The following is a 288,358-nucleotide window of genomic DNA, read 5'->3' on the forward strand; positions in this document are numbered from 1 at the left end:
CTTGCTGCACGACAGGTGATATTCCACCCAATCTCTATACTCTTGGAAAAAAAAAGTGCCATCTAGAATCTAAAAGGTTCCATGTAGAACCCTTTCCACAAAATAGTTCTACCTGAAAACGAAAAGCGTTCTCATATGGGGACAGTCAAATACCTTTTTTTCTAAGAGTGTATGCCATGGGCTCTCAAATCTTGTTTCTGCGGCTACCCATTGGGCTGGCGCCAGACCAAGTGAACCAGGACTTGAAAACGGGTGGAATATGCTCCAAAATTAGAAGTAGTTTAATGTGAACACTGACAGTGATAGGCTACTGGACAACACCGAGATGTGCAGGACAGCAAGACGGATCAATCAATTCAAGCTACCACATGGAGAATTCAGTAAATCTCATTTTTAATACGAATAAATTTGTTAAAGTGCCAAAATTCAGCATTTTGACATATCCCTCCGCGCACCCTCTGTGACTTCTAGGAAGATTTTAACCACTTAACCCCAACATTTATCTAAGTTTTCACCATCATTGTAAAGCCCTAGTTATTTTGTTGCTTTGACAGTCATTTTCTGAAGACTATTATTAATTTAATGTGATTTAATTTAATCTGTCCCTCATGTTGAGGTCAACCCTGTTACGCGAACTGAACTATCTGTGAAACTCTTCCTTTTTAAATATTGTTTTTCAAAATAAATATTGAACATCAATAGTCAAATCATAGTGTAAAAGCAGGTGAGCTTGTTCTACTCTTTTTGGCAATTTTCTGGTGTTTATATGGTGGTAAACTGAGTGGGTCGAGCATAACACATTAACCCTGTTACCATGGAATGACAGGCTACAACTGTTTTAACGTTTTTGTGTGAAGCTTGCATTCAATTGCCACTCACTATTGTACACAACAAGCTTCCATTCCCCCGTCACAAAGGGATTGATGGTTGATTCAAGATGAAATCGTCAACCCTGTTACGGTCAACCCTTGGCACTGGGCACTTACTATAGTATTTTTTTATAACCTTTTGAGATGGAAAAACTTGTTGAAAATTTGCTCTTTATGACAGAATGTAAACATTTTGTGAAATTTATTTTGACCAAGTAACACTTCTCGAAAGGCACCGAATTTGTGGAACGACCCACATCAAGAAATGAACAAAGTATCACAATGTATTACAGGTCAATGTTGCATTGTTTGCCAAGTAATGCTACCCACATTGGGTGTTTTAAATGACATGTTGTGACAATGAGTTTTCATTTGAAACTAGTGTAGCAGCATTATCTTATTTTCTCCTGACGATGACTGTGTTTACTGGCTTTATGTCTAATATGCGCTTACCCATGGGCCTCTTTTGGACTTGGAAGCCTGTCATACCTTGTTACTCCAAAAAAAAAATACAAGCCCAGCTCCACACGTATTATAGCTCTAATGAGAAGGTAAGGGAGTCAAGCTGCGGAGAAGGGTTTTCCTGAGTTGATTACAACCTGATTGACAGCAACTTCCCAGCTCATTGGCAGGTTGTTAGCCCTTCTCCAAATACGAACTGTACACACACATAGTTCACACATGCACATAAATACATGCAAGTCCAACACAAGCATACGCTGTGGTCAACTTTTGTTTGTCTTATTCGAATCCTCTTTAAGATAACAGGAAGACCCTGCTTCGACATGTGCAAGGTGTTCAAAGGAAACCCCCACTGTAAATACACTGTACCATACTGTATGATGCAGAGAGAAACCATATGTATGCATTTAGGTGGTTATCAGAACTCCATGGTCCGATGACCCCAATAATAACCATGCTGTTTGACCTGGAACTGCCTTTAGGGAGGACTGTTGAAGGATAGAGGGCATTGGTGAGCACACAATGTTCGCTGGAACACAGTCTTCTCTATGGAGGGCTCCAGAAACAGCAGCATGTGGTTACACTCACAGGGTAATGTGCGTGATTTCCCCACGACCTGATAGCTGTGGAAGGCTAAACAACGTTCTGTCAGAACTCCCCCTAAACCCCCTGATCTCATTCAGCATCTGCTCTCACTAGAGGGACCACTCTGCTCGTGGGCTTTAACCCCCTCAGGGTTCACACCCCGGGCCAAGGCAGAAGAAACCTGCCAGTTCTCTCTCACTTACATTGTCCAGAACCATTCACAAGCAGGGCCAAAACTAAGAGCGTAGCTAGTACAGCAACCAACCTAATGGAGGTCGACGTCTGTTGTTGTAACAGTAAATATGATGTGTGTCAGCCCTTTTAGACTTGACATCAGAGAAGATGGGTCCTCCGCTTCTTACAGAGGGCTTGGTATGCAAGATACAATAAGAGGTAAAGAACAGGTCATAGAAGGTAATACAGATTAAATAAATGAAATGCTAGTGTGACAATTCCCAAAGAGTACATGGATATTTTGTAAAACTACGTATAAAAAAACAGTCAATGAGTCAATGGAGTGTTATGCAACATTTCTTGAGAAATTAGGAATGCACTGCAAAACACACTATGTTACATTCACTTTCTGGTCTGACATTTTATGCATCAGAAATCATGGAGCTCATTGCTTTGAGCAATTATTGGATTGGCTTGCTGGAGAGAACATTCATACTACATGCCATTTCTCCCAAGGGCCCAGAACTGACTTTGATGAGGAATCTTAAGTCAGCACTGATTAATATATGGAACCATAATAGAAATATGTCACTGAGAATTATTGTGCTTTCTCAGTTGGTGGTGCAAAGACCCTGGTATTATGCTCTGATCAATGGCAGATAAGTGGAGAGGCCTCTTGTGTGGTTGACATATCAGGGTGGGAGGGTCAGACTGTTTTGCACTTGCAGTTTCCTCTTTTCCCCCTGTAGTCTTGATTAGCTTCTCATGCTAATGGAGAATTTCCTGTGTAAAAAAATACCTCTAACAAACTTAGACTGGGCACTTGTAAACTTCAGATAAACAGCAGTCACAGCATTCGAGAACTGCGGAAGGAGTTAAGTGTAAAACATTTTTTTTTAAATCTCTGTCCTGATAAGTCAAGCCCGTCTTTGAACCCATGGGAACCTGATCTTAATGAATCCCTATAGTTGGATTACTGATCAATTTTGGGTTGAACTGCTGGAAATTGTTAAAATAAATTGGACACAATAACAAACTTTCCCCCAATGGCCGATTTGTTTATACTGAATCCGTAATATGATGTGATTTCAATTACATTTTTGTTTGACTGACCTAAAGCCTCCCAGGAAATATTTGGGGTGGTGGCTCCTTGAGAAATAAGCACTGCTGGAAATGTCAGTATAAAGCTACAAATGTTTGGACACACCTACTTATTCAAGGGTTTTTATTTATTTTTACTATCTTTTACATTGTAGAATAACAGTGAATACATTAAAACTATGAAATAACACATATGGAATCATGTAGCAACAAAAAAAATCAACATTTATTTTAGATTTTAGATTCTTCAAAGTAGCCACCCTTTGCCTGGATGACAGCTTTGCACACTCTTGGCAATCTCTCCACCAGCTTCACCTGGAATGCTTTTCCAAAAGTTTTGAAGAAGTTCCCACATATGCTGAGCACTTGTTGGCTGCTTTTCCTTCACTCTGCAGTCCAACTCAACCCAAACCATTTCAATTGGGTTGAGTATGGGTGATTGTGGAGGCCAGGTCATCTAATGCAGCACTCCATCACTCTCCTTCTTGGTCAATTAGCCCTTACACCGCCTGGAGGTGTGTTGGGTCATTGTCCTGTTGAAAAACAAATGATAGTCCCACTAAGCACAAACCAGATGGGATGGCGTATCACTGCAGAATGCTGTGGTAGCCATGCTGGTTAAGTGGGCCTCGAATTCTAAATAAATCACAGACAGTGTCACCAGCAAAGCTCCCCAACACCATCTCACCTCCTCCTCCATGCTTCACGATGGGATCATCCGTTCACCTTCTCTCAAATTTGGACTCCTCAGACCAAAGACTCATCCAGCAGTTCACCCAGAATGTTAAACAGCCACCACTAACATTGAGTTGCTGCTGCCAACACACTGACTCAACTCCAGCCACTTTAATAATGGGAATTGATGGGAATTGATGTAAAATATATCACTAGCCACTTTAAACAATGCTACTTAATATAATGTTTACATACCCTACATTACTCATCTCATATGTACATGTATATGTATATACTGTACCCTATATCATCTACTGCATCTTTATGTAATACATGTATCACTAGCCACTTTAAACTTTGTTTACATACCCTACATTACTCATCTCATATGTATATACTGTACTCGATACCATCTACTGCATCGTGCCTATGTGCCATCACTCATTCATATATCTTTATGTACATATTCTTTATCCCTTTACACTTGTGTGTATACGGTAGTAGTTTTGGAATTGTTAGGTTAGATTACTCGTTGGTTATTACTGCATTGTCGGAACTAGAAGCACAAGCATTTCGCTACACTCGCATTAACATCTGCTAACCATGTGTATGTGACAAATACATTTGATTTGATTTTGACAGATTTCAACCAGTCTAATGTCCATTGCTAGTGTTTCCTGGCCCAAGCAAGTCTTCTTCTTATTGGTATCCTTTAGTAGTGGTTTCTTTGCAGAAATTGGCTGGTAACTCTAATTAACTTATCTTCGGCAGCAGAGGTACCTCTGGTTCTCCCTTTCTTCCTTTCCTGTGGTGGTCCTCATGAGAGCCAGTTTCATTATAGCGCTTGATGGTTTTTGCGACTGCACTAGAAGAAACTTTCAAAGTCAATGTTTCCCAATGTTTCCCATTGACTGACATTGACTTCATGTTTTAAAGTAATGATGGACTGTCATTTCTCTTTGCTTATTTGAGCTGTTCTTGCCATAATATGGACTTGGTATATATTACCAAATAGGGCTATCTTCTGTATTCCACAACACAACTGATTGGGTCAAACGCATTACAAAGAAATTCCACAAATTCACTTTTAACAAGGCACACCTGTTAATAGAGGGGTGGCTACTTTAAACAATCTAAAATATACAACGTAGAAAATAATAAAAATGAAGAAAAACCCTTGAATGAGTAGGTGTCCAAACTTTTGACTGGTACTGTACATCCTAGCATACCATAACATTTCCATCAAATGATTAATGTATGAAAACAGCAGTTTTTGTTTGTTTGGATTCACGAACATTCCCATGCCATGGGCAGGGTGTTTAATAAACAGGCTCTCTAACCCTGTTTAATGGATTGTTTTCATTTTTTTTAACCAAATCTCAATTTTGTATCTAAATAGCACATTATACACTGAATGTACAAAACATTAAGGACAACTGCTCTTTCCATAACATAGACAACCAGGTGAAAGTTATGATCCCTTATTAATGACACTTCAATCAGTGTCGATGAAGGGGAGGAGACAGGTTAAAGAAGGATTTTTAAGCCTTGAGACAATTGAGACTTCGAATGGCAAAACAAAATATTTAAGTGCCTTTAAAACGGGGTATGGTGGTAGGTGCTAGGCGCACCGGTTTGTGTCTGTCAAGAACTGCAATGCTGCTGGATTTTTCAAGCTGTGGGAAGCATTGGAGTCACCATGGACCAGCATCCCCGTTGAATGCTTTCGAGGGGTTGCACCTCAATATTAGGAAGATGTTTTGTTCACTCTGTGTAGAAGGGTCCAGGCACTTTTTTTTGTGATTTCAAGGTTTAGAGAAATTTACCCCAAACAGCAAATCTCTTTGAGTCGCACAACATGGAATATAACGTTGTGGATAAAGTTTGGAATAACACAACTTCATGTGTACAACATCTAAAGACCTGCATCACAATACTGAGAGCTTGGCTTTTTTCTAAAAGGTCGCTTTGGATTTAAAAAAATATTTTGTTAATGTTTTTTTCAGGGCCAACTACACAACTAGGAAGTAATTTGCTGTTTGGGGTAAGTTTCTCAAAAATAAGTGAAATCACCAAAAACAAATGTCTTGACCCTTCTATAACATTCCATTTACATCACAAATAGAGATTTGGTTGTAAAACATAAAACTTCTCCTTTAATGGCGTGTGATAAACAAGGCACTACTTTCTCAGGCAGCAGAAGAAATTTGGCATGCCCCCCCCCCCCCTCCAAATTGTGACGCAGCACCATCGAGAGCATCATAACCGGCTGGATCACGGCCTGTTACGGAAACTTCTTTGTTCACGACTACAAGACCCTTCAGTGGGTAGTGAAGACGGCCCAGTACTTCACTGGAGCCGTGCTCCCAACCATACAGGACATTGACTCCAAGTGGTGCTTGAGGAAGGCCCGCAACATCATCAGAGACCCCAGCCATGGACTATTCACTCCGTTACCGTCTGGCAAACGGTACCGCAGCATCGGGTTCTGGACCTCCAGACTCAGAGATAGTTTTTATCCAAAGGCCATGAGATTACTGAACTCTTGAACTCTTGACACCCTGCATCCTACAAGGCATGTATGCATTCACTCACACATAGGCTCCAACACACATAGAAACACATACACAAACTACAAACACACTCCATGACTGCTGCTACTGGACTCCTATTCATATTACTGCACAATGTCTATTATTATTGCCCAATCTATTGCCTAATTCCCCAGAACATGTGTAAATATATTGTATTGAGTTGAGTGCCTTGTATAATATTTTTGCAAATTTTTTATCCCATTTTGTATTTATTTCTTTTATTTTGTATACTCTTTAATCACTTAAAGAGGTCCACCAGCATTTTTTTTTTTACTTTTCCTGTTGAAAAGCGATATCCCAAGTATAAATACAGTAAAGTACACACACTGAAGGATATGTTTTGAGCAAAACAAGTTGTGTTTATAGACACAACTGCAAACTTCAAAGAGTAGGGCAGGGGTAGGCAACCCTGGTCCTGGAATGCCGCAGGCATTTCATGTTTTTCATTTAACCAATCTGGAAGACCAGGTGTGTTGAATTTAGGCAATCATTGAACTGATCAATTAACTCAGCTGGTCAGGTGTGGTGTCTAGTTGGGCCAAAATCCTGCAGTACCTGCGACACTCCAGGAACAGGGTTGCCTACACCTGGAGTAGGGCATTCAATGAGTTGGTCCGATGGTCAAATGTGATGTCATCTTCCTTCCCCTTGCTTGAGGAACAATAGAGGAGCACTTGTGTCATGTCATGTCTGTTGAGATGTGCCTTTTGTATGTAAATCAGGTGTTAAATGATGTGAAAAGGAGAATGGATAATTTAAATACTTTCCTATGGTTGTTGCATTGTCGAGAGGTAAACCTGCGAATAAGCATTTCGTTGCACTGTGTACTCCACGTATATCATGTGTATGTGCAAAAAAAAAACTAACTTGAACTAACTATCTCTGACAGCTCTCATGATTTACTGGCTGACACTGCATTGAGCAGCTACTGTAGCACCTTTGCATTTTGCAAACTGGGTTTCCCTCCTATGAAGAATTGAGTTGCTGCTCTTTAACATCTCCAAGGACGCAGAGTTTGTTTGTCATGGGCAAAAATATAGTAGACGTTAAGAAAGACCTTGAACAGATACACACCTGTGTAACCTTTATTTAACTAGGCAAGTCAGTTAAGAACAGATTTGTATTTGCAATGACAGCCTACATCAGCCAAAACCAGACAACGCTGGGCCAATTGTGCACTGCCCTATGGGACTCCCAATCACAGCTGGTTGTGATACAGCCTGGATTTGAACCAGGGAGTCTGAAGTCACACTTCTAGCATTGAGATGCCATGCCTTGACCACTGCACTACTTGAACAGTATGTTGCTAGTTAGTTGGTTCAGAATAATGTCTCTAGAATTAACCAATTTTTTTAAAAGTTCACTGCAAAGAGGTGGAAGGTCAACACAAAAAAAATGGATCCAAATTTAGGAGACCATGTGCAGTTAACCATCAATTGCTTTTTATCTTTGGCTTAGGCTACATGCCACAAGTTTCCCAAGTGGCATTTGTGTGAAATAAATCACAGCCATGATAGGGGAATGCAGTCTCCAGAAATGATGTCAACAGTCTGTCCAGTGTGGAAGGGTAAAAAAGCTGTACTCCTATCGGGCCCATTCCTCCATCAACAGCTCAAACTGTGCCAGTCACCATGCCCAGCCGCTGGACTAGCACTAGCTCCGGATTCATCCATGGCATCTTCTCACGCAAAGACAAATGAGCAGCTGTCAAGCTGTCATCTCGTTCACACAGTCTCTCCCCTGATGCATTCAAAACCGGCCATCCGGGCCTCTCTGCCACCACCCCAGTTAAGCACAGTGTTACCTTACCTTACCTTTCCCCTCTGCCCTCCCAACTACCCTGCTTCCTCAGCACCACAGAGCCTTGAATAAAGAATGACATACAGTAAGAGGATTCAGGGGAAGAGGGAGGGACTCACTCTGGAGAGGACACAGGCAGTTAGTGGTAATGCATCTTGATGACAGAGAGAAGTACATGCTTTAAATACAATTCAATTAAGCATCTAAAAAGGTACCTATTAGTTTCTGTCTAATGGAACATTTACCTTAGAGAGAACATTTATTGCCCAGGTAACAAATGAGTACAGATGCAGACAGTCAGACTTCCACTATGACACAAGAACACTGAGTACATATTTAATTAACTTTTTTCCCCTTCTTAAACTATGGTTAATAAAGACAACGTAATAAACATACTGTAATCAGTGGTGTGTCCTGAACATTTTAAATGGGGTGGCCAAGATGGGGTACAGACCCAGTTTGGGGGGGCAATAACATTTTGAACCATAATCGATGCAAGGTGGATTTTTGCAATATAATTATGATGGTTCAAAACATTAAATGCTTCAGCTTAGTTTTGATACATTTCCCTGTTCAAATACATCTTGATACAATGTTTGCCTTCAAGGTCAGGATTTTATATAAGGGTATTAGCATATAGCAGTAAATTCCCTTGATAGTGCCATCCAAAGTGCGAATTATACTGCAACATTCATAGTCAAAACATGTTTATAGTCAAGACATGTAATTCAACTGTAAACATGTATTACCTTTTAATGTGTCATGAACAGCGGTGGGAAAAGTACCCAATTGTCATACTTGAGTAAAAGTAAAGAGAAATAGAGTAAAAGTAAAAGTAATAGAAAATTACTCAAGTAAAATTCGCCCAGTACAATAGTACTTGAGTAAAAGTCTAAACGTATTTGGTTTTAAATATACTTAAGTATAAAAAGTAAATGTAATTGCTAAAATATACTTAAGTATCAAAAGTAAGAGTAAACATATTAATAATTTCAAATTCCTTATATTAAGCCAACCATTTGGTACCATTTCCTTGTTTTTTATAGCCAGGGAACAGGGTAGCCAGGGGCACGCTCCAACACTCAGACATCATTTTCAAACGAAGCTTGTGTTTAGTGAGTCCGCCAGATCAGAGGCAGTAGGGATGACCATTGATGTTCTCTTGATAAGTGTGTGAATTCGACCATTTTCCTGTCCTGCAAGCATTCTAAATGTAACGAGTACTTTTGGGTGTCAGGGAAAATGTATGGAGTAAAAGTACATACTTATCTTTAGGAAGGTAGTGGAGTAAAAGTAAAAGTTGTCAAAAATAAAAATAAACTCAGCAAAAAATGAAACGTCCCTTTTTCAGGACCCTGTCTTTCAAAGATAATTCGTAAGAATGCAAATAACTTCACAGATCTTCATTGTAAAGGGTTTAAACACTGTTTCCCATGCTTGTTCAATGAACCATAAACAATTCATGAACATGCACCTGTGGAACGATCGTTAAGACACTTACAGCTTACAGACGGTAGGCAATTAAGGTCATAGTTATGAAAACTTAGGACACTAAAGAGGCCTTTCTACTGACTCTGAAAAATACCAAAAGAAAGATGCCCAGTGTCCCTACTCATCTGTGTGAACGTGCCTTAGGCATGCTGCAAGGAGGCATGAGGACTGCAGATGTGGCCAGGGAAATAAATTGCAATGTCCGTACTGTGACACGCCTAAGTGACAGCCCTACAGGGAGATAGGATGGACAGCTGATCGTCCTCACAGTGGCAGACTACGTGTAACAACACCTGCACAGGATCGGTACATCCGAACATCACACCTGCAGGACAGGTACACGATGGCAACAACAACTGAGTTACACCAGGAATGCACAATCACTCCATCAGTGCTCAGACTGTCCGCAATAGGCTGAGAGAGGCTGGACTGAGGGCTTGTAGGCCTGTGGGCACAAACCCACTGTCGCTGGACCAGACAGGACTGGCAAAAAGTGCTCTTCACTGACGAGTCATTGTTTTGTCTCACCGGGGGTGATGGTCGGATTCGCATTTATCATCGAAGGAATGAGCGTTACACCGAGGCCTGTACTCTGGAGCGGGATCGATTTGGACATGGAGGGTCCATCATGGTCTAGGGCGTCAGGGAATGTCAGTGTTCTGCCATGGCCAGCGAAGAGCCCGGATCTCAATCCCAGTGAGCATGTCTGGGACCTGTTGGATCGAAGGGTGAAGGCTAGGGCCAAACTTGCCGGTGCCTTGGTGGAAAAGTGGGGTAACATCTCACAGCAAGAACTGGCAAATCTGGTGCAGTCCATGAGGAGGAGATGCACTGCAGTACTTAATGCAGCTGGTGGCCACACCAGATACTGACTATTACTTTTTTTACTATTACCCCCCCATTGTTCAGGGACACATTATTCCATTTATGTTAGTCACATGTCTGTTGAACTTGTTCAGTTTATGTCTAAGTTGTTGAATCTTGTTATGTTCATACAAATATTTACGTTAAGTTTGCTGAAAATTAACGCGGTTGACAGTGAGAGGATGTTTCTTTTTTTGATGAGTTTAGTTAAGTAAAGTACAGATACACCAAAACATGACTTAAGTAGCACTTTCAAGTATTTTTGCTTAAGTACTTTTTCCACTGGTCATGAACACAACCAGTCATGTTTTCATTTGAAGGTAGGTTAACCAGGTTACCTGCTCACGTTCGTCTATTCTAAAATAAGTCCAGCATCCGAACAGTACACTGTACACCCGCCATTTGAATAGAAAGGGACATTAGAAAGGGATTACAAACACCATTAGTGTAATGGCATTCAGCCTACAAAGTGACGTGTATTTATGGATGTCAAGGGAAGCCATGCTTCTCCAAAAATGTTAACACTAAAATAAATAAATACAATTTAATTTGTGTCTACGATTCGCAAGAGGCTGAATCTATTTCACCAGAGAAAGCATCCGAGCAAGGCAAACAATGCCCCTTTGTCTTAGTGTCTGAAGCCCATGTATCTGACGCTGTTGCCCAAAAAGAATATGACATGTCACTCCCTGGACACGCCACTGACCACTGATGTTTCTACAACTTGATTGGAGTCCACCTGTGGTAAATTAAATTGATTGGACAGGATTTGGGAAGGCATACACGTGTCTATAAAATGTCACACAGTTGACATTGCATGTCAAAGTAAAAACCAAGCCATGAGGTCGAAGGAATTGTCTGAAGTTTGGAACCACCAAGACTCTTCCTAGAGCTGGCCGCCCGGCCAAACTGAGCAATCAGGTGAGAAGGGTCTTGGTTAGGGATGTGACCAAGAACCCAATGGTCACTCTGACAGAGCTCCAGAATTTCTCTGTGGAGATGGGAGAACCTTCCAGAAGGACAACCATCTTTGTCGCACTCCACTAATCAGGCCTTTATGGTAGAGTGGCCAGACGGAAGTCCCTCCTCAGTAAAAGGCACATGAAAGCCCGCTTGGAGTTTGCCAAAAGTCACTTAAAGGACTCTCAGACCATGAGAAATAAGATTCTCTGGTCTGATGAAACCAAGATTGAACTCTTTATCCTGAATGCCAAGTGTCACGTCTGGAGGAAACCTGGCACCATCCCTACAGTGAAGCATGGTGGTGGCAGCATCACCTGTGGGGGTGTTTTTCAGCGGTAGGGACTGGGAGACTAGTCAGGATCAAGGGAAAGATGAACAGAGCAAAGTACAAGAGATCCTTGATGAAAACCTGCTCCAGAGCGCTCAGGACCACAGACTGGGGTGAAGGTTCACCTTCCACCAGGACAAGGATCCTAAGCACACAGCCTAGACAACGCAAGAGTGCCTTTGGGACAAGTCTCTGAATGTCCTTGAGTGGCCCAGCCAAAGCCCGGACTTGAACCCAATCAAACATCTCTGGAGAGACCTGAAAATAGCTGTGCAGCAACGCTCCCCATCCAACTTGACAGATCTTGAGAGGATCTGCAGAGAAGGATGGGAGAAACTCCCCAAATGCAGGTGTGGCAAGCTTGTAGAGTCACACCCAAGAAGAGTTGAGGGTGTAATCACTGCCAAAGGTGCTTCAATAAAGTACTGAATAAAGGGTCTGAATACTGTAAATTAATATTCTAAAAACATGTTTTTGCTTTGTCATTATGGGGTATTGTGTGTAAATAGATGAGTGGAAAAAAATCATTTCATTGATTTTAGAATAAGGCTGTAACATAACAAAAATTAGGAAAAAGTCAAGGGGTCTGAATGCTTTCCGAATGCACTGTAAATTCCATTACATCCACCAATTCTCCCTGCAGCCAGTAAAGCAGTTACTGCATCAGCAATAGATTGATCATACAGGCATGTCCTTGACCAAGGCACCTAAACTAAACTGCTGCATCGATGAAGATCATGATTTTTATTTTTTATTTTACCTTTATTTTGATTTAACCAGGTAGGCTAGTTGAGAACAAGTTCTCGTTTACAACTGCGACCTGGCCAAGATAAAGCAAAGCAGTGCGACACAAACAACAACACAGAGTTACATAAACAAACATACAGTCAATAACACAATAGAAAAAAATTCTAAATACAGTGTGTGCAAATGAGGTAAGATAAGGGAGGTAAGGCAATAAATAGGCCATAGTGGCGAAATAATTACAATTTAGCAATTAAACACTGGAGTGAAAGATGTGCAGAAGATGAATGTGCAAGTAGAGATACTGGGGTGCAAAGGAGCAAAAAAATATATAAACAGTATGGGGATGAGGTAGTTGGATGGGCTATTTACAGATGGGCTATGTACAGGTACAGTGATATGTGAGCTGCTCTGACAGCTGGTGCTTAAAGTTAGTGAGGGAGATATCAGTGATTTTTGAAATTCGTTCCAGTCATTGGCAACAGAGACCTGGAAGGAAAGGCAGCCAAAGGAGGAATTGACTTTGGGGGTGACCAGTGAAATACACCTGCTGGAGCGCCTGCTACGGGTGGGTGCTGCTATGGTGACCAGTGAGCTGAGATAAGGCAGGGCTTTACCTAGCAAAGACTTATAGATGACCTGGAGCCAGTGGGTTTAGCAAGTAGAGTAGAGTGTTGGAGGCCATTTTGTAAATGACATCGCCGAAGTCAAGGATCGGTAGGATAGTCAGTTTTATGAGGGATGATCCATGGAAGCCATAAGTAAATATGGCTGATGTTCCTTATCGTCATTAATTACCATTATGGCAGAGGGGTCCCTCATGTTCTGTTTGTATTCCTCTGACCATTTGAAATACGATCTTAATTCACACATAAATCTAAATGTTTATCCAAGATAAATCCAAATCAGATGCCGGTTGTCATATCCTAGGAACAAAAAGGCAAGTGGCTGTACTGTCCACACCACAATGAATCAGAGAAACAAAAATGACATTGTCATTGTGAAAGATACACACTGAGTCAGTAAAAGGCATTCGGAAACTGCTATTACAGAACTGGCCATAGAAGGAACTACGATGATAAATGGCAAATGGCGGATGGCATTCCAGACATTTTCTTGATTGTTCTCCCTCAATGTACTAGCTGGCGTGAGTTGTGTCAAGATAACAATCTATTATTTTTAGTGTTGGTGTACTAGAGGGAGGAAACTGGTTTCCTTTTCAGCTGGGGGTGTCTTGACTTGCAGTCTACACTTGTTAGAGAGACTTTTACCACAGATTGTGTTAGAGTTTGTAAACAAACAATTTAATGCACTTGTCCAGGTAAGAAACCTGTCAACTTTCCTCAGAAATGGGAAGTGATGGTATATGTGACAAAGTGTGAAACAATTATGTGTGACAAAGGGTGACAAACAATACAAATGTGTTTGTATGTTTTATATGCAATTCCAATACCATCTGTAACAGTATGGAACAACTCGAAAAAGTTCTGTACAGCATGCAAGTATCAGTGATTCAGAGAATCATGGGTTAAATCATTTAAAGGCCACAGAATGAAAAGGTAGATGTCTATCTCTATATGTCCAGCAGTGAACAAGTCTGTCAAGTCATGGGCATTATCAGTTGATGGCAACAAAGTCATGGGTTAACCTACAGTAAAGTCATGTAACCTGCGGCAAGGCTAAAAGGTAACACCAAAAGGCGCAGAACTTGATCTTAATGAGTGAAACCTTACCTCATATAAGAAATTGAATGGTGGTGGTAGGAGTATCTTCGAGTTTTTGAGGGTTTTGGCCTGCATGAGTGGCCCGTGACTGGTTTAATTAGAATTCTACTGAGTGTGTGTGGTAGTGAGCAGAGTGCTGAGCAGAGTGCCCCCAAACCCCTACCCGAATTGCAGTGTCTCAGCATGCATACTTCACAGCACCTCCACACCTAGAGTGTGAGGGTGACCGGCATTCTGGGTTACAGACCTGAGAGAGAGAGGGAGCGAGAGAGAGAGACACACAATTAGACCCAACCAAATCATGAGACAAAAAAATATAATTAACTGACACATTAGAATGAATTAACAAAAAAACGGAGCAAACTGGAATGCTATTTGGCCCTAAACAGAGTGTACACAGTGGCAGAATACCTGACCTCTGTGACTGACGCAAACTTAATTAGGGCCGTGGTTCCGAGGTGGGAACATAAATCAGCGGAAATTTCAAGTGTGCCACGTATAGTTTTTGATAAAACTCAAACTTTCATTCAAATGCACATACAATGTACTGAATTAAAGCTACACTCGTTGTGAATCTATCCACCAAGTCAGATTTGTAAAATGCTTTTCGGCAAAAGCATGAGAAGCTATTATCTGATAGCATGTATCCCCCAAAATACTTCAACGTCACCTAACGACAGATTTTGCGATAGCCAGGGGCTACTCAAAACGCAGAAATAAAATATAAAACATTCATTGCCTTTGACGAGCTTCTTTCTTGGCACTCCTAGATGTCCCATAAACATCATTTGGGGTCTTTTTTCGATTAAATCGGTCCATATATAGCCTAGATATCGATCTATAAACACTGTGTGAACAACGGAAAAAAATAGCATTTTCTAACGTAACGTCATTTTTTTTAATTAAAAAAGTCGACGATAAACTTTCACAAAACACTTCAAAATACTTTTGTAATGCAACTTTAGGTATTAGTACACGTTAATAAGCGATAAAATTGATCACGAGGCGATGTCAATTCTATAGGTGTCCGTCTGGAAATGCTGTCCGGATAAATCTCAACCAAAATATCCGGTCGGAGACCGGAAGAAATGCGCTGCCTTGCGTCTGTTTGACCAAGAAGGCAAATGACAAGACTCTAGACAATGTGTGGAAGCTGTAGGTATTGCAACCTCGACCTCATTTAATCCGGTTCACCTTTAACAATACTTGGAAGTGGCACATGGATATTTTTTTCCATTTTCAGTGATCAGATTTTCCTGCACTTTTCGGTGAAACGCACGTTCTGTTATAGTCACAGCCGTGATTTAACCAGTTTTAGAAACGTCTGAGTGTTTTCTATCCACACATACTAATCATATGCATATACTATATTCCTGGCATGAATAGCAGGGCGCTGAAATGTTGTGCGATTTTTAACAAAAAGCTGCGAATTTTCGCAGCTTCCCTAAGAGGTTTTAAGAAAACTTTGTCAATGTACAGACTCAGTGAGCATAGCCTTGCTATTGAGAAAGGTCCATAGGCAGACCTCAAATCAAATCAAAGTTTATTTGTCAACAGCGCCAAATACAACAGGTGTAGGCCGAGCAATTGCCGTACCAGGCAGTGATGCAACCGGTCAGGATGCTCTCGATGGAGCAGTTGTAGAACCTTTTGAGGAGCTCACCAAATCTTTTTAGTTTCCTGAGGGGGAATAGGCTTTGTCGTGCCCTCTTCACGACTGTCTTGGTGTGTTTGGACCAATCTAGTTTGTTGTTGATGTGGACACCAAGGAATTTGAAGCTCTCAACCTGCTCCACTATAGCCCCATCGATGAGAATGGGGACATGCTTGGTGCTCCTTTTCCTGTAGTCCACAATCATCTCCTTAGTCTTGGTTACGTTGAGGGATAGGTTGTTATTCTGGCACCACCCGGCCAGGTCTCTGACCTCCTCCCTATAGGCTTTCTTGTCTACCACTGTTGTGTCGTCAGAAAACTTAATGATGGTATTGGAGTCATGCCTGGCCATGCAGTCGTGGATGAACAGGGAGTACAGGAGGGGACTGAGCAAGCACCCCTGGGGAGCAGATGTGTTGCTACCTACCCTCACCACCTGGTGGCGGCCTGTCATGAAGTCCAGGATCCAGTTGCAGAGGTAGGTGTTTAGTCCCAGGATCCTTAGCTTGGTGATGAGCTTTGAGGGTACTATGGTATTGAACACTGAGCTGTAGTCAATGAACAGCATTCTCACATAGGTGTTCCTTTTGTGCAGGTGGGAAAGGGCAGTGTGGAGTGCAATAGAGATTGCATCATCTGTGGATCTGTTTGTGTGGTATGCACATTGGAGTGGGTCTAGGGTTTCTGGGATAATGGTGTTGATGTGAGCCATTACCAGCCTTTCAAAGCACTTCATGGCTACGGACGTGAGTGCTACGGGTCTGTAGTCATTTAGGCAGGTTGCCTTTGTGTTCTTGGGCACAGGGACTATGGTGGTATGCCTGAAGCATGTTGGTATTACAGACTCAATCAGGGACATGTTGAAAATGTCAGTGAAGACACCTGCCAGTTGGTCAGCACATGCCCGGAGCACACGTCCTGGTAATCCATCTGGCTACGCAGCCTTGTGTATGTTGACCTGTTTAAAGGTCTTACTCACGTCGGCTACAGAGAGCGTGATCACGCAGTCATCCGGAACAGCTGATGCTCTCATGCATGCCTCAGTGTTGCTTGCCTCGAAAGCGAGCATAGAAGTGATTTAGCTCGTCTGGTAGGCTTCGTGTCACTGGGCAGCTCGTGGCTGTGCTTCCCTTTGTAGTCTGTAATAGTTTGCAAGCCCTGCCACATCCGAAGAGCGTCGGAGCCTGTGTAGTATGATTCAATCTTAGCACTGTATTGACACTTTGCCTGTTTGATGGTTCGTCGCAGGGCATAGCGGGATTTCTTGTAAGCTTCCGGGTTAGAGTCCCGCACCTTGAAAGCGGCAGCTCTACTCTTTAGCTCAGTACAAATGTTGGTGCTGGCTTGGACCTGGCTCTCAATAGAAGACAGGCTATGTTCACACTGGCCACAAAATGAGGTAGAAACTGAGCTGCACTTCCTGACCTCCTGCCAAATGTATGAATATATTAGAGACACATATTTCCCTCAGATTACACAGATCCACAAAGAATTTGAAAACAAACCCAATTTTGATAAACTCCCATATCTACTGGGTGAAACACCAGCATGCCATCACAGCAGCAATATTTGTGACCTGTTGCCACAAGAAAAGGGAAACCAGTGAAGAACAAACACTATTTATGTTTATTTATTTTCATTATTTGCACATCGTTACAACACCCTATATAGACATAATATGACATTTTAAATGTCTTTATTCTTTTGGAACTTCTGTGAGTGTAATGTTTACTGTTCATTTTTATTGTATATTTCACTTTTGTTTATATCTACTTCACTTGCTTTGGCAATGTTAACATGTGTTTTCCATGCCAATAAAACCCTTGAATTGAATTGTGAATTGAGAGAGAGAGAGAGAGAGAGAGAGAGAGAGAGAGAGAGAGAGAGAGAGAGAGAGAGAGAGAGAGAGAGAGAGAGAGAGAGAGAGAGAGAGAGAGAGAGAGAGAGAGAGAGAGAGAGAGAGAGAGGTAGGTATAGAGAGAGAGAGAGAGAGAGAGAGAGAGAGAGAGAGAGAGAGAGAGAGAAAGCAGGAGCGAGAGAGAGAGAGAGAGAGAGAGAGAGGGGTACAGAGAGAGAGCATGGGAGTGAGTGAGAGAGAGAAAGAGAGCGAGAGCAGGGTAGAGAGAGGTAGGGAGTGATATACAGCCAAAGAGGGAGGGCAGCCACTTGGTGCACTCTTGTGGTTCTAGCAGGAGCGTCACAGCTGCTTGCTCTCTGACAGTGTGGCATCGCTCTCATATAGCACACAGCGAAAAGTGCTCCAGACAAACATTACAGTATGTATGATTGGACTTCTTTCAGAGGAATATGGGTTTGCCTCCTTTTTAAAAAGTTTTTCTAACTTCTTGAATTTGTCATTTTTTCACTATCCTCTCCAAGGATGTATAAAACCAAGACAAAATTAGCAAAAAAGGATTGTTTTCGGGGTTTTAATTTGGACATTTTGGATGCATTGCATTGACAAGACAACATGTTGTCACCGGTGTTTGGAGACAGACATACATGTTTGGATTATCTGGACACTTACCAGTGATACATGAAAGCTGTGAAACATGTCAGTGGGAGATTTGCATTTGCTTGGAATGAACAAAAACGTAAGGGTGTGACATAGAGAGACCAAATTGTTGTGTGTTTGACTTTAAAAATGCTATTACAAAATGTTGTTTTTTACTCTTAATGCATGAAAAATCAATTTTACCTTTGTGTATGTCTTTTCTTATGAAGATGGATTTTAACTTGAGTAGCATAGTGCTCTACGCGGTCAACACCACTGTGACCCCCTTTCACAACAATACAGGACCCTACCATCCTGCAGCGGGACCCTGGAGTTTAGTATTGCTGGTGATCATCATCATGACCATCGTGGTGGGCAACCTGCTGGTCATCATCGCTATAGCACGCACATCCCAGTTACAGACTATGACTAACATCTTCATCATGTCCCTGGCCTGTGCTGACCTCATCATGGGGGTCCTGGTGGTCCCTCTGGGGGCCACCATCGTGGTGACAGGGAACTGGCAGCTGAGTGACATCTCCTGCGAGCTCTGGACCTCTGTAGATGTGCTCTGTGTCACGGCCAGCATTGAGACTCTTTGCGTGATTGCAGTGGACCGCTATATTGCCATTACAAGGCCCCTCAGGCACAAGGTTCTGCTCAATAAGTGGCGCGCCCGACTAATAGTGTGTGTGGTGTGGATTGTGTCTGCTCTGATCTCTTTTGTGCCCATCATGAACCAGCTTTGGCGGGCAGAAGAGGACCCGGAGGCCTTGGTGTGCTATCAGGACCCTGCCTGCTGTGACTTTATGACCAACAGCACTTTTGCCATTATATCCTCTGTAGTGTCATTCTACATCCCTTTGCTCATAATGATATTTGTCTATGTCAAAGTCTTCCTCATAGCCACACGACAGGTACAGCTCATAGACAAGACCCGGCTGCGCTTCCAGAATGAATGGCCAGAGCCGACAACAACACAGCTGAGCAACCACAGTTGCAACATTTTGCCCTTGGGCTATGGTGGCAGTAGCAGCTGCACCAGCTCACCTCGCAAGAGAAGCTCCAGGCGAAGACCCTCACGGCTAACCGTTGTCAAGGAGCACAAGGCCCTCAAGACCTTGGGCATTATCATGGGCACCTTCACCCTCTGCTGGCTGCCTTTCTTTGTGGCTAACATCATCAACGTGTTTGACAGGAACGTGCCCCCGGGAGAGATCTTCCGCCTGCTCAACTGGCTGGGCTACATCAATTCTGGCCTCAACCCCATAATCTACTGCAGGAGCCCTGAGTTCCGCACTGCTTTCAAGAACTTGCTGGGCTGCCCCTGGTTTTCCACCCCACGATTAAACACCTTAGGTGTCTACAAGGAGAAGCAGACACACTGCCCCTGCTTCCTGGGTTCGCCTGAGGCAGCCAGCTCTTTCCAGAAGCCCCCTGCTGCTGCCAGGCCTGAGGGGGACGAGAGCCTGGCTAGCAGTCAGAGCAGCGACAAGAGTGAGGAACCTTTCCCAGGACCCCCACACTTTAACGGCAACACACAGTTCAGTGAATTCTCCAAACCAGAAAATGAATTGTAAGTTTCCTATTGTTATCATCTAAAATTTTGCACACTACATTTTCTCATCCATGATAAATACTTTAAACAATGCATAGAAAAATGGGGGGGGGTCATTGTTGGATAATTATGTTTATATTTCACAGATATCTCAAATTTGCACTTATTAGCATTTAAACTATTCGATTTGATAGTGATAGATTATCTTGAGAAGACGGCGCCATGGTCCATGTCTATACAAGCCTTTTGTTGTCATGCAAGGCGACAAACCTAATTCTCAAGCCTCCAGTATCAAAGTGAATTAAAAGAGTTAACTGACATATATTTCACTTAAGTTTTACAGAGAAAATCCCTTTAGAAGTGAATTGAAAGATGACAGTTTTGTGACAAAATATACAAGCATAATGTAAACCAAAGCAAGCACTGAACTTAAAGTTCAGCTTGTAAAATAAGGACCGACCAAATACAAAGGGAACAAAATAAAATCAACAGAAGTACCAGAATTAACATTCCGTAGATGCTATAAATGTTTTACTTCAGTTTACAAAAAATGTTAATCCTAATTGTATTTACAAGTCTAGGCCAATTGATATCTGCTGACACACACACACATAAATTGCGTAATCAACCTATGGTAGTGTATTTCCACATTATGAAGGGAAAAGTCTCTTCATAATGTTGAAATACACGACCATAGGTTGATTACGCAATTTATGTGTGTGTGTCATTTGTCAACCATTCAATACATCTCTGAATGGAAAATAATCATGTTACAATGCTAAGACATCAGGAGGGGAGTGTACTGCTGCAATCCAGAGGGCATGTTTAGGATCATGTCTGTAGTTTCACAGTATTCCTTTGGGAGAGGGGATACGTTTGGTAAATCAAACCATCTCGTTGAATCCTTCACTCACAGGTTTCGTAGAGCTCGCTGGGAATGCATGTACAATATATTTGGATATGTTCTGAATACACTAAGGTGCTGGAACAATGTAGGCCTAACAATGAATGTACTCAATGCTTACATACTGAAAGATTAATATTACAACATTATAACGCAATGTGAAATGTAATATGCAAATGTTCATTGTGTAGATCCATATCAAAGTAATTCATTTCAAGACTGTAGATTAATTTATAATTGCTGCTACCGTATTATGTTACCTGTACATCTTTGAATGCGGCACATGTCAACATTATACAAATTAATAACATATTACCAAGGGTTCTCCAAAAAACAAATAATTTCAAATCCCCATGTGTAATTTTGTGCTTCTGTAGCTGTTTACTCTACTATACCCTTAACCACCTCTTCTTGCTGTGTCTTGGAACCTTCAATACCAATTAATTATCCATTTAGAACCTAAAGGTTGATAAAATGGTAAGAAAACATACAAATTAATATAGCTTTTTTTATGACAAAAAATATGCATTATAGTAAAGTATTGTACATCAAAACTAAACCCAATTAAAAGTGTCCAAAAGTATGAATGTCTGATGCAGACATTATAGAGGGGCTTCCCAATAGAGTGAGTTGATGGTGTTTATGCCTCTGCTAGGGCCCCTCTGCAGCCTGTCCAACACCCGCCCACAGCTGATAACCCTTTATCACTGAGCCACAAGACTTCCGCTCACCGGGAGAGGCTGTTTACAAGACAAATAGCCATTGGGAGCACACATAAGAGCATGGTTTGTTTATGGTTGGACTGCTAAACATGTGTCTTACCAAACCAATCCAATTTGTAGAGAGTCACTTATACTATACAGATGCTGGGATCAGGTTACCTTTTTAATGACTACCAATTGAATCCATAACAAGTGCCTTCACTCACTTCTGACTTCTCACTGCATCAATTTACAGTTGAAGGGTAGTAGGCTGTGTTATCTATACTGATCTTGTTCCGTGGGTTTCAGGGGCAGTTAGAAATCATTATGAGTGCACATTCTTCTCACACATGCAAATACTGGATCTAAAGATGACTTTAAAAGCTCTATAGCTGACAATAGTCCAGTAATATGAATAGGCCAGTGACATGCAATATATAGAGTTTTTATCTAAACAGTTCATTTGCAGTGTCACAATTGTTTCCAAAATGTTGCAATCTCTGAGCTCTTTAACAGATGCAATTAATTGGGCAGTAACATTTACATTTACATTTAAGTCATTTAGCAGACGCTCTTATCCAGAGCGACTTACAAATGGTAACGTAGGAACCATTTAAGAGTGTCCAGTAATTCAGTAAGAAGGCTATAGCTCACTGTACTAGAGTGAGATCATTAGGTGTATCAGAAAAACTGGGCCGTGGCTTTGACGGTCTATTGAATGTGAATGATAATGTGTGAACTCCCTATTAGCCCCAGCAGGCAGGGGGGATAGGCTAGGACACAGCATGAACCAGGGACCTATGTCTTCTGCAGGTGGTGATAAGCCAGCGCTTAGTGCTTGGTGAGAGCAGTGTTGTCCTATGGTAATTTAGCCTAAATCTTTCCTACAATGTTCTGGGAATTGTGCAGGATACCTAGCTAGCACATAACATTCTGAGAACCATATGTTTCTTAGGTGGGAATTTCAGTACTTTAGCATGACATTTTCTATAGGTTTCCTCATGGTTCTATTTAAAGTCATGTTCTCAGAACATTAAGAAAACTTTCCATAAAAACCACTAGAAAACATTAGTAACATTCAAAGAACTTTCTAATAATTATATTTTAAAACAGATACATTCTGTTCTCACCATCAACAAAACTCTCTCTATCCTCCATCTGGTTAAGTGTGTTCAGGTGTGTTGGCCACACCCACTAATTGGCCACACGTAATCTTTAAAAAAAATTGTATTATTATTATTTTTTTGCCCTTTTTTCTCCCCAATTTCGTGGTATCCAATTGTTGTAGTAGCTACTATCTTGTCTCATCGCTACAACTCCCGTACGGGCTCGGGAGGTCCTCCGATACACAACCCAACCAGCCGTACTGCTTCTTAACACAGCGCGCATCCAACCCGGAAGCCAGCCGCACCAATGTGTCGGAGGGTACACCGTGCACCCGGCAACCTTGGTTTGCGCTCACTGCGCCTGGCCCGCCACAGGAGTCGCTGGTGCGCGATGAGACAAGGACATCCCTACCGACCAAGCCCTCCCTAACCCGGACGACGCTATGCCAATTGTGCTTCGCCCCACGGACCTCCCGGTCGCGGCCGGGCACTGGAACCACCAGCTTTCATCAAAGACGCTATAATGGCACTGATATAAAGATGAGTCCTCTATATATCTCTGTGGTTTGACTAGACTAGAGGACGACTGATTAATCGGAATAGCCAATTAATTACGGCCGATTTCAAGTTTTCATAACAATCGGTAATCGGTATTTTTGGACACTGATTGGCCAATTTTTTAATATATTTTTTTACACCTTTATTTAACTAGGCAAGTCAGTTAAGAACACATTCTTATTTTCAATGACGGCCTAGGAACGGTGGGTTAACTGCCTTGTTCAGGGGCAGAACGACAGATTTTTACCTTGTCAGCTCGGGGATTCGTTTTTGCAACCTTCCGTTTACTAGTCCAACGTTCTAACCACCTGCCTTACATTGCACTCCACGAGGAGCCTGCATGGCAGGCTGACTACCTGTTAAGCGAGGGCAGCAAGAAGCCAAGGTAAGTTGCTAGCTAGCATTAAACGTATCTTGTAAAAAACAATCAATCTTAACATAATTACTAGTTAACTACACATGGTTGATGATATTACTAGTTTATCTAGCGTGTCCTGCGTTGCATATAATCAATGCGGTGCCTGTTAATTTCTCATCGAATCACAGCCTACTTCGCCAAACGTGTGATGATTTAACAAGCGCATTTGCGAAAAAAGCTCTGTCGTTGCACCAATGCACCTAACCATTAACATCAATGACTTTCTTTAAAATCAATACACAAGTATATATTTTTAAACCTGCATATTTAGTTAATTTTTCCTGCTAACATGAATTTCGTATAACTAGGGAAATTGTGTCACTTCTCTTGCGTTCCGTGCAAGCAGTATATGCAGGAGTTTGGGCCATCTGGCTCATTGCGAACTGTGTGAAGTACATTTATTCCTAACAAAGACTGTAATTAATTTTCCAGAATTGTACATAATTATGACATAACATTGAAGGTTGTACAATGTAACAGCAACATTTAGACTTAGGGATGCCATCCGTTAGATAAAATACGGAACGGTTCCATATTTCACTGGAAGAATAAACGTTTTGCTTTCGAAATGATAGTATCCGGATTCGACCATATTAATCACCAAAGGCTTATATTTCTGTGTGTTATTATGTTCATAATTATGTCTGTGATTTGATAGAGCAGTCTGACTGAGCGATGGTAGGCAGCAGCAGGCTAGTAAGCATTCCTTCAAACAGCACTTTCAAACAGTGAGTTTGCCAGCAGCTCTTCGCAATGCTTCAAGCATTGCTCTGTTTATGACTATCAACTCCCGAGTTTAGGCTGGTGTAACCGATGTGAAATGGCTAGCTAGTTAGCTAGCGCACTAATAGTGTTTCAAACGTCACTCGCTCTGAGACTTGGAGTAGTTGTTCCCCTTGCTCTGCAAGGGCCTCTGCTTTTGTGGAGCGATGGGTAACGATGCTTCGAGGGTGGCTGTTGTTGATGTGTTCCTGGTTCGAGCCCAGGTAGGGGCGAGGAGAGGGACGAAAGCTATACTGTTACATTAAAGTGCCTATAAGAACATCCAATAGTCAGAGGTATATGAAATACAAATGGTATAGAGAGAAATAGTCCTATAATAACTTCAACCTAAAACGTCTTACCTGGGAATATTGAAGACTCATGTTAAAAGGAACCACCAGCTTTCATATGTTCATATGTTCTAAGCAAGGAACATATTGCAGTTTTACTTTCTCCTCCAACACTTTGTTTTTCCATTATCTAAACCAAATTTAACATGTTTCATTATTTATTTGAGGCTAAATTGATTTTATTGATGTATTATATTAAGTTAAAAATAAGTGTTCATTCAGTATTGTTTTAATTGTCATTATTACAAATGAATTAACTAATCGGACGATTAATTGGTATCGGCTTTTTTTGGTCCTCCAATAATCGGTATCGGCCTTGAAAAATCCTTATCGGTCAACCTCTAGATTAGACTAAAATAAACAGCTTTGTATGAGTTTAAAAAATATGGCATGCTAGCTCCATCCTGGTGGCGCAGTGGACTAATAACATGATTTTTGAATGACTACCTCATCTCTGTACCCCACATATACAATCATCTCTAAGGTCCATCAGTCGAGTAGTACATTTCAAACACAGATTCAACCACAAAGACCAGGGAGGTTTCCAATGCCTCACAAAGAAGGGCACCTATTGGTAGATGGGTAAACGTTTAAATAGCAGACATGCTTTTCCTTTGAGCATGGTGAAGTTATTAATTACACTTTGGAAGGTATATAAATACACACAGTCACTACAAAGATACAGGTATCCTTCAAAACTCAGTTGCCAGAAAGGAAGGAAACCGCTCAGGGATTTCATTGTGAAGCCAATGGTGATTTAAAACAGTTACAGAGTTTAAAGGCTGTGATTAGCTGTGATAGGAGAAAACTGAGGATGGATTAACAACATTGTAGTTACTCCACAATACTAACCTAAATGACAAAGTAAAAATGAAGGAAGCCTGTACAAAATAAAAATATTCCAAAACATGCATCCGGTTTGCAAGAAGGCACTAAAGCAATACTGCAAAACATTTGGCAAAGCAATTCACTTTTTGTCCTGAATACAAAGTGTTATGTTTGGGGCAAATCCAACACAACACATTACTAAGTACCACTCTCCATATTTTCAAGCATGGTGGTGGCTGCATCATGTTATGGGTAAGCTTGTAATCGTTAAGGACTATGGATTGTTTTCAGGATAAACATTTACGGAACGGAGCTAAGCACAGGCAACATCTTAGATGAAACCCCGGTTCAGTCTGCTTTCCACCAGACACTGGGAGATGAATTCACCTTTCAGCAGGACAATAACTTAAAACACAAGGCCAAATCTACACTGGAGTTGCTTACCACGAAGACAGTGAATGAGTGGCTGAGTTACAAATGGTTGTCTAGCAATGATTAACAACTCATTTGACGGAGCTTGAAGAATGTAGAAAATAATAAATAGGCACAATTTGCACAATCATGGTGTGGAAAGCTTTTAGAGACTTACCAAGAAAGACTTACAGCTGTAATAGCTAACAAAAGAGTTTCTACAAAGGATTGACTCAGGGGTGTGAATACTTTTGTAAATTAAATGAATATTGGTGTATTTCATTTCCAATACATTTTAAAAATGTTCTAAAAACATGTTTTCACTATTATGGGGAATTGAGTGTAGTAGAGTGAATTTGTTTTTTGCTCCCATTTTGAATTCAGGTGGTAAAACAACAAAATGTAGAATAAGTCAAGGGGTATGAATACTTTCTGATGGCACTGTATGTTGGAATCTGATGCCACACCACAATAAAAAATGAATGTGTTTGCATGATTAATGCCTTTGAAAAATAATTTCAAGTGTCTTATCTGTGCTTGGAGTTCAAAACAGTTAACCCAAACCTAGCTAGTAGTGTTATTAAAGGTATTATTGAAACATGTGCTCAGAACGTTATTTAATTACCTTCAAATAACTTAGAATTTCTGTTCTCAGAACATCAATAAAGCCTCCCAGGAAAATATTCAGGGAACCATAGTAAAACATTCTCAGAATCTCCCTGCAACCTAAAAATGTATGTTCCAGAACAGGCGAAATATTCACTTCTGTTCTCAGAAGGTTTAGAAAACACTCAATTTTAACGGTCAAGAAACGTATGGCTTCATTCCCAGAACCAATGGGAAACTTAAAACTTATGTTCCCACAACTTCCAAGGAACTAAATGTGCTAGCAGGGTAATGACTATTGTTATATCTAGTCTTATGACTATTTATTTGTTCATGACAAAATGCCCTAAATAGGGAATGGAGCTTTGTACAAATTATTGCTAATTCATTGTTCCAAACAAAGTCGATGCCACATGGGAAATTCATGATGGTAGTTAGATGTCCACATACTCTTGACCATGCAGTGTATTTTATAAATTATACATATCACATACATATCATAAATATCAAAGCTATCCTTCATTAAGAAATACATGGAATGTGACATCTTTAACTAAACCCTGTGTAATTTGTTCATTCTGTACAGTACAGTCTTTTTTTACTAGCATGCATAGCAGCAAAATAATCAAATTACTGTAGCTAATGTCCTCAGAGTTTCTCATATCAAACTGTTTTTAGATCTAAAGAGGAACAGCTGCTACTGTTTTAGTCCTCATGATGCGGCAGCACTACAGCATCTTGTAATAGTTATCACATACTCATTCTCTTTTATAAGCAGTGGTATGCTCTGCAGTGGCCTGCTCAGTATGGGTCAGGGGAAATGTGATAAGACTGTAATGCAAGGGTAAACAGTAAATGATTGAAGAACACAACTTGTTCTGTGCCAATATTTAAAAATGGCAGTGGGGTCTTTTTTTCAGAGAGAACTCACAATTATTTTTTTTGTCAACACTTCACCGAACATACAGATTATTAAAAAAGTTCCACTCTTTGAAGCAAAATGTCAGGAGTTGCTTTGACGTAGATTTGAGAAAAGGCTTAGTCTTGAAATTAATAGAAATTCAACTGAAGATCATTCTAAGTTAAAATGTGCCCTAATACTGTTTGGTTATACAAGGCCAACACAATCAAGATTGCAGGTTCAACCTCTAGAGCACTATTTCATTATCTTCAATTGAGCCATTCAGCAAAGAGTGAATGCCTGTTTTGTTAACAATTCAGCCAGACTCAGATAGAACAAACAGGACATTTCCTCCATGGGACAACATGACTGTATAATAGAGAGAAGCCGTTATCACAAAAAAATAACATGTGATCATCATATTAATTAAGCATCAATAATGGCAGAGCCTCTATAAAAGCATGATAGAAGATAGGTTTGTTTTACAATGGCTTTGCAATCATTAGCTCAGTGGTACTAACTTTTGTGTTTGCCCTGGCACTAAAAGGTTGCGTCCCAAATTACCAACTGACAGAGTCATGCAGCTTTCAGTGGAATAGCTTTGTGGGACATGTCTGGAACAGTAATTCCCATCTGATGGCTGATGGACTAAACTCTCTTTCTGTATGCTACCAAGCAACTGAGACTGAGGCATGATCTCACCCCTTGGGGTGATCCACGGCCAAATGCCTCAAGATATATTTATCCAAACACCATGTCCCTCAACAGAAACATGTAGTGTGTCAGATATTGTTATCAAATTCACCTCCCAAAATACAGCAAATTAAAGATTCCTAGAATTCTCATCAAATTCTCACAGAAGTCCTGGGTTAAGAAGTTGCTGTACGGCACCTATATTCAGTTCAGTAATGGATTAAGTGCAATAACACTCACGAGGTGTCACAACAAGCAATGAAGGCCAACATGTTGTGGCAGTTTGAACTCAGACACAACTCTCTAATGGATATGTTCAGAGCAAATTGAATTGCACAGATTAGAGAGACACATTACACTGTATTTTCACCCTCTGAACTTGTGTTGTTGTTTCAGCTTCCACTTGTTTGGCATGGCAAATATATCAGGCAAGAAATAGCTTTTGGAGAGAATCCACCAAGAGGAGAGGCAGTGGAAATATGTCGATCTGCGGCCCAGCCTAATGTACTGAGTGATTCAGAGGCATGCCACAATTGGCTTATTACTCCAAATGACTGAGTAAACATTTATACACACATTAGGTGACACCAGCACTATTTTCAACAGACATTGGTGATGTCCTGGCTTGAGTCCTAGATATAGAGCTACATGCTGAGTTTGTAATGCTACCCAGCAATGTGTAAAATCTAAATCCTTTCTCCCGGAGAGTGGAATGCAATGCTGTCTTATTATGAATAAACAGAAACATTGTACTCTGTTGTACATCATTTGTCAGTTAAACAGCATTTGTCATCATCACTGGTATCAACGGTAAAAAGTCCAGTCAATATTTAGAAAGGCTAGTCATTACAGTTCGTCCATGCATCTATTTCTCATAATGGTATCAATGAAATACACTGTACATACTTTTCAGTTATAGGCATGCAGGATGGCCACAGAAAATATGCGCATCAATTAAGTTATATTTGTAAAACGAATAAAACAGTTGACAGATGACAGATGAAAGCGAGCCTTTTCATTCTTGCACAAATAAATCACATTGTACAATCTTTAACACAATGGTCACTTTTTCAAATTACAGCAGGTGACAAGAATTGTATATAAAAAAAAATTGTCACGATTCTATAAAATTAGAAACTGCAGCAGTAGCGACTTACCCAGGAAATTACCTGAACTAGAGCTCTTTTCATGTGCAGTCGTCCATGACAGACCAAAAATGTTCCTTTTAAATATGTGAGCACTGCCATCAACTGAGCACCACATGCTATATAAGTATTTTGTTGGATTAGAAAGAGATATTTACCTCAGAGAGCATGAAATTAGGAACAGGATCAGCTAAAGCATGGTAATGACACTCTTCGACACTCATTGTCAATGAGAGCTGAGTATCTGATCAAATCCTACAGCATCATAGAGCAGGCCTAAATGGTGTGGTTTTGGAGTTGAGTAAGTAGTTCAGTATGGGACACATCTTAAAATGGTGAGAGGAGGTTGAAGTCAATGTTTTACTGCACTGTCTGCAGTTGAATAAAGCAACAAAAAAATAATAATCTCATTGATTGTTTCTTTCCAATTTACTGTAGTGTTGATAGTAATGCCCTGAGGCCTGGAAAGAAACATCTATGTGTTGGAAGGTTCTTAATGGTGACGAACCATGTGCTCCAGGTGGTTCTTAAGAAACTGCAAACAACTTGATTGAAATATTTTAGCGCCATCAATCATAGAAATCAACATATTTGGCACTTCCACTGTAGTAGATAGGATTACAAAATAAACCCTTTGGCCCCATACCTGCCAGAGGCAAGACCTCAATTTCTGACCACAAAGTCCACCTTCGCCTGTTGACGTGTACTGTAAAAGAAAATACACTTAAATCAAATGATGGATGTCTCTGCCTGAGACTTTGGGATGAAGCGAAAGCCAAATTTGAACTAGGATTTAAACTACACAGGCAATTATTTCCCTCAGAAGACCAAGTGAAAGTACAGTACTTGCTTTATAAGGGCTAAGGGTACTTGAGTCGTATTTCATAAAATGTTTTCATTTTTCTGTAGATTTCTCTAGCAAAACAATGGTGGGCATTGTTTATATTTTCCTGCGTAGACATGTACTGTAAAACTGATAGGATCAGAATCTCTGGCATTTTGAAAAAAGGATTGGTTGGGTATGTTTGGGGGAAAGAGAACCCTAGAGTACACACTACCATGAAGTGATTGATGGGGATAGGATGGAAATTCATCAATCAGGAGAGATATGTTTAAAAGTTCAAACTCAAATAAGCAGTAAAACTGTTTCCCAGTTAAAAAATGAACCCAAATCCCACAATGTTCAATACATTTATGTAAGCTACACATTTCAACCTCCTCCCACCATGTCAGAGTAACCTCTCACAAAGGGCATTTGCCAAGTCAAACAAACACATAATCTCCTGATGAGACCAATTGTTGGCCTTCATATCTGGATTCAGTAAAAGAGCATGTGTTTGGGATTTAATGGGAGGATGGGGTGAACAACAAGTCTGATATTGCAAATTAAATGTAAATGACATGATCAAATAAGATGTTTGGATCAATTTCAGGGTTGGATCCCAATGCTTTGAATTCCATTCCATCATTTTGTAAAAATAAATATTTTCCAAAAAGGTGATGTCTTGAATATACAGTATCAATGCAAAAATCTCATCTTCTCCAAGGCTGGGAAAACAAAACACCTTTTATTATAGAGTCGATATTTCACCATTGATACAATAGCCACTTTCTGCTGGCTCTGAATTTGTTACAGTAAAATGTGCTTAGTATATTTTGGCTAATATGGCATCAACATTCCTCAAAAGTAATTATCTTGCAAACCGAAATGACATTCTTAGTACTCAGTGAATCATAGGCTTTAACAATGCCTGGAATATGAAGTATGACAGGAATATGACTCAATACAGTAAGCACAAAAACTAATTTCTCCTTATTAACTCAGTTTCACATTACAGGAATTGGACGGGTGAAAAACTGACTTTCACAACTGACTGAGCAGAGATTGGAACGGCTGAGATGAGACTGCGAAAAGGAAAACCAAAGGAGATGGCAGACGAGCTGGTCCTGGTGAATATGGGCAAGGAAGATTGACTGATGTCAAAACCCTGAGAAGGAGAACTGGACTGGGCAGTTTGGGTTGGCTGGTCTGGACTTTGGGAGTAGCACCAGTTTAAAGGTGCTAATCACAAGATCTGAAGACCAACTGTGTTAACACACCACCCTGCCACATTTTGGTAGGCCTGAGACTGTGAGGATAGCTCACTGTTCACTGCAATACAACATAAAATAAATCATCATCATTAACTGACTTATCCTGGCATTGGCTACCACCAACACGCTCACGGCATACTGTGTACAATAGGACAGACTCTTCCCTGACAACCAGAAAGGATTGCAGTAGCTCTTAGGACGTGACGCAGTAATACACAGTGTGTGATGTATGGTCAAAAGTGGGGAATCAGAATACATTTTGTACATTATCTCATGCTAAATTATTTATTTATTTATTATATCTCAACTTTATCTGTAAATGCAAAACTTGTCAACTTAATACAGGAATATTATGCCATATGTCTTTACTGTCCAGTAATGTCCATAGTGTAGCAACAGGTTTTCTTTTCAGATTTCATATCATCAACCTCTTCACTGCAAAATCAACCTAATTAAAAACTGCAACTGAAATATAAGTGTTCTGATCAAGGACATTAACATATTATTTTATAAATAGTGATATGTAACTAAAATACAGAATTTGCACAAAACAGTCAATTATGAATGTAAGGCCAACTAATCCATGAAAACCTAAGATGATTTGAAGCATCAGCCACACTAAATTTACCAGCACACCTATCAGGTGTACTGACCCACAGCCAAATTACATCCTTATGGTGCTTCGTACACACAGCAGGACCATCTGCATCACTGATTGCAGACATTGCATTGACCCATAAGATCTACTAACACTTCCTTGCATCTCGTGCAGCATATTTGCTCATAACTTATTTATTGTGTATCATTGTTGATGCTATAGGATGTCATATGAGTACAAAAATGTGTTCATTTTTTATTTTTACACAGCAATGAAGCAGTGAATGAGTGTGATGTAATTTCCAAAAATAACATTAATTCAATATTGGTATGAACTAAGTCATTATGAATTCTGACAATTGGTACCTCTACAAACCTTTCACTAAACATATGACTGTACAACTGAAGTAAATGACAAGGTTTCCATGATCCTTCTCACTTGTATCAATGTGTGAAAGAAAGGGAGCAGAGAGAGACAGAAACAGAGAAAGAGAGTGAGTCAGTGAGTGAGTGAGACAGAGGTAGAGACAGGAACAGAGAAAGAGAGTGAGTCAGTGAGTAAGTGAGACATAGTTAGAGACAGAAAAAAGGGAGACAGACAGACAGAGATAGTGGAGGGTGAGTGAGAGGGAGAATTTTGGCTGTAGAGAAATACATGTAGTCTGTCTCACTCTAGGGGGAATAAGCCCTGGAACGCATAACGCTCACAGTAACTGTGTGGGGTTGAAAACACTCATGCTACAAAAACATCCATATCTCCTCAACTCCTTGGGATGGAAACAATTATCCGGACCGGAGTTCAACTCGATTCCTATCAGGTAATTCCTGTTACAGTTTTTAAGTGGCAGGCTGGTAAAGCCTTCATTAATCACACACAACCTACTGTACTGGTCATCTACAAGGATAAACAACCCCTCACTGCTTTATAACCAGTGGCATGTATTCATGGATGCCAAGGGAGGCCAGGCTTCCGCAAAGAATTTACCAATACATTTTCTTTTACATCTCTACAATAATTTATCTTTCGTCTCTGTTTCATCATTTTCTCAAGAGGCTGAATGTATCTCACTGGAGAGTGAGCGAGTGTCTCTACAGGCCATCTATCTGATGCAGTTTGGTCCAAACGAATATTAGATTAGCATTGAAGGCCAGTGTGTCTTCTTATTGGTTATAGAGCAAACGGTCTCAATGAACAAGCACAAGCAAATTACAGTTTGGTGAGACAATGATGATGCAACGGTCACATACCCATAAATGAAATCAATCATCCTACACAGACCAGATAGTCATTGGCCGTGTCTGAATAGCCATAGCCCACTTGCATTATAAATAGTACGCATTTTGGGTATGGGAAAAAATGTGTATCATAGTATGTGAAATGTAAAAAAATGTAGTGTGCTTTAAATGTCAGGATGTCATACTCTTCAGTTTTTCATCTAGTACAGTGGTTCCCAAACTTTTTATAGTCCTGTACCTCATCAAACATTCAACCTCCAGCTGCGTACCCCCTCTAGCACCAGAGTCAGTGCACTCTCAAATGTTGTTTTTTGCCATCATTGTAAGCCTGCCACACACACACTATACGATACATGTATTAAACATAAGACTGAGTGTGAGTTTTTGTCACAAACTGGCTCGTGGGAAGTAACACAGAGCTCTTATAGGACCAGGGCACAAATACGAATATAATAATAATCAATAATTTTGCTCTTTATTTAGCCATCTTACATATAAAAATGTATTTGTTCATCGAAAATTGTGAATAACTCACCACACAGGTTAATGAGAAGGGTGTGCTTGAAAGGACGCACATAACTCTGCAATGTTGGGTTGTATTGGAGAGAGTCTCAGTCTTAAATAATTTTCCACACACAGTCTGTGCCTCTATTTAGTATTCATGCTAGTGAGGGCCGAGAATCCACTCTCACATAGGTACGTGGTTGCAAAGGGCATTAGTGTCTTAACAATGCGAGTTGCCAAGGCAGGATACTCTGAGCGCAGCCCAATCCAGAAATCTGGCAGTGGCTTCTGATTAATCTCACGTATACTCCCTCTCCGACCTCTAGGTCATCAGGCTGCTGATTATCCCGCACATCTGTCACCATCGTCAAGCGCACCAGCGCCCCATGACACTCACCTGGACTCCATCACCTCCTTGATTACCTTCCCTATATCTGTCACTACGCTTGGTTCTTTCCTCAGGTGTTATTGACTCTGTTTCATGTCGGTGCATTGTTTCTGTTTTGTGCTTATTGTTTCGTTTATTTATTAAAATAATCACTCCCTGTACTTTCTTCCCAACTCTCAGCGCACTCGCTACAATTAAATAAAATTTTCACAGAACCGCTTGTTGCAATTTCGATGAGGCTCTCTTGTTCAGATATCGTGAAGTAGACTAGAGGCAGGGCATGAAAGGGATAACGAATCCAGTTGTTTGTGTGATCCGTTTTGGGAAGTACCTGCATAATTGGGCACCCAACTCACTCAGGTGCTTCGCTATATCACATTTGATATTGTCCATAAGCTTGAGTTCATTAGCACACACAAATCATAAAATTATGTGTTGTCCTTGCTAATGCAGATAGAAAAGAGCTCCAACTTCTTATTCATAGCCTCAAATTTGACCCTTTTTTGCAACAATTCTATTGTGCTGACTCTATGCACACACACTGTCTGAACTAGATTCCCTCAATCTCACACAAATTATCAAGGAACCTACTAGGTACAACCCTACTCAGACGACACCATTCTGTATACTTCTGGCCCTTATTTTGGACACTGTGTTAACAAACCTCCAGACGAGCTTCAATGCCATACAACACTCCTTCCGTAGCCTCCAACTGCTCTTAAATGCTGGTAAAACTAAATGCATCCTTTTCAACCGACTAGCATCACTACTCTGGACGGTTCTGACTTAGAATATGTGGACATCTACAAATACCTAGGTGTCTGGTTAGACTGTAAACTCTCCTGCCAGACTCACGTTAAGCATCTCCAATCCAAAATTAAATCTGGAATCGTCTTTCTATTTTGCAACAATGCCTCCTTCACTCATGCTGCTAAACATACCCTCATAAAACTGACTATCCTACCGATCCTTGACTTCGGCGATGTCATTTACAAGATTGCCTCCAACACTCTACTCAGCAAATTAGATGTAGTCTATCACAGTGCCACCCGTTTTGTCACCAAAGCCCCATATACTACCCACCACTGCGACCTGTATGCTCTCGCTTCATATTCGTCGCCAATCCCACTGGCTCCAGGCAGTGTTGCCAACTCCTTAGTAAGGAAAGTAGCTATTGGCAGTCCTAAATGTCGCTAGAAGTTGCTAAATGACGCCATCGCCTAATTTGCCAGCCATGTGCATGTAATTGTGATGGACGCTGTAGGAGAGAAGAATACCGTCGTGGGGGAGACAAAAAGTGAGTAAAAAACACCCTAAATATGTTTAGAACTACAAATGAACTTTCTGTCGATTCTTGTTTTTTTTTATGTCACAATTCCAACCTTCCTCCTTTATCCGGGCTTGGAACCGGCAAAAGTGAACCAAAAGAGACACTGGCGGAGTTACTTAGTTTTTTTGTTTATTATTATTATTATTATTATTTTTTAACCTTATGGTCCACTTAGGAGCCTACAACAAGTCACAGTAAAACATGAACATTTTTAACTATATCATTTTTTACATTTTTTTGTTAATGTAGATTGTATACAATCTAAATGAACCAAAAAGAGACCATACAAAAAACTGTCAATGGCAATGTAAGAAAATTATGGTAACTAGTCTGGCCCTAATTCAGGTTAATTGTTGTTGTTTTTTCAGACCCCCCTCCACACACATACAGGCTATGCTGGCTCACAGAAAGAGTGGGTCATCGTCATTTTGGTCAAGGCTCTCTATGGCAGGTTCAGCAACTGAGGGAGCTGACGTAAATGAGTAAGCAGCTGATGAGCCAAAAATCTGCAAAACATTATCAGACAGCTGGCGCTCATAGCAAGCCTCACCAGACAGCTTCAGTCCATATCGAATGTACAGGATGGAGTTAAGGGTCTGCAAGGACATCCGATTTCTAAGTTTTCTTTTTTCTTTTTTTCTGGCTGAATACTCTCCCGACTTCAGCATTCGAGTGTGGCAAGGACAACACAGACACAGCAGCCATGGCAAGTTCTTGAAAAGGGTTGATATCAGCTGCATCCCTGAACTTCCAAATCTCACTCCAGAAGCCCAGTGTGTTTTTTGTCTCATTTAATTTACTAAGATGGATGGCACGCCATTGCTGGGCAATCTTGTCTATCTCTGCAGAGGAGTAGCCAAGGAGCTTGGCTATTTTTTATATTTCTCCATTGCTCTTATTGTGCTTTAGAGTTTCCTCCACATTGAAAACTGACATGTACTGGAATGCTTCGATGTTGTCCGGCAGTCTCACCCTCAACTCATTAGTGAGGGAGATGGTGAAGGCTACACACCGCTTTCAGACATCGTTTTCATCCTCAGGTGCAAGGTGGAGCTCAGCTGCCTTTGACTCAAAAAGGTAACCAAGGTAAGGTTTGGGACTGATGTATCCATATTTTGGCCCTTTGAGTACATCAACATTTGCCAGTGGATTCAGAACACTGCTACTCACAGACTTAATCAGGCTAACCAAGCTGTCAAGTAGCTTAATAGGATCTACTTGCTCTCCCTCAAAAGCATTGATGGCAAACTGTACCTCAACCAGCACTGACTTCAAAAAAGTCAGATACAATATGTTTTGAGGATCACTGTACATGGAGTATAAAACCTCTGCCATGTAGCAGTGTTCACTGGACTTGGTGACAGTGAAATGCAGCCTAAGCTCCTCCCACTGGTCCAAAATTTGTGAAACCGTGGGTTCAATGGAGAGCCAACGTGTGGCACACACCTTGGTTACCTGTAAAGGTTTCTGCCTACAGTTGATGGTCTAATATATGGCCTTGTAGGCCTCCCTACGCTTTGGAGACACTTAAAACCAGTTATAAGTCTCTCGTACCAAGTACTCCACACTACGGGGGATGGTGTCATTGGGAGCATGACTTACAGCAAGCTGCAGCGAGTGGCACACACAGTGAATAAGAACCAGATATTTGATGCCAAACTCCTCCTTCAGCAGTTTATGGACCCCATTGTTAATCCCCGTCATAACAGAGGCATTGTCAGTCCCTATCCCCAGGAGTTTCTCTTTTTTAAGACAACACTTCTCGAGGAAAGCCACAACAGTACAGGCTATAGATTTGGCATCTCCTCCAACTCAACAAGCCCCAGAAATGTTGATACAATTGTCTGCTTGGTGTCACTAAAGTACCTTATCACAACCCCCAGGTACTTAGAAAAACTTACATCTGTGGACTCATTGAGGAGGAGGCTGAAACGCTGTTCACCCACATCCGTGGACTCATTGAGGAGGAGGCTGAAACGCTGTTCACCCACATCCGTGGACTCATTGAGGAGGAGGCTGAAACGCTGTTCACCCACATCTGCGACCAACTTTTTCAGAAAGTATGGTGATAGAACACCATTAATCATTTCAGTGCACTTTGTCCTGTGCATGTTGAAGTGGGTAGCAGCAGTGGAGTCTGAGAAAGCAGCTCTACATGCTTCTCTAATGTGATCACATGCCAGCATGGAACAGTGTTCAGCGATAGCTAATGCCATGGTGGCCTCAGCCTTTTTTGCAGAGTCAAGTTTTTTAACCATAAATGGCAGCTTGTTTTGGGTGGAATTGTTATAAGGCTTTGCATTTTGAGTATGTTTTTGAGTTGTCATGTGTTTTTTACATCACTAAGTTTGGCATAGAAATCAGTCTTACAATAAACAGCTTCAACCAGCCTTTGAATTCAGTGTTTGATTCCCACTGCTTTCTGTATTTTTGAGTGTACAGTTTAGACTGTGACATGATGAGCTAGCCAGTTAGATGTTTAGCTTATGTCACAGAGAGGCACACACACAGTTGACAAGGTGAGTAAGTGACTGAGGCTGTGTGAGTCAAATGCAGTGATTTATTTTGTGCTGTGATTTATTATAGACAAAGAACATTTACATTTACATCCCACCCTGAATGTAAGCCAGGGCGGGATCAGCCAGCGGCGGCTTCCCTCATGCGCAATTCATTTGCAATCTGGACGCGGAGGGGTGAGCATCCTGTTGCCCCTAACTCTATGTAAAAAAATATATTTTACCTTTATTTAACTAGGCAAGTCAGTTAAGAACAAATTATTATTTTCAATGGCGGCCTAGGAACAGTGGGTTAACTGCCAGTTCAGGGGCAGAACGACAGATGTGTACCTTGTCAGTGTCACTATTTAAAAACATTTTAACTCTGTAATTTATGGTTGACGCAGGTTGGTGGCCATTAGTCAAAGTTCAAATTACATGAATGCATCGAACTGGTAATTACGACTTCACAACTGGTAATTGCCTTCCAACTTGGATATGAATGCAGCTTTACTGGATTTGTTTTTAAATAAACAGTATGTTCTAAATAGTATGTTGTACAATTAGTACTCAGTATGCAGTTTAAGTAAGTAGTAGCCCAGCCAGATGTCGGACACGGCCATACTGTACAGAGAGAGATGCCTATCTGATACATCTGAAGGTCAAGCAGCTTCTCTGCAGTGATCAGCTTGCATAATACACAAGAATGTATTCACACAGTGAAGTGCAGTCATACAGTAGGTCAGGGGGAGTATTCATCTCATAACTACATTCATCTCATAACTACAACAGTGATATGCATGCATACGAGATGATCGATGAGGTTCTTGTGAATCTAATGGATATTGTGAATATATTGGCATCAAAAGGAGATTAAATTAGGTCAAATGTTAAGAGAGAACAAACATGAGTTTCATCATTCACACTGTCCAAGATCAAAAGAGTACCAACATGTTGTATTCTATGAAGAAGGGTTCCAACAAGAATCAGGGGCTCAAGTATACCTCCTGCAAATGGAGCAAGAACGATTTACTTAAACATGCAGTGCCACCTAGTGTACAGCTGAGTCTGAACAATCTGCCTCAAATGTTGTAAGTGACCACAAATGTGAGCTTTTATTTGCTCTGTAATGATGTGCACCAGGTTCACACTTGTTGAATGCAAAATACAATGCATTGAATGTAAACGTGAGATGAGACAGTAGCTCTATATGTTACATTTCTAGCTGCAAATTTCTGAAAAATCTCGACCCTCTAACATGCAAATTATCTTAAAAAGGTGCTTCAGTCAGCAACCATGTGTCTACACTTGCTACTATACTGGGATTCAATAGGAAAACTGCTGTGTCGGCATCATCAATGCAGTCTGACTGGGGGCGTTGAGTAAAGGGCCTTGAGTATAATGCTTAATTGTGCCTTACTTTACAAAGGGACAATTTGGTTTGAATGGTTCAAATGTTCAATCAGGAACATGGAGTACTTAGAACATGGAGTAAAAATTTTGATTTTAAAAGCAGCATTTACATTTAAAACCACACAAAAGAGTTTGTAGCTTGTTGACAGGGATAATCTAATTCATATTTTTCAATTCTCTCTTCTGTGGGTTTCTACAGTTGGGTTTTGAGGAACAGGAGCAGGGCGCCATGTTTAAAAAAGCAACTTTTTGTTTCCATAGGCCTACATTTTTACTGTATTATTGTTATATGGCCAAAAAGTGAAAAGGACATACTTTCATTAAAGGAAAGCAAACGCCACAATTTTACCTGTTCTTGAACACTTCCTGGGAAATCGCTAGGTTGAAGATTACATCATTTTTTTAACCTAGGAAAACTACTCAGCATAGAGGTCAATGAGAACGAAATCTCAAACCTGTCAATTTATATGGGTCGTCCCTAGTTACCACAATCACTAAATCCTAAACCCGGCCTATTTCTGTAATGTATCTTCTTAAAATTAGATGTTAAACTTAACCCTAACCCTAACCTTAACCAAATTGCTAAACTTAAGCCTAACCCTAAATTTAAGTTAATTTTTACGATATCCAATGCTGACTTTATGGCTGTGGTAACTAGTGAAAACAGTTTATATTATTTATAAGAGAACGGTAGAAGCCATCCATCACAGACGTTGCCAAGATACTGTATTTAAATTGATGTTGTGTAACTAAGCAACAACCATAAACAAAGGCTTGGTGGCTTGCTTAGTGCTGACAGAGCAGGGTGATGAAACTAAAAAGATGAGGCAAACATGTAATAGTGATGGTGGAGTGGGTTCCACTGAAAATGTTCAAGCCCGGGGAATAACTCTTCTCTCTATTTTCGTCGACACTCCAACTGCCGAACCGAATCCTGAAACCAAGCTATTGGCTGACTTCAAGACAGACACTCATCTCAGCAAAGTGTACTTGGCGGGAAGAGGTGAGTTAGCTCATAAATTCAGCTGGCTGACTTCTATGCATCTCATTAGCGTTTGTTGTCACTGACCCTAGTGTCTGGTCCTGGTGCTTTGAGTAAGAACCACTGACTGAGTTCAACTAGACTAAATGGCAGAATATCACTACTGATCAAATAATATATATTTTATAATTATTTAGTTAAGCTTGTGAAGTTACTATTTTAGGGTAATATATTACAGCTTATTCTAGCCTAAGCATTAAAATATTTATTGTCATAACTATTTTTTGGGACCTCAGAGTATCTCAACAAGGAAGGTCAGACCTCTGTGAGCCCGCTCATTGGGAAAATAATGCAACAGATCTGCACAGACCCCACTCTCTGTCCAGAGTATCCATCATCCTTTGGCCTTCCAGAATTCACCAGGAGAGCAACAGAATTGGTTTTGGGCAGGGACTGCCATGCCATCGTGGAGAACAGGGTAATCTTTGCTGTCTACTGTGTATGTTCCATGGATCAACTTGACCTCATGTGTGATCCTCACAGTTTTCTCATACAGTAGGTGGCTTGCTGAGCTCAAGGTTATGAAACTGTATTTAAACAAGCATTGCACCAAGCCATCAGTCAAGAACAGCCATCTGGACACAAAGATAGGCCTTTCACAAGCTCAACGGCAGCGTAACCTATGTAATTACACTTTGGCCACCCCTTCCCTATCCACACACTACTTTTTATGTAATCAATCAACATCAGCTTGTAAGTGGCATTGGATAATACATTATGGCTGTGAGTATTTTGATTTTACTCCCATCCCCTATGCTCATTATTCTATAGGTGTTGGGTGTGCAGACTGTGGGCTGTACTGGGGCTGTCCGTCTGGGGGCTGAGCTCTTGAAGCACTGGTACAATGTGAGCGGTGTCTGGTGTGGGCCAGTCTATCTCTCCTCCCCCTGTGATGGTAAGTAGCGGGGGGAGGAGAGCATGCACATAGTTAAAAGCACAGTCACAGAGCAATATAGTATTGGTATTGTTGATGATATTGGTGCTGAAGCTCTGGTCATCATGTTCCTTTCTGCAGACTCCTTGGCTGGTATCTTTGAGGCAGCAGGGATCCAGGATGTCCGTCGGTATCGGTATTGGGATACAGAGCAGAGGGGTGTGGGTGTGCAAAAAATGATGGAGGATCTGGAGATGGCTCCAGAGCAGAGTGTCATTGTTCTGTCTGCTTCTGCTCACTGCCCTACTGGTTCAGACCTCTCCCAGAAGCACTGGAGACTCCTCACACAGCTTATGGTGGTACTGCTCCATAACCCAACTGTTTTTACAGTCGTTAGTAATGTAACAGATGTTATACATTTGACATTTTAGTAATTTCGCAGACACTCTTATCCAGAGTGACTTACAGTTCATGTATTCATCTTAAGTTAGCTAGGTGAGACAACCACATATTACAGTTGTAGTAAGTAAATGTTTTCCTCAATAAAGAAGTTATCAGCAAAGTCATTTATCAATGTTTTTTTTTCTTCTTTGGAGGTCCTGGCCTCAGTCTATCCCAGGGAGTAGCATTTCTACAGTAGAAACACTTGTTATAGTAGTTCTCTTCAGTCTCCTGCTCTCTCATGCTCTCTTTATTCTTCTCTCTGCATCTTTTTTTTCTATACTCTCAGAGGTGTAGGTTTTTCCCTTTCTTCCTGCTGCCTGCACAGGGCCTATGCCATGGGGATTTTCAACAAGACGCCTGGCCAGTGCGTCTGTGTGCCTCTCTGGGGATGGAGCTTCTGTGTGCCCAGTCCTTCTCCCACAGCTTTGGGCTTTACGGTGAGCCATTTCAAGGGTTCACTTGTCTCTTAGTGTATTATCAATTGACGTCTCTTACTTTCCTCGAATGTGACGAATGTAAGATCCCCAGGACATATTGACAGTAAATCTCTGTATGGAAATGCATTTTCTTATATTGTCCTTACTACAGGCGAGCGAGTTGGACACCTCTTATGTGTCCTAAAGCAGAGCTCCACACTGCTAGCTGTTCAGTCCCAGGCCGAGAAGCAGGTCAGGGCTTTGTGGTCCCGGCCATCTGTCAGAGGAGCTCGTGTGGTTGCCACGGTGCTCAGTAACCCTGCCCACCATGTGGAGTGGTAAGTCATTATGGCTAGTCTATGCTTCAATAGCATTGTCTGCAAGGCTTCTCTAGTATAAAATGTGATCATACAAAGTCTGGTTACAGTACGTGGAACTAGTGCTTCATGATAAGTTAAATAGACCTCTGTAAATCCTTGTCACAGGCAGGAAGGAGTGAAGAGTATGGTGGAGAGGGGCATACTGGTCAGAGAGAGGTTGAGAGAGAAGTTAAGGCTGCTTGGATGTCCTGGCAGCTGGGATCACCTGATCCAGCAAGGTGGACTGTACTGTTGCACTGGGCTGAATGGTGAGCAAACCATATTAAGCCCCGTTTCCATGATGTTTCGGGTGAAAATGCATTGGTCGCGGGTTGCGGGTTTTTGAGCTATTCCTAAATTGCACTGTGGCCGCCATGTAATTTCTCTTAAAAATATATATATATTTCACTGTGACCAGCTGCTGACTGTCAGGCATTGATGCAGGCTGTTGCTGAGTGAGTGAGTGGTGTGTGTGTGTGTGTGTGTGTGTGTGTGTGTGTGTGTGTGTGTGTGTGTGTGTGTGTGTGTGTGTGTGTGTGTGTGTGTGTGTGTGTGTGTGTGTGTGTGTGTGTGTGTGTGTGTGTGTGTGTGTGTGTGTGTGTGTGTTGAGTGAGCAAGAGGAGAGGGAGCAGCACCCGCATGTTGTGACAACTTTTTAGTTGAAGGTAGGCTATTTAGATTGTCATTATGGAGACACCTACTTCCAACCATTTTTCTGTAAAACATGAGCTAGAGCTGATGCACATCAAGAAATAATGGGGACAAAGCACTGGAAAATGACTTTGGGTGCATTAGAGCGCATTACATAAATTTGCACAGAGGTGGTTTAAACTGCATTCTAACGTTGACTTTGCATTATCAAGCAAAGTGTTTTATGCATCCTCAGTTCTTGGTTCTTGGAGGCTGCTCGAGTAGAAATTTAAAATGGAAGTTATGGAACTCCTTCACTTGGTTCTTTTTATAGGAAAACGAAAACATTTGCCTCTGTTGGCCATAAAGTAGCCAATTAATGTACAGTACCAGTCAAAAGGGTTTTACAGGGTTTTTTGTTATTTTTTATAATTTTCTACATTGTAGAATTATAGTGAAGACATCAAAACTATGAAATAACACATATGGAATCGTGTAGTAAGCAAAAAAGTTTTTATATTTGCGATTCTTCAAAGTAGCTACCCTTTGCCTTAATGACAGCTTTGTACACTCTCTAGCAACATTAGCGAAGCCAGCTGCAGTCACATATTGGCTACCTAACAACATTACATAATTTCTCATTTCTGGAGGCAGTGGAAACGCAATTTGAGCTAGCCCGCTTAAGGCCAGCCAACCTGGGTTGACTTTAAAGTGCCAATGGAAACGGGGCTTAAATTAAGTTTAGGATTTGTCATCTTTCAACCAATTCAAACAGTGGTAGAGCACTGTACCTGTCTATGGGCTTGATTAAATCAGTATCACCAAAGTTCAGCGCTATAGCACCCTTAAAATGTTAAGTTAATTTCCATTGAGCCGGCATATACAGCGTTTCCTGTAAATGTCTCCGCGAATGCGGAGCTATAGCGCTGTACTTCAGGGATACGGATTGAATCAAGTCCTACAGTACATTCGGAAAGTATTCAGACCCCTTGTCTTTTTCCATATTTTCGTTACTTTACAGCCTTGTTCTAAAATTGATGAAATAGTCCCCCCCCCCCCTTATCAATCTACACTTAATACCCAATCATGACAAAGCTAAAACAGCTTTTTATAAAATATCAGGTTTTTATGAAATATCACATTTACATAAGTATTCAGACCCTTTACTCAGTACTTTGTTGAAGCACCTTTTGCATAAATTACAGCATCTTCTTGGGTATGACGCTACAAGCTTGGCACACCTGTATTTGGGGAGTTTCTCCCTTTCTCAGCGTATCCCCTCAAGCTCTGTCAGGCTGGATGGGGAGCATTGCTGCACAGCTATTTTCAGGTCTCTCCAGAAATGTTCACTCAAGGACATTCAGAAACTTGTTGCGAAGCCACTCTTGCGTTGTCTTGGCTGTGTGATTAGGGTCGTTGTCCAGTTGGAAGGTGAACCTTCGCCCCAGTCTGAGGTCCTGAGTGCTCTGGAGCAGGTTTTCATCAAAGATCTCTCAAATCAAATCAACTTTTATTAGTCACATACGCCAAATACAACAGGTGCAACAGACCTTACAGTGAAATGATTACAAGCCCCTAACCAACAATGCAGTTTAAAACATACAAATAAGAATAAGAAATAAAAGGAACAAGTGATTAAAAAGCAGCAGTAAAATAACAATAGCGAGACTATATACAGGGGGTATCGGTACAGAGTCAATGTGCGGGGCCACCGGTTAGTCGAGGTAATTTAGGTAATATGTACATGTAGGTCGAGTTATTAAAGTGATAATGCATAGATAATGACAAGAGAGTAGCAGCGGCATAAAAGAGGGGATGGGGGGGGCTGAGCAATGCAAATAGTCTATGTAGCCATTTGATGAGATGTTCAGGAGTCTTGTGACTTGGGGGTAGAAGCTGTTTAGAAGCCTCTTGGACCTCGACTTGGCGCTCCGGTACCGCTTGCCGTGCGGTAGCAGAGAGAACAGTCTATGACTAGGGTGGCTGGAGTCTTTGACAATTTTTCGGACCTTCCTCTGACACCGCCTGGTATAGAGGTCCTGGATGGCAGGAGGATTGGCCCCAGTGATGTACTGGGCCGTACGCACTACCCTCTATAGTGCCTTGTGGTCGGAGGCCGAGCAGTTGCCATACCAGGCATTGATGCAACCAGTCAGGATGCTCTCGGTGGTGCAGCTGTAGAACCTTTTGAGGATCTGAGGACCCATTCCAAATCTTTTCAGGTTTTTCAGGAATAGGTTTTGACGTGCTCTCTTTACAACAGTCTTGGTGTGCTTGGACCATGTTAGTTTGTTAGTGATGTGGACACCAAGGAACTTGAAGATCTCAACCTGCTCCACTACAGCCCCGTTGATGAGAATGGGGGTGTGCTTGGTTATCCTTTTCCTGTAGTCCACAATCATCTCCCTTGTCTTGATCACGTTGAGGGAGAGGTTGTTGTCCTGGAACCACACGGCCAGGTCTCTGTCCTCCTCCCTATAGGCTGTCTCGTTGTTGTCAGTGATTAGGCCATCGGCAAACTTGTCATCGACAAACTTAATGATGGTGTTGGAGTCGTGCCTGGCCGTGCAGTCATGAGTGAACAGTAAGTATAGGAGGGGACTGAGCAAGCACTCTTGAGGGGCCTCTGTGCTGAGAATCAGTGTGGCGGATGTGTTGTTACCTACCCTTACCACCTGGGAGTGGCCCGTCAGAAAGTCCAGGATTCAGTTGCAGAGGGAGGTGTTTAGTCCCAGGGTCCTTAGCTTATTGATGAGCTTCGAGGGCACTATGGTGTTGAACGCCGAGCTGTATTTAATGAATAGCACAATAGAGATTGCATCATCTGTGGATCTGTTAGGGCGGTTTGCAAATTGGAATAGGTCTAGGGTTTCTGGGATAATGGTGTTGATGTGAGCCATGACCAGCCTTTCAAAGCACTTCATGGCTACAGACGTGAGTGCTACGGGTCGGTAGTCATTCAGGCAGGTTACCTTAGTGTTCTTGGGCACTGGGACTATGGTGGTCGGCTTAAAACATATTGGTATAACAAACTCAGACATGGAGAGGTTGAAAATGTCAGTGAAGACACTTGCCAGTTGGTCAGCGCATGCTCACTGCTCACAGTCAGCGCATGCTCAAAGTCCTGGTAATCCGTCTGGCCCTGCGGCCTTGTGAATGTTGACCTGATTAAAGGTCTTACTCACATTATCTGCGGAGAGCCTGATCACACAGTCGTCCGGAACAGCTGGTGCTCTCATGCATGTTTCAGTGTTACTTGCCTCAAAGCGAGGATAGAAGTAGTTTAGCTCATCTGGTAGGCTCGTGTCACTGGGCAGCCCTCAACTGTGTTTCCCTTTGTAGTCTGTAATGGTTTGCAAGCCCTGTCACATCCGACGAGTGCCGGAGTATGATAGTATGTAGTAGTATGATTCAATCTTAGTCCTGTATTGATGCTTTGCCAGTTTGATGGTTCGTCTGAGGGCATTGCGGGATTTCTTATAAGCTTCCGGGTTAGAGTCCCGCTCCTTGAAAGCAGCAGCTCTAGCCTTTAGCTCAGTGCGGATGTTGCTTGTAATCCATGGCTTCTGGTTTTTGGTTATTGGCTTCTGGTTATTTGATACACTGCCGATTTTGCAGGTTTTCCTACTTACAAAGCATGTAGAGGTCTGTCATTTTTATCATAGGTACACTTCAACTGTGAGAGATGGAATCTAAAACAAAAATCCAGAAAATCACATTGTATGATTTTTAAGTAATTAACTTGCATTTTATTGCATGACAAGTATTTGATCACCTACCAACCAGTAAGAATTCCGGCTCTCACAGACCTGTTAGTTTTTCTTTAAGAAGCCCTCCTGTTCTCCAGTCATTACCTGTATTAACTGTACCTATTTGAACTCGTTACCTGTATAAAAGACACCTGTCCACACACTCAATCAAACAGACTCCAACCTCTCCACAATGGCCAAGACCAGAGAGCTGTGTAAGGACATCAGGGATACAATTGTAGACCTGCACAAGGCTGGGATGGGCTACAGGACAATAGGCAAACAGCTTGGTGAGAAGGCAACAACTGTTGGTACAATTATTAGAAAATGGAAGAAGTTCAAGATTTACATTACATTTTACATTTACATTTAAGTCATTTAGCAGACACTCTTATCCAGAGCGACTTACAAATTGGTGCATTCACCTTATGACATCCAGTGGAACAGCCACTTTACAATAGTGCATCTAAATCTTTTAGGGGGGGAGAAGGATTACTTATCCTATCCTAGGTATTCCTTAAAGAGGTGGGGTTTCAGGTGTCTCCGGAAGGTGGTGATTGACTCCGCTGTCCTGGCGTCGTGAGGGAGTTTGTTCCACCATTGGGGGCCAGAGCAGCGAACAGTTTTGACTGGGCTGAGCGGGAACTGTACTTCCTCAGTGGTAGGGAGGCGAGCAGGCCAGAGGTGGATGAACGCAGTGCCCTTGTTTGGGTGTAGGGCCTGATCAGAGCCTGGAGGTACTGAGGTGCCGTTCCCCTCACAGCTCCGTAGGCAAGCACCATGGTCTTGTAGCGGATGTGAGCTTCAACTGGAAGCAAGTGGAGAGAGTGGAGGAGCGGGGTGACGTGAGAGAACTTGGGAAGGTTGAACACCAGACGGGCTGCGGCGTTCTGGATGAGTTGTAGGGGTTTAATGGCACAGGCAGGGAGCCCAGCCAACAGCGAGTTGCAGTAATCCAGACGGGAGATGACAAGTGCCTGGATTAGGACCTGCGCCGCTTCCTGTGTGAGGCAGGGTCGTACTCTGCGGATGTTGTAGAGCATGAACCTACAGGAACGGGCCACCGCCTTGATGTTAGTTGAGAACGACAGGGTGTTGTCCAGGATCACTCCAAGGTTCTTAGCGCTCTGGGAGGAGGACACAATGGAGTTGTCAACCGTGATGGCGAGATCATGGAACGGGCAGTCCTTCCCCGGGAGGAAGAGCAGCTCCGTCTTGCCGAGGTTCAGCTTGAGGTGGTGATCCGTCATCCACACTGATATGTCTGCCAGACATGCAGAGATGCGATTCGCCACCTGGTCATCAGAAGGGGAAAGGAGAAGATTAGTTGTGTGTCGTCTGCATAGCAATGATAGGAGAGACCATGTGAGGTTATGACAGAGCCAAGTGACTTGGTGTATAGCGAGAATAGGAGAGGGCCTAGAACAGAGCCCTGGGGACACCAGTGGTGAGAGCGCGTGGTGAGGAGACAGATTCTCGCCACGCCACCTGGTAGGAGCGACCTGTCAGGTAGGACGCAATCCAAGCGTGGGCCGCGCCGGAGATGCCCAACTCGGAGAGGGTGGAGAGGAGGATCTGATGGTTCACAGTATCGAAGGCAGCCGATAGGTCTAAAAGGATGAGAGCAGAGGAGAGAGAGTTAGCTTTAGCAGTGCGGAGCGCCTCCGTGATGCAGAGAAGAGCAGTCTCAGTTGAATGACTAGTCTTGAAACCTGACTGATTTGGATCAAGAAGGTCATTCTGAGAGAGATAGCGGTAGAGCAGGCCAAGGACGGCACGTTCAAGAGTTTTGGAGAGAAAAGAGAGAAGGGATACTGGTCTGTAGTTGTTGACATCGGAGGGATCGAGTGTAGGTTTTTTCAGAAGGGGTGCAACTCTCGCTCTCTTGAGGACGGAAGGGACGTAGCCAGCGGTCAGGGATGAGTTGATGAGCGAGGTGAGGTAAGGGAGAAGGTCTCCGGAAATGGTCTGGAGAAGAGAGGAGGGGATAGGGTCAAGCGGGCAGGTTGTTGGGCGGCCGGCCGTCACAAGACGCGAGATTTCATCTGGAGAGAGAGGGGAGAAAGAGGTCAGAGCACAGGGTAGGGCAGTGTGAGCAGAACCAGCGGTGTCGTTTGACTTAGCAAACGAGGATCGGATGTCGTCGACCTTCTTTTCAAAATGGTTGACGAAGTCATCTGCAGAGAGGGAGGAGGGGGAGGGGGAGGAGGATTCAGGAGGGAGGAGAAGGTGGCAAAGAGCTTCCTAGGGTTAGAGGCAGATGCTTGGAATTTAGAGTGGTAGAAAGTGGCTTTAGCAGCAGAGACAGAGGAGGAAAATGTAGAGAGGAGGGAGTGAAAGGATGCCAGGTCCGCAGGGAGGCGAGTTTTCCTCCATTTCCGCTCGGCTGCCCGGAGCCCTGTTCTGTGAGCTCGCAATGAGTCGTCGAGCCACGGAGCGGGAGGGGAGGACCGAGCCGGCCTGGAGGATAGGGGACATAGAGAGTCAAAGGATGCAGAAAGGGAGGAGAGGAGGGTTGAGGAGGCAGAATCAGGAGATAGGTTGGAGAAGGTTTGAGCAGAGGGAAGAGATGATAGGATGGAAGAGGAGAGAGTAGCGGGGGAGAGAGAGCGAAGGTTGGGACGGCGCGATACCATCCGAGTAGGGGCAGTGTGGGAAGTGTTGGATGAGAGCGAGAGGGAAAAGGATACAAGGTAGTGATCGGAGACTTGGAGGGGAGTTGCAATGGGGTTAGTGGAAGAACAGCATCTAGTAAAGATGAGGTCGAGCGTATTGCCTGCCTTGTGAGTAGGGGGGAAGGTGAGAGGGTGAGGTCAAAAGAGGAGAGGAGTGGAAAGAAGGAGGCAGAGAGGAATGAGTCAAAGGTAGACGTGGGGAGGTTAAAGTCGCCCAGAACTGTGAGAGGTGAGCCGTCCTCAGGAAAGGAGCTTATCGAGGCATCAAGCTCATTGATGAACTCTCCGAGGGAACCTGGAGGGCGATAAATGATAAGGATGTTAAGCTTGAAAGGGCTGGTAACTGTGACAGCATGGAATTCAGAGGCGATAGACAGATGGGTAAGGGGAGAAAGAGGACACCTAGGATAGGGTAAGTAAGGGTAAGTAATCCTTCTCACCCCCCTTCTCCCCCAAAAAAAAAAAAAAGATTTAGATGCAAGTGGCTGTTCCACTGGATGTCATAAGGTGTATGCACCAATTTGTAAGTCGCTCTGGATAAGAGCGTCTGCTAAATGACTTAAATGTAATGTAAATGTAAGAGAGAATGACCACTTGGGAGAGATGAGGATCCCGGTGCCACCACCCCGCTGACCAGAAGCTCTCGGGGTGTGCGAGAACACGTGGGCGGACGAGGAGAGAGCAGTAGGAGTAGCAGTGTTATCTGTGGTGATCCATGTTTCCGTCAGTGCCCAGAAGTCGAGGGACTGGAGGGAGGCATAGGCTGAGATGAACTCTGCCTTGTTGGCCGCAGATCGGCAGTTCCAGAGGCTACCGGAGATGACGGTCATTCACCCTCGGTCTGGGGCTCCATGCAAGATCTCACCCCGTGAGGCATCAATGATCATGAGGAAGGTGAGGGATCAGCCCAGAACTACACGGCAGGACCTGGTCAATGACCTGAAGAAAGCTGGGACCACAGTCTCAAAGAAAACCATTAGTAACACACTACGCCGTCATGGATTAAAATCCTGCAGCGCACGCAAGGTCCCCCTGTTCAAGCCAGCGCATGTCCAAGCCCGTCTGAAGTTTGCCAATGACCATCTGGATGATCCAGAGGAGGAATGGGAGAAGGTCATGTGGTCTGATGAGACAAAAATAGAGCTTATTGGTCTAAACTTCACTCGCCGTGTTTGGCGGAATAAGAAGGATGAGTACAACCTCAAGAACACCATCCCAACCATGAAGCATGGAGGTGGAAACATCATTCTTTGGGGATGCTTTTCTGCAAAGGGGACAGGACGACTGCACCGTGTTGAGGGGAGGATGGATGGGGCCACGTATCGCGAGATCTTGGCCAACAACCTCCTTCCCTCAGTAAGAGCATTGAAGGTGGGTCGTGGCTGGGTCTTCCAGCATGACAACGACCCGAAACACACAGCCAGGGCAACTAAGAAGTAAGAAGCATCTCAAGGTCCTGGAGTGGCCTAGCCAGGCTCCAGACCTGAACCCAATAGAACATCTTTGGAGGGAGCTGAAAGTCCGTATTGCCCAGCGACAGCCCCGAAACCTGGAGGATCTGGAGAAGGTCTCTATGGAGGAGTGGGCCAAAATCCCTGCTGCAGTGTGTGCAAACCTGGTCAAGAACTACAGGAAACGTATGATCTCTGTAATTGCAAACAAAGGTTTCTGTACCAAATATTAAGTTCTGCTTTTCTGATGTATCAAATACTTATGTCATGCAATAAAATGCAAATTAATTACTTAAAACAGTCCTGTAGCTTAGCATCTGCTTTATCTGACCACTTTTTTATTGACAGAGTCACTGGTGCTTCCTGCTTTAATTTTTGCTTGTAAGCAGGAATTGGGAGTATATAATTATGGACAGATTTGCCAAATGGAGGGCGAGGGAGGGCTTTGTACGTGTTTCTGTGTGTGGCGTAAAGGTGGTCAAGAGTATGTCCCCTCTCGTTGCACATTTAACATGCTGATGGAAATTTGGTAAAACAGATTGAAGTTTTCCTGCATTAAAGTCCCCCACCCCTAGGAGCGCCACCTCTGAATGAGCGTTTTTCTGTTTGCTTATGGCGGAATACAGCTCATTGCGTGCGGTCTTAGTGCCAGCATCGGTCTGTGGTGGTATGTAGACAGCTACGAAAAATACAGATGAAAACTCTCTAAGTGAATAGTGTGATCTACAGCTTATCATGAGATACTCTACCTCAGGTGATCAAAACCTTGAGACTTCCTTAGATATCATGCACCAGCTGTTGTTTACAAATATACATTGTCCGCCACCCCTTGTCAAATCAGGCGCTGTTCTATCCTGCCGATACAGCGTATAACTAGCCAGCTGTATGTTGATAATGTTGTCGTTCAGCCACGACTCCATGAAGCATAAGATATTACAGTTTTAATGTCCCGTTGGTAGTTTAATCTTCCTCGTAGGTCGTCGATTTTATTTTCCAATGTTTGCATGTTAGTTAGTGGAACGGAAGGCAGTGGGTGTTAATTCGATCGCCTACAAATTCTCAGAAGATTTTCTCTGTCTTCTCTTCACACAAATGACAAGGATTTGGGCCTGTTCCCGGGAAAGCAGTATGTCCTTCAAGTCAGGCTCGTCGGACTCATTAGAGGAAAAAAAACTTCTGCCAGATCGTGGTGAGTGATCGCTGTTCTGATGTCCAGAAGTTATTTTCGGTCAGAAGAGACGGTAGCAGCAACATTATGTACAGAATAAGTAAAAAAAGAAGTTACAAAACAACACAAATAAACAAACAAAAAACACAGTTGGTTAGGAGCACGTAAAAAATGTCAGCTATCTTCTCCGGCGCCATTTACTTTGCTCCGTTCATCTTTGTGTCACACCCTGATCTGTTTCACCTGTCCTCATTATTGTCTCCACCCCCTCCAGGTGTCGCTTGTTTTCCCCAGTGTATTTATCCCTGTGTTTCCTGTCTCTCTGTGCCAGTTCGTCTTGTATGTCCAAGCCTACCAGCGTTTTTTCCCGGTTTCCTGCTTTGCCTTTTCTCCTTTTTCTAGTTCTCCCGGTTTTGACCCTTGCCTGTTTCTGGACTCTGTACCCACCTGCCTAACCATTCTGCCTGCCCTGACCTCGAGCCTGCCTGCCACTCTGTACCTCCTGGACTCTGATCTGGTTATAACCTTTTGCCTGTCCACGACCATTCTCTTGCCTATTCCCTTTGGATTTATTAAATATCTTAAACTCCAACCGTTTTTGCTCTGACATCCACTGTCAACTGTGGGCCCTTATATAGACAGGTGTGTGCCTTTCCAAATCATGTCCAATCAATTGAATTTAGCACAGGTGGACTCCAATCAAGTTGTAGAAACATCTCAAGTATATACCTGAACTCAATTTCAGGTCTCATAGCAAAGGGTCTGAATACTTGTAAATCCTTTTTTAATACATTTGCTAAAATGTAAAATAAAAATGTTTTCGCTTTGTCATTATGGGGCATTGTGTGTAGATTGCTGAGGATTTTTATTTATTTAACCCATTTTAGAATAAGGCTATAATGGAACAAAATGTGGAAAAAGTCAAGGGGTCTGAATACTTTCCGAAGGCACTGTATATCAGCATTTTTTTGTATTGTTTCCACAAACAATGTAGACAATTTATGCACTGCATCAAGACAGTTGATTTTGTTTATTTGCATTATCTAGCTAGCCTTTAGTGTCAGCAATTTTATCTCACAATTTTCATCTCTAGTTGGCTTTCATCCACTTAATTCTGAAATATATTCTTTATATCTTTAGCAATGATGTTGTACAGTTTTATTGACCTGAATTCTACCCCTTATAGCCAAGCTGAGTCGTGCTTCGTAAAAACTTCTGCTAAATGGCATATACTTTATACTGTACAGTATATGTCCATGTCCACTATACTGTTTATTGTACACGTAGGTACCAGTAATTTACGTAATTGCTATGTTCCATGTTGAATGTCCTTAATCTTTGATTATGATCTCTTCACCTGTCTCCTTTAGTCCAACAAGTGGAATTCCTAGAAAAAAGGAGACATATCTACCTGCATCCCAATGGCTGTCTGAATGTGAGTGCTATCAACAGCTGTAACCTAGACTATATAGCTGAGTCCATCCACCTGGCATTGACCTCTGTCTTCTGATGTCAATTACAATACCTGGGGACTCATTTATAAAACGGACTTATGATCAATTTTGATCTTAAGTATGACTTACGCAGAAAACCACGTATAAGTAGTTATTTATAAAACCTTACTTTGACGTGGAAATGAGCTACTCTATGTAGGTGATTTTCCTGCTGATTATGTAGGGCTATTCTTTTTTTCCCCTTGCAGTTTAAGGTCAGACACTTTCTTTTTCACATCAGCCACAGTTCTGTCTTGCTGCCCCACCTGGTTCACTGCAGCGGCAACACACTCCCAAGCTAGCTGTTTGGCTTTGTTTGTCAACCCACCGAATAATATGTGTTTCCTGTCTTCGATCTCCTCTACCATCGCTGTGATCTCGTCTTTCAAAAGGTTTGCTTTTCTATTTTGGTCCATGGCTATTCCTGACTAAACCCTCATTTGTGCTAGCATTCTATAAGGGGAAATCGTTGATTGTAAGGCACCTTCAGGTGCCGTCAATTTGAAGTTAATTTTAGATTTATAGATCACAGGTGCGTACATTACAAAATGGGATTCTTAGAACCTGTGTAAGCAAGGTTTTTTATTCCCAGTATATTTTATGAATCGAATGTAAGCACACCATCGGAAATTATCTTACGACTAAATTCAAGTATAAATGAGGCCCCTGGTGACAGCCTCCATAAAATCCTTATTCAGCTTGACTAAATCATGTGAAGGAAGCATCTTTATGTCACATACAATACCAAACGAATTAGGGCTGAATTCATAAGGAAAATGGCTGTTATCATTTATTTAAACAAATTAACAATTGACTTTAGTATGTAGATTGTAACATCCAAGCTTTAAATTAGAGGTAGGGTTTAAGGAATATGAACTATGGCATATGGTATTTTGAACCTACATAGCTGGAAATATTGTAGGCATATAGTTGTGCTGTGGTAGTCCAGTAAGGAGCACTCTTTCCTCTGGTACAAGTAGATCCTAATGCCCTAGTTGGGTAAAAGGGTTCTTGTGTGGTCAAGACAAGGGTCTATCTTTTGGATGAGATGTTAAACAGAGATCCTGACCTTATAGAGACAACTATTGTGACACTTACAATTTGGGAGTAGTAGAGGGATTGTCCTAGCCACGTTCCCAGTCGGATTCTAGTAGGCCTATCAGTCTGCCATTTAATCATCTTTGAATTCTTCATCCTCTTCACTGCAATGACTGTTGTTTGTGCTCACAGAACACCCACAGAACACTGCCCAATTGGATAGTTTCACCCTTTTGTAATTTTTAACATGTTATTTTAACTCTAGTGATAACGTAACCATGAAATTATTAAGGTCAACCTTTTTAGTTTTTTATTGAGCAATTTATTTTATACTGTAACCTATTGTTTGTGGCACATTGAAAGATATTATTTTGAATGCATGCAGGTAGTTCCATGGTAGAAGGTCAAATAAATGTGCAGTGACAAATAATTAAAAACCTTCTCAAAACGTTTAAAATTAAGTGTACTATACCAATTTTCATAATAAGATGGTGCTCATGTCATTAGGAAATACATCCATGTTGTTTACCTGAATATTGATTGTTTGATTACAACCTCTGTTTGTTGTAACGGATATTGCAGTCCCTACACATTTCATTGGAACAAAAACCATCTACGTTTTGTGTGATGATGTAAGCTAGTCTTTGTAGTTGCTGTCATATCGTAGCCAGTAGCCAGAGTTGTTGAAAAAGAACACTACTACTCTGGCTGCTTGTCTACCTCCTGCTTAGCCATTGTTTGCAATGATGATTAAAAAAATAACATTACATCGCTAATTAGACTGTGTGTCTTTGTTTTGCTTGTGTTTGATGTACTGTCTAGATAGCTGCATGTAACTCCCCACTTGAGTTTTGCATTGGGGCAAAAAACAATCTGCGAGTTTGTATGAACATGTAAATAACTACATGTAGCCTAGCTCCCCAACTGAAAAAAATAACATGAAATCGAAGTTAATCTGATTAGTTTACACCAAAGACGTCCATCGCCGATCGAGGAGGGGAAAGCAGCAGCGTAGCACTGAGCAGCATCTACGTAAGCAGAAGAGTGAGCAGCAGCAACGCATAAAAAATCCTGCACATGTGCAGAAAACTCCTTATTTTTATCCACGGCTAATCAGGTTTCCAGAAATCCGAACAACAGCCCTCCGAAATCTAAAACATGAAATGTTCAGTGTCATTTACATGAATACACTACTACAGTCTTTGTACATTCACAATCTGATTCCCCATTGGAGTCCAGTTATTTCAGCCAAACAACGAATGGCATTCACTAACATGTTTTAGAGTTATACCCTTTTCATACTTAGGACGCCGCTACAGTAACGGGTCAATAGCGACAATCGATAACCTTTCAGACAATTTTAAAAAGTGCTGCATCAGCGTATGTACCCTTTTAGACAATATAATTCTGCTCTGGCATAGAATGTTCTGTATTTATTCCCTTATTCCCAATAAATGTTGCTGATCGATGTGCTGTAGTGTTGTTTTTCTGCTGTTTTTTCTGGTAAGGGTAGATAGATGGGTTTCTTTCTACTAAATGTATTTATTTGTAAGTATAGCGGTGGGAAGTAGGGGGTTGTACTAAGAAAAGTAGTGCACTGGGCCTTTAATAGTCCTGTATTAGCCAACCGATATAGCCGTCTGCAGCGCCAGCGCAAAAATACTTCCCTGTTGTATTTTAGAAACAATGATATTATTCAGAATAATTATGAATATATAATCAGCAATCTAGGGTGAAGTGAGACTCAGTAGACAGGCAATGTTGTGGTCCAGATGTTTGCTAAATGCAAAGGTGGTATCTAGAGGATACAGATTGAAATTCCAAGGTGTGCATAAGGAACTACTGTTGTGCCCCTGAGCAACACAACATCCATTACTGAGAGGAGCCTTCAGTACTATCCAGACTGATTTTAGTGCCTTCGTGGGAATCTCAATCAAATGCACAACAATATTACAGACATAACATTTCTAGTTCAATATAAAATATCTGAGGGAATAAAAATGGATATGGAGACTTAATGTAGTCTTAAATCAACAGGATCCGTCTTGTGAAAAGTTACTGAAGGCTTTTCCCAATAGAGAGATGTCAGCAGATACACTACATGACCAAAAGTGAGTGGACACCTGCTCGTCGAGCCCCTTCTTTTTAAACCCGTCCCCTCACAAAATGCCCTTGCTTTATTGTTGCCTAATATTGAACCTTACATGTCAGTGTGACAATGTGAGCGGAAAGGACAAAATATACATCCACCACAGCACACACCTACACCTCACATAACACATAGTTTCAGCCCAGTGTAGATCAATCCAACCCCCAGTTATACACAGCGCCAATTTTCCCAGGCAAGTTGGTGTGGATATTGTATAGAAATTTGGGTTGGTAGAAAAAACTGGGTAATGATTTGCATTCGCTGTAAGGCCCTACAGTATGTTCATCAAGCATACATTACACCTCTATAAGGATAAGCATATCATAAATGTGACACAGCCACATTATGAATGTATGAATAAGAGATGTGATCACAGATGTCAGAGCATAACCCATAATCAAAAATGTAAATGTTTTCTGTGAAGACAGCTGATGTCATAATATTCATACAAACTCCCTAACATCACAGATAAGACAGTCTATTCGAAATGTCCTATGCTTTGCTATGTAATTGTTGTGCCTGCAGAAACATCAGTCTGTGCCTCTAGACACGGGGACTTGCCAAACACAATCTATCATATGTTAAATCAACAGGAGGAAAAACAACCTGAGGAAAACAATTGGAGCTGATAAGCCACAGGCAAGCACACATCAATGTTTTACTGAAACGTGCAAAGATGCTGTCCAGCCATGACAACCTCGCTGCTGCCATTGATATCGTATATAAAACCAAGATATACTGTATGTCCAGGACAAAAGACTCTGTGTACGTAGCAGATCACAGCTCCCAGTTCCAAGAAACAAGGTTTACTGAGTAAATGACCTACGCAGGAACATTGTCATACCTGTTGATGCTTCCTGACACTGACAATACTCACATACAGGCAGATCAATTAAAAGAGCCTTATATATTTCTATCTAGGTCATTGTACATTGCCTACATTGTCTATACAATACTGATTTGACGTGTAAGCAGATGTTAACTGGCAGCCATGGGTTATGAAAATCAAATGTTACAGCTCTTACAATGTAGGCTGTTTCTCTTGAGTTTTTTCACCACTTCTTCTGTTTCAAATGTAATGATTGATACTTTGCTCATCATGCAATAAGAAAAGTTCAACTGAATCCAGTGTGAGAAAATGAAAACCATGGCGACCCAAAATGAAACTCATGCAGATTAAAGACAATCTGTTAACATGCCTGGCATTAAATTCCCTTTCGCCAGATTCATAATGACAGAGCCCAAATGCAGTGCTGTAACCTCAAAAACATCCGGGCGAAAAATGACTAGGGAGGGTACGTAATGGACGATCGGCCCACTCTTCCCATTGCACTTAGGGTAAACAATGACCATAATCAACATCTACAGTACCATAATGCATGGCCATTAGCAATCTGTCAAACAGCCCTTTGATTTTCACATCTCTCTCTCAAAACACACACAGGAAAAAATGTAATCTGTTCTCATCTGTTGCAGCACCCCTGAACTGTATTTCATGGATAGTGAGCGGGAACCAGGGTGAGTGGGTTCAGGCAAAGTTCATATTTTAATAAAATGGTTGAGCAGTGAGATTTGGCCAGAGAGTCATGTAGAGACAGGCGTCTGGTTCTATCCATGCCAGTCAAGTAATTCAGTAAACCAGACATCTTGTCCAACTCTCATCTCCATCTCAGCAGCAGTGGTGGGACTTAACCACTCTCTTCAAGGAACAAGGGCATTTCAGGTAGACAAGCTGATTGTTCATCGAACTTAGTAAGATCAAAATACTTCCCTTAATTAACACAGCAAGACAGCTAACCAGGAAGTCTGCTTACATCACTTACTACTCAGTGTACACGCAGAGCAGTGTGACAGCCTGTGGTCACTAACCACTGTGGTAAATTGTTCCATTGATCTTTCATCAAGCCCAGGTCTCAGCAGTGGCAATGCTCAGTATCGACAATGATGCAGAGACCAATAACTAGTAGTCATCATACTAGGGCCAGGTGTTTTGGGGCAGTTTTGGGGGAACAGTGCCTCAAAATGTTCTTCAAAACTACTGGCCCTATACTCTGAGGACAAACACACAAAGTAGACTACCTCCCTACCACATACTGTAGATCCACCCCTATTTAGGCTATATCAATAACAGTTTAATTTACATTTTGTGGTCCAGTAAAAACATGTGGTTAAGTCATTCATAGTTCATCTATTTATCTCATCTCCAGATCTCTATAGAGCAACAGAACCCTGTCAAAATGTAATAAGATAAATGGGGCTGCCAATTCTTCTTTTCTCTTCTTCATTCTGTAGCTGTATGCTCTGCACAGTCTCTTTGAAAGAATCAGAGGGCACTGAACTTATGATATATTCTTTTGATGTGATTGACCTCTAGAGCGTATTAGATTCTCTCAGTCCAGTAAATGGATCAGAAACTAGAATGCTGTGTTTGAAAAGATTTGGAGTGAGGTCATGCAGTGAGAGAAATGAAAGGAATCTACAAGCTTTCTTTGATGATGGACATCATCCTAGATATGGTAACTTCACCTGGGAGACCTCTGGGGTCTTGTCTGGAGAAAAACAGTACACACAGAGCTAACAAAAAATATATAAGTAATTTAAGTACAACAACTGTAACTGTAGAAACTGTAATAAGCACAACATATCATATGTTCACATAAGCATCACATATATATGTTTTTTACATTGGTTGTTTGTGAGACATTTGAGGGCACACCCATGATGATCCACAGAATCACAACTGAGGGTACACTTCATATTGCGCTTGAACTGAAGTGTGTATACCCATGAGATCAGATCCATTTCCGAGCGAAGTAACCCCAAACAAGCTCGCACTCTACTGGCAGGGGTGCTGGTGGGGACAGGGTGCTGAGTGGACAGGGAACAACTTTGATCTGGTTGTTGCAGTGGTAAAGATGAAAGTGTCAATGAACAAGCAGCAATCAGCAGCAGTGCACCCAGAATACATATGGAACACTGTTGGTCTAAGCCCCACATCCCATCCTCCAATCCTAAAGCCTTGCCTACAGCTTCTTCAATAAGGATAAAAGTGGCAATGCTGGATCTTCCCTTTGTCATCTGTTTGAAGTATGTTATCAGTTCCCTGGTCTCAAATGAGCACTTCCAGCCTTGATTCCCTTTGAACATACATTGCCTTCAGAAAGTACTCATACCCTTTGACTTAGTCCACATTTTGTTGTCTTACAACCTGAATTCAAAATGTATTAAATATACACATCACCTATACACAATACCCCAAACTGACAAAGTGAAAACTGACTAAATGTTTTTAGAAATGTTTGCAAATGTATAAAAAATGAAAAACTGTAACTAGGCCACTCAGGAACATTCAATGGCATCTTGGTAAGCAAATCCAGTCTATATTTGGCCTTGTGTTTTAGGTTATTGTTCTGCTGAAAGGTGAATTTGTCTCCCAGTGTCTATTGGAAAGCAGACTGAATCAGTGTTCCTTCTAGGATTTTGCCTGTGCTTAGCTCTATTCCATTTATTTTTATCCATGAAAACTCCCTAGTCCTTGTCAATGACAAGCATACTTATAACATGATGGAGCGAGCCTCCACCATGCTTGAAAATATGAAGAGTGGTACTCAAGGATGTGTTGTTTTGCCCAAAACATAACGCTTTGTTTTCAGGGCATAAAACACATTTCTATGTCAGTTTTACTATAGTGCCTTATTGCAAACAGGATGCATGTTTTGGAATATTTGTATTCTGTACAGGCTTCCTTTTCACTCATTTCGGTTAGTATTGTGGAGTAACGACAATGTTGTTGATACAGTGCCTTGCGAAAGTATTCGGCCCCCTTGAACTTTGCGACCTTTTGCCACATTTCAGGCTTCAAACATAAAGATATAAAACTGTATTTTTTTGTGAAGAATCAACAACAAGTGGGACACAATCATGAAGTGGAACGACATTTATTGGATATTTCAAACTTTTTTAACAAATCAAAAACTGAAAAATTGGGCGTGAAAAATTATTCAGCCCCCTTAAGTTAATACTTTGTAAGCGCCACCTTTTGCTGCGATTACAGCTGTAAGTCGCTTGGGGTATGTCTCTATCAGTTTTGCACATCGAGAGACTGAATTCTTTTCCCATTCCTCCTTGCAAAACAGCTTGAGCTCAGTGAGGTTGGATGGAGAGCATTTGTGAACAGTAGTTTTCAGTTCTTTCCACAAATTCTCGATTGGATTCAGGGCTGGACTTTGACATGGCCATTCTAACACCTGGATATGTTTATTTTTGAACCATTCCATTGTAGATTTTGCTTTATGTTTTGGATCATTGTCTTGTTGGACGACAAATCTCCGTCCCAGTCTCAGGTCTTTTGCAGACTCCATCAGGTTTTCTTCCAGAATGGTCCTGTATTTGGCTCCATCCATCTTCCCATCAATTTTAACCATCTTCCCTGTCCCTGCTGAAGAAAAGCAGGCCCAAACCATGATGCTGCCACCACCATGTTTGACAGTGGGGATGGTGTGTTCAGGGTGTTGCTTTTACGCCAAACATAACGTTTTGCATTGTTGCCAAAAAGTTCAATTTTGGTTTCATCTGACCAGAGCACCTTCTTCCACATGTGTGGTGTGTCTCCCAGGTGGCTTGTGGCAAACTTTAAACAACACTTTTTATGGATATCTTTAAGAAATGGCTTTCTTCTTGCCACTCTTCCATAAAGGCCAGATTTGTGCAATATACGACTGATTGTTGTCCTATGGACAGAGTCTCCCACCTCAGCAGTAGATCTCTGCAGTTCATCCAGAGTGATCATGGGCCTCTTGGCTGCATCTCTGATCAGTCTTCTCCTTGTATGAGCTGAAAGTTTAGAGGGACGGCCAGGTCTTGGTAGATTTGCAGTGGTCTGATACTCTTTCCATTTCAATATTATCGCTTGCACAGTGCTCGTTGGGATGTTTAAAGCTTGGGAAATCTTTTTGTATCCAAATCCGTCTTTAAACTTCTTCACAACAGTATCTCGGACCTGCCTGGTGTGTTCCTTGTTGTTCATGATGCTCTCTGCACTTTTAACGGACCTCTGAGACTATCACAGTGCAGGTGCATTTATACGGAGACTTGATTACACACAGTCATTTAGGTCAACATTGGATCATTCAGAGATCCTCACTGAACTTCTGGAGAGAGTTTGCTGCACTGAAAGTAAAGGGGCTGAATAATTTTGCACGCCCAATTTTTAAGTTTTTGATTTGTTAAAAAAGTTTGAAATATCCAATAAATGTCGTTCCCCTTCATGATTGTGTCCCACTTGTTGTTGATTCTTCACAAAAAAATACAGTTTTATATCTTTATGTTCGAAGCCTGAAATGTGGCAAAAGGTTGCAAAGTTCAAGGGGGCCGAATACTTTCGCAAGGCACTGTACATCCTCAGTTTTCTCCTATCACAGTCATTCAACTCTGCAACTGTTTTAAAGTCACAATTGGCCTCATGGTGAAGTTCTTGAGTGGTGTCCTTCCTCTCCGGCAACTAAGTTAGGAAGGAGGCCTGTATCTTTGTAGTGATTGGGTTTATTGATACACCATACAAAGTGTAATTAATAACTTCACTCAAAGGAATATTCAATGTCTGCTTTTAAAAAAATCCATCTACCAATACATGCCCTTCTTTGCGAGGCATTGGAAAACCTCCCTGTTATTTGTGGTTGAATTTGTGTTTGAAATTCACTGCTTGAAGGAGCTACCTTACAGTATGTGTCGGGTACAGAGATGAGGTAGTCATTCAAAAATCACTAGTATAGTCCAATGAACTTATTATGTGACTTGTTAAGCACATTTTTACTCCTGAACGTATTTAGGCTTGCCATAACAAAGGGATTGAACTGTCACGCCTGCTCCCGCTATTCCTTCCCTTCCCCCGGCCGCCTTGCCCAGCGCCAATGTCTCAGCCGATTCGCCCAGGTGGGACGCCAGGTGGCGCCACTAGAGGGGGTGGTACTGTCACACCTGCTCCCGCTCTTCCTCCCTCTGGCGCTCGCGCATCAGCGATCATTGGACTCAAGTGGACTCAATTACAAGTGTCATTACCTTCCCTATATCTGTCTGTGCCCAAGCTCTGTTCCCTGCTTCGGAATTGTTTTTCATAGGTCCTTTTTTACCTGTGTGCTGACGCTGTTCCTGTCGTCTTCTACGTCTGTTCCCCATTAAATGTTTAATTCCCCGTACCTGCTTCTCCTGTCCGGCGTCACTCCTTACATAAACACTTATTGACTCAAGACATTTCAGCTTTTCATTTTCTATTAATTAGTAAACATTTCTACAAACATAATTCCACTTTGACACTATGGGCTATTGTGTGTAGGCCAATGGCACAAAAACTAAATTGAATAGATTTTAAAATCAGGTTTTAACACAATAAAATGTGGAAAAAGTCAAGGGATGTGAATACTTTCTGATGGCCCTGTAAAGCATAGAATAACCTCTAAAGCACAAGCTGAAACTTACACAATGAATAATACAAGAGAAGGTTTGACAGGGTACTTATATTATTTTAAAGATGAATCAAATTAGCAATAATATTATGGTATTGTAGTAAAATAATATTAAACAATAACTAGCAACTACTAGTAAGCAGAGTAATCCTATCCTATTTAAATCATAAACCTCAATTATCAGTCCTTCTCAACAAGCTCTTCTGCAGCATACGGTAATGGAAAACATACAATACTGTACAGTACACCTGGTTGTTAAGATAAATAAAAGGTATCTTTCTGACATTTATAAATCACAACACGCACATCTACGATGGCATGGAAAAAGCGAATAATGAGGTAGTTCTCTATTCAGTAAGATAGATACTAAAATATTAAGAAGACCTTAATCAAATTGAGTTTGAATACATAATGCACTGGATTCTGGAATCATCAAGCAGACCCTATTATCTCCTCTCAGTTGACTGAAAAAGAGAAAAGATGTTCCATGGCTTTTTCGAAATCAGGAGAGAGATAGGTTCTACTGACAATGTGAAAATGCATTGTGTACTATGACATTCACCTTCTGATGTCTGGTATCTCTGGTAGACTACATGACCAAAAGTATTTGGACACCTGAACATCTCGTTCCAAAATCATGGGGATTAATATGGAGTTGGTCCGCCCTTTGCTGCTATAACAGCCTCCACTCTTCTTGTGAGGCTTTCCACTAGATGTTGGAACACTGCTAGGTGGACTTGCTTCTATTCAGCCACAAGAACATTAGTGAGCTTGAGCACTGATGTTGGGCGAATAGGCCTGGCTCGCAGTTGGCGTTCCAATTCATCCCAAAGGTGTTTGATGGGATTGAGGTCAGGGCTCTGTGCAGGCCAGTCAAGTTCTTCCACACCGATCTCTGTATGGACCTCGCTTTGTGCACGGGGGCATTGTCATGTTGAAACAGGAAAGGGCCTTCCCCAAACTGTTGCCACAAAGTTGGAAGCACATAATTATCTAGAATAGATGCTGTGGCATTAAGATTTCCCTTCACTGGAACTATGGGGCCTAGCCCAAACCATGACAAACAGCCACCAAACTTTACAGTTGGCACTATTCATTGGGGCAGGTAGAATTCTCCTGTCAAATTCAGATTTGCCAAATCCAGATGGTGAAGCGTGATTCATCACACCAGGATAATGCCCCATGCCACAAAGCTAGGATTGTCAAGGAATGGTTCCACAAACGTGATAGTAAATTCAGCTTACTGCAGTGGCCTACCCAGTCACCAAATCTGAATTCAATTTAGTATCTGTGGGTTGAGATGGAACAAACCTTTCGGAATAGAGATCCACTACCAGCCAACTTGACACAAGGGTGGGAAATATTAGAGTCAACATGGGCCAGCATCTCTGTGGAACACTTTCGACACCTTGTAGCATCCATGCCCCGTCGAATTGAGGCTGTTCTGAGGGCAAAAGGGGATGCAACTAATGTTTGGTACTCTCAGTGTATGTATCTTCTTGTCTTATAGAGTATAAGAAGACATTGAAATAATCATGAATCCATGCTGTTATTCTCCCCTACTGTGTTGTCTTCTCCACTCGTGGCTATGTGTTTGCAAATGATTCTTCCCCCACCTGAGCCTACTTGCTTTGCCTGCTGTGTTCATTAGGTTTCAGGTATATGGCTGAGGCATCACAGCCAGGACATCGGGAGTGTACGTGGATGGCGATGGTTAGCGATGGTTAGCTCCCCTCTGTAAAATGTTTTCTAAATTCAAGAGAGCCACATAACGCAGGACCAACAAAAACATTTTTCTTGTTGATGTTGGGCACCTACAATTCACAGTAAGTCATAAATATGCAATTGTAGCTGTCAAAGCTGCCCCCGGATATATTGTGCATACTGTAGCACTGCCTAGACGTCTGACTACTGCCTAAGGACTGCTTTCACACCACAACACTAACACCACACTGTCACTATGGCTCACTTCCCAGGTAGCTTGACATAGCCAGGAGCAGTGTTTAGTACCCCTAGGTGAGGGAAGAATAAACCTATATTGATCTCACAACAGGATGGTACAGAACGAACAGTCCCATGCTTCTTACATATAATGAATGCTACACCAGAATGCCACTCCTGGTCACACAAGGCCTGGCTTGTAACTATGGTCTTCTTAAATCACAGTCGGCCAATGATTTAGAATCAATAGTCATTCCTTGAAACATGGACATCCATTAATTCGTTTCTGCTGACTTTTTCAACAAAAACCTAGAGAGATACCTTAAGAGGAAGGCTCTTCTCTACCTAAATGGGCCATGAATACAACCATGCTTGATAGAACTACAGGCTATATATTGAAGTATCTAACAAAGATCATGTAATCAACTGACTGATTGTTTAACTAATCAATAATAAATGAAGCATCAATCACAGCCTTGAGGAGATATAATTGAATAGTTACAGTAGCATATCCACAATGTTGTACGTGATACTGCTAAAAATGTATGTACAATTTCACTAACCCTATGCCTTCTGATTTAATCTCTTCAATTTTTGTAAGAAAGGAAAAGATTAACACCGAACAGAAAAAAAAGATCCAATCAGGATTTTTCTTCGATTTTTCTTATAAATAAAGTCTAGCTACTGTAGCTACGTCAGCCAAAGCATCTGCCATTCAACTGTATTAGGGCAAGACATTTGAGTGACAGTGGAATTATCTCTTCAAAAATAACTTGTGTGAAAAGTTGTTGCATTTAAACTTTCGATCATCGGTTACTTTGTGTGCTAAATGTTAAATGTTTTTTGAAATGGGAAGTAACAGTTGTACAATTAAAATGGAAAATGTTTAGCCTAATGGTTGTGTTTTACCTACTGGCTTATTATATCGCAGTGAATGGACTATTTATCATTAACATCAAGGAGCTGTAGTGGAGCAGGTTGAGAGCTTCAAATTCCTTGGTGTCCACATCAACAACCAACTAGATTGGTCCAAACACACCAAGACAGTCGTGAAGAGGGCACGACAAAGCCTATTCCCCCGCAGGAAACTAAAAAGATTTGGCATGGGTCCTGAGATCCTCAAAAGGTTCTACAGCTGCAACATTGAGAGCATCCTGACCGGTTGCATCACTGCCTGGTACGGCAATTGCTCAGCCTCTGACCGCAAGGCACTTCAGAGGGTAGTGCGTACTATGGCCCAGTAGATCACTGGGGCAAAGCTGCCTGCCATCTACACCCGGTGGTGTCAGAGGAAGGCCCTAAAAATTGTCAAAGACCCCAGCCACCCCAGTCATAGACTGTTCTCTCATAGACTGTTCTCTCAAGCGGTACAGGAGTGCCAAGTCTAGGACAAAAAGGCTTCTCAACAATTTTTACCCCCAAGCCACAAGACTCCTGAACAGGTAACCAAATGGTTACCCGGACTATTTGCATTTTCAAATGTCTTTTTACTGTTGTTTTATTTCTCTACTTACCAACACACACATACCTTTTTTTCACACCATTGGATAGAGCCTGTAAGTAAGCATTTCGCTGTAAGGTTTATTACACCTGTTGTATTCGGGGCACGTGACAAATAAACTTTGATTTGATTTGATTTGTGTGACTGCTGACTTTCCATCAACCCTAAGCAGTGTTGTAGTGGTGAAGTGACGCCTGGATAAATGGGTATACAGTGCATTCGGGAAGTATTCAGACCCCTTAAGTTTTTCCACATTTTGGTACGTTGCAGCCTTATTCTAAAATAGATTACTTTTTAAATGTTTTTCCTCATCAATCTACACACAATACTCCATAATGACATAATGAAAATTAAAACAGGTTTTTAGAATTTTTTGAAAAAGTATTAAAAATAAAAAACAGAAATACCTTATTTACATAAGTATTCAGACCTTTTGCTAGGAGACTTGAAATTTAGCTCAGGTGCATCCTGTTTCCATTGATCATCCTTGAGATGTTTCGAAAACTGGATTGGAGTCCCCCTGTGGTAAATTCAATTGATTGTACATGATCTGGAAAGGCACACACTTGTCTATATAAGGTCCTACAGTTGACAGTTCAAGTCAGCAAGAACCAAGCCATGAGGTCGAAGGAATTGTCCGTAGAGCGCCGAGACAGGATTGTGTCGAAGCACAGATCTGGGGAAGGGTACCAAAACATTTCTGCAGCATTGAAGGTCGCCAAGAACACAGTGGCCTCCATCATTCTTAAATGGAAGAAGTTTGGAACCACCAAGACTCTTCCTAGAGCTACCCGTCATAGAGCCCGGACATGAATCCGATCAAACATCTCTGGAGAGACCTGAAAATACTTGTGCAGCAACGCTCTCCATCCAACCTGACAGAGCTTGAGAGGATCTGCAGAGAAGAATGGGAGAAACTCCCCACATACAAGTGTGCCAAGCTTGTAGCATTATACCCGAAGAAGACACAAGGCTGTAATCGGTGCTTCAACAAAGTACTGAGTAAAGGGTCTGAATACTTATGTAAATGTGATATTTCCGTTTTTATTTTTAATACATTTGCAAAATGTTCTACAAACCTGTTTTGCTTTGTCATTATGGGCTATTATGTGTAGATTGATGAGGAATACAAACAATTTGATCCATTTTAGCATAAGGCTGTAACATAACAACAAAATATGGAAAAAAGTCAAGGGGTCTGAATACTGTGTACATCCCGGCCTGCGAAGGAAAGGCGCCATTTGTTTTTTTCAGATTTTCACTCTCAAAATCACACTTTTTTAATAAAAAATTACAAAAATGTGATGTCTAAGTCCACAATAATGCTTAAACCACAGGAGCCAATTTTTGATGTCCGGGACAATTAAAAAAAATATATATATATATATTTATTTTTAGGTTAAAGGTGCCCTTTAATTCAGCTGAGCGAAACAAATGCCATCCCCATTTATAAAAATCAGCATGATATCCTTCTGTCAGGTAGGCCTACTTTGCAGTCAACATTTCATTTGGAAGGTTTTTGGTAAAGCCTTTAGAAATGTTCAGGCAAACAGTGCATAGTGACTGAATTGCAGATCTCAAATGGCCTATTAGAGGGCAGTGCGTATGGCCCAGTACATCACTGGGGCCAAGCTTCCTGCCATCCAGGACCTATATAATAGGCGGTGTCAGAGGAAAGCCCATAAAATTGTCAGAGACTCCAGTCACCTAAGTCATAGACTGTTTCTTTGCTACCGCACGGCAAGCGGTACCTGTGCGCCAAGTCTAGGACCAAAAGGCCCCTTAACAGCTTCTACCCCCAAGCCATAAGACTGCTGAACAATTCATCAAATGGGCACCGGAATATTACCCCCCACCCCTCTATTTGTTTTGTGCACTGCTGCTACTTGCTGCTTATTATCTATGCATAGTCGCTACATGTATAAATGACCTCAACTAACCTGTAGCCCCGCACACTCACTCAGTACGGGTACCCCCTGAATATAGCCTCGTTATTGTTATGTTATTGTGTTACTTTTTATTATTATTATTATTATTTTTTTTAAACTTTAGTTTATTTGGTAAATATGTTCTTAACTCTTCTTGAGCTGCATTTTTGGTTAAGGGCTTGTAAGTAAGCATTTCACGGTAAGGTCTACACTATTCGGCGCATGTGACAAATACAATTTGATTTGATTTGAACTATCTACTTAGGGGGAAACTTTTTCAATACCGGGTTTGATACCCATTGTTGCTTTGGTTAGCATTTACTGGTAGATATCATACATTGACATGTCTTTCCTCCCACCCTAATGGCTACTGATGATCTTCTGTGAGCTGCTCCATGCAACAACCAGTTGAGAGCGGTGTGCTCTTGCTGCTTGCAGATGATTTTCCACTGAAGCTGCAGCCTGGTCTTAAAGCATTTCATATTTTTCTGTATGTAAATTCGAGCCACTCCATTTATACTGAACAAAAATATAAACACAACATGTAAAGTGTTGGTCCCATGAGCTGAAATAAAAGATCTCCGAAATGTTCCATACGCCGAAAAAGCTTTTGTTTACATCCCTATTAGTGAGCATTTCTCCTTTGCCAAAAGGATCCATCCACCTGACAGGTGTGGCATATCAAGAAGCTGATTAAACAGCATGATCATAACACAGGTGCACCTTGTGTTTGGGACAATAAAAGGCCACTCTAAATTGTGCAGTTATGTCACACAACACAATGCCACAGTTGTCTCAAGTTTTGAAGGAGCATGCAATTGGCATGGTGACTGCAGGAATGTCCACCAGAGCTGGTCCCTGTGACCTGAATGTTCATGTCCCTACCATAAGCCACCTCCAAAGTCATTTTAGAGAATTTGGTAGTACGTCCAATCGGCCTCACAACCACAGACTACGTGTAACCACACCAGCCCAGGACCTCCACCTCCGGCTTCTTCACCTGTGGGATGGTCTGAGACGTGCCACCCGGACAGATGATGAAACAGTGGGTTTGCATAACCTAATAATTTCTGTACAAACTGTCAGAAACCATCTCAGGGAAGCCCATCTGCTTGCTCGTCATCCTTACCAGGGTCTTGACCTGACTGCAGTTCGGTGTTGTAACCGTCTTCAGTGGGCAAATGCTCACTTTCGATAGCCACTGGCACACTGGAGAAGTGTGCTGGAGAAGTTAGCACTTTGCGTCTAAATCCCAGTTTCAACTGTACAGGGCAGGTGGCAGACAGCATGTATAGCGTCATGTGGGCGAGCGGTTTGCTGATGTCAACATTGTGAACAGAGTGTCCCATAGTGGCGATTGGGTTAGTTGGCTGAGTTGGTAGAGCATGGCACTTACAATGCCAGTGTTGTGGTTTAGATTCTCATGGGGTACCAGTACGGGGAGAAGAAAAATGTATACACTCACTACTGTAAGTCGCTCTAGATAACAGCATCTTCTAAATGACAAATGTAATGTTATTTAGAAGCATAAGCTACGGACAATGAACACAATTGCATTTTATCGATGGCAATTTGAATGCACAGAAATACCTTGACGAGATCCTGAGACCAATTGTCGTGCCATTGATCCGCCGCCATCACATCATGTTTCAGCATGATAATGCAGGGCCCCATGTCACAAGGATCTGTACACAATTCCTGGAAGCTGAAAATGTCCCAGTTCTTCTTTGGCCTGCATAATCATCAGACATGTCACCCATTGAGTGTGTACAACAGCATGCTCCAGTTCCCGACAATATCCAGCAACTTTGCACAGCTATTGAAGAGGAGTGGGACAACATTCCACAGCACACAATCAACAGCCTGATCAACTCTATGCGAAGGAGATGTTTTGTGCTGCATGAGGCGGTGGTCACCGCAGATACTGACTGGTTTTCTGGTTTAAGGTATCTGTAACCAACAGATGCATATTTGTATTCCCAGTCATGTGAAATCCATAAATTAGGACCTAGTGAATTTATTTAAATTGACTGACTTCTTATATATGAAGTGCAACTCAGTAAAATATTTTAAATTGCTGCATGTTGCATGTTAGCTATCTGGCAAACGCTAACTAAACTAGGGGTTAGGGTTAAGGTTCAGTTTAATTGAAGGGTTAGCTAAAAGGGTTATAAGGTTAGGGGAAGGTTTAGCTAAAGGGTTAAGGTTATGGTTAGGAGAAGGGTTAGCTAACATGCTAACAGGGTTGGGTAGGTTACTTTGTAAATGTAATCCGTTACAGTTACCTGTCCAAAATTGTAATGAGTAACGTAACTTTTGGATTACCCAAACTCAGTAAGGTCATCTGATTACATTCAGTTACTTTTAGATTACTTTCCCCTTAAGAGGCATTAGAAGATGACAAAAATGTGTGTTACCAATTGAAGGACATCTATTGCAGGATAAATTAATGTTAAAGTTTACATAGCTAGCCATATATGGATGTTAAATATGACTTTATGGGTTGGTTATGTAGGCTGCTTCAAACCCATCGCTTTCTACTACATATAATATTATGTTTCAATTCTATATTTATAATAAAAAACGTCTATCAGAGTTCCAGTCATTCCAATACATGTTATACCCCTTGATCTTCAAGAATAGGACTTGGAAATATGGAAGAATAGATTAGCTAAATAGTTTTACCTGAGTATAACCCCAAAGGACTTATTAGCCAACCCTACTCTGTTGTTTATGATTTTGTTGTCATGGAGAACTGATTGGGCTCATTGATTCAAGTTGAAAAATAAATGCTGCACTCATGAAATAGCATGCCTTGAGCACTACTGAAAAGTGCTATTTACATGTGAAAAACGAATGCCATATGCTGCATTTTCTATAGGCCTACTGTTTACGTTTTTGTTGAGGAATTTTTGATATCTTGATAATATGCAACTGTTTAAAGGGCAAATCCGCAAATGAAACAATAACAAAACAGTCGCCCACTTCTGTTTTGGTAAAAAGCTGAGGGATGGTCCTGGAGAAATGTAACCACTCTCAGATTAAAAGACAGAGCTATGGATGCAAGGACTGGCCATCCATGATATCAACATTTTTGTTTTATTTAATCATGTTATGTGGCTATAGTGTTTGTTTACATTTACATTGTTTACAAACATTGGGGGGGGGAAACAATCTTATATTTTGGGTTCTCGTGGAGCGTGACAGTTGAACTACACTCATGAGGCATTTATAACTTATATTCTTCAAGAATCAATGGATATACAGTGGGGCAAAAAAGTATTTAGTCAGCCACCAATTGTGCAAGTTCTCCCACTTAAAAAAGATGAGAGAGGCCTGTAATTTTCATCATAGGTACACTTCAACTATGACAGACAAAATTAGGAAAAAAATCACATTGTAGAATTTTTAATGATTTGCAAATTATGGTGGAAAATAAGTATTTGGTCACCGACAAAGAAGCAAGATTTCTGGCTCTCACAGACCTGTAACTTCTTCTTTAAGAGGCTCCTCTGTCCTCCACTCGTTACCTGTATTAATGGCACCTGTTTGAACTTGTTATCAGTATAAAAGACACCTGTCCACAACCTCAAACAGTCACACTCCAAACTCCACTATGGCCAAGACCAAAGAGCTGTCAAAGGACACCAGAAACAAAATTGTAGACCTGCACCAGGCTGGGAAGACTGAATCTGCAATAGGTAAGCAGCTTGGTTTGAAGAAATCAACTGCGGGAGCAATTATTAGGAAATGGAAGACATACAAGACCACTGATAATCTCCCTCGATCTGGGGATCCACGCAAGATCTCACCCCGTGGGGACAAAATGATCACAAGAACGGTGAGCAAAAATCCCAGAACCACACGGGGGGACCTAGTGAATGACCTGAAGAGAGCTGGGACCAAAGTAACAAAGCCTACCATCAGTAACACACTACGCCGCTAGGGACTCAAATCCTGCAGTGCCAGACGTGTCCCCCTGCTTAAGCCAGTACATGTCCAGGCCCATCTGAAGTTTGCTAGAGAGCATTTGGATGATCCAGAAGAAGATTGGGAGAATGTCATATGGTCAGATGAAACCAAAAGATAACTTTTTGGTAAAAACTCAACTCGTCGTGTTTGGAGGACAAAGAATGCTGAGTTGCATCCAAAGAACACCATACCTACTGTGAAGCATGGGGGTGGAAACATCATGCTTTGGGGCTGTTTTTCTGCAAAGGGACCAGGACGACTGATCCGTGTAAAGGAAAGAATGAATGGGGCCATGTATCATGAGATTTTGAGTGAAAACCTCCTTCCATCAGCAAGGGCATTGAAGATTAAACGTGGCTGGGTCTTTCAAAATGACAATGATCCCAAACACACCGCCCGGGCAATGAACGAGTGGCTTCGTAAGAAGCATTTCAAGGTCCTGGAGTGGCCTAGCCAGTCTCCAGATCTCAACCCCATAGAAAATCTTTGGAGGGAGTTGAAAGTCCGTGTTGCCCAGCAACAGCCCCAAAACATCACTGCTCTAGAGGAGATCTGCATGGAGGAATGGGCCAAAATACCAGCAACAGTGTGTGAAAACCTTGTGAAGACTTACAGAAAACATTTGACCTCTGTCATTGCCAACAAAGGGTATATAACAAAGTATTGAGATAAACATTTGTTATTGAGCAAATACTTATTTTCCACCATAATTTGCCAATAAATTCATAAAAAATCCTACAATGTGATTTCTGGATTTTTTTCCCTAATTTTGTCTGTCATAGTTGAAGTGTACCTATGATGAAAATTACAGGCCTCTCTCATCTTTTTAAGTGGGAGAACTTGCACAATTGGTGGCTGACTAAATACTTTTTGCCCCATTGTATATAGTCCAAAAATGGATGTAGCAACTACAGATTGCCCCTGTAAGTCTCTCAAACGTGTGCGAGTTTGAGAATTTGTCGTTTAGGCATAAAAGAATTTGTCGTTTAGGCATATTAATTAATTAATTTATTTTATCAGCATGAATTAGATGAATAAGCCTCACTTTTATTCCATAGGCTGGGATCCGCACTAAGCACCTGTTACAAGAGCGCATTTTTCACTGGCTACCCACTGGTTTATAAAATAATGATTGATAGGGAACTTAAACTTCTTCAATTCAACCATTATTGGGTTCAAATACACATTTAGATTTGTGAACAGCCATCCATAAAAACCACAATCCGTAAGGCGCAAATAACTAAACGAGAAAGCAGGAGTGTGATTCACATCAATGCGCTACGTAGATACGTGATATCTGTATCGCCGTAGACTACACCACTGCTGTCATCCTTCCCTCCAAACGTTTCTTCAAATTGGATCATCTTTGGATGCCGACAGCAGTCGCACCATTGGAAGACATAGCTATGACTGTAGCCTACAAAAGCCTATTCCTGCTCATTTTCCGCGATCCATCAAACACATTTTGTGTGTCATCATAGTGGTCTCTGATTTATGGTCAGACTCGCTTACGTTGAACAAATTTAACCTTGAGCCTTTTTCAATTATGATTTCAATGTCATTGAGAAAACAGAGAAGTGTCAATGATTTTTTTTCTCGCAAACATCCTTTCTGAATTTGAAAGTAATGCTCCAAGTAATCATTTCGTTTTTCAAAAGTATATGTAATCAGATTTTTTTTAAATGCTGGTAATGTAATGGATTACAGTTACAGTTTTTCTTCTAAACCCTTATATGTTACGAATGACATGTAATCTGTTACTCCCCAACTCTGCATGCTAAGGAGTTGCCAAGTAGCTAAAAAGTGGTAAGTAGTTGAAAAGTGCTAATTAGCTAAAATGCTAAAGTTATCATTGCTTATAAGAATTGATCTCGCAACCACTGGGTTGCTAGACATTCACGTTATACGTATAGCCTTCACTACACCTCTGTCCCTTTGTGTTTTACAAAAAGTGCACTCCTACATCATTGCGTTTGGATTACGGTTGCTGTCCTTCATCATCATGAGCCTGTCACACACGTAAGGCCTAGTCTTGGTACAATAGGTTCACCACTGCACAAACATGTCTATAATAGATATAAAAACGGTTATAATTTCCCCGGTCTCCCCTTACTATTAGTGAGTGTGCAACTTTACTAAACTTACTACGTTTGATCCCTATGTTTCACCTTAACCTTTTTGCCCAGCCTGGTCTCATAGACTAGACATAACAAAGTAAATATAAATCCAGGACACTCAAATTAGTATGATAGTTTACGTTTACTTAAGGAAAAAAGAAAGTAGTGTGGTTGGTCGGGAATGTATAGGTGTATAATGCGAACATCTAGCAACACAAAGATTGCGTGTTAGAATTTCAGCATGGACAACTTTCTCATTTTATCCAATAAGCTACTTTGCAACTACTTAACATATTAGCTAACCCTTCCCCTAACCCTAACCTTAACCTAGCTAACATTAGCCACAAAGCTAATGTTAGCGTTAAACACGTAGCCACCTAGATAATGTGAGCCTCAACTAATTGGAATACGAAACATATTATACATTTAGCAAATTCTTAGCGTATTGTATGAATTGCAATTCATAACAATTCATAACAATTTGTAATTCGTAACATATCATGCGAAATGGATGATGGACATCCACAAATTCATACATAGCCTACCATACAAAATGTATAATACTACATATACTACTAATTGGAGTGTCTCATATAACAGTAATTGGAGTGTCTAAGATTACATTTACTATGTTACGTCTACCCCTGAGTCCAGGTTGTTTTGTCAGTCCAATATCCACTTCTAAAAATAAAATTATTTTAGGTCTGATGACTGTATAGAAAATGTAGCCTATGATAGATACTGCTGTCTACCTATTTGATAACATCATCACAAACAGCCAACTGTATTGGTCAAATAGGCTACAAGCCTGCAACAGACGCTGTCGAATACCTGTTGCTTACAAGCTACTAGCAATCAGGTTGGTCTTCGGAAGAAGTTGTGCGCTCTGCAGCCCACAGAAGCTTTGGTGATCATTTTCACAAAGTACCGTTATGAACGTTGTGATGGGAAACGTATCAAATCTATGATGTAAAACAGTAGAAGAAGAATATATTTGAGGGAGTTCGAAAGGTATTTATTTCACTTTGCTCCTCTTAAGTGGAGCGGGAAACTACGGTGGAGATCGTTGATTCGCACACTTCGCTTTCTCCAAGTGTGGTAAAGTTGACAGTCACAGACAGATTCACTGTGACAGTCTCCGCTGATATTGTAGGAATTGAAATTTGGACACCTGCTCCTCTCGACGAATAGGTAAGCTTTAAACTATGAATGTTCCTGTTTTCTAGCCTTAATAGGAAATCATGTTACAATAATTTTTCTCAAAGGACGGAATTAACAACATCACAATTCCTAGGGTAGAAAATCTTACCTTCCAATGTTTTCCAAATAATGCAACAAGGGACATTATGTCAGCACATATAGGTTTAGGTGCGTACAGCAGTATGTTTACAAATTAAAACAAATTAGCTCTCAGTCAAATAATGTTTGCTTTTAGACATCTCTTTTAATGAGCACATCATTTTCTATACATGCTGTATCAGATGTGGATGGGTTATGCGGGAAATGGAAATAAGCTTCATAGTATAATGTATTTATATTGTCTTTAATAACCGGGTTCTACCTAGACAGGGTATTTAACAGGTTGACATCGATCAGCACTACCAAGAGATAGACCTGCATTAGCTGCCATTCAGAACCATTCTAACGTGTTGCCACTCGCATTAGAAATAGAAGGTTTGAGTGCCTGGAGGCATCAAATCAAATTTATTTATATAGCCCTCCTACATCAGCTGATATCTCAAAGTGATGTACAGAAACCCAGCCTAAAACCCCAAACAGCAAGCAATGCAGGTTTTGAAGCACCAACATTATTAAACCAAAATGTTCCAAGCTAATACCTGTTCCAGCACATTGCAGAGAGAGTGAAACCCATGTGCATAATGTGCATTTATTGTGCTGAATCCTGTGTTTTTCAGCGATTGAGATACAGTATCATATTGAATCAGATATCCCCTTTGTTAATGTGTTCTGTCCTGAGTTGAGTTATGAGACTAGCGACTAGCAGAACAGATATTGCCTGACTGAGGGATATAGATTGTCTAGTGTTCCAGCCCTGTCTGTCTCCCAGTAGAGTGGGTGAGTTTTTAGACAACCTGTGGGTTCTCTGATGTGACGAGGAGACATAAAGATAAAACATTCACAGTCACATTCACAGATCTATTCCACCTGATCAGCAGGAATCATGAGTATATTTTCTTCTGTTGGTGCACAGCCAGCACTATGCAATCTGAGGATGACCTCAACAAGTCCATTACCCTATTACCCTAATGGCATATATACCCTATTTTACGCCACAATGTGGCTGAATACAAAATAGAGAAAGACACCAACTACGTGATAAAATATGATGTCTGTCCATCACCTGCAATGGGTGCATCCTGATGAATCCATGTTTCAAACATTTGAGAGACATTCAGCTATGTAAATGATCTGTTTTGGCTCTGGTGGTTTGCCCTCCCTCATAGGCACAGTGTCTCCCATGAACACGGCAGATTGAAAAGATGAGACAATATCCTCCCTCATTCAACCCAACATTAATTGGAAAGAGAGTGATTACAGTTTATGCCTCAGTGCATGATTGCCTTCAGTATTATAATGCACAAGGTGATCTGACCAGTTGATCAAACTCATACTGATGACTTCCCACCACACCATTTGTGTACCTGTTCTATTTTCTGGACATATTTCATTTGACTTTATTTGTATTCTTTTTTTGAATAAACAAAAAACATATATAGACAAAAACAATAGACAACTTGAAATTTACAACAAACATTAATTGACATCTCACTTGCTCAGACTCACGTGTTCCCGTCGTAACAACAGACAATATTGTTTTTAATGCTTGTAAGACTGTGCCCCATAAGACTTCAGATTGTGTTATGTTGTTTCTGTCTGTCGCCAGATTTTTCTGAAATATTTAAATAATAAAGCATTTGATTCTTCCATTCTCTTAATGTTGGAGTGTCATTTGACTTCCTTAAACCTGATCAAACATCTCTGGAGAGACCTGAAAAAACAGTTGAAGTCGGAAGTTTACATACACTTAGGTTGGAGTCATTAAATCTTGTTTTTCAACCACTCCATACATTTCTTGTAAACAAACTATAGTTTTGGCAAGTCGGCAAGGACATGGTCCTTCTGTAGCACAGTTTGTAGAGCATGGCGCTTGTAACGCCAGGGTAGTGGGTTCGATTCCCGGGACCACCCATACGTAGAATGTATGCACACATGACTGTAAGTCGCTTTGGATAAAAGCGTCTGCTAAATGGCATATATTATTATTATTATATTACATCTACTTTGTGTATGACACCAGTCATTTTTCCAACAATTGTTTACAGGCAGATTATTTCACTTATAATTCACTGTATCACAATTCCAGTGAGTCAGACGTTTACATACACTAAGTTGACTGTGCCTATAAACTGCTTGGAAAATTCGAGAAAATTATATCATGGCTTTAGAAGCTTCGGATAGACTAATTTACATAATTTGAGTCAATTGGAGGTGTACCTGTGGATGTCTTTCAAGGTCTACCTTCAGACTCAGTGAATCTTTGCTTGACATCATGGGAAAATCAAACTAAATCACCCAAGACCTCAGAAATGTTTTTGTAGACACCCACGAGTGTTGTTCATCCATGGGAGTAATTTCCAAACGCCTAAAGGTACCACGTTCATCTATACAAACAATAGCATTCAAGTATAAACACCATGAGACCACGCAGTCGTCATACCGCTCAGGAAGGAGACACGTTCTGTGTCCTAGAGATTAACATACTTTGGCGTGAAAAGTGCAAATCAATCCCAGAACAACAGCAAAGGACCTTATGAAAATGCTGGAGGAAACAGGACAGTAAAACGAGTTCGATATCGACATAACCTGAAAGGCCGCTCAGCAAGGAAGATGCCTCTGCTCCAAAACCGCCATAAAAAAGCCAGACTACGGTTTGCAACTGCACATGGGGACAAAGATCGTACTTCTTGGAGAAATGTCCTCTGGTCTGATGAAGCAAAAACAGAACTGTTTGGCCATAATGACCATCATTATGTTTGGAGGAAAAAGGGGGAGGCTTGCAAGTCAAAGAACACCATCCCAACCGTGAAGCACAGGGGTGGCAGCATCATGTTGTGGGGGTGCTTTGCTGCAGGAGGGACTGGTGCACTTCACAAAATAGATGGCATCATGAGGAGGAAAATGACGTGGATATATTGAAGCAACATCTCAAGACATCTGTCAGGAAGTTAAAGCGTGGTCGCAAATGGGTCTTCCAAATGGTCAATGACCCCAAGCATACTTCCAAAATTGTGGCAAAATGGCTTAAGGACAACAATTTCAAGGTATTGGAGTAGCCATCACAAAACCCTGACCTCAATCCCATAGAAAATGTGTGGCAGCACGGAAAAAGCGTGTTCGAGCAAAGAGGCCTACACACCTGACTGAGTTACACCAGCTCTGTCTGGAGGAATGGGCCAAAATTCAACCAACTTATTGTGGGAAGCTTGTGGAAGGCTACCCGAAACGTTTGACCCAAGTTAAACAATTTAAATAATAAATAAATAAAATATGAAGTAAATCATTTCACATTCTTAAAATAAAGTGGACATTTTATCAACCCATGAATTTATCAACCCATGGAGGTCTGGATTTGGAGTCACACTCAAAATTAAAGTGGAAAACCACACTACAGGCTGATCCAACTTTGATGTAATGTCTGTAAAACAAGTCAAAATGAGGTTCAGTAGTGTGTGTGGCCTCCACGTGCCTGTATGACCTCCCTACAATGCCTGGGCATGCTCCTGATGAGGTGGCGGATGGTCTCCCGAGGGATCTCATCCCAGACCTGGACTCATCTCGGTACCTAATGGCAGTCAGGCTACCTCTGGCGAGCACATGGAGGGCTGTGCGGCCCACCAAAGAAATGCCACCCCACACCATGACTGACCCACCACCAAACCGGTCATGCTGGAGGATGTTGCAGGCAGCAGAACGTTCTCCACGGCGTCTCCAGACTGTCACGTCTGTCACATGTGCTCAGTTTGAACCTGCTTTCATCTGGGAAGAGCACAGGGCGCCAGTGGCGAATTTGCCAATCTTGGTGTTCTCTGGCAAATGCCAAACGTCCTGCACGGTGTTGGGCTGTAAGCACAACCCCTACCTGTGGACGTCGGGCCCTCATACCACCCTCATGGAGTCTGTTTCTGACTGTTTGAGCAGACACATGCACATTTGTGGCCTGCTGGAGGTCATTTTGCAGGGCTCTGGCAGTGCTCCTCCTGCTCCTCCTTGCACAAAGGCGGAGGCAGCGGTCCTGCTGCTGGGTTGTTGCCGTCCTATGGCCTCCTCCACATCTCCTGATGTACTGGCCTGTCTCCTGGTAGCGCCTCCATGCTCTGGACACTATGCTGACAGACACAGCAAACCTTCTTGCCACAGCTCGCATTGATGTGCCATCCTGGATGAGCTGCACTACCTGAGCCACTTGTGTGGGTTGTAGTCTCAGTCTCATGCTACCACTAGAGTGAAAGCACCGCCAGCATTCAAAAGTGACCAAAACATCAGCCAGGAAGCATAGGAACTGAGAAGTGGTCTGTGGTCACCACCTGCAGAACCACTCCTTTATTGGGGGTATCTTGCTAATTGCCTATTATTTCCACCTGTTGTCTATTCCATTTGCACAACATTATGTGAAATTGTGATTGACTTGGAGTTACATTGTGTTGTTTAAGTGTTCACTTTATTTTTTTGAGCAGTGTATATAAAGAAAAGAAATGGAGCTAATTCACCTTCCAGCAGGACAATAACTTAAAAAACAACTGCAAATAGTGCATTCGGAAAGTATTCAGACCCCTTGACCTTTTCAATATTTTGTTATGTTACAGCCTTATTCTAAAATTGAATGAATTATGCCTCACCGAATTTTGCCTCACCGATCTACACACAATACCCGAAAAGAAAAAGCAAGTTTTTTGATTTGAACTGACATTTTCACAAGTATTTAGACCCTTTACACAGTACTTTGTTGTAGCACCTTTGGCAGTGATTACAGCCTTAAGTCTTGTAGGGTATTTATTTTACCTTTATTTAACTAGGCAAGTCAGTTAAGAAGAATTTCTTATTTTCAATGATGGCCTAGGAACAGTGGGTTAACTGCCTTGTTCAGGGGCAGAACAACAGATTGGTACCTGCATTGGAAAACCTCCCTGGTCTTCATGGTTGAATCTGTTTGAAATTCACTGCTTGATTGAGGGACCTAACAGATAATTGCATTTGTGGGGTACAGAGATGAGGTAGTCATTCAAAAATGATGTTAAACACTATTAGTCCATGCAACTTGTTATGTGACATGTTAAGCACGTTTTTACTCCTGAACTTATTTAGGCTTGCCATAATAAAGGGGTTGAATACTCCTTGACTCAAAACATTTCAGCTTTTCACTATTAATTCATTTGTTTAAAAAAAATCTATCAACATTATTCCACTTTGACATTATGGGGTTTGTAGGCCACTGACAAGTCTAAATTCAGGCTCTAACACAATACATTTGGAAAAAGTCAAGGGGTGAGAATACTTTCTGAAGGCACTGTATGCAGTCATCTATAGATTCTTTTGTCATACCCTAATTATCTGGTGACTATTTCAGCAAAATGATTTTGTTCTAGACTGATTAGGTCACGATTTGATGTCAAGGAAAGCATGATTTCACATTTAGAGGCTCGTTGAAATAAAGAGCTTCTCTCTGGCCCACTCATGTGTCAGTGTCTGAGTGCTGCTAATTTGCATCACAATTATTTATATAATTTCAGTGACCAGAGACATTCATGCGATGTGTAAACGTACTTAATGCATTTTATTCCCTCTAGACTCTGAAGGGCAACGTTTTTGTGGTTCAACCCAACTGTTTTGTAAATCTAAATTAAGAGTTTCCTGAAGGGTTTATATAATGGGTGGCTGGTAAAATAAATACATGACAGTGGATGTTAATCTCATCCAGAACAACTTAATATGGGTCTGTATTGCAGGCAACACAGACCTCTCGGAGATCTGATCACCATCACCACAATGCTATAATAAAAACAGGCATTTGGGTTAAAATATTTAGTTTGGTTATGAGGAATGCAAGTAGACCTGGCCACATCAGAAACAAGAGGATTAATAAGCTATGCTTCCGCTTTCTTTTTTCTCTCTAGGCACCTCTTGCCCTTTCTCCAGTTCTGTGATGGAAGGCAGTGGCAGTGGATTGACTGTAGAGCTGGCCTCCCCTGGGCCTTGTGTGGCTGGCATGGAGGGGAACACCAGTGGGCAGGTGTTTGAGGTGGCGCTGCAGAACAGCTCCTCGTCCAAACGTAGCCCTCAGTTTGTGGGGGTGGAGCTGCTGAAGTCCTTCAAGCTGCTCATCATCCCCTGCTACATCCTGGTGGTGCTGATCGGGGTGTTCGGCAACTACCTTCTGCTCTACGTCATCTGCCACACCCGTAAGATGCACAACATCACTAACTTCTTCATTGGAAACCTGGCCTTCTCCGACATGCTGATGTGTGCCACCTGTGTCCCCTTCACCTTGGCCTATGCCTTCAACCCTCGCGGCTGGGTTTTTGGGAGGTTCATGTGCTACCTGGTTTACCTCATCCAACCAGTGACCGTCTACGTGTCTGTCTTCACTCTCACTGCTATTGGTGTTGACAGGTAAGCCTTGGTCGAGGTTGCATTAAATACACTTTTTTAGACTTGGAGTGAATGAGCACATTATCACATTTCTATGTAAGCTTCTCTATCACATTACATAATTACATTTAATTTACAGTTTTTATTATTTATCCTTTATTGAGATTTCCTCCATGGTGTTTCAGTATTTGTGGCTGGACCGGAACGATGATTAGGTATAGATTGAACTCTGTCACATAAAGAATTCTTAACAGCTCTATTCAGCACCCTTAAGACTTTTCTAAAAGTTCAACTCAGAGAGATGATTCATACTTTACATCAATAACAGGAAATAAAATCATCTGCAGGGACATTCACATCAAATTATGGAGAGGGATGAGTAGAAGCATGATGTGATGTCTTTACACAATTGTCAGATCAAGAAGAAAAAAGATTCCCACACTTGACATGGTAAATTGATCCTATCCCCAGGTACTATGCCACAGTTCACCCTCTGAAGAAGCGGATCTCAGTGTTGGGGTGTACCTACCTCCTATCTGGGATCTGGCTGCTCTCCTGTGGGCTTGTGGCCCCGGCCGTGGCCCACACCTACCATGTGGAGTTCAAGAATGATGGCTTTACCATCTGTGAGGAGTTCTGGATGGGCAAGAAGAGAGAGAGGTTGGCCTACGCATACAGCACACTTTTCATGACCTATGTCCTGCCTCTGTCTGCCCTCTGCATCTCTTACCTCTGCATCTCTGTCAAGCTCCGTAACTGTGTGGTGCCTGGCCACCGCACCCAGAGCCAGGCCGAGGCCCAGCGAACCCGCAAGCGCAAGACCTTCCGTCTGATCACCCTGGTGGTGGCGGCTTTCGGCGTGTGCTGGATGCCCATCAGTGTGTTCAACGTGCTACGGGACATTGACATTGACCTGATCGACAAGCGCTACTTCCTGCTCATCCAGCTGCTGTGCCACTTGTGTGCCATGAGCTCATCCTGTTGTAACCCTTTCCTGTATGCCTGGCTGCATAACCGCTTTCGTGCCGAGCTGCGCAAGATGTTCACCTGCCACCGCCGCATCGGCATCCCTGCCAACCACTGTGCCACAAACAGCGTGAACCCCTTCATCCCACCCTCCCACCCACCCGCACAGGATTTGTTCAGAGAATGGTCTTGAAACCAGCTGAAATATTTTTGGTCAGGGTTTTTGTACTGTAAGATAAGATGGTAAAATGATTACTTTTGTTTTTCAAATAGTTGATTCTTCTGACCCCACTCCCACTGTTTCTCATGCCCAATTAATACATATTTTGTGAAAAGTAATGTACATTTCTGCACAAGATTATTAAGTGGTTGCACAAGTGCAATAAACTGTGCCACAAACAAGAGTGCTGCAAAAAAAGTATACTGCATTTGAAGTGTTCTTAGACATGTTGAAACATCAGGAGTTGATTGATCATGATGGACATCTTCGGTGTACATTATGCTGTTTATATAAGCATTATCTTTATTGTACAGTGTATTCCCATATGATGCATACAAAGTGATGGTTTAATAATAGATGCTTTGGGTTTGGTTTTTGCTTGATTTCAAAAGTCTCTACAACCTCAAGGTTGTGACTGACAGGTGATGCACATTACCAGATGGGAACGCAGCTTCCAACCTCACAGAAGAGGGTCCTGGCTTGGTGACAAAGATGATAGCTTCAGTCTCTCAACAACTAACAAAAATTAAACACATTTGGTCATGTCAAAAAAGATTGAAATTGGTTCCATTTAACCTGTTTTCCATTTTTGGCAAGTTGCACGTTAAAACACAGTTTTACTTTCTGTGACAGAAATGGTTGCATCATGCATGTTACATCTTTGTAAACGTAATGAAGTATACTGAACAAAAACAAACGCAACATTCAACAATTTCCAATATTTTACTGTGTGAACTTTTTTGTGAACTTTACAGTTCACATAAGGAAATCAGTCAATTGAAATAAATGCATTAGGCCCTAATCTAGGGCTTTCACATGACTGGGAATAAAGATATGCATCTGTTTCCTTTAAAAAAAGTAGGGGTGTGGATCAGAAAACTAGTCCGTATCTGGTGTGACCACCATTTGCCTCATGCAGTCCGACACATCTCCTTCACATAGAGTTGATCAGGCTATTGATTGTGTCCTGTTAAATGTTGTCCCACTCCTTTTCAATAAATGTGCGAAGTTGCTAGATATTGGCGGGTACTAGAACACTGTCGTACACGTTGATCCAGAGCATGCCAAACATGCTCAACGGGTGACATGTCTGGTGAGTATGCAGGCCATGGAAGAGCTGGGACATTTTCAGCTTCCAGGAATTATATACAGATCGGGGGCTCCCGAGTGGCGTAGCGGCCTAAGTGCATGTCAGTGCAAGAGGCATCACTACAGTACCTGGTTCAAATCCAGGCTGTATCACATCTGGCCATGATTGAGAGTCCCATAGGGTGGAGCACAATTGGCCCAGCGTCGTCCAGGTTTGGCAGGGGTAGGCCGTCATTGTAAATAAGAATCTATTCTTAACTGACTTGTCTAGTTAAATACAGGTTATACAGAAAAATACATATTGTTGCAAAATGGGGCAGTGCACGCTCCCTTAAAACTTGTGGCATTGTGTTCTGTGACAAAACTGCACATTTTAGAGTGGGCTTTTATTGTCCCGAGCACAAGGTGCACCTGTGTAATGATAATGCAGTTGTGATTTTAGCATGTACATCTTGGTGGGGCAAAGTCACTTTTTTTATTTTTATGCATGCCAGCAAAGCCACTACACAACACAAACACTTTCACGGTGACAAACGATGCTCACAAAATGTAAGGGCTTACATAAAGCTGTCCCAACAGAAGAGCTTTCTTTTCAACACCGTGGAGTGAATCCTTACCACTGGGACATCTGGCTCTCAGCGGAGCCTTGTCTAGCAGCGAAACAGTTCATTCAGCCTCATTTACTGCCTTTAAAAAAAACATAGCTGATATGGCTGCTAGACAAGCTTGGGCCAGTGACTGATGGATCTCCATGTTTTTTACCTTGTGGGAAATCTGTTGATGTGCCATTAAGCAGGGTGTTGACCCTGGTTGCTTCTGTGGGTCACTCTGGATGGTAGTCTGTTAGATGACTGACTAATGTAAATGTTGAGCGGCTACACTGCAAGTAGATTGTATGTTTTAATATTCAATCAAATTAAAAAATGTAAATGTTTGTCTGGCAAAGCAAGTCCACAGGTGGTATGAAAGAGCAGTCCAACAGAATTGATTGATTATGATTTGAATGCCATTATCAAATCTCTGCTCATCAACACATCTCATTTGTATCAATAAGGAAAGGGCTGTGAGTTGACTGCAGAAGAACATTTGTAAAGAATTCAAGAGAATACTTGTTGTCATGGTCACATACACATTCAACACCTTATCCTTGCCAGGGTGGTTGATATTTTTAGTGATTCATTTTCATACACTTCTAATAAGACCAAATAAGTGAGAAACCATGGTAATGAGTTCTGTGACCCAGATGAAACTGACAAGCACTCACAATAAATAAGCCTTGACCAACCACAAACCTGTGAATTGAGATAATTCCTCAATATCTTGAGAGCAATGGTCTAAACCAGGTATTCCCAAACAGTCCATTTATATTTTCCAACGGGGCTATACATTTGGGTGAGTTTTTTCTCTCGCCTGAGTAGCTTCTTTTCACTGCCCAAAATAAAATCAAACCATCTAGTGTTCAGCGAAATAACAACACAATGTCAAATACAGGTAGCCTATTCAAATAATTAACATCCAGTCACATTAACTGTTACTCTCTTGCGGGAATTCCAGAAATGGTCCGTATGTAGCCAAACGTAGCTGCTGCTGATGTTGGTATCTATACTGATGGCGCAAAAGACATGACAGGGAGACAGTGGATGGGTAACACGTGTGCAAGCAGTTGCTCCCGACGCCACTTGGGTACACTGCAGCTTCCACCGAGAGGCTCTTGTTGCCAAAGGAATGCCTGACAGCTTGAAACACGTTTTGGAAACTACAGTGAAAATGGTTAACTTTGCTAAAGCAAGGCCCCTGAACTCTCGTGCATTTTCTGCGCTATGCAATGATATGGGCAGCGACAATGTAACGCTTTTACAACATACAGAAGTTCGCTGGGTATCAAGGGGCAAAGTATTGACATGTTTTTTAATTGAGATGAGCTTAAAGTTTTCTTTACTGACCATCATTTTCACTTGTCTGATCGCTCGCATGATGATGAGTTTCTCACACGACTGGCCTATCTGGGTGATGTTTTTTCCCGCCTGAATGATCTGAATCTAGGATTACAGGGACTCTCTGCAACTATATTCCATGTGCGGGACAAAATTGAGGCTATGAGTAAGAAGTTGGAGCTCTTCTCTGTCTGCATTAACAAGGACAACACACGGATCTTTCCATCATTGTAAGATTGTTTTGTGTGCAAATGAACTCAAGCTTACGGACAATGTCAAATGTGATGTAGCGAAGCACCTGAGTGAGTTGGGCGTGCAATTACGCAGGTACTTTTCCGAAACGGATGACACAAGCAACTGGATTCGTTATCCCTTCATGCCCTGCCTCCAGTTCACTTACCGATATCTGAACAAGAGAGCCGCATCGAAATTGCAACAAGAAGTTCTGTGAAAATTGAATTTAATCAGAAGCCACTGTCAGATTTATTGATTGGGCTGTGCTCAGAGTATCCTGCCTTGGCAAATCACACTATTACTCAAAGTCAAACAGGAAGCACCCTGAAGACTTCCTGACGGTTCGCCCCCATGTGGTGAAGATAGGAAAAAACACATCTTCGCTGATCCTCAACACTGGGGCCCCACAAGGGTGTGTGCTCAGCCCCCTTCTGTACTCCCTGTTCACCCATGACTGCGTGGCTATGCACGCCTACAACTCAATCATCAAGTTTGCAGACAACACAACAGTAGTAGGCTTGATTACAAACAATGATGAGACAGCCTACAGGGAGGTGGTTAGGGCTCGTAGTGTGGTGCCAGGAAAATAACCTCTCACTCTATTTCAACAAAACTAAGGAGATGATCGTGGACTTCAGGAAACAGCAGAGGGAGAACCCCCTATCCACATCGTTGGGACCACAGTGGAGAAGGTGGAAAGCTTCAAGTTCCTTGGCATACAAATTATTGACAAACTGAAATGGTCGACCCACACAGACAGCGTGGTGAAGAAGGTGCAACAGTGCCTCTTCAAGCTTAGGAGGCTAAAGAAATTTGGCTTAACACCTAAAACCATCACAAACTTTTACAGATGCACAATTGAGAGTATCCTATCGGGCTGTATGAATGCCTGGTAAGGCAACTGCACCGCCCACAACCGCAAAGCTCTCAAGGGGGTGGTGCGGTCTGCCTAACGCATTAACGGGGGCAAACTTCCCGCCCTCCTGGACTCCTACAACACCCGATGCCATAGGAAGGCCAAAAAGATCATCAAGGATATCAACCACCCTAGCCACTGTCTGTCCACCCCACTATCATACAGTATATTAGGCACTTTTAAATTGTATTTACATATTGTATCACCCAATTCATATGTATATAGATATACTGTATTGTATTCTACAGTCGTGGCCAAACGTTTTGAGAATGACACAAATATTAATTTCCACCAAGTTTGCTGCTTCAATGTCTTTCGATATTTTTGTCAGATGTTACTATGGAATACTGATGTATAATTACAGGCATTTCATAAATGTCAAAGGCTTTAATTGACAATTACATGAAGTTGATGATGAAGTTGACCCTTCTTTTTCAAGACCTCTGCAATCCGCCTTGGTATGCTGTCAATTAACTTCTGGGCCACATCCTGACTGATGTCAGCTCATTCTTGCATAATCAATGCATGGAGTTTGTCAGAATTTGTGGGGTTTTGTTTGTCCATCCGCCTCTTGAAGATTGACCACAAGTTCTCATTGGGATTAAGGTCTGGGGAGTTTCCTGGCCATGGACCCAAAATATCGTTGTTTTGTTTCCCGAGTCACTTAGTTATCACCTTTGCCTCATGGCAAGGTGCTCCATCATGCTGGAAAAGGCGTTGTTCGTCACCAATCTGTTCCTGGATGGTTGGGAGAAGTTGCTCTCGGAGGATGTGTTGGTACCATTCTTTATTCATGGCTGTGTTCTTATGCAAAATTGTGAGTGAGCCCACTCCCTTTGCTGAGAAGCAACCCCACACATGAATGGTCTCAGGATGCTTTACTTTTGGCATGACACAGGACTGATGGTAGCGCTCACCTTATCTTATCCGGAAAAGCTTTTTTCCAGATGCCCTAAACAATCGGAAAGGGGATTCATCAGAGAAAATGACTTTACCCAAGTCCTCAGCAGTCTAATCCCTGTACCTTTCACAGAATATCAGCCTGTCCCTGATGTTTTTCCTGGAGAAAAGTGGCTTCTTTGCTGCCCTTCTTGACACCAGGCCATCCTCCAAAAGTCTTCACCTCACTGTGCATGCAGATGCACTCACACCTGCCTGCTGCCATTCCTGAGCAAGCTCTGTATTGGTGGTGCCCCGATCCCGCAGCTGAATCAACTTTAGGAGACGGTCCTGGTGCTTGCTGGACTTTCTTGGGTGCCCTGAAGCCTTCTTCACAACAATGTAAGTTCTTGATGATCCGGTAAATGGTTGATTCAGGTGCAATCTTCCTGGCAGCAATATCCTTGCCTGTGAAGCCCTTTTTGTGCAAAGCAATGATGACGGCACGTGTTTCCTTGCAGGTAACCATGGTTGACATAGGAAGAACAATGATTCCAAGCACCAACCTCCTTTTGAAGCTTCCAGTCTGTTATTCGAACTCAATCAGCATGACAGAGTGATCTCCAGCAATGTCCTCGTCAACACTCACACCTGTGTTAACGAGAGAATCACTGACATGATGTCAGCTGGTCCTTTTGTGGCAGGGCTGAAATGCAGTGGAATGTTTTTTTGGGGGATTCAGTTAATTCACCACGCACCAGGCCTACAGTGCGCCTCGCCAGTCCAGAGTGTCCGTCAACAGTACCCAGTCCAGAGCGTCCGGCAACAGTACCTAGTCCAGAGCGTCCGGCAACAGTACCCAGTCCAGAGCGTCCGGCTACAGAACCCAGGCCAGAGCGTCCGGCTACAGTACCCAGTCCAGAGCGTCCGGCTACAGTACCCAGTCCAGAGCGTCCGGCAACAGTACCCAATCCAGAGCGTCCGGCAACAGTACCCAATCCAGAGCGTCCGGCAACAGTACCCAATCCAGAGCGTCCGGCAACAGTACCCAGTCCAGAGCGTCTGGCAACAGTCTACAGACCGGAACCTTCTACGACGGGTCGCAGCCCGGAGCCGCCAGAGCCTCCCTCCAGTCCGAAGCCGCCAGAGCCTCCCTCCAGTCCGGAGCCGCCAGAGTCTCCGGAGCCGCCAGCCAGCCAGGAGCCGCCAGAGCCATCAGCCAGCCAGGACCCGCCAGAGCCGTCAGCCAACCAGGAGCTGCCGATGGCGCCTGTCACGCCGGCAATGCTGGAATCTCCCTCCTGTCCGAAGCTGCCAGAGCCGCTCCTCAGTCCAGTGACGCCCTCTACGATGATCTTCAGTCCGGATTCCGCTGCGAGGGTCCCAGAGGCGCCACCTAAGTGGGCCAAGACTGAGGTATAGAGTGGGGTCCATGTCCTGCACCTGAACCGCCGCCGTGAAAAAGGCCCACCCGGACCCTCCCCTTTAGATTAGGTTTTGTGGCCGGGGTCTGCACCTTTGTGGGGGGGTACTGTCACGCCCTGACCTGAGTATTCTTTGTTTTCTTTATTGTTTTGGTTAGGTCAGGGTGTGACATGGGTGATGTATGTGTTTTTGTACTGTCTCTGGGTTTTGTAGGTTTATGGGGTTGTTTATCATCTAGGTGTTTATATATGTCTATGGTTGCCTAGATTGGTTCTCAATTAGAGGCAGCTGTTTATTGTTGTCTCTGATTGGGAACCATATTTAGGCAGCCATCTTCTTTGGGTATTTCATGGGTTATTGTCTATGTCTAGTTGCCCGTGTTTGCACTTTTGCATCATAGCTTCATGTTCATTTTGTTATTTTGTATAGTTTATTTAGTGTGTCTTTATTAAAAGATTAATGTATTCACATTACGCTGCGCCTTGGTCTCCGCAATACGACGATCGTGACAAACATGCTCAATTTGGTTTAAATAATGCAAAAACAGTGCAATATGTTCCACACAAAAAAGCTAATGTTTAAGTTCCTTGCTCAGAACATGAGAACATATGGAAAGCTGGTGGTTCAATATTCCCAGTTCTTCAATATTCCCAGTTAAGAAGTTTTAGGTTGTAGTTATTATAGGAATTATGACACGTTGACAATTTCAAATCAAATGTATTTATATAGCCCTTCTTACATCAGCTGATATCTCAAAGTGCTGTACAGAAACCCAGCCTAAAACCCAAAACAGCAAGCAACGCAGGTTTAGAAGCACGGTGGCTGGGAAAAACTCCCTAGAAAGGCCAACACAAACTTAGAGAGGAACCAGGCGATGAGGGGTGGCCAGTCCTCTTCTGGCTGTGCCGGGTGGAGATTATAACAGAACATGGCCAAGATGTTCAAATGTTCATAAATGACCAGCATGGTCAAATAATAATAATCACAGTAGTTGTCGAGGGTGCAACAAGTCAGCACCTCAGGAGTAAATGTCAGTTGGCTTTTCATAGCCGATCATTAAGAATATCTCTACCGCTCCTGCTGTCTCTAGAGAGTAAAAAAACAGCAGGTCTGGGACAGGTAGCACGGCCAGGTGGACTGGGGACAGCAAGGAGTCATTGTGCCAGGTAGTCCTGGGGCGTGGTCCTAGGGCTCAGGTCCTCCGAGAGAGAAAGAAAGAGAATTAGAGAGAGCATACTTAAATTCACACAGGACACCGGATAAGAAAGGAGAAGTATTCCAGATATAACAGACTGACCCTAGCCCCCTGACACATAAACTACTGCAGCATAAATACTGGAGGCTGAGACAGGAGGGGGTCAGGAGACACTGTGGCCCCATCCAATGATACCCCCGGACAGGGCCAAACAGGCAGGATATAACCCCACCCACTTTGCCAAAGCACAGCCCCCACACCACTAGAGGGATACCTTCAACCACCAACTTATCATCCAGAGACAAGGCCGAGTATAGCCCACAAAGATCTCCGCCATGGCACAACCCAAGGGGGGGAGCCAACCCAGACAGGAAGATCACGTCAGTGGCTCAACCCACTCAAGTGACGCACCCCTCCGAGAGACGGCATGGAAGAGCACCAGTAAGCCAGTGACTCAGCCCCTGTAATAGGGTTAGAGGCAGAGAATCCCAGTGGAGAGAGGGGAACCGGCCAGGCAGAGACAGCAAGGGCGGTTCGTTGCTCCAGAGCCTTTCCGTTCACCTTCACACTCCTGGGCCAGACTACACTCAATCATAGGACCTACTGAAGAGATGAGTCTTCAGGAAAGACTTAAAAATGGGGCCGAGTCTGCGTCTCTCACATGGGTAGGCAGACCATTCCATAAAAATTGAGCTCTATAGGAGAAAGCCCTGCCTCCAGCTGTTTGCTTAGAAATTCTAGGGACAATTAGGAAGCCTGCGTCTTGTGACCATAGCGTAGGTGTAGGTGCGTAGGTGTAGGTGCGTAGGTGTAGGTATGTACGGCAGGACCAAATCGGAAAGATAGGTAGGAGCAAGCCCATGTAATGCTTTGTAGGTTAGCAGTAAAACCTTGAAATCAGCTCTTACCTTAACAGGAAGCCAGTGTAGGGAGATTAGCTAGCACTGGAGTAAAATTATCATTTTTGGGGGTTCTAGTCAGGATTCTAGCAGCCGTATTTAGCACTAACTGAAGTTTATTTAGTGCTTTATCCGGGTAGCCGGAAAGTAGAGCATTGCAGTAGTCTAACCTAGAATTAACAAAAGCATGGATTCATTTTTCTGCATCATTTTTGGACAGAAAGGTTGTGTTATGTAGATGGAAAAAAGCAGTCCTTGAAACAGTCTTGATATGCTCGTCAAAAGAGAAATCAGGGTCCAAAAGTAACGCCGAGGTACTTCACAGTTTTATTTGAGACGACCGTACAACCATCAAAATTAATTGTCAGATTCAACAGAAGATCTCTTTGTTTCTTGGGACCTAGAACAAGCATATCTGTTTTGTCTGAGTTCAAAAGCAGAACATTTGCAGACATCCACTTCCTTGTGTCTGAAACACAGGCTTCTAGCGAGGGCAATTTTGGGGCTTCACCATGTTTTATCGAAATGTACAGCTGTGTGTCATCTGCATAGCAGTGTAAGTTAACATTGTTTCCGAATTAAATCACCAAGAGGTAAAATACATTGTGAAAACAATAGTGGTCCTAAAACGGAACCTTGAGGAACACCGAAATTTACAGTCGATTTGTCAAAGGACAGATAAGATCTCAACCAGGCCAGAACTTGTCCATGTAGACCCATTTGGGTTTCCAATCTCTCCAAAAGAATGTGATGATCTATGATATCAAAAGCAGCACTAAGGTCTAGGAGCACGAGGACAGATGCAGAGCCTCGGTCTGACGCCATTAAAAGGTAATTTACCATTTCACAAGTGCAGTCTTAGTGTTATGATGGGGTCTAAAACCAGACTGAAGCGTTTCGTATACATTGTTTGTCTTCAGGAAGGCAGTGCTTAATAAGCAACAGCTTATTCAACATTTTTTGAGAGGAATGGGAGATTCGATATAGGCCGATATATGAACTATATTAAATATTAACTAAGGTTTGGTTTTTTCAAGAGAGGCTTTATTACTGCCACTTTTAGTGAGTTTGGTACACATCCGGTGGATCGAGAGCCATTTATTATGTTCTTGACCTTGTGAAGATGCTGGAGGAAACAGGTACAACAGTACCTACATCCACAGTAAAACCAGTCCTATATCGACATAACCTGAAAGGCCGATCAGCAAGGAAGAAGCCACTGCTCCAAAACCACCATAAAAAAGCCAGACTATGGTTTGCAATTGCACACGGGGACAAAGATGGTACTTTTTGGAGAAATATCCTCTGGTCTGATGAAACAAAAATAGAACTGTTTGGCCATAATGACCATCATTATGTTTATAGGAAAAAAGGGGAGGCTTGCAAGCCGAAGAACACCATCCCAACCGTGAAGCACGGGGTGGCAGCATCATGTTGTGGGAGTGCTCTGCTGCTGGAGGGACTGGTGCACTTTACAAAATAGATGGCTTCATGACGATGGACAATTATGTGGATATATTGAAGCAACATCTCAAGACATCAGTCAGGAAGTTAAAGCTTGGTCGCAAATGGGTCTTCCAAAATGGCCAATGACTCCAAGCATACTTCCAAAGTTGTGGAAAAACGGCTTAAGGACAACAAAGTCATGGTATTGGAGTGGCCATCACAAAGCCCTGTCATGTCTTTACTATCATTAAACTGAAAACTTTGTTTTTATCAAAGATTCTATGTAATTATTTACACGATTAAACTGAATAATCATGTAACTGTAATTAACTAGGAAGTTGGGGCACCAAGGAAAATATTCAGATTACAAAGTTATAACCTTTCAGATATTTTCATATCTGATCAATAGTCTTCTGATTCATGATTTATTTATTTTACCTCACGTTAGTCTCATTCCAAACGTCGTAAATTGTTGGTTATCTGCACGAACCCAGTCTTCACTATGGGTCATCCATACATCAATTGTCTTAAATCAGTTATTTAGTTAGTTATAAGTAATTCAGAGAAATGCATAAACAAACAAATATGGTTACATGAAATTATAGAATGTGCCCTAGTGGGCTGAACCGGCATGGCGGCTTGTTAGACAAAGGGGCAATGGGGGGTCGACAAAGAAGTCACTACAGAGTTAATTGTAACAATTAAAATGCTAATCCTTTACACATGAATGCTCACTCATTCGGGAACAATTGCAATCAACATACATTGCTCAAAAAAAAAGGGAACACTAAAATAACACATCCTAGATCTGAATGAATGAAATATTCTTATTAAATACTTTTATCTTTACATAGTTGAATGTGCTGACAACAAAATCACAAAAATTATCAATGGAAATCAAATTTATCAACCCATGGAGGTCTGGATTTGGAGTCACACTCAAAATTAAAGTGAAAAACCACACGACAGGCTGATCCAACTTTGATGTAATGTCCTTAAAACAAGTCAAAATGAGGCTCAGTAGTGTGTGTGGCCTCCACGTGCCTGTATGACCTCCCTACAACGCCTGGGCATGCTCCTGATGAGGTGGCGGATGGTCTCCTGAGCGATCTCCTCCCAGACCTGGACTAAAGCATCCGCCAACTCCTGGACAGTCTGTGGTGCAACGTGGCGTTGGTGGATGGAGCGAGACATGATGTCCCAGATGTGCTCAATTGGATTCGGGTCTGGGGAACGGGCGGGCCAGTCCATAGCATCAATGCCTTCCTCTTGCAGGAACTGCTGACACACTCCAGCCACATGAGGTCTAGCATGGTCTTGCATTAGGAGGAACCCAGGGCCAACCGCACCAGCATATGGTCTCACAAGGGGTCTGAGGATCTCATCTCGGTACCTAATGGCAGTCCAGGCTACCTCTGGTGAGCACATGGAGGCACACCATGACTGACCCACAGCCAAACCGGTCATGCTGGAGGATGTTGCAGGCAGCAGAACGTTCTCCACGGCGTCTCCAGACTGTCACGTGTGCTCAGTGTGAACTTGCTTTCATCTGTGAAGAGCACAGGACGCCAGTGGCGAATTTTCCAATCTTGGTCTTCTCTGGCAAATGCCAAACGTCCTGCACGGTGTTGGGCTGTAAGCACAACCCCCACCTGTGGACGTCGGGCCCTCATACCACCCTCATGGAGTCTGTTTCTGACTGTTTGAGCAGACACATGCACATTTGTGGCATGCTGGAGGTCATTTTGCAGGGCTCCTCCTGCTCCTCCTTGCACAAAGGCGGAGGTAGCGGTCCTGCTGCTGGGTTGTTGCCCTCCTACGGCCTCCTCCACGTCTCCTGACGTACTGGCCTGTCTCCTGGTAGCGCCTCCATGCTCTGGACACTACGCTGACAGACACAGCAAACCTTGCCACACCTCGCATTGATGTGCCATCCTGGATGAGCTGCACTACCTGAGCCACTTGTGTGGATTGTAGACTCCGTCTCATGCTACCATTAGAGTGAAAGCACCGCCAGCATTCAAAAGTGACCAAAACATCAGCCAGGAAGCATAGGAACTGAGAAGTGGTCTGTGGTCACCACCTGCAGAACCACTCCTTTATTGGGGGTCTTGCTAATTGCCTATAATTTCCACCTGTTGTCTATTCCATTTGCACAACAGCATGTGAAATGTATTGTCAATCAGTGTTGCTTCCTAAGTGGACAGTTTGATTTCACAGAAGTGTAATTGACTTGGAGTTACATTGTGTTGTTTAAGTGTTCTTTATTTTTTAGAGCAGTGTATTTACGCTCAATGTGTCGTCTTGATTGCTGGTGAAAAGTCTTTCTTTTGTAGAATCGTCCGTCTCTCTCTCTCGGTCTTGGTTAGAGGAGATAGTTCAAAGTGACATTCGTTATTGAATGGATGTTTCGGCGGTTGTCGTTCTTCGCGTTCAATGATACCGAATTCCTAGCTGCAGACTAATAATCAATATCAAATACTTGTTCTTATTCTGTCGGTGTCGATAGTCTAAGAGTTTAACCACGTGGGATGGTTAAAAGATTCAGCAATGGTCTGCAACCTTTGTACTCCCGTGATTGAGAGCAACATGGTCTGGTGATTATTTCTCAAAGTTGGGTTTTATTCGGAATGGCAGAAAAGGCTGTCCCAGGATGTCTGACCCCAACTGGGCTCAGGGGCGGTCCTCTGATTTAGTTAAAATCAAAAGGGAATTGTATTTGTCGTCATTAAACAGTTCACAACCATATTATACAATTATACAAACAGTATTATACTCACTCATTCATCTTATACAACAATTAGGTGTAAACCTCATATCCGAGGCTATTATATAAACAGCGTTATGGTAATGTAGCCACACCGTCTCTCGAGCTTCCCAAGTTGTGCCCAACGGACCAGTTCGTAGCTGGATTCTTCACTGATATTTTACACTTTCTCTGGAACATGACATTTGTACCTCAAGTTCTGTGAGGTGGAAGGATTTCCTTTGTCTTCCTGAAAAACTACTCTATAACTGTGTGTCCATGAGGTCTTCTCAGGAATTTACAACCTCTGACCACAGCAATCTGGTTGTAGAAGCAGAGAGCGGGGGATGGTGCTCGCTGTACTCAGAGGGCAACGACATGACAGCCCTGACCTCAAACCTATAGAAAATGTGTGGGCAGAACTGAAAAAGTGTGTGCGAGCAAGGAGGCCTACAAACCTGAAATCAGTTACACCAGCTCTGTCAGAAGGAATGGGCCAAAATTCACACAACTTAGTGGGAAGCTTGTGGAAGGCTACCGGAAACATTTGACCCAAGTTAAACAATTTAAAGGCAATGCTACCAAATACTAATTGAGTGCATGTAAACTTCTGACCCACTGGGAATGTGATGAAATAAATAAAAGCTGAAATAATTCTACTATTATTCTGACATTTCACATTCTTAAAATAAAAGTTGTGATCCTAACTGACCTAAGACAGGGAATTTTTACTAGGATTAAATGGAATTGTGAAAAACTGAGTTTAAGGTCTTTGGCTAAGGTGCATGTAAACTTCCAACTTCAACTGTAGTTAATCTATTGAACGCAGGAAAGGGGTTTCAATTAATGTCACAGTTTCTCGGTGTATCATAGGCCTACAGCTAGTATTAAGTCTTCAAGCTGCCTCTAATAGCATACACAAAACATTTCATGATTTACTATACTTTATTTCAATTGAAAATATCACATACCTTTTTTGTTTAAATTCAGTGTAACTATTAAGGAATCCAGATGTTACAGTAATCAAAGTCTTATGAGTAAAAACCCTGAAGGCACAATCAGAAATGTTTATAATTTATATTGTTTCTTATTGCTATGACATTTCACAAAGGCATAGTCACCGAAGAAACATTGAGATTACATTCAGAGACAGAGATTTACACAAGTTGTAAGCCTTCTGCTTAATAAAAAGGCATTAAATCGAACAAGGACAAGGTTAATTTTGAAACTACATTCATAATGCCTAAATATATTGGAAGATCTTTCTCAAAGTGTAACGATTTGAACTTAGTCATTACTCTTGCATAAAATATTTGACATGTTGTGCACTTACATTATTTTGCATAAATAGAAAAGAGTGTGCTCTGCACAGTCAAGTGAGTAGATACTACAGACATAAAAAGAAAGAAAACAGTGAACAGCAGGTCTCTCTCCATCCATAGTTAGCGTGACCAAATCCACACTACTGCCTCAAACATGGAATAAATAGCTGGTTCTCTATCCATCGCTGGTTTTGTAAATGATGTTTTCCTCCTTTAGACACATTAAAAAGATGGCAGTATAAACAACTAAAATAAGGAAAAAGGAAACTAAAAAGCTAAAATAAGCAATGTTGACAGATATGCATTTCCAATCAAACCCTGTGTGAACTAGCCTAAAATCACAGGTCCAATAACGCTTCAACAAACTAGGCTAATAAGGTAAGACCACTGTGTATCTGAAATGTCACTATGAGGCTACATTTACTTTGAGGGTTAACGTACTTGTACCATACCCCGCAATAATGCGATTTGGTATTAGATTAACACTTGTGTTTGATTGAATACACCAAGAAGGGGTAGCGCCAAGGCACGTCATGATCATTTAAAGAAAAGGATCAAACATAACCCTAGAAAAACAAGGAAAGTTCAAGGTTTAAGAATGCAACAAAACAAACACTAACCAGCATATTATTATATGTGTTAAGGCTTTGGGACACCAAAGTAGCTAGATGGCCTAATTAAAATCCACTAAATTGTAGGCAACATGGAACCACTGTGCAAAGGCCTGGCCAGAGATATTTCATCAGTGACATGGACATCAACATACCTAGAGCTTACAGTTCCATTTTGCCTAATGAGGGCCAATTATGGTTTATACAGCATATAAAATACCAACGCAATGACAAGAGATGTTTGCTTATGGTAAATGAGTATAAAAAATAAATTCCAGTACCATAGTGTTACAACAAGCCATTCATTTTCAAAACCTTAATAATTTGATGCGATGTAGCATCGAGTGATCTAGAAAAAAAACATTTAAAAACTATTCAGCATACATTACAGCATTCTGAAAAGAAACCTCGAGATTGTCCTAGTCCGACTCCTCATGGAGACAAAAAAAAGTGCATATGCTCAAAGGAAATAAGAGATTGCTCGATCCAATACATAGTGACAGTAATAAAATAAAATAAAAAACACGCACAAACTACAGGGGATGTTGGAGTGGAGGCCTAAATATCTCCCTCGATCTTGCAGTTCCCTGGTCCACTCCACTCCTCATACCTTACAGGGCCTGCTTGACAGAGTTGAGGCCCAACAGGATGCTGGGCTTCTCCTCGATTACACGCACCAGCAGGTTGTCTATGTACTCCTCCAGCTCAACGATCTTTGAGTCTTTCTTGGAGAGCTCCGTCTGCTGCTTCACCACTAGGGTAATCAACTCCTCCTGGGTCAGCTGGGTGTAGGGCCCACTCTCCACCATGCCTGGCGCCTGAGGATGGTACAAAACAGTGTCACAGCAGACATCAGCAGTCATCACTTTTTGTTTTAATAGCTAAATAAAAAGGTATTGGTTTTATTAGTATTAAACATATCAACATGCAGTACCTTCATCTTCCCCAGGGTGCGGTCATAAGTCAACATCTCTCCAACTACCGGGGTGCTAATGGGAGCTTGGCTCTCTATGGAGCTCATGGGCTTCACTGGGTGAGGCCTGGAAAGAGAAAATTACTACAACAAAAAAACACTAAAACGGAGGAGCATAACAATGTCATAGAAGTCAAACGATTAATTGAATTAACAGAGGTCCATTTCAGTTAGGCTGCAGGTATAGAAAACAACCACAAATCCTCCCCCTGTGAGATAAGTACAGCAATTATGAATTAAGGCTACACAGAGAGAACAATATTTTCCAAAGTTGAACAAATCAGAAACGCCACAGCATATCCCCGTTTCATACTAAAACCACTAGCAAACAACCCCTTTGATCAGAATTACCCAGCCATTTCAAAATATTCCCTGAGGAATTTGATTAAGAATGACACGCCAATTACCAAAAAGAAGTGAGACTAAGCATAAAGCTAGAGTTTGTCATTTAAAACAAAAGCTGAGGGATGAGCCTGGAGAAATGGAACGACTCAAATTCATAGAGATAGCAATGGATGCAAGGACTGACCATCCATTTAATTGAAATTATAGTTGAGGCCATAGTGTTTGTTTGCCTGTTAGACTTGGGCCAATTGACACGTGAAGAAAAAAAAATCCCTTGTGTTTATAAATGCAATTATTGAAGGCTGGTTATATCTAGAGGGGTTTAGGCTCACCTGCGTGGAGTTGAGGCTGGCCCACCACCATTGCTACTCAGCACAGTGAGTGGCTGCACCTCAGAGGGTGAGACACAGGCCTGTAGCAGGGTCTTTTCCCCGGTCTGTGAGGTAAGCTCTCGCACTACAGACTGGAGGGGCTCAGGAGAAGTCAGGACAGAAGGTACATGGGAGGAGGGAGGAAAAGGGTCTGCTGCCCACTTGTCTTGAGATTCCACCCCATCTCTGCCATAGAGTTTACTTTGTCTAGTATTTTGAGGCGCCAGTTTTACACATCCTGTTGTAGCGGCTGAGATGATCAGCTGGTCTTCTCTGGGTGAAGGGTTTTGTTTAACTAGCTCATTTTTTCCAATCACAGTTTTATTACTTGAATTAGCTGAAGGCTGGGGTGCTCCTTGTTTCTTTTTAATTTGGGAAAATCCCCTTTGAAAAGCAAGACTGTGTTCTTCCGTTTTTTCCTGCTCTTGAGGTTCATCCGAGTCACCATCATTAAAACTGGCAAAGGGATCCGTTGGATTGTTTGGCGCGAAAAGTTTATCCAAGTCATCAGTCGTCATTGCCTGTTCTTTAAGCTTGCGGTTTCTCTGTGGTTCTCCAGTGAACAAGTAATCTCCACTGTGGCTTGGCTCTGGTTGGGCCCATGGGTCTTTAGGCAGGATATTGGCAATGGGGAAGGGGTCAAGTTCAGCAAACTTCGCTTTCATAATGTGTTCCAACTGTGTTTTTTTATCAATGTCGCTTTCTGCAGAGTCAAACAAGAGTTGCTTTTCATTGTAAGCAGTCACCTCAGTGTTCTTTGCAGTCACTGGACTACTCCTTCTCATGATATCGAGGGTTGAGGCTCTCCTCTCCAATCTGTTCTCCTGCTCTACAGTGGTAGACCCTGCTAATGTCTGCTCATGATCTGCAGGTCTCAATGGCTCTTTGCGGACTAACCTTTGTCTGGGTTTGGCTGCGGGGATCTCTTTGGGAGTGTTTGGCAGTCCTTTAGGTTCATCTGTAGAACTTGACACCAAAACCACTCGTGATGTAGATCTATGATTTTCTGTTGAGAAAACAGGTTTGCCATCACTGGCTGTAGCAAAATATGTGTTTAACACCTTCTTTGCATCCTCCCGAGGTGTCATGGAGGGTAAGTCTCTTTTCTGAACCATGGGTTTTGTAGAGACCAAGACTTTGGAGACAAAGGCATTGGGCGCCTCAGGTGGATTAGCCTGTATAGTGCTCTGGTCTTGGTTTGTGTTAGAGTCGACCACTAGTCTAAGCGGGACTGCAGCTACTGGTTTGGAAGGGGGAGTGAGTGCTGGCAAACTGCTGGGCCCTATGCTCCTCAAAGAGGTAGATTGAACTTTCTGAACTTGTGTCTGTTGCTGGTGTAAGTGCTCTGCTGCCCGCTCCTGCAAGTAGGAATATTTATCATTGCGTGGAGGTCCTGGTGAGTCGAGGTCTGGGCCATCCACACTCATCTCTTTACCAATGAGCTGAGGCACATATTCTTGCTGTCTCTGATTCACCTCTGCAATTATATGGTCCCATCGAGTCTGCCCTTGTACTCCATGTCTCTTCTGTGGGAACAGGCTATCGTAGTCAGGAAGAGGTAGAGGAGGTATTTTGCCCTCAACCGCCTTAATTGGCACAGGATCGCCACTTGCAACAGCAGATTTGGCAGAGAAAATTCTGAAGCCTGCATTGGATTTTCCATGGCTTTGCGGTTCCATTGGGCTGGGGGATAGAGGATCTCGCCGCTTCTTGTCAGATCCATTGGGGGAAGATCCTATGGCAGCCAGGTTCTCAGTGCTGCTGTAGGGATACTTGGAGGGGCTCCAACGCACCTTAGTGGGAGCAAGGGAGGAGTGGAGGTTGGAGAACATATCAGGAGACTCAGAGGGGACGCTAGAGAGAAAGGATTCAGCGCAGGGAGGGCGTTTGCTGCCTATGGGAGTCTGTCGGGGGTTTCAGGCTGCTTCAGGGACTCCACTAATCTGCCTAGGAGTGAAAACCTGGAGGTCAGTGGTGGACAGGCACACCAGAGCTGAGCTTGCCCATGACAGCTGAAATAACCAACAACTCAGGAGTTTGCCTTAACTTAGTGGTGCTTCATTCCATCAAGATCTTATATTCACATGTGATGATGCACCCTGAATGCGTACAAGAAAATTTCAGAAACTGGTGTTCTTTAAAGTCTGCTCAAAAAAATAAAAATCAGTCTCTGCTCTTTTCTATTCTTTGTTCATCATATGGACCCCTAATGATGATAACTCTTGTGAACCTAGAGCATTTTCTGTATGATATTTAAAATGTTTGTTTCAAAATTATTTTCCAGTTGCAGTAATGATAAATATAAACTACCGGTCAAAAGTTTTAGAACACCTACTCATTCGAGATTATATTTTTACAAATTTCTACATTGTAGAATAATAGTGAAGACATCAAAACTATGGAATAACACATATGGAATCATGTAGTAAAGAATTTTTAAAAAGTGTTAAACCAAAATATATTTCATATTTGAAATTCTTTAAAGAAGCCACCCTGCTTTGATGACAGCTTTGCACAGTCTTGCCATTCTCTCAACCAGCTTCATGAGGAATGCTTTTCCTCAAGAAATCAAAGGATTTCACACATATGCTGAGCACTTGCTTTTGCGTCACTCTGCCGTCCAACTCATCCCAAACCATCTCAATTGGGTTGAGGTCAGTGGATTGTGGAGGCCAGGTCATCTGATGCAGCACATCACTCTGCTTCTTGGTAAAATAGCCCTTAGAGCCTGGAGGTGTGTTGGGTTATTGTCCTATTGAAAAACAAGCGCAAACCAGATGTGATAGCATATCGCTGCAGAATGCTGTGGTAGCCATGCTGGTTAAGTGTGCCTTGAATTCTAAATAAAACACTGACAGTGTTCTTCAATTTGGACTCCAGACCAACGGACAAATTTACACCGGTCTAATGTCCATTGCTTATGTTTCTTGGCCCAAGCAAGTCCCTTCTTATTGGCGTCCTTTAGTAGTGGTTTCTTTGCAGCAATTCGACCATGAAGGCCTGATTCACACAGTCTCATCTGAACAGTTGATGCGTCTGTTACTTGAACTCTGAAGCATTTATTTGGGCTGCAATTTCTGGGGCTAGTAACTTCAATGAACTTATTCTCTGCAGCAGAGGAAACTCTGGGTCTTCCATTCCTGTGGTGGTCCTCATGAGAGTAAGTTTCATCATAGCTTGATGGTTTTTGTGATTTCACTTGAAGAAACTTTCAAAGTTCTTGAAATGTTACGTATTGACTGACCTTCAGATCTTAAAGTAAAGATGAACTGTCATTTCTCTTTGCTTATTTGAGCTGTTTTTCCATAATTTGGACTTGGTCCATCATCTGTATACCCCCTACCTTTTCACACCACCACTGATTCTCTCAAACGGATTAAGCAGGAAGGAAATTCCACAAATGTACTTTGAACAAGGCACACCTGTTAATTGAATTGCATTCCAGGTGAAGGCGGTTGAGAGAATGCCAAGTGTGCAAAGCTGTCATCAAGGCAAAGGGAGGGTACTTGAATAATCTAAAATATTTGTTTAACACTTTTTTGGTTACATGTTTCCATGTGTTATTTCAGTTTTAATGTCTTCACTTCAATTCTAGTAAAAATTTAAAAAAAAATACTTGAATGAGTAGGTGTTACAAAACTTTTGACCGGTAGTGTATATGCCGTCTGGTTAGTGCTGGGTGGTATTCCGTATTTTACGATATGTGGTATTGATGCACTGACCGGTTTGGGTTTTTACTTTACATTCTATAACGTTTTTTGAATGTTTGGTTTGTTAAAATGTAACGTCCATTTTTATACTTCGCTACTTGAGTCGACGCTGGGCTGCCGAGTGGCGCAGCGATCTTAGACACTGCATCTCCGTGCTTGAGGCGTCACTAGACACCCTGGTTTGAATCTAGGCTTTATCACAACTGGCTGTGATTGGGAGTCCCACAATCGGCCCAGCGGCGTCCGGGTTTGGCCGATGAAGGCAGTCATTGTAAATAAGAATGTTCTTAACCGACTTGCCTAGTTTTAAATAAATAAATAAATAAAATATAATAAAGTTTGGGGTCACTTACAAATGTCCTTGGTTTTAAATTACATGTACATTTTGTCCATTAAAATTACAAAATTGATCAGAAATACAGTGCAGACATTGCTAATGTTGTAAATGACTATTGTAGCTGGAAACGGCTGATTTTTTTATGGAATATCTACATAAGTGTACAGAGGCCCATTATCAGCAACCATCACTCCTGTGTTCCAAAGGCACATTGTATTAGCTAATCCAAATTTATAATTAAAAAAAGGCTAATTGATCATTCGAAAACCCTTTTGCAATCATGTTAGCACAGCTGAAAACTGTTGTTCTGATTGAAGAAGAAGGGAACTGGCCTTCTTTAGACTAGTTGAGTATCATCAGCCTTTGTGGGTTCGTTTACAGGCTCAAACTGGATATAAACAAATACATTTCTTCTGAAACTCGTCAGTCTATTCTTGTTCTGCGAAATGAAGGCTATTCCATGCGAGAAATTGCCAAGAAATAGCGCAAACTCACTCTATACAGAATAGAAAGATTGGGAGACCCCGGTGCACAACTAAGCAAGAGAACAAGTACATTAGAGTGTCTAGTTTGAGAAACCGACACCTCTCAAGTCCCCAACTGGCAGCTTCATTAAATAGTACCCACAAAACACCAGCCTCAACATCAATAGTGAAGAGGCGACTCCAGGATGCTGGCATTCTAGGCAGAGTTGCAAAGCAAACGGCATATCTCAGACTGGACAATAAAAATTAAATATTAAGATGGTCAAAAGAACAGACACTGGAAGGCCAGCATCCCGGAGTACAGGTTCTCATCTAGTCTGAAGACTAGTTTTAATTGCTTCTTTAATCAGAACAACAGTTTTCAGCTGTGCTAACGTAATCGCAAAAGGGTTTTCTAATGATGAATTAGCCTTTTCAAATGATAAACTTGGATTAGCTAACACAACGTGCTATTGGAACACAGGAGTGATGGTTGCTGATAATGGGCCTCTAGATATTCCATTAAAAAAAATCTGTTTCCAGCTACAGTAGTCATTTACAAAATTAACAATGTCTACACTGTATTTGTGATCAATTTGATGTTCTTTCAAAGACTAGGACATTGCTAAGTGACCCCAATCTTTTGATCTGTAGTATATCTATTTCTCTCGGCTTTCCCCATGCAGCTTTCCACAGACCTACCCTGCCCCATCACTCAAGGAGAACATTTGTTGTTCCTCGAGCATGACACTTGCATTCAGTCTCTGCATAGTAAACGCAGCACATGCAACAATGTTGATGACAATGCGGTTTTCATTTTGCTTCTTAATATTAAGTGCTCTGTAATTACACTGAGTTTGCTTCTTACATCTGCAAACAGCTAGTTTGTCTATTCTTAGTAAGTTGAGCCTAATTCTTGTTAGCCATTAATGCTACTTTTTAGCTAATAAATGTACCGAGCCAACAAACTTTACTAGCTATACAGACCTATATTGCATGTTTTTGTGCAACAGTTTCTTCAAAGAAGAATTCACAACTCAAAAATGTTAGCTACATGAAGTAGCTAAGAGAAAACATTCAATGTAGCCAAAGATTAAAGGGACCCCTAGGAAATAATTAAATTTGTCATCACTATTATACTCAAACTATTTCCATGAGTCCAACAGTTCACCCAAGTGTTTTGCTCCAAAATCACAAAGTCAAATCGCAATTGCAACATATTGTTTAAAATATGGTCAAGATTGTTTGCACATTTCGTGCAACCCTACGTGTCAGAATGGAAATGATCAAATTTATTTTGATTAAAGTTGAATTAAACAGTATAAAACAATCACAATGGAGAAAGACCCATTGAAATCACTTTAGAGAGTGTATATGTTGCCACCCTAGGGTCACACACTACTCAAACCTAATGTAGAACTTTTATTATTTAAAAACAAAATACCGGCATATAAAAATAATACTGGGATATGATACTTGGGCCATACTGCCCAACCCTACGTCCGGTCCCATCTGAAACACGCTCTACGCCAAACACGCAAAAACATCCAACATTATTTTTTTGTAAGCAGATCATCACACCTGATAATGTCTTGATGGAATTAAACAATTTGGAAATAACCACAACTGCCTTGCTCTTAACACTTAAGGATTGTTATAAAAACATACCCAATTTACTTTAAGATGGGCTATCATTCTTGCAAAAAGCTAATAAACAAATCTAGATTTAGAATGTCAGAAATTCAGTTGTAAAATAAGATCAGGCTATGGCAAAACTAAAAAAGTATGTCCTCCTTTAAAAGGGCTCGGACTATATTGAGTGGACAACTCACCATTAGGAAAGAAAGATTAAAATAAATTCAGAAGTAGATGAGAGAAAAAAACAGCCTTGTTTGCACCAGCAGATAGTCCCAATGTACTTAGTCACCTAGTGTTAGCTCACTTCAGCCCTCCCAACCTGTTCTGCACTATATCACCCAGTCTCAGACACACCTAGATTCCACACTGCAGACCAATCAGCACAGTGGCCAAACAGGTCCATCACGCGCCAGATGGAATTCACAATGGTGATCCACGCTCATGTTTGTCAAGGCTTTTATAAGAGCCTTAAAGCTGGAATTCTTAATGGTGAAACTGCAACGTCCATTTGCGATATTACAACAAATAAGTTACTGCAAACCCCCCAGACATCACTGCATGCACAATAGATCAGCAGAATATGTACAGTGTTTTAAAAAGTTTTTTAAACTTATTTTTAACTACGCCTCACCTACGCTTCGTCAACAAAATAATAACTACGGCTGTGAAGTGGAGTGGCACCATTTCTCCTACTGCGGATTCCATCTTTAAAAAGACGATCAAGAGGAACGAAGATGAAACTCAGAATACTAGGCTAATTGCAGCCAGTGTAGATTGGAGACATGATCTGGTGTACAGATAATTCAACCTAAACCATACCACCATCTGATCACTAATCCCCAAACCACCATAAGCAACTGGGAATATTAAAACCACTTAAAGTTCCGTTGGATAGCAAGCAAGGAAAACTCATCACCACAGCTATTCAATCAGGACAACATACAGCAATTTGAGTGAAAATATGGATTTTTGGAGAGTTCTAAGAATGCAGTAAGAGAAAGTGGTTTATTTAAAATAATAATAATTGGAGAGCTACATGTATGGTTAGATGAAAGGCTGCCAAGGCAGTCAACGTGATGTGTTGCATATGCTATAAAACTAGTTAACTGGAAATAACATGAAAACCGTCTAGCACCCCATTAGCAAAGTACTGAGACAGAAAATGTTTATTGGTTAGTATTACCTGATCAGCAGTGAAGTACGTTGTGTATATAGTAGCTCCACTTACCATTGTAGATGTAAGCTTTGTCAGCCTACTAATGTCATGAAGGCCTACCTGATGTTCTAACAAGAGTTACAGCAGAGAAAAGGAAAAATCCTAACTGCACTATTAAAACCATGCATTTATGGGAGAGTCGCACAAAGTTTGGTCTTAGCTACACAGATCTCAAGTTATAATAGAGCTGTAAGTGCATAAGAACAAGACTGACACCTACCTAGGCTTGACTGCAGACACCTTGGCAGTGCGGTTGGAGTTGAGGAAGACCGCAGCGCTCATGGTGTTGGGGCTGCAAACAGCCTTCTGGGAGTCCACCGGGCTCTCCTCAGACAGGTTTGGAGGGTCTGGACTGAGGGGGATCTCCTCAAATGGGTTGGCGGTGTGTGGAGGGCCCTCCAAATCTCTGGTGAAGCGTCTGGGAGCTGGGTTGGGCCTCTCCTCCTTGGTGCTAGTCTGCTGCTCTTCCTTTTTCTCCTCCTTCTTCCTGATCATACCAAACAGAGAGGACAGCCTCTCAGCCACAGAGGCCTCCTCCTGTTGTTTCTGCTCCTCTGCCTTCTTGGCCTCCTCCTGCTGCCTCTGGTCCTCCCTCAGCCTCTGAAGCTCCTCAGCCTCCAGCCGTATCCTTTCTTCCGCTAGGCGCTTCAGCTCCTCTTCCCGCTGCTTATTCCTCCTCTCCTCATCCTCCTGGAACTTTCTCCTCCTCTCCTGCTCCTCCTGTTGCTTGTGTTCCTCCTCCTCCTGCAGTATCTTGAGCTGCGCTCTGTGTTTCTCCTCATTCCGTCTCTGCTCCTCGGCCAGTCTTTTTTCCTCCTCCTGAAGGCGACGTTGCTCCAGCAGAGCCCCATCGGCAGACTCCATTCTGTAGTTGGGGACAGAGAGGCTCTTGAGGGACTCTAGCGAGACGTCAGATGGTTGCCTGCGGCTGCGTACATCCTCCACTGAGCCCTGACCAGAGCTGTTGAGGCTGAGGGTGGACCCAGACTTGGGCTCTACCTCCTCTGCATACACATGGTTGCCGTTGATGCACGTGCCATTTGGGTCATCCTTCTGCTTGGATCTGCCCAGAAGAGAAAAAGGTCCTGTAGATACCTTGCTGTCATTGCTGCCTGTCCGCTTGTGGCCCAGGAACATGAACTTCTTTTTAACTGTAGATAGAAAGCAACAGTGAAGGAGTTTATTGCGTATGACAATCATCATCATTAATCAAATATAAACTAGGTCTGCAGTCAGAAGTCAAAATGTTTAAGCTGAATGAAAAGAGCTCACCATCAGGAGAATCCACATTGAGTCCAGAAGAGCGACTGCCACTGAGGGATGCATTCTTCTCAGGAAGAGTACCCAGTGTGGACATGGACTGGGAGACGTTGCGCTGCAAGTTGGATTTAGGAGCAAAGAGGGACTTGAGCTTGGATTTCTTCTTGGCCTCGGGGAACTCTGAGTACACTGAGTGAGAGTCACCCTCTCCCTCGCTGTCAGTCAGTACCTGGCTGACAGAGGGAACTATTGCAGAGGCTGAGTCCGAGAAGCTGTCCTTTTTCTTCCCACGCACTATGTCCTTGAGCTTTCCGATGCGAGAGCGTGGTTTGTCTTGCATGGAAAGGTCAAACATGCTGGCTGTCAAGTTGTTTCTCATAAACTGAATGTCCAACATCACCTCCCCTTTGACTTTGTCCTCCTTCCCATTCTTATCCAGCAGTTTGTACCAACTGAAAATGAGTGGGAGAAAGATATTACACTCAACAAAATTAAATAGCAAAAATGTCAAAGATTTTACTGAGTTAGTTCATAAGGGAATCAGTCAATTGAAATGAATGCATTAGGACCTAAACTATGGATTTCATATGACTGGGAATATAGATATGCATCTGTTAGTCACAGATACATCAACATTTAAAAAAAGAATAATAATTTAAAGACGAGTGATCAGAAAACCAATTAGAATCTGGTGCGACATCGACTTCACAGAGTTGATCAGGCTGTTGATTATGGACTGTTGTCCCACTCCTGTTCAATGGCTATGTGAAGTAAGTTCCTGGATATTGGTGGGAACTGGAACATGCGGTCGTACACGTCGATCCAGAGTATCCCAAACATACTCAATGGGTGACATGTCGGGTGAGTATTCAGGCAATGGAAGAACTGGGACATTTTCAGCTTCCAGGAATTGTGTACAGAGCCTTGCGACATGGGGTGGTACATTAACATGAAATGGTCTGCGGATTAATTGCACGACAATGGGACTCAGGATCTCGTCACGGTATCTCTGTGCATTCAAATTGCCATAAATAAAACGTAGCCGCGTTCGTTGTCCATTGCTTATGCCTGCCCATACCATGACCCCACAATGGGGCATTTTGTGCAAAACATTGCCATCAGCAAACCGCTTGCCCACACAACGCCATACATGCAGTCTGCCATCTTCCCGGTACAGTTGAAACTGGGATTCCTATGTGAAGAGCATTTGCCCACTGAACTCGGTTAGTTACGACGCCGAACTGCAGTCAGGTCAAGACCCTGCTGAGGACGACGAGCACGCAGATGAGCTTCCCTGAGAAGGTTTCCCTGAGAAATGATTTGGTTATGCAAACAGTTTCATCAGCTATCCGGGTGTCTGGTCTCAGACGTGGTATGTGGTTGTGCGGCTGGTTGCACTACCAAATTCTGAAATGACTTGAGTCGGCTTATGGTAGAGAAATTAATATTACATTCTGGCAACAGCTCTGGTGGACATTCCTGCAGTCAGCATGCCAAATGCATGCTCCATCAAAACTTGAGTGGTCTTTTATTGTCCCCAGCACAAGGTGCACCTGTGTAATGATCATGCTGTTTAATCAGCTTCTTGATATGTCACACCCGTCAGGTAAATAGATTATCTGGGCAAAGGAAAAATGCTCACTAACAGGGATATAAACAAATGTACACACAAACCTTGAGAGAAATAAGCTTTTTGTGCGTATGGAACATTTCTGGGCTTTTATTTCAGCTCATTAAACCAACAAATGATGAGTTTATATTTTGTTTCAGTGTAGGGCCGCCCGTTCAATTAAAAAAACGAATCATATGGCCAAATGACGCAGAACCAAAGTACTGAAGGTCAAATGTGACAAATGAGCTACGAAACCTTTTTCAACGTCATGATGCCAGGAAATGGGGTCAAACATTACTTGATACAACTATTACTGAACTTCTGCACTAGTTTTGACCTAAAATAGATCCAGCTCCTCCAGTGCTGACATAAATGGGCTGTAAACTCAATGCAGTTTAGGCCCACTCTGCACAAAAGGAAAAGTAAGAGTTCTGGAGAGCCCTTTCCATAACAGCCTCTGTGATTACAGAGACCTCACAAATAAGAGCACTGCTAGATTTTGTCAAAAAGCAGACCGGTAGGCTAATCCCAGTAATACAAAGTGCAGCTCAGACTGTCTCCCAGGTTAACTCTCACCTTCCCAAGACCAGAGCAACAACCCATGCTGGAGCAGGTTAAGTGGAAGCCCCTTGCAGTGTGCCGTTTTTGCATATTCAGTCACTCGCAGTAGGCCTAGGAGCTTAATATTTTTGCATCTTCACTTGAGTTATCATAATGGAAGCTTAAAAAAACAACAACATTTAGACAGGCCTACAAAAGGAAAGCCAGTAGAGGGCAGAAATCCCTGGCTAAATTCAGTGTCGTCCCTGAACCTCCGTGTTTCAGGGTCAGCTGGGACAAGGAAAGCATTCAGGGGGGTCAGAGTTCTGATCAATAAGCTGTGGCTCTACTGAGCACTACAAACATTCTTCCCGGAGGACATCATACTTCCATAGGCCGTAAAAGAAACTGGTCACTTTTTACTCATTGCCGGTAGTTAGCCGATGGGTCTATATTTAGGATGCGTTCAGCTGAAATGCGCTGTACTCTGCTGGGCAGTGATCAGACATTCTATGTAGTTCATGTGAAGTTCAGTGCATCATTTCCCTGCCCTTACTGGTGTAATAAAACAAATATCCAGACAGGAACCTGTGGAGAAACATGCATGGGAGTAAACCTAGTCTACATTCCATAAAGCCTAGCAGAACAGTAGGGAGTCTTCCTAGGAGGTGTAGGCTAATGAAATATGTGCTATGCCTTGTCCAAGCATTCCTAATTTCCTTCTCAAACTGGGCCATGCCAAGCAAAACAGCAACTACTACCAGAGCACAGTACAATGGGATACAATTGAGAACATAAGACAATATTTCAATGTATTTTCTGTAATGCAGGTCAGACTCTGAACAATGGTTCAGTGAAGGGATTATAGGCGTTAAAAGGAACTGTGTGTTGACATGGCACATGTGATAGTGTTTACAGATAAATAGAAAACCCTGGCCTGATAGAAGAGTGGTGGTCTGCTGTTGGACGAGTTCTCTCTGAGAGAAAGTAGTAGAGGCCCCGATTTCCCTCTGAAGCATAATGATTAACACGTCACATCCAGCTAATGCCTAACATGACAGACTAAACGGTATGAATTTGTTTGATAGAAGAACCATGAAGATGAAAAGGGTCTATAGCCAAGTCCATTTTAATGTGGAAACAGGAATACCAAAAGAGCACACTTAACATAGCCCTATATTGTTGTCAGTAGTGCCTTAATTTTTCAATATCCAAGTTGTGCAACTTAGGCCTATTAGGTGAAAGGGTAAGTGTGAACTGTGGAATATGGTCAGTAACATGGTGCGTTATTTGGCATCATATCCCTTTGTTTCATGCTGAGAACATATTCTGCTACATTGGGAGAGGACAATGTCAAACCAACACATCAACTGATGTAGGACAGTAATCTAACACTATACGCTGCAAGAGGGAACAAAGAGCAACCTCCCAACACCCTTGTATGAGAGAGAAGGAGCAAGATGAGTCATAAAAAGCTGTACAAACCCAACTGAGTAAACACTAGATAAGGTTCCAGATACGAGTGTACAGTAAACAAGTGAATGAGCCTAATCACTGTTCAAAGGCTGCCCTTGGGACAGCCTACACAGAGAGTATTCTACACAGGAGGATACAACCATGACAGTCACTCACTGCCCTCAATTGCAACAAACAGCCTACAAGTCAAAGTTAGATAGTCTGCAGTCTTCAATATTGAAATTGAAATGTCCTTCAGTCTTCTGTCCATGTTTAAGTCAGCGAACAGTCTTAAAAACACTATTACATAAAGATGTGGGTGTGTACATTTTGCCTCAAATCATGGAAATGCAGCAAGCCTAATGTTTTGTTTTAATGCTTGCTACACCCATGACAGAGCCTATCCCACCATTGTTGTGAATGACATCATTGCCCCAACCCATGTCATTTCACATGTCAGTATGATGGTTTGACTAGCCCTCAGTTAAATAACCTTGAAGAAACATGGGGAAATGGCAGGAACGTATTCACTGGACAACATTCCTCACAATGAGATATAACATGGCATACAGCACGACCCCATCCAGCTGTGAAGGCCAGAGATAGGCTCAAACTAAATGAGCTGGAATTCTCCAACTACTGTTCAGATGGAACATTTCAAACAACTAAAAGGGGAGACATGGTTAGGGTATCAGCTCAAGTATTCACAGCCTAAAGCTACAGTTTGACAAGAAGGCAGAGGAATAGTGACCTCACCCAACATAATCAGATCGTTTCCCCAACCAGCTCCATGGTTTCGGTTCTCCCACTTAACTACTGATAAGGGATCTGGAATGGCCTTCTCTGGCTGTGCTTTAGGTGTGTAAACATGACTGTTCAAATGTGCAGAAGTCGATGGATGTAGAGTATAATATATATTTATCAGCCTCCTGATAAACGTAATGGAATTTCAGCTCTGCCATGTCAGTGAAATTCATCAAGTCAATGGTGACACGTAACAGAGCAGACATTCCTATCACTAATACCATTCTGGCTACACAAAGAACCCCCCCTCTCAGTGGAGAATTAGTTTTGAATATATATAAATAAAATAATAATATCCACACAGATCCTTTATCTTTATTCAACATGAGCTACTTACTCAGTCTTTTTCCGGGCACTGTTATCGTGTAGATCCAGTAGGTTGATCACAGCTTTTCCCAGGAGCTTGTCCAGTCCCACCAGAGCTCTGTGCATTACAATGATATACAGTGTGCAGCGTTCAGCATTTCCATGGTGGAACAATGGCAGGTCAAACGTTGCCTCTTCCTTCCATACTGGTGCGACACATTTTTCGGCAACCGAGGTAGAAAACTTGTCTTTGGCCACCTGCATGATGGCATAGGCATCGTTGGTTCCATTCTTGCCTTTGATCCTCAAATTCCTGGCTTGGAACACCGTTACCTGTACGCTTGTGGGATACCACTGATGGCTTTGCCTTTGGTCAGCCAAAGCCATTTCAAAGCTTTAGCTAGCTAGCTAAGCTTGCACAAAAAAAAAATACTTTGTCAGGTTTTAGGATATCCTAACGACTTTGTCTTCACTTCCAGAGACTGACAGACCAAACGTTACTACCGAAAGGTCGTTGTCCTCGATAATGTATAATGACGATTGTCGACTCTCGGCCGGGTATCTGATGATGTCGACACACTTGACACTCCCACTTCACTCTAAAATTCTACGGACGCAGTGGCTATGACAAGTGGAGTCGGAGTAATGTAACTAACCTATATATCAGTCTCAATTAGCTAATGCAACCCAGGTGTTGGTCCTTACTACTAGCTAACTTAATGGCGAAGTAAAGATGAAATATCAAGAACTCGCTAACGTTATCTGCAGTAGCTACCTTACTAGCTACTTTAACTTGCCCAAATGCAGACGTTCGACAAGGACCATCGTATAACATGTTCTTCTATAAGCAAATTGTACTCTGCGTTGTTATACAAAGAGGTCAAACACTAACACAACGACTGTCTGTAATAATTACTTGTCATTGCCTCTCTTGACTTTTTTTCTTTGTTGGACGATAAACTTCCTCATAATCCATTCTTCCTTCCCATACTCTCCTACATTCCTATCTGATTGGTTAACATTTGCGTCAATAAGTTGACGACCTACGGTGATTGGACAGTGGCACTGGTCTAGGATCAGGTTTGTACATTTGTAACCCTTGATCTTATTTTATTTATTTGAGGTACTTTAACTTTTGAAACTCAATTAAAGTGTAGTGGTTTTATTATTTTACTTTAATGTTGTTTTGTTATTGTATTGTAATTTGAAATGTAATTTAACAAAAAAGGTCTACACAAATATAACTAATTGTCATAAAAACGGTTTCGTGACAAAGGTTTCAGCTTTGTTTAATAGAGAGCAAGATTTCACAAATTTGACCACAACATAAAGAAAGGCTAATATGAACAGAGGCTTCAGGAGCAGCTGGTGTTCAGACATCCAGTCACTGAGTTTCTCAAACTCTTTTATTCGCATTCACCTCCTGTTCATATCAGAGAAGGCTATTGCCCCGTCAGTATGAGAATAAATGACAAAATACTAAAGTTGTATTTACTTTGCATCAGAGTTTATTTTACAAGGCACAGTCTGAATTTCTTGAACAATATATTATTGAATTAAAAACAGTTATTTCATACTGATGTCATTATGACAAATGAAATATAAATATACATAAAACATTTTGAAATCTCCCTTTTTCATTTCGAGATGAGAGTGGACACAAAACTTGGAAATCATTTCAGGACAAATGGGATCAATGTTAGTAAATGGATGAAATGTTAACAATCTGAGTAACCATTAGTGAAAAAGAGGACACATTCTGCCATTGTGTTCTTGCACGTGTTGACATTTTACACCTAATGGAAATGAGTGTAACATGCATGGTGTTTTGTCTACAGACAATAATGAGGAAGGTAAGTGCAACCACTGCTTTGTACTTAACACAACTCTGAGCTTTGTGAGTTTGTGAGTTCTTCTTCATGTTATTATCATTGACCAAAAGGGAGATTTCAGGACCTAGAATAAGGATACAATCTATGAATTGTATCCCATTTGCTAAACACTGACGTTGAGGTAAGCTCTGCTAGTCTATACAATTCTTTGGCACAATCATTTCCCTGAATACATTGGAGTTGTTTAGCAGAGCGTATCTAAGATGAACTGAGCTGTTGCATTCTTACAAACTAAAAGAATACTGAAGATCAAAATTGCATAATATGGTTTTACACAATATTGTATGATAATGTGTGTGAAGCAACATCAGAAAACCAAGTAGCATAAATGAACCAGAATTCTGTCATTCATTTTTTTTGCCTTTACTCTGAGCTTTGTACATAAACATAAACAAATAGTGTAGAAGTATTTGATGATTACTGTAACAAGCTTTGAAGCCATTGGATTATGAGGTGAATGTGTGTGTGTGGGGGGGGGTATTTCAGTAAACACTTATCTTGGTTCATGTGATATAAACCAGAGCTATTCACTGCATAATAAAACATTCATTACCATATTCTCCTTCCTCCTGATACAGATGGCAAACTCAACATGGTTTAAACTGATGCGTCCCTTTATGTCAGTGCATGAACAATGATGTTTGAAATCCTGGAGGGGGCAGTCTACATCCATGTTCAAATAACTGTAAATCCAGAGCTTTGAAACTCCAAGGGGGAGAGAGCACAGTAAGGGGAAAGGGGACAAATGAAGAAGGATGGGGAAGTTCATATAAAGAAATCACCATGGACATTACAGAGTACATGCCAGGGTCAAGAAAGGTCACTCTAGTTAATTTGTCCAAATACTGATACTTGTTCAATCCTGTTTATTAGGGGAGGAGTTCCCTCTCAGTGCTGATGCGTATTTGAATCGAAGTCAATACGATTTAGTAAAAAAAGTTTTAGAAACTGCATTCTCTCATCCTAGATTGAGAATCACGCACACAAACACATGCACACACACATGCCCACATACCCACAATACTACAAGAAAATATAATAAAAGCAAAAAGATTCTTCACAGAGGAAATGCACAGCCATACTGTGGAAATGGCCAATCTTAGATTCCATTTCATGCCATAGTCGATATGCATAGAATAAGAATACAAACAAAACCATAAAGCTTTACTTAAGGAATCCAAAATCAACATCTTATGTTGATTTTAAATATAGCTAGTAAAAATTCCTGTGATGTGTAGAATAAATGAGCATTTTAGGTTTGAAATATGAAAAACAAAAGTACACAAAAAACAGGTCTTGAATTCATGGCAAACCCAACAAACAGTTGTTATGTCTGTGACAGAGCTGAGAGTACAGGACATGGTTGTCTTCATACACATCCCATACCATCATTGTAATGGAAAGCTAAATGGCTGGACACAAAAGTAGCAAGCGACACAACCCCATAATCTAGCTCTTTTACACATTCAAAAGAAAAAACTCATCATGATCTGAATCCTAACTTGAGATCCACATCTGAAATTAGAAGAATTGTTCAATTCTTTTAATGTCATTTACACGAAAGTCTGAGTTACACACATGGATCTCATATCAGGATTAATCTGAATAGACATAAGAGACTATAACAACTGTCCAATCATATCAAATTTTGTCAGGGTCCACTGTGGACATGTGCTGGGAAAGAGCTACAGTCACACTGTAGTTTCACTCTTCCACATACTTTTCATGCCCACAGAGCTCTGGGAATGGTCCGTGCCACTTGTGTCCAACTCCAGCTCTATCACAGAGCTCTTGAGGGTGCCGTTAGGGGCAACCACTGGCACAGTGGTAGTGATGTTGTTCAGAGGGTAGGAGCTGCGCTTAGCTTCACGCTCTGCAGCCGCTGCCAGTTTCAGATTGTCTCGGCTGGCGCTCCGCCTATTACCTTGCATAGCCACCCTGCTGGCCACAGAGGGGAGCAGAGGGAAGGGCTTACGGCTGCCACTGCTGCCCCCGTCACTACCCTCTGAGGGGCTGGTAGCAACTGTCTCCCCCACTCTCCTACCATTACCGTTGGTTAGCGGGCTGGCATGGCTCTCAGAGTGGCTGTGATGTAGGCTGCCGTTCTCACTAGTGGCCTGTTTGTGGGCTGGATGGGCAGCGTTGTGCTGCTCTATACCTGTAGGCCCCAGTGCTCCCATACTGCCCCCTCCACCACCAGCCCTCAAGGCTTTGAGTCGGTAGTGACCTCTGCCTTCACCTCGGTGGTGATACTGGCTGATCCCTTGTTTAGTTCTGCCACTGACCTTCCTCCTCTGAGGTTGGACAGGGGCTACAGAGCCTATGGTGGGCAGCAGGTTGTTAGCTTGCTTGTTGTTATTGTCCGTACTGGTGCTGGTGTTGGTGCCTGCTGGGGCATGAGTGGCATTGTTGGTATTGTCTTGTGCCACCTGCAGCAGGTTGGTAAGCTTGCATTGCCCAGGGCCTACACTGCTGATCCCACTGGGGATGGAGGAGGACCTGGCTGATGAGGAGTTCTGGGGATCCTCTGGAGGATGGCAGCCAACGAAGATCTGGGATCCCTGTTCAGAGGTGGTCTGCATCCCACTAACAGTGGTGCAGGTGTGCGTGTAGACTGGCATAGACTGGGAGAGGCGATACCCTGGGCAGCAGCCCAGCCAGGAGGCCTGCACATCCAGGCGTCGGAAGCAGTGGTGCACCACCAGGAACACTCCCGACACGGTGGCAGCTACCCCATAAAGAGAGCTAAACAACAGGCTGCTGTGCCCTGTCAGCCACATGGCCATGGCTCCACAGCCCCACACGGCCAAGAACAGGAAGTGGGTGGCCACTAGCACCAGGAACTGCACCTTCAGGGAGTACTGGTCCTCTGGGGTCAATGCAGCATGCATGGTCCCCACCACAGAGTCTGTTGACAGGAGACTAATGCTTCCACCCAGGGCTGGCTGGCTCTCAGGCACAGGAGAGGACAGGGAGGATCCTGGGCACTCTTTGGCCACCCGCTGCTTCAGGCGAAACACAGTGCACAGGAAATAGATCCAGGTGACCAATACCGCCAAGCCTGCAGGGACAAAGAAGGCCCCCAAACTGGGCTGCCACACCAACCAGCAGCTGGAAAATACAATACAAAAGTCAGTAAGGTCATAGCAAAGAAGGATACCTCTGTGTATTCAAAATCTCATAAAAAATGGCAAATTCAGCTCTTGAATAAGCACTAAACCAAAATATACTGTGTCAAGGGCCAATTGCTCAATGGTAAAATGAGAAGCACTCACTAAGGGCTGTTGGCCCCATAGTTGTTGACATTGACAGCCGCAGTGATGCCACATATGATGAGAGGAACACCACCAGCTATTAGATAGAACCTGTATTCAGAAAATACACAAATTACAGGGATCAAAGAAAATGAGATGAAAAAGAAAGCAAGAGGGAATGACAGTGAACTCATTTAGATGTGAAGTATCATGTCCCAGCCACAATATTGGAAACAACAACTTAAACCCAAGGACTGCATGACAAATTACATTTCAGTTTATGTTTATTCTGTATGAGATTTAGGGGCTTTGCTCCTTTGTTGTTTTCTCTCAGCAAGCATACATTTCACAGCTGTAGTGATCCCTAGACTAGCTGTCAGTGATCTCCTGAGCTGAACTGAGCTGTAAGTTGGGCAGCCTCTCTGAGCTAGCTGATAAAGTGTAACAAAGGGCAACAGGCTGCTGGGGGGGTTGTGATTTATCACAGGGATAGGCGTCATTGGAGGGCTGACCCCATGCGGCGGTGGGCAACAGAAGGGTTTGGGAAAGCCACAGAGGTCAACAGTACAGTGCATGATCACAGCCAGGGAGCACCAGGGTAGAGGGAGAAAAGGGGGAGGAAGAGGGGAGGGGGGCAGTAATGAGGGGACAGTGCGCCCCCTCCGTCACCCTTGCCAGATTTACGACATTCTCCTTAACCTCTGTTATCCCTGGCTCGTACATTCCACACCTCCCCCGCTCTGGGCTCAGCACTCTGCATCTGTCACTGCTACTCTTTTGTGCCTTAGCAGTAGTCTACTGTTTTTCCCTCCAAGGCTTTCTAAAACAGAAGATCCTTGGTTCTAAACACAATGGTGGTCTTTGATATGACACAGTTTGTGTGTCCGTTCACATGAATACAGTCATTTCAAATACCGCCCCACAATGAGCTCACAACTCAACCGTTGACCTGTTTGACAATGACTCACAACCTTCTCATATAAAAGTAAACTCTGTCTCACCCTGATGACATCACTTACCTGAGCATAGGCCGCTGAGTAGCTGGAACAGGAGACTCTCCCTCTGATTGCCGTGGCATCCTCCAGACCGCCTCTTTGTAGAGGACTCTAGCACTGACCCCGATCCACAGCAGTGTAGACAAGGAGGAGTAGTGGAGAGCGATGCCCACCTGACACAAATCACACAGGGTCAAACACACAGCCTACACACACCAGATGTAGAGAGCATTAGCTGGGTCTGGGAGGAGAGGAGAGGAGAGGGACTTACTGCTTGGCACACCATTGGATAGCTGGTCAGGGTGATGCCTCCTGCATAGACAGCTGTGGTCATAGCGATGTGGAAGCAGGTATTGAGTAACGTGTGCCAGCTCTTTCTAGATATGTTTATAGAACTGCAGGAGGAAGAAGAAAACAAAGAGAACCATTAGATGGACATAAAGACACTGTGGGGTAGGTCAGATAGCAGACTCACGCACACACACACACGCATATGCACACGCACACACGGTACCTGTGGTGTAGTATGTGTGTGATGATGATGGTGAAGAGGCAGAGGAGGAGGATTGCAGTACAGCTATAGACCACAGGGTGGAGTACGCTCACTGACATGGGTGGGGAGTGGGGGAAGTCAGGAACCTCCTAGGAAAAAGGGAACTATTAATATCTTTGCAATGACCACACTGCGGGGCTTGATATAAAATTCTCCAGACCTCGAGAAAAGCACATGAACATTCATCCAGTGAAGTGATTTTTGATTTAGATCTATTAGGATCCCCATTAGCTGACGCCAATAGTTACAGCTAGTCTTCATAGGGTCCGACACAATGAAAAAGACATTACAGACAAAATACTTTCCAATTTACATACATTTAAAAACATTAGCATGTAGTGTGTGTGTACATGCAACAAGTAGGTCACATGGGGAGATGATTTGTGTCGTGAGGTGTTGCTTTATTTGTTTTTTGAAACCAGGTTTCCTGTTCACTTGCGCTAAACAGATGGAGGGGCATTCCATGCTCTCATGGCTATGTATAATAATGTATGTTTCCTTGAATTTGTTCTGGACCTGGGGACTGTTAAAAGACCCCTGGTGGCATGTCTGGTGGGTTAAGTGTTTGTGTGTATCAGTGCTATGTGTAAGTTCACTAAGCAAACAATTTGGAATTAATGTTTCTAATAAAAACAGGAAGTTGACACAGTAAGTCTTTCCTCAACTCTTAGCCAAGAGAGATTGGCATGCATAGTATTAATATTTGCTCTCTGATTACAATGAAGAGCAAGACGTGCCGCTCTGTTCTGGGCCAGCTGCAGTTTAAATAGGTATTTCTTTGCAGCACTTGACCATATGACTGGACAATAATCAAGATGAGATTAAACTAGAGCCTGCAGGACTTGCTTTATGGAGTGTGGTGTCAAAAAAGTAGATCATCCCTTTATTACAGACAGACCTCTCCTCATCTTTACAAACATCGAATATATATGTTTTGACTATGACAGTTTACAGTCTAAGTTAACAACAAGTAATTTAATCTTCTCAACTTGTTCAACAGCCACACCATTCATTACCAGATTCAGCTGAGGTCTAGAACCTAGGGAATGATTTGCACTAAATACAATTCTCTTTGTTTTAGAGATGTTCAGGACCAGTTTATTACTGGCCAGCCATTCCAAAAAAGTCTGCAACTCTTTGTTAAAGGCTTTCAGTGACTTCCTTTAGCTGTGGTTGCTGATGTGTATATGGTTGAATCATCAGCATATATCGACTCACATGCTTTGTTTAATGCCAGTAGCAGGTCATTGGTAAATATAGAAAATAGTAGAGGGCCTTGAGAGCTGCCCTGTGGTACACCACACTTTACATATTTGACATTAGAGAAGCTTCCAGTAAAGAAAACCCTCTGAGTTATTGTAGATATATAGCTCTGAATCCACAATATGGCAGAGGTTGAAAAGCCATCACATACGTTTTCTCAACAATAGGTTATGGTCGAGCAACTGCTTGGCACCTGACCATAAGGCGCTACAGAGTGTAGTGCATACGGCCCAGTACATCACTGGGGCCAAGCTTCCTGCAATTCAGGACCTATATAATAGGTAGTGTCAGAGGAAAGCCCATAAAACTGTCAGAGACTCCAGTCACCCAAGTCATAGACTGTTTTCTCTGCTACCACTCGGCAAGCGGTACCAGAGCGCCAAGTCTTGGACCAAATGGCTCATTAATTAACAGCTTCTACCCCCAAGCCATTAGACTGCTGAATAATTAATGGCCACCAGACTATTACATTGACCCCCCCATTTGTTTTGTACACTGTTGCTACTCAATGTTTATTATCTACGCATAATCACTTCACCCCTACTGTACAAATGACCTCTAACCTGTACCAGCGCACACTGACTCGGTACCGGTACCCCCTGTATATAGCCTAGTTATTGTTATGTTATTGTGCATATTTTTTATTATTTTTTACTTTAGTTTATTTGGTAAATATTTTCTTAACTCTTCTTGAACTGCACTGTTGGTTAAGGGCTTGTAAGTAAGCATTTGACTGTAAGGTCTACACTTGTTGTATTTGGTGCATAAGACAAATAAAGTTTGATTTGATTTGGTTAATAATATCAAAGACTGCACTGAAATCTAACAGTATAGCTCCCACAATCTTCTTATTACCAATTTCTTTCAACCAATCATCAGTCATTTGTTGAGTGCCCTTCTCTATAAGCACGCTGAAAGTCTGTTGTTCGTTTGTTTACAGAGAAATAGCATTGTATTTGGTCAAACATTTTTTTTCCCAACAGTTTGCTTAGAGCTGGCAACAAGCTGATTTGTCTGCTGTTTGATCCGGTAAAGGCCATTTTACCACTATTGATAGAAGAATGACTTTTGCTTCCTTCCAGGCCCGAGGACAAATACTTTCCTCTAGGCTCAGATTAAAGTCATGACAGATAGGAGTGGCTGTAGAGTCAGCTACAGTAGCTTTCCATCTAAATTGTCAATGTCACGCCCTGGCCATAGAGAGGCTTTTATTCTCTATTTTGGTTAGGCCGGGGTGTGACTAGGGTGGGCATTCTAGTTTCTTTATTTCTATGTTTTCTGTTTCTATGTTTGGCCGGGTATGGGTCTCAATCAGGGACACCTGTCTATCGTTGTCTTTGATTGGGAATCATACTTAGGCAGCCTGTTTTGCCACCTTAGTTGTGGGTAGTTGTCTTTGTTAGTGGCCTGTATAGCCCTAGTAAGCGTCACTGTCGTTTTTTTTTCTTGTTTTGTTGGCGACATTTAAAATAAAGAGAAATGTACGCTCACCACGCTGCACCTTGGTCCGGTCCTTTCCCTGACGACGATCGTGACAGTCAATGCCAGGATGTTTGTCATTAACAATAATTGTTCCACCTCTCCCACACTACTTTACACAATTGAAACATACAGCGCTTTTCTTTAATTGTTAGTTATTTTTATCCATGAGTACGATGACTTTTTTCATCATTCTTTCCATCACTGATTTTGACTTCATAATACAGTTTCTTCTTTTTTTTGAGTTTAGTCACATCACTTCTCAATTTGATGTGCAGCCACTCCTTTTGCCCCATCTCTTTCAACCATACAGTTTTTCAATTCCTCATCAGTCCATGGAGCCTTAACAGGTCTAACAGTTCATTTCTTAAACAGGTGCATGTTTATCAATAATTGGAAGAAGCAATTTCATAAATACATCAAGTGCAGCGTCAGGATGTTACTTATTAATCACATCAGACCAACAAATATTCTTAACATCATCGACAGCTAAATCTTTTGTACGATCTCTTATATGCTATTTTAGGCCCAGCCTTTGAAACTTTGGCTTTCCTGGAAATAGACACTATATTGTGATCACTGCATCCAACGGGTACCGATACAGCTTTCCCTAAATTTGTTTTATTCACTGCTTTAGCACACTCCGCCAACCCTGATGTCCATGCCGTGTCTGAATCCTGGCTTAGGAAGGCCACCAAAAATAGAGATTTCCATCCCCAACTCCAACATTTTCCGTCAAGAAAGAACTGTCGAAGGGGAGGAGTTGCAATAAACTGCAGAGATAGCCTGCAAAGTTCTGTCATACTTTCCAGGTCTATTCCCAAACAATTTGAGCTTCTTATTTTAAAACTTAAATTCTCTAGAAATAGGTCTCTCACTGTTGCCACCTGTTATAGACCCCCTTCAGCTCCCAGCTGTGCTCTGGACACCATATGTGAATTGATTGCCCCCCATCTATCTTCAGAGATTGTTCTGTTAGGTGACCCAAACTGGGATATGCTTAAGACCCCGACAGTCCTACAATCTCACACAAATTATCAACGAACCCACCAGGTACAACCCTAAATCCATAACCATGGGCACCCTCATAGATATTATCCTAACCAACTTCCAAATACATCGCTGCTGTTTTCAATCAGGATCTCAGCGATCATTGCCTCATTGGGGTGGCAGAGGAGCCTAGTGGTTAGAGCATTGGGCTAGTAACTGAAAGGTTGCAAGTTCAAATCCCCGAGCTCCAGTACGCCTCCACAGTCCAGTACGTCCTGTGCCTGCTCCCCACACTCGCCCTGAGGTGTGTGTCACCAGCCCAGTACCACCAGTACCACCAGTGCCAACACCACGCACCAGGCTTCCTGTGCACCTCCAGAGCCCAGTATGTCCTGTTCCTCCTCCCCGCACTCGCCCTGAGGTGTGTGTCACCAGCCCGGTACCACCAGTTCCGGCACCACGCACCACGCACCATGCCTACATGCGCCTCGCCAGTCCAAAGCGTCCGGCGACATTAGCCAGTCCAGAGCGTCCGGCGACAGTACCCAGTCCAGAGCGTCTGGCGACATTAGCCAGTCCAGAGTGTCCAGCGACAGTACCCAGTCCAGAGCGTCCGGCGACGGGCCACAGACCGGAACCTCCAACGACGGGCCACAGTCCGGAACCTCCCACGACTAGTCTAGGTGTTTTTATGTGAGATTCTGCAATTCTGTCCACAACAATGTTGTTTCGCCTTGATTGTCATCGAGATAATCTGATTTCTCCGTCATTGTTATCATGGATTCACATACAGAACTGATGTCCTCTCACAATGACTTACAGATTTTTGTCACCTTGCCATTCTCAATCAATCAATCAAATGTTATTTATATAGCCCTTCGTACATCAGCTGATATCTCAAAGTGCTGTACAGAAACCCAGCCTAAAACCCCAAACAGCAAGCAATGCAGGTGTAGAAGCACGGTGGCTAGGAAAAACTCCCTAGAAAGGCCAAAACCTAGGAAGAAACCTAGAGAGGAACCAGGCTATGTGGGGTGGCCAGTCCTCTTCTGGCTGTGCCGGGTGGAGATTATAACAGAACATGGCCAAGATGTTCAAATGTTTAAACTCATCGAGCTGACCCTGGGAGAACTGCAAACTGTTCTTCAGGTCCTGGACATCTATGTTCAGGTCATCCGTTATTTTATTAATTGACTCCACCAGTATTTGGACACAACACTTTAAGTTTTTTTTCTTGTTGTTGTAACAACTGCTTGTAGAACTTTTTTTGTTTAATTAAAAGATCCTTCACCTGTGATAGAGAAACCACTGTCCTCACCGGTACGTAGCTGTTACTCCCACGCAGTTCCAGACAGAGCAGGTCGCAGGGAGGATTGGAAACAACAACAACAAACAGCAGGGATCTAGACAGCCACAAGCCCGGGACAATCCACGGTCCCAGCCACAATGGCTATCCACATCGCAGGCTACACTCAAGCCCTCAAGAAAACCCCACTTGCCCTATAGGCAGCTAGCTAACAGCTAGGCTATCTGCTACGCCAAGCAGCTCCTCAGACCCAGCCTTGTTCAGCAGGATCACTGGACAGGTAGTAGAGGTCCCAGCAACTGAAGCCAACCACGTCGCAGGATCCAAACTCAAAAGGTAGCTAGCTAGTAACCAAACTTTTTCAATAGACTTTCAGAACTTTCCAAAACAACAAACTGAGCTTTCCCTCATTCCACATTCAACGGCAATTGACGTGTTGTGCAGTGCGTGTTGTGCAGAGTCATCATTACATTACATCCAGCATGTGTCTCTGGGAATAAGTGAGTGATCCTAGAATGTGCTCCCGCCCTACCTGCAGCACGGCGTAGTTGCTGAGTACAGAGCAGCGCAGGGTCGAGGTGGCAGAGTCAGTGTGGGCCAGTAGGCAGCCCTCCTGGCTCCATCCCCCCTGCTGCTGCTGCAGAGCCTGCAGGCTCCAGTGGGCCGCCACTGGGTCACTTCCCGGGATTGAGTGGCGCAGGGACACCAAGATGGGCTCCGAGTGGTTCCACATACTGCACCCGTCTGCCACACAAAGGAGGAGATGACCATCACTATCACTGTCACCAGCGCATACATTTGTATTTTGTAATTGTCTTAAAATAACCAGGTTTGACCTATCTCTGTAAATTTGTTGAATTGTGTAATAAAAGTATTATAGCTGCTCCCTCACCTAGGCCTACGTAGATGACAGGGCTGTTGACACTGCGTCTGCGGGCGTTCTCTCCAGGACCACTGAAGTTCCCTGAGAAAGGGAAGAACCTCCCTGTACGGAACGCCACAAACTGAAGCTTACAGTCTGACGGGGCGTCCGGGGGGAACAGAGAGGCAGGGAGAACCACAGATGCGAGGGCTACAGCATTCTAGAGGGAGGGAGAAACATAGAAAGAGAGAGAGAGAGAGAGAGAGAGAGAGAGAGAGAGAGAGAGAGAGAGAGAGAGAGAGAGAGAGAGAATCATACCATTCATTCTTTACTGTCCTACTTTCACCTATATTTGACTCTGTTAACCCAATGGAATACGGAACAGAAATTTCAAACACCAAAAGACAAAATCTAAAACCTCAGGATTTTCTCCCTCTTTCATGTCAGCTGTTGTAAATGACTGTGCTAAATGCAGATCCATGCCATCTCCAGTAGGTCAAGCTCTGAGGTGTGTTCCCTCTAATGACAACCATATGCACTGTCTGCCATTGTACCACAGACACACAACTACAGTCCTGTTTGTGGGTAAGGTTGGGTTCAGGTCTGGGTGTGGGAGACGGAGACAGTGCTTACCTTCATGGGGAAGTTGTTTATGGAGGTGTTGTGGGTGCCTGTGGTGCAGCGGAAGCGGAGCTGCTGTTCGTGGGTGGGCTCTGCCCCCTCCATGCCCAGGTTGCCTAACAAGGTCTCCCGGCGTTGGTAAGCTGTGCAGCTCATGCCAGTGAAGTGGGCCGGACGGATAAGATGGGCCTCCATTACAATGTTCTTGGAGAGCTATAGGGGGTTAACAACGTTGATTACATTTAGGACTGTTAGATAAAAAATAATATATAACCTTAAAACATGTTGGAATGCAGGTTGTTGTACCGTGGAGAGGTCCTGAGCATGGCTGTGGAGCTGGGGCCAGGCCAGAGTCTCCAGAGAGTGGACTATGGAGCTGCAGGCTTTCTTCTCTCTCTGGGCATGGGCCAGGATCTGATTATCCACCTGCATCAGGTTACTGCCCATATCCACCAGCATCTCTGACAGCTGACACATACATACACACAGGTAAAAATATGAAAAAGAAGACAGAATAACAGGCATTTACATAAACACAGGGGGCAGAAAGAAACTTAATCATGGACATAAGGTAATGAATATATCATGAATATTCAAGTCAAAAAGTCCCTATCAACTCTTTCCAATTAAAGACAACGCAGATACAAAATCAAAAAATTAAAAACATGCATTGAGGGATTAAAGATCTCATCGTCCCACCTCTCGCAATGGTCGGACATATTCCATGAATTTCTCCATCATCTGGGCCACATACATCACGTCCATAGTGTCAGTGAAACTGGATGCATCCATGGTGTACGTGCGCACCTGACGTGCCAGAGTGACTGCATTAGAGGTATTGATGGGCATCTGGAAAAAAGAGAGAAGTATGATTATTTTAAAACAAATAACTCAAATGTTTTGTTACTTTGACACATTTACCTTTCAGGCAACAACTAAATATTACTACCATAATATATGTATCATATTTTGATTTCATAGGTACTGGGCTCAATGAACTTGGGACAGCCCAAGTACACCCCTGGTACTGACCAGGATGAAGGTGTGTAGGACCCGTGTGATGTCGTTGGTGTAGAGACAGTTGTCGTAGTCTCCCTCCTCCCAGCTCCCTGAGCGGTCACAGTATCGTGATGCCTGCTTCTGCTCCACAGTACCCCCCATGGACAGGGAGGGGTAGCGCAGCTGCAGACAGTACTGGTAGGAGGTAATACCTGCCAGGGTTCTGGGCCACCTAGAAAAAAACACCAAGGGAGGAGGATGCAGCATGTTTTAATCAGAAGGACTGTTATTATTGTGGATTTAGTTTCTGGAGAGGCGAATTATTGTTTTCTTCCTTACTTGAACTCTCCCCGGTTGTTAGTGACTCTCTCCTCCGGACAGAAGGAGGCGCTGTTCTCCAGCACCACTATTTCCACGCTGCGGGAGGTGTTGCCCCGCCCAGTGGCCACCACACACTTCCACTCTCCACTGGCCTCAACATGCACGTTGGACAAGATGAGCTCACTGCACCGAGGAGACAGTACATCAGTCACTGCCATCACACATACCCAGACAGCACACTACACCTCATGTCCTATCAGCAGAAACTAAACAAACAGTTTTTTTCCCATCAATTCATGAGAACCAAACACTGGCCTCATAAACCATTACTAAATCAAAAACATATTTAACTTTATGATAAAAACATGAAAATATGACAATTGAGGAGTGCAATGAAAGGTAAGAAAAGAGTGCTGGGATCGACAGATATACCAACGGACCCCTCAGTACTGTAACATTACCTGGTGATGAAGGTGCAGTCATGCACCACGCTAGTCTCTAGACTGACGCCCTGCTCAGGGTCAGAGGTCACCAGCTGGCCATTGTGGCGCCAGTGCAGCGCAGTGATTTTGTCCACCAGGGCGGCAGTGCAGTGGAAGGGCAGCCGGTCCCCCTTGAAGACCACCTGGCGCTGGGAGGGTAGGAGAGACAGGGTGTGCAGCTCCAGAGGCCCATCTGAGTGAGGAGAGGAACACACAGCACAGCCAGGAGAAGGGAAGGCAGATGAGACCATAACAAATCACTCTGGGTTACTTCTGCTGCTCTTTCATTACACAACCTCAGCTAAATATTTCAGATGAAGCCATTATGAGCCTGCTTGTTTAGGAATATTGGATGCAGACAGCCCCAAATCATAAAGGCCGACCACAGAGGAGGCACAACACAGCTAACTGGTGCACTTGGAAAGACAGACTACTGAGTGGAAGATGAAATACAATAGAAAACACGCTATTGGAGACAGCAAAACATTGGTATTTTGCATTTTTATTGCACTTCTTACATGTTTCCACTTGCTCACTCACAGCTTATTACTTTTCACAAACACTTACCTCATCTCACAATATTACCATGAGAAAACAATGACTCTGTCATTCATATAGTGACGTTTTCATACTATTTGAGGGGGGATAGTGGTGAACCACCGCATTCATATGCATTCAATTTCCTGACAGACACTCACCACAGCTCAGCTGACTTTCGCTCAGTCCACGCAGGGGCTTTCCATGGAGGTTCCTGGGATAAGCACAGATTGTCTCGTCCCCCAGCCGGGCTGTCCTGGTGCGAAAGTAACCCGGCACCCAGCGCAGCCCACAGTCACATGACAGAAAGTCAGAGTTAAAGTTCCTGGTGAGAAAAAGCAGGGTGTTTTACAACAGCATTCATCAGGGGAGATTACACTGAGGAGCGGGTGCACTTTCCCTCTAACGGCATGTTGCCCAACAGTTCAGATCTATTCTCTGGTGGTCCATTATAGGATCAACATGTCAGATGTGACAAAAGGCTGTCCATTGCTTAAACTAAGCCTATAGGGAGAAAAATGTCATCAGATTGCCAAGATTGCATTTATATCACTTCCGAAGATTGGCAGTTAGGAGCAAGGAACAGTACTCACACAAGTTTAAGATAGGCGAGCTCCTTGAAGACCCCTGGGTCCAAGGTAGATAAGATGTTCCCAGAGAGGTTCCTAACAGGAGAAACCAGACAGATGTTTAATCACTATCACTGTACTACGTACCCACAATACTACACTGGAATGTGTTGCTATATGGTCAGTCATTTAGTCTGCTTACAGTTTGGTGAGTTGGGTGAGTCCCTGGAACATGTCTGGAGTCAAGCAGCCAATGCGGTTGTTGGACAGGTCGCTAGGAGAGATAACAGGGACAGTGAGGGCACAGCGGTGAATAATGGTCATTTCTTAAATACAAAATAGAATGACAAAGCCTTAAAACCCTCAACTTAATGAATTCCATTGGTGTTTAAATGAGGGTTACAGCATGAAATATCCTTCATATATATTTTTATTACATTTTTCTGTGTCCATATGTATATTTTGTCAAACTGATGGCATTTGTGAAAAAGGTCAATAGTTGGAAGAGTTAAAGAGTTAAATGGAAATAATGCCATTGCACGTTAGGTACTTTTTTCATTAATTAGGCTATTTTCTATTAAACCATATGGTCTATCTACTAAAAACTCATGGACAATATGGACACAGGTAGAGTACCAGTCAAAAGTTTGGACAAACCTGCTCATTCAAGGGGTTTTCTTTATTTTTACTATTTTCTACATTGTAGAATAATAGTGAAGACATCAACACTATGAAATATCAAATATGGATTAATGTAGTAACCAATAAAGTGTTAAACAAATCAAAATCTATTTTATATTTGAGATTCTTCAAAGTAGCCACCCGTCTCCTTGATGACAACGTTGCACACTTGGCATTCTCTCAATCAGCTTCATGAGGTAGTCACCTTTGAATGCATTTCAATGAACAGGTGTGCCTTGTTAAAAGTTCATTTGTGTGTATTTCTGGGGGGTATACAAAAGATAGCCCTATTTGGTAAAAAAACAAGTCCATATTATGGCAAGAACAGCTCAAATAAGCAAAGAGAAATGACAGACCGGTGGAAATCTGTCCTTTGGTCTAATGAGTCCAAACTTGAGATTTTTGGTTCCAACAGCCGTGTCTTTGTGAGACGCAGAGTAGGTGAATGGTTGATCTCTGCATGTGTAGTTCCCACTGTGAAGTATGGAGGAGGAGGTGTGGGGGTGCTTTGCCAGTGACACTTTCAGTGATTTATTTAGAATTCAAGGCACACTTAACCAGCACGGCTACCACATCATTCTGCAGCGATACGTCATCCCATCTGGTTTGCGCTTTCTACAGGACAATGACCCAAAACACACTATCCAGGCTGTGTAAGGGCTATTTGACCAAGAAGGAGAGTGAGTTGGACCGCAGAGTGAAGGAAAAGTAGCCAACAAGTGCTCAGCATATGTGGGAATTCCTTCAAGACTGTTGGAAAAGCATTCCTCATGAAGCTGGTTGAGAGTGTGCAAAGCTGTCATCAAGGCAAAGGGTGGCTACTTTGAAGAATCTCAAATATAAAATGTATTTTTTTAACACTTTATTGGTTACTACATTATTCCATATTTCATAGTTTTGACATCTTCACTTTATTCTACAATGTAGCAAATAGTACAAATAAAGAAAAACCCTTGAATGAGTAGGTGTGTCCAAACTTTGGACTGGTACTGTATAAAAAATTAATACTATATATTAATATTTTTTTAAATAAATATCCAAAATTACTTAATATTCTGTTAACTTTGGTAAATTACCGATACATTTGCAACCCTAATCTTGACACTCTGCATGTTGTTTTGTGATCTCATTGGGAACAACTGGCTTCTCCAGCACATTGTATTTGTTTACAATAACAAAGTCTTATCCAAAGTGGCTTTCTTGGCTAGTAGGCACATCTTTCACAATTCCCAGTCATACAACTAGCCAGCATGTAACACAGCAGGATAAGGAATTGGAATTTTGCAATACTCTCGTGACCTGTGAATGTTCCTTATCGATATAGACCATAGAACCTCTACTAAAGCCATATCACCAAAGAAGGAGCAAATGCACTCTGCAGCCCCTGCATGCTGTGTCTGCATGGTATAAGGACAGTGTCAGAGTGAGCCTTCTTCCACTGTCCCCCTGACACAACCCAGCAGAGATCTGTCGAGAGTGTGTCTTTATCTCTCCCTGTTTGTTTTGAAAAGCCCCAGACCTTGCAGGGAAAACACAAGCAGTACAGGGAGGGGAAAAGAGTCACGCAGCGCAGGGCAGAGGACCGGAGCCGACTGTCCAAACACACAATGAGTGAGCTACAAGCGGCCGCAAACTGCTTCCCTGTCACATCCAATGACGTGTGAGGAGCCTCTGCGTGGCCCTGAGGTTTCCCATGGCGGCAGAGCAGAGCACCAGGCATGTCATCCCAGGCCCCACTGAGATCAGCACAGACCAGCACATACACTTAGCCCAGCCATCCACAACAAATTTCTGAGCCAGCCAGGTTTTTATGATGGACGCTAAAACTGAGGATATATATCTTTACATATAGTTTTATGTGTCAGAAAAAGTTATAACTGTGTGCTGGTTTTGAAAATACTCAATACTGTGACATGCAGGGAGACTGGCAACTAAACCAACTCTTTATATACGCAATATGACTGTTTACAGTGCACAAGATATATTGAAAACAGAGCTGATTCTGTATGCACTTACAGCTTCCGAAGTTCAGATAAACTTTGGAAGGCTCCAGGCATGATGGTGCTGATGAGGTTGCTCCTGAGGTCCCTGGGGAGAGAGAGAGAGAGAAAGAGAAATTCAAATAACATAAGACATTAGACTGCATGTCAATGAGGAGACCTACAGCCTTGCACATAGCTAGTTGAAACATTGGCCTATAACATTTCCAAACTAAGGCTTGAGGGCAATCACCAGGGGTTCATTAAAATGTGTTAATATCTGAGTAAATACAGTATGAACAGTGAATAGCTGGATACAATATTCAGCCATGATCAGCAATACAGAGGTTTCTTTAAAATGACTGGGAGTGGATACATATGCCCCAAATATGGCCCCACCAGTGGGACACAGCAGGATATTTCTGTATTCGGATGGTTTGGAAATCTTACCCCAACAGCCACCTGGACTTGGGTCTCGCAAGGATGCCAATAGTTGACCAAAGAAAATATCGCTGGAATCCAAGAGGAGTGCTACTCTTTCAGTACTCTTTTGAAAATGACTCTTCCCAAGATAAAGTTACTCTGGCTATTGCCAAACCATAAATATGAATTTCTACCTTTGAAGATCTAATTTCATACTACCCGTCACATTTCACCCCACCTTCTTGCCCTGCCATGCCGAGCCATGCCCATGTGTTAAACAACTCAACCACATACCCTTCTCCATTCACAGTCAGACCTGCCGGAGAATTAACCTCTGAAACTCAGGGAAGCTCTTTGGCCAGGTGGGAATAGCAAGGTTGGAAGAGGTCATCAGACAAAGGGTTGTAGGCAGGACAAGGCTGATGTGTGAAGGCAATGTGTTCCTTGTTCCTACAGCATGAAACACGCCTTGCTCCCAAAGGAACAGTGACAGAGAAGGATTTCCTTACAGAAGCTCCCAGACATCAACACCAACGTTTAGGAAGGAAGCAGTCCCCCCCCCCCATTCCAATCCTTCCCAGCATGCCATTGTGGTAGCCAGAACCTTCAGGGACTTTCTGCTCCACTATCCCACAATGCATTATCTCAGATCTATTTTCCTAACCACATCGCATCACACACCATTTAAAATGTTAGCCCCCCAAACATCTCCTCGCCCACTCTTGTCCTCTGTCCAAGAGATGAGCTATTTTTATCAATTCAGGACAGATTCATTCTGAGAATAGTTTCCAGTATATACGAGAGAGAGAGAGAGAGAGAGAGAGAGAGAGAGAGAGAGAGAGAGAGATCTGAGAGAGAGAGAGAGAGAGAGAGAGAGAGAGAGAGAGAGAGAGAGATCTGAGAGATCTATCCAGAGCCATCATCACTCATATCAGAATCACAGTATATACAGTAACATAATGGTAGAGCTGGTCCAGTGTAGTATTGTCCTGGCTGAGACTGGCTGGACCAGAGACAGATGTGTCTATCTGAAAGCAGTAAGACAGACCCACTGACAAAACACTTTGCAACAACTTCACAGCTTTTTACAGAGGTGAAAGTTTACCCTAACCAGAATGCTAACAGAACTGCGCTACCTTGCCATATCTGTTTGGTACGTGCTTCAATGCTGACCTGCAAACCATAGTCTTCACATTTATGAAGAGAGAGAGAGGGAGAGAGGGCAAGAAATCCCTTGCATTAACAAAATGTCTGAGTGTGTGAGAGTGCAAATTACAATGTGTTTGTCTGTTTGTGTGTGTGTGTGTGTGTGTGTGTGTGTGTGTGTGTGTGTGTGTGTGTGTGTGTGTGTGTGTGTGTGTGTGTGTGTGTGTGTGTGTGTGTGTGTGTGTGTGTGTGTGTGTGTGTGTGTGTGTGTGTGTGTGTGTGTGTGTGTGTGTGTGTGTGTGTGTGTGTGTGTGTATGAGAGAGAGTCAGAAGTCGCGTTGGAGCTGTTGCCCAGGGAGGGGAGAACAATGCTACTGTTTCCAGCCTGGCGTGTCCCGGGGCTCGTTAGCACCGTGATGAAAGGCGGGGCACTGCCCACCACTTCCTCCCTCATGGTGACTACTGAGTCTCAGACACACACTTACTGTACCGCACACACACACACAATCTCCACAGGAGGGTGCTGAGGGGAGGACGGCTCATAATGACGGATTGAATGGTGCGAATGGAAAGGCATCAAACACATGAAAACGATGCGTTTGATATATTTGATACCATTCCACTTATTCCGCTACAGACATTACCCCAAGCGCGTCCTCCCCAATTAAGATCCCCCCAACCTCCTGTGACATAGACATAGCCTACACTTTTCCTCGTAGACACACACACATACTTACATTGTGCCATAGAGATACACCAAGAACCACAGAATATACCCAGCAAACCAAAATTGGTTCTGTGAAAGTTCCCAGAACATTCGTTAGGCCGTGGCAAATGTTCTCATAAGACAAAAACTGTCCAGTCGTGCGGATGTCTGGGATGTATGATTGAATGCTGGCTTGGGATAAAAGACCTGGCTTGGGAACCAAACATTGCAGTTTCAAACCCCACATTTTCAGCTTGTCAACATATGACGTGTAAATAATATGGTTGTGTCTGTATGATTAAATGCTGTTCAAATGTCCTATGAATGAAATGAAAATACCATGTGTTCCATATCACCTGCAATACAGTCCTCAAATGTGAATGGCTATTTTATCTGGATAGAAACACAATGGGGATGTATTACAATATCCTAGGTCAAAACATTTGCATGCTGAGAAGGTTGTGGGAATATTAGGTAAAACTTAAATATAAAATCTTCTAAATGTTCTTGAAATGATCTTGAGGACCTCCAAGAGAAGATAAATGTATATAGCGTGAACATCAATGGAATATTATGTTAAACCTAAAACAAATATGCTATGAACGTCATAAAAATAGACTTATTTGGAAATTGTGGAACACCGTGCAACATTGTGGGAATGTTCTGTACAACCTGTGTGAATATCACAAGAATATTATTGTGACATCTCAGACAACTTAATTAAATGTTCTGGGAGCCTTTAAAGAAGTCAGAAAGGCTGTTCTGTCAACATTCTAGCAACATGAAAGGAATGTTTTCTGCACCCTGATACAGACATTATCTGAATGTCAGCACAACTGGACAGTTTTAGTGTTTTGGGAACCTATATATTGTCATAACTGCACAATGTTCCCAAAAACCTAAAAAAAACATCTGGGTACCTTTAAAGAATAGACTAAATGTGTTCTGGGATCATTATTCTAAATGAATGTTTTTAGACAGTTTTTGTATTATGAGAACATTTGCTGCAACCTAATGTATGTTCTGGGAATTTTCCAGAACCAATTTTGGTTTGCTGGGAAAACATTACTGCTACATTGTGTTGTTACATTACCCGGAAACCTAATTAGAACTTCTGGGGAATGTTCTGTGTGGTTGTTACAGATGTTGTGCACCACATTTAAGGTGAATGTTAGGAGAACATTCCAAAGATATTTTATGTTAAAAACATTTGTGTTTTTAGGATGTTTTCATTTGAATGTTAGATACAAGCCTTATAAATGGGAATCTTAGCTAATGTTCTGGGAATGTTCCCGGTTTGCTGGGTATACACATACTGGCGTGTACTACGCTACTGTGCTAGAGACACACACACTCTCTACCACAGAGACACACTGGCACTCTGGTCTTCTTAAGCCCCCTGCACATGTTCCTTCACAGGAGGTGAACCTGATGCCCAATGTGTCAACAGCAGTCTTCAGATAGTAAATCAAGTCCCATGTGCACCCATACATCTATGCTCTCAACAATCTGCCCTTTCATACACAGCCTTAGAAGGGGCAGAGCAGTGTGTGCTTTAGGCCTATGAGTATCAACAGTCGGGCACTCCAATACACTCTCTTATCACCGAGCTGGAGAATGTGGAGGAGAGCACCAGAGTCAACAGAGCCATGCAGACCCATGCAGACCCATGCAGGCCCAGCAGGCCACACACCCAGGCAATGACTTCCTTCTGCCCTCTGAGGCAGCACCCTCCCAGACATCGACTTCACAGCTCACTGGCCCTCACACTGATGACAGCAGCTGTCACCGGCAAAGAGGAGCAGCATAAACAATGTCTGAAGAAATGTAAAATGCAAATGCTCAATGTATTTCACCTTGAAACATACTAGCATGGAATTGCAGTCGTAGGTCTTCTGTGGATCTGGAATGTGATGTTGGGTATGTTCTTATCATTTGGGGTCCCAATAACAAACACAATAAATGTTGAAGTGTACTTTTCCCTCCCTTATATTGACTCTTATCCACCATCTCCCACTTTCACTTATCGTCCCTTATAGGTGTAGAACAAACATATTTGAAATAAATATGAAATCAAACTTCTGACTTACGGCAGTAGTAATACCATGACCAGAGCAAAAACAGGTCAAGCTCTCCTGTGTGCCTGCGACTATAGGACATGGAGGCGAAAGACTGATAACCTGACAATCTGCATCAAAATGTCAACAACAACAAAAATGTTGAAAGGAAAAATAACTGATTCCCAAATGGATTTGTAACCAACATCCCTTTAAGCCCAGTGCTTTATCCCCTACACCACATGTGGCCTATATGATTGGGCTTTGACAGCATCCAACCCACAGCCAGTCTAAAAAGAGCCATTGTGTTCTTCAACTGGGCCTAACACCAGAGGCTGCCATTAAAGACTGTATTTTTTTCCTTCAAGTCTTCTCCCAATCAATGGGGCTGATCCTGTGCTGCTCTGAAGAGTCCTTCCTGTCTGGGACGGGACCGGACGTGCTCGCAGGGCAGCAAGAGGGTCATAATTAAGACGACTGCTGTATAGCGCTCCAGGCTGTAGAGTGTTCCATTATCAGGCCCACTGTGGCAGGGGATGGAGTGTTGCATTATCAGGCCCACTGTGGCAGGGGATGGAGTGTTCCATTATCAGGCCCACTGTGGCAGGGGATGGGGTGTTCCATTATCAGGCCCACTGTGGCAGGAGATGGAGTGTTCCATTATCAGGCCCACTGTGGCAGGGGATGGAGTGTTCCATTATCAGGCCTACTGTGGCAAGGGATGGAGTGCTCCATTATCAGGCCTACTGTGGCAAGGGATGGAGTGCTCCATTATCAGGCCTACTGTGGCAAGGGATGGAGTGCTCCATTATCAGGCCCACTGTGGCAGGGGATGGAGTGCTCCATTATCAGGCCCACTGTGGCAGGGGATGGAGTGCTCCAGTGACATTGTTCAGGCCATAGCCCTGGTGAGAAATGGGAGAATGACTGAAGCCACGGAACAGCCATTCATTATCACCCAGACTGGAATTCACTCAATTGGGGATAAGGTTTTCATAAGTAGAGAGAAAAGGTATTTCATTCCCCATTTTCTATACTGTACCTATCTGCAGATGCACAACCAGGTCACACTATCAACCTTCCGAGCTATGAAACAAGTGTTTGTTTGGGTGTTCATAATGAGACAGAGAAAGAAAGAGGGACTTAAATGTTAACTGGCACCTTGGTCCCGACAGAGGTCAGTGGAGACCATTTTTGTGCCACGTGTCATTTCCTGTCTCGTTGGTGTCTCCAGCACAGAGGCCCTTGCTCGTTTAAAAAATTTTTTTTTTACAGTTTCCTATTTCTCATTTTTTTTACCCGCTGCTTTTCCCCTGTAGGGAGGGGCAGGTGGGGATGGGGGGTGGCCCTGTGTAATGGTCCCCCCCCCCCACTCCTCAACACACTTGCTCACAATGGGGGCTCTGTAACACAGCCCCCAAACCTACTCCTGCCTTCCCCCAAAACAGGAAACCACGATCTGCCGAGCTCTTGTTTTTCTACTAATTTCCTGCTTTCCTGCCCCTTCCACAGATTATTTTCTTTATTTTCTTTGTCTGGTTCCCCTCAGATTAGATCCCTAATCAACATTAGCTGGTGTGCATATGGAAAACAGTTGCTTTAGCCATGTCGGTTTGTCCTTCAGTCCAGAGTTGCAGTTCTACCCCACTGCATGCCGTCTTTTCTGTCATAGCAATAATGACCTGCTAATAACAAATAATAAACAAGCCCCATCATTACCCTTGAAAACACAATCAAAAGAGACTACTGGCACATACATACAACCCTCAGTTGGAAATACCATTAAAAAAAACATCCAGGTGATTTAAAATCATGCTGTAAATAATGTTTCACCTGAAGGTACATATGGTTACATCTGATGTTGGGTGCAACTAAAAAGGAGCCTGTTCTAACACTGGGTAATATCAACCCTGCCATGTCACAGAGCTTTAGAGTTAACTGTCCTGAAGGAATCTGGCCACAGCTCTGGCCATGACTGGCATTCATTTCAACTGTGGTACAAACTGCACGCTAGTTGGGGAAAGGATGTACTGAAATAGACGTGTATACTTTTATTTGAAGTGTAACATTTCCTAGGTTGATTATAGGTTTCCACAGTCTGCTGCTAGGGGTACTGGAGATTATTCTGCCAAGGAAAACTCTGTGGATTTACTGACTCCAACTCTGGGTTCTGGAAGGAACAGGGCTAGATGACAAAAGGGAGGCAATACCCACTTTGGCTCTTCTCTTGATTTCCATTAGTATGCATGAGGTCCTGTTAGCAACACTGTTATACACAACTTCACCCACGAAATTGGGTGAATTGACCACAATTCACTTTATGTCAACAATATAGACAGTATAGTATAGAGGTCATTCATTTATAATGCATGGGGTGATTTATTTTTTATATTCCTTGTTGGCTACTTTTCCCTGTTTGTATATGAACTGTCCCCCTGTAACTGTCCCCCTGTAAAGGACTATCATAACAGTGTGGAGATATTAGTCCTGAAAACCAGCCAGCTCTTATATTCTACAGTTTTCAGCAGTAAATGAACAGAAGGGTTCTAATAAAACAGGCAGTGAAAATATGAAAATGTAGTAAATCCATAACATTATTTGAAAAGCAGACAAAAACAAAAGCAGAAATAGGCCACCTCCTCCACCGCTCTGCCAATGAGCTTGCAGACAGTAGTCCGGAAATACTTCATTCAGAGTTAGGAGTGGGCCAACTCTACCATTGGGAACGAACTAGTAAACAATGCCGTTCATACAAAATATCAATGAAAAGGAGCACAATCACAGGCGATGTGAGAAAATGCATCCAGTGGGCGGACTACAGCGAGTAGAGGAGTAGTGAGAGAAAGAGAGGGGTGGTGGAACCGTCCGGTAGAGAGACAGAGAGGACTGGGAGAGGGGGAGATGCAAAGAGGAAAGCAGAAAAGGAGTGAGAACGGAAGTGGGGGGGGGAAACCTCAAGAACTTATGAAGGAAAAAGCCATTGAAATCATATCAAATTTGCTGCATGTGCGTTTAAGAACCACTGGCATATGAAGAATTCTGTTTAGTAATGAGCTTAGGAGAGGACTTGCTCGCCGTTTCAATAAACCCCTAGAGCCACGATTGAGTTAAGCTTACAATACAAACACTCCCCGTTCCTTCAGTTTATCTTCCAGACACATCTGGAGTCTATCAACTCCAACAGTACCCCCCTCTTTTTGTTTCCACTCTCTAGCACGCTTAACCCCTTCCTCACTCGACCTTCTCATGTCACGCACATTCATTAAGTGGCTGTTGCCTCACAGGGGCCATTCAAAAGCGTATGCAGGAAAAGGTACAACACAAAAGCTCATTTGTTTGGTTAGTGAGAAATGAGACTCCTGTTTCCAGCCATCTCTGCTCCAGTCAGGAGTTCAGGTTGTTTTTGGGAGGATGGCTAAAATCAGAGCATTCCTGCAGCCTGGATCTGGGCTCTGCTCTGCTGTGCCCAGAGGGTCTAGACAGCAGGGCTCCTAGCCACAGCCACCTCTGGATTTACAGGGCAAAGCAGTGCCCACCTCTGCACTACTCCCACTCATCAAGGTATAATTTGCTTAGCCTCTGTGGAAATAATGTTAATCTCCCCCACCAAAGAAAACAACAAGACTTTATATAAGGGAAACTGCTGGTGCACTCACTCTCTTTAACCAACAGCCTTCATACCATCTTTAGCCATTTCGTCTCCACTTCCCCTGCGTTGGATGGTAAAGTTGTTTAACTTGGCCTAGTTCCTAACCCTGACTTCTCAGAATGGCAGAGACGATTTCAAGGTCTGCTTCAGCAGGGCTCAAGCACAGCTTGAGAGGCTCCTGCCTCTACTTTATATAACTGATGTTATCAGGACAAATATGAATGAATAGGACACAGTATTTCAGAGACACAGTAGATTTATTTCAATCATATCAAGGACATTAACCCTCTGCTATACTGTCTCCCTCTCCACATCTACACATCTACAAATTCCCATGCCCTTCTTGACTACTTGACCAGTAGTTTCAATGCAAACATCCCCTCATTCTTAGCCTTCTATATAAATCACGAACAAGTGTGTATTTCCTGTTCTTAGCTGAAGTGGCTTCAACTAGGCAGGAAGTGAGGGTAAAAAGAGATGTAAAAAGCAGCACACTGCAAACCAAACATTTCTTACAGACAAACCATGGTTAGAATAACTATGAATGGCTGTTATTGGCTATGAAGGAAATGTATAGGTCAGGAAGGATCACGTCCAACAGTGACTTTTGAAAAGGCTGTGAACTGGCTTCATCCTGCTTGGCAGACCCAATCCCATGCAGCTAACTTAGCTCTTCCTTTCCTGTCCACCACAGTGCTCCTGCTCCTTCACCTATCCACTCTCTACCTCTCCACTTTACCTCTCCCCTCTGTTCTCCCTCTCCCTTTGTGCTCCATCTCTCCCTGTAGGGTGAGCAGGCTGGTAATGAGGGCCCCTTGTGCCCTGGCTGTCCTGTGTCCCATGGTGCAGTGGGGGCCTGTTGGACACGAGCCAGACCCCCTCTCTGCTCATTATTCTCATTACTTTGCCTCAAATCAGTGCAGGACAGGCTGCTGGGATCTGTCCACAACTCATAAAGGTCCCTGCTCGTTAGTGGACCCGCCTCGTTAGGGCCTGCGTCAGCTCCCATCAGAGAGGGTGTGCTGTGAGGAGGTGGGGGTACAAGGAAAGGTGTGTGAGATTGTATGTGTGTGTGTGCGTGTGCGTGTGTGTGTGTGTGTGTGTGTGTGTGTGTGTGTGTGTGTGTGTGTGTGTGTGTGTGTGTGTGTGTGTGTGTGTGTGTGTAACATAGAAAGCTATGTCGTACATTAGAACGTGGAAGTATGCAGTAGATACAACTGTAGATATTGGGATACAAACCTTTCAAAAAGAACTACAGCACAACACACAGATATCCTGTAAAAGGGACAAACAAACAATGCTAAATTGCTCTCTGCACTTGGGTGGCTTGGCAAGTTGGAAGTTTATGAAGGCAATAGCAGCTTTGAGGATGTTTGGCCTTAGGAAAGACCTGCTCTGCTCTGAATGGAGGAGGGGTTCCTGCCCTGTAGCTGTGCTTTCATACTCATAACAGCACAGCTCTGATTATACTCAGCTCTGCCTCTGCTTGGACTTCTGTTTCAAACATGGCTGAGTAGGCTGAGAGGGACAGCAGGTCTGTTTAGACATCGACTTCTGGAAATTATGCATGGGGGAGTTCGGGATGCCCATAATAGGACACACACACAGGAGGTAGACAGACACTGAAGTTGAGACTGAGATACATGGAAATCTGGGTGCATTTGACTGTCTGGTTGCCCTCCTGAATTTAGTGAAGGACTGCTGTGGTGTTATTCCCTAGTGTGTGTTACCCGGCCCTCGTGGGCTGGCCTCTGATTACACCGCTGACCACATACAGTATATGAGTAACTGCTAGCCACTGGACCAAATGACAAGCACATGTAGACAACAGGCTGGAAATAACGAGCAGACCTGAATGGTGACCAAGACAGAGACAAAACAAAACAACCCAGCAGCTCGCAGGGGTAGGAGCACAGTAAGTGGACAACAAGCTAAATACATTTAGCTTTTTAACTTCACATGAATCCGTTCCTATCCATCTGCGCCCAGTTGGATTTTGAATTATGTCAAGGTGGGATATTTTAATATGAAGACAATTTTAAGTGAAAGTCATGAAATGCTGAATTACAGAGTGTGAAGCTCAAGATGAGTGAGCAGACCTCCAGTGCAGTGTGTCAGAGGGCCGGTGAAGGTCAGAGGTCTGAGCAGAGGAGTGAAACGAGCCTTGTGTGATTTACATCATGTCATCTTTTGCGGCAGACGCCCACAGCTCCTGCTGAGTGTGTGTGTCTGGTTGTGTGTGCACCCTTACATAAAAACCACATACATTTGACATGTTTTCATGTGATAACGTGACAACATGTCACTACACATGTGAAACATGAAAATACATGTGAAAACATGTGATGACATGAAGTGTTCCAAAAAAAAAAAAAATGTGTTTTTCCACATGTGAAAATTGTACAATTTTCATTAATGGTGTGTGTGTGTGTGTTTGTTCTGGGTTCTGTGTCTCTCTCACTGGGTCATAGTTGTACTGTCGCCCTGCAGGCCTGCTCAGTCCCTTACCCCCTGCTAGTTTTACCACTGTCCCAGGTACAAGGGCCTGTTAAAGGGCAAGCTCAGGTTACTCACCCCACTAGCCCAGGGCACTCTGGGGGGTCTTTTCTGCACATGCAAAAACAAGTAATATCATCTCATTTTACATCAAACAAACAGTTCTGCTCAAGCCTCTAGTTTGCCAAAGCCCCATACCACTAATCAAATCTCAGCTAAAGGGTCTAACAACACAGGTCATAAAGGTGAGCAAACGAAGCTTGAAATGGGTGAGGATCTAACTCGGATTTCTCCTCTGGGTAATAGAGAGCCTAAGAAGAAGGTAAGAACACAGTCACAGGGTTTCTTGCCTGGCGTGGCTCACATGGCAGACAATAACAGAGGGTCTAGCAGTTTCTGCAAATTTAGCTCTTTTTTCCAGACCTGGCATGTCTGGTTTGAGATCCAGTAGGTAGGTACTAACAAGCTAACAACTGCAGCGAATTACCATATTTGTCTTTCTTTCAACATTTTGGAAAAGCTTGTTAACTTCATGTGTGGCAGCTCACTGACATGTGGAACTAATATTGCTTAAGCACCTCCTCCCCCCGACCCTCCCCCAAAACTGCTGCCTCCTAGACATGCACAGTTGTTGGCCCCATTTCATACATACTGTACACTACAACACTGTATACTCTCATTTTGTTGACGCAATGTAAAACTCCCTTCGTCAGTGTCACTCAGCCTTTATATTTGTGTTCTTATGTTGACAACAACAGGGACATTTTGTGCCACTGATGAAGATCAAATCCTCAGAGGACTCAACTGTCATCTAAACTGTAAGGATCGATAATAAACAGCCAGTGAACTAGCTAGGCACTGAGACCCTACCTCCATAGCATAAACCAGCCAGCCAGCCAGCTGCCTGCCTCAGTCTGAGCAGCAGGCAGTGCAGGCAGCGCCAACAGCCTGCTCCTCCCATGGATCCCCTTATCTTGTCCTGTAGAGCAGGGCTTCCCTGATAATGACGGATGGTGGTGTAATTATGCAATCTTTTCACATAAATAACCACTCTCAGTATTTCATCTTCCCTGCTGAAGCCAGCCCACTGGATAGCCGAGCTGCGAGATGCATAGATCTCCCTGACCCCCTGTCTCTGTGGGGCCATATGAGCTCCAAGCACACAGCAGCTAACCTGTTGCCTTTAAACCTGCCAATGTTGAACTTATGAGTGAGACCCCAGGACAGAATCAGATGATGTGAAAATGACAAGCGTACTCACAGTTTCTCCAAGGCGTTTAGTCCAAGAAAGGATCCATTTCTCAGAACCCTGATCCGATTGTTGCTCAAAATTCTGTAAAGAAAAATGAAAAACCAAGATATCATTAGTTGTGCTTCATCACAAATGTTGCACAAACACACACATCCAACTCATACAGTAGCCTACGAGATCTATTTGTCAGACCCCTAATTAGGATATGAAAGGAGTAAGTGCAAAAGCAGAGAAATAGATGACCAACAACTCAATTGCCCAGAGAATGGGTTTCAGATAAAAGTAGGATTCCTCTAAGAGGGTCTGAATCTTTATGAGAGGATAAACAAATTGCATGTTGATTTCCCGAGCAGCAGTCGCACACATGATTACCCTGGCCAGAGACATTACACTAAACTGTTCCCAATTAATCCTAAAGACTAAAGAGGAAATTGAGATTGGGGGGTGGGAGTGGGCGGTAGGTAGGTAGCTGTAATCATGATAATCATCCTGGATACATTTTTACATCAGAAGCCAACAGCGTCCACATCAAAGGAAAGTCTGCGATCGACAAGACAATTACTCTTCTCCCTATTGGAAAATCATTTGGCTTATAGGGCCCTTATCAGAAAAGAGGGTGAGGCGTTTTCTAGGACCAGCATGCACTGATCAGAGCAGGCGATCCACTTTGGCTCAGAAGGCATCATGGGAAACAGTATTTAAAGTAAATCAGGCATGCCAGCCCATAGGGACCCAGTGCAGTCAGCTCAGACTGACAGAGAGGCTATCTTTAAATTTCACACCACTACAGAATCCCGCCAGCTCTAACCCTCTGACCTGCCCCAGACACAGCCAGGCCTCCACGGGGTCCTACAGTGTCCACGGTGACATTCCCTTTCAGTGTAAACTGCTCAGGAGACACACAGTCTCTGGTCCTGAAGCCTGTGTGTTGTGGGTCCTGTCCGGTCGGCTGTGTGTCGTGGGTCCTGTCAGGTCGGCTGTGTGTCGTGGGTCCTGTCAGGTCGGCTGTGTGTCGTGTCAGGTCGGCTGTGTGTTGTGGGTCCTGTCCGGTCGGCTGTGTGTCGTGGGTCCTGTCTGGTCGGCTGTCTGTCGTGGGTCCTGTCAGGTCGACTGTGTGTCATGGTCCCTGTCAGGATGGCTGTGTGAGGTGGCCTGTCAGGTCGGCTGTGTGTCGTGGCCTGTCAGGTCGGCTGTGTGTCGTGGGTCCTGTCCGGTCGGCTGTGTGTTGTGGCCTGTCAGGTCGGCTGTGTGTCGTGGGTCCTGTCAGGTCGGCTGTGTGTCGTGTCAGGTCGGCTGTGTGTCGTGGGTCCCGTCCGGTCAGCTGTGTGTCGTGGGTCCTGTCTGGTCAGCTGTGTGTCGTGGGTCCTGTCAGGTCGGCTGTGTGTCGTGGGTCCTGTCAGGTCGGCTGTGTGTCGTGTCAGGTCGGCTGTGTGTCGTGGGTCCTGTCAGGTCGGCTGTGTGTCGTGGGTCCTGTCAGGTCGGCTGTGTGTTGTGGGTCCTGTCAGGTCGGCTGTGTGTCGTGGGTCCCGTCCGGTCAGCTGTGTGTCGTGGGTCCTGTCTGGTCGGCTGTGTGTCGTGGGTCCTGTCAGGTCGACTGTGTGTCATGGTCCCTGTCAGGATGGCTGTGTGAGGTGGCCTGTCCGGTCGGCTGTGTGTCGTGGCCACTGTCAGGACGGCTGTGTGTCGTGGGTCCTGTCAGGTCGGCTGTGTGTCGTGGGTCCTGTCAGGTTGGCTGTGTGTCATGGTCCCTGTCAGGGTGGCTGTGTGTCATGGGTCCTGTCAGGTTGGCTGTGTGTCATGGGTCCTATCAGGGTGGCTGTGTGTCATGGGTCCTGTCAGGGTGGCTGTGTGTCATGGGTCCTGTCAGGTTGGCTGTGTGTCATGGGTCCTGTCAGGTTGGCTGTGTGTCATGGGTCCTGTCAGGTTGGCTGTGTGTCATGGGTCCTGTCAGGTTGGCTGTGTGTCATGGGTCCTGTCAGGTTGGCTGTGTGTCATGGGTCCTGTCAGGTTGGCTGTGTGTCTGCCACACTGTGTCTCTGTGATCCTCAGCGGGGAAGCAGAGTAAAGCAGGGGCAGGCTCAGGCGACAGCTCGCCGTCGTTAACACCCCCACCCCCGACTCACTACGCCCTCTCCTCATTCCCCGGGGCACTTAATAGGCTGTTAGTGAGATGAAGTGTGTTTTTAATCGATGCTGAGGAACAGAGAGGAGCACAAGTGTGTGTGTGTGTGTTTTAAAAGAGGAAGCTGACTGTGAACAGCCTGTGAGATTTACAGATGCAGCAGAATCAGGCAGCCCCCAAACTTCCTGCCACATCAATAAAAACACAGCCCTCATCTCCTCGCCTTTTTGTTGACTTAATGAACAGATTTAATCACCACGCCCCTTGTGCAGCACCAGTGACTTTGTCAACTAGGGGGTTGATAATGAATACATTGGTCATTCGTCACTTTGTCAGCACCGTAAGAAATACACTATAACATTGGTATACTGACAGTGTCTAAATGTGTAGCTATCTATCCGTCTACTTCAACTAGGCTACTGCTTTCCCTTCCCTTTTTCCCCTGAAACAAAATATATTCAAATCCATATGCAAATAAATGTGCAGAAAATGCAGACTCATGTGTATCGTTGTCGTCCTAGGGCGTAGCCTGAACCTGTGACTTCCAGACCTATGGTCTCACGCTTCAGTTAGGCACAGTATCTCTCATATAACTCGATGCAGGCCTGAGATGAAAGCTACAGAAGATCCGGAACGGCCTGAATAATTCAATACAGATAGCAGAGCAGACAGTCACATCTGGCAAAGCAACAAGCCATTTAATTCAACACAGAAGTATAGATATTGAGAGTTCCTTTTTGACTAAGCGTATTATTCAGAGAGAGGTCGATTAGTCTGAGTGCTGTGTGTATGTGTGCTTGCGTTCTTGAGTGTGTGCACGTGTGTGTGCATGTATGTGTGTGTTCATGTTCATATTTTTGCATGATTGTGTAGTGGGTGCTTGTGATAGACAAAATAGGGTCATCTGAGCCAATCAGCTCAGTATCTAAAACTATTAGCCTTAAGCGCATCAATTTCAACAGAATATAATGAAACCTACAGTATTTTCTACATTGCACAGAAGAACTTGAAAGTAAATACACAAACATGTAGCGTCAAGCACATTGTGGAAACATAAGACATAAATTTCCAGGAAAATAAAGGGTCTGGCGATTCAGGACTTTAGCATATCATTTTCCTAGTCTAGTACACCGGTGTATCTCTGATGTCTGTAGCAGAGTGCAAATTGTTCTTCCACAGGATCAACACAAACAATAGTGAGTAAGACACCAAGAAAGAACGAGGGTGAGACAGAGCTCTGTAAACAGCCTGAAATAGGCTGTTTGCTCCCTCCCATTAGGCTAAACAGGAAACCAGACAATTAGCTGTTTGTTCAGGACGCGGCAGACAGAGGTTAGAGGTCAGGTGGAGAGAACTTCCTGGACAGCAAGGAGACGCACAGAGCAGAGCGCTGTCCATGAGCAGGTGGAAGACAGGAGTAACCGGAACAGAGAACAAGCGAAGAATATGAGAAACATTCACTTCTACATCGAAATACACAAAGGCTGTATAGAGTATTTGAGTATTTTTAGAAGCACTAGCAATGAGCGAGATCTGTGCTTGATTGAAAAAGCATGGGTCACATACACTATTCATCACTGAAGTGAGGAGGAGGAGGGGAACTCGATAGAGTGGCCTGTGTTTTTTGAATGGGCTGCTGCGTCTCCACACTGACGGCACCCTTGACAGACGGCACATTGAGTTAGTCGGCCTCCAAATGCAATTGCAGCACTATGGTGCGCGATATGAAAAGTGCACTAACTCAATCCAGACATTCTCTAAGGTACAGCAGAGCTGCATTAGCCTCATTCATTTGGCTCTTTATAGACCAGCGGCCTATCAGAGATCAGAGTCAGTAATTGAATCTAACATCGGTGTGTAAACCCTGGGCTGCAGGTCAGCCTTGGGGGACATATAAAGACACTTCATCTAAGGCCATTCAGTGAAGATCAAACACCAGCAGGGCCAATGATAAGAGACATGTCTTCCAAGATGATTCAGCTGTTGGAGCAGTAGGTCTGCTGTTGTTGCTAGAGGTTGAGCGTGTACAGGTCACAGCCCTGATGACAGGCACACATACTCCTCTCATGTCTCTCCTAATGGGGATACGGTACCATGACATGATTACTCAACCAGAAATAGTCACCTCAGAGAGATGGAGAGCATACTGTAAAAACAGAAAGACATCCCATCCTTGAGCTCTGTTTCTGCTCTGTTTCTGCTGGTATGCTATACCTTAGCCCTCCGTCCTTGTGCATGGCTGAGACAGTAAGTCAGTGAGATGCACACTGACTGCCAAACAAAGGGCCCTGTCCCAGCAGTACAAACCACAGCAACCCCTCCCTAGGCCGTGCCACTCAATTTGTTGGTTTGCTCAATTTGCTTCCTTAACCCACAATGCCTTTGAGGGAGACATGAGGGCATGTCACCATGTCACCATGTCCGATATTGTATTCATTCACTGATTTATTTTAGCTCCTTCCTCTCTGTAAAGAGGAGAGGAGAAATGGTGACTCCAGGCTACTGTTTGTCTCAGACTAAACCTTCTCAGCTGGGTGGATCATCGTTCTGATCAGCCCCATGTTACCATACACTCACACAGGTGTGAAGGATTGGGTAGATGGAGTTTGTGTGTGGGAGGGAGTGTCTATGTCTGTCTCTATGTCTGTGAATGTACGTGCTTGCCTCTGTTCATCTGTGTTTCTCTGTCTCTCTGTGTCTCTCTCTCGGTGTCTCTCTACGTGCTTGTCTCTTTCTGTGTGTCTCTTTCTGTGTGTCTCTTTCAGTGTGTCTCTCTCTGTGTGTCTCTCTCTGTGTGTATCTCTTTCTGTGTCTCTCTGTGTGTCGCAATGTGTGTCGCTCTGTGTGTTTGTACGTGCTTGCCTCTGTGTGTTTCTGTGTGCCTCTCTGTGTGCCTCTCTCTGTGTGCCTCTCTATGTGTGCCTCTCTGTGTGCCTCTCTGTGTGCCTCTCTGTGTGCCTTTCTGTGTGCCTCTGTGTGTTTGTGCATGCTTTCCTACAGCCGCACTGAGTTTCAGGTCATCCTCTGCTAGTATTCTTTTTTGTGTGAATATGTGTTCCTCTGGTGGTAATCTGAAGGCATGCTACAGTATGTACAGCTATTCAAATGACAGCTGAGGGGGAAAAAACAGGTTTAGGACAAATCTCCACTTTATACAATTCTTCTCAAACAAGACAGGATATCCTCTCTTTCAAATCGCACATATCTGTTCCCAATAAACATTGTTGTAAAAATAAACTTTCATTCTGCTCCACTGTGTCTCTAGCACGGGTCTCATTCCCTTTCTAATCATGTCCTTGTTTCTAGCCCTTCTCTCTCATCCATTTGCCTTTTGGTTGGCCGTCATTGTAAATAAGAATTTGTTCTTAACTGACTTGCCTATTTAAATAAATCTTAAATAAAATACATCAATAAATAAAATAACTGTGCTAACAATCTTACATTTGATCATTATGACTTGCAATCAAATCAAAAGTAAATAAAATAAGTGTTGTTACAAAGAAACAAACAAAACATAATAAAGACTAACTAGATGATAGTTAGATGACTGTATGAATGAAGAGTCCCATGTTGCCATTTTCCTGCTGCTTTCCCAAATGCCCTGGCCTCTCTCCCTGCCTCCACTCCAGAAGGGACTTTAGCTGCAGGCTTCTACAGCCGACCACAAGTAGGATAACAGTCTTAAGGAGGGATTTCTATTTAATAAGAATCCCTCTGCAGGCTAAGCTCTCCGCGCTCATTAACCATCTTTATCCTGGCAACCCAGCATCTCATTACAACAACATCAACAACATCAACAATCTACCTCTCTATCATAACACTGATCATCTACAGAGTCGTCCAGAAACAAACACCCAAGGCTGCAGGAGACGGGGATTGGGGATTGGGGATTGGGGTTCAAAGATCAGCCACGGCTGTGGCCCGTCCTACTAAATACCCTGGAAACACAATCAAATGGAACAACATGAGCCCTGACCCCAAAGCAAACAAAGAGAGGTGCAGGTTCAATGTAATAAAGAGTCAAAACAACTAATGTGCCACCGTGTAAACATCATTTTACTTTGGAAAGACCTCTTTGCTAAAGGACCACACACAAGGTGAAAGACAAGAACCCTTGAAAGAGTTTGGTAACGTGCCACAAACTCAGCACACGACATAAAGCCCTGGCTCAGAGATTAAAAGACTAATAGGAGCCGTCAATAAGAAAGCTGTTCAAGGAGAGTTCGTGCATCACAATTCAATCCAGTTTAATCTGCACTGTGATTTTATACTGAAAGCATTGGATTATTTCACAGCAAAATATAGCCATTTCAATCCAATAACCCATTGAAAGTGATTTATAGAGGAACTTGAATGAGGCTTTTAAACGTGGAAGAAGTGACTTCATGTCTCTTAATGCTAAAGCAGACAAAATGCACCTTTGTATACCTTCTCAGTCTGGATACTTCCACTAGAATCCCATACATAGCTTAAAGTCATTCAAAACAATCTCCTTGAGTTTGAGCAATTTTTATTTACAGCTTTAGAAGTGTCCTGGCAGTGCGTAGGAGAGCAGTTACATGGCAGACTCTTTTCCAATAAAGGCATGACGAGGTTGGAAATTGGACTGAAGAGGACAGACAGATTGGGTCTGTGAATATTGCGGGTGAACCCACAGTTTTATTAAAAGCTCCATTACTTCACTTGGCTGTTAACAAGCTTCTCAAGGCCTCTTAGTCTTTCGAAGTGCCACGTCTAATTCATCAAAAGCAATTTCCAAACTACAGCACATTACATAGCACCTTCCTCACACTCACCTCATACACATGGAATGGCCTAGAGTTGGCCTCTAACAGACTAGCCCCAGCCAAAAAGTTAGCCAGTTAGCTCAAGGCTGTCCGCCCCTCTCCACTACTTCAACAAAAACTACTGCAAGGTGTGTGTGTACATTTTTGAAATATATGTTTTATTGTCACATACACTGGATAGGTGCAGTGAAATGTGTCGTTTTACAGGGTCAGCCATAGTAGTACGGCGCCGCTCACAGACTGTTCAACATAATGTTTGATCACAGGGTGGTAGAGAGATGAAGCCTTTGGATGTGAGTGTAACTTTTTGAATAGCTGGTGAGCATTTTAACAGCTTCGCGCCTGGTTTTCATTGACAATCCTGTTGGTAAACAAGTCGTGGACGAGGAGCAGGTCTGCTTCACAGACACATGGAGCTGGTTATTATAGGGTTAAGGGGTGTGTTCACTTGTTAGCTGGCTACTGAGGGAGGGAGTCTAGTCACTTGAACACACACACTTTCATTGTGACATGTCACAGCCCTCAGTCCTGCTACTAATGAAGGCCCAGACCAATTACTGCTGCAAGCCACAGGAGCCCCATCTCAGCAGGAGCATGTGTGTGTGTGTGTGTGTGTGTGTGTGTGTGTGTGTGTGTGTGTGTGTGTGTGTGTGTGTGTGTGTGTGTGTGTGTGTGTGTGTGTGTGTGTGTGTGTGTGTGTGTGTGTGTGTGTGTGCTTGAGTGCGTGCGGGCGTGTGTGAGAGAGGGTAAGAAAGAGACAGAAAAAGAGGGAGAAAGAGAGAAGGAAAAAGATGGAGAGAATGTGTGTTTATGGTAGACCTGATTTATAATAAAGGGAAGGTCTTACAGTGCCTCTGCATTGGACTGGTGTCTCTGTCCTGAAGGCCAGTTGAGGGGCCTTTCCTCACCATTCAGTGCCCTGGTCACGTCCCAGACCCATAACAGGTGGAATCAGGTGGACCAGGGAGCCTCCACAGCCACTCAGTGGTAGTTAGCCACCTCTGACAGGCAGCAGTTCTGTTTGGCACAGGGACACCGGCTCTGTCCTCTGAGGCTTGGGTCACCACAGTGAATACAGCGGCCACTGAACGCCCTTGAGCACAACGAGCACTTAAGCAGTAAATGTGTCTCGAGACATGAATGTGTCCATTGTCCCTGAGCCACCAGTGTGCTTCCAGCAGGGAACAGGGAGCCGTGCCAAACTACAAGTCCTATTTATCTCCCGTCATGTAAAGGAGTATCCATGTAATTGCACATCAAATGGTTTAGTAAAATCATATCACAAGCACTGATGGAGTTATTCGAGCATTATGGAAAAGCGAGCAGAATCTCCTTGATGAGTTTGTTTGTTCTCATAGCTGTGAGGGGTCATTCTTACTGTGCAGTTAAAGGCTGTGAAAACCAGAAAGTCATACAGTGTACTTCCAAAGGGTGTAAGATGCTATGGACAATATTTGTTTACCAAACTAAAGGAAGGTCAACTCAAAGTAAGAACTACATTCGATTAATATCAAATTCAAACTATCATTTGGCAGCTGAGTGCAATGTGTCCTGCCCTGAAGCTGATGCTGGATGTGGGAGTGAGTTCTTGCATCTGATACATAGAACTGCTTATTATAGAGTATACTGCATTGTGCTTGGGTAACCAGGCTGGGCTAGTGAGTAAGTCTATGTGGTTTGTGGTTGCGTGTGTGTGTGTGTGTGTGTGTGTGTGTGTGTGTGTGTGTGTGTGTGTGTGTGTGTGTGTGTGTGTGTGTGTGTGTGTGTGTGTGTGTGTGTGTGTGTGTGTGTGTGTGTGTGTGTGTGTGTGTGTGTGTGTGTGTGTGTGTGTGTGTGTGTGTGTGTGTGTGTGTGTGTGTGTGTGTGTGTGTGTGTGTGTGTGTGTGTGTGTGTGTGTGTGTGTGTGTGTGTGTTTGACATTCAGATTTATCCATATGCACCAGCACATGCATATATGTTTGAGTGTAAAATGGCAAGCAGTCCTTCAGTGATTCCTTAGTCTAAAATTTAAATCTGGGTTTTATAAACAGTCTCTAATTAGAGAGGGGAGGATGGAATCCTATTTTAGGCTCAGTGGCCGTGCACACCCTTCCCACATGTGTGCACACACGCACATGCACACTTGTGCACACACACACACACACAGTGCTCCTGTGTGCTGAGATGGAAACAGTCTCAGGACAATTGAATTCATGAGAAAGCAACTTCCATGACATGCGGGTTATGCATTCTACTTCTCTTTTATTCAGGGTTTCCTTTTAGTTGTGCAACACAATTTCCTAAACCTGGGCAACCAACAAAGGATGAAAGATGAAAGATGTAGGCAAGTGGCTGCCTAGAATCCTAACAACCAAAGTAAAACACGGCAAGTCAATGTTAAAAGTACAACTAAGATTCCCATAGTTCACTGTCAACATCCTTACCAACCAACACAAGAAAAGGTTCAAAACGGCAGTCCAACCTAGTCAGCAACTCCATAAGTGTCTAAAGTTTGTTATTTTAATGAGGCAATTTAGTGAATCTAGCCTTTTCAATCAAGTGGAATGTGGTCCATGCCTGACTAACATTGTCTCATTGTTCTGTCTCATAACTAAGCTCTGTTTTCTGCTCCAATGCAAAGACTGCTGGGAAATTGGTTTGCTTTTACAAAGGATAGGGACAAAATCATTCTGACCCAAATAACTTAAAGCTGGAATTGTTAATTGGTGAAACTGCCACGTCCATTCACGATATTAATACAACAAAGAAGTTACTTAAAACAACAAACACTACTACCTCCCACAGATATCATTGCACACATGATAGAAAAGCTGATTTTTTTTTACCATGTTGCAGGATACTCCTCACCTCCACTTTGTCAACAAAACAAAAACAGTAACAGCGGCCGTGGGGTGGACAGTGTTTCCACTAACAACGCTGTTTGACTAGGTAGGAAGTTTGATGTTCTTAGTTAAATGCATTACATACAGCTGAAGTCGGAAGTTTACATACACTTAGGTTGGAGTCATTAAAACACATTTTTCAACCACTCCACAAATTTATTGTAAACGAACTATAGTTTTGGCAAGTCGGTTAGGACATCTACTTTGTGCATGACACAAGTAATTTTTTCCAACAATTGTTCACAGACAGATTATTTCACTGTATCACAATTCCAGTGGGTCAGAAGTTTACATACACTAAGTTGACTGTGCCTTTAAACAGCTTGAAAATTATGTCATGGCTTTAGAAGCTTCTGATCGGCTAAATGACCGGCTAATGATCGGCTAATGATTGGCTAATGTTTTAAGGTCTACCTTCAAACTCAGCGCATCTTTGCTTGAAATCATGGGAAAATCAAAAGAAATCAGCCAAGACCTCAGAAAAATAAATTGTAGACCTCCACAAGTCTGGTTCATCCTTGGGAGCAATTTCCAAACGCTGAAGGTACCACGTTCATCTGTACAAAAAATAGTACGGAAGTATAAACACCAGGGGACCACACTCAGGAAGAAGATGCGTTCTGTCTCCTAGAGATTAACGTACTTTGGTGCAAAAGTGCAAATCAATCCCAGAACAACAGCAAAGGACCTTGTGAAGATGCTGGAGGAAACAGGTACAAAAGTATCTATATTCACAGTAAAACGAGTCCTATATCAACATAACCTGAACGTCCCCTCAGCAAGGAAGAAGCCACTGCTCCAAAACCACCATAAAAAGCCAGACTATGGTTTGCAACTGCACATGGGGACAAAGATCGTACTTTTTGGAGAAATGTCCTCTGGTCTGATGAAACAAAAATAGAACTGTTTGGCCATAATGACCATTGTCATGTTTGGAGGAAAAAGGTGGAGGCTTGCAAGCTGAAGAACACCATCCCAACCATGAGGCACAGGGGTGGCAGCATCAAGTGGTGGGGGTGCTTTGCTGCAGGAGGGACTGGTGCACTTCATAAAATAGATGGCATCACGAGGATGGAAAATTATCTGGATATATTGAAGCAACATCTCAAGACATCAGTCATGAAGTTAAGGCTTGGTTGTAAATGGGTCTTCCAAAATGGACAATGACCCCAAGCATACCTCCAAAGTTGTGGCAAAATGGCTTAAGGACAACAAAGTCATGGTATTGGAGTGGCCATCACAAATCCCTGACCTCAATTTTATAGAAAATGTGGGGCAGAACTGAAAAAGCGTGTGCGAGCAAGGAGGCCTACAAACCTGACTCAGTTACACCAGCTCTGCCAGGAAGAATGGGCCAAAATTCACGCAACTTATTGTGGGAAGCTTGTGGAAGGCTACCCGAAACATTTGACCCAATGCTAAACAATTTATAAGCAAATCTTCCCGATACTAACTGAGTGTATGTAAATGTCTTACCCACTGGGTATGTGATGAAAGAAATCAAATATGAAAAAAATCATTCTCTCTAATATTATTCTGACATTTCACATTCTTAAAATAAAATGGTGATCCTAAATTACCTAAGACAATTTTTACTATGATTAAATGTCAGGAATTGTGAAAAACTGAGTTTAAATGTATTTGGCTAAGGTGTATGTAAACGTCCGACTTCAAATGTATGTACAGTAGAAATGTGCGTTGTGTTATTGAGTGGCTCTGTAATGCTCAGTGAAATGGAATAGAATGAACAACTCCACTCCAATTAGTGGGTAACTAGCGAATGTAAAGCCATCCCATTGGACACAGAGGTCAGTTCCACGTTTTGTTTAGAGTTTTCAACTAACGTGAATTCAATGTGAAATCAACATAAAATGTAACCATGTCATTGGATTTAGGTTCAAATGTGAGTGGAAAAAAGACTAAATGCCCTTACGTTGATGACTTTTTGTGAATCCAAACAGTTTTCCATATTGATTCAACATCATCACATTGATTTTTTGGGGTTGAAATGACGTGGAAACAACGTTGATTCAAACCGTTTTTGCCCAGTGGGAATGTTTCTTCACACCATGCAAATGGTTCTCACACACTTCACCAGAAAGATTTATCTAGTGTAAATTACATCTCATTTAGAGTGACACATTTAAACTGAGATAGAACCACAAGCTTTTACAGTGATGACATCTCAATTTGAATAATTATAGTCGAAAATCTGTTTCTGACACATTTGACCCATTTATCAAACATAATTATGTTTTAGTTACAAAGTGAGCAAATGAATAATTTTCTTTTTCAGTAATTCAATGATTCATTTCAAGCAGTATATCAGCACAGACAAGTGCCCATTTTGCAACATTATAGACATTTGATAAAGTAGATCTGAAATATGTTCAACACTAAACATACGGTAGATTTACACTTACTATCTTCAGATATCAATACTCGGTATCACACAAACACAGAATTAGACACACACACAAACACACACAAACACACACAAAGACCAAAAGCATTCTCACCACAGACACACCGCCGCCCTCTGTGGGTCTGCAGTCTGCTCCCAAAGCAGAAACTCTGGGGGCCATTTATGTGGTTCAGCACCGGGAAGAGAGAGGGGAAGAGGAAGAGAGACAGAAGGGTGGGGGGTATATCTGGAGAAGAATAACCAGAAAGTTATGAATCTTTTGGAGTTAGATTAGAAGGAGCTGTCTGAAATGAAAAACTATAATAAGAAAAAATTCACTCAGGGGTATAATGTTGCTATGACAACATATTTCTCTGCTTTTGCCAAATTTAAAGGTCATGGCATTTTGAGCAACAATCTAAAATGATAAATGGACTATGTATTCACCAGTTTTATCATTGCACTGTGATACAAAAAAGCAGCATCAGTATGCTTTAGGACAATACAGACGCCTCAGATTGGTCGGGTAGGCTGTTTGGCGGTTTCAGCCAGCTGGATTTAGGACCACGGACAACACAGAGCGTGCAGACAGGCTGTGTGAAGGCAAAGCTTCTGACCAGCATGGTGCTGCTGTCTATGTGTGTTGCGCTTTTTTCTCAGATTTGTAAAAGCAAGCAGAGCAGAAAAAAGCAAGCAGAGCAGAAACTGGCTACGCTTTATTAAACTGGCTAAATAATGCAATACCATGGTATTATTTAGGTGCATGGCAGTACCATCATATGTCAAAGCTAAAACCATGGTACATGTCCATGACTCAGATGTATGCCATGGTATAAATAATGCAATACCATGGTAATATTTAGGTGAATGGCAGTACCATCATACTTCAAAGCTAAAACCATGGTGAAAGTACCATAGTGGCACCATAGTATGAATAAAAGTACCATTGTAGTACCATGTTACATTTTTGTAAGGGTAGAAATAGTAAGATAAATTGGCACTCCAAATGGAAAAGGTGGCCGACCGCTGGTGTAGCCTATTTACCGGCAACTTCAGGAGCATAATGGCAGAATCTGCGTAAGCCAACAGCAGCGGGAGAAGGAGGGTTGGAAACAGGTTTCTCTTCTGGTTAGGCTATCTTGTTCTCAGGCCCAATCTTGAGTCCTTTGTGTGTCTTCATTATTTATTTAATAAAACAGGGTGCTTAAAGCATCAGAAAGGTTCAGTACATATAGTTGATTTTATTAAAACACATAGGGTCTATATATAGAAAAATACACATTTTAACATTTGATTGGTTGAAAGAAAAGACTATTCATGGTGGACCAAGATTTGTTTAAGTTGGGAACAGCCCTAGCAGAAATGCAGGAAATGAGCTTTAGATGCCCCCAAAAAATCTGAGGGAGGACCCCCCTGCCAGGTTATGTCCCCCACACTTCTAAAACCAAAGTTGAATGGACACACATTAGATATCAAATAATATTTGTTTCATCTGTGACTTTTAACTTGACCTCTCAGGCAGGCAGGGGGTCCTGGGTATGTGTGGCATTGACAGGTGCTGAGGCTGTTCATAGTGCCCTGGGCATCCAGTGTCAGGCCTTTGTTTTTGTTTTTTACTCATTGCTGACCAGTGCCCCACCTAACATCTGCGAACAGAAGAGAGCCCACTCCCCCTCCTTTCAACACCTTTCCCCACATAAATAAACCCTCTCCCAGCAGGAATGCCTGTGTGCTCCGAGCGCTCCACAACTCAAAGCTATTGGAATTCTCACTGCTGATAAGATGGCTGTTGGGACATTTCATCGACATACTCCCATCTCAACACATACTGACTCACAGACCCAACACAAACCAATGGCACATCTGTTAGCCCTTTTGATAACCACACACGGCCCACCCCACTCCCAAGATCCCAATGTGGGAGAGGACAAGATGGCTATAAACTATAAAAGACAGGCATATCATATTGCTATATATAGGCCTGCTGTGACAAAGTCAATTAAAGGTCTCCGCTTAGAAGCCAGATGAATTAAACAAAACTCTTATGTCTAGATAGTTTCTCATTCAGTATGTATTTACTGATACATCTGAGTTCTCAGTGATCCATCAAGACGATTGGTTGAGTATGCCATCCAAGATATACCAACTGGTCACCTGTCTGTTTGTGCTAGGGCTTTTTGCTGATGAGGCCACAGAGCTTTTGTCTGATGAATGGATGGGAGACACTCTAACACTCCCATAAGAATCTATATAGACAGTGGTGTATGGACAGGACCCAGGCCCTACTGCGCCCACGCAGGCAGAGAGCAGCCACTCTGCAGCTGTCTGAGGGGTTGTCCTGCTGCTCCACATTCCTCTCAGTGCCTGCTGACGGCCAAGGACAGGCACTGGTGCCGCCCAGCCTGCCACCCCTCGCATCTGCGCCCACTCCTTAGGGTTGGCAATTGCTGGACCAAGGTCATAAGTAACAGGCAACAGTGAAAACAAATGTCAAAAGAGGGGAGAGGTTTTGACTTTTATGAAAGCATAAATTATAACCACCCAGACTTATAGACAGCACACTCCCTCCCACTGAAGAAGTGGTTTCCCCACCTCAGTGCTACATTGTTGTTAACCATTAGAGACAGAGGCTTCATGGTTCTCCAGACCTTGCTAAAGGAAATGGGATGTGTAACCTCAGCTTCTCTGTATCCTTTACAAAGCACATACACACGCACATACACACGCACACAAAAAATGTATTCAACATTTAGTCCTACTATTTAGCAAAATAAACAAATAAATATCATTTAAACATTATTACAGTGTAGGCGAGGATGGTTAACATCAAAGTACCTTTAATGAAATGCTACTGTATCAAAACTATACTATAGATTCAGTCTCTTCTCTGGCTCTTCCCACCGTGCCTGAGGTCTGGTAGGCAGAGAGAGAAAAAGAGACTGGGGAGCAGTCAGCCTCCTGGGCCACATCCCTCTGAACAGCCTGCCAAGCCTATAGACTCAGCCTCAGCCTCTCCCTCTATCCTCCCTCTCTCTATTTTCTCCCTTTGTCCTACCTCTTCTCTCCCTTTCCCTTTCCCTCTCTCTCACCCTGCTATCAGCCATGCGTAATTAGCCATAAACACAGCCCTGCGCAGGCCCACATCTGGAAGGCTTTTAGACATGGCAGTGTCCTACCAATACAGCTAAATATTTATGTTGAGAGTTACTGCGTGTGGATGAACTCAAGATAGAGGGGTGTGGAGGGAGGGATAGATAGATAGAATGAGGGAAAAGGGGGAAAGATGACTAACTCATGGAGAAAGCCTTTGAATACAATTGTGTAACTGTGCACTGCTGACAAGTTGAAAGTCACTAAAACATCTACCAAAGTGCAGCCTTCTAAAATCTTTTAACATAATGGAGGATATCCAACGCTGTCTGATATACTTTAATCAAATTGGTCTTAATTGCCTACACATTATTAAACCAATCCAAAGCCCACAAGGTATGGGGAGTCAGAGGAGGAGGTGGCAGTGTTAGGCTAACTGTTTGTTCCTTTATGGTCCACAGGAACAACAAACATCCAACTAATACTTTTAATAAACAAACCCCTGTTGGGATTTCCCATGGGCTGAGGGGCCTCAGCTGGAATGTTCATGGGGGCCAGCTGTTGTGTATTACATGTAGCAGCCAGGCCTGGTGTCCCCAAGACCCATCGCCCTGCCCACAACTGGCTGCATGGAGCCATGGAGGAGAACATGAATCTAACCTGACCCAGGAGAGGGTCAGATGTCGCCTTGACATCCTTAGTAATCAAATGCCTTGAGAAACTTGTGAAAAGTCATATTCTCAACGTCACCCAGAAGCTTCTCGACCCATTTCTGTTTGCCTGTCAGACTAGCAGAGGAGTTGATGATGCCATTCTGACCGTCCTTAACATGGTCTATAGACATCTAGAGGGTGCCAAATCCCATGTTAGGGTTCTGTTTGTTGACTTTTCCTCTGCCTTCAATGCAATACAGCCCTACATTCTGGCACAGAGACTCATTTGGGAATTCTCCTTAGATGGGGGGCTGGTTTTGTGGCTGTTGGACTTCCTGAGCCAACGCTCACAGCGAGTCAAAATAGGTCCCCACGTGTCGGACATACGCAATACCAACACAGGCTCTCCTCAGGGATGTGTTTTGTCGCCACTCCTGTACACTAATAGTTGTACTAGTTCCCATCCTGACAGACACCTCGTTATGTTCGCTGATGACACTGCCTTGATCAGCCTGTTGCATGATGACGAGGAACATCATGGCCCGGTCCTAGATGACTTTGTAGAGTTGTGTGAGGAATCACACTTGGTCCTCAATACCAACAAGTCCAAAAAGATGTGCATAGACTTCAGGAAGTGTACAACACCTACCTCTGCAACATCTATCAGAGGTCAGAACATAGAGATCGTAGAGGAATACAAATACCTGGGTGTCCTCTTGGACAATAAGCTTCAGTTGAGTAAATGTACAGACCTGATCTACAAAAAGAGCAAACAGAGACTGTACTTTCTCAAAAAGCTGCAATCTTTTAATGTTGACTGTACTATACTGACTCTGTTTTACAAATCCTTCATTGACAGTATTGAAACTTTTTGTATTGTTTGTTGTTTTGGCAATGCCACTGTCAGCCAGAGAAATATGCTGAGAAGGATTATCACCACAGCAAGCAAGGTACTTGGAGTCAAACAGACAGGCCTGGATGAGATCTTTAAGGTCTTTAAGGCTCACATAATCATTTTAGCCCCAAGCCACCTCCTGTACCCGGACTTTGAACTACTTCCCTATGGGCGCAGGTATAGGGCACCCCTCAGCAGGAAAAACAGAACTAGACAATCATTTGTGCCAGGTGTGATATCCCTCCTAAATAGCTCGGGCTAATGTTCCTATCAACTCAGTAATGTTTTTCCAAATGTTTTATTGTTATGTAACTGTTATGAAAGTTGTATTGTCAATTTTGTTTTGTATTTAAAACGCCACTTTAAACGTGTACATGACACTGCAACAAAATTTCCCCATGGGGACAATAAAGTCAGTAAGTAAGTAAGTAAGTAAGTAAGAAGGGCAGCAGAACTGGGTGACAGGGCACCCGATCTGGGGAGGGGATGATGCAGAGCAAGCTGAGCTGAAGTTGAGCCCCCCTACTGTACCTGGGATACAGTTTGTAAAGACTTTGGAATGCCAGGAATAACAACACAACTTCTCACATTCCACATCTGGCTCTAATGTCATGAGCGACGATGAGAGTATAAGCGTATGGAGCAATTCATTGAAAGCTCTCTGGCAAATGACCTTACCAGTCACATCGCATTTCAGTACAGAAATGGTAAGGATGGCTTATGACAGTTTTTCACAGGGGATTGGGACGTAATTGTTTGCTCCTAGTACACAGCCTCATAAAAGTGTCACAGTATGCTAAACGTGTAGGAAAACAAATAAAGTGAAATAAGTACGGTAGGTACAGGGATGTGAGATTATCTTCAATCACCTCCACCGCTGCCACCCAGGCTATTTTTGTTATTCTTTCCTCTCTTCTGGTTCTGAGAAATGTGTTCTCCAGATGTTTATGCTGCCTTTATTAAGCAGAAACACAAGGCCTATAAATGGACGGCGGGCCGCCTTGGGCTCCCTCGGGTTGTGCCTCCTTTGCATTGCGCCGAAGGGCCAGTTTGGGGTTTTACTACGCCCATGTGCAGGCGAGTGCTGCTCCCACTGGGTCAGAGAGGAGGAGCATTGTGGGATTGTGGAGAAGCAGGGTACCTTGGAAAATGGTTGAATCAGCTTGAACCTTTGAGTGTTCTGTGAAGGGCTGGGCTTTTTGGTAGCAGCTTCACATGTGCATATATACAGCAGCTCAGAAGACTGTGTAGGTGTATCTTATCTTACAACAACTACAATCTCTTTACCTCCTATTAAGAGCCATTCTTCTCTGGAATGGAGTGAGGTAGTGTAAGCCATGATTACATTTCCCTTGATTTATTGGTGAATAAACACATCAATCATATGAATTCAGATTGTCAGCCACACATGAATGGTCTATCAGACTAACAGTGCTACAGGATGTTGGAAATGTCAGACAACAGTGCTAGGTCTCACCATTAGCTGGACAGCGGTCGGTCAGCCTTCCTTCCTGAAGAGAAGTGAGGTGGCTGCCTGAGATTGCTGGAATGTTATGGTATTAAAGGTAGGAGCCAAGCTGCCATTAAAGCACAGAGAGGGAGGATAAAAAGAGTAGAAATGTGTTTCTGTTTATCCTAGTTTAGCAAGGCAAAGTCAGCTGGATTGTGGGGTGGGTGTGGGGAGCGGGGAGGGAGGGGGACACTGAAACCCAGTGTGTTTCCTTGGGTCAGAATCAGATTTAAAGCGACAGAGTTGTGTCAAAGGGGCAGGGGCAGATGACAGCTTTACTTCACAAAGTCTGCCGTCAGGATCGACACAGGTCCAGACTCCCTGCACTGTGCTTTTCGGACAAAACTGACTCTGGGTTTGAGCTTTCAGCTCACATTGTAGTCTGTTACTATGCCAGTGTATAAACTTCTGGCGTTCATGGGCCAAAAACATGTCCATTACCTCAACCAGTCATTAAATACCAGTAGAACTAAGAATACAAGGTCAGTTTTGGAGGGTTTATCAGCATACAACACAAAGGTGTAATGTATTTTCTTCATGTGTATATTTAAATGTTAGTCATTTAGCAGACATTCTTATCCAGAGCAACTTACAGGAGAAATTAGGGTTAAGTGCCTTGCTCAAAGGCACATCGGCAGTTTTTCCCCACATAGTTGCCTCTGGGATTCGAACCAGCAAACTTTTGGTTACTGGCCCAATGCTCATAACTGCTAGACTACCCGCCTCCTATATTCAATTATAGTCAGTGTATAGAACTGTTAAGATGTATTGGGTACCACAATTTAATCTATACCCCAAGCCTAAGGTAGAGTTTCCCATAACCCATTTAAATATTTCTGTCATCCTCGAGAATGATTTCCTCATATTGAGAGAAGAGTGTCCATTGATATGTTTTTCTCTTACTCAATTTTGGGATCTAATAAAGACCAAAATAGTTTCTCAATGAACATGCAGAATATTAACATTGTTTGATATTTTCATCATGATCTGTCTACAGTGTTTGGACAATCATGAGGCCCAGTCCCTACCTCCTCGGTCACAGTTTTGATTAACTACATTTGTATTGCCCACTGGCCTACTGTATTTTAAACTCAGTTTTAATAGGTTAAAAAAAATATGACTTACAAAGTAACGGTCCCGTTAGGGAGCAGACCCGGATCTGGAGTTTCAGAAAGTTCTTCGCTGTCGCAGCTGACTCTTTTCCGGCACGGCGTAGTGGCGTGGGCTTTGGAACGTTCATCTGTACAGCTGCAGCCCGTAATGATGAGCCCAGAACAAGCTTGAGTGAGCCTCGACTCAGAGGCAGACAACAGGACCAGCATCAGCAACAGACGCCCCAGGAGCGGGATGCCAACGCCGGGCACAACCATTGTCCTTATCAGTCTCACCTCAGCTGTCCCCTTGTCATCCCATTTCTCCACCACGAATGTTCCTGGGGCGATGACAGGAAGAACAAACGTATTTTTACAAATGTGTAACAAGTTGCTAATATCCGTTTAGTTCCTATTAAAAGATGCTAGAAACTTACTGGTAAAAAGGCATTCCCAGTATGTTGCACTCCCAATATTCACAGTCCTACTGTAGATGTGGCTTGAGAAATCACGGGAAAACTCACTGTAATCGAGTTGTCCTGAACTAAAACTCTACTTGAAAGTTGATGTTTCGCGATAAAAAATTACGTATTTGTCCAATTGTCCGTAAGTTTGTACCTCCCTGATGCATTCCTCCAACTCTGGGTCGGATTGTCACAATTAGAATTTGCTTAGCCCACCTTTACATGTCCAACCCTAGGCTATATCCAAACTCCGTTATTCCAGTGGTTTTGATCAAATCCGTAGCTCAGTTGAATAAAATCTGCTGCCCTCCACAGCTTTAGTTTAATTCATAGATTTAGACATTCGTTTGGCACGATGTTCTCAAGGCATTCAACAAAGTTTGCCATTCCGGATCTTCAAAATTTAAGTTCTCCATGTGTCAATTTAAATTAAACTTTATCTGAAAGTAAATTAGTTCATTTGGAAAACAACAAAGCGCGTCCTGGTCGGCTCCTTGGTAATTCCCAAAATCTAGCGGTTTTTCTTGCCACTCTGTCACACTCAAATGTACTTACTACAGCAAGTGCGGCCATTCCGTCGCCGGCTATGCGATGATCCTCGCGGTCCTAGCGCAGCTTTATTTTTGGCAGTTTCACTGGGTTGCTATCAATTTTTACAATAACAGGCAGTCAGCCAGCTGACGGTCTGAAAGTGGATCTGCAATTGAAGGATATTTTCGGGTGCCAAAACTGTCCATTTGTAAAGAAATAAGGTCCTAGGATTTAAATGAGAACTGAAACATCAATATTATATCAATAGTCATAGACAAGCCTTTGTTCATGTATTTAACAATTACAATTTATATTTTCATTTGCATTAATACAGTATTCACACATCACTTTTTAGGTTACATTAAATAGCTAATTAATATACTGCAGTGCTTCCTACTCCAAAGTACAGTTTAAATGCAATATTTTGTCTTTAAATGTATGGTATTGTTATGTTTATCAAGATCATCAGAGGATGAATCGATAACAGAAACTTGCAAATTACCTAAACTTAGAAGTGGCTCTTGACTGACCACAGCATTTTGATAAAAATGAATTTGATTATGCATGATCCCCTGTTGCTGCCATTTTCTTGCCAGTAGATCTCATATCTACATTGTGTGTACAAAACATTAGAAACACCTGACAGACTGACCAGGTGAATCCAGGTGAAACTATGATGTAACTTGTTAAATCCACTTCAATCAATGCAGATGAAGCGCGGGGGGGAACAATTGAGACAAAATACTTAAGTGCCTTTGAACAGGGTAGTAGTAGGCGCACCGGCTTGAGTGTGTCAAGAACTGCAACACTGCTGGGTTTTTCACGCTCAACAGTTTCCCGGTTGTGTATCAAGAATGTCCACCACCCAAAGGACATCCAGCCAACCACACAAATGTTGGAAGCATTGTCGTCAACATGGGCCAGTATCCCTGTAGAACGCTTTTGATACCTTGTATCAAGAAGATATATATTAAGAAGATGTTCCTAATGTTTTGTAAACTCAGTGTATACACTGTACTGTATAGGCCAACATACAGTGATTTGCCTTGCTGCTGGAGCAGTTGGAGCAGTAACACAAGCAGTTAGAAGAAGTTGACCATTCATATCTTCCACTGACCACACTTTGGGAACTAGAAAACATTGGCAAGTTTGCTGTTGACTTCAATCCACCAAAGATCTTGCATGCAAGCAGGTTATAGACTGGAAAAGGTGTTGGTTTCAATGAGCACATCAGTTGTTAGAGCAAAGAAATTCAGTGAACCTTTGAGAGTTTCTTGTTGACAGATGATTTGTTTCTAACATCACAAGAGGATTTACTGAACTATTTACCCATCATGAGAGATCAGATTCACATAAATCAACTTCTCCCAGCTTTAGGAAGAATGTAGTGAGGCCATAATGTTATGAGAGAACCACGCTGAAGCTATCATGTTAGAAGCTGAGGTCAGGGCCAAAGGAGTCTAGATCAGCCTGTCTAGATAAGTCAGCTCAGCAGGGTCACTGTTGCACCCGGACCCTGGCCTGTTTAGTGCAGGGGCCAGGGTCACTGTCTAATTTGATTCAGAGGTCTATCTATACATGACTGCATTTTTGCAACTGAAATAACATTGCTTTTATGTCAAACTGTTGTTCACATATTCTCTAAGTGAATCGTTTGGAAATGTGTTTAGAGAGTTTTAACGAGGAAGCTACATGTTAATGACTGTAATGCTACCGCCAATTGCCTGTTGCTATAGCAAGCAATATTATGGGTCCTTATCCATTGGCCACTGTATGCTGTAAACAACCAAAAAGAAAGAAAGGCAACAACAAGCAGTGATACTTACTACACCACTGGTCATTGCAATAGATGGACACTTTTACTTTCAGTGAGTAGTTGTGATTTAGTTCATAACATTTACAGCCCCAAGTAATGCTTGTGCCCATTGTTAATGAAAGTGCCTGCTTTAGCTCATTATCCAAATCAGTGTAAGCACAACTATAGCAATCGCTTATCTAAAGACAGATGCATCACTCTGATGCAGGTGGAAGAAGTACAGTTAAGTACAGCTAAATGCCGATAGTATATTTTTTCCTGTTGCTTTCAAGGTTGACTGTCAAGCTGTGCAGTGATGCGTATTGATCCTCATGTGTTGACATCAAAATTCCATGGCAGTGTCATTACAATTCCGCGTACTCGAAAATGTTATTTTTTCCTGAAAGAAAGAATAAAACTAGATACCGCCTGGTAAGACTTTTTGTATCCTAAAACAATTTTGAACACTCCAAAAATACATTTGACTGTAAAATCCCTACAGTACAGGCCTCAATTTCAACAAGTCTGTCCTTGTCTATGAAATAATCCCAATAGTGCTGCACTCCACAGATTTATGTTTAAAAATACTTTCTGATATATGAGAGGCAGTGGAAGAATGAAACCTTAGCGTTTCAAATCTGGAGCGCATTTTGAAATATGAAAAGGTGAACCAGAAGATTATTTGAAATGGGTCTTGGTGCAATTGGGGGTGACATGTACTCACAGACATATCCAAAACGCAGGCACCTCAAGTCGTGCTAGCATGTCCCGTCGTACAATGGTGTAGTGTGCTCTGACCCACCCTTCAGACCCCTGGTTTGTTATTCTTGTATGTGATACTGTACACTGGAGCAGGCTCAGAGAGCCAGCATGATTGCTTAAGGAAATCAGAAAGAGTGGTTGGGCGCCTGCTCAGCGATGAAACAGAGGGCTGTTTATCCAAGCCATTAAATAAGGCTTCAAGTACAACACCCCCCTTCCAACTCCCACTCCCCAGCCCCCAAATCTCTCTCATCTGGAGAGCACAGTTTCCATTTAAAATGTCACGTCCCAAACTGCACATTACATCAAATTGTATTTAATGGCATCCAGACTAACTTTAATGTTGTTCCAACATTCTCTCTGCATAACCCTTTCCCCTCGCTTTATTTTCTCCCTAGCTCGTATAGCGGTGCAAGCAATCTCTCTCTCTGTTCCACGTCTGGACTCCATTCCAGGTTGAATATGGTGAGAGGGGGAATGGAGGAAAGGAAAGGTGGAGGGACTGGCTGAGAAGCTATTGATCTGAGGAGAGAAGAAGAGAGATTCAGTTTTGAAAGAGATTGGGTGGAAGTGAGGTCAGGTTGGAGGAGGAATGTGATGATCCCTCTTGGGCATTTCCACTGGCACTTCCCAACCTCACATTACAACAATACAATGAGCACCGCCGTCTTCAAAGAGGTGAATGCAATCACAGGTTTGTAAAGACGTAATGAAACAAGTGCATTAGTTACAGTATATTCAAGAAAATAAGGCACCAATCATCTTATCGTTACTATCAGTGGAGGTAAAGCTCCAATAGTGAGGAAAACATGACAGTGTAATTAATACGAAACACAAACTACTAGACTACTCCTGTACTGTATCATCATGAAGTCTGCTGTTGTTCCTTTCTTGAGGAAGCACCGACATCTAGTGGTACAGTCAGCATTGAGGCTGCTGAGGACTGACTTCCTTGCCAAACCCACAGGGAGAGAAATCAGTAAAAAGTACGATAGCTTACAATAATTTAATGTATTTGATTGTATCCACTTTTGTGAAGTAGTTGTTCTTTTAAAATGATTTACTTAAGCGTATTTGTTTTATAACACCTACAACATGGAATTACGACACTATGTTATCAACTCCCGTAGGATACATACCATGGATGATACTTGGACAGCCTCAGTACAGTGCAGACCTGTGTGACAATGTGGCCCCCTTCTGGAAGAAAAATAAAACAGCAGGACCTGTGAAAAACAGTCGTAAGCATAAATGACAGACTGAGCAGACTCTGTGCTTGTCGTGCCCAAAGTAGTGCTTTAAAGCTTTGTCCTCAAGTCACAGCCATTTTATGTGTGGGATCATACAATCAGATATTTTATTTGACTCATTGAGATTCAAGTTTTTATTTGGAGGTAAGATAATGTGCATTTCCATTAGATTTGCATCACTGTTCATCCATGTACAGTGGGGCAAAAAAGTATTTAGTCAGCCACTAATTGGGCAAGTTCTCCCACTTAAAAAGATGAGGCCTGCAATTTTCATCATAGGTACACTTCAACTATGGCAGACAAAATGAGAAAACAAATCCAGAGAATCACATTGTATTAGGATTTTTAATTCATTTATTTGCAAATTATGTTGGAAAATAAGTATTTGGTCACCTACAAACAAGCAAGATTCCTGGCTCTCACAGACCTGGCATCACTGTTCATCCATGTACTGTAGGTCATATATAGTCATGGTTACTTGGCCACATGGTTCATGCAAAAGGTCTAAGGATATTTTAGCCTACATACCTTACATATTTACTTACAAGCTTGAGCTCCATTTTAGGATCTGTAGGTAACACAAAATTACCAATTCAACTCAGTCCACTTTTTAAAAGCATCAAAGAGACACGGGAGGTAGCACAGATGTCCCCATCTATAGGATGATCTATAGCCTTCAAACTGAACTCTGGAAGAACCAGAATTACCTCTGCTGCAGAGGATAAGTTCATTAGAGTTACCAGCGTCAGAAATTGCAGCCCAAATAAATTCTTCACAGAGTTCAAGTGACAGACATCACAACATAAACTGTTCAGGGGAGACTGCGTGAATCAAGCCTTCATGATGAGCACTCCAAAAAAAAACACTACTAAAGGCCACCAATAAGAAGAAGCGACTTGCTTGTGCCAATAAACATGACCAATGGACATTAGACCGGTGGAGATCTGTTCTTTGGTCTGAATACATTTTTTAGATGTTTGGTTCCAACCGCCGCGTCTTTGTGAGACGCAGAGTAGGTAAACGGATGATCTCCACGTGTGTGGTTCCCACCGTGAAGCATGGAGGTGGTTGAGTGATGGTGCTTTGCTGGTGACACTGCCTGTGATTTATTTGGAATTCAAGGCACACAACCAGCATGTCTACCACCGCAGCAAAAAGCCATCCCATCTGATTTGCACTTAGTGCAACTATAATTTATTTAAACAGGACAATGACCCAAAACACACCTCCAAGGCTATTTGACCAAGAAGGAGAGTGATGGAGTGCTGTATCAGATGACCTGACCTCCACATTCAGCCTCAACCCAATTGAGATGGTTTGGGATGAGTTGGACCGCAGTGTGAAGGAAAAGCAGCCAACAAGTGCTCAACATATATGGGAACTCCTTCAAGATTGTTGGAAAAGCATTCCATGTGAAGCTGGTTGAGAGAATGCCAAGAGTGCACAAAGCTGTGAAGGCAAAGGGTGGCTACTTTGAAGAATCTCAAAATATATTTGGTATTTGTTTAACACTTTTTTGGTTACTACATGATTCTGTATGTGTTATTTCATAGTTGATGTCTTCACTATTATTCTACAATGTATAAAATAGTAAAATGAAAAACCCTTGGAGTAGGTGTCCAAACTTTTGTGTGTATATATATATATATATATATATATATATATACATACATACATACATACACACACACACACACACTATACCAAACATTAGGACATATTCCTAATATTGAGTTGCAGCAGCCCCCATTTACTCTCAGAATAGCCTCAATTCGTCAGGGCATGGACTCAAAGGTGTGAAAAGGGATGCTGGGACATATTGACTCATACGCTTTTCACAGGTGTGTCAAGTGGGCTTGATGTCCTTTGGGTGGTGGACCATTCTTGATACACATGGGAAACTGAGCATGAAAATCCCAGCAGTGTTGCAGTTCTTGACACACACAAATCGGTGTGCCTGGCCCCTACTACCATGCCCCGTTCAAAGACACTTAAATATTTTGTATTTCCCATTCATTCTCTGAATGGCACACATACGGTCTCAACTGTCAAGGCTTCAACATCCTTCTTTAACCAGTTTCCTCCACTTCATCTGATTGAAGTGGATTTAACTAGTGACATCAATAAGGGATCATAGCTTTCACCTGGATTCAACAGGTTAGTCTATGCCATGCCTGCTCTAGGTGTTCTTAATGTTTGTATACTCAGTGTATGCATTATATATATATATTTTTTAAAAAAGAGCAACCGTAATTTGATGTGTTTTTATTAACTGTGACATGAAAATAACATTCTAGTGTTGCTCTCTGGGTGCTGCTGTGAAGAAACAGAATATACAGTAATGGCATCAGCAAACCTCTTCACACTAAAAAAGATATACAAGTCATGCAACCCTGTGCCCACACATGCCTTCAGACGTCCTATAATATGGTACTGTATATTGTTCTATCAAAGAAACATTTACAAAACATTTTAATTATATATCACATGTATCTTTATATTCCCTTATCCAACAAAAAGCAATAAGAAAGCAAGTAAGTATTTTATCATTCCAACTAAATTGCAAAAGGAAAACAAACAGGCTTCTGGCTGGAGAGATGAATCCACTAAAACATTTCAATAGTGAAACCAGTAGCAGGGGAAATGGCATCAATTCAGGCACTTATTAAACCATCACTTCAAAAGGAATTATCAGAACTCTTGCTCAAGTTGAACACACACAAACTTTGATGTAGATGAAATGATTCCCTTTGTAGTTTGTCTTGTTTTTCAGACACCATGTAATTCAAATGAAGAGTTGGTTTCCATTCTTCTGAATGGGTCAGCAGGAGATTCAATGTGATTTAAAGGATTAAATGTTACACTCCATCATTGATCTGATCCATACACCAGCAGGAAACCAGTCCTGTTGTGTAATAGGTTGGTGTGAATGTGGCAGGCGTAACCTACTAAGTGGTCTGAATAAGATACAGCTGTACATTAGAGCTAACAATGACCCTAAACCAGGAGGGCCTGGGAAAGCAATGTTCCATCCAAATCTCATCCAATTACAGGAAAGGTAAGTAGCTGAATGCTATAACTGCAGAGTATAGTTAAATGCTATAGAAATGCTGCAACATCTGAAGCTCCCACTCCTGTTCCCTAGCCCATGGTCTATCGCTGTGAGTCAGTAAGAGGTGGGGTGCCAGCCCTCAGAGGTCCAGGGGAGGGGAAGCTGGGTGTCACGGAGCCTCAGTGGCGGGGCGAGATGGTGGCACGTGGGGCAGTGCCCAGGCCCTGGTAATTCTCGTGGGCATGCTTCTCACAGAACATCTCCTCTCCCACCCAGAAGTGACCTCGCATCTTCAGGTTGAGACCGCACTCTGGTGTAGAACAGGTGTAGCACTCTGGGTGGCGGAAGCGGTCGTCCATGATGCGCACCGCCTGTGTACTGCAGACAGATGGACACAGTCATAAACGAAAACATTGTTTTCGGAACCTTTTAATCTTTCTACATTATGTACACAAACACTACGGTAAGGCTCGTTAATTCAGCTCCTCTGTGTTTATGAGGAACATCATGCACCGTAGGGCAAGTTATCATTGTCAGAGCTTGTATTCATCAGTTGCTTATTAATCTGTTACGCAATGACACTTCTAGTTACTCCTGTGGACAGAGAAAACATGTCACAACAGGTGTCGTGTCATTATGGACTCTTACACAATGCTGATGCCACACTTCTCACAGGTGTGGTACTTGGAGACTCCACCCCCGGGAGATGTTGGTTTTGGGGGGGTGGTTTTGGGGGAGAGCCCTGGGAACCGCACAGCTGCCTCTGCATAAAACAACAAAGTAGAGCACAGTCAGTCAGAGCAAATAGCAGATGGATTCACACACACACACACACACACAGCAGGGAATCAAGGCAGAGTTATGCCTCTGTCAGCCTGGTTATCACATCACTTTTTCTTCTTTACTGCCTTGTGTCAGGTCTGTGCATCCGGTAGGAGACACTGCTTGTCTGAACACCACTACTTTATGACCCGGTGTGAACAGTGTCCACACACTGGTCGTTATCGCTTCATAAAACTCTTATTACCAGCTCGCTTGTTTTCTTTGCCAGTCCTCTAAGCAAAGTAAAAACAACAACACTCACACTGCTCTCCATCAAAAACAATTCTCTAAGTCAGCTCTGGGCCAGGTTATGGCCAGATGCATCTATCGATATCAAATAACTGTCTTAGTAGCCAGACAGAATAAAAGTTTGATGAAACAATTCAGTAAATTACCTCTATCCACCTCAGAGTTGACATCCCGTAGACCCATCAAATTGGTCTCAAACGGGACGGAGATGAAAGCAAAACACTTATGGCTCCAGTCCGTCCCACACAGCTGTTTATTACAACAGAAATGCAGCCTGACACAGAGGCCGAGTGATGACGAGTGCGTTTATGGGAAGCTCTGCTCACCCTTCTCATCGGCCTCCAGAACCTCCTGCAGCATGCGGAAGGTGTTGGACTGTCGAGGAGCCGTGCGAGACTCCTTGTTCTCCTGGATCATCTTGTAGACCTCTGAATCCCGGTCAAACCTCTGCATGGTAAAGTCAGAGCTGGAACTGCTGTGGGAGAGAAAGAGAGGGGATGTAGCCATTACCTAACCACTCCAATAGATTATTCAGCCAATCCATATCTATGTACAATCTGTCACATCTATGTAGCTACATATGTACATTCCGTGTATATGTTTAAGGTACATTGTGGAGGATGTATGTGTGGTTGGTTAGAGATAATCCAGAGGGTCGTTCCATTTCATTTCAGCAAGCCATGGACACCCGCCATCGTTAGCATGTCCCATCCTACAACTTCAATGACTAATTTCTCTGAACAGGGGAGGGGGGACATAGCATAGGATTAAGAAACAATACTGCCAGCAGCTGCTACATACAACTTGGCAGACAGAGAACTGATACTATATACTCATTGTTGAGTGTGTGGGTGGCTTTGACCACTCCCTTGGACTCATGTCTTACTCATTGTTAGAAATAAAGTTCGGTCCAAATCAGATGTTAGGTACTAGATTTACTGAATATGAATCCTATTATTAAAAATAGCACATTTGGATGCACTCAATAAGCTTAACTTCAGAGATCCAATTATATAAAAAGAAAAAAAAATGTTGCAGGAATGCTAATCTTATTTGTTTTTAAAATAAATGATTTCAGAAAAATCTGAGCTGGTGGATGTCGAAATCCTTTTTCTTGTGCTTTTTGAGTTGGAACAACCCCAGAGGAAATTAAGCCAGTGGCAGCAGTCAGCTTTGTGACTGACCTTCAAGCCAAAAGTCTACATTGCATACTGCAGACAAGTTGCCAAACCAGCCTCTAATCTCACCCTACACACTCACAACGGAGCTGTATCACCTTCCTATCTGCTTACAGCACGACCTGCTGAAGACATAATAATTTAGAAGATGCCATGATATCAACTAACTAGCATACATCATTGGTGCAGTGTTTGGGTATTGAGGTGAGGGCATTCCAGCGAATGGCTGACTTTAGAAAGCCAATGTTATTTCTAGTAAAGTAGCACTGTGGCTAAACCTTTCCTGATACCCACCACCACAGCAGCCACCACCACAGCAGCCATGTTTGGCCAAATAAAAGTGGGGAATCCTGCTGTTTGACTGCAGACATTTCTGGATGAAAAAAAAAAATCACAGAGATGTGATATTTCTATCATGTACCACTATCCCTCCCTCTCACACAATCACTATATTTATAAGCCACTAGAGCCAAATGGGCCACCTTTTAGATTTGAAGCAAGAGAACAATTCATGGTGTGACTACTTTGGACCAATAGGAGTGCTTGTGGTGGGAAATAGCCTACAGAGAGTTGACACCTCAGGGTAGTTTCTCTGATGCCTAGCTAATTAGCAGATTAGCAGCAGCACAGTAGCACTGCACTTACAGGTTTATGAGCAGCACATTCTTAGCTACTGGGGTGGTGGAACATTAAAGTGGTTCACTTTATTATTCATGCCATAGTAACTGTGTGTGCTTGCCATTGTTATCTTTGTCGCTGCCTGTCAACTGAGAAAAAAAGAAGAAATGGCCCGAAAGATGACAGTAAAATGTAAACACGGACACACACACACACACACCTAACCACACCCATACAATGCTCTAGTCAACATTGTTTGCCTGGAGGAGCCTTTCAGTCAGTCAGGTTGTGTGAAAAGTGAAAACCGGTCAGACAGACCTTCAAGTCCCCAGGTGCGGTGTGTTGCCATTCACCTGCAGCCAATTGAGCAGAACATCCCTGTTAAGCTGTCAGTAGATGTCAACCAACACACATCAGCTGGATCTAGCACTCTGTTCTCATATGCCAGGTTACAGTGTGTCTGCCAAAATATTGACCATATAACTTTCTCCTATGCTGGTCAAATCTATGAAAATACCATGTGAATGATAATTTTTTTCCATGGCTAAGCCTGTTTGGGGCACTATCAAGATTTAGAGATTATTTCATAGCATTTAATGTACGTGTGTGGACTGCAGTTTGTGCCTGCCTTTCATCAGCATTTGGAACTTAGGTCCCAGTGACGTAACATGGCTGAAACAGGAGAAGTCAAAACAACGAGACAATAAATCTCCAAGTGAACCCAATGCTCAGACCTTTTACATCACAGAACATGGTTCAAATTGAAAACAGACTCCCAAAACACACCCTCCAAGTCCAACTCATGCTACACTCCACCCTGCTCAAACCATTTCACTTATTATTGACATCACATCTTCAAACCAATGGAAATACTGGGTCAAATGTACTAAGAGCACAAATGCATAGCACGTCCGAACAGCGAATGACAAAATACAACATAGAGGGAGATCAGTTACATAAATAGCCATAACTTGAGGAAAGTGGAAACATGCCTAATCTATATCATAATTTATGTATGCATACTGATACTCCTGAAAATAATATTGTCAGCTAGCTTTCATGTAGTACTGCAAGTTTTCACAACAGTTTGAATGTATTTAAGAAACCGCTCTAGAAATGGGTTCATGGAAAAAGCCACCTTTTCATGTTTCCACAGCCACAGAGATATCCTGATTACAGGCTGGTAAAGAATCCTCAGTCAAAACAGATGCTGTCAGCTCCAACAGCATTCTCCAAAGTGAGAACAATAAGAGCGTTGGTGTTGTTTACCATTGCTTCCTATCATTTAAAAACGCATACTAAATCAAAGCCAGTGTTCCCTAAACTCATGACCAAATACAATAAAAGTCAGACAACTCACCTCAAAAAAATTAGGGAACAAAGAGAGGAGAATTCCTTTACAGCTAGCCAATCTTTGCTTTCGGATAAACAGTTGTTCCTGGCTGCACGCCTATCTATCCTAAGCTGTGGTAACCCAGCAAGCAAAGGCACACATCTTTATCTACACCAGACCAGACACAGGAGAAGAGCGAGTTTCGGACTAAAAGCTGTGCCTTTTGACTGCCACTCATTGGACTGGAGAGAAAAGAGTCGTTTCAGGGGGTGTCTCTAAGCTGGTGATTGGCTGAGTGGGAGGGGGAAGAGGCTTGGTGTGTAGGCTGGGGACTACAGAGTGGGGGGCCAATTAGGGGAGGAAGTGAAATAAGACATTTGGGGGGATAATAGTAAGAGCTGGGTCTGATGCTTAAATCAGTTTTACCCAATTGTTTACCAGCTTGTCACATGTGCAACCAGGAAAAAAAAAAAAAAATCCTAAGATCACCTTTACTCCACACACAGATGCATACAAAGCTCTCCCCCGCCCTCCATTTAGCAAATCTGACCATTATATCCTCCTGATTCCTGCTTACAAGCAAAAACTAAAGCAGGAAGTACCAGTGACTAGCTCAATACGGAAGTGGTCAGATGATGCAGATGCTACACTACAGGACTGTTTTGCTAGCACAGACTGGAATATGTTCCGGGATTCATCCAATGGCATTGAGGATGACACCACCTCAGTCATCGGCTTCATCAATAAGTGCATCGAAGACGTCGTCCCCAGTGACTGTACGTACATATCCCAACCAGAAGCCATGGATTACAGACAATATCCGCATAGAGCTAAAGGCTAGAGCTGCCGCCTTCAAGGAGCTGGAGACTAATCCGGACGCTTATAAGAAATCCCACTATTCCCTCAGACGAACCATCAAACAAGCAAAGTGTCAATACAGGATTAAGATTGAATCCTACTATACCGGCTCTGACGTCAGTCAGATGTGGTAGGGCTTGAAAACTATTACTGACTACAAAAGGGAAACTCAGACGCGAGTTGGCCAGTGTCGCAAGCCTACCAGACGAGCTAAATACCTTTTATGCTCGCGTCGAGACTAGCAACACTGAAGCATGCACGAGAGCACCAGCTGTTCTGGATGAATGTGTGAAAACGCTCTTGGTAACCATTGTGAACAAAATCTTTAAACAGGTCAACGTTCAAAGCCGCTGGGCCAGACGGATTACCAGGACGTGTACTCAAAGCATGTGTGGACAAACTGTCAAGTGTCTTCAGACATTTTCAACCTCTCCCTGGCCGAGTCTGTAATACCTACATGTTTCAAGCAGACCACCATAGTCCCTGTGCCCAAGGAAGCGAAGGTAACCTGCCTAAATGATTACCGACCCGTGGCACTCACGTCCGTAGCCATGAAGTGCTTTGAAAGGCTGGTCATGGCTCACATCAACAGCATCCTCCCGGACACCCTAGACCCACTCCAATTCGCATACCACCCCAAAAGATCCACAGATGACGCAATCTCAATTGCTCTCCACACTGCCCTTTCTCACCTGGACAAAAGGAACACCTATGTGAGAATGCTGCTCATTGAACACTGAGCTGTAGTCAACACCATAGTGCCCACGAAGCTCATCACTAAGCAAAGGATTCTGGGACTAAACACCTTCCTCTGCAACTGGATCCTGGACTTCCTGACAGGCTGCCCCCAGGTGGTAAGAGTAGGCAACAACACATTGCCACACTGATCCTTAACACTGGGGCTCCTCAGGTGTACATAGTCCCCTGCTGTCCTCCCTGTTCACCCAAGAATGCGAGGCCAAACACGACTCCAACACCATCATTAAGTTTGGTGACGACACAACATCGGTAGGCCTGATCACCGACAACGATAAGATGGCCTATAGGGAGGAGTACAGAGAACGGGCAGTGTGGTGCCAGGACAACAACCTCTCCATCAATGTGAGCAAGACAAAAAGGAGCTGATCGTGGACTACAGGAAAAGGCGTGCCGAACAGGCCCCCATTATCATCGACGGGACTGTAGTGGAGCGGGTCGAGAGTTAGGTTCCTTGGTGTCCACATCACCAACTAACTATCATGGTCCAAACATACCAAGACAGTCGTAAAGAGGGCACAACAAAACCTTTTCCCCCTCAGGTGACTGAAAAGGTTTGGCATGGGTCCCCAGATTGTCAAAAGGTTCTACAGGTGCACCATCGAGAGCATCCTTACCGGTTGCATCACTGCCTGGTATGGCAACTGCTCAACATCTGACCGTAAGGCGCTACAGAGGGTAGTGCGAATGGCCCAGTATATCACTGGGGCCAAGCTCCCTGCTATCCAGGACCTATATAATAGGCGGTGTCAGAGGAAAGCTCATAAAATTGTCAGACTCCAGCCACCCAAGTTAGACGGTTTTCACTGCTACCGCACAGCAAGCAGTACCGGAGTGCCAAGTCTAGGACCAAAAGGCTCCTCACCAGCTTCTACCCCCAAGCCATAAGACTGCTGAACAATTCATAAAAATCGCCACTGAACAATTTACATTGACGACCCCCCCCCGGTACACTGCTGCTACTCGCTGTGTTTGTTACCTATGCATAGTCACTTCACCCCCACCTACATGTCCAGATTACCTCAACTAGCCTGTACCCCCGCACGCTGACTCGGTACCGGTGCCCCCTGTGTATAGCCACGTCATTGTGTTTTTTTCTTTTCTTCTTCTTGAACTGCACTGTTGGTTAAGGGCTTGTAAGTAAGCATTTCACAGTAAAGTCTACACTTGTGGTATTCGGCGCATGTGACAAATAGTTTGATTTGATTGATATCCTGTCACATTACAGGGCCTGCCGGAGTAGCCAGAGGAAATAAGCCAAAGTAAACCCTAGCAGAATAGAAAGGTTCCTAAAGAACTGCACACAGACACGCTCCAACCTCTCCAGGAGTAAGGAACAATGAGTATGGCTAAAACAGATGACCTGAGAGGTTGTTAGGAACAGTTGAACAGGTTTGAAGAATCTCTACTTTCCTCTAGCTGGTCTTCTTCACTGTTGAGTAAATAGCACTATGGGAGCAATGACTCAGCGTAAGGTACAATCTAAACCTGAATATGATAAAGTCAGGGTTATTTCACAGATGAATCCTCCAACACACATTGAAAGAGTCCGACTTGTAGTGCCAAGACAGCATTTGCTGCAAATATCAGCCACATCTTTTGTAGTTAGCTACAGTGAGGGAAAAAAATATTTGATCCCCTGCTGATTTTGTACATTTTCCAACTGACAAAGAAATTATCAATCTATAATTTTAAAATGGTAGGTTTATTTGAACAGTGAGACAGAACAAAAAAAATCCAGATAAACGCATGTCAAAAATGTTATAAATTGATTAGCATTTTAATGAGGGAAATAAGTATTTGACCCCATCTCAATCAGAAAGATTTCTGGCTCCCAGGTGTCTTTTATACAGGTAACAAAATGAGATTAGGAGCACACTCTTAAAGGGAGTGCTTCTAATCTCAGCTTGTTACCTGTACAAAAGACACCTGTCCAGAGAAGCAATCAATCAGAATCCAAACTCTCAACCATGGCCAAGACCAAAGAGCTCTCCAAGGATGTCAGGGACAATATTGTAGAGCTATACAAGGCTGGAATGGGCTACAAAACCATCACCAAGCAGCTTGGTGAGAAGGTGGCAACAGTTGGTGCGATTATTCACAAATGGAAGAAACACAAAAGAACTGTCAATCTCCCTCGGCCTGGGGCTCCATGCAAGATCTCACCTCGTGGAGCTGCAATGATCATGAGAACGGTGAGGAATCAGCCCAGAACTACACGGGAGGATCTCGTCAATGATCTCAAGGCAGCTGGGACCAAAGTCACCAAGAAAACAATTGGTAACACACTACGCCGTGAAGGACAAATCCTGCAGCGCATTTTTGACATGCGTTTTTCTGGATTTTTTTGTTGTTATTCTGTCTCTCACTGTTCAAATAAACCAACCATTAAAATATAGACTTATAATTTCTTTGTCAGTGGGAAAATGTACAAAATCAGCACAGGATCTAACACTTTTTTGCCCTCACTGTAAGTGCAGTCTTACGTTTCTTTACATGTTCCACTGAATTGCTATAGGAGTTTGATTTACCCTTAGCCGTAATTATTTCTAGTTCGACAGAGTTGTTAAATGTGTAGTGTACCCCATGATAGATCGCTAGAGGAGCTGATGGGTGAGAGACTGTCCTTACCTGCGCCTGGGGGAGACAGACAGCTCGCAGTCGACAGGGCTATTGGGCGAGTAGCATCCTGGAGGGGTGGGCGTTCGACTGGACACAGAGTTACTCCTGAAGTCTGAAGAGGAGAACTCCTGGGGAGACAGAGCGAGATTAATAGGATGTCAGACTGGTCCGATGTTCAGCCAAACCACCTGTAGATGCTGAAACCCAGACATATACACAGCTCAAAAAAATAAAGGGAACACTTAAACAACAATGTAACTTCAAGTCAATCACACTTCTGTGAAATCAAACTGTCCACTTAGGAAGCAACACTGATTGACAATAAATTTCACATGCTGTTGTGCAAATGGAATAGACAACAGGTGGAAATTATAGGCAATTAGCAAGACACCCCCAATAAAGGAGTGGTTCTGCAGGTGGTGACCACAGACCACTTCTCAGTTCCTATGCTTCCTGGCTGATGTTTTGGTCACTTTTGAATGCTGGTGGTGCTTTCACTCTAGTGGTAGCATGAGACTGAGTCTACAACCCACACAGGTGGCTCAGGTAGTGCAGCTCATCCAGGATCAATGCGAGCTGTGGCAAGAAGATTTGCTGTGTCTGTCAGCGTAGTGTCCAGAGCATGGAGGCGCTACCAGGAGACAGGCCAGTACATCAGGAGGAGGCCGTAGGAGGGCAACAACCCAGCGGCAGGACCGCTACCTCCGCCTTTGTGCAAGGAGGAGCAGGAGGAGCACTGCCAGAGCCCTGCAAAATGACCTCCAGCAGGCCACAAATGTGCATGTGTCTGCTCAAACGGTCAGAAACAGACTCCATGAGGGTGACTGCCATTGGGTACCGAGACGAGATCCTTAGACCCCTTGTGAGACCATATGCTGGTGCGGTTGGCCCTGGGTTCCTCTTAATGCAAGACAATGCTAGACCTCATGTGGCTGGAGTGTGTGAGCAGTTCCTTCAAGAGGAAGGCATTGATGCTATGGACTGGCCCGCCCGTTCCCCAGACCTGAATCCAATTGAGCACATCTGGGACATCATGTCTCACTCCATCCACCAACGCAAGGTTGTACCAGACTGTCCAGGTGTTGGCGGATGCTTTAGTCCAGGTCTGGGAGGAGATCCCTCAGGAGACCATCCGCCACCTCATCAGGAGCATGCCCAGGCGTTGCAGGGAGGTCATACAGGCACGTAGAGGCCACACACACTACTGAGCCTCATTTAGACTTGTTTTAAGGACATTACATCAAAGTTGGATCAGCCTGTAGTGTGGTTTTCCACTTTAATTTTGAGTGGGACTCCAAATCCAGACCTCCATGGGTTTACAAATTTGATTTCCATTGATAATTTGTGTGATTTTGTTGTCAGCACATTCAACTATGTAAAGATAAAAGTATTTAATAAGAATATTTCATTCATTCAGATCTAGGATGTGTTATTTTAGTGTTCCCTTTATTTTTTTGAGCAGTGTACTTTATAGAGTAGAATGAGTTTACAGAGTTGAGCAATCTGACGAGACCATGAGAAAGAACCATGTGATGGAATATCGCCATAAAGCAGTCAGATAAAAAAAGAGCTATGTTCATTTGAATGCCAGGAATTGTATTAATGTTTGCGTCATCAAGGGCATTGAAGAGAATGTTCTAAACTGAGAAAGCACCAGCATAACTCAAAAGAGAGAGAGAAAAAAAAAAGAGCTGGACACATGAATAGGGCCAGTCAAGGTCACATACGGAGAGCTCTATATGAACAGGTGACAGAAACTACCTGTTCAGGTGGGCACCCTAAGAGCATTCAGAAAGAAATGTGTTGTGTGGAACAGTCAAATCAAATGAACATGTATTGATTGCGTACACAGATTAGCAGATGTTATCGTAGTATTACAATAATACCTAGCAAAACAAAAAAACACATTATCCAAAAAGTAAAAAGAAGGAAATATCAGAATGAGCAATGTCAGAGTCCGGAATATACAGTCCCCTCTAATTATTGGGACAGTAAAGCATTTTTCCTCTTTTGGTTCTGCCCATCAAAAATGTTCATTTGAAATCAAACAATGACTATGAGGTTAAAGTCCAGACTGTCAGCTTTAATTGGATGGTATTTTCATCCATATCAAGTGAAACATACAGTAGTCCCCCACATTTTAGACTAGCAAAAGTATTGGGACAAATTCACATACATGTGTATTAAAGTAGTCAAACGTTTAGTATTTGGTCACATATTCACAGCACACAAGGACCACATCAAGTTTGTGACTCTATAAACTTGTGTTTCAGATTATTTTCTGCCCAATAGAAATGAATGGTAAATCATGTGTTATTTTGGAGTCACTTTAAATCGTAAACCTCTCTACATGAATGTTGATGCTACCATGATCACAAATAATCCTGAATGAATCGTGAATAATAATGAGTGAGAAAGTTCAAACACACACGTATCATACCCCCCCCCCCTCCAAAAGGTTAACCTCCGCTGTTATTAAAAAGGTGAGAGGTTACCATGTCTTGAGGGTGTGATTTGTGTCTAACTTTCTCACTCGTTATTCCCAATTCATTCAGGATTATCCATAATCAAGGTAGCATCCAATGTAGAAGTGTTTAACACAAATTATATTCTTATTTACAATAAAAGTGATTCCAAAATGACATACATTATTCACAAAATATTCTGAAACAACCAAAACAAAGAGCAAATGCATCCAACAGATTTGTAGTCAAAGTTTGATTTCTAAAAGGTTCACCCGATATGGATGAAAACACCCTCAAATGAAAAGCGGTCAGTCTGCACTTAACCCCATAGTCATTTTTTAAAATTTCAAATCCAAACTTGGAGTAATAATTATGGAGGGCACTGTATGCATGTATGCATGTATGTGTGTATGTGCACACACACGCACACACAGTGGGGCAAAAAAAGTATTTAGTCAGCCACCAATTGTGCAAGTTCTCCCACTTAAAAAGATGAGTCCTGTAATTTTCATCATAGGTACACTTCAACTATGACAAACAAAATGAGAAAAAAAATCCAGAAAAATCACATTGTTGGATTTTTAATTAATTTATTTGCAAATTATAGTGGAAAATAAGTATTTGGTCAATAATAAAAGTTTCTCAATACTTTGTTATATACCCTTTGTTGAGCTTAGACAGGATTGTGTTGCGGCACAGATCTGGGGAAGGGTAGCAAAACAATTCTGCAGCATTGAAGGTACCCAAGAACATAGTGCCCTCCATCATTCTTAAATGGAAGAAGTATGGAACTACCAAGACTCTCCCTAGAGCTGGCCGCCCGACCAAACTGAGCAATCAGGGAAGAAGGGCAGAGGTCAGGGAGGTGACCAAGAACCCAATGGTCACTCTGACAGAGCTCCAGAGTTCCTCTGTGGAGATGGGTGAAACTTCCAGAAGGACAACCATCTCTGCAGCACTCAACCAATCAGGCCTTAACGGTAGAGTGGTCGGATGGAAGCCAATCCTCAATAAAAAGCACACGAGAGCCCACTTGTAGTTTGACAAAAAGGCACGTAAAAGGACTCTTAGCCCATGAAACCAAGATTGAACTATTAGGCCTGAATGCCAAACGTCAGATCTGGAGGAAACCTGGCACCATCCCTATGGTGAATCATGGTGGTGGCAGCATCATGCTGTGGGGATGTTTTTCAGCGGCAGGGACTGGGAGACTCGTTGGAAAAGATGAACAGAGCAAAGTACAGAGAGATCCTTGATGAAGTCCTGAGTGCTCTCGAGCAGGTTCTCAGACTGGGGCGAAGGTTCACCTAACAGGACAATGACCCTAAGCACACAGCCAAGATGACGCAGGAGTGGCTTCAGGATAAGTCTCTAAATGTCCATGAGTGGCCCAGCCAGAGCCCGGACTTGAACCCAATCGAACATCGAGAGACCTGAAAATAGCTGTGCAGCGACGCTCCCTGTCCAACCTAACAGAGCTTAAGAGGATCTGTAGAGAAGAATGGGAGAAACACCCAAAATACAGGTGTGCCAAGCTTGCAGCTTGTAGACTCAAGGCTGTGATCGCTGCCAAAGGTGCTTCAAAAAAGTACTGAGTAAAGGGTCTGAATACTTATGTAAATTAGATTTTCATTTGAAAACATTTGCAAAAAAATCGAAAAAAAGGGATCTGAATATTTTCCGATTGCACTGTAGATAGGGCAGCAGTCTCTAAGGTGCAGAGTAGAGTATCGGGGGGTAGCTGGCTAGTGACAGTGTCTATGGTTCAAGGCAGGGTATTGGGTGAAGGCCAGCTAATGGTAAATGTTTAACAGTCTGATGGCCTGGAGATAAACGGCCTCTATCGGTCTCTCGGTCCCAGCTTTGTTGCACCTGTACCGTCTCCACCTCCTAGATAGCAACAGGATGTGGCTCGGGTGGCTGAGGTCCTTGTGACACCGGGAGCTGTAGAGGTCCTGGAGGGCAGGCATTGTGACCCCAGTGAAGCGTTGGGCTGACCGCGTCACCCTCTGGAGAGCCCTGTGGTTGCGGACGGTGCAATTGCCATACCAGGTGGTGCTACAGCCCGACAGGATGCTCTCAATGGTGCAGCTATAGAAGTTCATGACGGTCTTAGAGGCAAAGACAAATTTCTTCAGCCTCCTGAGGATGAAGAGGCGCTGTTGCCGTCAAGGAAGTTGAAGCTTTAGTTGCAGAACTGGGATTTATGTTAGCTCTATTCATTTTGTTCTACAGTATCTGTAATGTTTCACTCTACTGAATACATCCCAGATGTTGAGAATAGAAAACACACACCTATAAGCCTTCACTTCCTAAATATGTAGAGTTACGACCGTACAAACTCAAACATCTCCCAACAGCAGGAGTGTGTTTTTCCCCTCCACTATAATTCTGGTGCCCATAGCAAAGGCTTGTCCCAGTCATCATGACTGATGCTAATACATGCTCTGATTTGTCATAGTTTTGCTCCTGCTCCTCCCATATTGCAGGTTTCTATGGCGTGAACATGAGACACACCCAGCCATTCCTGTCCTCTTACTAACTGGTCCCTCCTAATCAATATCACATTTATCTCCCAGCCCTAACTCCATGTGTAGGCTGCCTGTGTCAACCTTGTTAGCTCTTGATTGCTATTTATATCTCAGCTGGGACTCAGCCCCCAGGCCTGATGACAGAGATGCTGTTTGCATGGGAGCAGATGTTTGGCTTTGGTTCCCTTGTTCGTTTGAAGAGAAGGGGAGAGCCAACATATACTTCCATCATGGACCCCAGATGTCCGACAGTTCACACAATTAGGCATGGCAGTTATGAACCATTATATTCTGACGGGAAAGAGAAAATGCCAAACTTCATCACCTTTATTTACCTGGGAGTCAATGGTTTACTGACAATGCTTCCTACTTGAATTACCTAACTGCTCACATGAGAAGCTACTGCTTCTATTTGACCCCAAGAGGGAGCTAGAGTAACATCATTGGTGACAGCCAAGCAGTAGAGCCCTAGAGATCCTGACGCCATAGGACTGATTGGATATATACACCGATGGTAAAAAAAAACCATTAGGAACACATGCTTTTTCCATAACAGACTGGCCACGTGAAAGCTATGCTCCGTTATTGATGTCACTTGTTAAATCCACTTCAAAATCAGTGTAGATTAAGGGGAGGAGACAGGTTGAAGGATTTTTAAGTCTTGAGACAATTGATACACAGATTGTGTATGTGTGCCATTCAGAGAAGGAATGGGCAAGACTAAATATTTAAGTGCCTTGGAACAGAGTATGGTAGTAGGGGCCAGGCGCACTGGTTTGAGTGTCAAGAACTGCAACGCTGCTGGGTTTCACGCTCAACAGTTTCCTGTGTGTATCAAAAATGGTCCACCACCCAAAGGACATCCTCCCAACTTGACACAACCATGTGAAGCACTGGAGTCAACATGGGCTAGCATCCCTGTAGAATGCTTGACACCTTGTAGAGTCCATGCCCAGATGAATTGAGGCTGTACTGAAGGCAAAATAGGAGTGCAACTCAATATTAGGAAGGTATTCCTTATGTTTTGTACACGGTGTGTGTGTGTGTGTGTGTGTTTGGTATGCACATGTACGCAAGTTTAAGGGTTTCCTGTGTGTGTTCGTAGTGAATTTGACCCCAGGGACATGGGGCACGCAGAACACAGGGCACACCTGGTCCACTTCTGAGCAACTCATAACTCAGCCCAGACACTTTTACTGTCAGGAATCTCAACTAACTAATATACTTTATTATAAAGCTATGCACTGCATCTAACTATGACCACCTGAGATCCTATTCTAAGCAGCTTTCAGAAACACACAACAAAATATTTATTTTCTATGGGGTATTTAGCTAAATAAAGAGTGAATTGAAGGTTGAAAAGCACAAGCTACAAAAAAAGATTGAGCATAAAAAGAAATATCAGTTTAGAAAGGCAGCTGAATGAAGAAAAAAAAAGAGATACTTCAACAGACTGAAGTCATTACAAAACACAGGGCTGATGTTATTGTGGTTCAATGACTACTGTATTGTATACAGTTGGAGTGAACAGCAATAAGATGGCTTTACAAAAACTTTCCTAACCAGTATTATCTGTAGTTTTATGATGAGACTCCCTGTCCAGATTCGTCATCAGCTGGCATCAATGCCCTCAGAAGCCCATGAGTCTCCACCCCACTCCAAACCACCCCACCTCCCAGCCCCAGAAAAGGCCTGGGGCTGACTGAGGCATGGGCACTGGTGGAGCCAGGAACTGTCTCCATAACCAACAGCACCCGCTTCCAATTCAGCAGCTCTTTGAACAATGGCTCTGCTCTCAAACGGTCCAGCTTTTCCTTTTCCAGGGCTTGGGTAGATCACTGCTCAATGCCAGGAAGCTTTTACCAGCAACGATCAGTGTTCACTCCCTCCATATCATCTTTGAATAAGTGCAGAAACCCTCTAACTTCTCCTGCTATTAGCTACAGAAGTCAAGATGTCAGTCTTGTGACAAACATTTCCTATGGAAATACTTTAATGGCTACATGTCCTCTTAGGCCAAATTTTTATAAACCTTGCTAATGAAGTAGTAAGAGTCCAAATCTAAGATGGTTGCATCTTTCAGAACACCAATTAAGTCTTCTGTCAGCATCAGCAAACAACTGAAGGCATGTTTTCAGAGACACGTTTTAGCCAGCCCAGTGATTGAGTGCTTTAATCACAGCTGTGATCTATGAGGCCAGAGGGGAATGAAGGAATTATGAAAAAAAGTTCAACAAAAGCAACAGACAGACAGCTGTGATTGAGTTGACCTTAGATGGGCTCAGCAGCTTGGTCGGGAGAAGCAGTGGAGTTTGGGCATCAACACGTTTCTATTATCCTCTGTGCTCCTGACCTTTAACAAAAGCAGCCATGGCATCTCGAATGGCAGCGATGCCCCCTGTGGATGCCCCCAGGGGAGGCCACTCACTGGCAGAGGGGCACCGCCAGCCGGGCACAATGGCTGTGTCTTGGAGAAGGTGAATGGTTTTGGGAATGTTGAGAAGGAGGGGAACATAGAATCAACAGGCAATTAGTATTTGGTTCCTCTGACTGGCTGGCTGACTGGCTGGCAGGGGAGGAGGCCTTCCCAGAATAGACCTGATCTGAACTGTAATCAGAAGCTCTTAACGAGCCCCGGATCACCAGAGACCACCGCTGTCTGCCTGTTGCACAAAGCCTGGGTGTACACAGGACAAATAACACTTCAAAGCAAACTCTGAAGTTAAAGGACCAGTGCAGTCAACAATGTGATTTTCCTGTGTTTTATATACATTTACACACTGAGGTTGGAATGATACTGTGAAATTGTTATTGTAATAATGCCCTTTTAGCGTAAGTGAGGTTTGAAATGTCAGCCTGTTTTGGTAGGAGTTTTGGCCTGCCTGGTGACATCACCAGGTGGTGAATTAGTTAGAGCAACAACCTCTGCTAATAACAGCTAGTTTTCCATTTTTCCCTCCCCACTCAGACCACGCAGAGCAAAAATCTTGCTTCAGGCACTTCGTTACCCAGAAATGAGTTGAGAGAAACATGGCTGCATTGGGCCTTAACATTTAATCCACATGCCACTCACCTTGCTACTATTTTGCCACCGAAATATGCTGTCAGGCTTACCCAAGCTATAGTGCATCTCAATTCCAGGGCATGGAAGGAGGATGGAATGAGTGAAAACAAGTGAGAGAACAAGCAAGAGGGAGCACAAAGGACAAAACACACCTCAGTCTAGGATTGGAGACGCAAATAAACAGGAAATGGAGAAATAAAGTAAAGCGGGGGCAGGTGTTTCAGACAAGGCCAATGGGAGACGCGGGGGCATTGGCATCTCTTTTACATTTTGGGAGCGGAGGAGCTCTCCGTCTGGCTCCAGTCGCAGCCACTGTGCATCATCTTCATCATCATTACCACCCTGCAGCTTCAATTACAGGGCATGGGCCAGCAGACAGAGGCAGGCTGACGCACACATCACTTTATTTTGGGGACTGCTGTATGAAAATACTTTACATGAACATAAATATGGGACAATCATCCAGGGGATGGCAGGAGTCCTGGGAAGGAGCAGAGAGAGATATGTATCGTATTTCCTCTCCAGCAGTGTACATGCATGGAGGACTCTTGTAAAGACCTGAGATGCAGTGACTGAGGATAAAGTTTCCCCTACTTCACCTTTACAATGTTCAGAGTGGAACCACTGGAAATAAGATATGATCATGCTAAGTATTTGAGAGAAAGTTATTCCCAATGTTTACACACACCATATAAAGGATCAAAGCTTCCTTAGTGATAATGGCAGGACCAGTGCTGACTGCTGGTGGATTGAACGTTTCAGAAGGATGTGGACTCTGGCTGTGCTCGGACACTGCAGGGTGTGCATTCCCATTAACACAGCAACCATAGGGCCTCCACTATGTCGAAACACACTGAACCTCTATATCAGCACTGCTACAGACGTTGCACTGACAGAATACAACCACGCTGAACTCCCACAGAGCGGCCTCCATATACAGTTCATACACAGTACGTTAAGAATTCATAAGCTACACATTCATACATGCTACCCACAGATAAATATGGAAGGGGCTATACATTAGTGTTTAATAACACAGCTTACAAGTGCCAGAGATCCCTACAGTAGATCTCTATTACGTCAGCACTAATTACAGGCCTGCCCGGAAGCCACCCCACCCCAAGCCGGGCTGGAACCCCGGCCCACAGACACAGCGACACTGCCACTTGTCAGGGCCACACAGCCTGGCAGACAGCTCTGAATAGGAACCAGATGGAGGAGATTAGGGGCCAAATGAACATTCGAGACAATGAGATGTCTGTGAGCTGACTTCAGATCCACTTCATGTGCTGTTGCAGTATTTCAGTTCTGGCAGAACCCTTCTTAGTCACAATGAGAACATGTTTAAAGGGCTGCTGGACTTGAAAGCCTGACAACCACCTGAGTGAGGCACTGCAATCTTTTCAGCCAACTAACTGTCTGTGTGGTAGCTATAGTACTTTGCACGTTTGTTCTATTACCATCATCAAGGTAGTATCATTACACTCCCTGATGACATGGGGCCTTTCTGATGATAAATCAGTCTTTATGGGGATGATTACTTTAATATTGCCCAAACTTTGTGGCGAGCTTCGCACACACCGAACTTAAGCTCCCTTCAAACTCCTGTGTCAAGGCAAAGCCAACTCCTGTGATGGTGAGATCATAGGTGGTCTCATAAGGGGGGCAGTGCATCCACCCATCCAGCCAGCAGTCGGCCAACAGGCACAGATACAGTGAGAAACCGATGCCAGGCCGAGAGAGAGTTTATTTATCCTTAGAGGGAGCTATAAGCAACACATTTTTCATCCCTATTAAATTCCCCACAAGTCTCCAACTGGAGCTGCATATCAAACTCATTAAACATCTGGAGTTCATTATGGTTTTGTTGAATCGCTGGACTTCACGATACATTTAATGTATTATTGGCAGAATCCACCCTTTCATTTACACTGAATAACAATGAGAGGCACCATGGAAGAAAAACAGCAGCCAGCAGCCAAACCTAACAATTTAAGATTTGGGAATCGTGCTCATGTGTTAGGTCGGTTGAATAATTATTCATTTCTCTGGACACCTCGTCAGAGGTGATAATGTTATCTAAACTAAGCTAATCATTAGTGACCCCTAATTAGAGAGCTCTCGCTCCCTCATTAATCCCATGGCTAGTATTTAACTGGATGGACATTTACAGTCTATGACTGAGCAGCTCTAGATTTGTACCAGCCTAACGTCTACCAGCCTAACAATTATGATCTACGACAAACAAAATGGAGCCATGGCAACCACTACACGAAACTCAAGTTGATTTCCCGCATAAAAAACAACCACCTAGGACTGACTTTGCTGATAGCTAGTTTGACGGAAAAATTTACTTACTATGACTGAGATGTGGTTTTCCCACCTAGCCATCTTAAGATGATAAAACATACTAAATGTAAACTGGAGAATACATGCTTACGTGTCAGTTTCTGCTGGACCGAATATATGAAGGTGCAGTTACCCACACAATTACCTTGACAACTACTTACAGAATTGTTTTTCCACTTCAGGGAAAATAAAAATGGTGCTGATCAATCAGTGGGGATGAGGAGAGGCATGCTGTCTGAAGAGTTGCCACAATGGACACCAGCTTAATGTCCAGGGCCCACGTGAAAAGGCCAGGCTCTGTCTTCTCACAGCCCTCACTCTGTGGAGAAGAGAAAACATCCCCCCTTCCCCTCGACTCCCTCCACCACCAGTCCGCCACACTGTCTAGAACATGCCCCTGTCAGAGAGCACACCCCAGGCCTGCCAAGCCAAACAGCAGCTCAGCGCATGTCAGACGACATCTTCTCAATCTGTTTGGATACGAAACGCTTTCTGAATAGTATTTTCTCGGGCTAAAGAAAGCAGAGAGAGCAATTTCAAGTACATTTTTTTGACTCTACTTGAACAACATCTAGTGATATTCCTACCGCTGCATGCCAAGCCTCCAGCTCTGCTCCACAGCAACAACCACAGTTTTGCACTCCAACCCGCCACACCCCCCCAAAATAGACTGGGGTGAAACCAGCGGCTTATGTGCAGGCTGGCCTGCTGCGAGCCTGCCTGCCCATCAGGACGAACAGTATGGGTTGAATGGATATATTGAGGGATGGGTTTTCCTCCCCTGGATAAAGAGCTTAGTGATGCATATCATTTGCCCAAGGTCATACTGCCTAGTGTGGGGCCCATGGTGAGTGTCACAGTGAAGTTGTCCATCCTCCACTATCATGGTTATCTATACAGTAACTGTCCCATCGCCTACACAGGATGAGGCAGCCCACCAAGGCTACCCTCAGGAACCTCAGAGTGTACAACTGGAAACCCAGACTGGTGATCCTGTCCCTAATGGCCTAATGACAAGCCATGCATTCTGAAAAAGCAGCTTGGTTTTGGCCCCACTCATCTCAACAGGGATCCTGTTGTGGTCACTTCCTGGTGTTATAAAACAGATGCAGTGCTTCCTTCTGATTCCTGGAGGTGGCAAGCCGCGGGGCCAGCTCATCTACAGCTCCAGGCTTGACTCAGGGTATCATGGGAGGAATGTGGTACCAGATCCAAATTTGCCCTCTTTAGTAGGCTGGCCTCTTCCTCTTGTCATGGTGGTGTGCCGGGACAGCAGATAGGCTAGCTAGTAGCTAGCACAGGACACAATGGAGTCATGTTGTTCCATGGTGAAATGAGGCAACAGAAGATAATACTAAGCCCACTACTCAATTCAATGTCTATTCAAAGTTGGTTCAACACAGTTCTGTTGAAATGACGTGGAAACAACATCGATTCAATCAGTGTGTGCGTTCACTGGGTAAGATTGCACTAACAACTTTCAATGTACTGTAGTTAAGCACATGAAAATGATCTCCATCCATCAAGTTGGGAGTAAGGCTATTGAACCATCCAACCCAAAACAAATAACAAGAATTAAGCTTTTTTTGTGCATTAACATTACAGTATATTTGAATAGTTTTATTCCAAAACGATATCGAGAGATTTATATATATATATATATATACACACACATATACATATACACACACACACAACCATTTTTTCAAATGTGTTTTTTTCATCAGAAATGATTGCTTGTGCTGACCTTCATGTGTACTGTATGTAGAATATCACTGCTCCAAGTATTCAGACCCCTTGACTTTTTCCAAATGTTATGTTAAAGCCTAGCTCTATAATTGATTCAATTGTCGCCCCCCCACCCCCAAAAAAACTGCACACAATACCCCATAATGACAGCAAATGTTTGCAAAATGTATTAAAATATAAAAACAGAAATCTTACATTTACATAAGTATTCAGACCCTTTACTCAGTACTTAGTTGCAGCATCTTAGTTGCAGCATCTTACAGCATCAAGTCTTCTTGGGTATGACGCTACACGCTTGGCACACTGATATTTGGGGAGCTTCTCCCATTCCTTGCAGATCCTCTCAAGTTCTGTCAGGTTGGATGGGGAGCATCACTGCAAAGCTATTTTCAGGTATCTCCAGAGATGTCCGATCAGGTTGAAGTCCCGGCTCACCTCAATCCTGAGTAGTGTCCCAGTCCCTGCCACTGAAAAACGGCAACATCATGCTGTGAGGCTACTACTATGCTTCACAATAGGGATGGTGTCAGGTTTCCTCCAGATGTGATGGCTTGGCATTCAATCCAAAGTGTTCAATCTTGGTTTCATCAGACCGAGAATCTTGTTTCTTATGGTCGGAGTCTCGTTTCGGTGCCTTTTGGCAAACTCCAAGCGGGCTGTCATGTGCCTTTACTGAAGCGTGGCTTCATTCTGGCCACTCTACCATAAAGACCTGAATGGTGGAGTGCTGCAGAGATGGCTGTCCTTCTGGAAGGTTCTTCAATGCTGCAGAAATGTTTTAGTAACCTTCTCCAGATCTGCGCCGACACAATCGAGTCTCATAGCAAAGGGTCGGAATTACTTACTTAAATAAGGTATTTCTATTTTTTTTAAACATTTTGAATAGATTTGCAAAAATGTCTAAAAACCAGTTTTCGCTTTGTCATTATGGGGTATTGTGTGTGGATTGAAATTAATGTTTCTTCATCAATCAATATTAGAATAATGCTGTAACGTAACAAAATGTGGAAAAAGTCAAGGGGTGTGAATACTTTCCGAAGACACTGAGTGTATGCATGTACAGCACCAGTCAAAAGTTTGGACACACCTACTCATTCAAGGGGTTTTCTGTATTTGTTACTATTTTCTACACTGTAGAATAATCAATGCTATGAAATAAAACATATAGAATCATGTAGGAACCAAAAAAAGTGATAATTAAAATATAGATATTTGAGATTTCTTTAAAGTAGCCACCATTTGCCTTGACAGCTTTGCACACTCTTGGAATTCTCTCAACCAGCTTCATGAGGTAGTCACCTGGAATGCATTTCAATTAACAGGTGTGCCATGTTAAAAGAACATTTGTGGAATTTGAGCAAATCAGCTGTGTTGTGACAAGGTAGGGGTGGTACACAGAAGATAGTCTATTACCAAATATGTCTAAGTCCATATTATGGCAAGAACAGCTCAAATATACAAAAAAAATGACAGTCCTTCATTGTTTGTTTGGGAATGATGGAGGCCCTCGCATGTCCCAAATGTCCCCCCCCCCGCCCATCTCCTACAGCTCCCCAAGCACCCATTCACAATGCCAGGCCTTGTAAGGCTGGGGTAAGCCAACATTAGCCTCCCAGAACCCCTACCATCACTGACAAAAGGACCTGTACATCTAACATCCCGCTAAATGGGGGATCCAGTCGCACATTCCACTCTCCTCACGTGGAGTCAAACGAGGTTTGGAAAACACTATGATGCTTTACAGTGGGACTGATCACCTGATACAGCAGTACTCTGCACCTCTCAGGCATGACAGAGAGCCTTGTCAGGGGAGCAGAGGCCCCGCTGCTCACTAGGCTGCAGTGTTGCTGCCAGTCAGTCCGGAGCAGCACAACACTACAGAGCAGTATGTCCATGCCAACAGGTCAGGCCTCTTCCCAGCAGTTTACCCGCCGAGCAAACCGAAGGGCTCCACTCACTAATTGCAGATACAGGGTGGGAGGCTCGTCTCCTCTTCAGAACCAGAGATACAGCCAATGGAGGAAGAGTCCCGCCAAAATCTCAGTAATTTGAACGTTTTCAGGCTTAGGAGGACAGGACAGAGAGCTCTCCAAGACAGGCTCCAGCAAAGCCACAGTGGAGGTGGTGAGTGAAGTGGTGACCGAGGGCTCCCAAGATAATGTCTTTAGACAGTAGGTCAGCCCTGTTAAACCACAGCAAGGAGAGGCCAGCAATACTGTTAACATGTGTTAGATGCACAGGTCTGACAAACAATTAAACATCTGGCCTCTCTAGAATTGCATGTCTCTTCAGTAAAGAAACACAGTAGTGTGTGACTCCTAAAGAATTTGGTTAAACAGGAGAAAAAATAAAAACCATGTTCAGTGGAGTGAGACAGAAGGAATGTGATGGCTCCCAGAGGGAGTGAGAGAGGGGATATGGATTCCAAAACTTGAGATGAAGAACAAGGGAGAGCTGATCTCCAAAATGTCAGAACGTTTTTTTTAAATAACAACCCCCGTTTGGCCCACCTGCCTTCATAAATACCACAAACATGTATGGTCATCCCAGACAGCCGCGCATGATGGAGGAGCATGTAAGTCAGTGCATTCCTAAAAAGCTGCTGATAAAAGGTCTCAGCCAACTAGCACAGCTCCTAATAGTCTCCACTCCAGTCTGCCTGAGGTACATAGCTTCAAAGCTCTCCACAGAAAATGAACATCTCATAACACAACAGTGTCCTTATGAACCGTCTGTCTGCACAGAGATCCAACCAGGCACCCTCCCCTCCTCCAGACAACCCCCAGACAACCCCCCCTCCTCCAGACAACCCTCCCCCTCCTCCAGACAACCCCCCCCCTCCTCCAGACAACCCCCCCCCCTCCTCCAGACAACCCCCCCTCCTCCTCCAGACAACCCTCCCCTCCTCCTCCAGACAACCCTCCCCTCCTCCTCCAGACAACCCTCCCCTCCTCCAGACAACCCTCCCCTCCTCCAGACAACCCTCCCCTCCTCCAGACAACCCTCCCCTCCTCCAGACAACCCTCCCCTCCTCCAGACAACCCTCCCCTCCTCCAGACAACCCTCCCCTCCTCTCCTCCAGACAACCCTCCTGTTCTAGAAACAGGACAGACAACCCGAAAAAGGAAAATGATTGACCAGGCCCCCAAAGGAGTGTTGATAGACAGCTTGATACTGATGATACATACCTGTAATATCTATCAGCTACAAGCTCTGAGATCATTAATATACACTGAACAGTAGGAGCTGCTTGGCTGGCGGGACCACCCTCACCATGAAAGTATTCCATATTAGACAGGACTTTTATACTAGCCTCTGATCAAGTCATCGGCTCCTTAGATGAAGAGTTTAAATCTTCATTCTCCAGGCCAGAGTGGCCGTATTTATCTAACGCCATGTAATGTTCACACAACTTATAAAATGAATGGAATTCCATTCCCTGTCCCCCGGCCATTAGGGTCCTGCATGTTTTTTTTCCTGCGGTCATCTCCCATGGTGTGTCTTCTGTGGGACCAATACTTGGGACTGGGGCAGTAAGACATAGCTGGAATATCTCATGAAGAATTTTCCCACAACATTCTCTGTCCTCTAGCTTATTGAGATCTTTCCAGACACCTTCCGCGCTTGTTGCTGGAACAGTAAATAAGCGAAGTGAATTCAAGCCGAAATCTGCAGATAACCCCAACCACATAATTTATTTACTGCAAATGAGACAACCAGTGGAGATTACACTAATGAGTTTCATATAATAGACCACTAAAAAAGGTCAAGTCTATTGTTTTATGGAGAGCTAAATCACTCTCCTCCTTAGTGATCTTTAAACAAACCGCTTCCAGATTGTGTTCCAACTTAATGTCAGATCTTTAAAATAAGTGACCTTTCAGTTCCCCGGCAATGAAATTATCAAATGCTGTCTGCATCCTGTCTTTCTCGCTGTAAAGGCCTTGGAAACTTACATCGTCAAGTTGTGCAAATCTTTGGAGGTCTATACTGATTGGTTACGCATGTTGAAATCACATAGGAAGTAAAGGGCCTGTGCAATGAGAGTATGAGGAAGACCTACCTGCGACAGTGGTCTGGACAGCTTGTAACTAGACGTCTTCTCTTCTGGAGACCACGAACACAGCTGGATGCTATGAAACGGCAGAGAAAGATTACACTGATAATGGTGTGTGCCATCTCATAGAAAATAACCATAATGGTCTTCATGGAAATACTTGACAAAATATCATAAACAAACACTTCTCATTACCGTTCATATTAATTTATGAAATGTGTGTGTTCAAGGTCATGGGATCATATTTTTACTAGCTCTGCAGATTACTAGGACAGGAATAAATAAGCATAGTTTCGCAGCACTAGACAGGCATTCGATTCACCCGGGGCAATATAAGGTTTGAACTGTGACCTACAAAATGATCCAGGTGAATAGCAGCTATGCTTTACAGACAGAGCAGTGCAGAGTAGCGAATGTTCCATGGCCTGGCCCATTGATGCTGTCAATGAACAGGGTGGAATGTGATATGCTGTGCACATCCTTTGTTACAACCACACAATTCCATGGCTGCATTTTCTGCCAGTTACCATTGTACCAATTTACTCTGGTCCAGTGTAGGACTCAAAGGAGCACTTACAGTAGTCTACCCTACGACCATCCCCAACTTCAACGCCCAGCACAGTCAAAAATGGGATTTACCTGTATTTTCTAAATACACATTTCCACATAAAAATGATGATAATACCCTTTAAGTGTAAGACCTGTTTGAAAGTACCGCCTGAAATGTCAGCCTATTTTGGTGGGATGGAGTTTTGGCCTGTCTGGTGACATCACCAGGTATTCAATTAGTTAATAGACCAAAAAGAGAGGACCAAAACACTGACAATAACTGCTAGTTTTCCACTCACAACTCAGACTACTCCCAGATAGTCCTAGCAAATGTGTGCTTGAGAAATTACTCTTCGCTAAGAAGCGATAGGTTCCTTTTTGCCCATTTTAATTGAAAAATTAATTGTTACCCATAAATTATTTGATATTGAAGTAAAAAAAAGATTGCAGTGGACCTTTAACTAAAACACCTGGATAACAGTTGTAACCCATCACCATCTATCCATTCTGGTACCTATCCACTTTTCATACTCAAGCAACGCATTATTGTCCTGGTGATTTAGAGGGAAGTCCATTTGAGGTGATGGTGGATGCTGTAGTGTACCTCTTGGTGCTCTCTCTCTTCCCCTCGGGGCTGGAAGGGGGCTCAGGTGAGTAGGGTCCAGGTGACAGGGAGGCTGGGCTGGAGATCGAGTACTCTCTGTAGTTCTGGTTCTCATCTCGACTCACCAGCACCGCTTCCTACAACAGAACATGACAGTCCGCATAATCAAAACATTTATCCACACACAAAAACGTGAAACTGCTTATCCGTATTCCTAAAATAACTTTAATTGCAAGGATGTTTAAAAAAAAAAAATGTATTCACAATGTACAGTTGAAGTCGGATGTTTACATTCACTCCAACCTAAGTGTATTTAACTCGTTTTACAACCACTCCACAAATTTCTTGTTAACAAACTATAGTTTTGGCAAGTTGGTTAGGACATCTACTTTGTGCATGACACAAGTAATTTTTCCAACAATTGTTTACAGACAGATTTCACTGTATCACAATTCCAGTGCGTGAATTTATTACACTAAGTTCACTGTGCCTATAAACAGCTTGGAAAATTCCAGAAAATAATGTCATGGCTTTAGAAGCTAACTTGTGCCTCTTTGCTTGACATCATGGGGAAATTGAAAGATAATCAGCCAAGACCTCAGAAAAAAAATTATTGTAGACCTCCACAGGTCTGGTTCATCCTTGGGAGTAATTTCCCAACGCCTGAAGGTAACACGTTCATCTGTACAAACAATAGCATGCAAGTATAAAAACACCATGGGACCACGCAGCCGTCATACTGCTCAGGAAGGAGATGCGTTCTGTCTATAGATGAACGTACCTTGGTGCGAAAAGTGCTAATCAATTCCTAGAACAGCAGCAAAGGACCTTGTGAAGATGGAGGGAGGAAACGGGTACAAAAAAAACAGTACCTGATATCCACAGTAAAACGAGTCCTGTGTCAACATAACCTGAAAGGGCGCTCAGCAAGGAAGAAGCCACTGCTCCAAAACCGCCATAAAAAAAGCCAGACTACGGTTTGCAACTGCACATGGGGACAAAGATCGTACTTTTTGGAGAAATGTCCTCTGGTCTGACGAAGCAAAAAAATTGAACTGTTTGGCCATAATGACCATTGTTAAGTTTGGAGGAAAAGGGGGGAGGCTTGCAAGTCGAAGAACACCATCCCAACCATGAAGCACAGGGGTGACAGCATCATGTTGTGGGTGTGCTTTGCTGCAGGAGGGACTGGTGCACTTCACAAAATAGATGGCATCATGAGTATGGAAAATGATGTGGATATATTGAAGCAACATCTCAAGACAGCAGTCAGGAAGTTAAAAGCTTGGTCGCAAATGGGTCTTCTAAATGGACAATGACCCCAAGCATACTTCCAAAGTTGTGGCAAAATGGCTTAAGGACGACAACAGTCAAGGTACTGGAGTGGCCATCACAAAGCCCTGACCTCAAGCCTATAGAAAACGTGTGGGCAGAACTGAAAAAGCGTGTGTGAGCAAGGAGGCCTACAAACCTGACTCAATTACACCAGCTCTGTCAGGAGGAATGGGCCAAAATTCACCCAACTTATTGTGGGAAGCTTGTGGAAGTTTACCCGAAACGTTTGACCCAAGTTTAAATTGTTGAAGGCAATGCTACCATATACTAATTGAGTGTATGTAAACTTCTGATTCACTGGGAATGTGATGAAAGAAATAAAAGCTGAAATAATTATACTATTATTCTGACATTTCACATTCTTAAAATAAAGTGGTGAGCCTAACTGACCTAAGACAGGTGATTTTTACTTGGATTAAATGTCAGGAATTGTGAAAAACTGAGTTTAATGTATTTGGCTACGGTGTATGTAAACGTCGACTTCAACTGTAACATTTCAAAACATTTGTCTCAAACTTTTAGATGGTGCTCAGACGCTGTTGACAAGTAGGCACTTGAGATATATGCTTCATAAAAGTCTTCAAAAAGACAGAAATACACGTTGAGGTATAACGTACAGTCATGTTAGAGCTGCACATCCGGAGGTAAGTGAAACCAGGTTTGTGGGAATCCGATAAGTAATATCACCATGTGAAAATAATGACAGTGAGTGTTCGGTCCAAGACTTCAGCCTTGTGCCCTGCATGGGCTCGTATTCGGCCAGTGTTACCACGGAGACCCAGCAGTAGTTCTGTTACCATATTAAAAACATAAACCTCTGCTGATTTACAGCATTCTCTAGTTACTCTCCCATGTTTCTCTGTCCCAGGGCCACAGAGTTATGGAATATCTCTACAGTCACACGAGGATGTCTGCTTCCGGCTCATCTGGACCTCCAATAAATCATTGATAAGTGATATGTAAATATGAAGCAGACACAGCATCTACATGGCTTTCGGGCATCAGCCATTACACAAACCATTAGGACAGGATTCATCATGTAGAGATATGCTGCTGATGTAACCAGATACTGGAAGATAGTGGGATAAACACCGTAGGAAAGAATGTCTCGATGGGTCATAAAGTGAAGGCCTACGGCGTTTTAATAGGCCTTACATCCAACATATGCCCATCAACAAAAGTACTGATTCACAGATAGTGTTTAAATACTTTACAGTGAGACGGTTTAGGGTGATAGCTGTCCTAAAGGGAACTTGCAGACCAAAGATGGAAGCCCCTACATAGTGAGAAAGAGGACATGATTGACTGACCTGGAAGCGTCCAGTGAGCTTTTCTGGGGTGGTAGTTCCATTGGTCTGTTCAGGGCTGGGGGGCTCAGGCCTGTAGGAAGACACTGGAGATCAATGGACCACACACACACACACACACACACAACCTAACCTGTAATAAATCAGGAGAATGGTATCCACATCCCAAGAGAGTGCAACACTGGCCCAGTAGAGTAACAGTCTTCAGTACCACATAATTCACCCATGTCAAGCCCTAAACAAGTACCCAAAACCATGATTGCTTAAAATGAGTTGTTAAAGGATAATGAGTAAGGAAGCTTGCGTACGTCAATGCATTACAGGATACAAGCCAAAACCCCCACATGAGTTTTACTTCAAAGACATGGACCCAAGGTCAACTACAGTAATTCTCACACTAATGATTTAAATCAGGTCTGTTAGATGACTTGAGCCATGTCAAAGTATTCCCTACAATGATAGACTGGAAGCTCTGATAACATCTAATGTAATGTCTCATATTATTCATCAACACGTTAAGTAGAATGGTCTGATTTGATGTGGTTAGATACATTACACAAAAGGTTCATTTCAGATATTTTGTGAGTGCCAGAGGACTTGTGTGTGTACTTGCGTGCATATTAGGCAATATACCATTTATACCGTATACCGGGGTATTTCAAAATACCGACAGCGGTGTTGAACACTTGTTTCTGATTGGCTTGAAGGGCGTTCTAGAATGTGCATTATTTCCCTATAACGCACAGTATATTTGCACAGTAGAAGTCAATGGCTATAGTTCAGAGAATAAGTTGATTAGAGTTAACAGCCTCAGATTGCAGCCCAAATAATTGCTTCAGAATTCAAGCAACAGACATCAACATCAACTGTTCAGAGGAGACTGCGTGAATCAGGCCTTCATTGTTGAATTGCTGCAAAGAAACCACTAAAAGGACATCAATAAGAAGAGACTTGCTTGGGCCAAGAAACACAAGCAATGGACACTAGACCGGTGGAAATCTGTTCTTTGGTCTGATGAGTCCAAATTTTAGATTTTTGGTTCCAACCACCGTGCGTATTTGTGAGACGCAGAGTAGGTGAACGGATGATCTCCGAATGTGTGGTTCCCACCGTTAAGCATGGAGGTGGTGGTGTGATGGTGCTTTGCTGGTGACACAGTCAGTGATTTATTTAGAATTCACAGCACACAGCATGGCTACTGTACCACAGCATTCTGCAGCGATACACCATCCCATCCCGTTTGCACTTAGTGAGACTAAAATGTATTTTTCAACAGGACAATGAACCAACACACCCCCAGGCTGTGTAAGGGCTATTTGACTAAGAAGGAGAGTGATGGAGTGCTGCATCAGATGACCTGGCCTCCACAATCACCCGACCTCAACCCAATTGAGATGGTTTGGGATGAGTTGGACCACAGTGTGAAGGAAAAGCAGTCAACAAGTACTCAGCATGTGGGAAGTCCTTCAAGACTGTTGGAAAAGCATTCCAGGTGTATCTGGTTGAGAGACTGCCAAGAGCGTGCAAAGCTGTCAAGGCAAAGGGTGGCTAATTTGAAGAATCTCAAAATATATTTGGATTTGTTTAACACTTTTTTGGTTACTACATGATTCCATGTGTTATTTCATAGTTGATGTCTTCACTATTATTCTACAATGTCAAAAAGAAGAAAAACCCTTGAATGAGTAAGTGTCCAAACTTTTGACTGGTACTGTATGTTTTTTTAAATAGCGCCCCATGTGTGCACTTCCTGTAATACCGTATACAACGATATGGTATAGAAACGGTATGTGGGTATGAAAATCTGATTACCGCCTCCGAAGTGCATATATGTCACAAGAGATCAGAGTGCGAAACTGAAGACTAACAGCAAGTATGCACCAATGTGCAAGTGCGCAGCTGCAAAAATCAAAAGCGGATCTTTGAATCAGACACCTTGTTTTGGTTTCCCCTATGCCAAAGTGCTGTCAGTACAACCACTGGTATGTCGTTTTGATTAAAAATGCCTGCAGTCGACAGGTAGTAGAGAATTGTTTTGAAGATTCTGATGCTCTTTAACATGACGCTCCTAGCAGAGTCTCATCTTTCCAGCTCTTTCACTGTGCTCGCTTTAATAAAACATATGCGCAGTTCTATCATTGAGTTCGGAAGGGAAATATGTAAGGGCTGTACGAGCCAATGTAAACAACTAGTGACCCCCCACTGTAGGGCTGCCTGCCTCTCCTCTCAGCTGAGCCTCAGCCCAGGGTAATGAGGCGCACAGGAAGACCCTGGACGCCTGTGGTAAATCGCCCAGAAACACACCTCTAACAGCAGAAACAGGGTCTGGGCTGTATCTGAATACTCCACATGTGCAGGCACACATCCAACCAGAGGAACAGCTGAAATAGGAAAACAGGCTCCTCATGCTACAGCAGTCGGAAGATATTACACTTACAGGATAAAAATGGGACATAATGGATGGTTAATTAGAGTTCAAAATAAGTTCCCTGTAAGGAAATGCCTGTGTTCACTTGGAATGCCAACAGTTCACAGAAGAAAGATCCTGTGGTTGAGAGAGACGAGGATACATTTAACTGATGTCCTTCAGACAATGAGAGGCATCCAAGGTTAACAGCTGGGCCTTATGTAATATGACCTTTGCCCTCTACCACAGGCCTCATGTACAGCAGTAGATGGGTGGATGAGCATGGGCTGAGAGCAGTGGCTGTCTGAGGTGAAGATGATAGTCTCACCTCTAGAGATCTGATCCCTGCACAGAACAGGGACTTGTATCATGATCCAAAATGGAACAGTATGTTGATCTTTGTCATATAGGAGACTTGGTAGTTTGCCTGTCATGCATTCTTCAGTTTCCATAGACTCCTGTCTATTGTGCCTGCCTTCTCAACTTCACAATAATGGAAACAGGAAGAATGGGGACACTCCAGTGAACTAATACAGTACATACCAATGTCTTGTCTTATAGACATCTTGACTTCCATTCGTACACTGTCCACATAGACCATTGCATGCCACTACTCTGGACGGTTCTGACTTAGAATGTGGACAACTACAAATACCTAGGTGTCTGGCTAGACTGTAAACTCTCCTTCCAGACTCACATTAAGCATCTCCAATCCAAAATTAAATCTAGAATTGGCTTCCTATTTCGCAACAAAGCCTCCTTTCACTCATGCTGCCAAACATACCCTGGTAAAACTGACTATCCTACCTATCCGACTTCGTTGATGTCATTTACAAAATAGCCTCCAACACTCTACTCAGCAAACTGGACGTAGTCCATCACAGTGCCATCCATTTTGTCACCAAAGCCCCATATACTACAAACCACTGCGACCTGTATGCTCTCGTTGGCTGGTCCTCGCTACATATTCGTTACCAAACCCACTGGCTCCAGGTCATCCATAAAGTGCTGCCTAATCTCAGTTTACTGGTCACCATAGCAATACCAACCCGTAGCACACGCTCCAGCAGGTATATTTCACTGGTCATCCCCAAAGCCAACAGCTTTTTTGGCCGCCTTTCCATCAAGATCTGAGGTGAATGACTGGAACAAATAGCAAAAAAATATATATATATTTTTTTAAATCACTGAAGTTGGAGACTTGTATCTCCCTCACTAACTTTAAGCATCGATCGCTGCAGCTGTAAATGGCCAATCTGTAAATAGACGATACAACCAACTACCTACAGTTGAAGTCGGAAGAATACATACACTTAGGTTGGAGTCATTAAAACTCATTTTTCAACCACTCCAAAGTTCTTGTTCAAACTATAGTTTTGGCAAGTCGGTTAGGAGGTCTACTTTGTGTATGACAAAGTCCAACAATTGTTTACAGACAGACTATTTCACTGTATCATAATTCTAGTGGGTCAGAACACATGCACTAAGTTGACTGTGCCTTTAAACAGCTTGGAAAATTCCAGAAAATGTCATGGCTTTAGAAGCATCTGATAGGCTAATTGACATCATTTGAGTCAATTGGAGGTGTACCTGTGGATGTCAAGGCCTACCTTCCAACTTGGTGCCTCTTTGCTTGACATCATGGGAAAATCAAAAGAAAGCCTAGACCTCAGAAAAACAATTGTAGACCTCCACAAATATGGTTCAACCTTGCGTACTATTGGAAATTGCTCCCAAGTGTAAACACCATGGGACCAAGCAACCGCCATACCGCTTGGGAATGGAGACGCATTCTGTCTCCTAGAGATGAACGCACTGTGGTGCGAAAAGTGCAAATCAATCCCAGAACAACAGCAGAGGACCTTGTGAAGATGGATGAAACGGGTACAAAAGTATCTATATCCACAGTAAAACGAGTCCTATATTGACATAACCTGAAAGGCCGCTCAGCAAGGAAGAAGCCACTGCTCCAAAACCGCCATAAAAAAGCCAGACTACGGTTTGCAACTGCACATGTGGACAAAGATCGTACTTTTTGGAGAATTGTCCTCTGGTCGGACGAAACAAAAATAGAACAGTTTGGCAATAATGACCATCGTTATGTTTGAAGGAAAAAGGTGGAGGCTTACAAGTCGAAGAACACCATCCCAACCGTGAAGCACGATGGTGGCAGCATCATGTTGTGGGGGTGCACTTCAAAATAGATGGCATCATGAGGACAGAAAATGTGGATATATTGAAGCAACATCAGTCAGGAAGTTAAAGCTTGGTCGCAAATGGGTCTTCCAAATGGACAATGACCCCAGCATACTTCCAAAGTTGTGGCAAAATGGCTTAAGGACGACAAAGTCAAGGTATTGGAGTGGCCATCACAAAGCCCTGACCTCAGTCCTATAGAAATGTGTGGGCAGAACTGAAAAAGCGTGTGCGAGCAAGGAGGCCTACTAACCTGACTCCGTTACACCAGCTCTGTCAGGAGGAATGGGCCAAAATACAACCACTTATTGTTGGGAAGCTTCTGGAAGGCTAACTGAAACGTTTGATCCAAGTTAAACAATTAAGGCAATGCTACCAAATACTAATTGAGTGTATGTAAACTTCTGACCCACTGGGGATGTGATGAAAGAAATAAAAGCTGAAATAAAATCCATCACTCTACTATTATTCTGACATTTCACATTCTTAAAATAAAGTGGTGATAGCAACTGACCTAAAACAGTGAATTTGTACTAGGATTAAACGTCAGGAATTGTGAAAAACTGTAAATGTATTTGGCTAAGGTGTATGTAAACTTCCGACTTCAACTGTACCTCATCCCCATATGTTTTTCTGCTCTTTTGCACACCAGTATTTCTACTTGCACATATGTCACTCCAGTGTAAAATGCTAAATTGTAATTACTTCACCACTATTAGCCTATTTATTGCCTTACCTCCTTACTTCATTTGCACACACTGTATAAACATTTTTCTATTGTTATTGACTGCATGTTTGTTTATCCCATGTGTAACTCTGTTGTTTTTGTTGCACTGCTTTGCTTGCTCAGGTCGCAGTTGTAAATGAGAAATTGTTCTCAACTGGCCTACCTGGTTAAATAAAATAACTTCTCACTTGTAAACTAGTCACAGACGTGAGACTTTGGCACAATTTTTTTTTTTTAAGAAAAATGACTATAGGGCTGCCTCTACAGTAGCCTATAGAACAGCTGTTAGACAATTTCCGATGCCCATCTGCAGTTGCTCAGTAACACCACATTACAAGGACCAATAGGATCAGAGGTACAAGACATGCACACAAGGACAGTGATCAATTGATTCATTAAGAGACAGCTGAGGGCAATGGAGGCTAAATGACCAAGCATTGATGACAATATACTGCTGGTGACTTTCTATTGAGCATCACAGTAAAATCTCCACCGAGCTGCAGATTTCAAACTGGAATCAAGAAGTACATCAAAGAGTCCACAAGTCTGGTTATTGCACAACGGGCTGTTTGATGGGTTGAACACTGGCAAGTGTATCTGCAATGGAGCAGTTCCTCAGTTTAAGACAGTCACGCCCTTAACCAACACTCCTATTCTAAGGGTGGGCTGATGCCAACCTCTGCCCATGGGCAAACCCAGCTGCTGTGTTCAGCAGGGCTGTAAACCCATTTACCAGGGTCCTCTCTGTTTACACTTCAGATTATCAGGCATTGCACTGCAGTGTGTGTGCCTTGAATGATGCCTTCTGGGAGTAAACTTCCCTTTAAGAACAACACATTGCTGTAGGTTGACCCTACATGGGGCCACATATTGTAATTGATTAGAGGTGGCTAGAGAGGTGCTTGACTAGGATGGGTAAGAGAGACATGGTACTCCCTACCATCTAAAGACGGTAGGGCCTTGATCGTGCAGACCACCCTTCACCGCCTTGCTCATCCTGTCTGACTCTGCCAGTAGGACTTGGAGCAGATGGGGCAGAGTGGCTGGCAGAGCTACAGAGTGCCATTGTCCTGGGCAGCTAGTGAGTCATGTGTGTGTGCTGTTTCTGGCTCAGAAGGAGGCATGGGGTCAGCAGGGAAAAATCCACTCACATGGGCGCAGGACACACAAAGAGGAAGTCTGTCTGTATCTCACGGGGTGTGTGAGATATATATGGTATATACATTTTAAAAATACACGTTCAAAAGTTTGGGGTCACTTAGAAATGTCCTTGTTTTTTTAAAGAGGGGTACATTTTTTTGTCCATTAAAATATCAAATTGATCAGAAATACAGAATAGACATGGTTAATGTTGTAAATTACTATTTTAGCTGGAAACAGATGTTTTTATTGAATATATACACAGGCATACAGAGGTCCATTGTCAGCAACCATCCCTCCTGTGTTCCAATGGCACATTGTGTTAGCTAATCAAAGTTGATAATAAAAATTAAAAAAGGCTAATTGATCATTAGAAATCCCTTTTGCAATTATGTTAGCACAGCTGAAAACTGTTGTTCTGATTAAAGAAGCAATGAAACTGGCCTTCTTTAGACTAGTTGAATATCTGGAGCATCAGCATGTGGGTTCGATTACAGGGTCAAAATGGCCAGAAACAAAGACAAATTTGTGTTCTGAGAAATGAAAGGTTATTCCTGGCGAGAAATTGTCAAGAAACTGAAGATCTCGTACAACGCTGTGTACTACTCCCTTCACAGAACAGCGCAAACTGGCTCTAACCAGAATAGAAAGGAGTGAGGGCCCGGTGCAGAACTGAGCAAGAGGACAAGTACATTATAATGTCTAGTTTGAGAAACAGAAGCCTCACAAGTCCTTAACTTGCAGCGTCATTAAATAGTACCCGCAAAACACCCGTCTCAATGTCAACAGGCAACTCTGGGATGGCCTTCTAGGCAGAGTTCCTCTGTCCAGTGTCGGTGTTCCTTTGCCCATCTTAATCTTTTTTTTTTATTGGCCAGTCTGAGAAATGGCTTTTTCTTTGCAACTCTGCCTTGAAGGCCAGCATCCCAGAGTCTCGCCTCTTCACATTGAGACTGGTGTTTTGCAGGTACTCTTTAATGAAGCTGCCAGTTGAGGACTTGAGGGAAAAGGGTTTTCTAATGATCAATAAGCCTTTTAAAAATGATAAACTTGGATTAGCTAATACAACGTACAATTGGAACACAGGAGTGATGGTTGCTGATAATGGGCCTCTGTATGCCTATGTAGATATTCCATGAAACAAAAACAAAAAAGCTGTTTCCAGCTACAATAGTCATTTACAACATGAACAATGTCTACGCTGTATTTCTGATGAATTTTATATTTTTATGGACAAAAAAAAAACATTTAAAAAACCAGGACATTTCTAAGTGACCCCAAACTTTTGTAGGTAGGTAGAAGTTGGTGGGAGAGAGAGAGAGACAGGAAAAAAAAAAAAAAAAAAAGACTGAGCCATAATCAAAACACCAGCCAAGAATGGTCTCACTTCACAGGAAAAGGTCCAATGTGGAGCCAATTCTCTGCCACCCTAACAAGGTCTCAGCTAACATCCAAACAAAGTTTATTAACATGGAAAATGTAACAGACAGTACATTTTGGCAACATAATTCTGACCCATTCTGGTATTCCCCCAGAATGAAACCACTGGTCCTTTGTAGGGAGAGAGAGCTGGGACATCTTAAGACATTAAAAAACAAAAACAGCAGACAAGTGGAAACTGGGAAAGAGGATGTGGCGACTGTGGAACTGGCACATATACAAGCAATCCGCAGATCTAAGCTGACCAGAAGGCACAGATGTGGTCTCGATGCCACGTTGTGGTGACCCCATCTGATGTTTGGATGAGTGTTTCCATGGCCAAGCTGTTAATGTAAGGACTTCCTACAGAATAAAAATAATCTAGGCAGCTAGCCTAGCAATTAAGAGCGTTGGGCCAGTGGCAAAAAGGTCACTGGTTCGAATCCCCAAGCAAACTTGGTGACAAAGCTGTCAATATTCCCTTGAGAAAGGCTCTGGATAAGAGTCTACTAAATGGCAAAAATGTAAATCTACGCCAAGATATGAAAACATATTGACACTCTTAGATACCGTACATGAGGATACATCTATGCTCCTGAGCTGTGCAATGTAGTGAACCCTACCTCTCCACCAGCAGCTGCAGTTGAGTCTTGGAGTTTTTGATCTTGTTCTGGGCCTCCACATTGAGCATGTCCACTGTGTTCTCTCCATTGATCTCCAGGATGACATCACCAGGCTGCAGGGCAGCCAGCTCGGCTTTGCTGCCCCCGTTGACCTGTGGGCCAGAAGTAAGAGCTGCAGTCAGACTCACACTACTGCCTGTGGACTTGGTGCAGACATGGTGCTATCAGCAACGTAAATAACCAGCATGCCTGAACGAAAGGCTGCATATCTTACGAGTGTTGGACTATTTGTCAAGGGCTGACAGATGTGAACGGTCATTATTGTAATAACATGAGGCCCAGCCAGGTTATGTGGCTGTTGTGAAGAGATGGGCTGTTTCTCAGTTTGCCTTTCAGGTGTCAATGAGGTCTTGCAGGACTCTAGCAAGTGATTCTAATGTTTATTGCAACCAAAATGTAAGACACCGGCCCATCACGCACCTGGAACACCTCAAAATTGAGGATTTATGACACCCGGAGGGAGCTGTGGGGTCGACTACTCTGGCCTAACCTTTGATGCCAGCCAGCCCCCCTCCATGTCAAGGCCAATGGGGTCTACTGCCTGCATTAGGAGGAATTCCAGCCTAATGGAAGGGTACATCCATTTGAATTCAATACCTTTGACAGCATCTCTTGATTTAAACAAAAATTTCCCATACATGTCTGCTCATGAAGTGGCCAGAAAGTGACTTGTTGGACCTGAATGCCAAAACATAAAATCAGTCAACTCTTCAAGCAGTGTGTGTTTGCGTGTAAACTAGACATCACATTCTTGCTTTCTGTACTCCTTGCCTCTCCTTAAAATAAAAAGTGCATTGGAGCCTGAGGGGAGAAACCTTCACTCCTCTCCCCCAAATGTGCTTTGAGAGAGTTGAGGAAAGGAGGAAACAAGGGGAGAATCTCAATTTCATTTCCTTCATTCCTCACTTCTCAAAACCCATTGGATAAGAAGGCGAGAGGGGGAGGGACTTCTGACCTTCTTATCCAAATGGGTTTTGAGAAGGATGAGGAGAGAGGATGCAATGAATCAAGGAAATGCAATTGAGGACAGAGGAAGCAAGTATTTGACAGCTATGTTTTGGGGACAGTGCCAGACAATGAATTACTGAGCTAACAGAATATCCACTGCCTGTCCAGAAACAACCCCTAGTCTACTGCCCAGAGGAATTGATAGGTGGTGACATGGTGAGAGGTCCAGGCTTGGTGCAATTTTGGCAGTATTGCTTAAACCGGTCCAATTCTCTCATATTTCTACAAGTGTCTAGGGGTTGTCTGGACAGGACCCCACAACCTCCAGGTCTGTGGTGGACCTACAGCACTACACTTGAGGCATTGGTTGGATGTGTAATTCCTTTGATAAACACACAGATTTGCACAGGTGTATGCTGGACACACCCATGGCACCCGATCAGACAGGTCTGGCTAGCTGAGGACCTACTGTAAACAGTGCAAGGCTACATTTACATGGCTACTATTCACACGTTTGCTTCATTCCAGCTAGTTAGATCTGCAACTCACTAACAAACTATAAGCTAGGGCATATCTCTAGTCTAGCAATATATACACTGTTTGGGCTGTATAGCATCATTTAATAAGATTACCCATGGTTAGCTAGATAGCTGGGATATATCAGTCAGCTAACCATTTACAGTAACAGTTCATTAATAAGTCAATACACACTCAATTGTATGCAGAAATTGAGAAATCCGCCCTCATCTTGGCACTGGTTGGGCAGCCATTAATCAATATCATATATTATACACACACACACACACACACACACACACAGAGAGAGTACCAGTCAAAGTACCGGTCAAAAGTTTGGACACACCTACTCATTCAAGAGTGTTTACTTTTACTACATTGTAGAATAATAGTGAAGACATAAAAACTAGGTGGAAAAAAAAACACACATATGGAATCATGTAGTAACCAAACATTTAAAAAAAAAAATGTTAATCAAATCAAAATATATTTGAGATTCTTCAAAGTAGCCACCCTTTGCCTTGATGGCAGCTTTGTACACTCTTAGCATTCTCTCAACCAGCTTCATGAAGTAGTCACCTGGAATGCGTTCAACAGTCTTGAAGGAGTTCCCACATATGCTAAGCACTTGTTGGCTTCTTTTCCTTCTATAAAGAGTCTTGGTTGTTCCAAACTTCTTCCATTTAGGAATTATGGAGGCCACTGTGTTCTCGGGGACCTTCAATGCTGCAGAGAAGTAGCCTTCTCCAGATCTGTGCCTTGACACAGATTCTTCTTTGTAGTAAATCTAAATTGTATTCACCAGCCAAAACATGACACCCACCCTGTATTCAAGAGTGTGTTGTGTTTCAACCGATGGCGGGCACAACAAACACATCAGATGATGGAAAATAGGGCCCAAGCTACAACATATGAAACATTTTTTTTACGTGTTTAGAGAATTTAACAAATATTATAGAAATTATTAAATAGTTTAACAACTCTGTTTGTAAGCTTATAAAAGGTATATATCAATCTGAACTGTTTATGTCACAGGGTATGGGTAGGCAAAAATAGGTCAACTTTATCGCTTGAATGTTTTGGCATTCAGGTCCAAAAAGTCACTTTCTGAGCACTTCCACAACAGGCAAATATATGAATGGGAATGTTTGTTAAAATCAAAAGGGGTGCTATCAAAAATGGATTGAATTCAAGTGGATTTACCAGGAACAAAAACACACCAGCAAACACTCAACCATACAAAACCCAAATGAGGAGATTAACTCGGGAGTATTGAGCACTTGTGAACAACGGCGAGCAGCCCAACTTTTGCCATCGACAAGGCTGGCGCACAATTAAAGACAGAAATAGGGGAGAAAAGAAAAACCAATCAGTGAAGAGAAGAGGCTGCCTTCATAAATCTCCAGCAGAAACATGGAAGACTGCAGAGAGAATGACAGGCAACAGGGTGTTTGTCCATTTTGCAAAGCAAGAGGGTAGAGATGCCATGTCTGTGGGTCCACTCGAGTGGCAATTACGTGTTGCTGTGGCAACCCACAATGGTGCCTGCCTTTTCGGATCAGGGCACGCTTCAATTAACATAAACTAAGGATGCAGCTTTCTCAGGGGCTATGCCCGACAGAAAAAGGGGCAGGCTCTCTAGTCAGGCCAACAGGACGGGAAAAGGAGGGGCCATCCATGTTGTTTCAGTGCCAAGACGCAACCACTTCAGACAGACCAAAGCCATAGCTGCATAACCAGAGAGGGAGGGGGGGAAATCCTGCTTCTCCAATAGGTTTGACAACCACTTTCACTGATGAGGTCTCCCTCCTCAGCATGGGTCCCCGTTTCTTTTAAGTGACTGTTTGATAGTTGAGACAATTCCCTGTGTTTCCTGCATGCTGGTGTTGTTGACTACATGTTTGACTAGAGCTAGAAAATTGGAAGGAATGCCCATCGTCACAAGAAAGTAGCTATTAAATGGGCTGACAATAAATGATGCCTTTGAAGTCAACAACAGTACCCCAAAAACACAACGATCCACTTGCATTAAAAGGTTTGCGGAATGATAGAGAATTCCGTGGTAGTGAAGAATCAGGATGTGCAGTGGGCAGAGTGGCTGTGGCAGGCAGGGAGCAGTCCGCCCTGGGTTTCAGAGTGTCTGTGGCAGGCAGGGAGCGGTCCGCCCTGGGTTTCAGAGTGTCTGTGGCAGGCAGGGAGCGGTCCGCCCTGGGTTTCAGAGTGTCTGTGGCAGGCAGGGAGCGGTCCGCCCTGGGTTTCAGAGTGTCTGTGGCAGGCAGGGAGCGGTCCGCCCTGGGTTTCAGAGTGTCTGTGGCAGGCAGGGAGCGGTCCGCCCTGGGTTTCAGAGTGTCTGTGGCAGGCAGGGAGCGGTCCGCCCTGGGCTTCAGAGTGGCTGTGGCAGGCAGGGAGCGGTCCACCCTGGGTTTCAGAGTGTCTGTGGCAGGCAGGGAGCAGTCCGCCCTGGGTTTCAGAGTGGCTGTGGCATGGAGCCTGCCCTGGATTTCCTGATTTGTTTTCAGGAGAACGATATGCTAATGTCCTCCCTTTTACAGCTCCTTCTTCCTGTTGCTTCACAATGGTCTGACACTCAGCAGCAGCACCCCCACCCCCGGTTTCCTCCTGATGTAGCCTTCATTCCAATCTGACTAAATACAGTAGTCAAGGAAACAGGTAGAAAGCAGCCAATGAAGATAAACAATGAGAGGAGCAGAGAAGTACAGCAGAGACTGAGGAAGTGGAGTTGGCATGCCATGTTTTTCTTTACAGAGGATAGGGTGTGACAGACTAGCAGTAAGGTCGTTAGCAATTACCTTGGAAATGGTTATCACCTTCTTGAAGTCCCTTCCTCCGTATATTCTAAACCCCCATGGAGACGGACCAATCAGGTTCACTGTCAGCGCCATCACGTGACCTGAGGTTGCCACCTACTGCCTGTTCCAACCCGAGAGAGAGAAAGGAGACGTGAGAACTGCTGTCACCTGACTTCCACTTAACATAACATTGTGTAACCACATCTAAAAGGAATGGAAGGAATCTGAAACCCAAAAGGCACATGACTGACATTGTTCAAGTTCCTGCAAACCAACAGTTTCAATAAATCTGTAAAATATCCTTATAAAAAAAATAATAATAACATAGCATAATGTGGTATCTTACCACAGGATACAAATCAAGTCAAACATTTCTGTTCAGCAGATCCACAGATCTCATTTACATTTCACCATGGACTTATTTCCATCTTATTTTAAAAAAGGGATCATAGCACAGGATGCTGCCCTTTCCCTTAGGAAGTGTGGTTTACGGTATGTCAATGCATCTAATGGGTACAGTATACAATTGGCCCCCATAACTCAATGCCCTTCTCATGCACAACATTACTGTAGTGTTTATCATTTGCACATGTGTTTATGTTGAGAGTGACAGCTCCCTCTCCTTTGTGATTCATGCTGTGTTGAGAAACAGCAGGGGTTAAAATTTTAGAACCCAGTTCCTACATTTTCATATAAAAATTTATTTTATCAAAACAAAACTAGGCTACATTTTATCTCTGGGACCCTCAGGATGACAAATCAGAGCAATATCACGTATATTGAATATAAGTGAATGTATCAAACCAGCTGCCATGATAAGTTTGTTGTTATGCACTCAAACAATAGAATGGTATTTTTTTCACCGTAATAGCTACTGTAAATTGGACAGTGCAGTTAGCTTAAATTCTTGTTGATCTTTCTGCCCATAAGACATGTCTATATCCTGATAAAGTTTGTCACTTACAACGTCATGCTAAATACATTAGTGCACGTTAGCTCAACTTTCCCGGTGGAAGGACATAGATCCCATAGAGGGAAAGAAATTCCACAAATTAACTTTTAACTTCTTAATGCGTTTGAGCAAATCATTTGTGTTGTGACAAGGTAGGCGTGGTATACAGAAGATAGCCCTATTTGGTAAAAGACCAAGTCCATATTAATGGCAAGAACAGCTCAAATAAGCAAAGAGAAACGGCAGTCCATCATTATTTTAAGACATGAAGATCAGTCAATACGGAAAATGTAAAGAACTTTGAAGATTTCTTCAAGTGCAGTTGCAAAAACCATCAGGCGCTATGATGAAATGGGCTCTGAGGACCACCAGAGGAAAGGAAGACCTAGTCTGCTGCAGAGGATAAGTTCATTAGTGTTAACTGCACCTCAGAAATTCCACCCCAAATAAATGCGTCAGAGTTCAAGTAACAGACACATCTCAACTGTTCATAGGAGACTGCATGAATCCAGCCTTCATGGTTGAATTGCTGCAAAGAAACCACTAAAAGGACACCAATAATAAGAAGGGACTTGCTTGGGTCAAGAAACACGAACAATGGACATTTGACCGTTGGAGATCTGTCCTTTGGTCTGATGAGTTCAAATGTGAGATTTTTGGTTTCAGCCACCTTGTCTTTGTGAGTCGCAGATTAGGTGCACATATCTCCGCATATGTGGTTCCCACCGTCAAGTATGGAGGTGGTGTGATGATGTGGGGTTATTTGCTGGTAACAGTCAGTGATTTATGTAGAATTCGAGGCACACTTAACCAGAACGGCGAGCCCCGTCTGGGAAAATATGCTTTGAACGGTCATCCAACTCGGAATTCCAAGTTGGGAACTCGGGCCTCATTCTACAGCGTCGACCTGGAGAACACTGATGTCTTGATTCAACAAAGTTTTTTTTCCCCCCCAAGTTCCAAGTCATCTTGAAAGCACCATGAATCCAGAGAGCGCCAGACTTTGATGACAAAATGTGCCGGCAAGAAGGACCGCCGTGCCACCTACCTGTTAAATTGAGCACAGTACAACAAGGTGAGTCCAAAAATGTCTTGTATGCTGCTGCATAAATGATGTAATATGCCAGGGAGATATGTATACTGTAAATAAGAAAGTAATACTAAGTGTATGTTGTGTCGTAAGCTGTTAGTAGCCCATGTGTCTCCCCCTAATAAATTTGTCCCCCCTCATAACTTGGCCTACTGTTTTGACTTGGTGGTGCACATGTAGCCTATAGCCTGTTTTAGAGAAATGTAATCATTGGATATTCTAAGAGCTTTCATTGTCTCCTTATATTCCCCCTTTATTTATCCTGCGGTTCGAACTTTGTGTACAGGGAGAACACTGTAAGAATGGCCCATGTTCTGAATTCTGTCACTGTACATTTAAAAATAACAAATAGTTATAGACTGCATCCATCGTAAAAGGCAGTAAATGTTTCGCTCCCAGACAAGACTCCGCTGACAGCCAGGTGTAGCAGTTTTAAGGAGTCACTCCATGGTGCTGAAAAGAAAGCTGTAGGCCCTTACAGTTTGTGGGCACCATTTGTCACCATTATAGTGCAATTAATTTATTGTCGTGCAGTGCCTTTGCTGGCATGCATCAACATTTTTTTTCACCAGTGGAGGGCTCAATGAATACAACTTCACTTAGCTGAAAGCAACCTAAATTGCATAACATCGAGTTAAATATAGAAAAGAAAGCATGCTCAGTCTCGCAAATACTTGTCTTGTGTAATTAGGAAGTTATTGTGTTCAAGTCCCTGTTGAAATCCGTTCCGTATACAGCCACAGAGAGTTGGAGTGGACTTGTGACTAAACATGTTTGACCCAGAAACAAAATGCAGACAAATCCTACATCAAAAGGCTGACGTTTCCCAATTCTGGATTCAGAAGTCGTTATGCAACTATATAGCATGACTGTGTATGTAGGAATTTGAAATGAAACATACTTGGACATATCAACATCTGAACCTAGGCACACCATGTGGCAACCTTCCTAATCTTATGTCTAGCAGGACTGAAGGAACAACTGATCGGTGGAGAATGCACATGGATGTCGTCCCTGGTCTTAAATCTTCCTGGAAATATGATCTGTCTAGTTCCATATACCATAGTGTTACAATTGAGGTGGTCGTCTATCTTTAGGAGCCAAGGCTGGTTCCACAGTCACCCAGGCAGAAGCATAGCAGACAGTGAACCCAGTCAGTCTGGGACATCTCTCCCTCCTTAAACTGGCCCATTTCAGCCATCTACAGCTGTCTGTACATTCCACAAGGTTTTGGGACAAGCAGCACTAACCAACCCAGTCATTAGCACAGTCAGGCAGTTAGTGGGGTTACCAGGCTCGCCATCATTTACAGGCCTTAATTGCTGTGGCCATGAGGAACAGCCGAGGCCCCTGCTGTTGTTCCTGCTGTAGTCCCTGGGGACCGACACTAATGTTCCCAGCCTCTGGGCTGTTGAATTAGTCCAATGGACCAGGATCAGCAGCTCTCCCACTGGAGCCATTATCAACAGGGCACAGTGCTAATTCAGTGTTAATGGACCGACTTCTCTGTAAAACTGCTTGCTATTGGCAGCGTAAGGGTGATAACTGCTTGCTATTGGTCATAGCTGTTTGCTATTGGTATAGTCTGTCAGTTAGATCAGTTGAGGTGAACGTGAGCTATTGACCTGAAATACTGTTGTTGGTAAACAGATCATTACAGTAATATAGTTACACTTCAGGTGTTAACCCCATCAGTCCAGAGACCCAAGAATATACCGTATATTTTTAAAATAAAACCAGCTTTTCATTTATCTGCATGTCCAGCCCTTATATTTAGTCACACAATGAAGTGTTTTACCATTTAAATGTTTAGGACAACCAGGGCTACAAGTAGAAAACAAAAGGCTATAAAAACAGGTGCTTTCAAGAGGTTTATTGACAAATGTCAAAACAAATAAGGGCTGCCAAAGCAAAAACTTGATAAAAAGGAATGTATAGGAATGCTGTAGTACAGATATTGTTTGCTGAATGGGAAATGAATATCCAACTAGTCAGTGACAACTGTGTGGAGTTGTGTGACAGCAACTATAAGCTTATAACAGTTTTAGACACTATGTCCTGTGGTTTATGTAGAAGGAAACCCTTCTCTTCAAAACACTCGTGTAGCTTGAGCATCATAGAGCAAAACATGTTACATGTGCGTGTTTGTGTGGGTCTCAGCTTTCCATAAGTAGCTTTTACTAGTTTGTAGAGCAAAATCAATCGGACTCTACAATAGGTCATGCATCAAAAAAAAAAAAAATTGGGGGGGGGGGGGGCTTGCCACATCACGATTCATTCCGAGAGTTACGGTATGTACCGTAATGTGATTTTTGGCGAGGTTGGACATTTACAAGCGAATGTAAACTAGAGACATTGTGCAAATTGACAAAATAGACATGACTGAAGGAAGTGGCTCTGGAGCAGCATGTATAAAAGTGTCTGTTGCGTTTGGCGTTGCTAGGGCAACAGGCATCCCTGCTCTGCTCAGGACTGAAGGAAGAACAGTACTGGCTCTGGAGCAGCATGTGTAAACGCGGTGTCTGTTGCGTCTGGCGTTGCTAGGGCAACAGGCATCCCTGCTCTGCTCAGAAAAGAAAGGGGAGAAGCAGACAGGGACAAAACCAGAGGAGAAAAAACCCCACAAGGAAATGAAAAGATTGGCTGAGTTATCTGTACTGCTGCCACTGCAAAGGGCTTTGACTTCTCAAACACTGCAAAAAGTATACAATATTCTTCACCTAATTAAAATAAGTTACTTACTCAAATAAGTAGCATGTTAAATTTAGGGGTCGCGTTAATGAAAAACAAATGATTCTGTATTAAGGAAAAAAATATAAAAACGCATAAGCAATACCTTGCTGCGCTTCATAAATGCAGCTCTAAAATGCTTCTTATTGTAATTTTTGTTCCGCATTAGACTAATGTTGTGCTTGTGTTGCACTTCACTCAGATGAGAATTCAAGAACGGGCATTCTATCAGCAGACGGTAGTGATCAGTGTAGCTACTTTTCTTAGTGTAGCCAGCCTACTTTTCTCCAGTAAAATGCAAGATGAACTTTTAGAAAAACATTAGGAAATGTCGCTGGCTACATTCTTTCCATGATAAAGCTTCCCGAGACAGTTTCTGCAGAAATTCTTCCGTTGTGCAAACCCACAGTTCCATCAGCTGTCCAGGTGGCTGGTCTCAGACAATCCCGCAGGTGTAGAAGCTGGATGTGGAAACACGTGGTCTGTGATTGGAGGCCGGTTGAACGTTCTGCCAAATTCTCTGAAATGACGTTTGAGACGGCTTATAGTAAAGAAATTAACATTCAATTCTCTGGCAACGGCTCTGGCAGACATTCCTGCAGTCAGCATGCCAATTACACACTCCCTCAACTTGAGACATAGCATTTTATTGTCCCCAGCACAAGGTGAACCTGTGTAATGATCATGCTGTTTAATACATTTCTTGATATGCTAAACCTGTCAGGAGGATGGGTTATCTTGGCAAAGGTGAAATTATAACAGGGATGTAAAAAAAAATACATTTAAAAAGTGTGCACAACATTTGAGAGAAAAGCTTTTTGTGCATATGGAACATTTTTGGAATCTTATTTATGCTCATGAAATGTGGGACCAACACTTTGTTGCGTTTATATTTTTGTTCAGCGTACAGTTTACCGTAGTCCCCCAGAACAGGTGAACCAGTCACGTGTTTGTTTGTTTTTTTAAATAGCACAATGGGAGAAAGCAGGAGCATTGACAGGGGTTTTATATTGAAAGTCTTTTTTTGTTGTTGCTTCAATTGAGTGACTATAGTCACCATCAAAGAAAATAAATTGGGCAGAAAATAACTTAAATTTTCATCAGATGACAGGTAAAGGAGCTTACAATGAAAAACCAAGGTGATTTTTGAAATAATTATGCATGGCCATCATATTACTAAATGTAGTTTGCTGATGTCAACGTTGTGAACAGAGTGCCTCGTGATGGCAGTGGGGTTATAGTATGGACAGGCATAAGCTACGGACAATGAACACAATTGCATTTTGAATGCACAGATATAAATATTGTGCCATCACCTCATGTTTTAGCATGACGCAAGGATTTGTACACAATTCCTGGATGCTGAAAATGTCCCAGTTCTTCCATGGCCTGCATACTCACCAGACATGTCACCCATTGAGCATGTTTAGGATGCTCTGAATTGACGTGTGCAACAGCGTGTTCCAGTTCCCACCAATATCTAGCAACTTCGCACAGCCATTAAAGAGGAAAGGGACAACATTCCACAGGCCACAATCAACAGCCTGATCAACTATGTGAAGGAGATTTGTCACGCTGCATGAGGCAAGTGGTGGTCACACCAGATACTGACTAGTTCTGAGCCACGCCCCTACCTTTTTTTAAAGGTATATATGACCAACAGATGCATATCTGTATTTCCAATAATGTTAAAGCCATAGATAAGGGCCTAATGAATTTATTTAAATTGATCAATTCCCTTATGAACTGTAACTCAGTCAAATTTGAAATTGTTGCATGCTTATATTTTGTTCAGTAAAAATAAATATGACAGATTAAACCATACTGTGGCTATTTCCAAATACCCTAGTATGCCCCCCAAGCTTACTCTACAGACGTTTTGGTAAATAGACCTGAACCGTGCCCCTTCGGGATCTGCCCAAGTCTCACAAACGCCACTCTAGCTCAGCCCACGTTAATCACAGACTTATATCGAAGGAATAGACAAATCCAAATGGTACAACCCAGAAGTCTAGCTCTAAAACAAGGTCTAACAGGTTAGTAGTCCAAATCACACCAGCTTTAAGAGAGTTTAACTATGTGGCTTATTTTATTCTGGTGCTATCTCCCTGCACTGGCGGTGCAATAAAAAGCACACACACTACAGGGAGGAATTAAAGTAACAAAGTAATACATCTGGCTCACATGTCTTCACTCATCAGGTAAACAGAAGTTCATGATTAATTGGTGGCAGAGTGTTGGTCCAGTAACAGAAAGGTCCTTCGAATCCCTGAGCAGACTAGGTGAAAAATCTGTCTGTGTGTCCTGTATGTCACTCTGGATAAGAGAATCTGCTAAATGACTAAAATGTAAATGTACTTACAGTAGGAAATAGAAACAGGTAGGTCCAGCGAGTCAAATTACCTCTCACTTCCGCTGTGCTACACCTGCCTACTAAATACCTGGGACATTTTATCAGCACTTTATATGCAGTATCCTCCAGAGTTTCAGTTGTGAAATCTGGAGTCAAAGGTGAATGAAGCAATAATGAGTTTGATAAAGGCTGTGGAAATCAACTGCACAGACAGACTTGAAGGCTGCATTCAGTTTCCAAGTGGGGAATGATCCATCTGAGGAGAGTTAAAAACGGTCATAGTCAAATGAAAAGGCCCTTGTCATGTTTTTGAGTGAGCAGCCCCTTAGGGTAAAGGTAGGAGACACACACACACAGGACAGAGTAGAACAGCTCAAGTATCTTGGTGTTGGCCTTCAGACTGTTCCTCACTGCTCAAACACACACACACACACACACACTGCATGTTGCCAGCAGTGTTCAACAGACAGGCAGATTAAAATCAATTAGCTTTAGCACAGGTAAGCCTGGGTTACTGACTGTACACTCAGTGACTAGCCTCTTCTATACACAACATGGAAACGCTTCCTAGTACACAACATAACACACAGGGGCAGGAGAGGGTCACTGCTGTCGACTTGGTAGAGAGAGAGATACAGGAGTGTCCACTGGTGGCACTGAGTCTGGGGCTTGGTTTTGGGATGAGAGTAACCTGGAGGCCAATTCACCACCACAAGTGCCATACCTTTGACACAATGCAACTTGTCTAAAGTACTCCTTCCCTGTGAATTCTTTGTTTACCGTCATTCAAAACTACGTAATTGTGAAAGTGGGTGTGGGTCCTGCTAAAAACAGGTCTGTGATATCATCTACAGTTTAGCAGAACTAAGTATAGCAAGATAATGCTAACACACCTTTGGGTGAGTCTTTGGTTTCATGTGCACGTCACTAAACAACAATTATGCCAGGGTTTCTCTATTCTGATTGATGTTCTTTAAAGAGGAGTCTTGTTGGCTAGCACAGGGAAGATGCCAGGCCTGGATATGAACATGTCTGTTTATGCACCAAGCTCAGCTCACACTCCTCACCTTTCCCCCTGGTTACTACAAAACTAGGTTTTACACAGGCCTTTTTCCTGGAAGTCAGCGACAAAAATTCACTGGAGCAGAACTTTGTGCTAATGCAGAGGGAATGGCATGATTCAATCTGCAGATGTACTTCATCTCAACTTGCTTCTGGCTGAACTTTAATGCAGAGAAACACACATCCACTGCTGTGGTTGTAGCAGAATGGTCTGGGTATGATTCACACATTAAAATCTCTCGCTTGTGGCAATTTAGCTCTGAACTTTCCATAGCCTTCGTGAGTGTTCTTGTCTTGCTGATGCCCTGTAATGTTTTCAAGCACACTCCCTTTCGTGAGGAGGACCGTGGCTGATGGACACCCGTCCTGCCGCCTGCCCTGACACACACCCATTGAATAGAGAGAGGAATGCCATGGAAAGCCTCTCCCTGTGTCAAAAAGGAATTACATTCTCAACATTCTAACACTAATCACACGCAGTGACTTCATCAAGTAAAATTGCCATCACTAAGGTGATGAGGACATATCAAACAATAACAGAATAGATAAGAAAAGAATGGGGTGTTGCTGAAGGGAGATGAGTGACTAAGATCTTCCTATGTTGTGTGAGACTTATTACCATCTAATAGTGAGCTGCAGGTTACTCCCTCTTAAAAGGAAAACTTGACAGCGTTTATATTTAGCCTAACATATCTCCAATAAATCTCTGGAATTTCAATATCATTATGAATTTAACCTTCCACGCAAGGGACATCATTATTTTATCAAGGTTCTTTATATACCATCCTAAAAATGACCATGCCACATATCTGGCAGCTATTGTTACTACTGTACTTGGTACAGAAGCCATGGTTGTGTCAGTTGTGTGGCTTTGGAGTGCACTGGCTCCACTTCACACTCCCTCTCAACAGCATCATGTTACTGGTGTTATCACTATACAGATTGACTCCCTACAGCAATCAGACCCCCCTCACGGATCATATTAACTACTGCTGTACACACCTTTTCTATGTTTATACTGTCCATACACAGTGCTCTCAGTAATAATTAAAACGGCATTTAAAAAAATAATAATTTGAGTCTGTACTCCAGAGCTTTGAAGTTATACAGCGACGGAGTTAAAGTACAGACTGTCAGCCTTCATTTGAGGATATTTTCATCCATATCAGGTGAAACGTTTAGAAACTAAAGGGATCAAATGTATTGGGACACACATTTACTTATACAGTGGGGCAACAAAGTATTTAGTCAGCCACCAATTGTTTAAGTTCTCCCACTTAAAAAGATGAGGCCTATGATGAAAATTACAGGTACACTTCAACTATGACAGACAAAATGAGAAGAAAAAAAAAATCCAGAAAATCACATTGTATGATTTTTTATGAATTTATTTGCAAATGATGGTGGAAAATAAGTAGGGGGGCTTGCTTCCATTCAGCCACAGGAGCATTAATGAGGTCGGGCGACCAGGCCTGGCTCACAGTCGGCATTCCAATTCAGCCCAAAGGTGTTCGATGGGGTTGAGGTCAGGGCTATGTGCAGGCCAGTCAAGTTCTTCCACACCGATCTTGATAACCAATTTCTGTATGGACCTCACTTCATGCATGGTGGCATTGTCATGCTGAACCAGGAAAGGGCCTTCCCCAAACTGTTGCCACAAAGTTAGAAGCACAGAAACACCATTGTATGCTGTAGCATTAAGATTTCCCTTCACTGGAACTAAGAGGCATAGCCCGAACCATGAAAAACAGCCCCAGACCATTATTCCACCAAACCTTACAGTTGTCACTATTTATTCAAACAGGTAACGTTCTCCTGACTGCCAGATGGTGAAGAGTGATTCATCTCTCCAGAGAACGCGTTTCCACTGCTCCAGAGTCCAATGGTGGCAAGCTTTACACAGCTCCAGCTGACGCTTGGCATTGCGCATGGTGATCTTAGGCTTGCATGCGGCTGTTCAGCCATGGAAACCCATTTCATGAAGCTCTTGATGAACAGTTATTGTGCGGATGTTGCTTCCAGAGGCAGTTTGGAAATCTGTAGTTAAAACAGATTATTTTTTTCACGCGCTACGTGCTTCAGCGGTTCTGTTCTGTGTGCTTGTGTGGCCTACCACTTTGCGGCTGAGCCATTGTTGCCCCAAGACATTTCACAATAACAGCACTTACAGTTTGACCAGGGGAGCTCTAGTATGGCAGAAAATTGACAAACTGACTTGTTGGAAAGTTTGCACCCTATGACAGTGCCACGTTGCGTCACTGAGCACTTCAGTGCAGGCCATTCTAATGCCAATGTTTTACTATGGAGATTGCATGGCTGTGTGTTCGATTTTAATACACCAGTCAGCAATGGATGTTGCTGAAATAATCGAATCCATGGCCATGGATCCAGCTTAGAAATGTCCTTGTTTTTGAAAGAAAAAAAGTGCTTTTGTCCATTAAAATAACATCAAATTGATCAGAAATACAGTGTAGACATTGTTAATGTTGTAAATGACTACTGTAGCTGGAAACGGCTGATTTATTCTGGAAAATCTACATAGGCGTACAGAGGCCCATTGTCAGCAACCATCACTCCTGTGTTCCAATGGCACGTTGTTAGCTAATCCAAGTTGATCATTTTAAAAGGCTAATTGATCATTCGAAAACAATTTTGCAATTGGTAGCATAGCTGAAAACTATTGTTCTGATTAAAAAAGCAATAAAACTGGCCTTCTTTAGAAAAGTTGAGTATATGGAGCATCAGCATTTGTAGGTTCGATTACAGGCTCAGAATGGTCAGAAACAAATACATTTCTTCTGAAACTCGTCAGTCTATTCTTGTTCTGAGAAATGAAGGCTATTCCATGTGAGAAATTGGCAAAAAACGGAAGATCTCGTACGACGCTGTGGACTACTCCCTTCACAAAACAGCATAAACCAGAATAGAAAGAGGAGTGGGAGGTTCCTGTGCACAATTGAGAAGGAGGACAAGTACATTATAGTGTCTAGTTTGAGAAAGACGCCTCACCTGGCAGCTTCATTAAATAGTACCCGCAAAACACCGGTCTCAAGGTCAACAGTGAAGAGGCGGCCAATGCAGAGATGCAAAGTAAAAGGCGTAAATCAGACTGGCCCAAAAAAAAGAAGAGATTAAGATGGGCAAAAGAAGACACTGGACAAAGGAACTCTGCCTAGAAAGCCAGCATCTCAGAGTCGCCTAATGGGCCTCTGTACGCGTTTCCAGCTACAAAAGTAATTTATAACATTAACAATGAATACATTGTATTACATGCATTTCTGATCAATTTGATGTTATTTTGAAAATGGACAAAAAGGTGCTTTTCTTTCAAAAACAAGGACATTTATAAGGGACCCCAAACTTTTGAACGGTAGTATGTATGTACAGTTGAAGTCGGAAGAATACATACACTTAGGTTGGAGCCATTAAAACTTATTTTTCAACCACTCCACAAATGTCTTGTTAACAAACTATAGTTTTGGTTGGTTGGGACATCAACTCTGTGCATGACACAAGTCATTTTCCCAACAATTGTTTACAGACATACTTATAATTCAATGTAATCACAATTCCAGTGGGTGAGAAGTTCACATATGTAACAGTATAACTTTAAACTGTCCCCTCGCCCATACCCGGGCGCGAACCAGGGACCCTCTGCACACGTCAACAAGTCACCCACGAAGCATCGTTACCCATCGCTCCACAAAAGACGCGTCCCTTGCGGAGCAAGGGGAACTACTACTCCAAGGTCTCAGAGCAAGTGACGTCACTGATTGAAACGCTACTTAGTGCGCACCGCTAACTAAGCTAGCCGTTTCACATCCGTTACACGTAAACTAAGTTGACTGCCTTTAAAGAGCTTGGAAAATTCCAGAAAATGATGTCATGGCTTTAGAAGCTTCTGATAGGCTAATTGACATCATATGAGTCAATTGGAGGTATATCTGTGGATGCATTTCAAGGCCTACCTTCAAGCTCAGTGCCTCTTTGCTTGACATCATGGGAACCTCAAAATAAATCAGCAAAGACCTCAGAAAAAAAGTTGTAGACCACCACAAGTCTGGTTCATCCTTGGGAGCAATTTCCAAATGGCTGAAAGTACCACGTTCATCTGTACAAACACTAGTATACAAACACTAGTATGCAAGTGGTCCTTCTGTAGCTCAGTTGGTAGAGCATGGCGCTTGTAACGCCAGGGTAGTGGGTTCGATCCCCGGGACCACCCATACGTAGAATGTATGCACACATGACTAAGTCGCTTTGGATAAAAGCGTCTGCTAAATGGCATATATTATTATTATTAAGTATAAACACCATGGGAATCGTGTGAAAAGTGAAAATCAATCACAGAACAAAAGCAAAGGACCTTGTGAAGATGCTGGAGGAGACGCGTACAAAAGTATCTATATCCACAGTAAAACGAGTCCTACATCAACAAAACCTGAAAAACCGCTCAGCAAGGAAGAAGCCACTGCTCCAAAACCGCCATAAAATAAACCAGACAACAGTTTGCAACTGCACACGGGGACAAAGATCGTGCTTTTTGGAGAAATGTCCTCTGGGATAAAACAAAAATAGAACTGTTTGGCCATAATGACCATTGTTACGTTGGTGATAATGGTGATACTTGCAAGCCAAAGAACACCATCCCAACCATGAAGCACGGGGTGGCAGCATCATGTTGTGGAGGTGCTTTGCTGTAGAAGGGACTGGTGCACTTCACAAAATAGATGGCATCATGAGGGTGGAAAATGATGTGGATATATTGAAGCAACATCTCAAGACATCAGTCAGGGAGTTAAAGCTTGGTTGCAAATGGGTAATGACCCCAAGCATACTTCCAAAGTTGTGGCAAAATGGCTTAAGGACAACAATGTCAAGGTATTGAAGTGGCCATCACAAAGCCCTGACCTCAGTCCTATAGAAATTTGTGGGCAGAACAGAAAAAGTGTGTACGAGCAAGGAGGCCTACTAACCTGACTCAGTTACACCAGCTCTGTCAGGAGGAATGGGCCTAACAGAAACGTTTGACCCACGTTATTTGGCAATGCTACCAAATAATAATTGAGTGCATGTAAACTTCTGACCCACTGGGGATGTGATGAAAGAAATAAAAGCAATCACTCTACTATTATTCTGACATTTTACATTCTTAAAATAAAGTGGTGATCCTAACTGCCCTAAGACAGGGAATCTTTACTATTATTAAATTGTGAAAAACTGAGTTTAATGCATTTGGCTAAGGTGTATGTCAACTTCAACTGTATGTATGCATGTATAAAGATAAAACGCTATCCCAGACTCTGACAATGCTCATTCTGACATTCCTCATTTTCACATTTCTTATTGGTCTGTGTGTATTGTTAATGCGTTTCTAGATATTACTGCACTGTTGGAGCTAGAAACATCAGCATTTCGCTGCACCTGCAATAACGTCTGCAAATCTGTGTACGAGACCAATAAACTTTGATTTTAAGACTTCTGAACCACTGAGGAAGTCACTGGAAAGTTTACCACTGCTTAGTCAAGTTGATCACATGCTCATTTTTTTATTTTTTATATCCTGTTGCAACGACAAGTCTCCACAGCTCATTCAAAGTCTAAAGCCATCTCAGGCAGTGGTTTCACACACACACGCACAAGAAAATGCTAAGAAAGGATAAACAGACCAAAAGACATGGCAATTGAGGTTTCAATTCAAAAGAAATGTCTAAGTATTTAAAGGATGTAAACATGTGCCAGTCAGTCACCCAGTGACACTCTGAGAAAACCACAATGCTCGAAACAAGAGAACAAGCAACAGTGAAGCTTTCATCATACAAACTCCACCAGACTGCATCTGTGTGCAACTTCCTCCAGAATTGCAACTTCATGCATGTTGCTTCTTGTGATTCAGGGAGAAAAGCTCTACACAATAGAGCCTATAGCAAACATAATTTGTGTTGTTCATATAAAGAAAAACAAGAGAAATGGCCAAATATATCTGTTTCCACAGCAGCTAAATGAGATGGCTACTGTCCTACATTCTCCAAAAATGTAGGCTACTACTTGTCCAAAATTACTGTGGCCTGTTTTGTCCCTGGACTGTTTGTGCCATGGCCCTGTACACTAAGAACAGCAGAACCATCAGGAAATGGACACAATTGAAAACAAGAGGAGGGGAGTTGGGGGCAGCAAGAAAGGTTGCAGTGAACAAACACAATGGAGAGTTACAGGTACAGTGCAAACAGCAGGGAGGGGGAATGGGGCAGGGGGTTTGAGTGGGGCTTGGGTTGAGAGCAACAGTCCTGGGAAACAGTTCCAGCTTTTTCCCACCCATTCAAAATGCCCAATAATTAAATCTACCAGTGTTAGCGTGGTATTTTTTAAATTTACAATCGTGGCAATGGTCGCAGACGGGAAGGGGGATGAGAGTTTAGCTTTTTTTTTTTTTTTTTTTTTTTTTTATCAGTCCAGCAGAGAGAAGAATTGGCCGTTTTTCAGCAAATTTCCTGCAACTCTACATATTTTGTCATGGCTATTTCTGTGTTCTTATGCTCAAACATAACAAAACCAATGGGGACTCCAATGGGGGCCCCAGGGCATGTACCCTGCATGCCCTGTCAAAAATACTCCTAAATTCATCATTAGGGAATTTTCATATCTCGACTGTCTAGATGGTGATTTCTAGTTCTTAAAAAGATTATATGCCAACTATATTGTTCTACACACTTTCAGTCTGGGTTAAGGCATTTAAGTTTGCACTGAAGCATTTTTTGGTCCCGAAAATGTGTGTGTGGGAAGTATTTAGCAGTGGAAGTATACATGGTAGGGTATAAATCTTAACTCAAAATATTAGATTGCATTTGTGTTTTGCTGTTTACACATTAGGAAAGCGATCAGATTGGTATCAGATATACCAAAGAATTGGCAACATCTCAATTAGGCCACCTGTGTAAACACAGCCAATGAAATCCAAAATGATGTTGGTGGCAACTATTCCTTCTTTTCAGTGACAGTTAAGAAAACTCGGTCAAACCAACAGGTGGAGGTCTGAGACAGGCACAGTCAAGCCTGTTGTGAGTTTGGGTATAAATCCAAGATACACAAAACATTGGGGCACTGTAGCTACATTAACACAGACAGGCCAATTCTGATCTTTTTTCACCAATTGGTCTTTTGAACAATCAGATCATTGATTGGACAAAATATCAGAAATGGGCTGCCTGTGTTAACGGAGCCTTAAATTAGCAATCAAGTGAATAATTACACAAACCAAGGTTTACAGAAAATTTGACAGCGTATACAAGATCTAATGTTCATAGGTATAGGCCAGCATAAATTGCATACATTCGGATACATGATTTCTTGTCGTTTCTCTATATAAAGTGAATTGAGGCCTAATTGAATCAAATGATTCCTAGCCTATAGACTAGTGTGAATTGACCGGTAATGGGAGACATACAGAAAGTAGCCTATTACACTTACCTAAATCAATGCAGTTGGTCAATAAATCAGTGATAGTCGAATTGTGTCCGTACACCGGCAGATCCAACACCGCTGCTCTCCCGATGAATAGCCTATCACAAGTCAAAAACGCGTAGACAGACAGCACTAAACTAACAGACAGTGCTAAAAGAGCGCAGGACCAGAAACACTCCACCCCTTGCGCGCAAATCGCCTCCAAAAATGCAGAAAAATTAGGTTTTCAATGTCCGTTCTTTCTGCTCACAGGTATCGCAGCCTTCTCTGAGAGCAATTCGCGCTACTATGTTGTCAGTGTGATGAAAAGCCTCTGGGTCTGAAAAGAAGACTTCTGAAATGTACTTCTATTGTTGGGTATTGGATACAGAAGTGATATGAAACCACCTGTGATCACCCATATAATGGCTCATAGTGCCACGTGCTGTTGTGAAAATAAAGGCATGAGTGCGCTGGGCGTGTCGGGCATACTGGAAGGGTGGGTGATAATTGAGATGTTACATAGGGTAATGGCTAGAAGATATCCAGCTTTTGTCAAACGAATGCCAAAAGGGGCATTTTTTTGCGTTCTAGCTAACCCTAACTATTTTTCTAACCTTAAGCAAATTATCCTAACCTGCTGCGTAAATTCGTCTAATCTGCTACGAAAATTAAAATCTGACTTTAATTTGACAAAAACTGGATCATTCTAGCCATGACCAGGCCATTGGGCCTTGCACATTTGTCTTAGTGCGCCATCTGCAGATAATACTTAGCATTACAAATTTCAACTGATCCATAGGGATCCCAAAATACAATATGCCTATGCCTACAAATGCCATCCAGCCAAGAGAGGTAGGTGATACTGTAGGTATGCATAGAATGCAAGATTTGCAATTGGTACGGGATTTATTGAATAGCCTAAAGGTGCAGAAAGTAGTGACAACTGCATTCATGTACTTACAAGAAAATACACTTCGGCTTAATGTCACTTCACACTTAACTTGTAGCTAAATAAATTGTCTTAAGTCAGCCCAAACTTGACATAAAGTACCATGCCATCTGTTCCACTCCATCCAAGCTGAAAATCTGAAACCGAGCCTCTGTGTCAGGAAGCATGTGCTATTAATATAGGCCTACTATCTCCATAACATTTCCCATCAGGTTGGCCTAAGTATGTTATCCCTACTGGCCCCTTACATTACCATGTTGGCACAAAAAGACTCAATACATGGATGAGTGATTGAAAAATGACAACAAGTACACTCTTTTCGACTGTCCCCATAGGATAACCTTTTGAAGAACCCTTTTTGGTTCCAGGTAGAACCCTTTCCACAGAGGAACCAAAAATGGTTATCCTATGGGGACAGCCAAAGAACCCTTTTGGAACCCTTTTAAGAGTGTAGGAAAGCAAAACATGACAATAAACACTATTATGAGAATTGCAAACTTTTCTCAAATCTAACCTCCCCCTTGGCTGCAGGGACAATTCATTCCCAAACAGCTCTTGCTGAGCAAGTGCTGAGCAAGTGCATACAGACAATCTCCTGGAGAACAAAGAATGTCCAATGTGATTGGCCACTAGGTAATTAAAGATGCGTTCCAGATCGAGGTTAGTTTGACTTTTAGCCATTAGTTCTGAAAGTACGGCACACGAGGCAATACAGGCCCCTGAACAATTGTGCACAATTGTGTATAACGTCATCCATTTTGTATGATATGTTACATTCTGCTTTTTTTGCGTGTGCAATTTGCATGACATGTTACGAATTCCAATTTGTACAATATGTTTAGAATTTGTAAGTGCATTGGTACAATATGTTACTAATTTGTGTAAGTACTTAAGGTCCCATTCTACTGTGTCTTGAACACTTTTCTTGAGCCGCCTACTGTAATGGTTAATGAAATTACTTTCAGAGTGGTTGCAGATCCCACTTTTCTGGACCCCTCTTCCCAACAGCTAAAGGTCCCGAAGCTACTGCTCATGTGCGAGATTCTCTACTTTAGTTTACAGGCTACTCTGGTGATTGGTGCATAATTTAATAAAGTTAGATGAAAAATTAATCAATGTCTACAAGTTCCCATAATGATAGTAAGCCTATTCTACATAACAGAACTGAATATAATAGCATAATATAACGTCACTGTATGAAGGGGAAAAAAATATGAGATTTTAGGATGTTTGTGTGAATGGTTGCATTTTTCTGGCATGCTGCCAAACCATCGACGCGACCCGCTACCAAGGACTGTGGGCTCTCCATCTCCGTGGCCAACGTGAGTAAGACATTTAAACGTGTTAACCCTCGCAAGGCTGCAGGCCCAGAAGGCATCCCTAGCCGCGTCCTCAGAGCATGCGCAGACCAGCTGACTGGTGTATTCAGTCTCTCCCTATCCCAGTCTGCTGGCCAAAGTTGGCCACCGTTGTTCCTGTACCCAAGAACGCAAAGGTAACTGAACTAAATTACTATCGCCCTGTAGCACTCACTTCTGTCATCATGAAGTGCTTTGAGAGACTAGTCAAGGATCATGTCACCTCCACCTTACCTGTCACCCTAGACCCACTTCAAGTTGCTTACCGCCCCAATAGGTCCACAAATGATGCAATCGCCATCACACTGCCCTATCCCATCTGGACAAGAGGAATACCTATGTAAGAATGCTGTTCATTGACTATAGCTCAACATTCAACACCATAGTACCCTCCAAGCTCATCATTAAGCTTGAGCCCCTGGGTCTCAACCCCGCCCTGTGCAATGGGGGTCCTGGACTTCTTGACGAGCCACCCTGGTGGTGAAGGTAGGAAACAACATCTCCACTTCGCCGATGCTCATCACTGGGGCCCCACAAGAGTGTGTGCTCAGCCCCCTCCTGTACTCCCTGTTCACCCTTGACTGCGTGACCATGCACACCTCCAACTCAATCATCAAGTTTGCAGACGACTAAACAGTAGTAGGCTTGATTACCAACAACGACGAGATAGCCTACAGGGAGGAGGGGAAGGCTCTCGGAGTGTGGTGTCATGAAAATAACCTCTCACTCAACAAAACAAAGGAGATGATCGTGGACTTCAGGAAACAGCAGAGGGAGCACCCCCCTATCCACATCGACAGGACAGCAGTGGAGAAGGGGAAAAGTTTTAAGTTCTTCGGCGTACATATCACTGACAAACTGTCAGGTCCACCCACACAGACAGTGTGGTGAAGAAGGTGCAACAGTGAAATTTGGCTTGGCACCTAAAACCCTCACAAACTTTTACAGACACAGAATTGAGAGCATCCTGTCGGGCTGTATCACTGCCTGGTACTGCAACTACACCACCCACAACCGCAGGGCTCTCCAGAGGGTGGTATGGTCTGCACAATACATCACCGTGGGCAAACTACCTGCCCTCCAGGACACCTACAGCACCCGATGTCACAGGAAGGCCAAAAAGATCAAGGACAACAACCACCCGAGCCACTGCCTGTTCACCCCGCTACCATCCAGGAGGCAAGGTCAATACAGATGCATCAAAGCTGGGACTGAGAGACTGAAAAGCAGCTTCTATCTCAAGGCATTAGACTGTTAAACAGCCCTCACTAGCAGAGAGGCTGCTGCCTGAATACTGACTTGAAATCATTGGCCACTTTAATAAATAGAACACTAGTCACTTTAATAATAGCACATTAATAATGTTTACATATCTTGCATTACTCATCTCATATGTATACACTGTATTCTATACTATCTATTGCATCTTAGCCTATGCCACTCTGACATTGCTCATCCACATATTTATATATTCTTATTCCATTCCTTACTTAGATTTGTGTGTATTACGTATTTGTTGTGGAATTTTTTAGATATTACTTGTTAGATATTGCTGCACTGCATTTCACTACACTCACAATAACATCTGCTAACCATGTGTATGTGACCAATAACACATATTCAAAACAACACTGTAGGCTACTTGAAACAACACTATGACTCAAGATCTAAATGCATATCCCCATGAAACTGAGATTCTGTGTCTAAAGTAGAAAGTCCCGCACATGCGCAGAAGCTTCGGGACCTTAAACTGTCTGGAAGAAGGGTTCAGAAAAGTCTTATCCGCAGACACTGCCAATTCATTTTGGCAGGGAAATTATCTCTAGCAATTTGCTGTAGGACTAACGAGCTAGGCGACAGGGGATATGGCTGAGACATGAATATGTTGCCAAAACGCAGTCTGCTCAGACATGAGTCCCTGTCCAAGCATTTGCTTTTCTTAACGGCCATTTGCAATTGCAAAATCAATGCAACATGAAATCAACTACATACACATTAACGGAAATAAACGCTGCAAAAAACTAGATAATGTCCAACTCTATTTAGCAACATGAGATAGCAGTCTCGTTCCTTCACTCAGCCATTGCTGATGGATGCCGGATCTAAAAACACCTGGATAGGCATTTTACGTATCATTTTACGTATCAGCCAACCATTTCTCAGTTGGTAGAGCATGGCGCTTGTAACGCCAGGGTAGTGGGTTCGATCCCCGGGACCACCCATACACATGGTGTAGAATGTATGCACACATGACTGTAAGTCGCTTTGGATAAAAGCGTCTGCTAAATGGCATATATTATTATTATATTATATTAGCTAAGCACGTGATGGTCGTGTTTCTCTCATCAGGACATTGCTGACCCATGCCAGATCTTACAATGCCTTGATAGGAATTTTAGGGATCAGTTCATCACATCGTATGTTATAACAATCTGGTGCCCGGCAGCACTGTCGATGACGTGGCACCCATTGGTTGACGCACACAACTCCTGAGCAGGGAACACGACCACTTTGTAAGAATAGGAAATGGAGCGCGAGCTATAGTCACGTGTGTTGATGGTTGTCTCGGTGCTCATGATCACACTTTGGAATAAAATAGTCATCCTAGAACAGGCCTACACATTTGTGGGAAATCTGTCTTTTCAGAGAGCAGAAACAGACTGTAAACTCATATTTATAAAGGAAATAGAGGTAGGCCTAGCTCAGGGCTCCCCAACCCTGTTCCTGTAGAGCTACTGTTCTATTGGTTTTCACTCCAAACCTAATCTAGCGCAGCTGAATCTAATAATTAGCTGGTTGATAAAACGAATCAGGTTACTTACAACAGGGTTTGGAGTGAACAGCTTCAAGAGTGTAGCTCTCCAGGAACAGGGTCGGAGAGCACTGGCTAAACTACTTCACAAACGTTAAACCGCTCGGGAATCAATTCGAGTCACACATCAAAACCGTTGTATCACTTTATATGGTTTATTTGAATTACATAATGTATGTGTATCATAGATATTGAAGAACATTGGTTGGTATTAAATGAAATATATTACGTTTAATCTGACATGGTTAAAACCCTGTACAATCATATGTTGTGGCTAGAAAAGGTATGTTGCATTTTGATAATACCGTTAATGAACAAAGCAGAGAAACATTTCATTTGGCAAAATCATGATAGGGGTTTAGTTGCTTCGTATTGACTTAAACTTATATTTGCCATTGGTTACACTTGTATGCAGACCTCCGATTCGCTGTTTTAATGTATACTGTATGTCAAAGAAAATTGGTTTAAAAAAATGTAAGCGACAGATTAATAGAAACAGTAGTAAACAAACACAGTTTGCAGTAGAATTGAGCTACCAAATCAAATGTACAGTAGCCTAAGGAATCAATCTCCTGGTCCATTTTACTGTTCACGCCTTTCTTTTTGAAACGTTTGAACACCGTTGTGGGTTTCGATGTTGCAGTTGACAAGCAGGATTAGTTTCAGAAAAGATCTGTGCTCCAAAGTGAAGCAATGGTATCTCTTTGCTATCCCTTAGGTCATGGCCTAAAAATGTCAGTAGTTCCACTGAATTGATACAATTGGTGTAGCTCCACTTCTGCTCTGTCAAGACATTCTGTATTGCATTCACTTGGGGGTTAACGTCAACATTCCTCTTCTCCACCATCACATTCAACTTCCACTAACACTCAACACCTCTGTTCCCAACAGAAATACAAGCTGCACAAATGGCTGGCTGAATCATTACATGTGAGATTAATTAAAGATGTAAGTAGCGAACAATAACACACTGAAGGACATGACGTCGCCTTGATTGTATTAGTACTATGCAGCAGAGCAAACAATCTTGAACAAATGGAGAGTCAGCAAAACTATTTTGTAACCAAGCAACAAATATTTTATGCCATTGTTTCGAATAATAAAGTAAGTGATCCATTCATGTATATTGGACGGTCATATCATTGCTGTAGACTCGGACACACCCAGGACTCATTTATTGATCTGAAATCAAAGTGTAGGAAGACATTTAAAAAGCAACATTCATTCTGTCTACGTTATAGAGACCATAACATTCTCAGGCATTTGTGTCTGATGGCACTTGGGTGACAAAGTGCAGCAGGTGCATGCTAAGCCAAACACTCCATAGAAGTAGCTGAACTGTACTGAAGGAATGTAATTTGAGTTTTAGTCAATGAGGACAAAGTTATTTCTTTATACTGTACCTGGAACAGTATCATCAGCATTCATTATATCCATTCAAGCAGTGTGTGAAAATCACTCCAAGACTATTCAGTGATGGACCACATGCTGGGGGTGAGGTGTCAAACCACACAGTGTTCCTACCTCCAGACTAGCTGCACACTAGTCAACAGCTGTGGTCACTGGCTGATGTGAACATGCAGACCTGACTAAACCAGGTTGGTGACAGTGGGTGTTGGGGTAAGGGGTTGGTCATATGGCTGCTGGAATGATCTGATGTGCTGGTTGATCTAATAGTCATGTGTCCACTACAGTCCATGTGGTTGTGGAGTGGACAGGTAGAGTGAAGCGGTTACACTGCTGTGACATAGTTCCCTGGGAAAGTCCCAAAGGCATGTGTCCTTTCTGACGTACCTAAGGAAAGAGCAGAGCACATTGTAAACCAAAAGACTGTTCTCTCCTACTTTACATCATACAGCCAATACAACCCTGGTCCGTTCATCTGACTACATAAGTAATACTTGTAATATAATTTGCTGCCCGATAGGGGGCACACTTGTATTTCATTTGACTTAACTTAAAAGTGGCAATCCGCTGCCGAAACAATAACAAAGTGTCCTCCCCACCACATTCCGCTAAAAAGCTGAGGGGCGGGGCTGGAGAAATGTAAGCACTCTAAAATTCATAGACAGAGCTATGGATGCAAGGACAGACCATCCATGAAATAAACATAGTTAACCATGTTTCGAGGCTATATAGTGTATACAAACATTTGTGTGAAACAAGCTTATATTTGGGTGCTGATGGGTATGATAGTTGAACTAAGCTCATGAGGCATTTATAAGTTACATTCTTCAAGAATCAATGGGTACATATCATTCATTTATAAAGTCCAAAAATAGATGTAGCTACTGCAGATTGCCCCTTTCAAGTCTTGTGTAAATGTCTTACCTACAAACCAGCCATCATCACACTTCTCCATCACTTGTATGATGTCCCCCTCTCTCAGTTCCAGCTCATCTCTGTTCTGTGGGTTGTAGTTGTAAACTGCTTTGTATCTGAGTGAGAGCACAGGCCAGGGTGTGGGATTTGATTTTTGGCAAGGTGAGTAGACTGTTGCAGTGAAAAATGAGATAAATAGTACCTCAATTACATTATATAAAATCACATTTTCATTGGCAAAAACATTTGACTCACGGTTGGCGTTGCACTACTGTTGAGCCAGCATTGTTGGTCGTTTTTGTTTTGGGGATGTTGTTCGGGGCTGCTCCTCCCCTGTGGGCAGATGGGGACATCTGATTGGATGGTGAATCAGCTCTGCCAATGGAGTTGTGCAAAGCCGGTTGTGCTCCTCCCCAGTGGTTGCTCTGGGGGGTGGGGGAGGCAGGCCCAGAAGTGGGGTGTGGCCAGTGATTGGGTGCTTCTTTAGATAGTGAGGGCTGGAGGGATGAACGTGAATGGGAAGCTACTGTCCCATGGGATATGGGTGAGGATGGCTTCAGGGGGGAAAATCCTGGTTCAGGGCTGCGGGAGGAGGGGGTCAGACTCCGAGGCGAGCGGGTCAAAGGAGAGCAGGGTGAGTGTAGAGGACGCCCTGGACTCATTGGCTCTGGGGATGTGGGTGACATGGGGCAAACTGGGTAGTCGTCAGAGGATGATTTGGTGCGGGGCAACTTGTTAACCTGGACATAGTTGGTGGGGAAGATGCCACTCCTGGTAGTCCCTGGTACCCGGCCCTCCAACCACCTGTCATCCACACGCCTGGTTACACTGATCACCTCGCCCTGAGATAGAGGAGCAGGGACATCATGGTTCATGACAAAAGTACCATAACTCTCACATAATACATTCAAACCTCAGGTAATTGTCACTATCTATGTAATTCTGAATACAGCTGTGTATCAACCATAAAGAAGGAAACACAGGCAGTGTGAGAGAGACACAGTAGAGAAGGAATACTTTTAATGATTAAAATATTCTAAAAAGGACAGTCAACATCCTTAAGCTAAAGATGAGTAATACATTATTAATCCCAATTTGGGAAATGGTTTTATCACAACATGCATCATCAATGACTTACAATGACAGGACACGCAACAATGACCAACACATGATAAAAAACAAAACACTGAAAGGCAGTAATGTGTTGCAGTACTGTGCTGTGGAGGGGGTGTGTCATTGTCCTGTCCCTGTGTTTTTACTTGCAGCCTTTTCATGAACATGTCCTGCATTGATTCCAGGCTGGCTTTCTTCAGGATTTAATATAGGTATTAGGGTGTTAAGTTAAAGATAGGATGCTCACTTTACGGAAGGACAGCTCAACAGGCAGGTCTGCATTGAAGGTGAACAGAGCCACTGCCTGTCCGTAATCCAGCACCTGGATGGTGGGAGACTTGATGGGTGTGGGCTTCTCTGTAGGAGGGACAATCTGGGGCAGAAATGAGTGAGGTTCAGAATGACATGTGGAGCGCATCACATAAATCGACACTCAGAGGTTAGTTGGATGCACACCCACCTCCACATAGGTTGTGGGGAAGATACCGGCTCTCCCATGATGCTCTCCTTCAAACCAGTTAGCGTCTACCTGCCTGAGGATGTAAACAATATCTCCCTTCTGTAGAGACAGTTCCCTAGGAAGAGGAGGATAAAAGTCAGACTGTGGCTCGAGGGACATGCATTAGATTAATTGAAGAGCTCAGCTTTACTAACTCGATATTAACATTATTGGGCTTTCTGAGAAAACCGGTTTGGTCAAATTAGGTTTGACTGGCCTAAATGTGATATAATTACATTGAGTGAGTTTCTTTTCACTGACAATACAGTTAAACGGACATGTGAGAGGGAATGGTTTGCAGCCGATCAGCAGGAATTATAACTCACTTGGGGGACTGAGCCTGGAAATTGAACTTGGCTCTTGCTGCTTTCATCTGCACAAACAAACACAAAAAAAGTTTATTGGCGAGATGTGAAAGTCTGCTTCTCGCAAGGGCACAGGCCTGTTCCAGCTTGCAGTTGTTGATAGTTATAGCAAGATCCTAATCAGGGCAGCTAAAAGAAAACAAAATAATATGTTCATATATACAGATTATTTTCAGACCACAATACATAAAGCACCAAAACCTTCCGATGAACCTCACTCCTCAAAGAGCATAGATACATTTTCACATTGTGTACAGTATACACAGGTATGTATAGTAATTGCATATCCCAACACCAAGAAGGATAAAGACATCTACCTGCTTCTCCTGTCTTTTGGGTGGGAACTCCATGACTTCAGGTGCAGGGGAGAGGCGTTCTATTGTAGAACAGCATGGAGACGTGGAGAGCAACAGATGAGTGAGGAAACAAGACACGGCTCAAAAGAGTGGAGCAGAATCACAAGGTTCATCAGGAAATGGTATAGCCTCCCAATCTAGCTTTAGATGCTTTAAGAGTAATTATATCATGTCGGTGGGAAGGTATGTAAACATTGAATGAACCCTCTCCAGTTCAATGTATGTTCTTCTAAAGAAGCCAAACCTTTGGGCTGGTTCTCAGACTCATCTCCAAGAAAAACAGTTGGATAAAGCTGATCTATAATCAAGGTTTCCGGCCAGCGGTCCCTATTTTCTGTGCTACCTCCCCACCCATACACTACAGCTCTTTCCATGCTAAAAGTAAGAAACCTCTCCTCTCACTAATCCAGATCATTTTTATATCAAATTCATTCAGACAGATCAGGAAAGTCTGCAGGAAATGACAAGGAATCACAGACTTCAACAGTAGTCCCATATTGAATTACTGTATTCAGTTAGTAGAGGCTGTTTTTCCATGGAAGTATCGCAGATTAGATTTTAAACATTAGTCACTATTAAAATGAATCAATTCCAACTACAGCATTCAAGTACACAGCAGTATTATACACAACCTACTGTTACTAGTCTGGGTCATTTTACAGAGACTGCATGTTGAGTGGCCTAGCCTTAGCACCACTCTTTCTGAATAAAGGTTTTCATGTATGGATTGGATCCAGGATCAACTCCTACATAGCCTTACCATGTGTGGGACTAGGGTCTGCCCTCTGAGAAACAGCTGTTGTGGGGACAATGGGAGGATGGAGAGGTTGCTTTGCTCCACTCAAAGAGCTGGAAAAAAATGACAGGAAAAGAGAACAGGTTTACTATATGACTGTATGCTCCCACAAACTCCAGTCAATTAGATGTTTCCCAACATTAACAGCACACATGGTGGAGCGCCACACTGTATAAGGACAGGGTACTGTGTGCAGTAGTATATACATTTGTCATGCAGATTTGGCCTCTGGCCACAGCTGCCGGTTTGCATATAAAGATCAAACAAAGTTGAAACAGATGACAAAATTGAGCCAGAGGAGACAGGAGAGAGAGGAAATTACTTTGGGGACCTTCTGCCTTTGGAGAACTTATAGTCATCATCAGTCGCTGACTTTATTACCGTGTGTAAATGACAGGGAAACATCATGCAGGGTTCTCCAATAAATGTGAAGTTAAAAGACATAGCAGCATGAGCAAATCAGTATCATTATTAAACAAACATGTATCTGAGAAAGTGCATTAGATCAGTAAACAGCTGTCCACTGTCTGAACCAGATAAACACAGTCACAGAAAGGCATCACACCTGCCTGTTGATCCAGTCAGAGTCTGGCAGCTGGCTGTGTCTGCCTGCAGCCAAACAGGAGGCCTGGACAACAGGAAGCCGTAAAAACCTGCCATATTCTTACTGTTGTATGTTTCCATTTTACATCTCCTTAGCAACCTGCTCAGTAACCGGACTCTGAGGTCTCGAGGTAGGAAGAAGGTCGCTTGGCCAAAACACATGAGCTCAGTTTAGCAAACAACAACTAGGAGAGATCTGTCCAAGAATGTATTACACAGTAGGCAAGAAATTAACTGAACTTAAATTTGTTAAAAAGGTATGTAGCTCAACTATTAAGTATTCTATAAGAGTGTCTACTAGGCAGCAAGACTAACTTTACTTTGCTAAGTTCTCATTTCAAACTGATAGGGAACCAACGACTGTAAAGACTAATTTATTGCAAGAGTAGTGTGATGGACAGGTGCATGTATCCATAGTGGATGAAGAAATGTGTAACTGGATTAAGAACGTGGGAGTTGGGCTCAGAGGAGGTCTGGTATGTGGCCCCCAGCCAGACTGGGGCTCAACCATTAACCTGGCATGTCCTGGTGTTACCTCCCTCTGCAGTTCACACTGGCTTCATGCTTCACACTAACCGCACAATCTGGGATCATTTTGGAGAATATCTTTAGAAAGTCATAAGCTTTTGAATTGCATTATCTTTAAAAAACGGCATTGTTACTATCGGGCGGTTATTTCACATGCCTGCAAAAATGCATTGACTGCAATAATTTGAATCATGGCTTAGACTTGCTTCATCTCTCTGCACTGGTCATCAAGCCGCAGTCTAGCTAGACTCTTCAATGACCAACCTGCTAGTGCACAGACACATGCCTGGGGAAGTGGGTCCCACCCGTTAGTATCAAGACAACAGCAATCCAAATGGTTGAAAACAGACTTGTAGATGCTTAGTCACTGAAGAGGCATCAGTCATCCAACTGGAATGCGCAAGCAATAGTCTCAATACCATTGACATACATGAATCTTGTAGAAACAACATGTGGATTTTCTACTCATACCCAAGTGGTATATTGAGTCAGAAATGATGCACACAGGTCAATAGTGCATCTGTAGCCTCTGTGGGACAATAAAGTTGTAAAAAAAACTTTATGGTCTAAAAACAAAGCACAATTCATGTCAGTGAAACCAACTGCCAGATTTGATCTTTGTCCAAAACAAAATATTGTCTGGATAAGGAAGCCCCAATGATTTGAAAAAAGGCTAAAAGATTTGCTGAGTAAATCCCCTGTCATGAACAGATTTGTCAGAGCAAATTAAATAATGGCGCGTGAATCAGTTGATGTTGACATGGTTTTGGGGACGCAACTATAGTAGCAGGATACAACAATGAACAGTATAATAACTGTTTCCTGTATCGACAACAATTCCTGTACATATTTCTCAACATCAGAAAAGTGATGCAGCTACACCCAATGACCTACCCTGTACAACTTGAGACATAGTTTTACTGAAGGGATAAAACCATTGTATGTACAATCACACCAACAGACAAAGCAACAACGCTGTCCCATTACTCACCTGTTGTCCTGTGTTGTCCCTGTCCCTGCAGAAGTTCCTGGATCAGCATTCCTGGCACCCTGGAAGCAGAGATCACATTGAAGGCTGTTCTCTTTTGGAGGAAATCTCACAGCTACTCAGACAGAGCAGAGGTGGTGACCACTCCCAAATGAGCCAGAGGGAGAGAGAACTCCCCTGGGTCCTACACTCCATTGTATACAATGACAAGGTTGGTAACAGTATCTTTCTGTGGTATCTTTGATTGAGGACTGGCAGTATACAACCACATACAGCTGATTAGACGAGGTGCAAATTAAGGTTGTGAAGAGAATCAGCATCAACTTTTGAAGAGTGAAATGAAATCCTTCAATTCAGCATTAAAAGCATACAAGGCATACAGTGTTGCAAACAGTTAAGTCCTTCATTAAATTTAACCTCTTTTTCTACAGAAAGCGCAAGGGGAAAATATAACAAATGCGTGTTGGATTTGCAGTCAGATTTAGATTTGTGGGGGGTTTAGATTTGTGGGGGGTTTAGATTTGTGGGGGGTTTAGATTTGTAGGCGTGTGATTTGAGGCAGACACATCCAAGTGCAAGGCAGGCAGGTCCTGGGGGTAGCAGGGTCACAGGGCAGCGTCGGGGTTGGCATGCAGGCCTGTCTGTCTTTCAAACAGTCCTCACAGGAGGGGGAGATGGGGAGATAACAGGGAGGTATGGTATTGACATTATCCATGCAAGCAACCTGACCTCCTCTCAGTGTATTTCTAGAGGAGTGTGAGAGTGAGGAGAGGGTTACAGGCAGGGTAGCAGGGAGGAGGGTTGCTTCAGCAGAGTCACAAGGGGGGCCTCAGTACCTCACCCCGGCCTCGCCGCGTCTGCTTCTTCTGGGAAAGCCTCCTCTCCAGGCCCTGGATGTCCGAGTCCAACTCAGCCTCAAAACAGCTCAGCTCAGAGAGCAGAGACTCCTGGTCAACGCAGCATGGTGGTTGGAAGGAATCAATCAATCAAATATCCAACTAAATACAGTAACTCATGGTGGCCCCATACTTTCATGCTCCTGGCATGATTCAATCTGTCCATGCTAACTTTTCCTTTTTCTTTGCTAGCTCATTAAAACAATCACTGCCTTTGGCCATCATGGTGGAGGTTATGACAACTATCATATCACTGTGAGCACTCACCTCGAAAGCGGATGGCTTAGACGGCTTCTCTATGGGGGACCAGGGTTTCTCTGTGGGTCTGTGCTGGGCCAGCTGTATCGGAGGCTGCTGGGCCAGCTGTATGGGAGGCTGCTGGGGCTTCTGGGCTGGCTGACTCTGAAGCTGGGAAACACAAACATATAGACTCTGAGCACACAGTCAGACAGGGAGACCTGAGAGTTGGTCATATACAGTGAGGCAAAAAAGTATTTAGTCAGCCACCAATTGTTCAAGTTCTCCCACTTAAAAAACCCTGCAGTTTGATTTACAGTAAAGCATGATCATAGTTTGGGATACATACAAAACCTGTGTTTTTTATGTAATCCAGCCAAACACAGAAGTGTGTTCCTGTAGACTACTTTATAGTCAGTCAATCTCATTCACTTCATTAACTCTACATCCACATAAATAATTCAACAGTCAGATGAAACCGAACTCATTCCCTCATTAAAGGCTCAATGCAGACATTTTTATATCAATATCAAATCATTTTGGGGTAACAATTAAAAGTCCATGTCACTAGGCAGGCCAATACCTCAACGGAAACAGGCTGAAATTTCAGGTGGTCTTTTCAAACAGCTCTTACACTAAAAATACATTATCATTATTTTCACAATTTCACAGTATTATTCCAACCTTAAAGTGTGGAAATATATATAAAACACAGGAAAATCACATTATTGACTGCACTGGGTTTTTAAATACCTTATCATACTATTTTTCCAATAGAATTGACAAAAAGCAATTTCTCAAGCAATAATTTTGCTAGGACTGTCTGGGAGTGGGGAAGGAAAACTAGAAACTACCTGTTATTGGCAGGTTTGGAACTGTCTTTGTTATTGGTTTATTTACCAATTTACCAGGCAAGCCAGAAACTCCAGCCCAAACCTGCTGATTAGAAGGTCCTGTGTAGATTGTATTGTCAACCAGCAACTATCAGGAAATAACAGAGATCACATTTTTTCCCCAAAAAATTCAGTGTCATCAGCCAATGCAAAACACAGGCAAACTGGATTTTGACTGCACTGGGCCTTTAAGAAGACATATGTTCCAGTACCTTACACTAGAAAGAATTGTTACACTACTTTAAAAGGGTATAAACTTAAGAAACCTTCAACTCCCAAACCCTTTTTCATGTTCCTTGAAATACCTTGGCAGAGTGAGTTCCTGTGAAAGCCAAAGTATTCTCTCAGTCAGTAGTCATCACTACAATCACAGGCAATGATATCACTACTCAGGAGTTCAGCACTTGATTTGGTCTGTCCTCTGTAATTTTGTGATTCTCTGTACACAGGCTGGCCTGAACTGAGGAGAGGAGTTGCTGGAGGTAGAAGCTGTACCTAACCACAGATCTAGGATCATATTACAATAACTCCAATCCTTAACCATTAGGGGTATTAAACACATCTGACCCTGTATCAGTTGGTGAGGGACAACTTCTACCTATTCTAGAGCAAGCCTGGTGATGACCCTCAGAGTAAATGAAATATGCCTCCATACTGTGAAACATTACACACCACAAGAGGTTAACAGGCATAATCAGTATCACAAGACGCCTGGGCCCTGTATTTGTTTTCTTCCCGCTGTGAGACGCCAGGCTCAATTTGCACCAGATCTGGGGGCTTGGCGACAAGAGCCATTCAAAACGTCAGCCCAGAGACAAACACACTCCTCTCTAAATCACTCAGAGTAGACAGACATACAGTATTCAAAGGGCCTCACGCATGCATGCACACGCACGCACGCACACACACACACACACACACACACACACACACACACACACACACACACACACACACACACACACACACACACACACACACACACACACACACACACACACACACACACACACACACACACACACACACACACACACACACACACACTCATGGGTAGTTCCGAGTCACTTACTCATTTTAGTAAGGGCAGAAATGTTAGATACATTTCCAAGGGAACACATGCATCAGAGACAGCAATACATACACTGTTGACCATCCAGTAGTTTATGGCAGTTCATGGTTAACAAACACTGTCTTCATGTTCTTTTGTTTGTTCTACAAATTATATGATCTCGAAATTAAGAAGAAAGCCGGAACACAGCTGGTGTGGGTTTGCCATTGTAGCAATGATCGCATTAACAACTTCCTGATTACCTGGCGTGAGATGCTTTTAGCTGAGAAGCATTCCAGGGTATTGACACAAACTAATCCTAATAAGAAAGGGATAGGGTGTTTGCCACCACGAGCAGCTATTGTAGGCAGCCCACTCCACACTAACAAATACAGTACAAAGAAAAACTCTCAAAAATAGTTCTGAAGCTAAGCCACAAATCTTTTGAAAACCTCAATGAAAAACATGTTGCTTTAAAATCAGGAATTATTTGCCACAGTGAAACCTTTAAATACAAACAAATATGTTCAATCCAAGCACCACCTACATTTAAAATGTGTGGTATTGCTAAATGTTAAGCACCCTGGTAAAGGAGGGTAAGGGCTAACCTGGCTGTGGACCTCTGAGGTGGTGCTCTGTCCAGGTTCAAAGTCAAATATGCTCCTGGGTTGTGGTGGCTCCCCCCATCGGTCTGAAAGCTTATCTTCAACCCCCAGCTCACTCCTGAAACACAATCCCCAACAACATGCATGCACGAACACACACGCACGCACACACACACACACACACACACACACACACACACACACACACACACACACACACACACACACACACACACACACACACACACACACACACACACACACACACACACACACACACACACACACACAACTTAATCATGGTTTCATTGTCAATGCCTGTAGGAACAGATCCAAACGTGTCTACCTGGCACTTGTTTTTGTCTCTCCCCACACTCCTTGTCTTGGGTCGGGGTTTGGAATTCACACTTATACCATTCACCCAATTACCATGTTGACTGAAGTAGCACGAACTGGGTTTTCACAATGACTGACCACATGCTTCTGATATGCTGTGAACTTGGTCATGGTTATACAGTAACAGAAACAAATACATTCTAACATTCTCAACATGAGCTCTACTGTTGGTTTAAATGAGGAGGTTGAACGTGGAATCTCCCAGTCCTATTCAGTCCCATCAGTCTCTCCCAGTCTCACCAGTCAGGGAGGGCTCCGTAATTGTCCAAATGGGTCTGAGTCTGATGCCCACCGGCTGAGTCAGCAGCAAGGGCCCGGCTCCCTGAGGATCAGTAAAAATGAGTGTTAGCAAAGACTGGCCATCTGACAGAGTAGATAAGTTACACCCCAGAACATGGCTATGTTATTTCCACTTTACTCACGTTCAGCAGACCATCGCTCAGAGTCCTCGTCAGTTTCTAACAAATGGGTAAAGATAGCAGAGTTAGAGGGATTTAGAGAACATTAATCATAAATAGTACACTCACCCCAACTAAGGGGCCTAGCCTGAACCATGAAAAACAGCCCCAGACCATTATTCCTCCTCCACCAAACTTTACAGTTGGCACTATGCATTCGGGCCGTTCTCCTGACATCCGTCAAACCCAGATTTGTCCGTCGGACTGCCAGATGGTGAAGCGTGATTCATCACTCCAGAGAACACGTTTCCACTGCTCCAGAGTCCAATGTTGACTTTACACAGCTCCAGCCGATGCTTGGCATTGCGCATGGTGATCTTAGGCTTGTGTGCGGCTGCTCGGCCATGGAAACCCATTTCATGAAGCTCCCGACGATCAGTTCATGTGCTGACATTTGAGGTAGCATGAGTGAGTGTTGCAACTGTGTTGCAAACAATTTTATGCGCTACACGCTTCATCACTCAGCGGTCCCAATCTGTGAGCTTGTGTGGCCTACCACTTCACGGCTGAGCTGTTGTTGCGCCTAGATGTTTCCATTTCACAATAACAGCATGTACATTTGACCGGGGCAGCTCTAGCAGGGCAGAAATTTGACGAACTGACTTGTTGGAAAGGTGGCATCCTATGACAGTGCCACAATGAAAGTCACTGAGCTCTTCATTAAGGCCGTTCTACTGCCAATGTTTGTCTATGGCGATTGCATGGCTGTGTGCTGGAATTGCCAAATCCACAAATGTTAAGGCATGTTCATGTACTTTTGTATATATAGTGTACATTCTACTCAGTAGGGCCCTGATTCCGAATTCCGTCTCAAGTTAAGCTCACGTAAATGGAACGTTATTCCCTTTTTATGCACTTTTCTTTATATAAATGCTTACTCTGATCTTAAATGTAAGAATGAGAATAGCGTGCTATTCATCCACTATTAGTTTGGTGTGGAGATCAAATAAATGAAGGAGTGGCAGAGATGTGTCTACAGATACGCCGTATTCTGACCTTGACTTAATTCCCTCATAATTCCACCACATTTACACGTGAGGAAACCATGAATAAGGTCGAGCAATCTGCCAGACCCAGGTTGAAAAAGCATCTACTTTATTTTTTCTGTTAGAAATAACAGCATTCTCCATGCACTGTAATTTACAACTTGATAAGAGCTATTGACAAGAGCTATGTAAATGAGTAATCCGATTGGATAAGGGAGTTGTAAATATAAATGACACTTGTTTTAGATCTATTTTACCTTATAATTGATGGAGACAAATGTGAAACCAGTCATATGAAAGCAAACTGAAGCATATCAACATATCAGCTTTCCCACAGTAAAGTTTATGAAATACTGTGCCATTATACTGAATTGAAATTATACAGTCTTTTAATTTGCAAGGATGGGCACTTTCAAATCTCTTAGTTATAGACTACCCCGACTTTCTCTGTTTCCTGTTTCTATCATGTTACATATTAGCCATTATCGGTACCGACCCTCGGTACCGATAATAACAACATATATTCAACTGCCAATTTATCATTCCATTTAATTACATTGTTTTTGTTAACTTCATTTGCTTCCTCTGTAAATGCCATCACGGTCATGTGGTTGTTGAAGAGGATGATTAGTAACAGTTAATAATATAAATATATATATATATATATGCTAATTAAATTGTTATTCAATCTGCCCACACCTGCCCACCCGACTAGCATCACCACCCTGGATGGTTCCGACCTAGAATATGTGGACAACTATAAATACTTAGGTGTCTGGTTAGACTGTAAACTCTCCTTCCAGACTCATATTAAACATCTCCAATCCAAAATCAAATCTAGAATCGGCTTTCTATTTCGCAACAAAGCCTCCTTCACTCACGCCACCAAACTCACCAAACTATCCTACCGATCCTCGACTTTGGCGATGTCATCTACAAAATAGCTTCCAATACTCTACTCAGCAAACTGGATGCAGTCTATCACAGTGCCATCCGTTTTGTCAACAAATCACCTTATAACACCCACCACTGAAACCTGTATGCTCTAGTCGGCTGGCCCTCGCTACATATTTGTCGCCAGACCCACTGGCTCCAGGTCATCTATAAGTCTATGCTAGGTAAATCTCAGATCACTGGTCACGATAACAAACACCCACCTGTAGCACACGTTCCAGCAGGTATATCTCACTGATCATCCCCAAAGCCAACACCTCATTTGGCCGCCTTTCCTTCCAGTTCTCTGCTGCGAGTGAATGGTGCGAATTGCAAAAATCGCTGAAGTTGGAGACTTTTATTTCCCTCGCCAACTTCAAACATCTGCTATCTGAACAGCTAACCGATCGCTTAGTCCACATAGTCCATCTGTAAATAGCCCACCCAATTTACCTACTTCACCCCCATACTGTTTTTATGTACTTTTCTGCTCTTTTGCACACCAGTTCCTCTACTTGCACATCATCATCTGCTCATTTATCACTCCAGTGTTAATCTGCTAAATTGTAATTATTCGCTCCTATAGCCTATTTTTTGCCTACCTCCTCATGCCTTTTGCACACTCTGTATATATACTTTCTTTTTTTCCTACTGTGTCACTGACTTGTTTATTGTGTTATTGGCTTGTTTATTGTTTATTGTTTATTCCATGTGAAACTCTGTGTTGTTGTCTGTGTCACACTACTTTGCTTTCTCTGGGCCAGATCACCATTTTAAATGAAAACTTGTTCTTAACTAGTCTACCTGGTTAAATAAAGGTGAAATAAATAAAAAATAAAATAAAAATCTTCTAACAACAATTTTCAGAAGGAATCAAACCACTGTATATTTGATTCATCAATATATTTAGTGTGTAAAGGCTCTCCAAACCATTTTATACAATTATTCCGTACATTCCTAACCCCAAAATGTGCCTATATAATCTACAAGATCAGATATTTTTTTATCTAACAGTTGGTGTTGAAACGGAGACGAATATGCATATATTTGGTTTTCTTTCATTGACCCCCATTTTCTGAACCCGTTCTCTCGATGTATTCTAGTCTGTTAACAAAATTCTAATTAAATGTACACCGTATTTAAAGGGATGGCTTAAAATGCACTGAAAACCCAATTGAATGAAAACTCAATGAGAAAATCTGTTGTCCAGCCAGTGGGAGGGGTATCACCGGTTCAATTACATTTATTCAGCGGAGCAAGGTAACCACACCTGCAAAGCCCGTTACGCACCTTCATAAGGTATGTCTGAATATCAACGACTGAGAAGGGCTGAAAGGCGTGCCTACGAAAGGCGTGCCTACGAAAGGCGTGCCTACGAAAGGCGTGCCTACGAAAGGCGTAATTTCGTAGAATCGGGCCCTAGTTACATTCCAATGCAATTCTGATATGTGACTAATGCAAATATTTTCTGTACTCTGCCAAAGGAATCCATCACCTGCACAGTAATCAGGTTGGTGCCTATGGCACAATGAACCAGCGCAGTAGACACTGCTCTCAGGAGGGATCAGTGGCTGTGAAACCTGTAGTGGGTTAAAAGCCAAATTGCCTGGAGAGTGGTGACACCTGAGAAACAGTTTTAAACTCCATCATGGCCATTCCTGTCCTGTCACTCTGAGGACCTGAGTGCTGCCTGTCAATACCACCAAGCAGACACATAACCAGAAATAGACTACTGATATACAACTGGATATAAGGACTGGTATGAAGGAATACATTTAGGATGGTGCTAGATATGTGGAGATACTGTAGATAAGTTGGAATGATTTGGTATAGATATCATAACATCTTGAGAGTTCTCCTGTCCCTGGAATAATCTGCCTTCTGGATCAGCTCTCTGGAGGCTGACATTGATAGAAAGGAATTCTCTGTCTGGGCTGGTGTGAGTGAGTGTGTGTGAGAGAAGGTGAGAGGGAGGAGAAGTGATACCTTCTGGCTTCTTGTGGATCTGCCTGAACATGCTTCTGTACCAGTCTTTGGGCTTGTTCACGCTCTGGTGTGAGAAAAGAAGGAAACATGACAAAAACACCTTGTTAGACATATGAGAAAAAGCTCTCAGAAGTTTCAGAGTACATGAATGAGGACATTTTGGCTTCAGGTAAATGACAACTACAGATGTTGGATTTTAATTTGACCACTCTTTTGTTGCTGAGAATTTTGCTGTACCGCAGGAAATGCAGATGAGCTTCATGTGTTACATAAATTCAATAATAATTTATTTTTTAAATGTATTTTTGGATGTATCCTTAATTTAACTAGTCAAGTCAGTTAAGAACACATTCTTATTTACAATGACGGCCTACCCTGGCAAAACTCGGAAAACGCTGGGCCAATTGTGCGCCGCCCTATGGGACTCCCAATCACGGCCGAATGTGATACAGCCTGGATTATATTAACAGTATTGCACTTTTCATGTAGCCTCATTTTGGACAGCTGATAGCCTAACCATTGATCAAGCACCATTATAGACTAAACGTTTAAATCCTGTTTCTGCAGGATTATTTTGCTGCGACAACACTGGTCAAATTAAGATCCTACACCTGTTTGAGTGTACCAAGGAGTTTTTATTATCTGCGTGACCAGATGAAGAAAAAGTCTAGGCCCTAGGGCGATATATGGTTATAATATAATATAAATATAACAATAATATATGCTACGTAGCAGATGCTTTTATGTATGGTTATGCAAGCTGCTATCTGCCTGTGTTCATCTTACTGATCTTGAGGCGATGGGCATCCCTGTTTCATCCACTGGGCCGATCCCAGAGAACTTGATGAGGCGCTCCTCCCTTGTAGCAACCCTGCGTGGCAGAGTGGAAGAGCCCCTGGTCTGGACTCCATTAGAAAGACCCCCTGTTACAGAAAGACAGGACAGACCTGTTATCAAAAGCAATTCTAACTGTCCTCATTTTTCTATTACATTTCAGCTGAGTAGCAGTATGAAGCCTTCACCACCATTGCCACTGGGTGGCCACAGAGTGCCACTGGGTGGCCACAGAGTGCAACTGTGAAATGGAGTTTGTTTTCATTTATGAAGCAATTGTGTGGTTAATACCCTGCATCGTATAATACATTTTAGGGTGATAATAATATGATTGTGAAGGCTTCATTAAAGCTGATGATAAAAAATACATTATATATACATTAAGCCTTGACATTTGAAACACAGAGTTCTGAGAATCTTTTAGCAGAAGATTGCAGACTGCGACCGCAGCACATAGTGTTCTGTCTTCTCTCCCACCAAAGATCCCATAATACTTTGCACATTCATGACTTAAACATAAAACTCAAACTGTAATGCTCTATATGATAATTTCAAGAAAACTATAATCCTACCATTTGATTGAGCAGGGCCATAGTATGATCCAAAACGAAGAGGGTCGGTAAGAGGGTCACTCCCATTGACCTCTGAAACCTAAGATGGGAAATCAATTAGTCTGATATAAATATTAACAGTTGGAGAGCATGTGATTGTATATATGAATTGTGTGTAAATAGTATTTTTGTTGTCTCTTGGTGTCTTTACTATATATAACTCTATTTATTTAAAAAAATTAAAAAATCTTATGTTGTTCTTGTCTATTACTGTTCTGTACTTCGTCGTGTACTTGTACGTTCTATGTGGACCCCAGGAAGAGTAGCTGCTGCATGTGCAGGAGCTAATGGGGATCTTAATAAACTAAACTAAACTGTGTAAATAGTCTGTATTGCAGGACACATTATCATATATTGGATTAACCAACACAAATTCAGGTCCTCTATCAATATCCAGTATATTCAAATCCGGTGGCATAACACTGAACCTGTGATACTAGACAATTCCACAGAAAGGAGCCGTTGTCTCTCAATATAACGTGTGATCTACACAGAGTGTACAAAGCGTTAGGAACCCTGCTCTTTCCATGACATAGACTGACCAGGTGAATCCAGGTGAAAGCTATGATCCTTATTGATGTCACTTGTTAAATCCAATTCAATCAGTGTATTAGAATGGGAGGAAGACACGTTAAAGGATGTTTAGGCCTTGAGACAATTGAGACATGGATTGTGTATGTGTGCCATTCAGAGGGTGAATTGGCAAGACAAAATATTTAAGTGCTGTTGGGCTTTCACTCAACAGTTTCCTGTGTGTATCAAGAATGGTCCACCACCCAAAGGTCATCCAAAGGTCTTAATTTGATCACTCTGTTTCAGGAGAACTTTCTCGCAATGCAGGACATTTAAAACCTTTAGTGTATTTGAGGTTGAACAAGGCCTCTGAAGTTTGCAGTTTCCACTTAGAAATGTCAGACTTGATTTTCCCTTAAGAAAAATGTATCAACCCCTACATAAATGTACATGAATTATAATTCATATAATAATTCACATTTCCTATTGCTGCAGGATTATTTTCCTGCTGTAGCAAATTGGCCCGAATTAAGATTCTACATCTGTACTATAACCATGTGTATCACCTTAACAGTTTTGTTTGCCTTAATGAGCTCCACGGGTGGCAGTCTTGTGGAATGGAAGGGGCTGAGAAGGGGGGTGGGGAGCCCCGGGGAGATGACCACCACCTCCTGGGTCAGGTCTGGAGGGGACAGGTGATGCTGCTGGCTGGAGGGAGGGCCATCGTCAGAGAAGACGATACGAGAGCCGTTCAGATGGTCCAGGATGTCCACACGATGCTACAGGAGAGAGGCAGTTGAACACTACATCTAAACACAGCCATGTCATACTGTTAATGCTCTCTCTCTCTCTCTCTCTCTCTCTCTCTCTCTCTCTCTCTCTCTCTCTCTCTCTCTCTCTCTCTCTCTCTCTCTCTCTCTCTCTCTCTCTCTCTCTCTCTCTCTCTCTCTCTCTCTCTCTCTCTCTCTCTCTCTCTCTCTCTCTCTCTCTGAGGGAGGTCGGGTGTGCTTGTTAACGACATTGTTGTTATGTGGACATTAATTGACCCTAACAGTGGGGCTCCTGGTGAAAAGGCCTCTCATTTATTTAAAGCAGAGCAGCAGAAGGATGTGCTGTTCCACCCACTTCATCATCTCCCTTGCAGAGGCTGTAGAAAGGGCCCATTCAGGACCTAGATCAGGGGGCTGAAACAGGAGAGGCCCATTATAATCCCATTAACCATCCATTCAGCTGGGCCTTGTGTTCTCCAACTAGGGGGAGTGGCCCAGGCCGAGGGGGTCGAAAAGGGGTCGCTGATGTTGACCGCAGTGAAAGTGCACCAGCATTAGTGATTCTCCCAAAGCCCTCCCCTGCTCTCTAAGTTTCCGTGTCAACTGGTCAGCCTCCCTCCTTGCTGCCCAACACTGCCCCTCTTATCCTACTCCTGCGTGTTTGAGTCCACAAGGGGCGTTTCAGCTCTCTCTGTGTGAACTCTAGGGGTCATGGGAAGCTCTTGTGCCTCTCACACAGGAGGAAACTGTATCTAGCTATTCCGAGAGATACCATTATGGAGCTAGGACTGGGGCATTTTCATGGAAATTGTAGCCTATAAATACAGTAAATAGCTGTTATTTTCATTCTAACTTATGTGTTGTTGTTTTGCCTTGTTGTATAGCATCTTTAAAAGGCACCTCTCTGTATGCTGTTCATGCCAACTCTGCCAAGGCAGACTTCAAATATTATTTTCTCTGACACAGCAAATTTGATTTGTTTTTAATATCTCTATGAAATCTTCAATACTTTGGATCTGCCTGAATATGTTCTTTCACAATTCAGTTCTACTAAGAATCTAGCTCTCTTCATGTGGAGTTAGAGAAAGATGTCAGTTTTACTCTCAAGTCCTAAATTAAATTTGTGAGCCAAAATGCCTGTACCTGAGACTGCATTTCATTTGTTATGATCCTGGCTGGGGTCTTACGCCAAAGTCTTCGTGTTATGAGCCTGGCTGGTCTATGATGCCAAAGTCTTCGTGCAGCCGCCAAAGTATTCACCTGTGATAAACAAAACACACATACTGGTTAGATGGTGAGCAAATAATTGATATCAAGTCACTCACATGCAGAGAACACCACGGTAGCATATTCTCTTACACAACACCCTAAAAGGAGACAAACAGATTTATGGTCAATTACCTCTTATTCCAGAGACAATTGCATTATGCCTTTTAGTTGGGTCACGTCCAAGTTTTGAAGGCAAATAACCCACACTGGTTGAATCAATGTTGTTGTGAACCAATCTGGAATACACATTGAGTTGACGTCTGTGCCCAGTGGGAAGGGACTGACCAAAGAGCTCAGGAGCTGCCTGCACTGATAAAAGTCACTTACAATGCAACAAACTGTGCTTCTTCAGTTATTGGATCATTTTTTATAAATGCCGAACATCACTCCCAGAGATCTGAACTTTGATGCAATTCCCGGCAGAAGAGCAGTTAGGCATTCAAGACTGAATTGTGTGTTCTCTAAAGACGAGTGAACACATTCCAGATCAAAATAGCATTACTGTCTAGAAAATGTTGCACGTCTATATTACATGTTAATGTGTAACGTCCTTTGTTGGGTCTCTGTGGGATTGATTGATTCATCCTATGCCACAGACCATTCTTTTCAATGGAACATTTAACATTTAATCTCTGAGTCATTAGTCTGTCTGCCAAACAACCTTTTCGTCCATAAATCAAAACTAAGTCATGAGTTGAGTTGACTGGGGTTCTATTAACCCACTGTCAAGGCATTCTGAAAGGAGAACGTTTGTTATCCTCCTATCCCCGTTACCACAGCAGAGGCCATTGAAAACATGAGTCACAACTCTCCCTAAACGCTTCCATGACATACAGTGAAAGAGAGCTGTGGGAATGGCCACCGTGGCGAGAGTGAGCCATGTCAGGCTGAAGTCAGGTCCTAATCACCAGCACCTTGGAAAATCAGATTAGCTGTTTCTACATCAAAGGCCTTTGGGGACTCAAAGGGAGGTCATTTCCTCTCCTCTACAGTGGCTCCAAAAGCCCATAATAACAGGGTTGGCATGGAAACGCAAGACCTGAAAAGATCTACAACTGCTACCGTGGGACTTGAGAATTGATACGTGATTATTAAGACTTTCCATTTGAGATCAACTTTCTCCGACTTGTGCCTTGGCTGTCCAAGAGTATTTGGGTTGATGGGTTTTCCATGTGGCCCGCAACTTTACTGACTGTAGTCATTATGGTCGGTGCTTAGAGACAGATATATGCACTCTGTCTGTGTACAGTACAACAACAACAAGACAAAATGTAGCAGAGAAATCCAATCAGTGTTTCTGGTTCCAGACAATGACGTCACTCTTTCTGACTCATCACCGAATAAATCAGGTTACGTAAGAGGGAAAATATGGGAAATGGGGGATCATTGTCTACAATAATACCATTACAACTCAGATACAACACAGATGTTAAGACTGCACTAAAAGTAATCATGTTTATGTGAGGGACACTTTAACAGTATATCACACTTGCCAACAGTGTTAATCAGTTAGGCTTTCTGGTTGTTTTCACTGTGGTATTTCAACATAAATATTCACACTTCCAATGGCCTTTAGGGCAGGCAGCATTATAGATGTTTGACATCATGTTGGTTTCTTTTGATTCTGTGGCCATTACAACCCTCAGGTCTGGCTGTATGTAATGCTCTCTGGGCTGACATTCACTCTGAGATCCCATCTCACTGATGGATAACTAGACGTGTAATTCATTGGCATTTTGGACAAATAATATTTCCACATAGGAGGACTGTTCAATCCAATACTCCAAAAGGGCAAACAATTGAGCTCCTTTTTGTTCCTAACACTGCTGCCATTCATGTCTCAATGTCAATCACTGCAGCAATAGGGCTGTCTCTTATTTCTTCTTTTCATGTATCAATATTATAAATTGTGTTATTACTGGAGAGACATATCTAATCATGATACATGAAGAGGGGGGGATCAACATGCATTGACTGTTTTGTTACAGACTTTGTAAGAAAACAGCTGCAGACAAACGTCCTCTCAGTTCACAACAGAACACCATTACAATATCTGCTCTGAGGGTGGGATTCAGTGAAACAGCCACTGTGGCACACCCACCCACACTGCATACTGCATAGACATACAGTGCCTTGCGAAAGTATTCGGCCCCCTTGAACTTTGCGACCTTTTGCCACATTTCAGGCTTCAAACATAAAGATATAAAACTGTATTTTTTTGTGAAGAATCAACAACAAGTGGGACACAATCATGAAATGGAACGACATTTATTGGATATTTCAAACTTTTTTAACAAATCAAAAACTGAAAAATTGGGCGTGCAAAACTATTCAGCCCCTTTACTTTCAGTGCAGCAAACTCTCTCCAGAAGTTCAGTGAGGATCTCTGAATGATCCAATGTTGACCTAAATGACTAATGATGATAAATACAATCCACCTGTGTGTAATCAAGTCTCCGTATAAATGCACCTGCACTGTGATAGTCTCAGAGGTCCGTTAAAAGCGCAGAGAGCATCATGAAGAACAAGGAACACACCAGGCAGGTCCGAGATACTGTTGTGAAGAAGTTTAAAGCCAGATTTGGATACAAAAGATTTCCCAAGCTTTAAACATCCTAAGGAGCACTGTGCAAGCGATAATATTGAAATGGAAGGAGTATCAGACCACTGCAAATCTACCAAGACCTGGCCGTCCCTCTAAACTTTCAGCTCATACAAGGAGAAGACTGATCAGAGATGTAGCCAAGAGGCCCATGATCACTCTGGATGAACTGCAGAGATCTACAGCTGAGGTGGGAGACTCTGTCCATAGGACAACAATCAGTCGTATATTGCACAAATCTGGCCTTTATGGAAGAGTGGCAAGAAGAAAGCCATTTCTTAAAGATATCCATAAAAAGTGTTGTTTAAATTTTGCCACAAGCCACCTGGGAGACACACCAAACATGTGGAAGAAGGTGCTCTGGTCAGATGAAACCAAAATTGAACTTTTTGGCAACAATGCAAAACGTTATGTTTGGCGTAAAAGCAACACAGCTCATCACCCTAAATACACCATCCCCACTGTCAAACATGGTGGTGGCAGCATCATGGTTTGGGCCTGCTTTTCTTCAGCAGGGACAGGGAAGATGGTTAAAATTGATGGGAAGATGGATGGAGCCAAATACAGAACCATTCTGGAAGAAAACCTGATGGAGTCTGCAAAAGACCTGAGACTGGGACGGAGATTTGTCTTCCAACAAGACAATGATCCAAAACATAAAGCAAAATCTACAATGGAATGGTTCAAAAATAAACATATCCAGGTGTTAGAATGGCCAAGTCAAAGTCCAGACCTGAATCCAATCGAGAATCTGTGGAAAGAACTGAAAACTGCTGTTCACAAATGCTCTCCATCCAACCTCACTGAGCTCGAGCTGTTTTGCAAGGAGGAATGGGAAAAAATGTCAGTCTCTTGATGTGCAAAACTGATAGAGACATACCCCAAGCGACTTACAGCTGTAATCGCAGCAAAAGGTGGCGCTACAAAGTATTCATTTAAGGGGGCTGAATAATTTTGCATGCCCAATTTTTCAGTTTTTGATTTGTTAAAAAAGTTTGAAATATCCAATAAATGCCGTTCCACTTCATGATTGTGTCCCACTTGTTGTTGATTCTTCACAAAAAAATACAGTTTTATATCTTTATGTTTGAAGCCTGAAATGTGGCAAAAGGTCGTAAAGTTCAAGGGGGCCGAATACTTTCGCAAGGCACTGTACATAACGTATGCACTGCAAAAATTAATGCGTTTATTAGAATAGTATCCTTTAGCATTTTCTGATTCACCAAATTACTTCAAATGCACTTCCAATTATGGCAGTAACAATATCACTTCCTTACTGCAAGTTTGAAAGAATTCCAGCCTAGGTACTTTTAGTATCTTTGGCATCACAACAAAAACAACTTTAAGATCCAATGCAGTGTTTTTTTTATCTCAACATCAAATCAAAAGTACCGTATTGTGATTGTTTTCAAATTAAAATGGTCAAAAATAAATAAAAATAGCTTCTTAGCTAAGAGCAATTTCTCAAGCAATAACTCTATTAACTTGTGATGTCACCAGGTGTAACGGATGTGAAACGGCTAGTTTAGTTAGCGGTGTGCGCTAAATAGCGTTTCAATCGGTTACGTCACTTGCTCTGAGACCTTGAAGTAGTAGTTCCCCTTGCTCTGCAAGGGCCGCGGCTTTTGTGGAGCGATGGGTAACGATGCTTCGTGAGTGACTGTTGTTGATGTGTGCAGAAGGTCCCTGGTTCGCGCCCGGGTATGGGCGAGGGGACGGTTTAAAAATTATACTGTTACACAGGCAGACCAAAACTCCATCCCAAAACAGGCTGAAATTTCAGGCAGTCTTTTCAAACTAAAATGGCATCATCATAATTTTCACAATTTTACAGTATTTCCCCAGCCTCATGTTGAAATATATATAAAACACAGGAATATCACGTTTTTGACTGCGCTGGGCCTTTAAAATATAAAATCATAGGTAGAAGTATCTCCATCAGTATGCATTAGAAGCACACAAAAAATGTTTCTCCTTCTGTCTGTGCATTTGGCCTCCACCATTCTCCTTACCTAAATGAGTCTGGATGGAGGATGTAGGTCTAACTCTATCAGCCAGAGCTACGCATATTACCACTCATAGAGCACCAAACATGATCCAGCCTAATAAGGCAAAATCAGCTGTGATATCTGGCAACAAATCCTGCTCCAGAACCTTGCTTCTCCCTGGGATATGTTTACTTTGAACACCCCACACATTCTTATCTGATTAGTAACGTTCAAATACCATTACTATCTCATTCACATGGAGCAGATTCCTCCAACAGTATTAAACAAAGTCAGATACAATTCTACTAATCTAAATGCAATATACTGTACATATGAATAAAAAACACCTGCAAAGCTCATAATGTCTGGTATACCATATAGGGTTGAAAATCCAAGATCAGGGCTGGTTTACTACTATAGTGAGGAATGTCAGAGTCTGTCAACTTGACTTTGATGTCCAAGATGTTTCTTGTACTCTGGATACCATGATTACGTCACACAGGTATAATTTGGAATGCTCTAGTAATTTTGAACATTTCTCACACATGCAATATCTTATGTCAGATTGTTAGAGCTGCAGTGTGCCTTGTGTAATGCCCTCACCATGCCTTCCAGCATCTGCCTTGTGGCCTTATGTGGCAACAACCAGGCTGCTTTCGAACAAGGAAAGAGGATAGATAATTGAAGAAATATGACAATAGGAGACAGGGAGGATGTCTGTGTGGTAATCCCTCTCACATGGCCTCACACATTGCTCAACAGAACTCATTTCGTCCCTTTGAACTTTGCCAGATGCTTTGCAATAGACTCACATTTCAAGAGAATGGGGTTGTCAATAAATGTGACTTTATCTTTAATACACAAGCAGTTGCCTCCCATTTAATGAGATAATGGTTCACAAACTCAGATGTTAGATATAGATACAGAGATCAGTAGAGACCAGTAGACTAATTAGATTGAGACAACAGACTACTGTACTTTGCAGAGAGAGGAAGTAGGGGGTGGTGTTAGTAACAGTAACAGTGCACTATGATGCAGTGAGACAGAAAAGTGTTAGTCAGCATGGGGTCACTGAACTTCACCACTCCCTGCTGCTGATTCTCATGAAATCTATGGGACGTTTCCCTCACGGCCCAGAATAGCAACCGTGTAACTGAGTAGAATGGAGACGCACAGTTACATAGGTCAAGGAACCAACTCGATAACTAACAGCGAAGCTGCTGTATGACTATATCAGTGACGTAGGGTCAGGGTAGGCAGGGTCAGGGTCAGGGTAGGCAGGGTCAGGGTAGGCAGGGTCGGGGTAGGCAGGGTCGGGGTAGGCAGGGTCGGGGTAGGCAGGGTCGGGGTAGGCAGGGTCAGGGTAGGCAGGGTCAGGGTAGGCAGGGTCAGGGTAGGCAGGGTCAGGGTAGGCAGGGTCAGCAATGCTGTGATAATCAAATGAAAAAGCTGTTGTGAAAAGCCAAATAGAACATATAATTGTATATTTTTGAATCATTATTTTTTTTAATCTAATGTTTTTTCCCAATGATTCTGGTGGTTTTTAGGCTCAAAATAAAAAAATATGCTAAGAATGCTACAAAACCATAGGAAAGGTGTCAAGGTATGCATGCTTTCCATTCATATCCATTCAAATTGTTGACGGGCGTGGTCATTCCTGGCTAATTTGGCGCTTGCATCCCTTGAACTGAACAAAGGTTGCGAGCAAGTAAAAACAGTCTGACGAATGGACACTATACTGCACCTTCTAGGCAGAGTTCTGTGTTCTTTTGCCCATATTAATCTTTTATTTTTATTGGCCAGTCTGAGATATGGCTTTTTCTTTGCAACTCTGCCTAGAAGGCCAGCATCCCGGAGTTGCCTGTTCACTAGTGCCCACAAAGCTAAGGACCCTGGGACTAAACACCTCCCTCTGCAACTGGATCCTGGACTTCCTGACGGGCCGCCCCCAGGTGGTAAGGGTAGGCAACGACACATCTGCCACCCTAATCCTCAACAGGGGGGCCCCTCAGGGGTGTGTGCTTAGTCCTTTCCTGTACTCCCTGTTCACCCACGACTGTACTCCCTGTTTACACTGCTGTTACTCGCTGTTTACTATCTATGCATAGTCACTTTGCCCCTACCACCATGTACAAATGACCTCGACTCACCTTTACCCCCGCACATTTGTTCGGTACCTGTACCCCCTGAATGTAGCCTCATTACTGTTATTTTTTTGTGTTACGTTTAAAAAATAAATAATTTTATACTTTAGTTTATTTAGTAAATATTTTCTAAACTCTATTTTCTTAGAACTGCATTGTTGGTTAAGGGCTTTTAAGTAAGCATTTCACTGTAAAGTCTACACTTGTTGTATTCAGCGCACATGACAAATAAAATTTGCTTTGATTTGACAACATCCTTTGATGCATTTGATTAATCAAGCTCAAATTTAGTTTTGATGAGACACTTTTTTGATGTTTTTAATTGCATTTTTCAGTCATTTTGATTGTTGGACATTTCGTTGGAATCTTATTATATATGTGTGTGTATTAATATTTCACATAATAATAAAATTATTATGCAGTGCATTGGAAGTATGTAAATCTATTGTGAAAGGCTATGGAGTTTGTGTTGTAAATTATACTGATTAAATGTGTCCATATATAGTTTTTTTACTGACATCTATGAGTTGTTTGGTTGTAACTGTGGATGCTACATCGGTTTATGGCTGAGCTGAGTTAAGCAGTGTTTCATTTCGTCGGATGATATAAAATATGATGCCATCATAGGCAGCGGCGGCGGGGTATCCTTGTGGTTAGAGTGTTGGACTAGTAACCGAAATGTTGCAAGTTCAAATCCCCGAGCTGACAAGGTACAAATCTGTCGTTCTGCCCCTGAACAGGCAGTTAACCCACTGTTCCTAGGTCGTCATTGAAAATAAGAATTTGTTCTTAACTGACTTGCCTAGTTAAATAAAGGTAAAAAAATAAATAAAAGGCTATCTATCGCTTGTGTACAATATCATTGGTATTCACATTTGGTGAAAATTGTTTGTCAATCTCAGTTAATAGCCTATGTCACTCTGGTTGTTGGAGCGATCTGTCGTATGGTTCATCTTCGTTTATTTGTGAGTAAATCTGTCTTTGATAATAGCTAGTGCAGCGTTTCCCAAGCTCAGTTCTCGGGACCCCAAAGGGTACAGATTTTTGCCCTAACACTACACGGCTGATTCAAATGATCAAAGCTTGATGATTAGTTGATTATTTGCATCAGCTGTGTAGTGCTAGGGCAAAAAACATATTTTTTTATGGTCAAATGTTGCAATAGGATGATCTCATGAAAAATTAGTGTTTCTGTTTCTCTGTCACCCAGATTTCTCCTCTGCTCCTCTCCTCCTCTGCTCCTCTCCTCCACTTCTCTGCTGTAGGAGGCCACTGGGCAAAAACTGGTTGAACCAACTTTGTTTCCACATATTTTCAACAACAACTTTCAATATAATGACATTGAATCAATGTGAAAAACTGATTGGATTTGGAAAAGTCATTAGTGTAAAGGTGGTGCAAGTTCCCGAGTGGTGCAGTGTTATAAGGCACTGCATCGCAGTGCTAGAGGCGTCACTACAGACCCGGTTTTGATTCCAGGCTGTATCGCAACTGGCCGTGATCGGGAGTCCCATAGTGCGGTGTACAATTGGCCCAGCGTTGTCCGAGTTAGGTGAGGGTTTGGCTGCGGGGGCTTTACATGTAGGCTGTCATTGTAAATAAAAATGCATTCTTAACTGACTTGCCTAGTGAAATTAAAAGGCAATGTTATTTTTTTTCACCCAAATATTAACCTACATCCATGGTGAAATGTATTGTTGAGTTCACATTGAATTCCTGTCAGTTGACAACTCAACCAAATGTAACGTTTACGTTGAAATGACATCTGTGCTCAGTGAGGTTTTTCCTGTGACTCGGCCCAGCTCTGACCTCTTCCACATCACCTCCACCAACTCCTCATCCATTGCATTGTTCTCCCAGGGAGTATGGTTGTCAGGACAGCGACAAAATACACCTCATGAGTTGTTGTTCTGGTTGTCGTGGTGGCGACCCCTGAACTTCTTCTACCAACTGTATCACCACAACAGGCAGCCTGCCAGAGCCCCAGCAGGGTAGAGGGAGAGTTTACAGTCAGTTGGAATAACAATAGAAAAACTTGTCTTCATGCCAAACAGCATGGAAACATTTTTCAGCTTGAAAGAGAATCATTTACATTTACATTTAAGTCATTTAGCAGACGCTCTTATCCAGAGCGACTTACAAATTGGTGCATTCACCTTATGACATCCAGTGGAACAGCCACTTTACAATAGTGCATTGGACGAAACTCAACAATTGAATTGAAGCACTGATTCACACAATTTAGACATTGTTCATGTTATTTGACATAAACCAAAAAGTGCAGTTCATTGTAGTATCATATAGGGCTGGGAATTGCCAGGGACCTCACAATACAAAATTATCACGATACTGAGGTGCTGATACAATATGTAGTGCAATTCTCACAATTCCATATGTATTGCAATTCAATACTGCAATTTGATGTTCTGAAGAGAGCGCATGAGGGTCAAGAGAGAGTATGAGAGAAAAGAGAGAGTATGAGAGAGATGAAAGAGCATGAGAAAATTAGTTTTGATCAGTCATGGAAATAAAAGTGCTGAAAACATGTTGCCTCACTATTTAAAAGAAGATAGAGAACAAGCTATAAGCAAATACAAGAGTTTGTTGTAGGTACATCTGACAAGCCCGATTTAACACTATCTAGCAAAACATTTTTCTAATATTGCAATATATACATTTTTCTCCCATCACTAGTATCATAGCTTGAGTATAGTGAAATTGGTGTGCAAAGTCACTTTATGGATTTGACACCTAAAAAAGTCACTGCAACTAATCAAAATAGCGACATCCTCTCTATTCATTGTATTTCTATGACTGACCACCTCCATTGGCCTCTGTGTGAGGGGCTGTGTTTGGCAGAAGGAGCAGGTTAATCATTGACTCCATAATGTTGTTCCCAGCCATGAGAACGGATCTAAGTCCTGCTCAGAGTTAGACTAATAAGGACAGACCAAAACACCGACATGTCTGCTTAAAGTGGTCATTTTGTTTGTTTGTGTGTTCCTGTAGTGTAGTGCAATACAGGTCCTGAAAACATCTTGGTTTTCTTTAATATCAGACAGCATAAACATCCCTTCATCTGCATGTATCCTTTAATAGATATATATATATTTCTTTTTTAAACATTTGGGCAAAAACTGATTGAATCAACTATGCTTCCACGTCATTTCAACCCCAAAACTCTATGTGATGACATTGAATCAAAGTGGAAAACTGATTGGATTTTCAACAAATCATCATCGTAAGGGCATTTTGTCTTTTTTTTCACCCAACTTTTAACCTAAATCCAATAACATGAAATGTTTTGTTGATTTCACAATGAATTCGAGTTAGTTGAAAACTCAATCAAATGTAAATCAAAACTGACGTCTGGGCCCAGTGGGCCATGTCTGGTCTCGCACAACTACTCTCCGGATGAGTAGGAGGCAGGTAATGCCTAATCAAATAATCTCACACAATGTAGTAAATTCCAGGGGATAAGTTTCGTATGAAAGCAATAAACCTGAAAAGACCGTCAATATCTTTTTGCTTGAACAGGATGTAAGATCATCGCAAATCCTTTTCAAAGACCTGAGGGGTGACTCATCATCAGGTTGTTATTATAAAGATGTTCTCTAAAGTATCCTACAAGGTTAATCACACACTCCTTCCTGCCTTGTCTCCAGACTGCAACTTGGCCCATGTGAACACACAGCCATAGACCATACAAGGACCTGGACCCGGCCTGTTTATGACATGCGTTTATTGAGCGATACACACATTTATCAGAAGGAAACTATTCTGCCTCCTTGTATGGTGATCCCTCCCCTCAGCCTGCTGCTTGGGGGAGACATGGCTTCAGTGTTACTTGTCAATGGAGATACTACGTTCCCTGCTAGATTAGATGCTCTTCATCAGACATACCATAGCCTCACTTTGAGGGGCCGCTAATAATATGACGGCTGAACCAGAGAGTGTTTGGAGTTTTCAGAGAGGTTACTGTACTCACATTAGGGCTCATGCAGTGCTATGAAAGGTAGTTCAGCCTTTACACTCCTTTATTTTTGTAATTATGATTGATATGATTATTTTTTTTCAGTGAGTATAGGCTGTGGTGATGGAGCAAGAGAGATCTCAGAAGAGCTCAAAGAGGATCAGTGCAGGGTGTAGAAATCCTCTTGACATCCATAATAACCCCCAAGGTAAAGGGAGAACATGTCTGGAGCCAGTGGGCCCTGTGTTAGGGGCAGTGTCCCAGGGAAGTGTCCCTGACAGTGACGTTTATTTCCACATGTCACATCATGGGAATCACACCTCTATACAGAGTTAATAAGAAAGCCCCCATGATTACAGTACAGTATTTCCAAACCCGTGGGCAGAGCAGTGAGTAAGGACCATAATAACACAGCCCCCTCCTCTCATGCCCACCCTCTGTGTTCCTGTAATGTGACAGGGGGTGCCTCAGAGCTGCCCTCTCCTCTCCTCTCCTCCACTCAATCATCCACATGCCACAACTCAGACTGCTACTCTAGGACAGTTCCTAAATCACAGCATTGACGCCATCACTGAGGGTAGCAGAATAAATCAGCCTCTTTTGTCAGAATGAGACAGCCTTAACGTAAGTATATTTATATTGTACTGGGTCTCGCTGTATGGCCATCCTCTCAGTTTACTGAGAGTCTCTAAAAGAAACCACGGACAAATTCCTGGGAAAGTCTACCTCACCAATCCTGTGAAGCAAGTAAGCAAGGAGCAGACAGGCCGACGGGCAGGCTAATCAACTCTTCAATAAAAACAGAGCAAAGCACAACCTAGCACAACCACGTGATTACATAGTTACATAGTTAGTGCAAAATATCTGTCTGGCTATATCTGACAAGTGTATCAAATGCTATGTCATCCTACAGTACTGCCTCATCATACAGTACTGCCTCATCATAGGAAAAATGTAGGCTACTCACCTCTGATGCAGAATCCCAGGGAACAACCCACCTCTCAAAGTCCTGTCTGCTCCGTGGTGCATGTAAGCCCAATATGTTGTGGGCAGTCACTCTCTACTCGCGCTCTCTCTTTCCCACCCGCCCGCCCTCCCTCTCTCCCTCTCTCTCTCTCTCTCTCTCTGGACTTGCTCCGCCTGTGAAGGACTTCCCGGTTGACAGGCATAGCCATGGCAACCCCTGGGCCGTGTTCAAAAGGCACCCTCCTCTTTGCTTGTCAGTGTGGGGCTCCTTCAATGAAGAGGGCCCATTGTTGTGATGAGGTGATATTTCACAGCGCAGGGTTAACCAAAGGGGAATGGAAATAGTTCATCACCTCCACCTCTCCAACACCCCACCCTATCACACACCTCTCTCTCTGTGGATTTCTCTCCCATGACTCCCTCTCTTTTGTGCTGCTGTTTGTTTGTGTCTGTTCCGCGGGCATATACAGGCCAGGTCTCTGTCCAGTCAAAGGGATGGGAGTAGAGAGGAGGGGAGGTCCAGGGGGGTTCTCTGATGATCCTCTGGCATCATTAGTCTTTTGGGGGGTCCACCCCATGTATCATACTGACACTGGAGCCACCACTAGACCCTAGACAGACAGACAAAGCTGGTCTCTCTCACATCCCCTGCCCTTTCACACATCACTGATATCCAACTACAGCACGTTAGTACGATGACTAAAGAGAAACTATATGTGAGGGCAGGTGAATCAATTTTAATATGCTTCAGCCACTGATAGCAATCCAGAGATTCTGTTTTCAAATATCTAATTTGCCTTTCATAATATTTAGCCCTTGGGGCACACAGACGTACATCAAGTGCATGAGATATTACAGTACATGGCACTATACTGTGTTAAAGTAAAGAGAGCAGCACACTCTCATATTCCTTAGTTGTTCTCTCTACCATACATGGACAATTTGAACTGGGTTCTACAGTTTGTATGCAGTGTTTGCCAATGGAGAGAAACTGGATTAAACCCTGAAGTTTTGTATGCTGACATAAATGTTTCTGTCACATGTTTCTCAGGTACTGAGTTAACCTTTACACGTCCCACGTTGCAGGTGGTAGTCCACTCACCTTTATTGCACTTTCCAGACAGACCAGCTATAAACTACAAATGATTTGATAAGCTGTGTGCGAATGTGTGTGTGTGCGGATGCGTGTGTGTGTGCGCGTGCGTGTGTGTAAGCCCCTCTCCTTGGCCAGTTCCAGGTTGGAATTGAAAGAGTCAACTCTTTTTTAATAAGTCAGTGGTCTGGCTTGGGACAGTGAAACTCAGGCAAATACCAGGCAGTATCCACTTACTGAGTCTTCACCCCTTCTCTGGAGGTTGTTTTTGCCAAAGGAAAGCAGTTTTTTAGCCCTAGGAGAAGAAATGGTCCTGGATAGTTTGGCCTGTAGTGGATAAGGCTATAGGTCCGAGTTAGGGAAGTCAGGCAGGCACAGTCCCCCGCTGTGACCCAATCCTGCACCCTGTCACTCTGTGGCTCAATGAGGTGCAAGAGGGGATCGCTGCTTTGGCCGAGGACCCAGCACCTCTCTCACAAACACTCCCCCTAACTCTTCTCTCCTTCTCTCTCTCCCCTATACACATACATATCTTTCTCTCTCACTGCCATCTTGCCTGTACCTCCCTCCAATGAGAAATACTATATTTGGAGAGGTGGGAACTGTAGCTTGTTTCACTATCCCACTGAGTTCATAGCATGGTTTTAGTAACAGTGATGGGATCCTAATAACTTAACCCTAGCAACTCTCAAGCTCTGTACCAGACTGGTAAATCCCACCTAGCAACTTTCAACTACAGCAAAACACATTCAATCCTGTCCTGTCTCGGTGGTATGTCACCATGTTCCAGTATGTTTCTATCAAACGCTGTCCAACCTCAGTGGTATTTTCCTGGATGTTCCAGGATGTTTCTATGAAACAATTGTGTGGGTCATTAAAATCCCAAATGCCAAGCCAAGTGAGTAAATAAATCATGATATAAATCTCTGTCACATACCAGTGAACTACCTCACTTCATGATGGCTATAGGCTGCATACTTTTACTACTGCTTAGGAAAAACATTTCCTAGTAAAGCACTAGACTACAGTATCTGAATTTATAGCAAAATAGAATCATGCATTTGGAATTAAACAATCAAAACTGCCCATAAAAGGAACTAGTTGGTTTCCATCAAGCCTTTAAGATTTAATACATAGTAGTACAATCCTATTACAAAGTATTGATGAACACTGAAAGACGTTTAATATAAAAACTGTCAGTTCAGCTGGTTTATCCTTAGATGACCTTTGCCTAAATGATCACCACTGTCTCCCATACAGCCTAAATGATCACCACTGTCTCCCATACAGCCTAAATGATCACCACTGTCTCCCATACAGCCTAAATGATCACCACTGTCTCCCATACAGCCTAAATGATCACCACTGTCTCCCATACAGCCTAAATGATCACCACTGTCTCCCATACAGCCTAAATGATCACCACTGTCTCCCATACAGCCTAAATTATCACCACTGTCTCCCATACAGCCTAAATGATCACCACTGTCTCCCATACAGCCTAAATGATCACCACTGTCTCCTATACAGCCTAAATTATCACCAATGTCTCCCATGCAGCCTAAATGATCATAACTGTCTCCCATACAGCCTAAATGATCACCACTGTCTCCCATACAGCCTAAATGATCACCACTGTCTCCCATACAGCCTAAATGATCACCACTGTCTCCCATACAGCCTAAATGATCACCACTGTCTCCCATACAGCCTAAATGATCACCACTGTCTCCCATACAGCCTAAATGATCACCACTGTCTCCCATACAGCCTAAATTATCACCAATGTCTCCCATGCAGCCTAAATGATCACCACTGTCTCCCATACAGCCTAAATGATCATAACTGTCTCCCATACAGCCTAAATGATCATAATGTCTCCCATAGCCTAAATGATCACCACTGTCTCCCATATAGCCTAAATGATCATAACATGGTCTCCCATACAGCCTAAATGATTATCACTGTCTCCCATACAGCCTAAATGATCACCACTGTCTCCCATACAGCCTAAATAATCACCACTGTCTCCCATGCAGCCTAAATGATCACAACTGTCTCCCATTCAGGCTAAATGATCACCACTGTCTCCCATATAGCCTAAATGATCACCATGGTCTCCCATACAGCCTAAATGATCACCACTGTCTCCCATACAGCCTAAATGATCACCACTGTCTCCCATACAGCCTAAATTATCACCAATGTCTCCCATGCAGCCTAAATGATCATAACTGTCTCCCATACAGCCTAAATGATCATAACTGTCTCCCATACAGCCTAAATGATCATAACTGTCTCCCATATAGCCTAAATGATCACCACTGTCTCCCATATAGCCTAAATGATCACCATGGTCTCCCATACAGCCTAAATGATCATCACTGTCTCCCACACAGCCTAAATGATCACCACTGTCTCCCATACAGCCTAAATAATCACCACTGTCTCCCATACAGCCTAAATGATCACAACTGTCTCCCATTCAGGCTAAATGATCATCACCGTCTCCCATACAGCCGGACACACACTGAGTGAACAATAGGAACACCTTCCTGATATTGAGTTGCATCCCCTTTTCCCCTCAGAACAGCCTCAATTCGTTGGGCATGGACTCTACAAGGTGTTGAAAGTGTTCCACAGTGGCATATTGTAACTCCAATGCTTTCCACAGTTGTGTCAAGTTGGCTGGATGTTGTTTGGGTGGTGGACCATTCTTGATACACACGGTTAACTTGAAGGTGAAAACCCAGCAGCGTTGCAGTTCTCAACACAGTCATACTCCATTCAAAGGCACTTAAATATTTTGTCTTGCCCATTCACCCTCTGAATGGCACGCATACACAATCCATGTCTTAATCGTCTCAAGGCTTAAAAAGCCTTCTTTGACTCATCTTATCCACTTCATCTACACTGATTGAAGTGGATTTAACAGGTGACATCAATAAGAGATCATAGCTTAAATCTGGATTCACCAAGTCAGTCTATGTCATGGAAAGATAATATTTTGTACACTCAGTGTACAATGTGACAGTGTTCTTACAATGCCTTTCAGAAGGACACAACAGCACCATGGGGGTTGTTGGTTTGTTTTGCTTGTACACAAACCTTTGGTGACAGCGGTCGGTCCATCTCCCAACCCTATGAGCCATAATGCTGACTGATGGTGAAGCCAACCATTCCCATGCATACCTCTGCTTAGACTCTCCTTAGAGGAATGCTCTTCTGAGAGTTAACCTATGATAAGAAACCTCTATTTCGTTCTCTCTATCAGCACTGAGATGCACAGCACTTATTCACCCTGAGTATAAGAGTAGAGGAATGAACACAAGAAGATATGCTTGTGGTGGTTTGCCCAAAGAAGAATCTGAATAATCATTATCCATTTGGAGCTCTCAAGGTTATCTACTACTAGGATAAAACAACCCAGCTTCCTGAGTGGCGCAGCAGTCTAAGGCACTGCATCACAGTGCTTGAGGCATCATTACAGACCCAGGTTTGATCCCAGGATGGGATCACAACCAGCCGTGAGCGGGAGTCCCATAGGACGGCGCACAATTGGCCCAGCGTTGTCCGGGTTAAGGGAGGGTTTGGCTGGGGGGGCTTTACTTGGCTTTACTTGCTCTAGCGACTACTTGTGGCGGGCCGGGCGCCTGCCGGCTGACTTCGGTTGTCAGTTGAACAGTGTTTCCTCCGACACATTGGTGCGGCTGGCTTCCGAGTTAAGCGGGCCGGTGTTAAGAAGCGCGGTTTGGCGGGTCATGTTTCTGAGGACGCATGACTCGACCTTCGCCTCTCCCGAGCCAGTTGGAGAGTTGCCGTGAAGAGACAAAATCAAAATTGTGGAGAAAAGAGGGGGTAAATTTTTTTTAAACAAGCTAAACAGAGAACAAGCACCAAAACCATAGAAGTGGAAATGATAGTTAAATTACTAGCAAGCCCTTCACATATGGGATGGTAACAACATGATCATGATAAAACACTGGCATGTTGAATGAACGAATGAACAAATTAACGTATACATTATGTGTACATGAACATGCACAGCATAACCAGAAGCGCAACACTGAAGTGGTTTCATTCAGCATAGCTCTTAGCCCAAAACAACAGCCATGGAAACAGCAGAAACCTGTTTTTCCGTGGAGTTCTGATTCCTATCTGCTCAACCGTAGACAGTGAAAGATAGCTCCTCCCTAACACAATGTTAGAACTCTACCAGAACTACTATGCTGTTACTGTTTAACCATATTCAGACAAAAAGCAATTGACACACATGGAGAACTAAAGATAAACAGAGTTCCAGTTCCCACAGTTCAAGTGTAATAATCCTGTCATTATGCTCCTGATCTCTTCAGTCCTCTAAGTGATAGAGCAGAAGAGAGAGAGCAGGAGTCTCACAATATGAACTGTTTTTTAGTCTTGGTGTGGAGCACCAGAGACAGACAGAGAGAGAGAGAGAGAGAGAGAGAGAGAGAGAGAGAGAGTTGTACTTACAGAGCAGTGCAGGCTGAGTAGAGAGGTGTTCTAGAGAAAGAAAAAGAAGGAGGGAGGGAGAGAACCACTGCCGCTCTTTCTCACTCTCTCCAGCCAACAGGGTGTCTTTTATCTTCTGCGAGCTTGAGTTTGAATGTTTTTTTTGTGTCAGTGAGTGACTGTATGTGTGTATGTATGTGTGTGTGGGTGTGTGTTTGAGCATGCACCCCCCCCACTCCACTATACAGCGACTTTGTAATAGTTTCCATCTGCAGCTGGAAATAATAGAAATCCCCATGCAGGCACAGCCTCAGTGGCACCGACCTTTTGTGTTCCATGAGCAGGAACCGAGGAGGCCATTTCCATAGCCATCTAAATAAACAGACTTTTGTTTGAGATAGATCCAGTAATAGTATGGTGCTCCATTCACAGTCTAAGGCCTGTGTGAGCAGCCTGGTCTCATAAACTAGACTTGACATAGTAAATGTAAATCTGACTTGCATTAGTATGATATGTTACGTTTGGTGTGGTTACAAAAGACAGAACGTTACTTGGTAGGGGTGGATGGGTGGGAGTATAGTGCGAGCGTCTAGCAACCCAAATGTTGAGAGTTTGAATCTCGTCATGGACTACTTTAGCATTTTTGCTAATCAGCAACTTTTCAACTAATTACTACTTTTGAGTTACTTTGCAACTACTTAGCATGTTAGCTAACTCTTCCCCTAACCCTAATCCTTACCTTAACCCTTTTAGCTAACCCTTCCCCTAACCTTGACCTTAACCTTTTTAGCTAACCCTTCCCCTAACACCTAAGCCCTAGCCTAGCTAATGTTAGCCACCTAGCTAGAATTCGTAAAATATCATACGTTTTGCAAATTTGTAGCATACAATACGAATTGTAATTGTTATCATACAGTGGGGCAAAAAAGTATTTAGTCAGCCACCAATTGTGCAAGTTCTCCCACTTAAAAAGATGAGAGAGGCCTGTAATTTTCATCATAGGTACACTTCAACTATGACAGACAAAATGAGAAAAAAAATCCAGAAAATCACATTGTAGGATTTTTAATGATTTGCAAATTATGGTGGAAAATAAATATTTGGTCACCTACAAACAAGCAAGATTTCTGTCTATCACAGACCTGTAACTTCTTCTTTAAGAGGCTCCTCTGTCCTCCACTCGTTACCTGATTAATGGCACCTGTTTGAACTTGTTATCAGTATAAAATACACCTGTCCACAACCTCAAACAGTCACACTCCAAACTCCACTATGGCCAAGACCAAAGAGCTGTCAAAGGACACCAGAAACAAAATTGTAGACCTGCACCAGGCTGGGAAGACTGAATCTGCAATAGGTAAGCAGCTTGGTTTGAAGAAATCAACTGTCGGAGCAATTATTAGACCACTGATAATCTCCCTCGATCTGGGGCTCCACGCAAGATCTCACCCTGTGGGGTCAAAATGATCACAAGAACACAAAATCACAGAACCACACGGGGGGACCTAGTGAATGACCTGCAGAGAGCTGGGACCAAAGTAACAAAGCCTACCATCAGTAACACACTACGCCGCCAGTGACTCAAATCCTGCAGTGCCAGACGTGTCCCCCTGCTTAAGCCAGTACATGTCCAGGCCCGTCTGAAGTTTGCTAGAGAGCATTTGGATGATCCAGAAGAAGATTGGGAGAATGTCATATGGTCAGATGAAACCAAAATATAACTTTTTGGTAAAAACTCAACTTGTCGTGTTTGGAGGACAAAGAATGCTGAGTTGCATCCAAAGAACATCATACCTACTGTGAAGCATGGGGGTGGAAATATCATGCTTTGGGGCTGTTTTTCTGCAAAGGGACCAGGAGGACTGATCCGTGTAAAGGAAAGAATGAATGGGGCCATGTATAGTGAGATTTTGAGTGAAAACCTCCTTCCATCAGCAAGGGCATTGAAGATGAAACGTGGCTGGGTCTTTCAGCATGACAATGATCCCAAACACACCGCCCGGGCAACGAAGGAGTGGCTTCGTAAGAAGCATTTCAAGGTCTAGCCACTCTCCAGATCTCAACCTCATAGGAAATCTTTGGAGGGAGTTGAAAGTCCGTGTTGCCCAGCAACAGCCCCAAAACATCACTGCTCTAGAGGAGATCTGCATGGAGGAATGGGCCAAAATACCAGCAACAGTGTGTGAAAACCTTGTGAAGAGTTACAGAAAATGTTTGACCTCTGTCATTGCCAACAAAGGGTATATAACAAAGTATTGAGATAAACTTTTGTTATTGACCAAATACTTATTTTCCACCATAATTTGCAAATAAATTCATTAAAATGTCACATTTCATCACATTACAATGTGATCTTCTGGATTTTTTTTCTCATTTTGTCTGTCATAGTTGAAGTGTACCTATGATGACAGGCCTCTCTCATCTTTTTAAGTGGGAGAACTTGCACAATTGGTGGCTTACTAAATACTTTTTTGCCCCACTGTTTCATACGAAATGGGTGATGGACATCCACAAATGAATACATACCATACTAAACTAAACATATAATACTAAATGGACTGTCTCGGATTTACATACAGAATTAAAAGAAATGCTCTGAGAAAGGTTGGTGTGAGAGAATGAGATGCAGATTTGCTAAAGTAAACCTTGAGTCATAATGTAAGTTGACACAAAGCAATGCAATGCTAGGGTTGCTATCTCTGCACGAATACACAAATTCAAAATACAGACCTGGGCTCACACTAACACACTTAGTCACACATTTACATTATATACACATTCCCAAAGCTGGAGGAGAAGAATCCGTGTTTCCATGGTCTGCTCCAAAAACAGCCGTCCCCATGCTGCAAAGGCAGGCCTCTCTTGCCCACCCAGTTTGGGAAGTAGTGTGTTGCAGAGGAAAGTACTGTAGTATGTAGCAGGACAGCAGTGTAAAGTGGACACATTGGTAACTGCTTTCTACTTTAGAATATCAAACGTGCTGAAGAACAAGAAACTCATTGAATGTGGTAGTGGTTGGAGAAATGACATTTAAACTGTTGTAATGACAGCTGTTATGACAGCAGTATAAACAACCTGTTTCTCAACATAAACAACCTGTGCAGAAGTAGAGATAATCTGGTCCAGAAAGTAGTGTACTTACAGTACAGGTACAACGTTATTCCTCCTGTTTCGGTTCACAGAGTTCCTTAGTTTTGTTGTTATTCCTGACAACCTGTGGTAGAGAGGCTAGCTGGCCCCTCTGTCTTACCCAACGTCTGACTCAGTCCTCAGATATTCTTCAGGCCCATGGTGGACTAGTGGATTCCTCCTCTCTCTGGCTCTCTCTCTCTATCTCTCTCTGTCCTGACTGCAACCCAGCTCCGCTCTGCCATCCAAGATAAATATTTAACAGCCTGGCTGTGCTGTGAGATCAACAACCCTCTCTGTTCCCATCCATCCACATTATCTCCTCGTGAGAGAAAACCAACTGTTCCAGGCTTCCAGCATCATGTCACCTTACCATCAGCTGAGTCACACCAACCATAAATGAAGAAGAAAGGTGTATAAGAAATTGATATTTAGTGGGTTATGGCATTGGTTTCAAGTCACACAACTGGTCGTGTTAAACTTGTGGCCTGTGATCTGCCTCTTGAATTTAGAAGGTGTTGCCTAGCTCTTCATTAACAGTGTAACACTGCCACTTAGTGGTCAGATTAAGTATTTACCCAACATCATGTTGCCTAAAGTAGGAGTTACGGGTTAGGGTTTAGGGTTATGGTTATGGTTAAGGTTGAGCCAGGGTGTTGACATGAATCTAAGATTGGGGTTGGGGTTAGCGATTTTGGGGCCCATTTCAAAATGCCTTTGAGGGCCCCCCCCATACCCTACAAAAGAGAAACATGTCCATGGACATTATCTGCTTTGATTATTATTATCCCACAATTGAAAATAACTCTTTCAAAACCTATTTTAGAAGAGAAATTATGCTGCCACCATAATACATGAAAACACAGAGGGTTCCAATATGTGTTGTGTTGTATTAGATTTGACCCAAACTGGTAGTTTTTCATTTTGGCCAAAAAGTAAGAATATTTGTCTTGCAGTGTTAGTTAAAGGCCTTGTTGCAAAAATAATGAATGATTTGGAGTGGATTTTTTTTAAACACAGGCTTCCTCCTTTTAACTTTGGCATACAGGCCAGTAATGTGGAGTGAATACAATGCTGTTGATCCTCTGTATTTTCAAGTATTGTGGTGGCAGCATCATGTTATGGGTAGGCCTGGCACTGGCAGCATCATATTATGGGTAGAGGCTTTTAGCCGGCAGGGATTAGGGAGTTTGTCAGGATAAAAAAAATTTAATGAGCAAAGCCCAAGTAAAAAGTTTGAGAAAAACCCTCTGTAGTTGTCACGCCTGCCCCCGCTCCCCCTCTATGATGCTCGAGGGCGCCAAGCTGCCCATCGTTACGCACACCTGTCACCATCGTTACGCGCATCAGCACTTCATTGGACTCACCTGGACTCCTTCACGTTTTTGATTGCCTGTCTATTGCCTGTCTATTCCTCAGTTTCATCCCCGTGTCAGCATTAATCTTGTTATATTTCCCCTGTCCAGACACTGTCCGTGTTGTTTCATGTCCGTTGTTTATTAAATGTTCACTCCCTGTACCTGCTTCTCATCTCCCAGCGTCTGTCCTTACAGTAGTCTTCTAAGACTGGGAAAGAGTTTTCTTTTTCAGAAGGACAATTACATAGATTTGAATGCCAAAGACACACCAGAATGGCTTTCCAGGAGGTATTGAGTGTTCCTGAAGGGTCCAGAATTAGCAGACTTAAATCTGCTTGAAAATCAGAGACACGGTTTGAATATTGTTGTTCATCAATGGTTCCCAACCAAATTTACTGAGCTTGAGCTATCCCCCTTTCCCTATGAAAGGGAAAGGGGGATACCTTGTCAGTTGTACAACTGAATGCCTTCAACTGAGTCGGGCAAGGTTGGTAGAATTGTATTCAGAATTATTCACAGTTGTAATGGCTGCCAAAGTGTCACGTCCTGACCATAGAAAGCCTATATTTTCTATGGTAGAGTAGGTCAGGACGTGACTAGGGGGTTTAGTCTAGTTTACTATTTCTATGTGGGGTTCTAGGTTTCATTTTCTATGTTGGGGTTTGTGTATGATTCCCAATTAGAGGCAGCTGGTAATCGTTGTCTTTAATTGGGGATCATACTTAAGTTGCATTTTTCCACCTGTGGGTTATGGGATATTGTTTGAATGTATGTGTTTTGAGTTAGTGCACATAACATCTCTGTAGTCACGGGTCATTGTTAGTTTATTATTTATTTGTTTTTGTCATTGCTAAGTTTCACTTTATTCATTAAAATGATGTGGAACTCAACATACACTGCGCCTTGGTCCGACCATCATTATTACGAACAACGTGACACAAAGATGCTTCCACCAAGTATTAGCTCTGGGGTGTGAAGACATACGCAATCAATACATCTTAATTTGATCTTTTTTCTTAATTAAAAAATCTACAGTTTCCTTTCACTTTCAAAATGTGGAGTAGATAGTGTAGATCCTTCTGAAAAAAATCCTGTAATCCCTTTTTAGTAATTTGGACACAGCCCTTAGCCATGGTATATTGGCCATATACCATAACCCCCCGAGGTGCCTCAGTAAAAATACATGTTTTGTAATACCCGTGGTATACGGTCTGATATACCACAGCTGTCAGCCTTCAGGGCTGGACCCACCGAGTTTGTAATTCTGATTATAACATTTCTTTACAAAGACATCTGATAACACAGAGTTACTGGGTAGATGTGGATGATTACCTGCATGGCAACATACAGTCGCTAGTGACAGTCCCTTGCACAGTCTTCACATTTTGCCAATCAGAAATACTATCTCATCCCTAAATGGGCACATTTATATGCCTACATTTGCGCACAGGCCAAGTAGATATAGGCCTACTTCAATGCATATGCATCCTTACTCAACATTGACAGGAGCGCTCCAAACAAAATACAATGACTAAATTGACAGAACTTGTAAATGGGATTAAAAAAACAAAAGTTATTTTTCAGAAGTGTAGCATACGTTGTGCACTCTGCAAACAATGTGTCCATTCTGACAATGATAATGGGAAGACTGGAATAATAATGTTAAATGCATTAAAATGAATGACCGTAACCAATGTAACAAACATTCTAGAGTCTAAATGATAGGAATTAACTGTACATTTACTACTGGTGATATATGTAATGGGTTATTTATATAAAATAAGTCACAATTGAAAGCAAACTATTCACACAGAGCCCCAGCTGTTTTGAGCCCCACCTGTTCAGCTAAAATATACATCTATAAAAGTTGAATGACAAAATTTGCCACAAAGGACCACCTTCCTGTTCAATTGAGCACAGTACAACAAGGTGAGTCCAAAAATGTCTTGTATGCTGCTGCATAAATGACTCAATATGCCAGGGAGATATGTATACTGTAGTTAAGAAAGTAATACTGATTGTATGTTGTGTAGTAAGCTGTTAGTAGCCAATGTGCCTCACCCTAATAATTTGGTCCCTTTTCCACTGTTCTGACTTGGTGGTGCACATGTAGCCTATAGCCTGTTTTAGAGAAATGTAATCATAGAATATTGTAAGAGGTTTCATTGTCTGCTTATATGCCCCCTTTATTTATCCTACGGTTCTGACTTGGTGTTGTCACGGATCCCTCCGGAACACCTGTCCCCTATTTCCACTGATTAGCATTTGTATATATGTGTCCTTTGGTTTCCATTTGGAGGGTCGATTATTGTTACTATTCCCGTTGGTGCGTGTGAGTACCTGTGCTGTGTGTTTTGGCTTTCGTGCCATTGTGGATTGTGCAGATGATTACAGTTCTCATCCTGTGTGTTAATCATTGTGCGCATTTGTTCAAGGTACTCCTCGCTCTTTTGTTTGGGTTTCAACCCTGTGTTTTTGTATAGTGTTTGTTTGGTCTTCGTCCCCGTGCCTTTACACGGCACGCCGTAATTTGGGTACAATAAAAAAAAAACGATTACGCATTCCTGCGTCTGCCTCCCGATCCTTCATGCCAACTGACAGGTGTACAGGGAGTATACTGTAAGAACGGCCCATGTTTTCAATTCTGTTGCTGTACATTTCGAAAGTGCAGAACAAATAGTTAAATTGACTACGTCCATCCTAGCTCGCTCATTCATGTCTTAATCGGAATTATGGATTTGCCTCATATCCGCTCGCCGTCCCCTTATACCATAGTTTGTACATCTCAATTGTTAGTAAAAAACACATTTGTTTAAGAAAATCAGCCATAATAGATAATTTTTTTTAAAGGCAGTAAATGAGTCTTGAATGATGTGTTTTGCTGCCAGACAAGGCTCCGCTGATGGCCAGTGGTGTTGTGGTCAGGTGTTGGTACTGCTGTTGGGACTGCTGTGGGGACAGTTTTGTGTAGGCCATAGCAGTTTGTGGGCACCGTTTGTCAATGTTGAAGTGCAATTAATGTATTGTTTAGTGTTGTGTAGTGGCTTTGCTGGCATGCATCCCAATATGTTTTGGGGGAGCTTGCCCCACCAAGATTTACATGCTAAAATGGCCACTGGCACAAATTGTCAGGGAGAGCACATTCTGAAGAGAGCAGTGCATTGTGCATCTGGGCGCATGGTCAATCAGACATTTATGGTTATACGGCCTCAGCAAAAGTCATGGCAGGAATGGCCTCATTGGAAGTCAGGGTATTAATACTTATTGCCCTTCACAGAGGAGTGCAGAGCTGTTGTCAAGGAAGTGAGTTTATGTTTATACAGGATGTACCGCCCCACCTACCATCAACCAATCATATCAATGCTGAATTATACAGAGCCCTCCACATTGTTAAACATTTTTGGGAGGCACATGGCGATGCGTTACAGAGCTCGATATGGCCTCTGCATGCCTCTGGAGGCTCCACAATTGTGTCACACCCTCCATATGGAGCCTCCGACCACATTTTCTAATCAAACATAATCAAACATACATTTTAGTCTAGGCCTCCTCAATGGTTTAAGTCACTGAGATGGGCGCAAATATATACAAATATATATATTTGATACTGCTCGACTAAAACAATCTCTGTCGACCAACAGCCTAATGACCAAACAATCGAGTAATTGGGGTCGGTCCTACTGGGTCATTTAGTTTGCAGGAAGCTCTTGATGTTCTGGCGACACAGAGGGCAGTTTCCAAACTCCTGGATCACTCTGATGGCACACTGGAGACACAGGCACTGGTGGCCACACTGCAGGCTGATACAAGCCTTCTGGCTCATACACACCGCACAGTCCTCCACGCTCTCACAGTCTGCAATCAAATGAGATACGCTCAGTTACATGACCTATAAGGTCAAGTGGGACTTGGCTCAGGGTGGCTAGTGTTGTTGTGTCCATAAGGTTGATCCGGGTGTCATTTCTGCTAAACCTAGGATATGGCAAAGTTACAGGGCTGAAAAAAAAGGTTAAGGCTCATTTACTGCACTTCTACACAATTTCAAAACTCTTAAAATACTATTTGGAGAACTGCAAAAACTAGCTAAACTGTCTCCAGCCATTATCACCTTAGCTGCTGTGGCTTAATTCAAAGCCAGCCCACTGATACCACTAAACTGCATTTGCCTTTTAATGGGGATTGAAATTGTTGGTGTTGAGAGCTAAGGTATGGCAACCGCCATACTCTGCCATACCCAATAGATGCCCCTGAGTCCTACAGTACGTGAGGCTAACATATACTGTATCTATGTCCTTGAACAAATGTGGCTTAGATGTTTCTGTAAATGTTAAGCTACACAAGTAGTACGTGTGTAAAATGTTAACTTGTAAAAATGTTAGGTTTACCAAGCATGTGACAATAGAAACATATATATTTATTTTTTTTAAATCAAGAATACCTTAGATTAAATATCAAGATATTATACTCAAATGAAGTACCATTTTCAGAAAAATATCCATAACAAGATAGCAGGAATTTATTGTATAATTGTGATGCTTACCTGATGTCTGCTTATTGGCTGGATGGGGAAGAAGATAGCTGTCATGAATGTAATCACAAATCTGTCTCACATTCACATAGTTTTCAATATTGAGTGAGGTGTGTCTCTGAAGAGCAGAACAGGAGGAATGCCGTTGCGGAGCAGGACAAGACTTTCGAGTCCCCAAAAACTCTTTCTTCTCCGACCCTACAAGAAATAACCAGATTTGTGGATCTGTCACTGACACTGACAGATGGACATCATTTCAAACCAAGAAATCAAATTAGGTCAGACTGCACTGTTCATTCATACATGTTCCATTGATTTCTGAACTTACCCAGTAAGAGCACAGAGCAGGTCTGCCCATAAACGTCAATCATGGCCCACAGGGGACGGCTGAGGTCCACTCCGTTCAGCAGTTTGTGTTTTCGTCTGTTGGCATTCCTGAAATACATTCGACCGCCATGGGAGACCCAAAACTCCAGCTCTGAGCCTGGCAGGCAGCAAGTTTCAGGCACAGGAGCGGCCCAGTGGCCAGGGAGGTCTGTGAGGTCTGGGATGGCCAGGGACGGCAGGGCTCTGGCAATAGGAAGCACATTGGTGAAGCCCACACGCATGGCTCCAAGCCAGGTCAGCTTGCACAACTCCACTCGCAGACGCACCCTCTCCTGGGGCCGTACCGGGCGGCTGCTGAAAACCAGGCCGTGTCTGAAGGTGACCCCAGTCCTGTCTGCCCGCCTGGCCCCCTGGCTCAGGCTCACCAAGGCACCCATCACCTCCTTATGGAAGGTCAAGGGGCCCAGGCAGTGGGGTCCACAAATGTGTGCTGGCTCAGACTCTAAAGGAGATTAAAAAAGAGCAACTACAGTTAATCATTGGAATGCTACAGTACCTCAGTCATGATAAAAAAAGATGGTTGTGATCAAACAAAACTAACAAAGAACGTATGTCTGAAGGTGACTGAGAATGAAACTGAAACTGCTTTACTGAAATAAATAAAAATTGTGCCAACAAAGTAGATCAGTATAAAGAAGTCTAGTCAAGGGATCTGAATGACAACATGTTTCGTATTCAGTAACTTTAAATCTCTATTGATATCTGGTGACATTCCAAAGTGTATTGTGGCTCATGATAACAATAATCAATACTAAATGTTACTTCTAAAATAAAAAATTAGATGAGTGTTATTAGCTAACTAGTACAGGGTGGATCCTTTGAGTTTTGCATTGAAACTGCCAGCAGGAAAGGCAGTTATAGGTATAGACATAGATACATAAATACAGGAGAGTAACCTGGTTAAGGAAGAGGCTTGTTCACATCACATACTCGTTTACAATGCACTCAGCAAGTTATCTGATTTTGGCCCCCATTACAACATATGTCTTAATTTGTTTCAATGTCATTATTCAACAAAACATAAGTTGTGATTGAATATTACATTAATAATTACCTAACCCTCCTTTCAACCCAGATCAGACAAGCCTTTGGAAAGCAGATCTTTTGTCAGTAGTAAATTAAATTGCTAGTCATGCCAAAAAAGCAATAAAATAAAATACTTAGCCAATCAACTGAATAGATGACTGGTTGCCACACAATCTCTTATTCTACTGTCCTCTCAGAAAGGAAGTCAAATCTGTTAAAGATTTGCACAGCCATATGTAACTGGCCATGTACAGTATGTCAGTGCTGTGAATTACTGGCTCAGGTACCATTGTTTAAAGTGGCTAGTGATATATTTGATATCATTTCCCATCAATTCCCATTATTAAAGTGGCTGGAGTTGAGTCAGTGTGTTGGCACAGCCACTCAATGTTATTGGTGGCTGTTTAACTGTCTGATGGCCTTGAGATAGAAGCTGTTTTTCAGTCTCTCGGTCCCAGCTTTGATGCAGCTGTACTGACCTCGCCTTCTGGATGATAGCGGAGTGAACAGGCAGTGGCTCGGGTGGTTGTTGTCCTTGATGATCTTTATGGCCTTCCTGTAACATCGGGTGGTGTAGGTGTCCTGGAGGGCAGGAAGTTTGCCCCCGGTGATGCGTTGTGCAGACCTCACTACCCTCTGGAGAGCCTTACGGTTGTGGGCGGAGCAGTTGCCGTACCAGGCGGTGATACAGCCCGCCAGGATGCTCTCGATTGTGCATCTGTAGAAGTTTGTGAGTGCTTTTGGTGACAAGCCAAATTTCTTCAGCCTCCTGAGGTTGAAGGTTGAAGAGCGCTGCTGCGCCTTCTTCACGATGCTGTCTGTGTGAGTGGACCAATTCAGTTTGTCTGTGATGTGTATGCCGAGGAACTTAAAACTTACTACCCTCTCCACTACTGTTCCATCGATGTGGATAGGGGTGTTCCTCTGCTGTTTCCTGAAGTCCACAATCATCTCCTTAGTTTTGTTGACGTTGAGTGTGAGGTTATTTTCCTGACACCACACTCCGAGGGCCCTCACCTCCTCCCTGTAGGCCGTCTCGTCGTTGTTGGTAATCAAGCCTACCACTGTTGTGTCGTCCGCAAACTTGATGATTGAGTTGGAGGCGTGTGTGGCCACGCAGTCGTGGATGAACAGGGAGTACAGGAGAGGGCTCAGAACGCACCCTTGTGGGGCCCCAGTGTTGAGGATCAGCGGGGTGGAGATGTTGTTGCCTTCCCTCACCACCTGGGGGCGGCCCGTCAGGAAGTCCAGTACCCAGTTGCACAGGGCGGGGTCGAGACCCAGGGTCTAGAGCTTGATGACGAGCTTGGAGGGTACTATGGTGTTGAATGCCGAGCTGTAGTCGATGAACAGCATTCTCACATAGGTATTCCTCTTGTCCAGATGGGTTAGGGCAGTGTGCAGTGTGGTTGAGATTGCATCGTCTGTGGACCTATTTGGGCGGTAAGCAAATTGGAGTGGGTCTAGGGTGTCAGGTAGGGTGGAGGTGATATGGTCCTTGACTAGTCTCTCAAAGCACTTCATGATGACGGAAGTGAGTATTACGGGGCGGTAGTCGTTTAGCTCAGTTACCTTAGCTTTCTTGGGAACAGGAACAATGGTGGCCCTCTTGAAGCATGTGGGAACAGCAGACTGGTATAGGGATTGATTGAATATGTCCGTAAACACACCGGCTAGCTGGTCTGTGCATGCTCTGAGGGCGCGGCTGGGGATGCTGTCTGGGCCTGCAGCCTTGCGAGGGTTAACACGTTTAAATCTTTTACTCACCTCGGCTGCAGTGAAGGAGAGTCCGCATGTTTTCGTTGCAGGCCGTGTCAGTGGCACTGTATTGTCCTCAAAGCGGGTAAAAAAAGTTATTTAGTCTGCCTGGGAGCAAGACATCCTGGTCCGTGACTGGGCTGGTTTTCTTCTTGTAGTCCGTGATTGACTGTAGACCCTGCCACATACCTCTTGTGTCTGAGCCGTTGAATTGAGATTCTACTTTGTCTCTATACTGACGCTTAGCTTGTTTGATAGCCTTGCGGAGGGAATAGCTGCACTGTTTGTATTCGGTCATGTTACCAGCAGTCTTGGAGTGTGGAATCAGCTTGGTCGGACCAGCGTTGGACAGACCTCAGCGTGGGAGCTTCTTGTTTTAGTTTCTGTCTGTAGGCAGGGATCAGCTAAATGGAGTCGTGGTCAGCTTTTCCCGAAAGGAGGGCGGGGCAGGGCCTTATATGCGTCGCGGAAGTTAGAATAACAATGATCCAAGGTTTTTCCAGCCTTGGTTGCGCAATCAATATGCTGATACAATTTAGGGAGTCTTGTTTTCAGATTAGCCTTGTTAAAATCCCCAGCTACAATGAATGCAGCCTCAGGATGTATGGATTCCAGTTTGCAAAGAGTCAAATAAAGTTCGTTCAGAGCCATCGATGTGTCTGCTTGGGGGGGGGGGAATATATACGGCTGTGATTATAATCTAAGAGAATTCTCTTGGTAGATAATGTGGTTGACATTTGATTGTGAGGAAATCTAAATCAGGTGAACAGAAGGATTTGAGTTCCTGTATGTTTCTGTGATCACACCACGTCTCGTTAGCCATAAGGCATACGCCCCCGCCCCTCTTCTTACCAGAAAGATGTTTGTTTCTGTCTGTACGATGCGTGGAGAAACCCGCTGGCTGCACCGCCTCCGATAGCGTCTCTCAAGTGAGCCATGTTTCCGTGAAGCAAAGAACGTTCATCAACCTTGTTGTCAAGAGACTGGACATTGGCGAGAAGAATGCTAGGGAGTGGTGCACGATGTGCCCGTCTCCGGAGTCTGACCAGAAGACCGCCTCGTTTCCCTCTTTTACGGAGTCGTTTTTTTGGGTCGCCGGCTGGGATCCATTCCGTTGTCCTGGTTGAAAGGCAGAACACAGGATCCACTTTGCGAAAATCATATTCTTGGTCGTACTGATGGTGAGTTGATGCTGATCTTATATTCAGTAGTTCTTCTCGACTGTATGTAATGAAACCTAATATGACCTGGGGTACTAATGTAAGAAATAACACGTAAAAAAAAACAAAAAACTGCATAGTTTCCTAGGAACGCGAAGCGAGGCGGCCATCTCTGTCGGCGCCGGACATAGCTACTTGGCTGTACTGTCTTCTGTGCCTACCGGAATCCCTTGACGAATATGTGTATGATTAATTGAAGGAAAAATACAAAATCTTTGAGCGGTTTCAGAACTGCAGAAGAAAGCTTTTCTGATCTACTTAGAAATAAACTCAGCAAAAAAATAAGTGTCCTCTCACTGTCAACTGTGTTCATTTTCAGCAAACTTAACGTGTAAATATTTGTATGAACATAAGAAGATTCAACAACTGAGACATAAACTGAACAAGTTCCACAGACACGTGACTAACAGAAATGTAATAATGTGTCCCTGAACAAAGAGGGGTCAAAATTAGAAGTAACAGTCGGTGTCTCGTGTGTGGCCACCAGCTGCATTAAGTACTGCAGTGCATCTCCTCCTCATGGACTGCACCAGGTTTGCCAGTTCTTGCTGTGAGATGTTACCCCACTCTTCCACCAAGGCACCTGCAAGTTCCCGGACATTTCTGGGGGGTATGGGCCTAGCCCTCACCATCCGATCCAACAGGTCCCAGACATGCTCAATCGGATTAAGATCCGGGCTCTTCGCTGACCATGGCAGAACACTGACATTCCTGTCTTGCAGGAAATCATGCACAGAACGAGCAGTATGGCTGGTGGCATTGTCATGCTGGAGGGTCATGTCAGGATGAGCCTGCAGGAAGGGTACCACATGAGGGAGGAGGAAGTCTTCCCTTAAACGCACTGCATTGAGATTGCTTGCAATGACAACAAGCTCAGTCCAATGATGCTATGACCATGACGGACCCTCCACTTCCAAATCGATCCCGCTCCAGAGTGCAGGCCTCGGTGTAACGCTCATTCATTCGACGATAAATGCGAATCCAACCATCACCCCTGGTGAGACAAAACCGCGACTCGTCAGTGAAGAGCACCTTTTGCCAGTCCTGTCTTGTCCAGCGACGGTGGGTTTGTGCCCATAGGCAACGTTGTTGCCAATGATGTCTGGTGAGGACCTGCCTTACAACAGGCCTACAAGCCCTCAGTCCAGCCTCTCTCAGCCTATTGCGGACAGTCTGAGCACTGATGGAGGGTTTGTGCGTTCCTGGTGTAATTCTGGCAGTTGTTGTTGCCATCCTGTACCTGTCCCACAGGTGTGATGTTCAGATGTACCAATCCAGTGCAGGTGTTGTTACATGTGGTCTGCCACTGAGAGGACGATCAGCTGTCTGTCCTGTCTCCCTGTAGCGCTGTCTTAGGCATCTCACAGTACGGACATTGCAATTTATTTCCCTGGCCACATCTGCAGTCCTCATGCCTCCTTGCAGCATGCCTAAGGCATATTCACGCAGATGAGCAGGGACCCTGGGCATCTTTCTTTTGGTGTTTTTCAGAGTCAGTAGAAAGGCCTCTTTAGTGTCCTAAGTTTTCATAACTGTGACCTTAATTGCCTACCGTCTGTAAGCTGTTAGTGTCTTAATGACCGTTACACAGGTGCATGTTCATTAATTGTTTATGGTTCATTGAACAAGCATGGGAAACAGCATTTAAACCCTTTACAATGAAGATCTGTGAAGTTATTTGGATTTTTACATATTATCTTTGAAAGACAGGGTCCTGAAAAAGGGACGTTTCTTTTTTTGATGAATTTATATATACATATATACACTACCATTCAAAAGTTTTGGATCACTTAGAAATGTCCTTGTTTTTGAATGAAAAGCACATTTTGTTGTCCATTAAAATAACATCAAATTGATCAGAAATACAGTGCAGACATTGTTAATGTTGTAAATAACTATTGTTGCAAGAAACGGCAGATTCTTTTATGGAAAATCTACATACTGTAGGCGTACAGAGGCCCATTATCAGCAACCATCACTCCTGTGTTCTAATGGCATGTTGTGTTAGCTAATCCAAGTTGATCATTTTAAAGGGGTTAGGGTTAGGGTAAGGGTTATTCAAAAACCCTTTTGCAGTCATGTTAGTCTGATTAAAGAAGCAATAAAACTGGCATTCTTTAGACTAGTTGAGTATCTGGAGCATCAGCATTTGTAGGTTTGATTACAGGCTCAACATGGTCAGAAACAAATTACTTTCTTCTGAAACTCATCAGTCTATTCTTGATCTGCGAAATGAAGGCTATTCCATGTGAGAAATTGCCAAGAAACTGAAGATCTCATGGAATAGCCTGACAAGAATAGAATGACAAGTTTCAGAAGAAAGGTATTTGTTTCTGGTTATTTTGAGCCTGTAATCGAACCCACAAATGCTGATACTCAACTAGTCTAAAGAAGGCAATTTTTTTGTGTCTTTATGTCTTTCAGTAAAGCAGTTTCAATTTCATTCTCAGTCACTTCAGACATACATTCCTTGTCAGTTTTGTTTGATCACAACCATCTTTTTGCGTCATTAATCAGCACAACAGTTTTCAGCTGTGCTAACATAATTGCAAAAGGGTTTTCTAATGATCAATTAGCCTTTTAAAATGATCAACTTGGATTAGCTAACTCAATAAGCCATTAGAACACAGGGCATGGTTGCTGATAATGGGACTCTGCACGCCTATATAGATATTCCATTGAAAATCAGCCGTTTCCAGCTACAATAGTCATTTACAACAGTAACAATGTCTACACTGTATTTCTGATCAATTTGTTGTTATGTTAATGGAGAAAAAAAAACTATTTTCTTTAAAAAACAAGGACATTTCTAAGTGTCCCCAAACTTTTGAACGGTAGTGTATATATTGTACTACTAATGTTTGTAGATATAAAAATCAACATGAGACCATTATAATATAAGTGATAGGTCTGTATCTATGAAAATGTACATATAGCGATAACATTTTCCTCCTATAACAATTACAACACAGTTGTCATCATCAATAAGAGGCCATCCTTACCCAGGCTTCTGCTGACCATCTCCCTCACCATCTTTTACAGGTTGCTCTTCGTATGCTCTGCAATCTATAGTACATACACCTACAATAGGTTGAGTATAGTTCTAAGATGGTGAGAGTGTTTGCTGTTTTTATACTCCTCTCAGTCTGCACATGTGCCTGTAGTTTAAACACAGATCATAACTCATCACATAAGGAAAGAGAAAGCAGGTGGCTAAGGGGAGGGACAGTTCTCTGGAAAATATCTACGTTCTAACAACGGATGTTGCTTAATTCTTCTGGTGCTAACACTCACTTGACTCTACTGAGTCATGTCAAGTCAAAAATAAAATCTATCATATGATTACTACGCGTTAGTTATTGTACTAAAATTGTGGATTTTTTTATTTGTTTTATGCAACACCATTTTACATTTTATGATATCTTTGAAAACAGTACACGTTTTTTGAATGCATGATCAAACTGTTGTAGGAAATAAACCACAGTTTCTAACATCTATAGCACATCATATAGGTATCAAGTTAGAGTTGTAATCACTTTCATTTCACATCATTCAGATCTAACAAGGTTCTTTATGTACAGTGCCTTCAGAAAGTATTCACACCCAATGTTCCATCTGATTGTTTTTGGCACTGAGCAAATGTCAGGTCTGCTAAGCTCAAACTTCAAATTTTCACAATGTTCGTGCAACTTCCGTCGTGTGTTTACTGTGACCACTGAGGCTGTACCCACTTTAAATGACAGTTTTAACAGTGGCCAAGTAGGCTACTGTGGCTTTTTGGTCATAATGTAGGCCTACCAGAGTGGCTTACCATCATAAACAATGGAGTAAAAGGCATCCCATAACATTTTCACATGGAAATAGCTGTTCTGTCAGTAGCAGCAAATGTGTGGTGTTGAATGTAGGCCTACATTCCATGAGCTTTATGAAAAAATATGCAGGGCTTGACATTAACCTATTTGTCCATGTGTCCTTCAGACAAGGAGGTGACTGAAAATGTTGTGTTATTTGATGCAAGATACCACTTTACAAAATAAAATGCATTATTATTCTAATACCAATTTTCTAGAAAAAACAGACAAATGATGCTACCCTCTGTAGATATTGACTACTTAGCTTATTTAAGACCGTCTCAAAATACAACACTGCCCCTTTAAGACATAAAAAAGCTCTTTACCTGACTCACTTTTCAAATATGGCTAGAGATGTACACATTCTGTGCTTTTGTAGGAAGCAACCACTCCCCCATTGTTGACTAGAAATTAGCCATAACTGGGCTAATAATTCACTAACCAGCAAAGATGTGCAGAGGCGGCTGGCTAAATGCAGCTTTTGATTTGATATCAAAACAAGCG

The 288,358-nt window shown here is 42.8% G+C and overlaps 8 protein-coding genes across 24 annotated transcripts; 3 read left to right on the plus strand and 5 right to left on the minus strand.

The window, feature by feature from the left end:
- Positions 1-18,178: 18,178 nt before the first annotated feature.
- Positions 18,179-32,583, plus strand: LOC118358333 (beta-1 adrenergic receptor-like). 3 transcript variants are annotated; one of them, XM_035736037.2, is made up of 3 exons: positions 18,179-18,622; positions 18,753-20,098; positions 31,302-32,583. In XM_035736037.2, exons 1-3 carry the CDS (start codon positions 18,581-18,583, stop codon positions 31,339-31,341), a joined length of 1,428 nt encoding a protein of 475 aa, XP_035591930.1. In that variant the 5' UTR covers positions 18,179-18,580; the 3' UTR covers positions 31,342-32,583. The 3 variants fall into 3 exon arrangements, with proteins under 3 accessions (XP_035591930.1, XP_035591931.1, XP_035591929.1); XM_035736038.2 differs by having other exon boundaries at positions 18,179-20,098; positions 31,289-32,583; XM_035736036.2 differs by having other exon boundaries at positions 18,179-20,098.
- A 7,704-nt stretch (positions 32,584-40,287) lies between these two features.
- On the plus strand, positions 40,288-56,327 carry got1l1 (glutamic-oxaloacetic transaminase 1 like 1). Of its 3 annotated transcripts, none has more exons than XM_035736041.2 (9): positions 40,288-40,523; positions 40,799-40,980; positions 41,334-41,457; positions 41,578-41,795; positions 42,167-42,317; positions 42,469-42,634; positions 42,782-42,924; positions 53,699-53,763; positions 54,031-56,327. In XM_035736041.2, exons 1-9 carry the CDS (start codon positions 40,343-40,345, stop codon positions 54,121-54,123), a joined length of 1,323 nt encoding a protein of 440 aa, XP_035591934.1. In that variant the 5' UTR covers positions 40,288-40,342; the 3' UTR covers positions 54,124-56,327. The 3 variants fall into 3 exon arrangements, with proteins under 3 accessions (XP_035591934.1, XP_035591932.1, XP_035591935.1); XM_035736039.2 differs by having other exon boundaries at positions 54,063-56,327; XM_035736042.1 differs by having other exon boundaries at positions 53,699-54,174.
- Positions 56,328-75,592: 19,265 nt separating this feature from the next.
- On the plus strand, positions 75,593-85,686 carry LOC118357930 (prolactin-releasing peptide receptor-like). Its single transcript, XM_035735236.2, has 3 exons — positions 75,593-76,119; positions 82,122-82,617; positions 83,068-85,686. The coding sequence occupies exons 2-3, from the start codon at positions 82,151-82,153 to the stop codon at positions 83,753-83,755; spliced, it is 1,155 nt and encodes a 384-aa protein (XP_035591129.1). The 5' UTR covers positions 75,593-76,119; positions 82,122-82,150; the 3' UTR covers positions 83,756-85,686.
- An 11,785-nt stretch (positions 85,687-97,471) lies between these two features.
- On the minus strand, positions 97,472-114,474 carry rab11fip1a (RAB11 family interacting protein 1 (class I) a). 3 transcript variants are annotated; one of them, XM_035736045.2, is made up of 5 exons: positions 113,541-114,474; positions 108,805-109,244; positions 107,753-108,683; positions 99,413-99,518; positions 97,472-99,296 (listed from the first exon to the last, which is right to left on the minus strand). In XM_035736045.2, exons 1-5 carry the CDS (start codon positions 113,894-113,896, stop codon positions 99,090-99,092), a joined length of 2,040 nt encoding a protein of 679 aa, XP_035591938.1. In that variant the 5' UTR covers positions 113,897-114,474; the 3' UTR covers positions 97,472-99,089. The 3 variants fall into 3 exon arrangements, with proteins under 3 accessions (XP_035591938.1, XP_035591937.1, XP_052334739.1); XM_035736044.2 differs by lacking the exons at positions 107,753-108,683; positions 108,805-109,244; positions 113,541-114,474 and adding exons at positions 100,129-102,114; positions 106,511-106,856; XM_052478779.1 differs by lacking the exons at positions 107,753-108,683; positions 108,805-109,244; positions 113,541-114,474 and adding an exon at positions 100,129-106,856.
- Positions 114,475-114,994: 520 nt separating this feature from the next.
- On the minus strand, positions 114,995-164,528 carry adgra2 (adhesion G protein-coupled receptor A2). 2 transcript variants are annotated; one of them, XM_052478769.1, is made up of 20 exons: positions 164,475-164,528; positions 163,490-163,796; positions 144,031-144,102; positions 132,330-132,401; positions 129,835-129,906; positions 129,657-129,728; positions 129,225-129,388; positions 128,506-128,719; positions 128,063-128,227; positions 127,757-127,955; positions 127,424-127,573; positions 127,031-127,192; positions 126,737-126,937; positions 126,134-126,323; positions 125,774-125,985; positions 120,165-120,292; positions 119,922-120,045; positions 119,675-119,823; positions 118,677-118,766; positions 114,995-118,512 (listed from the first exon to the last, which is right to left on the minus strand). In XM_052478769.1, exons 2-20 carry the CDS (start codon positions 163,732-163,734, stop codon positions 117,093-117,095), a joined length of 4,101 nt encoding a protein of 1,366 aa, XP_052334729.1. In that variant the 5' UTR covers positions 163,735-163,796; positions 164,475-164,528; the 3' UTR covers positions 114,995-117,092. The 2 variants fall into 2 exon arrangements, with proteins under 2 accessions (XP_052334729.1, XP_035591940.1); XM_035736047.2 differs by having other exon boundaries at positions 163,893-164,515.
- A 5,979-nt stretch (positions 164,529-170,507) lies between these two features.
- On the minus strand, positions 170,508-228,702 carry LOC118358337 (PDZ and LIM domain protein 2-like). Of its 4 annotated transcripts, none has more exons than XM_035736052.2 (10): positions 228,256-228,702; positions 212,602-212,722; positions 208,268-208,419; positions 199,759-199,828; positions 197,114-197,250; positions 195,967-196,036; positions 179,755-179,873; positions 172,707-172,852; positions 171,958-172,072; positions 170,508-171,687 (listed from the first exon to the last, which is right to left on the minus strand). In XM_035736052.2, exons 2-10 carry the CDS (start codon positions 212,692-212,694, stop codon positions 171,489-171,491), a joined length of 1,101 nt encoding a protein of 366 aa, XP_035591945.1. In that variant the 5' UTR covers positions 212,695-212,722; positions 228,256-228,702; the 3' UTR covers positions 170,508-171,488. The 4 variants fall into 4 exon arrangements, with proteins under 4 accessions (XP_035591945.1, XP_035591943.1, XP_035591944.1 ...); XM_035736050.2 differs by having other exon boundaries at positions 172,707-172,855; positions 228,256-228,700; XM_035736051.2 differs by lacking the exon at positions 228,256-228,702 and adding an exon at positions 219,736-219,756 and having other exon boundaries at positions 172,707-172,855.
- A 4,780-nt stretch (positions 228,703-233,482) lies between these two features.
- sorbs3 (sorbin and SH3 domain containing 3) lies at positions 233,483-273,905 on the minus strand. Of its 7 annotated transcripts, XR_008078898.1 has the most exons (21): positions 265,033-265,145; positions 253,233-253,349; positions 251,886-252,098; positions 250,768-250,846; positions 250,148-250,284; positions 249,362-249,425; positions 245,421-245,456; positions 245,239-245,320; positions 244,606-244,720; positions 242,084-242,224; positions 241,757-241,867; positions 240,924-240,982; positions 238,766-238,854; positions 237,967-238,025; positions 237,611-237,657; positions 237,246-237,360; positions 237,033-237,158; positions 235,928-236,514; positions 235,682-235,788; positions 234,754-235,144; positions 233,483-234,532 (listed from the first exon to the last, which is right to left on the minus strand). XR_008078898.1 is itself a non-coding variant. In XM_052478773.1 (20 exons), exons 2-20 carry the CDS (start codon positions 253,242-253,244, stop codon positions 235,083-235,085), a joined length of 2,241 nt encoding a protein of 746 aa, XP_052334733.1. In that variant the 5' UTR covers positions 253,245-253,349; positions 273,740-273,905; the 3' UTR covers positions 233,483-235,082. The 7 variants fall into 7 exon arrangements, 6 of the variants coding, with proteins under 6 accessions (XP_052334733.1, XP_052334734.1, XP_052334735.1 ...); XM_052478773.1 differs by lacking the exon at positions 265,033-265,145 and adding an exon at positions 273,740-273,905 and having other exon boundaries at positions 233,483-235,144; XM_052478774.1 differs by lacking the exon at positions 265,033-265,145 and adding an exon at positions 270,619-270,744 and having other exon boundaries at positions 233,483-235,144.
- A 2,063-nt stretch (positions 273,906-275,968) lies between these two features.
- On the minus strand, positions 275,969-287,172 carry LOC118357931 (E3 ubiquitin-protein ligase NEURL3-like). The gene is made up of 4 exons (XM_035735237.2): positions 287,006-287,172; positions 279,941-280,441; positions 279,625-279,810; positions 275,969-278,939 (listed from the first exon to the last, which is right to left on the minus strand). The coding sequence occupies exons 1-4, from the start codon at positions 287,034-287,036 to the stop codon at positions 278,770-278,772; spliced, it is 888 nt and encodes a 295-aa protein (XP_035591130.1). The 5' UTR covers positions 287,037-287,172; the 3' UTR covers positions 275,969-278,769.
- Between the last annotated feature and the right edge of the window lie 1,186 nt (positions 287,173-288,358).

Source organism: Oncorhynchus keta, chromosome 25, assembly GCF_023373465.1.
Source record: "Oncorhynchus keta strain PuntledgeMale-10-30-2019 chromosome 25, Oket_V2, whole genome shotgun sequence".
Classification (NCBI taxonomy): domain Eukaryota; kingdom Metazoa; phylum Chordata; class Actinopteri; order Salmoniformes; family Salmonidae; genus Oncorhynchus; species Oncorhynchus keta.

Coding starts and splice junctions, on each gene's coding strand:
- LOC118358333 (XM_035736036.2), top strand. CDS start 18,705: ATGCATGAAAAATCAATTTTACCTTTGTGTATGTCTTTTCTTATGAAG. Junction 20,099..31,301: donor TCCAAACCAGAAAATGAATT/GTAAGTTTCCTA, acceptor TTCACATTACAG/GAATTGGACGGGTGAAAAAC.
- got1l1 (XM_035736039.2), top strand. CDS start 40,343: ATGAGGCAAACATGTAATAGTGATGGTGGAGTGGGTTCCACTGAAAAT. Junction 40,981..41,333: donor ATGCCATCGTGGAGAACAGG/GTAATCTTTGCT, acceptor ATTATTCTATAG/GTGTTGGGTGTGCAGACTGT. Junction 41,458..41,577: donor TCTCTCCTCCCCCTGTGATG/GTAAGTAGCGGG, acceptor TCCTTTCTGCAG/ACTCCTTGGCTGGTATCTTT.
- LOC118357930 (XM_035735236.2), top strand. CDS start 82,151: ATGGAAGGCAGTGGCAGTGGATTGACTGTAGAGCTGGCCTCCCCTGGG. Junction 82,618..83,067: donor ACTGCTATTGGTGTTGACAG/GTAAGCCTTGGT, acceptor TCCTATCCCCAG/GTACTATGCCACAGTTCACC.
- rab11fip1a (XM_035736044.2), bottom strand. CDS start 101,999: ATGTTCTCCAACCTCCACTCCTCCCTTGCTCCCACTAAGGTGCGTTGG. Junction 99,519..100,128: donor CCAGCCTCAACTCCACGCAG/GTGAGCCTAAAC, acceptor TTCTCTTTCCAG/GCCTCACCCAGTGAAGCCCA. Junction 99,297..99,412: donor GCACCCTGGGGAAGATGAAG/GTACTGCATGTT, acceptor TACCATCCTCAG/GCGCCAGGCATGGTGGAGAG.
- adgra2 (XM_052478769.1), bottom strand. CDS start 163,734: ATGGTTGTGCCCGGCGTTGGCATCCCGCTCCTGGGGCGTCTGTTGCTG. Junction 144,103..163,489: donor CCTAACGGGACCGTTACTTT/GTAAGTCATATT, acceptor TTTTCTTTACAG/AATTTTGAGCAACAATCGGA. Junction 129,729..129,834: donor CTCACCCAACTCACCAAACT/GTAAGCAGACTA, acceptor TTCTCCTGTTAG/GAACCTCTCTGGGAACATCT.
- LOC118358337 (XM_035736050.2), bottom strand. CDS start 212,694: ATGGCGCTGACAGTGAACCTGATTGGTCCGTCTCCATGGGGGTTTAGA. Junction 208,420..212,601: donor AGGTGATAACCATTTCCAAG/GTAATTGCTAAC, acceptor TCTGGCCCACAG/GTCAACGGGGGCAGCAAAGC. Junction 172,856..179,754: donor TCTGTCTCCCCCAGGCGCAG/GTAAGGACAGTC, acceptor TCTCTCCCACAG/CAGTTCCAGCTCTGACTTTA.
- sorbs3 (XM_052478773.1), bottom strand. Junction 242,225..244,605: donor CCTCAGAGGTCCACAGCCAG/GTTAGCCCTTAC, acceptor TGTGTTTCCCAG/CTTCAGAGTCAGCCAGCCCA. Junction 235,145..235,681: donor TGATGATGGCTGGTTTGTAG/GTAAGACATTTA, acceptor CTCTTTCCTTAG/GTACGTCAGAAAGGACACAT.
- LOC118357931 (XM_035735237.2), bottom strand. CDS start 287,036: ATGGTGAGGGAGATGGTCAGCAGAAGCCTGG. Junction 279,811..279,940: donor CTGCTCTGTGCTCTTACTGG/GTAAGTTCAGAA, acceptor TATTTCTTGTAG/GGTCGGAGAAGAAAGAGTTT. Junction 278,940..279,624: donor AGCCAATAAGCAGACATCAG/GTAAGCATCACA, acceptor ATTTGATTGCAG/ACTGTGAGAGCGTGGAGGAC.